The sequence below is a fragment of the Micrasema longulum genome, unplaced genomic scaffold (genome assembly GCF_059751315.1).
Source record: "Micrasema longulum isolate JH-2025_06_02 unplaced genomic scaffold, ASM5975131v1 h1tg001268l, whole genome shotgun sequence".
Lineage (NCBI taxonomy): Eukaryota > Metazoa > Arthropoda > Insecta > Trichoptera > Brachycentridae > Micrasema > Micrasema longulum.
This window is the reverse complement of record NW_028278455.1, coordinates 1,327-278,266: the sequence shown is the minus strand read 5'-3', so window position 1 is coordinate 278,266 and position 276,940 is coordinate 1,327. Positions and strand designations below refer to the sequence as shown.

Here is a 276,940-nt window from a genome sequence, read left to right as displayed (position 1 = left end):
TGTACATATAAGTAGCCACGAATTTGTAGGTTATTCAATAAATACCGCCTCATAACATAAAAATACACGTAATATCGAATAGTTTAAGTTATGAATAAGCTAAGCGTGTTGGAAAACTTTGTTTTATTTAATATAGTTAGGTACCCTCCTATGTAGGTACTAATATAAACTTTTAAGTTTTGCAACACCACTCTTTAAAGATGTTCTAGGTTTTTCGATCTACATATTTTGACACGTTTTTGAACCGCCTTTGAAAGAAAATCTTCATAATAGTTTTTAATTTATTTTTTGAAGATCCAGCAGTTTTTTTATTCGTTATTATTACAATTAATAATTTTCTTGGGTAAGATTCCTGGCAGAGTTTATATTAATGAACTGTTTTAAAGGTGGTTTTACACTGCAATATTTCATTGTACGCAGATGGATTGGCACCTGAAACGTAAGACTGATCCTCTTAACATTCACGTAAAAAATATGTTAAGATAACCTGTAGTTGAAGGACTAAAAGAGTGCTCTATAAACCAATAGGTCCAGATGGGAAAATGATAACAAAGATATTTCATTTTGTATATTATTATGTATGTACGTACTGAGTTGCATTAACAACACCAAGCATCTATGTTGGTAAAATAATTAATTTTTGTAATAGGTAGATGTTACACACAAACACAAAATGTTTTTCCTGTTAAAATCAAGTTAATATATTAAGTTTTTCTACTGACATTTCTTGGTGGAACTGCATTTTTAATTATAAAAATAAAAATAAGTATCTGGTTTTATTTCACTTTTATTTATAATTTTTTACCAGTGAACGGGTTTCAAACTATAAACGTATTTTTATTATTATAATTACATGTATTTTAATTTTATAAAAACTATAATAGGGGCCGGGCCGCTGGTTGGTAGTTCCTTCGAAAGCCATGTCGCCGGGCGTATTTAAGTGATTCTCTGAAATCAAAATTTCCGTCAGTTTTGCTTGTTTAGTCTCCCACCAGTCTGACGATGCCGGTCACGAAGAAACCTGGTCACTGGTAAAAATTATCGATAAAGGTGGAATAAAACTATGTACGTATTTTTATTAATGATATAAACCCTAAACGTATAAAACATGTGAGTCGAGGTCCTGTAAAAATATAAAGACAAGACAAGTATGAATGTAAATTTATATATTATTTTTGTGAAATGAATGTAATAAGGCTAAATAATGGAATTTTCGTTTTTTAAGATAAAAACGAATTCGAAATAAATGTATTTTAATAGATTGAGTTTTTCTACTGACATTTCTTGGTTGAACTGCATTTTAATTATAATAATAAAAATACGTATTGGGTTTTATTCTATTTTTATTTATAATTTTTTACCAGTGACCGGGTTTCGTCGTGACCGACATCGTCAGACTGTCTGACGATGTCGGTATTTTTATTATTATTAAATCAAGTTATTTTTAGAAATAATTTTGTTGTAAAAGCGTCCAATATAAATGAATTGCTAACCTGACAAAGATAAGGTACAAAGTACAATAAAGCGGTCTGACTTTTCTTAATAAAAACGTGTTCTCGTATTTTCTCCCTGGATTGTGACACTAGAGCGATGTTTTTTTTTAACATTCACCATTGGCGTGTCTATAAGTTTTATTTGGGTCTTCAGACGTACGGTGTACAAATAATAATAACTGTTTTTGATAAAAGATATATACGACGCATAAAATTTATTTCCAAAACTCTTTTTATCAAAAATCAAAATCAGTTCAGTTTTGAATAAGGGAAAACGGAAATACGAGATCTCAGTTTTGTCGATTTCAGTTAGGCATAATTAGTCCGACATGCAGTTGTATTCTTCGCACAGTATTCGGTAAGGTATCTGCGAGAAGGCGACAGAAAAAATGTATTTAAATACCTATTCATTGAATCGGGTTGTACCTCGATCCCCAACTTGATTCCCATTTTCTAATAGTGAGTTATTTACAACTCGTCCCTCAAAATGAAATATTTGAGTAAATCATAAGAACGCAAATATTTATTTTTACAAAATAAACCAAAAATAAAAAACAAAATCGTTCTTTCCCGCATATTCTCTTAAATACGAGTCGATGAAAACTTTGAAATACTGAAATGAAAATCCACATTTTAAATCGATATTTCAGGTCGAAATTTTCTAGAATCTATTAGGTGATTTCAGGCATGGAGTTGCTATTTAAGATGTTTGTTTTGGTTATTTAAAAGAAATAGCAGTAACTGTCACTGTTTCACAAATTAAACTGTTCATAAATAACAGTTTAGTACTATACTAGCAACTGATGAAACAGTTTCACAAAAGTTTATTGTACTGTTACTCGTTACGAGCTACGCTGTTCTAAACTGTTTTTAAGAAACAGTTTCATGTGCCTTAATTAGTTTATCATTTTTATTAGGGGGGAGGGGAGCATTTTGTGTGGCACAATTTTGCCCACGCACCTTTATACTGTTATTTTTAGAAACAGTTTATTGAATAACCTGCCTAGTTTTTTTAAACCGTAACAGTTTATACATGGTTTCAACTATTTCCAAAAAATAACTGTTTTACGTACTTACTGCTTCAACGAGTGATGCATTCATTTGCATAATATTTTAAAAAATACATTTTAAAAAAATTAAAAAATATTGTGCTTTCCTTGATACAATATTTTTTATTGTGTTATATGGTCGAAAACTTGCACTTAAAATACTGTCGAAGTAGTATGTAAGTCTAAATTTTGTAAATTGAATACGTTTTTTTAAAGCACTGTTAGTACTTCTGACGTTCAATGGGAGTGGCTTCAAATGAACGCCTCCTATTGGTAGAATAAGAGAATGGGCGTACCCTGTGGAATCACAGCATCCCTGAATACAATGGATCTTTGCCATGAAAAAATATACAGGACGTTCTGAAATAAAAGTAAGAATGTGTTGTTTATTTATTTTACTTAATATACATAGCGCGTGTACTAGGTTGAGGCGTTCAAATTTATTTACTACCTACTGAGCCTTGGTTAAGATGTTGCAATGCCTACCACGGGTACCGATATTGTCCCGGCTCCATAATAATAACTGAACTGATTGTTTGTGCATGTGCTTTGATATTCTCGTCGCGATCGAAAACAAGTTATTTTTGCGATCAATAACTCATCAAATCTACTATCTGATCCTGACTGCCGCGACAGAAGTTCCAGACAATAAAGGTGCCAGAACAAGGTAGGTAATTGCATTAATTGTATTTAGGGTTCAGTGGCAAAGTAAATAAGGATAACGCACTCCGCGAACCAGACCATTTCCGAGCGTTCATCCGCCAACAGGCAATTGGGTTGATCAACCTCCCTCACTAGGTAAGCCAGTATCGAAGCATGAATTATGAAATTACATTGGAAAAATGTGTATGAAAGTTGATATAAATAATAATAAATATCTCCACCCCCAGAAGTACACTGTCGTAAGTCTAAATTCGTCCGTTTTGAGTTATGAATGCAAACTGCATATCTGGTTAAACTAACCTTTTTTTTCTTTCTTAGGAGACCACTGACGTATCTTTATGACTTGTTTTGAACAAGATATACAACAAACTTCAGTATTTAACAAAAACAATGAAGTAAAATATCGAGAAGAACACAACAATAATTGTAATGCTACATTGTTCTTTTTTTACAGTTAAATGAGCAAATACTACATAAAAAACTAGGCATCATAATGTGAATATAAATTGTTTCACGAGGATTAACAAATTTAAAAAAAAATGTTTTTGCACTTCTGCAAAACGATCAATTTAGACATGCCCTGTCCTTGCTCATATAAAAGACTTTTTTCTTATTTTTTAAAAACAGGGATATGCCTATAATTGATATCTGCATATATACTGACTCCATATTTATGTTTAATTTACTGAATGGCTTTACTGGAACAAGTGGCATTCAATGTTCCAATCCGCCTGTTGCGAAATAATAATGTGCTGTTCCTAAATCAACACAGCACAAACTATGGCTTGCATGCACCAATGTCCCGATTGTGTCGTATTGTAATCTCGAGACAAGATCTGAACTTTTTGGTGTAAGTCTTCATAGATTTAAAAAATCACTAATATAGACAGGATATTATTCTGAGGTAGTAATTTTTATTTTTTTTGTTCTAGCTTTAATTTTATTTAGTTGTATTTTATTTTATAAGTGCCTGTATTTATTATAAGATATTGTATTTACCATCGTTAGAATGGACTGCATAAGTCTGTCAAATAAATCAATAAACATCGAACGAACATCGAATGTTAAAAATCTGGGCGTTAGATTTCTGAGCACCTTGACATTCCATGAACACATACAGACATTTAGCGGTAAGGCATTGAAGATGTTAGGATTTGTTCTGCGTACTGCCAGAGTTTTTGAAAATATCCGCGTACTGAGAACTCTTTACAACTCCTTGGTGCGAAATAGACTCGAGAGTGGCTCGATGATTTGGGGGCCACATGAACTTTACTGAAGTACTCTCTTATGATAGAGAAAATATAAAAAAAGTTTCTTGGATATCTCTACATGAGAGCGCGGGTATTATTCTCGGCTCTACCCGACCGAGTTTCTCCAGGGTATGCTTGGCTACAACAGTTTAGAGACTAGAAGGAATGTGTATTTGACTACACATTTTCATCGATTGTTGCGCAGTACGATCGATAATTCTGAGATTACGATGAGCATTGGTTTGTATGTTCCTGATAATTACCTAAGACAGCGTCAGCATAGATTGTTTTATATTCCGATATACAGGACCAACATGCCGATAGTTATGCCTGTTGGAAGGGCTATTGCTATGCTGAACAACATCGCTCTGGATGTTGATCTATTCCATGTATCCGACGGGGTTTTCCGGAGCAGGATTCTCCTACTATTTTGAAAAGAGTCTCTTTATGTATTTTTGTCTTTTTATAATATGTACGTATTCAATTTTAGTTTGTAATGTATGTTTTATTTAAAATAAATTAATTGAATTGAATCTGATTTAATCAATATTATTTAAAAAATAACATCGCTCTAGAATACGGGGAATATCCAGGGAATAGGCCCGTTTATTTGAAAAAAGTCAGACCGCGGTCATAGAGTATTAGTTCGTACATGGCGGAAACGAGAACAATATACGATTTTGATTGCGTTCGAGTGAGATAGATGTATGGGATACGAACGAATTTACGAAACGACTGTATAATCTTTCTTCTCTAACTCATATAGTGTCCATGCGGCTCGACTGTGGAATCATCTTCCATCCACCATCAAAGATTTTACTACATTATCTCTGTTTAAATCACGTCTGAAGAAACATCTCCTTTCTCTTCCTTAATCTCTCCTCCTTTCCTTTTTCCTATTTCCTCTTTTTCCTTTTCCCATTAAATAATAGTTTCGATTTAAGGTAATTTATAAACAAATACGTTTATTTCTATTTTTATATATCTTTAGCTTTTAATTATTTTTTTCTATTAATATGTTCTGTGACTTGAATTATAAAAATAAAACTTTTATTTTATTGGTTGGTTGGAAGACATTGCCATTTGGCAATAAGCCCGCCAATTTACAAATAACATTATGTGCAAAAAGTTAGGTAAATAAAAATAAATATAACATGCTAAGGGGTGTGAATTATTTCGAACCGGGTTGCGGTCCCGTGTCTTGTCGCGGACTCGTGAGTCAGGGGTCCGAGGTTCGCACTCCGCACTACCACAACTTGGTTTCCATTTTCTAAAAATGAGTTATTTACAACTCGTTGAAAATGGCCCCAAAATGTAAATATTTAGGTAAATCATAAGAACGCGAATATTTATTTTTATTAATTAATACCAGCTACACCAAAAGTTTTTAAAATATGCGTGGGATTAAAACACATTCTAAGACATAACGTTTTTTATATGGCGGATTTATTTTATGATGTTTAAAAAAACATTCTGTATATTTCACTGCTACATTTTGCGTTACACCCCCAAATGGGAAGGGATGATATATCTACATATATATATTGGGGATGCTGTATCTACCCTCGGTCAGTAGTTATCTGTTACGTCACCCGGAATCATTCATATTCGCGATATGTATCAAGAAAGAACCTCAATAAATAAATAAGTTCGTACAATCAAAACAGATATTAAAAATGCAAACTTATTATAATTTTTAATATAATAATTAAATTATGATTGTGATTTTCATTGAAGTGATTTTTAACTGAAAGTTCCATAAAGGTAAAGTATTATATTTCCAAAATTAATATTTGTAGGACTGTCTGTGATTTTTCGTGTATCAATTTTAATTTTAATTTGCTTAACTAAATGTCGTCCGTATTGACGTGACGTACGCATATAGCTTGACAAAGAAACAGTTACCTTCGGATTAACTGTAATCGTGTTACATTTTTAATTACCTACTTGTTTTATTTAATTGTGAAAATGTATGTCTAATATTTAATATACGAAACGCTGTCTGATCATACTTCATACCAAAATATTCCCATATTTTCTCCCTTTTTTATGGCACTAAAGCAGTGATGATTTTACAATATAGATATTTACGATCGGCGTGTCTCTGTTATTTTGTTTTTTGGATAAATGGTTTCTCATGGATGCTAGGACTATCTTCATACCCATAAAAGTGCCCTGTTTTATCTGCCGTTTTCGGACGTACGTTTTACAAATATGATAAAAAAATTGGGGTGCGGAAAACGAGACAACGAAACCTTAATTTTGACGATTTTAGTAAGGCATTATCAGTCCGACGTGCAGTCGTTGTCTTTTTCGCACAATCTCGGGGAAGCATATGCGGGAGAGTGAAAAAAAAACTAAAAAAATGTTAAAATACCTATTTATCAATTTTCTCTAACAACGCATATTCTCGTATTTAAAAAAATATATAAAATAAACATTTACACGAGTTTGCATGGGTTGGGATTAAGATAAGCGTATAAACAAATTTAAAAAATATAAATTCTCAACGGATCAATAACGAATATAAAAAATTTAAATGTGTATTAAAGTATATTTTTTTAATTTTCAAGATTTAACTACGTAGCACATATATTTTTAGGGTGTGACGCCAGTATTGTGATTAAAAATATCCATTGACATTTCATCATCATTCCCCATTCCGCACTGAATGGTGCATAGGGCACTGCATTGGTACACCAATCGTAGCTTACCTTGATCATTTTTTGTTACATGAAGGTAAGGTGATCGGCCTTACGCTTCAGGAGCCAGTCCAGGCACTATGAAACATTATAGTGTAAAAACACCTTTTAAAATAAATATTGCATGTCAACCGTGCCGAGAATCAAACCCGAGACCTCTTGCGTGGTAGGCAAACGCGCTGACCACTACACTGCGAGGCCTACCAATTAAAGCTATTAATGTTTACCTAGTTTTAGAAAGTTTTATATTTTCCGGATATTCTCGACATAAAAATACAATACCTACCTTTTTATACTTACATGTATTTGTTTACATTTTTTTTTCTTCCTTTGAATCTTCTTTAGAAAATTGTGAATAATTTATGAACACTTTGACCAAATACTTCGCTTCTACGTCGTGTCACTATCCCTTAAAATATGTAAATTGAAAAGGCCAAACTATCCGTGCGTGATTCTAGGTGAAAAGTGCATCAATGCGAAAATCCTTACAATCACTTTACTATCAGCTCTAAAAATCAACTACAAGAAATTAAACAACTTACTTGCTATTTCAATAGATGCCATGTGATTTTTATTATTCAAATATTTATTTATTTTAACAATAAAATAGCATACATAATTGTATTGTTGTTCCGAGACTTATCTGCGGGTTATATTACACTTTTTTTAATAAAAGGTCAGTAGGTGCCAGGGGCGAACCGTGTATAGAAGCGATTATGCGCAGCTTAGCGTTATATTTGACTAACCATAATAATGTTATATTGTAACTTCATTTACAGAAAAACAAATAAAAAATTAACATTCATTTTCATCATTTCCACCATCAATATTTTTATCCTAATATAAATATAAATTTTAATAAAGCGCGCCCAGCGCCTGCGGTGAGCCAAGAAACTAGTCGATTATTTCAGCTTATTTTTTCATGCAAATAAGTATACTATATTTTGAATGTATTGATTCCAGAGGGGGTTTTTTCTCCTAGATTGAACTTGCAGATTACACAAATTATTTGAAGATTCTTGATTTAGAAAACAGTATTTCGAACATTGTTTATTAAGGACTATTTTTCTTTGAGGTGGTACTTTTGACATAAGACCATAATTACTTTCATGCGTCATATTGCAGGACATACAGCGCTCCACGTAGCCGTTTATAGCATTATTAATTACTAGAACAATGCGGCCAGTTGACATTTCAATTGAATACCTAATATCGACTGAATTCATAGTGGTATTTTTTATGTTTTTTTTAATGAATAGTATATAAAAGTAACAGATAATATATCTATATAATATAATATATCACGAAGTTACATCATTTGAGTTTATTTCATGGATGAGAGTTGTTGTATCACACAGAACCACAGAAAAATATCAATTGATAGTATATATTACTTACATTATATTATGTACCTCCTATGTAGGTACATTTTTTTTATGGCTTACCTGTAAATAAAATCACCATTCGCCACTAGTAGATACAGAGTTTAATAAAAAATAAAGAAAATATTTATATGCACACTTAAGATTTACTTGTTCTGTTTCATTAGTTAATGATGACTTTAAAAAAGTATTTAAGTTTAATTCTCTCGATTTGCACTGGGCATTAAGTTAAACAGTTTTGGTACTACACTTCCCATTGTTCTATCTCCATGGTAGTTTTTCTATCGAGGCACTGTCAGCTGATGTGCCGATACTTGTCGGGTCACGATCTGGTAGGTTACTTTGAATTTAAAACTGCACTCGAGGAAATGATATGTCACTTGTCGTCGGGTAAAACGCACGAAAAGTGAGGAAATCATACGATTTTGCCATTTTAAAACGAACGTTTTTTAAACATTGCACAATAATAAGAAACATAAATTAGATAAAAACCATAATTTTTAAATGTATTTGTACTAAAAAACATACTTTTCGACCGGCTGATCACGCCATTTCAAATTTAGACTAAACTTTGGTATCTCGATTTTCATATAAAAACTAAGTATTGAGCCAAATGTTTTTCCAACAATTTAAAGATAATAAATTAAACATTAAAATAGCGCAAGCAAAGTCTTTTGAACTTTTTTATGTTTTTGAAAAGAAATACTTTTAATATTTTAAATCACATAAATTTTATGACATTTTCCTTTATATCTACGTTAAATTATGCCTTCGGTAATACTTAAAAAAAAACATGGTTATTAAAATATTTTAGTTAAAACCTTTTTTTGCAGAATTGTATTCTTTTTTTAAAAAAAATAATTCTGGTTGTAATGTTCAATTTCTAACAATATCTTATTTAGGTTTTTATTACCTTGATGCCGGTACCGCTAAGGGCCGGTACCCGACTACAGCCTTAAGCTAGGGTTTCCTAGGACAGCGGTGCCCGTATTTTAACGGCCGTAGTGAACAGTGATGCGGTTGACAGCCGTCGTAACGGTGACTAGAAAGTGGTTTCCTATAAAAATAGTGTTGATAACACCGTTAAAAAATAAAACCACTCTCTAGTCACCGCTACGACGGCTGCCTACCGCATCACCGTTCACTACGGCCGTTAAGATACGGGCACCGCTGTCCTAGGAAACCCTAGCTTAAATAGGCAAAACGTTAATATCGTCAAATAATAATAGTATATCATTGTCTTTTGCCTCAATCTTTCTTTTTACAGGGACGATGGTTTTTAAAATTTGTACTTGTAAGTTCAAGGTTCAATATAAATGGGATTTCCGAATATCTTTTTTAATGTATCCTAATTTTTTATTACTACTACTATTACCATCACGCCATTTCCCCGTAAGGGTAGGCAGAGAGAATGGACCGCCACACACGTCTATCCTGGCATACATTCTTCTCATACATGCCTTTCGGTTCTGTCTGCTTTTGACATGACCAGACTTAAGATTTTGGTTTATCTGATCATGCCACGTCTTCCTTGGTCGTCCTCCTCTCACGTTACCGTTCATTTTCGCGATATATAATTGTTTTACCATTATTTCATCGTCCATTCGCGCTACGTGGCCAAGCCATCTCAGAGATCCTTTCTTAATCTTATCAATTATACTTGACTCAGATTTACACTCGCTGATTTCAGAATTCGTAACCCTGTCATACATAGATTTCCCACACATTCATCTAAGAGATCGCATTTCAACCGCGCTCACTCGGCTTTCATCCTTCCTCTGCCAGTTCCATGTTTCACTTCCATACATAAATGTTGGGACTAAAACGATGAACATATTCTTATAAGCCATTACTGTGCTCAGTGCTCCGTTCATTTTGTTGCCCGCATTTACTCTCCTTTCAACATCTTTTTCTACTCTTCCATCTCTTGAAAACATACTTCCCAGATACACAAATTCTTCTACTCGTTCGAGACATTCGTTGCTTACATTTATTATGCAGTCAGTAACCTCACTATCCCTTTCAAATACCATCACTTTTGACTTACTTTCGTTCATCGCCAATTCGCTCTCCAGGTATACATCATACATTCTAGAGACTATTTGTTGCAAATCATCCTTGCTGCTTGCTAACAGAACTGCGTCATCAGCATACAACTAGCAGCCTACTGAAAAATTATCAATTTTTCCTCCAATACCCATACATTCTATCTCCTTCATACAGTTGTCCATGTATAGATTAAACAACCATGGTGACATTACACATCCCTGTTTCACGCCTTTTGAGATCGCAAACCAAGATATAAATCCCCCATTAACTCTTACACACGCTGAACTCTCCTCATAGAGAGACGATACTATTTTTTTCGTCATTTAAATTTATTTTTTATCCTTAAAAGTATAATTAACATTAAATTGATTTACACCCAAGTCTCAACTCTATGGGACTAAAGTTATGTGTCTAGTTGAGTCGAATAATATGGTAGGTACAGCAATAATATCTGTACCTTGAAGGATTAACCTCGGGAGTCACGTTGAACGAAATGTTCACAACATTTTGTGGTTATGCGATCTCTTTCTTTCTTCCATTCAGTTTGAACAGTTACGATGTTTTAACATCGTAACTGTTCAAACTGAATGGAATAACATTATTTCAATGTATAATAACTTTCAATGAAAAATAATTATTTTTTTGAAAATAATAGTATTATTGACATATAATATATATATTTCAAAAAGTAGTGACACCCATACTTTCTAAGCTTGTTTATTTAAACCAGGGCTGCATTCGACTATCATACATATGCCACCAAAAATTGAAGGAAGCTCTTTTTCGGTAGGTAAAAAAATTTTCTTTTGACGTTAACAATCGACATTTGTTTTTGGTGGATTCCAATCAGGTTCATTCCTCAAATTCCATATAATTAGTACTAATTTATTTCTTTTCAAGGGATTTTGGGAAACGCAAAAATAATATTATAAATTCGGGTTTATTGTATTTTTAGCGCAACCCTACAACTAAGAAGAGCTTCGCAATTGCGCCTCTTTAGTTTGACGTTTACAAAAAATAATATTTGAATATTAATTGTTTTAAATTTTGTTAATCACTCATGAACAAATATATACCGATGAAAAGTTACAGAATCCTTTTTACTGTGTTTATCCGAAAGGTTTTAACACGCATTCGTGACACAAGTAGGCATTTTGATTTCGATTCTAAACGTCACGCCTCACAGTGGTTGAAACGCCAAATCTGGCTAGAAATCGCTGGTGTGTTTAAGAAATGTGACTCTTCGTAAGAATTTTTTTTTGCCTAACGAGAAGCTTATATTTAGGCCAGCTTATTTTAAATGTTCGGCTGTTTGTTTTGTCTTTTTTTTTTACGTCAGCATACGATTTTTTTTCCCTAAAATGTCAGCCTTTTGTAAATGCATTAAAATTAATATAATTTCTTAAACGTTTTGTCAAACCGTTGTCTTTTAATAAAAATATAATTTTACACATAAAATTAAAGTAAATACTTATCTTACTTATCAGTCACAGTAAAAAAAATCGTGATTTAAAAATATTTTTAGTTTCTTTTTTTTTCTACAGAAACCGAATGAGTTCGTAATGACATTTGAGTTATGGTAATAAAAATTGTGGGCTTTTCTAAAATACTTTATTAGAATGCATAAAGGGAAATTTGTACCATATTTAATGTCAACAATTCCTAGATAATTTAAACCATCTATTATGTACGATCATTAGGCGTGTGTTTCAGATATGAGTGATTAGTGTATAATAAGGCAAACAAAGGATTCTTAAGGAAAACATTAAAATATATGAATAAAAATAGTTTAACATTTATGCCATTATTGCTCCCAGAATTATGTGTAATTACGGGTAAGAGTTAATAACCAATTGAACGATAGATTTACGGATCACATTAGAAATTTCCCCTTGTTTAAAATGCGCATTAATATGAATTAAACTACAGTTATTATGCGTTTTTCAATAAAATTTGATAAAATAAAACAATAAATGGTATTTTCAAAGTTTATTTTACGCGTTGGGCGTGACTAAGCGTTTTGGCATTAGTTCATTGTCATCATTTTTGGAGGCTCAGGGCATGTCTATGTGTATTAATATGTCAATGGTTCTAAATAAATGATAACAGACGTAGATAGCATTATAAGAGCACTCTTCGAAGAATACAAGCTACCTACATGACAGTTTTCGTGACATCGACATATTGCATTGTTAATGTTTTATCGTGTAGGTACTTAACTTTAACACATATTACCTACATCTCTGTATCACGCATAGAAGAAACATTCACGTTCTATCACTTCTTCACAATATTTTAAATTATCCCACTTCGCCTGTTTATCTAAGAGAGCTTTTCCAACCTCTTTCACGCCATGGGGTAACTCTTCGTTCTAGTCACGAGTATATCCTTCCAATACCTGTATTCACAGCTTTAATTTTTTTGCCTCTTCTTTGACAGTAGTATCTGTTTGACTATGAAATAATCTATCCGCTAACTTCAGAGACGCTCCTTCTTTATTTACATTCAAATCACGTAAGAAATGTCACTTCATGAATATTTAAGTTTTTCCTTTCTCCTCCCTCTTTCCTTTCCTCTTTACCCCCTCCTCTCTTTATACTTCATAGTATAGTATAGATATTTTGTCGATTTTTATTTCTTAAAAAAATACATATGTTTATCGATATTTAATTCTACAATGAAATAACTAATATACCAATATATAGCAATATGCCCGCTCTTATGCATATGTATATAAAGTGTTTAAACAAAATAAATACATCTAATAAATTATGTATTAATACATATGCCCTAAGACTTATAAATACAGAGAGAGGAGATGGAATAACGCTAAAAAACTTATCCATAGTAATAATCGAAAAAAACGATATTGGCTTAATTTTAAATTCATAAATAAAAATGCATGTAACAATAAAGGTCCTGTCTTAATACAGGAAATTCCTAGCTTGTGAGGATCTGACACAAAGAACCTCTGTACATTATAAAAACAGAGAAATAAATAAATAAATGCAGCAAAGTACTTTTCAAAATATTATTTTCCCAATTCACACGTCCTTAGTTGAAAATTTGTACCCTTAATCCTATGGCATAAAATGTGTAAAGGCTATGTTTTGCGAAGATTATGTAGGTACCAAACTTTATGTAAATAATTTTTACGGAAGTGCATTAAAAACCGAGCCGTGGGTGTCCAACGTCCATCTAAAAATCTGTCTCTACTAAAATTGGAATAAGGATTCTGTATACAAATTGTAGAAATATTTTTTTCTAAAATGTGAATGCTACTTTATTTATCGGATCTGAGATTTCGCCAGAGTAGGTGTGTGACTCTATGCCGAATGTGGCTTTTGGATGGCCAAAATAGAATTTCAAATGCGCTTAGGGCATTGAATATTACAAACCCTCACCCTTCATCGTTTCCTAAGGTGACGTATTGCATTTAAATGGCTGTATTTTGAGATATGTATAACGGATATACTCGTATCATATTCCGTAGAAAAAATATATAGTTTTTTATGTTGCCCTTATATAAATATGTCGAAAAAAATCTGATGTTCAAAATTCGAAATTCATTGCAATATGGTATATGGTATGCCGTCCAGAAACCTAAAATAGAAATTTACTTTTAATAAAAAAACATTGAGCTAATTACCGTCTTTACCATTTTTCTTTACCCAGAATTCTCTATTTGCTGACAATAATCCAAATATCGATTTTTTCAGTAAAAAGTTGTGCTTTCATTGAATATAATTTTGAAAAACATCCACTTCTGCATTTTCAGTTCATCCAATTTTTCTATTGAAATATTTGATCTTTGGAGTACAATTTTTGTTTTTCAATTAAGTCAGTACGTTTGTCTATCACGCAAGAGGTCTCGGGTTCAATTCCCAACATGGTTGAAATGATATTTTTTTACATTGCAATACCTGCAGCGTAAGACTGACCATCTTACCTCCATGTAACAAAAACAAATGTTCACAATGCGCTGCCATTAATATACCAATGCAGTGCCGTATGCACCATTAGCTGCGAAAGGAATGATAGTAATAACTATTTTAGTTTCCTTTTTTTTATCTTTGTTTCATAATAATACTTTATTTACGAAATTACAATATCTTTATCTACTACATTTTTCATGGTAATAGATATCTCTGGTATATGTGTACCTAGTCTGCCTAACTAGGTACAACCTGTTTTAAGGCAGACTTTTAGCTAAATAAAAACAAAAACATGACTACTTCCTAGTGAATAAGTATTAATATTGCCTGTATCTTTATTAATTAATTGATATTTGTTATTCTAAATTTGTTGTTGATTGGTGGACCACTTCTAAATGTAAGCTTAGTTTAGTAGAGTAGTAGAAAGGTAAGTTTTTTATTATTGCATAATATTTTTTTAATTATTTCAATTACATTATTCTATATCAATCTGTTATATCCAATTAGAAAAACCCCCACAAACCATGGCAAATTCAGTCCATAACCCATTCGTTGTGGCTTATTCCTATAGCATTAAGCATCCCCCGAGATTCGAGAGGGCGTTTAATTTATTTCACCCCTTTTATGATAAAACAGGAGGTTATATTGTTAGTTTATAAATGTCGACTGAAATCATAAACAACCCTTACGCACTAAATACTATTATTAAGTTGTTTTTCTGTATTTATTGTGCAAATAATATAATCCATTTGGAATTAAGGCAGTTATAATTTTTTTACCAACCCCTTTTACATATTTCATTAAAAATATTTGGTTACGTATTTTAAAACAAATGCCTACTTGAAACTTTCAAACAAATTTATTATTTCTCAAAAATTCTAAAAACAGCCATTCGATATTATGTTTTAGGCTATGTGGCAATATTTGTGGTATTATATTTTTCTTTTTGTTATTTTTAATAATTTCACGTATTTTTATGTGTTCGGTAAATTTTTTAATCCATTATTTTACTATCAAATCGCATACATACAATTATTTTGGTAACTTTATCAAGGCTATTTATTACCCGTATACCCATGTTTTGTCATAATTAATTATAACTAGCAGGTGGCAGTCGGCTAATCAATAATTATTTAAGCGTATAATAAGAATTACAATTATTCATCATCATCATCATCATTCCCTTTCTGCACCTGATGGTGTATAGGGCACTGCTTGATACAGCAATCGCAGCGTATCTTGATCATTTTTTGTTAAATGAAGGTAACATGATCAGTCTTACGCTTCAGGTGCCAGTCCAGGGACTGTGAAATATTCTAGTGTGAAAACATCCTTTTAAATAAATATTTCGAATCGAACCCGAGACCTCTTGCATGGTAAGCAAACGCGCTAACCATTAGACCATTTTTCATTGAATGATGCTTAAACAATTAGAATCAATACTACTAACAATAAAAAAATGAAACATACATATAAGTTTACAAAAAGAATTAAAAATAACAAGATATAATTAAAATGAAAACATACAAAATAATGTTTGTTTAACGACTAAGATTGCAGAGAAAATATTATAACGGTGGTTAAATATATTTTAATCAATTGCTAATGTTTTGAGTATGTCTAAATGTTTGGAGACAGGCTGGATTTCACTGCCTATGAAGTTTTAAATATTTAAATAATAAGTTAATGCTTTTAATAAGTTTGTATGTAGGCAAACTCATATTTATCTTCAACGATTCGATTTCGTTAAAAGAAACTATATTTTATTGGCGTTACTTTTACTAAATTATTGACAAGTGCGAAAATTTGTTAAGGGTGTGTGCCAATATACAGGGGTGTGATATTTAGTGGATCCCGCGGGACTTTGCACCCCTTAGTCCTACCGGGGTGAACGAAATAACAGAAAATAAGGGAAATATTGATAATATTGTAAACAAATACAAGTCAACTTATCGAATTATTTTTCCTTATTCACAAGTAAATCATTTATAATTATTATTATTCAATTATTCCCCAAAGATTAGATTATAGAAGTGGGGATAAAACTGCTGTTTATACTTTTTTTTAAATTTTGTAGACAAAGATTGGTTTTCGCCCTCTAGTGAGTTATAAAAATAAACATAGTTTTTTTTATTGTTTTTTTTTATTTTACCATTGTATCATATGTAATATAATTTTTAATTATTTTAGGTTAATTCATATTTGTTGTTATTAATTTGTTAAGGGTGTGTGCCAATTAATTAATTATTATTATGGCTTAAAACGGGCACATCATAAAAACCCATAATTAACTAGTGAATGTGTTAAAAAATGTAATTTGAAATGAATAAATAAATAAACCAACATATTACAACAGAGATGAAGAACATTTTGGTAAGCGAATCTGGAAGTCTAGCCAAATGGCTAGACTTCCAGATTCGCTTGGTTTCCAGATTCGCCAATGACAGAACATAAGCCATATAAATGGCCATATAAATGGCTTATGTTCTGTCATTGGCTGGTTTAAGAGGCCGCTTTACACACTATGTAACATTAACCACTCTGCCTATGTTAGAACATTTAAAACTAGCCAATTTTTCTGTCCGTTGATTTTTCTGAAGTAGTTTAATAGCATATTGTAGTCGACAGTTTTAATGAAAATAATGTTTATTTATGTATATATATTAAATTTAATTATACATACCATAAGTTTTGTTATAAAGTTTCGTGAATTAGATTAAAGATTCGCTTACATATTTTGAGGAGTTTTATTTGCTAATTTTATAACTTAATTAACTATGACGATAATAAAAGAAAGATGTAGACAATACAGAATGGAATTTAGCCGTGTTAAATGAACCCGAATTGAATTTATATTTACGATGAATGTCGTTAGCTGTGTCGTGTCTGCCGGTCGGTACTAGTGCTGATCGGAGAGCGTCTCATTTCCGTTTCCGTTTCGCCGCGCTTGGTGCCTTGTTAGGTTGGTATGTGGAGACCTGGGATTATATGTTGCCAGTGTACATAATATCATCAGTTAGTTTAATCTACATTATAGGTCCAAGACGAAGTATAAAAAATATAAATATTTTCAGGCGTTGGTAAAAAAACTCTGTTAGATGAATCTCACCCGCATCAATGGAGGTTTGCGCTCTCTGACTTCACAAAAATCAACAGATGGAAGAATCGAAGAAATGTGTATGATCAAACAAAATTGAATCAAATTAAAATCTAACCTCAAACAAATTTTTTTTTCAGGTGCCTGTTGGAAATAAACAACTGCTAGTCGCAGAAAGACTGCTTTGCCCTCTTTATTGAAAAACATGTGGAAAATATTTTAGTAACAAAAAACTCAAGACAGGAAAACAAGAGTGTAATAAAGTGCAGTGTAAAATAATTTTTTGAAACACTAATTAGTTTGATGTCAGTAAAGTGGTAGTCTCGTGAGGCAAGGCTGTGACGGTGGGAGACGTGCTGGGGGAGGGGGAGGGGTGGGGCCGCGCGGGAGGGGGCATGCAGCGAACGCCCCCGTCCCAGCCGGCCCTGCAAGCCAGGAGTAGGTAACTATTTAACAAATTGATTTGTTTTCCCGAATATTTCGGTAAATTAATAGTATTTTGGTTTTTATTTGAGATGGACAGAAATTAATGGATGTTGACGGCAGTTGACGTGCGTTGACGGCTGCTGACGGGTGTTGATGCGTGCGTATATTGATAGATCGTGGAGTCACGATCGTTTTTTGTTGGTGAACGTTTTTTAACTTGACGGATAATTATTTATTTATTTGACGGACTTATGCTGTCCATTCTAACGATGGTAAATACAATGTCTTATAATAAATACAGGTACTAATAAAATAAAATACAACTAAATAAAATTAAAGCTAGGACAGAAAAAATAAAAATTACTACCTCAAGACAAGATCCGGTCTATCTTAGTATTTCTCTTAATCTATAAAGACTTAAACCAAAAAAGTCCAGATCTTGTCTCGAGTTTACAATACGACACAATCGGGGCATTGGTGTCACTTGTTCCAGTAACGATGGTACATCAATTAAGCCATTCAGTAAATTAAACATAAATATGGAGTTAATGTTATTTCTACGTTTTTGCAGACTTGAGATTTTTAACATTGATTCCATTTCTCCGTAAGTGTAATCTCCCCTCTCGAGGCCAATCTTCCATGCTTTTCTTAGCAAATGATGTTGCACCGATTCGATTCATGTTGACAGATGTCAGTAATCATTGTTTTAAATTAATTTTTAGGCCCTTTAAAATGAAAATGTTAATATTTGTAAATCAAATTATTTATTGCTATTTTTCGAAGAATGAAAAAAGTACCTACATAAACTAGGTGATACATTAAAAATAAGAAAATTAAATGTTAAAATAATATAGGTGTATGGAAGAAACTAGTAATGCTGGTACATTCGAAATAAATAATAATAAATATTACTAATTATTATTAGATATTTGTATATAACCACTCACCTTATATTCTATGTCTACCGGTTTCGAGACGTCCCCGTCTCTTCGTCAGGACCCCAATCAAACCAACATGCAAAACCCACTATACCTACACCTTCACCGTAGTTGCATAAAAATATAAAACCAACACGACATGCATTTTCATAAGCACATGCACTGATTAGGTTATTAAAATATGTTATGTTGTGGGAAAAAAAAAATTAAAAGAGGAGGAGATAAAGGGAGGGGTGTAAGTTTAATAGGTATAGGGAGACCATTACAATGGAACATCGTTTAATAGGCTATATTGAAAGGTTGTCTGATTATTGATTAAAGTAACATTATTTTTTAAAGCTTTCCTAATGTGAAATATTTCCATATTATTTACTTTTAATCCTTTATTATTTTTTTGATAGATTTTAACTCCTGTATCTTTATTGAAGTCATGATTCAAATTGATTAGGTGATTAGCGAATTCGAAAAAAAAATGTTATTGTGAAGACACCTCAAATGTTCTTTAACACAAATATCAAAATTTCTTGATGTTCTTCCAACATAAACAGAAGGACAAGAATTGCATTTTCATTGGTAATCACCTAAATTATTTTTAAATCTTTTTTCTTTATTATTAAGCAATAATTAATCAATATTGTTATTTGTATAAAAAACAGGTTTGATATATTATATATATTTTTGTGCAACAACTATGGTGAAGGTGTATAGTGGGTTTTGCATGATGGTTTAATCGGTGTCCTGACGAAGAGACAGGTACGTCTCGAAACCGGTAGACATGTGAAAGTCGGTAAGTGGTTTTATACAAATATTTAAAAACATATATAAAATCTTTGACCACAAAGTTAATGCTTTAAATTTTAATCCTCAAAACGGGTAACTAGGCATTTACAAGGTTTAAGTCATTAGCTAGTTTAATAGTCACTTGTAAAATAACAATTTTGCTTGGGTTTAAAAAGTTTTTTCTTAAATTTTAACCGTCCATCAATTATATTGTAAGCCATATATTTATATATGCGTTCCCTTCTTTAAAAAGTTATGCATCTCGTTTTCGAGTTATCACAGTTCTGTTTAAGTACACGAATCACTTATGTGTGCAATGGTCTTAATTGCTCGAAGAACCTTTCTTCTCCTGAAAGTGACAAGTCTTGCGTATCTTCAGGAAGCCCTCTCCTCTTGAACTTAGCGGTTTCCTCCAGTATGTCATCTGCAGAACGTTCCCACGGGAGTTGAAACGGGTCTCACACTTCATATCACTCTTATCTGAGGCCATGCTGATATTGTTACTGCTCATCCTGGAACTTGTATTTAACTCTTCACTAAATACGGCCCTTATATTTTCGCCCTTGCAGTCGGTACTCAACTACTTATATTTCACGCCTTAGAAAGACAATAAGTTTTTTTTTTACAATATACACCAGCAACTTGTCATTTGTTTTCTATAAAATTTTAATTACAATTGACTATTCAGATTATATTTATTTAAAGTGCATTACCACTAACTTTATGTAATCACCAGTTTTTGTGTTTCTTCCACTCATATTTTTACACAACACCCACATGCGATTCGTATTTCTTCAATATTCACCAGCTACTTTTGTTATTTATTTATCTGCAACTTGGTAAAATTCTAGACTCGTTGCTCCAACACAAGTTTGTGAGAAAGACTGCGCTAGCAATGTGAAATTAGCACAATACGAGTAGTAAATGCATAGAAAACAGTTCAACAACTCATTTAATTATTGATTTATTGTTTCCAATCGTATCTTTAAAAATAAAAAAGTCTATAAGTTACTTATAAGTTTTCGTCGTTGTCACTTGAGAACAAATTAACTATTAATGATTGTTACAGATTTTATTAGTATATTTATACTACCAGTTTATATTAAATCATATTGATTTGTTGTCATTTTTACTGTGTTTTCCGTTCATTCAATAAATAATATCTGTAAAGATATCTCGGGAAATTCAAATTATCAATTATCATTGATCATTATATACAAGCACTCGAAAACAATAATAATTCTAGATTGCGAACTATGAGAACGTCTATATTTAGACATAATAACATGGTGGGGTACCTAATCAATTTTTATTGATCGAAAATTATTCGGAAAAACATACTAGTTTATTTTTCTTGTCTTATCACATCTACATAATATATTGTTACGTATATTAATATATTGACTTTTTCTACTGACTTTCTTGGAGGAACTGAATTTTAACTATGATAATAAAAATACGTATATAGTTTTGTTCCACCTTTGTCGGTAATTTTTACCAGTGACCAGGTTTCGTCGTGACCGGCATCGTCAGACCGGTGGGAGACTAAACAAGCAAAACAGCCGGAAATTTTTATTTCAGAGAATCACTTCATTACGCCCGGGGAGGAACTACCGCTTTCGAAGGAACTACCAACCAGCAGCCCGGCCCTTATTATAGTTTTTGTACAATTAAAATACATTTAATTATAATAATTAAAATGCAGTTCCACCAAGAAATGTCAATGGAAAAACTCAATCTATTTAAATACATTTATTTCAAATACGTTTTTATCATAAAGCTTTATAAAATTATAAATTTTATATCTGTTTATTATTTTTAATGTATATTATTTTTAATGTATATTATAAAAGGATGAAAATAGAACTAAATGTGAGATCAGAGTGAACGTAGATATTGTGAATCAGGTAGAAGAATTTGTGTATCTAGGAAGTATTTATCTGAGAGAGCTCATCCAACCTCTTTCACAACACGGACTATCTCTTCGTTCTAGTAACGAGAGAACCCTTTTAATACCCTGTCATCGCTCTAATTTTTTTGCCTCCTCTTTCACAGTAGTAGCCGCTCGATTGTGGAATAATCTACCCACTAATGTTAGAGACGCCCCTTCTTTATTTACATTTAAGTCAAGATTAAAATGTCACTATCTAAATATTTAAATTGTTCCTTTATCCTTCTTTTTTCCTTCCCATCCCCTCTCCTCTCTTCATAGTATAGTGTTATTTTTTTTTATAAATATATTTATTTTTGTTAATCTTTGCTTTTAATTTTTGTATAAAATTGTAAGATTCAATATGTCCATGTATTTATAATTTTCTCAAACTGAACGGTTTGGGTAGGTAGGAAGAAATTGCCTTAAGGCAATATGCCCGCCCTTATATGTATATTTATTGTATATGTATATAAAGTGTCAAATAAATCAATAATAAATAAGTATGTTTACTAGAGATGGAAAGACAGAAAGATATAGAAAGGGGGGTAAGTGGCGGGAACAGGGTGAACGGTGCACTAAAATCTGCTTTGGCAAACAAATGTTTATCGCAGGAGGCAAAACTAGCAGTTCACAATGGAGTTCTAGTGCCAACTCTAATGCATGGAAGCAAAGTATGGAATTAGAAAAATAATTATGAAAGTAGGTTAAATGCTGTCGAAATACAATCCCTCGGGTGAATGTGTGGTAAAACGATGTATGATAGGTGCACAAATGTCGAAATCCGTGAACTATGTAAGGCTGAGACTTGCATTATCAACAGAATCAAGAAAGGGGTGCTGATTTGGTTTGGACTTGTAGAGCGAATGGACAGCGAAAGAACGGCTCAAAGGATCTACGATGCGAATGTTGATGGATGCAGAAAACGAGGAAGACCGAGAAAGACATGACACGATCAAGTCCATCAAATACTGGAAGATGGACATTTAGAAATAATCCGCGTTCGTACATGATAAGATGTATGAATGTAGAGGAAGCGAGGTCTGTATGCAAAGACATAGTGATATGGCGTTCTATCCTCTCTGCCTACGCCTACGAGGAAACAGCGTGATAAATTGTTGTTGTTGTAGAATAAACAAAGAAGACTTAATATACTGAGATTATTAACAAAATGTTTAGACAGTTTTAATTTATATTTAATTAAGTTTTTATTTCATTTATGTACACCTATATTTTTTATATTATAAAACGTACAATAAAAGAACAAAATATTACATAAACTATACATTTGTGGAGCTGATTATTCAATATTGGTTTGTGAGAATGAGACAATCCATTTTACTTCTACCCAGCTCCACTATCCATTTTTTTCAACATTTTTAAACATTTTCTCACTTCTAATTGTTTTAATTGACAGTGGAAGTAGGTTATATATTTCAATTGCATAATACTAAAAATCCCTTTGTCCGAAGTGGAATTTGTTTAAGTTGTCTTTGTGTTGAGGATCTAGTGATTGTATTGTACTGTTGGGGTTGTGTCTTTCATTTGAGTAAGAATAGTTTTTGAATCTGTAAGCGAGTATTACATTCTTCTTGCCTTTTATATATGTACCGGAAAATTCCGCATTTTTTACTCGTGACTATTTTATCGGATGTGCGATATGAAGTGCCCGGCACCTAGAAAGAAGATAAAATATTCTGCCAGTTTCAGAAACAAATTCATCCGATACTCGGTGGTATAAAAGTACCTACACCAATCGATATTTTTCAATATTTTGATATCAACTGTCACAGCTACATTCCCTAACCAAACTTATGTTCTGCGTGTCACATAAATATGAGACAGAAGGTTACCAAACTGACATCCTATTTGCAAAACCCTTTTTTTCAAACCACTCTATCGTAATATCACTCACGTTTGATATCTTGATTGAGATCACCTTATTGGAAAATAATAATAACTTGCAAAAAAATACAAAAAAAAAACATCTCTTCAAAAAATACATTTTCTATAATGGAATATGGAAGTCTAGGCATTTACAGGGCTTATGACCTGCCACTGGCTGGTTTCAGTGGCCGCTTTCACACCGTGTAACATTCACTATTCTGCCTATGTTTGAACATTTACATTTCCTCAACTCTTCCATCTGTTGACTTTTGTGAAGTAAAAGAGCTGAAACCTTTATCACGTGTGTTAGATTTATCTGACTGAACCAATTTACCTACTAGGCAACGCCTGAAAACAATTTTCCAATTTTTTATACTTCTACTTTTACCAGGTAGTTAATTCAACAATGCTTTGAGATTTTATTTTTTTATTTATTTTAAAGAAACAAAGAGTCAACAATGATATAATAACATTTTAAAAAATACGGTTTAAAGACAGACCAGCGAAGCTTCTAAATAAGAATCATACATATTATTAAATTGTGTTACAACAAAAGGGTCCGTTTATGTATATTTGTATGAGAGTAAATGTAGATGTAGTATGTCCAAATGCATGCAGACTGGCTGGATTTCCTCCCTAGGGAGTTATTCACATTTAAATTTATTACAACAGATAGGGAAACCCCTTTTGAGAGGTGAATTTGGAAGTCTTCAGCCGAATCTTGTAAATGGCACTTTTGTCTATAAAGATTTAGAAAGTGTCACATAGATAATTTGGTCATGAAGGACGAATACTTTACTAAAATTATATTTTACCATTAGGTAAAACATGCATATGAATGATAACGAAAACGTACGAAAAATACAACCAAAAAAGACGTGGCAAGACCATATGATTATTGTTTATATAAACAAACATCTCAAGTCTGCTCGTGTCAAAACGAAGAGCGAAGTCGAAGAAGCTGGAATGTATGTCAGGCGTGAGGCGTGTGTGGCGGCTCATCCATCTACCTACCCCTACGGGGTGTGGCGTGATGGTAGCAGTAGTAGTAAAATAGAAGCCCAGGTATTTATCAGTGGCGAGCCGTGATTTATTTTAAAGGTAATCTACAAAAAAAATCATTAATTCGTGCCTAAATATAAGTACATAATATGTATTATATTTTTTCTGTGGTTCTGTGAAAATCAACTCAACAACAATTATTATTAACCGCACGTTATACTCGTACGTAGCCTTTATTATAAACTATTTTTATACAATACTTGTACAAAAGTTTATTAACAAATACCACAATGACATTCAGCAGTAACTGTCAACACTGAGCACTGACCGATTCCTTTTAAAATGAATAATGCCAAAAACGGCCTCTGCGAACGCCACATGTCCTATGTGATACGTAGTATGTCAACGGTATCCTATGAAAGAAAAATAGCCCTTCGGAAATAATGTTTGAAATACTAGTTTCCAAATAGAGAAACTTCAAATAATAGTTGTAATCTGCAAGCTGGTTTTAGTATTAAAAAGCTGACTCAGGTTAAAGATGTAAAATATATAGTACTTTTTTTGTATGGAAGATTATTTAATTTATTTTCGCATAAACACATTTACTATAAAACATTATTATCGAAAGTCAAATATAATGGTAAGCTGTGCATAATCGCTTATTTTGACGATTCGCCCCTGGTATTTATACATTAGACTATTCTCCACTTGGCTCAGTTCAATTTTACACATAGAACTGTATTATTTATCCACCTGGGCCTCTATTCTAAACGCTCTCGCGGGCATGGAAAACGCTTTCATAGCGCGTATTTACGCGCTATAAAAATGTTTGCTACGGTCACGAGAGCGTTCGGAATAGCAGCACTAGACAGGTAAAACATTAGTTGTAGAACAGCAGAAATATATCTCAAGATCCAGCAATCCTTATTTTATTTCAATATTCTTAATAAGAAAACCTTACGAAATATTTACGTTTGCTTACCTCCACGTCACCATAGATTTACATTTTGATTAAATGTTCATAAAATGCTTTATAATGAATACATTTTTTTTTCAGAAATACAGATGCCAGCGCTCTCTCGAGAGAAGAGCGCAGACGGCGTCGCAGAGCAACTCAGAAGTACAGGACTGCGCATGCGTGCAGGGAACGAGTTAGAGTAGAAGCCTTTAATGCAGCCTTCTGTGAGTTACGAAGGCTCCTTCCAACTCTCCCGCCAGACAAGAAACTCTCAAAAATAGAGATACTCAGGCTGGCCATTTGTTATATTGCCTATTTAAACCATGTCCTTGACGCGTAACTTTAATACAGTTCTACCAGTGCAAAACGGTGATGCAGTAAGCGCACTAGTGTTACGTTTCCATTTTATATTTATTTTGTAAACATACAAAGTTGTTTTATCTGTATAAAAAGTTTAAAAAATCGATAGTTCATGAAAATATCATTTTTTTATGTGCACCATTTTTCTGTGTCTGGAGGAAAAACGTGTATAAATAAAGACATTTCTGTGTGTGAAAAAGAACCTGAACTCTGGACAAACGATTTTAACTCGATTTTTACTCTCAAGTAAAAATTCTGAAAAGGAAATTAAAGTGGAGATAAAAAGCAAAGCGTTGTTACTCCAATCGTAGCAGAAAGCGATTTTTTGTAATATACATGAAGGTTAGACTTTTAAAATGGAGACCTTAAGAGAATAAGCGAGGCATCGAAAGACCTCAAAAAAGATGGTCCACCGACATAGCTGCTGCAGGGGGTTAAAATTGGCTGCAAGTAGCAACCGACCGAGAAAAGGGGAAAGTTATGAAAGAGGCTTATATCCAGCAGTGAAGGACAGACTAGAGAAGAAGAAGGCAATCAGAAACTACGAAGGAGATATTGCAGTGAGAAACCACGTATTCAATTAATCGAAATATTCCGAAAAACATCATTTGGGATTGTACGATTTCTGAAACATCATAATTTTTTTAACCAAATTAGATAATTTCAAACTATATATATAATTAACTTTTGTTGTTAGATTATTATTTTAATAATAATACATATTAAAATGGTATATCTGCCTGATGTTTTTTGCACTAAAACAAAGTAGACTTTTGATTTTTATTTTGACTTCGGTGTTGTATTTATGCATAAAATAGCTTATTGCGATAATTTCTGCATTTTTAACTTCAAAACAGCAAAAAGTGGACTCCGTGTTTTATCTTTGAAGGTACAAATATTACACGTTGTTTTGCTGGAAATCAAACCCAAAACTTCAGGCGTGGAAGAAAAATTCGGTAACCTCTAGACCAGAAGGCAGACGAATCTTCACGCGATTTACCTTTTCACAATTTTTACCTGAGAGTTTTCATCGAGAATACTTGTCCATCTATTTTCCAATATTTTTTCATGCACCATAGAATGTTAAAATACTCAAGCTAGCTGTCTGCGAATTTCTTCTGGTCAGCCTATCAGTAAGTAGTCTTTTACCCCGTATGGTTCGAATCGCCCTCACTGACGGTACATCAAAAACATATTTATTTCAAATTGTCAATACCTATAAACGATTGAATTTTAGTAAATATATAATATAATCTAAGTACGCGTGCATATTATTTTATCAATTTTAATATTTTATTTAATATCTGTGTTATCTGCTATGTTGAAATAAGTCAACTAGGTAGATGTTAACCACACGGTATAAATGAACCATGCGGTGTAAAATAAATTATTAAAGGAAAGTTTTAAAGACGCAGTTGTTTTTGGTAACGTTGTTAAATAATTGTCATCATAATTTTTTTTTATTTATTTGAATACGAAATAATTCTCAATGATTATAATAAGTATTGTTTATATTGTTAATAGAAAATTTAAATGCTGTAAAAGATAAATAATTTCAAGTTAGAAAAAGAAATGCGTAAATTATTTGTTTTTGATTGTAGTATTTTAATTATATTTAAATTAATTTAATTTACCACTACATTGTTATTTTTATTTTTAACAAAGTAGTATTGAAAAATATCAAATTGTTTTAATACTAGGCTTTTACTAAAGTACTCTCCAAAGTTTTATAGTTATTTACATTAAATTCAACACATGTCAGTGGATAAAATTTGATTGAATAAGATGGAATTTTTATTTTATTTTTGGACAAGTAAGCTAATTAATAAAATAAATACAGCGCTAAAAATTTATGAGCCCTTTATTCAGAAAGTAAATCAAAATCACTTTAAAAAATTAAAAGTAAAACAATAAATTAAAAACGTAATAAAGGAAAAAAATACATAAGTAGTTAACGTAAGAAGAGGTAATTCTATGATTGGTTAATTTGCATGTATATTTTCAATGTATGGAATACTAAAATTTAAAGTTACAATACATCATGTCTTTGAATCTTATTGTTATTATTAGAACCATAAAAAAATGTACATTTTTATACGTACTTATGAACTTATGTATATTATTTTATGTTAAATATATTTATTAGGTACTAAACACGTTTTGTCAATGGCTTTGTCGTTTTAAATATTAATTGTACTTAATAAAGTTTTTTATTAAATAAAATTATTTGACTTTTATTTATTTTGACTGTTATAATTGCGCCATGTGTAATTTCAACATTACATAAACTAGAATTCCATTTACAAATTGATATTATTTATTTAATACAATTTGTGTTATTCAAACAATAAAAAAATAGTGACCAATTTTTACTAGTTTATTTTTTCGATATAGATTCGATCTATTGAATGGGGTAAAAATATAATGGGGTAATAAAAAGGAAGGAATAGATTTTTTAAGGTAAATTAACTCTAACGAAATTTCACTGTAAATGCTGAAAAGGTGTCTATACTCTATAACATCATTTCATTATTCAAACAAGCAAGCTACATTTTCTCCTGTTATTTTTTTTGGGACTAACCCGCTAAGTCTCCATTTTTGATGCTTTTGCTGACAAATTTGAGGTGGGAAGGAAAGGGTAGAATTAAGAAGTAAGTTGTGGAAAATACACCAGATCAATGAGGAAGTTCAGTAGTTTTTCATATATTTTTATTTATTCACAGACCATCCAAACTAAGCCAAAATTAAAAACAAAAAAAAATGTATCGCATTATCAGCGCTATGATTTTGTAATGTTTTATATTTTTTTACTAAAGAAATTACTCCGCGTGTTACGTCACAACTTCTCTTCGGTGAGTTCTGCCGATTGGTAAATTGGCTTCCGGTAAACCGAAAATCTATCTCAATACTATCATCGATTGAATCGGAAGGACTAGTGACATCGTTCAAATTAATTATTTTGTATCAAAATCCTTTTTTTTTTCATACATTTTCAAGAAACATAGACACACAAGCGAATGCTCTAGTTTTTACCGCGCAAAGAAAACATTTTTTAAATCCAATTTCCCGTAGTACTGAACGTTCTTATTGTGGAAAATATTTGTTGGATTTGAAACTGGCTGATTTTCAGCAAATAATGAATTTCAGCTTTTAAATATGCTGTCTATTTTAAAGTTTTTTAAACTCATTCATATCCCTCGCCCTTCCTCGGCTGTTTAATGAAATTCACGTAATTACATATCTAATAATTACATTTACGATGACCTGTCAAAACGGATCCACTAATGTCGCAGTGACGTCAAGAGCTTACTTAGCCTTTACTCCCATCTACAAGAACCAGTATGTGTCCAGGCGGATAAAGAATACAGTTCTGTGTATGAGTAGAACCAGAATTCTTGACAAATTTTTTCGACTCGATGGTTTATTTCTGATATATCAGTAAATCCTGAAAAGGTAAATTGATTAAGGATAAGTGGGCCTCTTATTTTAGTGGTTGGTGCAATTGGGTTTGAATCCTAGCAGGGTTAATATAAAATATTTAAATAGTGGTTGAACACTGAAATATTTTACTGTCCCTGGACCTGAAACGTAAGACTGATTACCTTACCTTTATTAAATGGACGAGGAGCGAGATACGCTGCATTTGGTGTTCCGATGTAGTGCCTTATACACCTACACCTACGAGTGCGAATTAGAATATAGTGTTGATGAATTACATAACACACTTTATTTTAATATATGAAGAGATATCTGAATTTATTCATCATCATCATTCCCTTTCCGAATCTAATGGTGCATAGAGCACTGCATTGGTATACTAATCGCAGCGCATCTTGATCATTTTTGTTACATGAATATAAGGTGATTAGTCTTACGCTTCAGGTACCAGTCTAGGGACTATGAAATATTCTAGTGTAAAAACACCCTTTTAAATAATATTTCATATCTACATATCTACATATTTCGTCGGCAAATGCGCTAAACATTACACCACGGTGCCGACTTCATTTAATTCTACCCAAATCGAAATATTCTAGATTTTGATAGTAAGTATAAAATTAATATATTTTTTAAGTAATAGAATTTTGGGCACTGGTAACATAAAATACCAGGTCCATGTCACATACCAGCCTAACAAATCACCAACTGCTGCGAAACGGAAACCAAAATCAGACTCTTCGTTCAGCGCTGGTACCAGTTGTACAACACTACATAGCTCACTTCACCCAACACAAACGTTAATTCAATTACCGTTTATTTACACGGCTAGAATCGATCAATATTGTTTACGTTTCTCGTGTATTACATTCGAACAATTGTTATAGTTATAGTTAATTAAGTCATAAAATTAATCAATAAAACTTCAGATAATAATATTATGTATGTGTATCTTTTGTCACCTAGCCACCTGAGCCTTTGAGCTTTTGAGCCACCTATGTAAAATAACTTATGTTAGGTCCAGTTCAATATAATCATCCTTACACGAAAACAGTTCTCTACTGTATAAACTTTTTAAAAAATGTTGTATAAAAGTATAATAAAATTGTTAGGATGGGAGTAGATTTAAGTTTTCACAAATATAATAAATGTAATTCAAATCTTAGTTTATGTTTTAAAATATCGTAAAACTGAATATATATTTTTTTTTTAAATATATAAACATACCTAGATACTTTTTAGATCTGGGAAAGAACCAAAATTACGAATGAGGGAAAAAGAATTGTGGAACTGAAGTGGAATTGGGCGGATCATGTTTCTCGAACGTCGGATGGTAGATGGACAAAAAGGTGATAGACTGGAGGTCGAGAACAGGACTCAGAAGCATAGGGAAGCCCTTGTCTAGATGGTTTGACGACATTAGAAGAGTTGCAGGTCCAAAATGACAAAGGGTGGCAGCTGACAGGGAATTGTGGAGGTCCAACCGGGAGGGTTTTGTTCGACACTCGACTCGAAAAGAGGACTGAGAAGTAAGTAAGGTACATTAATTATATCAACATTCATATTTTCTATATAAGAAAAACAATTTCAATTCGTAGCGTTTTCTAATAAATGCTCTCAGTTTTTTTATGTGACAAATTATTGATTTATTCAGAAAGCGTGTTCTAAAATAATTGAAATATTGTTTTTAAACATATTTTCTATGCTATAATTTTACATAATTTGATACAAATTCAATAATTTTAAGTTCACAAGACATAAATCAAATTAATTTGCGTGTAGATGGTTGCGTGTTCCGCTTCAATGACATTGAAGATAATTAGGGGAAAATCAATTTTCTTTTAATCATTAATGATAATTTTCTACGAACTTGCTAACGATTGTAACATCCAAAGCTGGGTAGCAAGTTTCAAACCGCATTTCTCAAGATTAGGTTGGTTTTTCCAAAATTGGTGTACAAAATTGAATGATTCGCTAATATAAGTAAAGTATGAACAGGGTGGGCGGTTAGACTTTTCTTCATACGAACGTATTCCCGCATTTTCTCCCTAGATTATAATACTTGAGTGACTTTTTTTACACACTATAGACATCTACCATTGGCGTGTTCTTGTCGTTTTTTTGTTAAATTATCTCTTATAGGAGCTAGGACCGTCCAAAAACCCTTAAAATCGCCTAGTTTTGTTTGCCGTCTTCGGGCGTACGGTACGGTACACAAATATTTTTATTCAAAAAAAAATGCGACCTCACTAGGGTTGCCCGTGCCGAGGGCACTTAACAATATAAATTTTTTAATATTTTCACATGTGAGAATAAACAAAGAAGACTTAATATACAGAGATAATTAACAAAATATTCACACATTTTTAAACACTACGTATTCGAGTTTATATTTAATTTATGTACTATGTACACCAATATTATTTATTTAATAAAAGGTACAATGAAAGAAGAAAAATATAATATAAACTAAACATTTGTGGAGCAGTTTATTCAATATTGGTTTGGGCTAATGAGACAATCCATTTTACTTCTACCCAGCTCCACTATCCATTTTTGTCTAGCCTTTTTAAAAAATTTCTCACTTCTAATTGTTTTAATATACAGTGGAAGTAGGTTATAGGTTTTTATTTCATAATACTCAAAATCCCTTCGTCCGATAGTGGTACTACTTTGTATTTGTTTAAATTGTCTTTGTGTTGAGGATCTAGTAAACCAAAATATTTTAAAGGAAAACATATTAGTCTATATGCCGACGACATTGAACTATTCTATAAAAATCAAACCGACGTATTTACAAACAATGACATAAACGAAGACCTGACTATGTTGACAAAACGGACAAACATAAACTTACTTACACTTAATGAAAAAAATGCAATATTATCCATTTTGAATCTAGAAAAGAAAGACATAAAATAGATGCTCACATAAATGATGAACGACTAACTGAAATTGAACATGTTATATACTTAGGACTAACAATAGATAGACAATTGACATTGTAAATTCATATCAGCAATTTAATTAGCAAAGCGGCGACACAATCGAGTCTTTTTTTAAAAATCAAAAATTTTGATCCAAAAACGGAAAAATGTAAGTATGGCACCTATGTATGTAAAAACTAAAATATGTTATATGCAACTACTATGGAAACAGGATTTCAAAATGTTATAAACAGACTACAAAGACAACAAAATAAAATATTAAAGTTAGTAAATGACCTTCCCTATCTAACATAACTAGAGAACTTTTTAAACTAACTAAGTAATTAAATATAACTGAACTCTTTCAATTAAAATTATTTTAAAAATATCAATAAATTAGCCACAGATGTAATTGTAGACGAAGAACTAAAACTTGTAAGAAATTGTAGTAAACATGGACATAATACGAGAATATCAGAAAAATATAATTTACATCTTTCTAAAACAAGACAAGGACAGTCGAGACTAATAAACCATGGACTGAAATTATACAATAAACTGCCAGACAAAACTAAACAAAAGACTCAGACAAACTTGTCAAAAGATGTAAAAATATGATTTTGAACAACAGAGTATGAATAAAAAATGTTTATATTCTTTTTGTAAAATGAATGTAATAATCCTTAAGGGTCAATAAATAAATTTTCAAATTTAAAAAAACAAAATAAAAATATGTTACAGATAAGGTATTTCATAATACAGTGGTGTAGATCATGTATCCAAAATAAATTATGAACAGCAGGCAACTAGCCACGGGACCACAACCCGTCTCAAGTTTATTTTGTACAAATAATTTTAATTTATTAAATAAATAAAAGACGAGTGATACTTTAATCCACAAATTTGGAATATCCAGTGACCGGTTTCATCGCTTTCGCGACATCTTTGAGACTGGTAGCTTTATTAGGAAGTTCAATGTATTTATACAAAACAGAGGGAAGGATACATAATTCAAAATTATATTAAAGTAAATAAAATAAAGTTATTTTTAAAACTTAAACTCATTGAAATAGCATTATATCAAATCATTATTTAACCTGAAAAAAAATGATAATGATCCTTAAGATAAAAATAACTTTATTTTATTAACTTTCATATAATTTTGAATTATCTATCCGTACCTCTGTTTTGTATAAATACATTGAACTCCTTAATAAAGCTACCAGTCTCAAAGATGTCGCGAAAGCGATAAAATCGGTCACTGGATATTCCAAATTTGCTGATTAAAGTATCACTCGTCTTTTATTTATATAATAAATTACAATGAACTTCCATCAAGAATTTCCACTTACAAATTTCAATGTTTTAAATCATGTTAATACTGCATAATGTTTAAACCCATTCTTCCTATCAATGCAAAAGCCACATATTTTTGGCAATTTTCATTTTCATTTTTACCCAGTGAAAATCGGAAAATCTATCCGGAGAACGTACCTATAACGCAGGAGGATTTTATTGGTGGAAAAATGATTGCAGTCCCGTCTGGTTAGAGTTCCCAATGCTCCCAGAGTACTTCTTTACAAGATACAACCACCTGCGACCCCTAAACCCACCAACCCCTAAAGTCAACGCTACAAACTGGAATAGGGTTTGTACGCGATGAGATATTATTTTTACAGTAAATAATAATTATTACCTAGATATATTATTATAATAAGATGCTGTTTTCTTTTATATTTACTTTATTTATAGAACAAACGGTTTATTCGTAACGAACTAGCCGTTCACAATAGAGTCCTAGTGCTGACACATATGTTTGGAAACAAAGTATGGGATTGGAAAAACAAGGATAAAAATAGGCTGAATGCTGTCGAAGTTCGATCTCTCAGGCGAATGTGCGGTAAAACTGTGTACGAAAGGGGCACAAATGTCGAGATCCGTTCATTATGTAAGGCTGAGATAAGCATTATCGACAAAATGAGGAGGTTAAATTATAAAACTGCCACTGTCCATGATCACTGTTTTTAGAAAGGCCAACAAAACCGATATCCAAATGACTATTTTTTCTATTTATTTCAATGTGCACATTCAAATTAAAACGATTAGTCTTCTATATAAATTTTATGTTGCATCCGTCTTAAAATACGCTTCCCATCCATACAAGACAAAGAAAATTGATTTATTAGTTCCATACGAAGCACAATATTGATAGAACAAAATAGGATAGAATTCATTAGTTAAGTATGCCTTGATAAAGATGCTTGTATAGCTTTAAAACCGGTCGGTAGAAAAAATATAAATAAGTGGTTTAAAACAAAGTTGTTTTATTCATTTCATTATTTAGAATAGTTCTCTCGTTACCTATTGTACCACGCGCAAGTTTTTATTTAACGTAAAATAAATAGTCTGTTTGCTTCTGGTTTTGTTTGTCTTCCTAAAAACAGTGACCATGGACAATGGCGATTTTGCATTTAACCCCCTCAAACTAAGAAAGGAGTTATGTGATCGTTTGGACATGTAGAGCGACAAGACGGTGAAAGAACCGCTAAAATTATTTACGATGCGAATGTTGACGAAAGCAGAAAACGAGGAAGACCGCGAGACATGGCATGACCAAATCTAACAAATGCCTAAAAAAGGACACGTCAAAAGCCGGAATAATCGCCACTCGCATGAGGTGTTATGAAAAAAAATGTTAAACCACACCAACTTTAAACAGCGATAATGAGGAATTCCAGCCCAATCCGGAATTAAATTTTAAAAGTGTTTTCGTGTACACGTAAATATTGAATAATATATTTGAAGTAAGATGAAATATCTCAAAAACGCACGCAAAAATAAAAAAAAATAAATTAAAATAGTACTCATTTTAAAATCGTAAATAATGACGTCACTCCTTACATCTACGTGTAGTATTTCCGGTTTCCGCTTTAAAGCCTTTGCGACGTTTTGACCATAGAAAAAAAAGAGGATAATTTGTATAATTTGACATTTCAATCAGAGATTATGTCAACTTTCTAGGTTTTTCTAAATCGAAACGTTCGTAAAAACAACCATAACATAGTAATGAGCAAATTACGATCAACTAAATGAAGTAATCAAAGCAATATTCCATAGATTCTTGTCTTGTTTTGTTTAGTCAAAAAATATCTCATAGTTTGCCACGAGGTATAGTAGGTATATTCACTGGATAGTTTCATTCTAAATAGTAAACAAGAATTCCCGCCTTTTGGCCAATTAATTTGTAATCGATCGTAATCCGGTATTTGAATTTGGCGCCAATTGAAGCGATTATTCCCGCCCTTTATTCGCGCGCGTAATCCCACACCAACCCTCTTCTTCTAATTGGTGAAACGGGGTCACGTGGCTCGCATATAATTCAATTCAGGCTGTACCACCAACCATTTTTAATTAGTTTTATCCCAGGGGAAATACGTTTTTTTCTCTGTAGTTTCGAACGCAGCGTAGTAGATAAATCATTTTAAGTTTGCGTAATAACTTTGCGTAAGTTTCATATGCATATTTTTTAAAAGGAATAACCCGCTAAGCTAGAGGGGATATGTAAGAAAGTTTTGAAAAATACACCACAACACCTAGGCTAATGTGGAATTTTAATGATTTATAAAAAAAAACACTATTTTTAATAGACTAGCAGTCTAAGCCAAATTTATAAAAAAAATTTTATACATAGTATTATAATCGCTACTAATTTTCAAAGTTTTGTAAATTTGAAATTACTCCCCCCTTACGTCACGAGTTGACGTTGGTGGTTGTCCTGACATTTAAAAGAAGAACCCCGTGTCTGTCAAAATACACTAAACGTTGGAAAAAATGGGTACCCGAAAAGCGGAAATCTAGAACAACATAAAACATATCAACGCTTCAAAGTAGTTAATTTTTATTTCAACCCTTTATTTTCCATACATTTTAGAGAAACTTGCCTTACAAATAAATGTTATATTTTCTACCGCGTGTAAGAAAACATTAGTTATTTCCAAATTTCCGTAGCACTGAACTTCCTAACATATTTTTTTTCTTTTTTATTTCTTTCTTGCGACTGGCGGGAACCGAATTTTCGACAGCAGAAAAATTATGACGTTGAAATTGATGAAAATGAAAGTTCAGTGCTACGAAAATTTCTAAAAAATTTCAAAATAGGATTTTAATCTGCCTTATTCGTTATATTTTGAACAAATGATCGGTTTTAAACATTTTTGTTGCCATATTACGGGCCGATGTTTACCTGAATACAAAATACATTGTCGGAAATTTAAGTATTCGCGCGGTGCTTAAAAACGGGGCAAGATGAGTTATATCAGGATAAGGTACATTTTTGGTCTAAGGAAATATGACCACATTTCTGACTATCGTAGGCAACTGAAATGGCTCAAAATTACACAGCAGAGAGACTTTCACTCCCTCTCACTTCTGTTCAATGTACTTCATAGTCCTAACGCTCCTATATACCTGCGTGAAAACTTTCAACGGTTATCACTTCATGGTTTACCTCTTCGTTCTAATTCTCAAGGCACTCTCTTAAAACCTATCCACAATTCCTTTTTCTTCTCTTACTCATAAAGTGTCTATGTGGTTCGACTGTGGAATCATCTCCCATCCACCATCAAAGATGTTACTACAGTATCTCTGTTTAAATCACGTCTGAAGAAACATCTCCTTTCTCTTCCTTCTCCTTTCCTCTTTTTTCCCTTTTCCCATTGAGTAATAGTTTTGATTTAAGGTAATTTATAAACAAATAGGTTTATTTTTATTTTTGTATATCTTTAGCTTTTTAAACTTTATTTTCTATTGAATATGCTCTGTTACTTGAAATATAAAAATAAAACTATTATTTTCTCAATTGGTTGGAAGAAATTGCCATTTGGCAATAAGCCCGCCAATGTACAAATAACATTATGTACAAAAAGTTTGTTAAAAAGATGAAATATCTACGTTACAATATATAAATATATATGTGTATATATACATATATAAATGGATAAATCATAAAAACCCAAACATAAATGCATAAAATGTCTAGACTTTCAAAATATTATCTCAGAAAAAAGGTTAATGAATATCAATTAGTCTTGATAAACTCACAAGGATATAATATCCAGTAGGTACTTGAAACTACTTAAATTATTACTTTAATTACATTGATGTGCTATGTGTTATTTTCCAATAATGATACACTTAAATTATTATTGTTGTATTGCATATTATACTCAAGTCCCAACCTAACACTGGACTTAAATCCTGCGGAGTTGGGTCTTGTGTCTCAATAAATGTAAATTAAAAAATAATATTTCAATGAATAAATGAATTTTAAAAATCACCGTTCTACGCATTACTAATTATACAGAATAATAGTGAACATTTAACTTTGTTTTATGGCAAACGAGGTATTGATCGTAATTGCATACACGAATAATAAAATAAATAAATAGGGTAAACTGGCGTGAAATAGTGGCACAAGTGATTACACTGTCCTCTTTGTTAGGAGATTGCAATTTTATGGAGCTTTGGGCATATTGCGAGGGGTGCAATTGAGCAGAGGTGTGAAGTGACAAAAGAGAAAGATACTCATTTACAATATTGTTAAACCAAGTGATACATTAAAGCCACTATTATATTGCCTCTCGAACTCATTAAAATATGTAGGTGCATTATGTTCCCTGTATGAACGAATACAATAAGGAAATTCAATAGTTTTAAAATATATATATATATATATATAGCTTTATAGACTTTCAAACTAAGACAAATTGACAATATTTTGAGTTTGTCCAAATTTTTTGTAGACAAGGACTGGATTCAACATTCAACTCCCTGGGGAGCTTAACATATTACAACAGAGATGAAAAATATTTTAGAGAAGGTAATATAAAAGTGGGCGTCTCCAGGGCTTACAACTTGTCATTGGCTAGTTTAAGTGACTATTTTACAACCTGTGAAACATTCACCATTCTGCCCATTTTAGAACTTCTATAGTCCTTCAATTATTTCATATATTGATGTTTGAAGTTAAAGAGCTGAAACCTTTATTTATGCGGGTGAGATTCATCTAATTAAATTACATTTCATCTACATTCTAGGCAACGCCTGAAAATGTTTTTTTTTCAATATCTATACTTCTTTATGGACCAGGTCGATTTATCAACAATATTTTGAGTTTGTCCAAATTTTTGTAAACTCCTTGGGAGCCGTTAATATTAACATGTTACAACAGAGATGAAGAACATTTTAGAGAAGGTAATATAAAATTCTAGGCATCTACAGGGCTGTCATTGGCTGGTTAAAGGTTAAAGGTTAAAGGTTTCAACTCTTTAATTTCACAAACATTAACAGATGAAAGAATTAAAGGAATATAGATGTTCAGATATGGGCGGACTGGTGAATGTTACACAGTGTGTAAAGTGGCCACAAGACAAATGCTTTAAAAATGTTTTTGTGTACCGTATTAACAGAGCTATGATTTTTAAAAGTTTTGAAATTACTCCGCCTGAGCCTTCATAAGTTCTCTACGATGAGTTCTGCTTAGTAAATAAATCTCTAGTTTTTACCGCGTGTAAGAAAACATTTTTCATATCCAATTTCCAGTAGCATTGAACTTCATCATAACAGCATTTTGTAACAGTAGTTCCCCATCTGCCAAAAAATTCAAAATCTCAATTTCTGCCAAAAATCATGGCAACCGTGTTTTGGGACCGAAAGGGGATAATTTTGATGGATGTTTTGCCTCAGGAGGAGACGATTACTGGCTGTACGATACTGTGAGACCCTACAAAAGCTCAAAGGAGCAATTCAAAACAAACGGAAGGGAATTTTGACAAAGGGAGTGCGTTCGTTGCAGGACAACGTCCGTCTGCACACGGCTAACGCCACCAAGGCGCGTTTCAACTCGTTCAGTTGCGCCTAAGCGCCTTCATGTTTTCATATTTACACCTTCCTGGAGGCTCACATGGGTGGAAAAAAATCTAACCGATGAGGAGGTGAAACAAGAAGTCTTGAAGTGGACGAAGGAGACGGCGGGAGAGCTCTATGAGAAGGGGATCATAAAGCTTGTGCCACGACTTACAACCTGCATAGAAAGGAAAGGCGACTACATGGAAAAATAAGTGATATGTACACAAACAATACACTGTATTTTTTTTAAATTTTTAAAAATTGAGTACTCTTACTCTCTGGATATGCCTCATACATAGTTATTATTACCTATACATAGATACGTTTTAAAAGCGCGTCATAGGTAGGTGGCATTTCAATTCGTAGGTAACATGCCTTGCATATCTTTCTTACATAAATATTTGCATGTAAAACGTGATTTGCTCTCTTTTTTTTCAAATTGTTGAGGGCGATGCAATACACTGGAACCTTTTTTTTTACACGGGAGGCACGAGATACGTTCCACACAGTACCGCGTAAAAAAGGATACAAAAAAAAAACAATCATGCGAGATTTTTTAAAAAGAAATTGTTTACTATTTATAGTCGTACTGAAGTGGTCAGCGCGTTTGTCTACCACGCAAGAGGTATCGGGTTCGATTCTCGGAATGTTTGACATATTTATTTTAAAATGTGATGTTAATTACCTTATCTCCCTTAGTAGATTCACTACATTTTTTTATATATATTTATTCTGCTTGTGCTAAACTTCTGCTAAACTTGCATTGTTTCTCAATATATGTTATTTTCTTAATTTTAATATTATTTGTGTCCCGAATTGAGTTGTTGTAACTCCTGGGAATGTAATTCAAGGTATTATATATGTCAAATACTTTGTGTTATATGATTTATAAATAACATTTTAAAAAATAAAAAAGATATTTTAACACTATTATGTTTCATAGTCTCTAGAACATGTAACGAAAAATGATCCATGTTGATCCAAGCTGCGATTGGTGTAGCAATGCAGTGCCCTATGCACCATTAGATGCGGAAAGGGGAATGATGATGATGACTTTTGGTACTTGATTTTTGTAGGTTTCATCTTTATTCATTTAACTTATTTATTATTTTCTAATGCTTGTATTGATTTTTTTACATTAAGTGCCGAGGGAAACATTTTTAGATAATAGCACCTTTATAAAAAGAGTGAATAATCAAATCTACACAACAGTTGGAATGTCTTTGACTTTGACAAATGATAAACAATGAACACATTAGTTTTTTTCAAATATTTAAAACAATAACATAAAACATATTTAACCAGTTTTATGATTTTTAAAGTACCGTCAGATGTTTCTAGTTCTATGGGCGTTTTTCGGAAATTGAGAAATACCTTTTTTGTGACCTACACTATGTTCAGAAGGTGATTATTACAGTTTTTAGTATGAGGTCTGACCGTTTTTAGCAGAACCTAGAATTTACCTTACTGCACCTGATAACACCAATATCTATTTTTTTCTAAATTGTGGACTGGTTGCTTTCTGCATAACTACATTCCAATGTCGCGCCATCCGTCAGCGGGGAGGTACAGCGGGAAGTTACAAAGGGCCATGTAAAATTTGGAGCACGAATCCGTTTTTTCGTGGTTATGGCTGGAAATTTTCGACCAAATAGCAAAATGCACACTTACAAACTGACTAATGTGTCAAAGATTATTAGACTGTAAAGCGATGAATTGAAATGTTTGCTGTTTGCACAAGAGGAGTTGCACCTAATGGTGCATAAGGCACTGAATTGGTACACCAATTGCAGCGTATCTTGATATTTTTTTGTTACATAAAGGTAAGATGATCAGTCTTACGCTTCAGGTACTAGTCTAAGGACTATGAAATATTATATGATAAAACACCCTTTTAAATCAATATTTCATATCATACATGTTGGGAATCAAACCTGAGACCTCTTAAACCTCGTAAAGTCAATAAATTAGAACTAAATATTAAAATATTAAAAAATGCAAAATAATGTCATTTCATAGAACAAAACAACCGATTTCTTTCGAGTACCTAATAGAAAACTCCAAAATTTATATAGTTAAGTCCATTAGAGATTTAGGAGTTGTTTTGGACTATAAACTGACGTACAACGAGCATATAGATAATACAGTAAATAAATCACGGAAATTACTTGGCTTCATTAACAGAATATCCTCTGATTTTACTAATGATTTTACAATCAAAACTCTTTATTGCTCAACTGTTCGCCCTCTTCTAGAATATGCCTCTGTGGTCTGGTCTCTATTCTATATCAATCGCGTAAATCACATTGAATCAGTCCAACATCGCTTGCTTCAAAAAGTAGCGTGGACGCTTGAAATAGAGAGAGGTAATTATTCTTATGCTGATATAGAGTCAATGTTAAATATTTCTAGTTCACAAAAACGTAGAACTAATATTGACTCCATATATATGTTCGGTATACTAAATGGTATAATCGATGTTCCATCATTACTGGGACTAGTAAAATTTAATATTCCGACTGGTAGATTAAGAAACAATGAAGTACTGTTCATCGATCAGCATAGAACAAACTATGGCCTCAATTCTGCAATGACCCGCCTTTGTCGTATTGTTAACTCACTACAAGATCTGGACTTTTTTGGTTCAAGTTTACAACGATTTAAACGAGCACTAAATAAATAGTCCAGATCTTGTCTTGATGTTCCTTCTGTTTGTCAATGCTTCTTTTCTTTATTTAAATGTTTTTTTTTTACTTTTATTTTATTGTAATATTTAAAACCTATAAATTGTATACATGGACAATGTCCATTAATAAATAAACTCCACCAAAAAAAATTACACCACGAGGCCGACAAACTCCATTATGAACTAACGTAATAAAGTATAAATGAATAAATTTGCTACGACTAGGGAGCGGACATGGAATTTTGATGATGATAATTATATTATTACCATGCATTGTAAAATTAATGTCCCAACATGTTTTAAATTATTTCGGAACCGTGTAAAAAGAAGTTCCGTTGCTAAAACGCGGCTAGTATAGGAAGAACATGTCTATTTATTATACCTCAATGGGCTTTTGGGATTATTAGAAAGTCGGCTGCAAGCGAAGATCCCCTAAAATATGCAATAGTTGATATCATATTGGTGCCTTGTGTTTACACGTGTCCCAAGTCCCAAGCCAGTATTCCCCCACCCGCCGCACGACACGTGGCCATTGATCGAGTGATGACAGGGTGGCGTGCGGATAATGCCATTAATCAAAACCTCATAAATACTAGAAAGCTATATAGTTGATAAGTCCATAGCAAGGAAACTGACATTGCATTCTGATATTTCAATAAAAACAAATTTAAATAATTAAATTTCTGTATGTATGCAAGAAATGTATGCATGAAAAGCGATTTGCTTATGAATGTTGATAAATCGAAAGTGATGGTTTTTGAAAGGGATGAAAATATAACTAAATGTGAGATCAGCGTGAACGGAGATATTCTGAATCAGGTAGAAGAATTTGCGTACCTGGGAAGTATGTTTACTAGGGATGGGAAGACCGAGAAAGATATTGAAAGGAGGGTGAGTGCCGAGAATAGGGTGAACGATGCACTGAAATCTACTTTGGCAAACAAATTTTTATCGCAGGAGGCTAAACTAGCAGTTCACAACGGAGTTCTAGTGCCAACTCTAATGTATGGGAGCGAAGTATGGAATCGGAAAAATGATGATGAAAGTAGGTTGAATGCTGTCGAAATGCGATCCCTCAGGCGAATGTGTGGTAAAACAATGTATGATAGATGCACAAATGTCGAGATCCGTGAAATGTGTAAGGCTGAGACATGCATTATCAACAGAATCAAGAAAGGGGTACTACGTTGGTTTGGACATATAGAGCGAATGGACAGCGAAAGAACGGCTAAGAATATTTACATGAAACGGAAACGGCGTGATGGTTTGTTGTTGTGTTGTAGAAGCATTTTTTTATTGTTGCCAGTGATTTAATCAAAAAGGCAAAATTAAAAGTGGCTCTCTCTCACAGTAAAATTAGTTTATTTGAAATTTGGTTTTTGTACAATACTATGTCACTCCCTAGCCGCGGTTCCATGGTGTAATGGTTAGCACTCTGGACTCTGAATCCAGCGATCCGAGTTCAAATCTCGGTGGGACCTGTCTTTTTGAAGCTTTTCTAAACGTTTGCAATTATCAAATTATTAAAATAAAATATTGCAATATCTTTTGACTGCACTTGAATTATTCTGCATTGAATAAAAATAGTTTAGTTTTGTAGCTACAAAAGCGAAGAAATAAATAAATAACAAAAAACCGTCACACCATTTTTCCGAAGGCGTAAGCAGAGGAAAGAACGCCACTCTACTCAGTATTTGCATACAGACTTCGCTTCTTACGCCTGCGCCTTTTATATTAACCTAAATTTTATTTTAAAATATCAACGACGTTTACTTGTTTGTTTACTGGTTTTGCAATATTGCAATAATAAAATAATTTACTTTTGTTTTCACTTTAGATAAATAAATACTACTCAAATTTATGCAAAAATATTCCGGTACCGGGAATCGAACCCGAGCCTCCTGGGTGAGAGCCAGGTATCCTAGCCACTAGACCATACCGGACAATGTTGAGGGCGGCCATAACTAAATATATAAATACTTAAAGTATTGATTTAAATACACCATATTACGAAAATTACTTTTATTTCTGTTGATCTTTGTTAAAATATTGCATTGAAAGATATTTCATTAAATCAAATTCTTTTATAATTTATTATACTTTAAAAAATATCAATGATATTTAATCTAACTACGCACAAAATTCGGTGAGCTTACATTTGCGGTCGCAGGCATAGTCAATGGTCGCAGGCCCAATGGCATGGAATGCTCTCAAAAAAACTTAAAACCCACTTGTAAATCAAATAATCTAAAAAAAATTCTGACAACTAAATCATTTAAATAAACCCGTAACGTGTCATAACAAGGTAAATTGTTTTACTAAAATTACAAATCTAAAAAAGTTCTAATTAAATGTATTTATTTACTGAATTACTTTCTAAAGCGCCCTTGAGTTAATGTATTACAAAAATAACGCGATATAAATTATCCATATTAATAATAATAGTAATAACAATAATAATATTTAAAAAAGAACGGTTTAAGAAAATGATAAGGATGCTCACTTTTATAACGTTTACTTTCTACTAAACAATAGATGGCAGTAATGCGGAATAGTAGTACTTATTAAAAATATTTTATTTATTATTTCTGTTTTATTTAAAATATTTTCCAAAACTCAATTTATCCTTTCGCAATTCTTTATTTTATTTACTTTGTACTTTAAAAAGAATTCAATGATGTAAAAAAACTGCTCAAAAAAATGTTAAGTATGCCCGCTTTTTCAACGTATTTTGCTACTAAACAATAGATGGCAGTAATCTCTATCACGTCCTCTTAAAGCTTCGTTGCTCGTAACAAATATTTTTTTGACTTCCATTTCGACAAAGTAGGTACCTAGACAAAATTTCATGCATTGAGCACTTCTGTGGCGCAGCATAGAACGCCGATCGGGGGCAATAATCGGGTCAGGGTTGAGGGTTGAAAGAACAAAGCCCAGGAAAAACATACACTGTACCCTATTATGCAAACTGTTGTGATGTTTCTTCACATTATGAATACATACCGTCAAATGTGACAATTTTGCCTAGCCATGACAATTTTGCCCACTGCCAAAATCCTTAACAAAATCAAGTTTTAAAGAAAGAAAAGTTACTGGTATCATAAAAATTACATTTGGTACGTATATTTTGATAGTTCCATGGCAAAACTAAATATTTAGTTTACCGCCAGCTTCAGTTGATCACTTGAAATTTGAAGTTAAACTTGAAGGTCTGTTTGTGTATATCTCCAAATATTGTCAAAACTTTTGTTATTGCGGAGTTTGTGTTGAAAGGAGGCAAGTATGTTTTATATATTTCATTGCATACATAATAAAGATGCTAAAGAACTTATTTCTGTATATCTATTTGAACAAACACAATAGATATTTAAGAGGGCAAAATTGTCTTAGATTTCTTAGCTAGTGTTTTGACAATTTTGCCCACGTCTAGGGTTGTCGCTACATACTACATTGAAAAAACATTATCCAAGAAAGTAGAAAAAAACAAAGTAGAAAATATAAAAGAAAATAAAGTAATTGGCAAAAACATGATTTTAAACGAGGTAACGGGATGTTTTGTTCAAACTGACCCATAAATCAGATTTTTTGCCAAAGATTTAACAAATAAGATTTTAAAATCTGATTGGTGTTTCAACTTAAATACACGCTGAAAATGACAAGCCAGCTATTCTGTTCATTTAAACTTTTTATACCACACAGCAAATGGTAAACAATCCATCCGATTTTTCTCTGCCATCAGGATCAAAAGATACCTACACCTTATAGAGAACATTGAAAAAAATGTCATAGCGACACGGAAACAACAGACTTTGATGCCTACTCAGTTGATGAATCAACAGATTTCGAGACATTCATCATTAGAAAATTACGACGAATATGAACAACGTGCCTCCGAATCTTCGGCCAAGGAAAACGAAAAAACAGTGTCTGATCCGCTTGAAATTAATAACGGTGACGAAGTCGCTTTCGTTTTAATAAAGTTTAACACTTTTGATACGCAAAATGACAAATATTATGTCGGTTAAGTTATCAGTGCATCAACTACCACAATTTTAAAATTGTTATATCATTTGTAAGACGAAAACGTAATGGAGCTTTATGTGATCTCAAGTTGAGGATATTGCTGATGTATTTAATTGGAACATAGTTAAATCTTTACCTGTACCTGTAATCTTGCGTCAAGGTTTTCATAAATTCAATGTAAATCTTAAAAACTGCAAGATAGAGTCATTTTCTGTGAGTAAATTAAAAATTGTTATGGAAAAACCAATTTTAATTTTTACCATTCAAAAATAATTTAAACCATTTCAAAAAATGTAAGAATATCCGACCACATTTTAGAAAGTTTAATTTATTTAATTTGGTAGCTTTTGGTGAAATTATGAAGAACTATTTTTTATTTTAAATGTTTTTTGCATAAATATTTTCAACAGTCTAAAGAAGAAAATAAAACATACAAAATATTATGAATTCTGCACATAAAATACAATTTCAAAGTATAGGTAATCTAGCAAATAATTGCAATGCTGTACAAAAAAAATAAATATCGTTTTTTTACTCCATACACATTTAAAGAAAAATTGTTTTGGGGGCAAGCTCCCTTAATTACGAAAATCGCATCAGAACTGAAATGGTTTGTAAAAAAAAAATGCCTTTTGCATAGTCAAACACGAACAAATTAAAAGGATTAGAGATAAACTCCTTTGGTTTTGTTAAAAATCCAATTATGTGCCAACCCTGGCCCACAAATCCACATTGTATAGAAAAATTGAGGAAATAGTTGACAATTTTGCCCACCGGCCTTTTTCATTGATTTTATAATGATGATGCCTCAATGATGCTATTGTTTAAACATAAACAGTTTTTTTCGCCCAAAAAGTAGTAATAAACCGTATGATAAGGATGATAAAACCAAAAATAACAGTTAATTACCAAGTGGGAAAAATTGTCAACAAGTGGAGATAATTTTGCCCAGCATGTTTTGTCTTCTAAAATTGCACAAATAAAAGGAAAGCAAACGTTTTGTACTTGTAAAAATGCTCAGAATAATTAGTATCACTATTCAACAAAATGGATAGGAGTAGTCCTGTACAAAAAAAATATGATATTGTAAAAGTTTGTTAAAACTGGGCAAAATTGTCACGTTTGACGGTATATATACATAATATTGCGCACTATAATCACCCCTTATAGATAACAATAAGGTCATATTATTTTTACTTAAAGTGATCAAAAATATAAAAAATACGCAACAAATAAATTATGTAAAATTTAAACTAATACAATAAAAAATACATTAGATATTCTAGATATGTTTTTGTTCTTATTTGTATTTCTTTTTTCACGTTTTCAAGCTTTTATTCTTTTAATAAGCAAATAATATATATTACCTTTTTACAGAAATTTAACGTTAAATTTATTTTAAGTGTTGTTCTTCCAAGCATATTTTTATGTTTTATGTATGTTTGCAAAAAAATATTCGTAATATTGTTAGGAGGAAGATTTAGTACGATTTATATAAATTATTTTTCAACCTTTGTGTACCAAATAAATAAATTAACAATATTTCGTCATGATCGTTAAAAATAACGCGTGTAATTTTTTTCTACTTTATATGAGATAGGTTTAATTTTTTTCCCCACTTTATTTCATCATACATCCTTTGATACTTGGGTAAGTTTTATATAAACAGGGTGTTCTTTAAACCCTGTCACATCCGAAACCAAAATGATCAGTATGAGCAAGAAGACATATTGGCTTATAAAAATATTTTTTTAAAACAAATTATTTAAAAAAAAAAAAAAATATCAGAAAAAGCAAATGGTTGCTTACTTCTCCCCTGCAGAAGTAAGCAACCGTTTGTTTTTTTATATATTTTATATTTAAACATTTTCTTTTTTCTAAATATTTTTTTAAATAATATGTCTTCTTGCCCATACTGATCATTGTGGTTTCGGATGTGACAGGGTTTTAATAACATCCTGTATATAATTATATAGAGTTTTCTTCATCCACTTGGACAAAGTATTTTATTTTTTTAATGTGTATTTGGAAAATAGCATCAGCGACTTTACAATTAATGTAGCATGTTAATAAAATCGCAATGCATTGCCATCTTACTCAGAAACCAGATATATCAAGTTTAGTAAAGTTGCATTCTGCAACGCGGATTTATCCGCTATGCGCGAGGAAATATGATTAGCCGATAACAAAGAGAGGTCATTTTGCCAATGATCGAGGTGCAATTAGTGGAATCGGTATAACTAATAAGCGGTATTTTCCACTGCAACTTATGTAATCTGGTAATGACGAAATTCTGCAACAGTCAGTCAACCCACAACACAAGAAATGGGCCATTCACATCATTTTTAAAAATCACACGGTGAGATGGAATTACATTATTTTAACAGAATATAAACAATTATTGCACAATGTGTGCATACGAGAAGAAGAGGATAGATGTATTCGATATGTGGTGTTGGAGAAGGGTGCTGCGTCTGCCTTGGACAGCCAGAAGGACGAATGCATCAATACTGGAGAGCTCGATATTACAACTCGTCTGTCAGTGGTGTGTTTGAGGAGGATACTGTCTTTCTTTGGACATATTGTTAAACGTGAGCCAGACAATCTAGAAAAGGCAATAATGTCTGGCCGAGTTGAAGGTAGGAGAAGCCGGGAAGAATCCCGTATAGATGGACTGACCAAATAAAGGTGGCTACTGGGCTAAAATTTGATGAGTTAGTTCGTTCCACTGGAGTGGAACAGATTAATCAGAAGTGTTCATGGTGATCACGATCCTCAGCATTAAGTGACCGACTTAAAAGAAGAAGAAGAAACAATTACTAAACGTTTTTTATAGTCTTAAAATAATTGTTCTATTATTTTTTATTTATTTAATGGCGAGCAAACTCACTACCCATTGCACTAAGGGGCCGATTCTCGATTTCTTTTGCAGGATTTTTACCGTAGTAGCCACTAAATAAATTAAAAAATGTAATGAAAATCTCTTCATCCTAATTTTCCCGTGTCGTGTGGATTTATCTTGAGTCAGTATCCGGGCGGATTGAAAATACAGTTATATGGGTGAAATAGATCCAAAATCTTAGACGAGTGTTGACGACTCGATGCCTACACTCTATAAAAATCCCAAAATGGAAATCGACTGGAGCGGTCCGCCACATAATATAGTTATGAGTGTTCGCCTACCGAGGTCCTAAGTTCGATTCCTGGCAGAAGTGACGTGAACTATTCTGCCCTCATGAGCACGAGGGCAGCTTTTCAACAAAAATCACAAAATGAGTTAAATATGAGGTAATGTTCTACAAGAAATTTCAAACCATTTGAAATAAAACAAAAAGCAGTAAAAAGTTATTTTAATGCAAAAAACGATATAATATTTTTTTAAGTTCTCAAGTTAATTAAACAATAAATAACACAATATCTAGAGATTCATAAGTAAAACAACAGTGTAGATATGAAAGAAACTGGTTTTATGCTTAGGAACAATTACAATACTAAGTTTTTACGTGTGATTATTTACAATGTTTAATAATTTTCATGAAGTTGATAAATACTCAAAAGTGTCATACCTCAAAATATGACTTTTGCAAATAGCTGCCTTTTTGCTTATGGGGGCAGTATTGGTTTTAAAGCAGGTTCTGCACTGCGATATGTCATTGATCTTGGCCTGGTACCTGAAGCTTAAAACTGATGACCTTATCTTCCATGTTATAAAAATGATCAGGATACGATGCAATTGGAGTACCAATGCAGTGGCCTATGCACCACTGTGTGTGGACAGGGAAACGATGATGACGATGATGAAAATTAATCTCGAAAGTTTTGGAAGAACCATTTTCTCTCTTTCAAATCTTATACCCGTATGCAGAGACAAAACTTAAGGTGAGGAATGTACATTATATTGTCTTCACCTTCGGATTATTCTCTGCATATGAGATTAGAATGTACTTTCCTCACCTTAAGTTTGGTATAATACTCGTATGCAGAGACTACACTTAAGGTGAGGAATGAACATTCTACTGTCTTCACCTTCGGGTTATTCTCTGCATACGAGATTAGAATGTACTTTCCTCACCTTAAGTTTTGTCTGTGCATACGGGTATTAATCTCAAATCATTTTGTTCCCGTTATTTTTTATGCGACTTTGTGTGGCGATTTCCATTAATTTTCACAACGCTTAGTTGATTGACTTTAGCACAACATTTCAGTGTATTTTTAGCTTATGAGATAAGTCACTGCAAGTTGTTTCCGTTGGCAAGGTTTTAAGTATTCAATGGTAATCATAATAATATAACTGACTAACCGCTGCGCTGTGCAGTTTACTGCAGCGGTAATCGGGGTCGTTTCCATAAAAGTTCGAAGACAAAATTCGTGTCCATTTCGACCACTGGCGTATAGTAAATAAACACATGATTCCTATACTATAGTCCTTAAAATATAGCTTGATTAGAATGACAGCTGTCAAACTAATTTATTAGTGATGGGAAATTACTGATCACTGATCAAATCGATCTTATCAGTTATTTCATGCAATCATGTTTCCGAAAATTGATATAAAAAACGAAAAAACAAGCCTATATAGTGTGCTTAACATAATTGTTCACCAAAAACTGAGACATTTATACTTTTTTCATGAACAACATCAAACGAATATTTTTTTTATTCGATCAATTTGTCCCATCTCTAACGTTTTTGCAAAATGGTGTAACCTTGTAAAAACGTCGTTAATAATCAGGTTTATTTAAGTTTTTTTGTTTTAAAGCTGATTTTATATATTAATGCTGATTTATGTTTCAAGCGTTGTAATAAAAAAATTAATTAACACGCCAGATACAAATGATTTTTCGTGTGTCAATATAAATAACTCCTTTGACGTTACTACAAAGTTATGTCGTCACTTTTTCTGACAACTGTCATTCTTATCATGTTACATTTTAAGGACTATAGCAATGAACATACACTAAGAAATAGAAAATTTAACGTTGCCCTAAAAAATCTGAAAAAAGATAAACCAAATCACGATATAAATGCAAATATTCACGTGAGAAAGAAATGCAAGGAATGTAACTATCTACGAATTGAAATTCTATATGTAATATGTTTATTTGACTATGGGTCATACTCATAAACTTTGTGTAATATTACGCCTAGACATTAGACATAGTGGTAGAATACGGGTGGGCACTCCATCCATATTATGTTTATTTATTTAAGTTTTTGTACATAATGTTATTTGTACATTGGCGGGCTTATTGCCAAATGGCAATTTCTTCCAACCAACCAATAAAATAAAAGTTTTATTTTTATAATTCAAGTTACAGAACATATTCAATAGAAAAAAAAGATTAAAAAGCTAAAGATATATAAAAATAGAAATAAACGTAATAAATTACCTTAAATCAAAACTATTACTCAATGGGAAAAGGAAAAAAGAGGAAAAGGGAAAGGAGGAGAGATTAAGGAAGAGAAAGGAGATGTTTCTTCAGCCGTGATTTAAACAGAGATAATGCAGTAACATCTTTAATGGTGGATGGGAGATGATTCCACAGTCGAGCCGCATGGACACTATATGAGTTAGATAAGAAAGAGGAATTGTGGATGGGTATTAAAAGAGTGCCTTGAGAATTAGAACAAAGAGGTAAACCACGAACTGATAAGCGTTGAAATTTTTCACGCAGGTATATAGGAGCGTTAGGACTATGAAGTACATTGAACAGAAGTGAGAGGGAATGATAGTCTCAGAAGTGAGAGGGAGTGATAGTGATAGTGATTATGGCGGTAGAATAAAGATGGTATTCCTATCCTTATTCTACCAATTTAAAAAATCGTAGCGCTGATAATACCACACAAATTAAATAAAAATAACATTTGGCTTAGTTTAACAGTCTATACACAAATAATAAAAAAAAACACTGAACTTCCTCCCTGTAAATCCATGCAATGCGTCACGTAGTCTCGTTTTATGATTCAGCGCTTCGGGGATCAAGGACACGAAGTTTTGGCACACAACTAGAAACCTCACTTCCATTTTCTGTTTACAAGTTTTCATACGCACAACATAGTTCATAATATACCATAGTAACAATGTGATGTTTAGTTTTCCCCCGATTAGTCTTGCCTTGCCGCCGACAGAGCGTGCCAACTACCCACAGAAGTTTGGAAATAGTCCCGGGGAATTGTTTTTATTTCAAGCTGTCAAAATTATGAACCTCAGGCATTACGAGTATTAAGTGGTGTTCACACAAGAACAATTTTCCTGTCCCAGAATCGGACCTATTCTGCCCTCATAAGCAAAAAGGCAGGTATTCGCTAAAGCCATTGTTCAATATTTCGTTTATTAAATAATACATTTTGTAAAGAACGTATTTAAATTACTGACAACTTCGTTGCGAAGATTTGGCGGGTTAAAATAATACTTTACAAAGAACGCTTTATTGGTTAATTTTGTATACCGACTAGCAATTTCGGATGTTATTGTTCTACTTTGCAAGATTTTTATTTCTTTAAGTGTCGTATATCGTGAATTATTGTTTTATGCCCTTTTAAATGTCGTCTACTGAAGTTCAGATATTTTTCGGTGTATACTTTGTACCCTTGTATTTTTTTATATAATATTTCAAAGAACCGGACATTTGTCCTATACTTAAGTGTTAAGATCCTAGGATAACTAGTTTAGTTTATTGTTTCTTGTCCTGGGATGTCACATATAATTTAATTTATTGAGGAAGAGAAATCTTGCAATTGTTTCAAAAGGTCTCAGATATATTTTGTTTGGCACTAATATATCAGAGTTATTTTTTGTAGAATGTAATCGAAATAGATTTTGGAAAGCTTGTGAGAGAGGAACAAGCTTTAGTCTTCTTCTTGAAGTCTGCAAGTGTGCTTGCAGAGTTTCTGACGGAAAGTCAGACCGTAGCAGGCGAGGAGTGTACGCATCCTCGAGTGTTACGAGTTACGAGTGTGAGGGTGTGATTGCCCTGTGGTTTTATTTGAGCTGATTTGTGTATTTAATGACTATATGTGCCCGCTCAACTTTTTCAGACTGTATTCTATTGTAATTTATGTGACATTGCGGAATTTAGAAAATAAATAATATTTTGAAGAAACTTTGTGTCTTTTTCCTCATTCGCATGTCACCCGAGATTGGCGAGACCATCGAAGCGAGAACTCTGCACTAGCTGGCGTGAACAGCCATATTGAGAAGCCATATCTGAGATAGTTTGGTCACGTAGAACGAATGGACGACGAAAGAATGGAAAAAGAAGTATATATGGCGAAAATGAACGGCAACGTGAGACGAAGACGACCAAGGAAGACGTGGCATGATCAGATAAACCAAAATCTTAAGTCTGGTCATGTCAAAAGCAGACAGAACCGAAGGGCATGTATGACAAGATGTATGAATGTGGAAGAGACTAGGATTGTATGCCAGGATAGACGTGTGTGGCGGTCCATTCTCTCTGCCTACCCCTACGGAGAAATGGCGTGATGGTAGTAGTAGTAGTAGTAGTAGTAGCATATTTTGAGATAAACTTTTGAAAACTATGAATAATCATAAGTAGAAACACGTTGTGACAACTGTTTCTAAGCATAAAACCTGTATGTGTCATATCTAGAATGTGTTTTTGCTTATAAAATTCTAGATACTATGTTATTGCTTTAAAAACTTGGAAAACGTTAAATCATTTTTAGTACCAAATGATTTTTTACTGCTTTTTTCTTTATCTCAAATAGTTCGAAATTACCTATCAAACATTATTACATCATATTTAATTCATTTTGAGATTTTTGTCGAAAAGCTGTCTTTTTGCTCATGATGGAAGTATTGCTCTAGTGTAAACAGCAATTTAGAGGACCGGACAATGGACGAAGATATTTTCACAGAGATAGACGGGCAGGCTATCTTCGAAGGACAGTGTATTATCACCACCATCGCGCATGGCCGCGTTGTCCTCGTGTGAACGCGCACGGACAGAATGGTGTACAATAATCTATGGTGTACAATAGCCATTTGCTCAATGCGAACGTGACGCTTCCGTGAATCTTTTCTGCAAAAAGGTCGAAAGAAAAATTGAATATTTATTTTTTAGTTCGGCTTTTAACAATTCCAATATATTATCATATATTGGTGTAACTCGCTCGAAACGCACGGCGCGTTGTCGCGTACTCATTTACTCATCTTTCCACGTGTGGCAAAATATTGTATTGTCACATTGTCCTGACTTGCGCGGTCAGGACTGTTAACGGAGCTGGGACAAGACATCATTTTCCTGTCTATTGTATTGTCCTCGTGTAAACCCAGCATTAAAATTATGATTATATATAATTGGCGCCGTTTGAGGCCAATTTTAGCTTGTACTTATAATAATATTTATAGCTTGTTTATCCCAGAATAAAAATATTTTTTTTAAATACAAGGATATCGTGTTAGAAATTAGAATTATCTAAACACGTTTTCTGCATTATTTATTATGTCATTAAAATTGTTTACAAGTGGTTCTTCTGTTTATAGCCAGGAAATTTGAGTCATTCTTTCTCAAAACATCTTATTCCGGCAAAACCTAAAATAAGATAGGTACAAAGAATATGTTCAAAGCAATAAAATCTTGAATGATCATCATCGCCATCTTCATCAGCCCTCTCACACCCAATGGTGGACATAGACCTCCCACTTAGATCTCTCATCTCCCTTTCCTGAGCAAACCGAATCCAACAGCGTCCCGTACAACCCGTCTTGTGTCATCAAATCATCTTTCCTGAGGCCTGCCGACGCTTCTGCTTGTTAGAACCTAGAGGTCGCCATTCCAAGATGTATTTAGTCCATCCAGAGTCTGGTTCTGGCTGTATGACCAGCCCAGTTCAATTTCTGGTGGGTAACCCTGTGGACTACATCTGCGACCTTGAATCCCGCTCATATCCATGTATTAGTTTTTCTGTCTCCTAATGAAATACCCGGATAAATTACAAATTGGAGAAAACCCAACCAGCCTGAAAAGAGTTTGATTCATTGAAGAACTGTAATGTCTGCACCATTAAATAGCTTATGTTATTTCGACGGTCTCTACGTATACTGTCGATTCTGCATTTTGCGAGGTTTACATGAAAGCAAAAAAAAATCTGAACGTTTTTTGAAGAAGCTATTAGGTTCTGAAGAATTGCACAAACATGTGTTTATTGAAATACAATAGATACATGTTTGAAAATTCTACAGTATCTGATCCTCGAAAATGTAGGTTCGATAGTATAGTCGCACATGGGGACCGTCGATTTTAATTGCGCTATTATTTTTTATGGTATCATCATTCTCAATGCACCAGTGATGCATAGAGCAATGCATTGGTAAACCAAATGCAGTTTTTTTTATATCATCTGTTGCATGAGGATAGGGTAATCCGTCTACGCTTCAGGTGCCAGTCCTTCTGAACTTTCTTGTTTCTACAATGAAATATTGCCGTTCAAGCGACCTTTAAAATCAATCATTCACATCCATCCTGTCAGGAATCGAACCCAGGACCTTAAAAATAATAGGTGAACGCGCCGACCACTACACATCTAGGTGGACTTATCTTTACTCAATTTCCTTATTCTAGATGTTTACCTAAGAGCTGCCATCGAGTCGAAAACGCTTGTCCATGTTTCCGATTTTTTTCAAAAGCAGAAAACCTGAATAGTGTGTCTTTTACACCTTTTTTTGACAATTATTGCTTTTTTTCTGTGCCAATCAATTTATTTTTAAAAGCACATCGAACTATGGTTTTTACGCAGCTATTACAAAAAAAAAACAACGTAATGTGTATTAATATAGAATACTTTGGTTGATGTTCAAATTCAACGCTAAACATTAACCAGATGCAGAACAAACCTCATTAAATTATCTGAAGGAATGTACTGAAAAAATATTTACATTCCAATGAAATACCTGAATTTTCCTGAATAAAGTGTTCGCTCGATTACCAAAACATTTATATTCAATTTGTAAAAGTAGATGCAAGCAAAATATATTTTTCGCTGATTGAAAAACTAATTTTTACATAATAGGAACAGCTTGTTTAGCTACAATATTTTTAGTTTGTCCAAATGTTTGTAGACAAAATTTTAACTTTTGAGTTATATTTCGAGATTACTTCCTCACCTTCATAACCTGAAATAACTTAAAATTGAAAATATCTGCTCCACACAGTACACAGGTACGGTTTATGTTTATATTTTTGTACATTTTGTAATATAAATAATATATAAGTATACACAGAGAAATTAAATACACATACGTACATACAGTTTTTTTTAACTTTAAGTAATAACTGTTTTTAAATTTTGTGATTTTCACATGCAAAACAAAGTGTACTGTTATCGACAGGGTACTCGCAAAGGTTTGCTTTCGACCTAATAAATCTCAGCCGAAATCAAATGAGGGTTATCACTAGAGCCCTTTCAGGGCACTGCAGATTGAACAAACACATTGCTAGAATGAATCTTTCCGAAACTTCTAGATGAAGGTTCTGCTGTGCAGATGAGGAAACACCTGAGCACATTTTATGTGAATATGATGCTTTCCTCAATAAAAGAAGCCTCATCCTCGGGGGACCACTGGTTATACCTGGGTCTCGATTATGATGGAAAGATAAGGACGTCATACCTTCGCCAAAATGGTATAGTTGAAGATAAATTCTCTCTAGCAATTACGAAGATACACTACCGGCCCCCTACCTTTAAGTTTTGAGTAAGTACATCAATATGAAACAAGAGGAAGCGTACGTCATGGTATGCATATCTACGCACTAAAATGACATACCTTCAATATGACGTCATAGTTGAAGATAAAAATCTCCCTACCGATTACAAAGATACACTACCGATCCCCCACCATCAAGTTTCGATACAAGTACATCGGTTTGTACCGACACGCGACGGGTCTAGAACTCCTCGATACGTTTATCTACGCATTAAAAGTGACAAAAAGTTTGTTCCACCAAGCATTTTTCCTTTCATTACGATTTACTTATTTTTTTAATCGTTCTGAGGTTGGTACTTTTTTCTTAAAAGCCTATTAAAAATATTAGAGAGAAATAAGTAAAATTTGAAGTCGAATTAAATTCCGACATAACTGTCAGTTTGGCAAAACGAACGCCTAGATGCAAAAAATAATGTCGCTAGATTTTGCCCTATTAACATATGAGAGTATCTAGGCGTAAGAATAAAAAAAATAATTAGTTATTATATTTTTTCATCCGATTTACTATCTTTTTGAGTGTATCGAGAGCCGGCCTTGTAATCGCTCAGTATATAAATAAATAAATACAGACGATCATTAAGCATACCGTCTTGGTAATTGTCAAAAGTCATATAAAAATTATGTTCAAGCAAGTATTTTTTCCTTGAATTGGGATTTATTCGTTTATAATCGCTTTGGAATATAAATGAGAACTATTTTAAATGTTAATGACGTGAGGAACGCGGACTAAATTGTTGCGGTCATTCATTGATTTGTTTCGATCATATGATATCGAGATGACAAGCAGGTAGAACATACCGAGGTAGATACAGATAGTACAGAAGTTAAGTATACAGTCTCGATATATACAGATGAAGATAGCGTTCATAATTGCGGCCCTGAGAATGTTAAAGAGCTCGCCCCCTACCTAATAGCCCGATACTTTACGGATCTGGGATTGAAGGGGGAGATTTAGCAAAACGAAAACTCTCGCCTTCCACACAGTAGTCAGGCTCTTTATAGACCTGGGCTTGGAGGGCGAGAACTATTCACGGGGACCCGTCACAATAGATCTTCACTGGTCGCAGTGACGTCAGGATCTTATATAGCGCTGACCTCCACCTCTAAGAATAAGAACGGGTTACCTCAGTGAGGACACTTTGTTTTTGTGTATTTTTTAGGGAATAACCCGCTAAGTTTATTTATTTTTATTTATTAGTGTGTACACGGCACAAATGCCTTTTATAAACATAAACATAAATACATTTAACATAACAGTGTTCTATTACAAAATTATGAATTAATATAATAACAATATTTCTATACATATTACACAGTTGTTTTATACGTTGTTCTATATAATAACTTTGGGATTTTAATACTTAACATACTTAGGTAAAAAAATAATAAGAAAAATGTAATAATAATAAAAATAAAGATAACTCGGTATATTCGAAATAGAAATATAACAGGAGATTGTCAGCAGGTGGGATAGAGTATGGAAGGAAGTTATGGAAAATACACCACATTTAATGTTTCATGTTTTATGTATAATGCAAAAATTATGAAGAAATAAATATATAAGCGTAGTATTTTTTAATGGCGTTATACTACGTGTGTGTTTTAAAAATGCGCAACTCTTATCTCTATTGAAAACTCGCTTGTTAATAAATAATTCGAACGATAATAACATGGGTAATAATAATGTCTATATTGCGAAATTGCAGTAATAATAATGAATCATCTGGAATTGTATGGATTCCTAACCTTGCGCAATATAATAATGTAATCGTAGGATAGGCACAGAAGGTACAGAACCTAAAACCGGCCTTTTTCTACTACTACTACTACCATCACTACTACTACTACCATCACACCATTTCCCCGTCATGGTAGGCAGAGAGAATGGACCGCCACACACGTCTATCCTGGCATACATTCCTAGCTCTTTCCACATTCTACTCCTTGTCATACATGCCCTTCGGTTCTGTCTGGTTTTGACATGACCAGACTTGAGATTTTGGTCTATCTGATCATGCCACGTCTTCCTTGGTCATCCTCGTCTCACGTTACTGTTCATTTCCGCTATGTATACTTGTTTTGCCATTCTTTTGTCGTCCATTTACTTAACATGACCAAACCATCTCAGAGACCTTTTCTTAATCATATCAATTAAACTTGACTCAGATTTACACCCTAGTCTGATTTCATTATTAGTAACCCTATCATACATTGATTTCCCACACATTCGCCGAAGAAATCGCATTTCAACCGCGTTCACTCGGCTTTCATCCTTCCTCTAACAGTTCCATGTTTCACTTCCATACATAGGTGTTGGGACTAAACCTCCATTGTGCACTGCCAGTTTAGCTTCGATTGACATATTTTATTAGCATTTACTGTGCTTAGTACGCCGTTCATTTTGTTGCCCGTATTCACTTAAGTTTTCCGCTAAAAATTGATAAATATAATTTATATGATAACTGCTCTCAGGTAAAAATCCCGAAAAAGAAAATCGAGTAGAGATAAGTTCACCTTATAGTATAGTGGTACCATGTTTGAAGTCCCGGGTTAGATTCCTGGCAAGGTTGACGAAATATTGGTGGAAGGTGATTTTCTACTGCAATATTTCATTATCCATCGACTAATCACCTTTCATTCAAGTAAATATATGAAAAGTAACACCGTAATTAAAGTGCTAATGCAGTACCCTGTGCACCACTGGATGTAAAAATAAAAATCATGATGATGTTGATAATTTACATGTAAAATTGTATTCCTTGTCCATGCGGATGAATAATACAGTTAGATGTGTGTGTGAAATAGGACTAGAACTCTGAACGATTATTTTCTGAAAAAAAACACCAAAAAGAGTAATCAAGTAAAGATTAATCTACCCCAGAATGCAGTGGTTGGCACGTTCGCCTATGCGTGAGGTGCCGGGTTCGATTCCTGGTAGAGTCAATGTAAAATAATGATTATAAAAGTGGTTCTTTCACTGTCCCTGGACTGGCAGTTGAATGCTCTGTAAAATAGGGATTGAAAGCCGCAGAATCCGCAAGAAATTGGGTAAAAAAATGTTTTTCTACGCACGGTAAAAATCAGAGCATTAATTTGTTCGGCGAAGATGTCACAAGTTCTTCTAAATCAACCAACGATAGAGTGCTATGCAGGGTGTTCGTTAAACCCTGTCACGTCTGAAACCACGATGATCAGTATGAGCAAGAAGACGTATTGGCACAATCAAATACATTTTTAGAACGACTAAAATCTTTAAAACTAAAATATAGAAAAAAACAGACGTGCGGTTGACGGTGTATCAGACTTCCCCCTCCTCGTTTCTCCCCTGCAGAAGTAAGCAACCATTTGTTTTTTTCTTTAATTTATTTTTTAAGATTTATAGTCGTTCTAAAAAATTATTTCAATGTGCCAATACGTCTTCTTGCTCATACTGATCATCGTGGTTTCGGATGTGACAGGGTTTAAAGAACACCCTGTAGATTTCCGGGAAGCCAACCCTCGACTACTCCAATCGGGACAACCCAACGAAGAGAACTTGTGACATCACGCGCGGAGTAATTAAAAAAATATAAAAACGTTAAAAAATCATAGCGAGGATAATACGATACACTCTTTTTTCTGCTTTGTTTGATAATCTATTAAACAAATATTTTTTTAAAAAACTGTACTTCCTCATTCTTAGCCCTTTTTTAATGAAATTAATACAGTTTACCAGTCTAACTATAACTTTTTGTGTGTTTTTTACGCGTAGCATTTAAAATGTGTAAAAAAACGTCGATAATAGGAACAAAACTAATTGAATGACTGATTATCATAAAAAATATGTACGTAGATAGGGTGTTATTTTACGGATATTGTTTATCCTACGTCCACCTCAATCGTTATCTAGAAATGGCGTTGTACTTGGAAACTGTAATTTGAACCTTGCGTGTGTAGCTAGCTAGCTAGTCAAGTTGTCGGTGTGAAGCATGTAATGCGCTTGCTTGAGTGCATCTCCATGGAACTGGCAACTATTGATTCCTGCACACAGAGCATGAAGCGTGAACACTATCATTCTAAACCACGCACATTATCAGGATCACTTTCAATGTTTCAATCCCAATGTTTATTTCTATCACAACACAATTAAAAAAACAAAATAATACACTATTACATACTAATGATGAAGAAAGAAAAATGATGTATAAACTATTTCATTGATATTTGAGTTTGTCGAAATGTTTGTAGACAAAAGACTGGATTTCACCCCCTTGGGAGTCATTAAGACTAACAAATTACAACAGGGATGGATAATACCTTAGTACCTTAGTAGGGAACATAGAAGTCTAGGCATTTACAGGGCGTATGACCTGTCATTGGCTGGTTTAAGTGGCCACTGTGCAACATTCAATGCCTAGACTTCCATATTCCCTACTTTAAGGTATTCTCCATCCCTGTTGTAATTTGTTAACCTTAATGACTCCCGATAGGCTGAAATCTAGTCTTATGTCTACAAACATTTGGACAAATTCAAATATTGTAATAAAACCAACTGGTCCAAGAAGACGTTTGAAAATTGGAAAATTGTTTTTAGGCGTTGCCTAGAATGTGAAATAATTCAGTCAAATGAATCTCTTCACAGCAATAAAGGTTTCAGCTCTTTAACCTCACAAATGTCAACATACATATCAAGTTAACATTGATAAAGAAGCTTGTACCTATAGCTTTGAAACCGGTCGGTAGAAAAAATAAAAAATAGGTGGTTACAAACATTTTTTTACTTATTTATTTTATTATAATGAATAACCACAAAGTTAGTGCTTCAAATACAAAATTAAAAAAATAATAAGAAATTGGGGCTCTGATCATATGTATTGATGTCTTCCTTGGGGGGGGGGGGGGATTTGAGTGAGAAACGCCTTGATGGTTTTTTTAATATTTGAGTAGTTTTTTCAATGTAATTTTTTCATGTATTTTAAATGTTTTTATTATGCATGTTCTTATATATGTTGATATGCCATGTATTTTTTAATGATATTTTTGTTCTGTATAATACGCATGGTGATATGTACATTGTGAAAGTGTTATACGTATATTCGTCCTAGCTCAACACAGGACTTTGGTTCCATGAAGTTGGGATTTGTGTCTCAATAAATGTTACATAAATATATTATATTGTGAATAAAATAAATAAATAAATTACCAAAATATGTGTAATTTTTACATTTCGGAGTCTGGCACCTTCAACAGAGCAGGAATTGCTAAAGAATGATGTGGTTTGTCGAGGAATGGAAAATGTTCTCTCCTGACTCCTGAGTAAAGCGAAATTATTATTATTATGAATAATTTATACTTATTTATTTAACGGACATTGTCCATTTATACAATTTATTGGGATAAATATTGCAATATAAGAATAGTTAAAAACATTTAAAAATAATAAAAGAAACATTGACAAACATAAGGGACATCAAGACAAGATTTATTTTATTTTTTTATTTTTTATTTAATATAATCATACAATGCATATACATTATACTCCCAGGAGTTATTAGAACTCATTCCGGGACTGAGGAAAATATAACAATTTTATAAAGTACATGATATAAAGAGTTACAAGAGACATCGCATTTCTGGCTAATCTTAAACCAGTTCATACAAATAGAAATTTGAAGATCAACCAGATCAGATTAATTTCAATAGAGATATGCCAGTTTAAAGTGTAACAATTATACAATTAAAAATATACATCCTAACTACAAACAAACATCTTACCTTGAAAGAAAAATCTAACAATTATAAAAAAAGTACATCATTTAAAGATCAACCAGAAATGGACCAGTTTAATGTATAACAATTATAACAAAATACATAATATGATAGACTAATAAATTTATACTACAATATACAATTATAAAATATACAATATACATCCTAACCAAAAAGTACATAGTATGAAGAACAAACAAGAAAAATACTATTTTATCCTACAAATATGCAATTATAAAATAAAAAAAACATACATCCTAGCTAAAAAGCATTAAACATCAGATATAGAGAAACCTTAAATAAAACAAACCATTAAAAAGCAAGCAATCAAAAAGAAGGAAAACAAACACAATTTCTTATAAATAGAAACAGTAAAAGATCAAATTAATATCCAGTCAAAAATAACCTTTATATTTGTTTTCTATAAAAAGGTTTAGGAAGAAATTCTTAAGGGCCACGCTTTGCACTTTACGAATTTTGTTTTCTTTAATTTTACTTGGTAGCTTGTTATAGAGAGTTCGAGAGATATTCTCCAAAGACTTTTTTCCAAACTTCGTTGAATTAAATTTCGGTATATGTAGATTTCTTGAGCTACGCGTATTGTGGCTATGTATCTCGTTATTAAGGGGGTGTTTTAAATTTGTAAGAGCTGAGAAATTTAAAATGTTTAGTATGGTGCTGGTGATATCATGCATAGGTATGACTTTAAAGGGAAGTATTTTGGTTTGCCTGTATATATCTTTTACATGTGTATCCCAAGGCAGACCGAAAATACTCCTCAAAGCTCTGTTTTGGAGAACCTGGATCTCTGAGATCAGTTTTTGTGTTGCAAAACCCCAAATACATGATAGATAAATCAAGTGTGAGTGAATCAAGGCATAATAAATTGAAAGTAGAATAGGTTTAGGAAGTAAACCTCTAAGTCTATACAGAACTCCAGTTACAGGTACAATCTTGGATTTTACGTGGTCAAATTGATGGTTCCATGAAAGTTGGGAGTCTATCAATAACCCTAAATATTTAGTGACATGTACTCTTTCAATTTGATTCGTTCCGAGTAAAATGCTGAGATGGATATTTTTTTTATTTCCAAATAGAATATACGAAGTTTTTTTAACATTTAAGCTCAATTTATTAATTCTCAACCAATTCGCAAGGTGAGCGAGATCTCTTTGCATTGCATTCTCCAGTTCCTCAATCGTAGGGCAGTTATAGAAGATGATAGTGTCATCAGCATATAATTGAAGCGTACCTTTTATGCCCCAAGTAGTGACATCGTTAATGTAGATTAAGAATAATAGTGGACCAAGAATGGATCCCTGAGGCACACCACATGTTATCATTCCAAATTCACTTGAACACTCTCCAATTTGAACCGAACAGTACCTGTTGGTGAGGTAGCTACGAATTAGTTCAAGAGGAGTACCTACCACTCCCAGGTGTTCAAGTTTATTTAGTAAAATTTCGTGGTCAACAGTGTCGAAAGCTTTTTTTAAATCTATAAAGATACCAGCTGCGAAATTGCCCCTGTCTAGGTTTTTTTGTAAGTTGGAAATAAAATCAAAAGCAGCACATTTTGTATTAGAGCCTTTCCGAAAACCGTACTGTTGGGTTGTAATAATATTATTCAGATTCAAATATTTTATTAACCTATCTTTGATTACGTATTCGAAAATTTTTGAAAATACCGAAAGAATTGATATTGGCCTGTAGTTGGACACATCTTTTTTGCAGTCGTTCTTATATATTGGGACAATTTTTGCCATCTTAAGCTGATCTGGAAAGACACCAGTTAACAACGATTCATTTACAAGAATTGCAAGGTGATCTGCTAATTGATCTCTGCAGATCCCAAGGACAGCAGGAGTGACACCATCGAGGCCAGGTGCTGATCTTTTCTTAAGTTTTGAAATAATAGCTTTAATCTCAGATTTGTTTGTTCTGTGCATAAAAAACGAACAATTAGTCTTAGCAGTATTACAAATTGTATTTTTGTCATCAGGATCTGATGAAATTGTTTTTGCCAAGTTGCTACCAACTGATATAAAGAACTTGTTGAACTCTGCACAAATCTGCTTAGGTTCATTCATCTCAACATTATTGATTAAAAGACAGTTGATATCCGTTTTTTTGGACTGAGGAGCGTTTGCGAGGATGGAGTTTATAGTTTCCTAGACTATTTGTTTAACACACGATTTAAACGATTAAATCGTAGTAAACTTAACAAAAAAAACAGATCTTGTCTTGAGTTAGCAATACGACAAAGACGGGTCAGTGAAGAATCAAAAGCATAGATTGTTCTATGCTGATCGATGAACAGTACTTCATTTGGATATTATAGGCTAAGATTAGAAAAGTAAATTTCAGCAAGCAAAAAAAATAAATAAAATATTACAATAAAAGTTAAATATTAAAAAATAAAAAAAAGTTTTTTGTTTACTCGGACTTAAAAATCCTTTCGTCGGCGGATCCATACGGTAAATACGGAGCTATTAGTCCTCCCTTCTTTCTTCTTTCAAGCAGAAGAAAATAATTACAATATTAAAGTGTTCAAAAAAATAAAATATCAGGTAGGTACAGTTAGATTAAATTATAATTATTATTTTTAATTTGGGTTCTGGCATTTTCTTTAAATTTGTTTAAAGTGGGGAAATATATACCTATCTATTTCAGCAAAAAACGTGTGATTGAAATACCAAAATTAAATAATTGTTGCAGCCGAGTTGTACGTTGAGGAAAACGAATTTTAATTTTCTCAAGCAGTTGAGGGCAATCTAAATTGTTATTGCATATTTTGTACAGGAAAACGGTATCATTTGTTTCAGCATTGGATAAATTAGAAACTTATCAGAGAAGTTCCAAATAACGTCCAAATGAATCATAATAAATCATGTTCAAATAATCAATGAATTGTCTCGTGACGATTTTGGCAACCGGTGATTTTTTGCTTGTTGTCAACGATCAACATCAACGCGTATTCATAACAGTGTTAGTATAACACAAATTACATTGTATAACCATTGAAAGACGCACATGATTGTTGTAATTGACAAGTAATTTATTATTGCCAATTTTTAACTCGTGCAATTCGCAAGGTCATCGAGGTCATTTTTTTAACGAAGGGCAGATGATATATATATACTTTAAAGTACAAAACGTACTTCTTTAAGTACATACTAGTGAACAATAAAATTATGTATGCGAGAGGAAAACTACGGTAACTCCAAATATGATGATATTACTACTATGTCGAAACCCATGTTTTGTCCTCTATTACTGGGTAAATTGCGGAAGCGAATCGTCAAAATAAGCTATTGTGCACAGCTTGCCATTATATTTGACTTTCGATAATAATGTTTTATAGTAACCATGTTTATGGGAAAAAAATAAAATAAAACAACGAAAAGAATTTTTTGATTATTAAAAAATATTTACGAGATAATGAAAATATCATTTTTATATGTATAAACTTATATGTATGTATTTAATATTTAATATATTTTCTTTACTAACTTTGTATACTTTGTGGAAATCTGTTATTAGTTCTGAGTTTATACACTATATCTGTTTGTTTACTATAAATATGTATGTAGAACTGTTAGTTTCCCAAATAAAATAAAATAAAATAATTATTATTTTACAATATTTTGAGTTTGCCCAAATTTTTGTAGATAAGGACTGGATTCAACTCCCTGGGAAGCTGTTCATATTAAGATATTACAACAAAGATGAAGAACTTTTTAGAGAAGGGAATATATAAGTCTAGGCATCTACAGGGCTAATGACCTGTCACTGGCTGGTTTAAGTTGCCGCTTTACACACTGCGTAACGTTCCTTTAAACCAGCCAATTTCAATTTTATTTATTCATATAATGTTCTTTAAACCCTGTCACATCCGAAACCACGATGATAAGTATGAGCAAGAAGATATATTGGCACATTAAAATAAATTATTAGAACAAATTGAATTAAAAAAAATATATATATTTAAAAAAAAAGCAAATGGTGTCTTACTTCTGCAGGGGAGAAACGAGGAGTGGGGAGGGAGGTTTCTGATACACCGACAACCGTTTGTCTGCACCCCCTTCGCTTTACCCCTGCAGAAGTAAGCAACCATTTGTTTATTTATTAATTTTTTTTTTTAATTTTCTTTGTTCTAAATATTTTTTTTGATATGCTAATATATCTTCTTGCCCATACCGATCATCGTGCTTTCGGATTTGACAGGGTTTAAAGAACACCCTGTATAGAGGGCGTGCTTTAAACCCTGTCAAATCTGATAATTATTTTCTTTGCCATTTTTTGTCGGCCTCGTGGTGTAATGGTCAGCGCGTTTGTCTACCAAGCAAAAGGCCCCGGGTTCGATTCCCGACATGGTTAATGAAATATTTATTAAAATGGGTGTTTTCACACCAGAATATTTAACAGTCCTTGGACTGGTACCTGAAGCGTAAGACTGTTCATCCTTACTTCATGTAACAAAAAAATGATACGCTGCGATTGGTGTACCAATACAGTGCCCTATGCACCATTAGGTACGGAAAGGGACTGGTGATGATGATTTATTCACTAATCTTTAAGGGTTAATTTAGTAATCCTGTCTGTTGGTTGAAAATAATAATAAATTTTAAAAAGTTAATAAAACAATTAACATACATTTATTGGTGGTAACATGATGGTGCACTTATTCAGTTTCCTACGCACCACGACGTGCAGATAAGTTTAAAACAATCATTGTTTTTATGGCTTATAATAACAGGCACTCAGATTCAGATTTCAGATACATATTGTAGCGAAATTTCATTGCTGTGTGGACATAATAATCAATAAATGGTAAAAAGTTCTATTATGAGTGATAAAAAGTGGTGTAAACCGGTTACTTCTAGTCGCTTAGTATCATTGATTGGTATCTAATAACCAAGAACGATGTGTCTATACGTTTAATTGACTATATCAGGGCAGCTCAAACCAGATACCATCCTGGCCCAATCTACATAACTAAATAGATTGGAGGGCCGCGGAAACAAACTCTTAAGAATACGGGGATGTAATTGTTTTATTGTAATTATAATAATTTTATTAGTTCTTCCTTAATTATTTTTTTTACAATTCTGTCAATATCAACATTAATATTAGTTATTGCCAGACGCAGTGCGTGTATAAGTGACTAATCTGACAGTGAAGACCTATATTTAGATTTTATAAAATTCATACTGGCCATCATCGACGCCATTTTTAAGCCAATATTCGTTCATTTGGAGAAACAAATACTCCGTTCGGAAATTGTCCTAATAATTGTACAGAAAACTTGTTGCCATATGAATAAATATTTCATTAATTTATTTAAGATACCATAAAAATAGAATAATGTTTTACGAAATAAATTCTGTAAAAGGAAAATTTTCATATTTGCGATAGATCAAAAATACGTCGCGGGCCGCACAAATATAAGCCGCTGGAAGGAGCTAATCGTCCAAATAAGCGATTATGCACAGCTTACCATTATATTTGACTTTCTATTATAATGTTTTATAGTAACTATGTTTATGGGAAAATAAATCAAATAATTATTATTTATTAAAATCACCACCACCGTTTATATCTTCTTACAAAAAATATCTATGATGAGCGCCCAGCGCTCAGCCCGTCGTCAGTAAATGATGAAACTAGCCGATTACATCAGCATATTCCTCCATACAAAAAAGTACGTTATATTGTACATCTTTAACCTAATCGCGTTTTTTCAGTACTAAAACAAGCTTGGAGATTACAAATATTATTTGAAGATCTCTATTTGGAAACTAGTATTTCTATCATTTTTTCTGAAGGACCATTTTTGTTTAATAGGATACCGTTGATCACATAGCACATGTGGCGTTCGAAGTGGCTTTTTTGGCATTATTCATTTGGCATTATTCAAAAAGGAATCGGCTAGTGCTCACAAGTGTTGTATTAAAATAGCGTATAGTAAAGCTACGTATATCGCAAAGTTAACAATAGTTGAACGTAGTTATGCAGAAACCAGCCAGCTATAAAAAAAGTGAAACTGATATTAAAGCACCTGTTTGAAACGAGTGAATAATCAAATATATACAACAGTTGGAATGCTTCGGACTTTGACAAAACATGGTAAACAATGGATAGATTAGTTTTTTTTACATTACAAAGAAGAATCTTATTATGTATTTGACTAGTTTTAATTATTTTTAAGTACGTTTTTATTATTTTTAATTATTTTAAAAACGGCAATTAAGGAATGCCGTTTTTATGATCGGCACTATTTTTAGAAGGTGATTATTACAGTTTTTTGTATAAAAGCGGTCTGGATGTTTTTAGCAGAACACCAATATTTTATTATTGCGAAATTGCAGACTGGCTGCTTTCTGCATTACTAGGTTCAATTTATTGTTGTTTGAGTAGATTTTCATCGAACCACAGAATAAATAATTATATTACTTACATATTAAGTACCTACATGCAGGTACAAATTAATGATCATTTTTTGTAGATTACTTATTTAAAAATCACCGCTCGTCACGGGCCGCGGGCCGTGCTTTAGACCACCTTATCCTATATGAACGCTGATCAATATCGTTTACGACCAATAGTAGGTCCATTTCGAACAATTTATTCTTGATTTTGATCAATTGGTGATGGAAATAGTCGGGACTGACGCACGAGTCTGGAAATAATTGATGTATGAAAATATTTTACTCACGATTATGACGAACTATCAATCCTTATTAAAAAAAAAGAATAGTTAATTTATTTTTTTTAATTTATAAATCATATAAGGCAAAGTATTTTACAAATAAGAATAAGGATGATATTCTTGCCCAATGATATTCTTGCACAAATTAATATCTAACTGTATAGATGCCCATGATATCCTTGCTCAGATAAACCTTAATGTACCTCGCCGTAACTTGCATACCAATCCTGTCTTTGCTGTGGGAAATTGTAAAACTAACATCGGATTCTTTTCTCCTCTGCCAAGGATCCTCAGAACAGTGAACGAAATCTCACTAAACGGTACGGTCGATGTGTTCCTACAGCAGGGGTAGGCATTTAAGAAGCAAGCGGTGTTGTCTCTCCTGACTCGCGATGTCACACTTGCCATTTCCGCCTAGATTATGCCATATTTATACCTTTTGTTAATTATACATTTTGTAAATTTAAGTAGATTTTAAGACTGTTTTGATTAAGTATAACTCATTGATGCCAATATATTAGGGCTTACTTAAGCCTGTTCGTTGGCTTTAAAAAAAAGAATGAATTTAATTCCTAGGCTTTACTTTGACTCAATTCGTTTTTTGAAAAGCACATATGTAATTCAAAACAATAAAGAAACAAGGCAATGCAAGTTTGATAGTTTTTTGAACCAATCAAACCAACCTTCGCTTATTTTAAAAACTTCTCAATTTTCGGATTTTAAATGATCCCGAAGATTTTGAATTTTGTCTATTTGTTGCACAATGGGGTATTTTCATGTTTTCTTATTATTCTTATTTTTAAATGATTTGATAATCCAAAGGCCCTAATTTCATTTTATTGTACGTTTGTCAGAAGCCATTTGGAATACGCATCTCAGATATGGAATCCTCAGTATGCTATATATATATATATAACAAGAATAGAAAATATTCAAAACAAATGTATAAATTACCTAAAATACAAAACCGGTATTTCTTATGTATCAACTCTCACTGCCTCCACCTACCATGGAATCACTTCTCTACAATACCGCAGAGTGTGTATTCCTGTCATAATTTTGTACTTCACAAAATTATGACAGGAATAGTTGACTGTACAGAACTACTTAATTTAATAACAATACATGTGCCAGCCAGGATTTGTAGACGGTACCACCTGTTTCATGTACCAATAAGTAAAACATCGTATGTTAAAAATGCTTTTTTTCGTAGGACTTTTTCAGTGTACAATACAAAATTTGAAGATATAGATTACACAAACATCACTCTGCCCGATTTAAAATTTATACTAAAAATGCATTATGTTACTTAGTAGACATTTTAATAATAAATATGTACATCTCCCTTCCCCTCCTTATCCTCTCTTCAAGCATCCTTGCCCTAATCCCAATTTACAATAACTTACTGTTCTTAAAAAAAAATGTTTTTCATTATTGATAAATATTTACGAGGATATGAAAATATTTTTTTTTTATGTGTAAACTCATATGTATTTATTTAATATTTAATATATTTTCTTTACTAGCTTGAATACTTTGTGTAAATCTGTTATTAGTTCTGAGTTTATACACTATATCTGTTTTTTTACTATAAATATGTATGTAGAACTGTTGATTTCCCAAATAAAATAAAATAAATCAAAAAAATAAATGAGCTAAGAATTACTACAGTTACGGTATTGATATTTTTTTGTAGCCGTGGGATATATTTTCTACAAATGTTTTAAATATTTATATTTAGAATTATCCGAAAACGAGATTTTACGCGCCACGTGGGACAAATGGCACGTATGACGTTTTGGCGCCAATACGCAATGTTCGTTAGAAACGCAGTCGACGGTCATAACGCGTGACGTCAAAATGACGCGATGCCAACTGCGAGCCGTTTTTTACGTGCTGATTTTTAAACCCGAAAATTATAAAAGAAAACTAGTTTTGAATACATTGAAATTTATATCATTAGAATCGTACAAATTCGCTCTAAACAAATATTATATTTTTAATGTTATTCCCGACTTGTGAAAATACCCCAATTATTGCACTGTAGTCTCGGGTAATTTGAAATCCCTACTTACGATTGCAAAATTACTACGATTTTCTGTCATTTCGATTATTTTTAGTTTATTTTCTAAAGTCTCTACTTTAAGGAAAATATCGCTTTATAACAAATCCGCACTCACCGGGGTCGCGATCAACGAACGAGGGGGGTTACCCGGGGGTACATTACATCATTATTACAATACATTATTATTAGATTAGATTATTATTACATTATATTATTATTACATTACATTATTATTACATTCGATTATTATTACATTACATTATTATTACATTATATTATTATTACATTACATTTCTTTACATCAAATTATTATTATTATTACTGGAGACAGATTAAAAATCAACCTGAAAAAGCACATGATGACTATGACATGATGACACTAACCAGACGAGACATTACATGACTAGAACTTATAATATTTCTTATATAACCATAACAAGTTTATAAAAACAATAAATAAATAATAATAAATATATCACACCATCATCATCTTTCCCTTCCGCACATAAACCAAAAAACTTTTCTCACACAAACAAAATAAAAATGCTTTCAAGAATGAAGGAAGTGGTAAATTTAGGACTGAGGGAGATAAGGTCGTTAACATCAAGTGCTATGCACACGATGCAAGCATAGTAGCGGAATCAGAAGATGATTTACAACGCATGTTTCATATAGCATATATAATAAATTGAACACGAGCATTTTATATTTAGTTGTGGAGGTGTATAGTAGTATTTACATGCTAGTGTTTAGTGTCCTGACGAAGAGACGAGTATGTCTCAAAAAAGGTAGATACAGAAATGTCGGTAAGGGGTTATACGTAATTATTTAATAACATTTAAATAAAATGCTTGACCAAAAAGTTAATGATTTAAATATTGTTAAGAATTTTTTTAATTTTAATTCTATCCAAAAATTGTGCCTAAAAGAACTAAAATCATTGCGCGAGCTATCCTAAACATATATTTTTATCACATATAAAATTAACGGACCACAGATCTCTCTTTATTTACATTCATGCATCTTATCACACACGCACGCCGAATTTTCATTCTTTATATTGTATTTTCTAAATTAATTTTTCATTTTAGTATTAGTTCTTAAAATCCAAGTAAATAAAAATATTTTTTTTAAATTCCAATGAGTCACTGTTTTGGTACATCGAATTAAGCGTATCTCAATAATTTGTTTTATAAAAATAAGTCGCTAAGGATGATCTAAAAAATATGTTAACCGAATCGAATCCTGGCCATCCTGGGCCCCATAATATAGTAGCCAAACTTTCTCCTGTAATGCCGTTTAATATGCGTTGTTTTATAATATATGTTAGTAGGTATTCATTGTTTATAATCTTAAACCGTTAATTTTTTTACTGTAAAAATAAGCTTTTAAAAGAAAAAAAAACATAAAAAAGTTTGGAGGAGCTGGGATTTGAACCCAGGACTTTCAGCATGCGAAGCAGACACTCTACCACTGAGTTACACCCCCGACGGGAGCGTGGGCCAAAATAACGTATATAAACCTAATCACTCTAATATTGCTTTTCATTTACATCACGGGATTTGAATTCTAAAATGCTAATATCTTTTTTGAAAATTTTTCATCAATTTCATTACAAAGTACGCTAAGTTGTTTTTATAAATAAATGAAATTTTAAAAACCAGTTCCGTTTTATTATTTATGTTCCTACCTTAGAACAAAAGCTCAATTTTTATTTATTGAGATCATTGTAAGCGGGATTCTGAGGTATAAGAATTTTTGTATTGTGTACCCGGAAGTATGTTCACTAGGGATGGAAATATTATGAAAAATGTTAAATGGCAAATAAATGTTTGTCGCACGAGGCAAAATTAGCAGTTTACAGTGGAGTACTGATGCCGACCCTTATGTATGGGAGCGAAGTACGGAATTGGAAAAAACAAGGATGAAAGTAGAATGCTGTCGGGCGAATGAGTGGTAAAACTATGGACAATGGGTGCACAAATGTATATCAGTGATGATAGATGCAGAAAAAGAGGAAGACCAAAAGAGATACGGCATGAACAAATTCAACAAATACTTGAATATGGACAAGCGTCAAAAGTCGGAATAATCATCGTATTTCCGTAGAAGATGTATGAATGTAGAGAAAGCGAGATCTGTATGCAACAGACGTATTAAAGTATTGTTCTATCCTCTCTGGCTACTCGTAGGGAGAAACGGCGTGGCGGTTTATTTTTGTAGAAAGAGTGCTTTGCAAATAGGTTATTTGTTTATTATCTACCTATGTAGGTACTTATTTCATTGTCCAACAGTAAAATAAAAATAAAAACATCCCATTTTTAACAAAACGTTTTAGAAATCTTCAATGAATATTACTACGAAAAATTTAAGCACGTGACATTTGTAATAGCATAGGTTGTTTTGTAGTAGACGAGGTCGGGCACACGAGAAGTACCTAACGCTTACCCACGTAACCTCAACAAACCGGTTGTGTGTTACTAGTGGGTCAATAAACCTATATAAACCTCTCGTGCAAGAACGAAAGGGATAGAGACCAGCCCAGAGCAAAAGACAGAGAAAACCCTCCTCATGAAAGCGACCTCGCGAATCATCAAACAAAATGTCGGCGAGCGAAAGAGAAGCAACCCAGCGTCTCTAATAATATGTACCCGGTTTAAATTTTAACATATCGGTTAAATTTGAACGCAACTCTAATGGTATATCATGTTTTAATTCGAATTTCTAAACAGTTCAATTCAAAAATTAATGTTGCATGAAAAAATGTCGCGAACAATACGAGACCTATTTTGTTAGCTACGTCGATAACGCAAGCCGGGAAAGAGCGGGATGGGCGTATCATAAGGACAGGCGTTCGAAGAGTCCAGAAGACGTCTGAATAAGTGGAAATTTCCACTCTAATTGTCGCAAAGCGCATGTGCAGAAATAGCGCTCATTATGCGAGTTGATTTTTATTGAGGGGAGCCGGGCGACGTGTAATAATATTATTTTTTCGTTTCCTAATAGTTAATTTTCACGGCCATTTAGACTCAATTCAGTTGGGAGACGTCAATGTCACATCGTCCTTTCTTGGCAGAGTTCCAGATAGAGAGTAAAAATCATCGAAGAATGTAATCTATAATTAATTTCGGATTACCTAACGCAAAATACAAATTACAACGTAGCTCTATGCGCCGCGCGCTGGTACGTCGTAATTAGCGGCACCATTTCACTTTTTTTTTACGGAAGTTGCATAATTTTTTGCCTTGCTTATAAATTGAATTGCGCCCACGTAGAAGGGCAAAAAACAGTTTTATTTCAATGTAAATATAGCAACGAGGAACCATTATTTCATTGAATTTTGTGAAATAGGCGTCGTTTTATTTTTTTAAAAAACAATAAAATTGACTTTATGAAGGTTTGCTTAAAAGTTTTTGTTGAATTAGTCAAAACAGAATCACGCTTACCCTTCTACGTAGGCATAATTCCATTAATGTACAAGGCTTTCGACTATATTTTAAGGATGTAATACACAATAACTGAATTCTGCCCCCCATGAAGTTTATCAAAATTGATAAATAATATTCATTCACACATTCCAAAAATTTTAATGAAAATCATACATGGAATAATATATAATAGTGCGAGGAATATTTTAGCAAAACACAATTCGGTTTAAGGAATGGATACAGTACGAGAGAAGCTCTCTGTTGTATTCAATTGCTCATTGAAAAATGTCGCAACATGAATGTGGATGTGTACATTTATTTCATAGACTAAAATATCGAATAAAGTACGGCACCAAGAACTCCTAAAAATACTCCCAAATAGAAATCCCAAAAAAGAAACAACTTGGATTCTAGAGATATAAGAATAGGTTAATAGGTAACCTCTACTGGCATTAAAAAGCCGCAGTGAAAGTGGATGATGAATTGATATCAGATTGGCAAGGATGCATTCTGTTTCCTCTCCTTTTTAATATGTACTTAAAAGCCATTTTTGAGATGCGCTAAGTGAACTAACCGACGCGCGTCGGCATTAACATAAATGGACAAATTATAAACAATATCCAATACGCGAATGATACTGTCCTTTTAGCAGATAGTATGGAAAGCCAGCAGCTATTATTTGACAAAGTACATACGGGTAGTTTGGATAAAGGGCTAGAAATAAACATTTCCAAGACCAAATGTAGGTTATTCGAAAAAAGCCACAAATTTTTCCAATGACTAAAAATTTCAGCGCCGGTTATTGAGAAAGTCCATAAATATAAATATTTATAATGCTAGCTGAATGATAAATTTGATCACTCACAAGAGATCAAAGTCAGAATAGAGATGGAGCGAGATTGCTTTTTCAGGATGCATGACGTCCTTTGCAGTAGAGACATTAATTTAGACTTCCGAATGCGCATTGTACGAGGTTGCGTCTTCTTGGTACTTTTTTACGGCGTCGAAACGTGGACACTCACCTAAGCCTCTTCAATAATCGAAGCCTTCGAAATGTGGTACTACAGGAGGATATTAAAAATCTCCTGGGTGAACAGAGCCCGAAACGATGACATTCTCCGGCGGATGAAAAAACATAAAGACGTACTGAAGACCATAAACAAAAGACAACTTGAGTACTTTGGGCATGTGATGAGAGGCAAAAAATATAACATTGTACAAGTTATTCTACATAGAAGGATTGAAGGAAGACGCAATGCAGGTAAAAGGCGCATCTCTTGGCTTAAGAACTTGGGTGACTGGTTCAATTGCAGTACTTAGTCCTTGTTCAGGCAGCAGCCAAAAAAGTGAGAATTGCTACGATGAATTCTAACCTCCATAGGGGAAAGGAAAGATGAGAAGATAAACAATATGTAAACCAACCGATGACAGGTCATAAGTCTGTAAATGCCTAGACTTCCTTATTACAGCTATCGCTGACTGTTAGATAGTACATGCTAGAAAATTGTACCCTCCATGCCTTATTTAATCTGCCCTCCTGGCCTAGTTTCGTCGGCCCTTAGGGCCTTGGTTTGTAAGGATATCGGACTCATTATGATTATGCCATCGTGAGCAAGGAAATGTCCATGTTTATTACCTTCTTACTGGCATACGTATCGTGATTTTCTACCTCCAATTTTTCGAATTGCTGAGGGCAACATAATATTTGCTATACTCTAGGTATTCTGATAAAACCCTCAAAATAGCAAAATTAGAGAGTAAGTTTGCACGCATAAAATTTTATGTTTACTGGTAAAAAACATTAACCAGATATTTTTTTCGAAATCTCGTACATTGAAACAGTATTGAGTTTAAAGGGAATAAAATGGTTTCATGAATATGTATAATGCCCAAAATATGAATTAGAAAGACTGGAAAAGGTTTTTTTTGGGTCAAACATTAAGATTGTTTTTTCTCAGTATGGGCAAAACTGCATTTAAAATGTTTTATTAGGATACCGATGGTATCTTAGTTGTGCTAGTATAAGAATAACGTATCTATTTATCAACAATGTTTTGAGTTTGTCCAAATTTTTGTAGACAAGGACTGGATTCAACTCCCTGGGGAGCTGTTTATATTAACATATTACAAAAGAGATGAAGGAAATTTAAGAGAAGGTAATATAGAAGTTCTATATTCTATATTTATTTATTTATTCATATTTTTGCCTACAAACTATAATTAATAATAAAAATAATGTGACCTCACTGGGGTTTCCCGTGCCGAGGACACTTAACAATATACTTTTTTTTAAATATATTTGAGAATAAACAAAGAAGACTAACTTAAAAAAACGAAGATAATTAACAAATATTCAGACAGTTTTAAAAACAAGGTATTTATGAACATCTATATTATTATTTATATTACAAAACACACAATGAAAATAACAAAAACCTCACATAAGCTATACACTTGTGGAGCAGTTGATTCAATGTTGGTATGGGCGAATGAGACAATTCATTTTACCTCTACCTAGCTCCACTATCCACTTTTTTATAGTCTTTTAAACATTTTCTCGTTACTAATTGTTTTAATAGATAGTGGAAGTAGGTTATAGATTTTAATGAAATAAAACTCAAAATCCCTTTGTCCGAAAGTGGTTTTAGTTTGTATTTGTTTAAGTTGTCTATGTGTTGAGGATTTAGTGATTATATTATTTGTTTGTGATGTATTGTGGGGGTTATGTCTTTTATTTGAGTAAGAGTGGTTTTTGAATATATAAGTGAGTATTGTTTTAGCGTATAATTATTTTGGTGTTATAAGTTGTGATTTATGGAATATTTCTTCAGTAGATGTCTGTATCGGGACTCTGAGTATTATTTTAATTATGGATTTTTGTGCAACAAATACACTATTTAAAACTGTGTCACTCGCACCACCCCAACCGATTATACCGTACTCCAAAATTGATTGGCACGATGCAAAATATTTTTTTTAAAGTTCCTGTACATTAATTATATTTCGAGTTGTTTTGAATACATACGTTAGTCTCTTAAGTTTATTAGTAATAATTTTAATCTGCTGTTTCCACTTTAAATTTATATCAATAATACGACTTCTATATTACCTTCTCTTAAATGTTCTTGATCTCTGTTGTAATATATATTAATACAAACAGCTCCCCAGGGAGTTGTTTCCAGTCCTTGTCTACAAAAATTTGGACAAACTCAAAACATTGTTGATAAATCCACCTGGTCCATGGAGAAGTATAGAAACTGAAAAAATAACACTCTGAGGCGTTGCCTAGGATGTAGGTGAAATAATTTAATTAGATGAATCTCACTCGCATAAATAAAGGTTTAAGCTCTTTAACTTCACAAACATCAACAGATGAAAGAATTGAAGGAATATAGATGTTCAAATATGGGCAGAATGGTGAATGTTACACAGTGTGTAAAGTGGCCACTTAAACCAGCCATTGACAGGTCATAAGCCCTGTAGATGCCTAGACTTCTATATTACCTTCTCTTAAATGTTCTTCGTCTCTATTGTAATATGTGTCTATTTATTATACGTCACTGATGATAAGTTTTTTTATTATATATAGGTTCAGTTGAATACCTACGTAATGAATAGTCATTGATATATTAATACATAGACATGCCGTGAGCCGACAAAAATTATGACACTTAACTCATGCCCAAACGTTCAGTCATGCCTCATGCCTAACGCGTAACTTAGCCGTTCTTCGACCACCAGCTAGGTGTGACGTTTTGAATCGAAGCAAAAATGCCTTCTTGTGTCACGAAAACGTGTAAAAACCTTTCGGAAAACATTGTAAAAAGGATTGTTCAACTTTTTATAGGTAAATATTCGTTAATGAATGATTAACAAACCTTACAACAATTAGTAATTGAGTATAATTATTATTTTTTGCAAACGTCAAACTACACCTAGCGGCGCAATTGCGAAACTGTTCTTAGTTACAGTGATGCACTGATAATACGTTTTTAAAATATAATATAATACTCGTGAGCTAATATTATATTTTATTAAAAATTAATAAATGGGTCGAAATTATAAGGAATTTAAGGAAAGAACCTGATTGGGATCCACCAAAACCAAATTTTGATTATTAACGTTAAAATACAAACTTTTTTGTGTAGCAAAAATAAGTATTCTTCAATTTTTGGTAGCATATGCATGTTCGTTGAATGCAGCCTTGGTGTAATCAAACAGTACTGAGTAACTATGGGTACGCTTTCGTGTCGCTTCTTTTTAAAATATTTGACTCCTCTATAGAGCATGTCTATGTATTATAATATGTCAATGTGAAAGTTAACAGTGATTATATTTTTACACAAGCATTTTTCATTTCTGTCAGCAAATAAATAGACTAAAGACCAACTCGCAAAATGCTTACACAATTATTATTCTTGTATACGCAACTAAAAATAAACTTTACGTAAACAACAATATACGGGATGTTTGGTTTCGCCTCGTCCCGCCAAGTGGATAAAGCGTTAGCTTGTCATGCACGAGGCATCCGGTTCGATTCTTGACAAGGTTATTTTAATATTTAGAAAATGACATCTTTTATAACTGATTGCTGTGATGGCTTAATAAATCACGTTTGTTGATAAATACAAATTTTGCTTCGCATTAACAAATTACAACAGGGATGGAGAATACCTTAAATAAGGGAATATGGAAATCTAGGCATTTACAGGGCTTATGACCTATCATTGGCTGGTTTAGGTGGCCACTTTACACACTGTGCAACATTTACCAATTTGCCTATGTTTGAACATCCAAATTTCTTCAATTCTTCCATTACTGATTTTAGTGAAGTTAAAGAGCTGAAACCTTTATTGTTGTGAAGAGATTCATCTGACTGAATTATTTCACATACTAGGCAACGTTACATTAATTACAGTCACTATGATGGCGACTGCTTTTCTTGACATTATTTTTTGGCTTGCCAACCACCGGCTAAATGCAATAAATAGCAAGATAAATAATAAATAACTAAATAAAAATAGCAGTTTTTGAATATTTTCCATATTTTCACCGGCGAAATTAAAATTAAAATGATCAAGATACACTGCGATTGGTGTACCGATGCAGTGCCCTATGCACCATTAGGCGCGGAAAGGGAACGATGACGATGATGATGAAATTCAAATATGTGATAACGCAGCAGGATTATACGTCGCGAAATGTAAATATTTTGGCATTTTTATTTGGTGTTCACGGATGTTGCATTGTGATCGCGAATACGATAAACAACCATAGTGAAAAATTGTTATCACGGCGCTTTTAGCACGTCGATAGTTATTTGTGATTGAGCTACAGGAATAATATCGATAAATGCAGTTATACACTAAACACCTGTTTATAAAAAAAATAATGTAAGTAAATGGACTGACATTCGTAAATAAATAAATCAATAAAAAATCTTGTATTTCTTACAAAGCATGTATTGCGACATTTCGCTTCACTGAATTTTGCCGATTCAGTGCCAATTAAGTTGTTTTTTAGTTTATCGTTTAAAAATCACTAACGATGCGACGCCGACGTCATCAAAATATAACAATGGTTTTGCCAAACATAAATATTTACTCCTGATAATTCAATTGTTCTTATCTTATGTTCCTTTTTATGTTATTATAAAATTAATTCAATGTGTTTTTTTTTATTTTTTCATTCAATGTAAACACACAAGCTGCAACTTCACTGTTTTACGCAATTTCTTCGTAACGAATTTTATGATGCAATAATTAATTAATCCGTCCAAAATATTTTTATACAAATATTGGATTTCACTTCCAGTAGCTCAATCACAAATAACTATCGACGTGCTAATGAGCGACGTGATAACAATTTCTCACCATGGTTGTTAATCGTATTCGCGATCACAATGGAACATCCGTAAACGTCAAATGTCAAAATATTTACATTTCGCGACGTATAATCCCGCTGCGCAATAACATATTTGAATTCCACCGGTGAAAATGTGGAAAATATTCAAAAACTGCTATTTTTATTTATTATTTATCGTGCTATTTATTGCATTACTAATAATTATTATTATGGATAACTTATATAGCGCCATTTTCGTAATATAATACCTCAAGGGCGCTTTACAAAGTGATTATATTAAGATATAAATTTAATTTTAACTTTAACTTTTTAATTTAATAAAAATAATGTACTTTTTCACACTATTTTTCCGCCTGGCAAGCCAAATGACAAGAAAAGCAGTCGCCATATTAATTGTAATTTAATTTTCAGTTTTTTGTATTAGATAATCCTTACTATTTTGCAAATGCAATATATTGTATTATTTATTATAGTAAACGCCGATTTTTCGCCAATGAACTGTATTTACGAGGAAAACAAAAAACAAACCGACACGAGCGTTGACTAATGGCCGCGATAACTTAAGCATGTTCATTATTGTTCATTGTGATCGCTCAAATGCTTAGCATGATTTTCAGCATATCGATCGTTATTTGTGATTGAGCTACAGGGGAGTAATTAAAATGAACAGATTGCAACAGAAATGGCGAACATTTTGTGAAAGTGAAAAGAAAGAAGAAAGTTTATTCACTTCATATTGAAAGTCCAGTCTTTATCGCATCATCAAAAAGCTTTAATAAAAGTTATCCTAAAAGTCCATGTCAGATCGAGCTCCCTCGACATATACGAAAAACTTAATGTTAAGACTATAAAATAAATATATGCAAACGTTTTACTAATGTATGCATACAAAAATTATTCAACGCACAGAACACCGAACGCAATTACTAGAGTTACTAGACATTCACCCTGATGCTGCAAAAGCAATCGAAAATTAATACAACTTTCGGTCAAAGAGTATTGGTCTACTTCTCCATTAAAATGTACAACCTACTTCCATTGTCTACAAGGACAATTAGTAAATACTATCTCTATAAAATGGCTATTAAAAAATGGATAATGGAGGTGGGATGCGCACGGATTAATGAGTGGATCGGCCAAATAGGTAGTATTATATTTTTATTTAGTGTTTTTATCTGTTTTTAACATGTTTTATATGCGTTTGAGATTATAATTTAACTATGTTTAATAGGACATGTTTCAAAATTATATAAATTGTCTCCCTCGGCATGGGACACCCCAGTGAGATCTTTAATGTAAAAAAAGTCATACATAAAATGTGAAAGAACAAAGAAATAGAATAAATGAACAATGGTTGTTAAATTTTATGATTTAGTTTGCATTTTTTATTCGTCGTAAAAATGTTAAAATAACAAATTAATTATCTAGAAACGCCGCTTTTTAAGTTTAAACGCAGTACCCTATGCCCCGTCAAAAGGCAACTAGGGAAAAGTGGTGATGGTGATGATGAAAATAATTAATTGGTAACAAACATCTTAAATGACGAGGCAGTCAACATTTTAAAGTTTTCGAATCATCTGGATAAAACCAGATATGTAGAAGTATACGCATCGTCATCAGACAATAAATAATTCTTAATAGTAATTTATAGGATCTTCTTCAATTTAAATGTCCAAGGTCAAAGAGGGAATGATTCGTCTTTACAATAAATTAATGGTTGTCGACAAAATTTTAAATCCTAAAGAGCACTGGTTTGATGCATAAAAACTGTTTTGTATAGAATCTCACTATTTTTTATTTGTATTCGGAAATGTATTTATTCACATTTATTTATATGTAAATTGAAAAAAGCTCCCCCAACGGTGCTATTCTGTATCTTCTCTACTCGGTAAAAAATGCTTAGTTTAGGGATTTTTTATTTTTTGCATGCTACTTCGCATTGCTTCATATAATATCGATGTACTTAACCCAAAACTTGAGGATTGAACGTCGGTTTTTATTTATCAAAATAAAACAACAGCCATCGTCTCAAAAAAATACAATATCTACAAATAAACTATAAGTAAATAAAATGCAAAAAAAATATAAGCAGAAAAGCGTACCCGGGAAAAGCTACTCCGTATAATTCCACTTGTAAAAAAATAAATATAACAATAATAATAATAAAAATAATATATCTTTAACTATGACGTCATGATGAAGGTATAGTGTCCTTAACTTCCGATTGTAATCGTAGCCCTGATCCCACATTCCTCATCATATATAGTGACGTGTACAACTTAAGTTTTTTTTAAATAAATTTAAGATTAGGCTGCTTTCGGCAAACTAAAATATATTTTTGAAAATAAACAAGTCCTTGTAAAAAATAAAATAAATAAAACAGCTTTGTTTTTAACCACTATTTTTTTATTATTATTCTATTTTATTTTTTATTATATCAAAAATTCAATAAAGACACTGGATCAAAAGTACTTCATGTTGAAAATAAAATATTAAAATTAGACAACTTAGAAATCTTAAAAATTAAAAAAGCTATTCATAATAAGAAAAAAATCATTAATAACCAAATAAACAATATTTCTTTAAGTCCTTTCCTGTCTAGCTTCGAAAATATTGATATCAAATTACCACAACATACGGACTAAAAACTACGAGTATGTCTGTAATACAGGAAAGTAGTCAGAAGCTAAAATGTACACAACGATCCATGGAAAGACAGATGCTCGGTATATGTCTAAGATAATAAGAAATGAAGAAATAAGGTGCCGCACCGAAGTCGTGGATATCATGGATCGTACAGCGAAATTAAAATGGCAGTGGGCAGGACACTTAGCGAGGTAAAATGATTGCAGGTGGACACCCAGAATAGTAAAGTGGAGACCAGGGGCAAACAAAGGAAGTATTAGAAGGCCACAGAAAAGTTGGGTCGATGATATTGCCTCTAAAGCCGGTAAAGCATGAATGATGAAAGCGGGTGATAGGAAGGAATGGAGACGTTTAGAAGAGGCCGCCATCCAGCAGTGGAGATAATAAGACTGAAGACGAAGAAGTGGAAGCTCTATCTCCCCACTAAACAGCTGAAAATTTAAAATAAATGGACCTATCTTATACAATTCAGCGTGTTTTAAAACAGTGTACAATTTTTTCTTTTGAACAGTCTGTTTTTTGGTTAGCTGGAAGATATTGCGAAGTCCTCACTTTTCTTCATACGAACGTATTCCCGTATGATCTTCCTGGATTATGGCACTCGAGCAATGTTTTTTTTTACGCACTAGATATTTACCATTTGCGTGGTGTGTCTCTATGATTTTCTTTTTTCTCAACTCATTCAAGAAAAAAATAAGGCATTAATATCTTTAAAAAAATACAAAAATACAATAGGCCCTTTTTGACGTGTACCCACGGCTTTCAAATGGCTTTACTGCGTAATATTGTGATGTTTTCCATTAGTTTTATCTTTACGGGTGTTATAATTTTAGAGAGAAAGCAATAAGTCAAAGATAAATATTGCAGGTAAGTAGTGGAAATTAATCATCATAAAAATGTTGCGCTTTTCAATCAATATCAACAATATACAGTGTTAATATATTTTTTTCATCTGTTAGCTCACATGTTATATATATATATATCTTTCCTGTATTTTTTATAATAACTGGATATGCGTTTCATCTATCTAAAACAAAAAAATATAATACTTTAGTATGTTTATATAATATATTTAGTATTTATGTTTTAACATGAATGTTTCCGGTAGCTTAATGTAGCGGAACTTACACAAATTGATATAGGATTGTGAATTCGAGCTGACCATAAAATCGTCAACAATCGATAGTTTAGTTTAGCTTAGTTTAGTATATTATTTTTATAGGATTCATTGAATCACTTTTACACGTCAATAAATTACAACTATATAATACAATTCAATAATAATAGAATTCAATTCAACAAACGAATAAATTAAAATCTACAACACAATTCAAATCAACAAACTAAAATCAGTAAACACGAATCTAATGCCCAGCTATCTTGTCCTGCAAATACGAGTATTCTTCGACTTTTTAGACAAATACTGCGCTATTTTGTAGTTTGGAGATCCTATAGTGCTTAGTATAGGCCTAAGAGGCATATCCTTTTATGTATCTTAGGAAGGCCGTATATAGAAGGTGTCCTTGAGGCTTTCACAAATAGTGTATGTTGCACTTCTTTGGGTATTTCTGATGTTTTCACTAATTCTCTTGTTTTTCGATCAACTTTATCCGTTGGGTTCTTTTTAAGTTTCATGTAAGTAGATGTTTCCACTGGTACGCGCATTTTCTGTATATAATCTGTTTTGTTCAATATAACGGTTGCATTGCCCTTATCTGCTGGTAATATCACTATGTCTTCATTTTTTCGTAATTCTTTCAGGTCTTGTCGTTGAGATGCTGATAAATTAGATTTTGGAGGCTTCGCTCGTCGTAGAATGATACTGGTATCTTGGCGGATTTCTTCCGCTACAACTGTAGGTAGTTTACGTAGAGATGCTTAAACTCCACATATAATATCTACAACTGGGATACATATTGGGGTCATGGCAAAATTTAACCCTTTTGTTCATACTTCCAGCCCATACAAACCGATACCTACATGCTGATTCGCATCATCATCCAACCCAAAAACGAGGATTAATAAATTCATTGTTAACAAGAGCGACACGAATATGCCAAGATTCCGAAAAGGGAGAAGAGGTCAACAAAATTATGATGCCCTGGTATATATTGCAGGAGAAAATTATGATTCCATAGTACATCAACTAAAATATGACCTTAAAAATATCGAAATATAGTTGAAGAAGAATAAACTTAAGCTGAATACAGATAAAACTAAGTTTATGAACATAGGAAATAAAAAAAATCCTATTTCACCAACAATAATGATGGATGAATAAATATTAAAGGAAGGGAAAGAGATAAAATATTTGAGGATTATTATGGATTCTAGATTGACCTTTTCCCAGAATACAAGATATGTGACAAATAAGATAGCAAGGAAGGTATCTCTTATGGGAAGAATCAGAAGATATATAAAACTGCAGATTCGTGCAGGATGATTTATAACTCCATAATTGTGCCTCATATAAATTATTGTAGTAGTAATTTTGTTTTTGGCAACTGAAGGGGAAAAAAATAAACTTACTGTTCTGCAGAATAGGGCTATGAGAGTAATTTTGAGAAAAAATAAATACACCAGAATAAAGTTGATGCTGAAACAAGCAAAAATTATGACAGTACGTCAACTAATATATTTTAATGTAATGTTTTTTGTTCATAAAATGATTAATGGTTATACCTCAAAAGAGTTGACTCAAAAGGTTTTTTCTAATCAATGTGAACATGTATATAAAACAAGAAATAAACACGAAGTAAGACTACCATTTCGTAGGAAAACAAGTACACAGAACTCATTGATGCACCGAGCTGTACAGTTATATTATAAGGAAATACCATTAGAAATAAGAGAGCAAAAAAATATTATTTCATTTATACGTCAATTAAAAAAACATGTGTTTAGCAGATAAGTTTTAAAAAGTAATTTTATTCGTGTTAGCTTTATAAAAGTTTTCTTTTTAAGTGTACGTATATTGTTTGAAAAATGTTAATAATTAGTATATGTTTCAATAACAATTAGATGTAAGTTAATATTAGGACATTCATTTATTATGTTTGTACTATTTAAAGACAAAATAAAAAAATAAAAAAACACAAAAGAGCGTGTAAACTTGGGCATCCTGACAAATCTGCAATAGCGGAACACTTTATAGCCACCGGACATTTTTTCGCATTTGAACCGAAAATTTTGCATAAACCCAGTAATTACAGTGCACGAATAATAAAAGAGGCAATTGAAATACACAGACACTCAAATAACATAAACAATGACGACGGGCTTAAATCAAACTCAACTTGGTTCCCAGCACTACATACTACAAAAACGAATAGAAATGTGCCTACTGCCGACTGCGACAAGGTACAAATTACTAGTACTTAAACTCACACTTTTTTCTACAAAACACTCAGTTTACCCTGAAGATAGCTCCTGCAATGGTAGCCGAAACGTCTGAACAAATCCAATACACACAGTATCACCCAAAAAAGAAACATATCGGAAAAATTAACCGTTTGAATGATTCTGCGATATCTCTCTTGCCTGTGCCTTGGTTTTACGGAGGTCGGAAAATCGAGTTCTCGCATTCCCAGTTGAATGCAAACTAACGAAGCAATTGATAATAAAATAATTAATGGGTAGCAGTGAAAATTTCCGCTCGTGTTTCATTTGAAAAATACACACAGCAAAGGAAATCTCGTCAATTTTCAATCTAATTACTGTTTACAGTGGCAACAGTTATTTATTCCATGTCCAGATGTGACGTCATAAAAATTCTTATTTTCGCTTTGTCGTGTGAAATTTAAATGTCTGTTATTACCTACGTGATTATACAATTATCATTAATAGATTGAGTTTTTCCGATAATATTTCTTGGTCAAACTGCACTTTAATTATAATAATAAATTTACTGTAATTATAGCCTTTAATGTACCAGGATCGGAATTAATGTTAGTAATACTAAGACCGTTATTCATGGAGTCCCACAAGGAACGGTTTCTTGGCCCTTTGTTGTTTCTTATATATATTATGATCTTTGTAATATAGCTGTCCCTGGCAAATTAGTTTCTTATGCAGATGATACTGCAATAATTGTACAAAGTGATACCTGGGATAGTACTTTCAAAAAAGCCAATATATGTATAACTATTATCAAGGAGTGGTTAGATCGAAATCTTATCTTCTTAAATTGTAATAAAACACTGTTTATTCCATTTTACAACTCCATTAGATAAACCATTAAAAACTGTTCAAAAATTTATATTAAAAATAATGCTTCACAAAAATCGCACTTTTCCCTCTTTCCAATTGTTCCAAGAAGCTAAACTTTTAGATCTGAGACAAATATATTGTTTTCAATGTTTAAAATATACATTTAAGAACCAAAATTTATTTACAAGTAATTCAAATAGATCAAGTCAAAGAAGGAATCTTGTGTTAGAAATACCACATTGTAAAACGAGGCTCGCACAGAGACATGCATATTTTAAAGGCCCAAAAAAGTTTAATTCTTTTTTACTGATTGATTACATTATTGATTACAAACTTTCAAAATTTTCCTTCTTTTAAAAAACATGCACTATCCTGGATTCAAACTAAAGATATGAACTCTTTTTTCTATGATTTATTTTGTTGCCCTTTAATAATAAGGAATATTTTTGTGTTTTTTAAAACATATTTTATTTCCTTTTTAATTACTATAAAAAAAATATCATATTATCTTTTACAGAATATTTTATTTTTTCTTTCTTACACAAAAATATTATAACTGTCCATTATTTATTATAGGAGCAAAAATTCATTTACATTTTCTTGTATACCCACGAACAGGCCATGCCTTTGTGGGATTTTTGTTTACTATTTTTACTATTAATATGTATTTTATTGCTATGTAATTATGTTTTATTTTTTTAATACTCTGTTTTATCACTTACGTTTATTGTTAAAAAATTTAAAAAATAAATTTAAAAAAATATAGCTCGATGAAAATGACAGCTGCCAAACTAATGTCACTAGTGATTACCGATCACTGATCATGTACCGATCGAATCAATTTTATCAGTTTTTTTATGCAAACATGAAACTCTGTTTCCGAAAATTGAAATAAAAACGCAAAAACCAGCCTTTTGTAGTGTGTTTAAAACAATTGTGTATTTACTAAAAAATAAGACATTTAATACTTTTTTTCATGAACAACACCAAATGAATTATTTTTTTATTGTATCGATTTATATTAATCAATTTGTCCCATCTCTTACATTTTTGCAAAATGACTTAACCTTGTAAGAACGTCGTTAATAATTAGTTTTTTTTAGTTGTAAGGCTGAATTTAAATCATTATGTTGATCAATATGTCAAGCATTGTTGTTGGATGCTCGATACCTTCGACCTCGGGACTGTAAACAAGGCCTGCCCTCTCGCGATACGCGTGTTCGAAGAAAACAGGGAACGTTTGATTTTAGGTAAACTAATTGACGTTATGGTTTTGAGTGTCAATCCTGGAATTAATGAAAGGAGTAAGGACTTACGGTTTCCTCCCTTTGGCACTGGTCCAGAAAGACACCGTTATCGTTTGCACTGGTCACTTTGCACGTTTTTGTATGTTGGTAATTCGAAATCACTGTCACGCTCGCGGTACGGTTTTCGTTGTGTTGTGTTTTATTGTTGTGTTGTCACGCGTTGCTTTCTTGACTCGCTGTCAGGGAGGAGTAGATACATTGGGATTCAAAACAAGGACCACCGGAATCAAAGGAAGGAATGGCTTGACACTTGAATAAAAGAAAATGAATCCGAAACAATTGTATTAAAAAAAATAATTAACATGCCAGATACGAATGATTTTTCGTGTGTCAATATTAATCACTCCTTTGACGTTACTACAAAGTTATGTCGTCACTCTTGCTGACAACTGTTATTCTAATCAAGTTACATATATTTTGTACCTTAGAGGATAAAACACGGGACTCTACTTTTTGTTATTTTGAAGTTTAAAATGCAGAAACTATCGCAATAAGCCATTGGATGCTTAAATCAAATACTAAGGTCCTCTTTCTTAGTATAAGTTAAAATAAAAATCTGAAGTCCACATTGCTTTAATCCAAAAAACTTTAGTATCCCCAGATACGTACAATTTTTATCAAAATAATTATTATTTTACATTGAAAGTTCAATGTTTTAGAAATCCCACAATAACATAATTTCTTTTCCTGAACATTTCGATCAATGTGATTTCCGTGGTTTATCCTTTAAGGTACAATTTTTTTTTCGACTTTTATTTGCAATTTTCCCCAGTAACCGGGTTTCGTCGTGACCGACATCATCAGACTGGTATAAGGCTAAACAAATAATTATGTTATATTCGAGGGAAAGCAGGGGTTGTTAATCATGATTTTATATGATTATAGGTTTAAATTAAAGGAATTTAAGAATGATAATCTTTATATATATATCATTCCTCTGTACGTGTGACGTCACTGAACTCCTCCTAAATGGCTTAACCGATTTGCATGCGGTTTTCAGAGAAATATAGATATTTACGCTGTGCGTGTTCGTAGATATTAAAATATTTAATCTAATATATAAAAAAGAAGTAAGGAGCATAAATGTTTTATTCGTCGATCTACCAGGGTTGCATTCGAGGAGAATTCATTTACAAAAAAATTGAAAGATGTTGTTTTATTGTGTATAAAAAAGTTTGTTTTTGAATTTTCTTAAATTCCTTATAATTTCTACCCATTTATTTCATTTTACTGGATTTTTGGTAATACTAAAATAATATTAAATTCAATACATTTTTAAAAATCGTATTCCTACATAAGTACACCCCTCTGTTGGTGAGAAGACCAGAGTTTGACGTTTGCAAAAAGAATACCATATTTGAAAAAAAAAAAATGTTTTGGAATTCAACCATAAACAAGTACCTACTTAAATTCATATTTGAATATTAACAATTTTCAGTTTTGGAATTTAATCACAAACAAGTACCTAGGTACCTACCTATCGATAAAAAGTAGTACGCGTGCAAAGAAACAACGAAAATAAATACATAATGAGAATAAACGTTAAATGTAACCACTTACAGAGTTTTTCTTGTCTACTGGTTTCGAGACGTATCCGTCTCTTCATCAGGACATCAATTACACTAACATGCAAATGATAAAATCCAAAAAAAAATTAACAAACGTGCTGATAGGACACATGCTATAAGAAGCTAACAAATGGCTGAGATACTTGCCACAAACGCACGGAAGCTTCCGGGTTCGTTTCGCAGTGAGAACATGAGAATTAAATGTGATTATTCTCAAGCCTAGGTATTCTGTACTGCGCTTCAACACTATTATTGGGCCTCCTGGCTTAATATGGTTGTAAAAACAATATTAAAAAAGGTAGAAGAAAGAAAATGTGCATTCGCATAATTTGTAAGTGTGTGTTACTGTGTTAGTGTAAGGGTATGCATGTTAGTGAGAGTGAGTATGTTTATGTATAAAGGTAAGTAAGTATGTATGTATGTATGTGATAATGTGTAGTGAATATAAGTGGACTTATTGAGTATTAATTATCGATGATTACCTGTTTTTTCTTTAACCTTTACGAGGACACCAATAATCATCTTACCAATTTTTTTTTAACTCTTTGAATCATGGTGGTATAAAAATCATACCACATTCAATCAAATTTTTTGTAACTAGAACCGTTGTAAATATTAATTACAACATTGGTACCAGCAGCGGTTTCGATTTTTTTTGGCTATGCAACTAATTGATTTACTTTTTTTTAGGCGGTTTTTGGTTAAAAGCACTAAAGTTAGGCTCAATGTCCGACAGTCGAATACGGAAATCTGGAGCGGCATCCAGTCTAGTTTTTAACTTATTTTTCATGTAGGCGTAATCTGAAAAGCCAGGCTCACATCGGTAAGCAGAACCACGATAGCCTTCTCAACGACTGTAGGGTATTTATCTTTAAGTCTAATCCAAAAGTCATTCGAGTTTCAATCAGCTGATTTGAGTTTTGGTTTTAGAGAGGATGAATTCAAATTATTACTCTCCGACACGGTTGTTAATATTGATTATTTGGTCTGATTTGCGAATGGATTTAGTTTCTTTGTGTAATGTTTTCTACGGCAATACGCTCTAACACTCGAAACCCCTGCGACCCTTCCACGGAACCCCAGGGTTCCACGAAACATCTTTTGGGAACCGCTGATACAGACATTACATTTTCGCTAACATAAGTCACTAGTCTCTTACTGATTTAAAGAGTGGTTTACTCCCTAACTGGTATGGTCGCAAATTTATACCACCTGAAAAAGCGTTTTCTATTTATTTTTATTTTCATTTGTAAATTTTAAAAATATTTTTTTTTACACTCAATCAGAGAAATAATAGGAATTTATTATTTTTCATTTTGAAAAACCTGTGCCTTAAAGTTTTAAATCACTATTAAAAAATGGGGATCAAGTTGGGGCAGAGTGGGGTTCGAACCTCAAACCTCTGATCCTTGAGTCGACAAAACTAACTACAGAACCACAACCCGATTTTTTTAAAATTGTAACAAACGTTTTGCTTTTTTGATCTCAATATTTCCCACATATGTCTACTTAATTACTTAGTTTCAGGAATTTTCTCTCTGGGATGTTCAAATAAATACCCTTGAAATTTTAACGATTTCTTATCCAATACAATTTAGTATCGAAAGTGACAGACGACCATGAAATGTCTTTGTGTGGACACCCAGTGATGACCTTGATTCCAGCGAACCCCAAAATAAATACGATTCCCCTCCACCGAATGTTTCGAAATTGGAACTCGGGTCAATAGTGATGTCAATGTCGAATATGGCGATTGCAACATTCGAGTTATTGATATTGAGCATTTCCTATCTATCTGCTTCCTATAATCATTTAATTTTCATTATGATGATTGTATTATAGGGCATGCCCTTGTCCGTACCGTGCATAGGGCAGTAAATAGTATAAGTCATTGCACAACGCTGCTCCGGAATATCTCACGCGGTCTTATTTTTCTTCATACAAACCTTTCCCGTGTTTTCTACATAGATTATGTTCTGTAACTAGAGCAAAATTACACACTATAAATATCCACAATGGCGTGTCCATAGTGTTTGTTTTTTTATTGATTAATTAACTTTTATAGGACCATACAAAAACCTAATTTTATATGCTGTCTTCGCACGTACGGCAGTGGCGAGCCGTGATTTATTTTATAGGTAATCCATAAAAAAATATCATTTATTTGTACCTACATATGTTAAGTAAATAACAGCATTTATCGATACTATTCCTGGCCGATTACCTTTCGTTCCCATCCTTCCTTTGACCCATCCTTATGGTACCTACCTAACATCAAGATAGAAGATATTCAAAATTAGAAGATTCTGATTTAAAACAAAAACCAAACAACATTTTTGACTTCACATAAAATCGGATAAAAAAAGTGGTTGGAATCGTCGCGCGTCGAGGAAAAAGTCACAAATAACGACTATTATAATTAATATTATCTGTATGCAAAAGGTAGACGCGAGTATTATAAACTAAATTAATTATAATATATCGGAAGTTAATCTTCTTCCATAAAAGCACTAACTCGTGTGCGGCCTTCTGGCAGATCTTTTCCGGTTCTATTTCTAGTATAAACATAGACTTGATCGTATTATGCTTTCTACGCACATCGTGCTGACTTCCTGATTCCCGGAAATAAACAAACATTACATTTATTATGCGTATTAGTTACTGTGTTTTTATCGAGATCCAGAGCTTGCCAGATTTTTTGTTTTACAAATAATAAAACACTTACCCCGATAAAACTTTAATAACTGTTATGTTTTCATCGTAAATACACTAGATAAATCAGCCCTTCGGGCCTCAATCACATGGTTCTCTAGGCCACTTGTAGTCTTTTCAGTTTGAATTATTTTTAATGAAACTTCAATAACAAAGAAGTCCTAAAAATAAAGTAAAAATTATCGGCCTTTGAGGCATATTATATATTACGACAATGGAAAATACAATAGGTACATTACAAACACGTTACGTACAGCAAAATGTATTCTTAATTTTGATTAAGTTTATGTGCAAGGTTAATGTGCCCACTAAAAGGGGTGTTATTTTCAGTCAATTAGTTAGCAGAATTGCAGATATTGCAGACAAAAATATGGGAAGACAAAAATAGCCGTAGTAAATAGCGGGTCATGTAGCGAGACAAGAAATTGGTAGCTGGACCCCCAGAATACTAAATTGGAGACCCTACAAAAATAATAGAAATACGGGGAGACCACAGAGGAGATGGACTGACGACATCATCGAACTCGAGGGACATGGATGGAAACAGAGTGCCCAGGACAGAAAAACATGGAAAAATTTGGCAGGGGCCTATTTGGAGAGAAACAGGCTGATAAGAAGAAGTTTTTTATATATTTGTTTGTTTGATATTTATTTACTACAAATTTTGACTAATTCTTTTCATTTCCTAGAAAATATTTCTTTAAGCAATCAATCCGAAAAATTACTTGTATTTTGTACTTGAAGGTTTATTATTTGATTTATTTTTGTTTGTAAATTTATGGCAAAAAAATTATATACATAACAGGGAATCTATATAAAACCAATTAATGTAAAATGAAAACGGAGTGTTCTCTGTTTATGATAGTCTCCATCTAACATGGCACAGCTTGTTCTAAGATGGAGATTTTCTATCTTTAGAGCATAAGTAGTCCGATACTAATAAAACAATAACATAAAAAAGAAAAACTAAAACTACATAAATATAAATGCCTAGCTAATCAAATGTAAGAAATTAAAAACCGTTATTATACAAATATAAAGTATATATATGTGCCAAGAATACATGATACTTAAACGTAAATAATATAGTATAATATATAAGAAAACAAATATAAAGCAATGAAATGCATAAAAATATAAATAATATGTGTACCTATTATATAAAGTACTACGTTTTTTGATTTTCATATATTTTTCAAAAAAATCTCTCGCTACACTATTTATATGTGCAGTTATTTTTATTTTTAAATTTATTTTAAATTTTGATTAGCAATAAATACTTGAATAAAATGACGCTATATTTGTAGATCCGTAATAATAATAATACTTTTATTATTAATATTATTGTTGGACCATCTTGGATAAGTTCATGCGCTCTCTAGCTATCAAGGAAATAACTTTTGCGCCTCTCTCTCGCGTCACCATTTACTCGTAGTTAGTTATATTAATTATTAATCAATTGATAGTAACACCGGAGAAGCTTGCGAAAGCAAATTATTATTGACGACTAAGCTGTTTTTTAAATACCCGTGTCTTCTTATTACGTAAAGAATTCGGAATTACAAAAAACCTGCAATTTGTTAGTTTTGCCTGGCACCAACGTCACACGTGGCGACGATACAAAAACAATTTGCGTAATTTGGCCTATTTATAAAACAAAAAAGTGTAGCAAAGGTTGTTTTTATTCAACAACAAGCACAATGCAATACCCTAAACGAAGATTTTCGTAACTCAGATGTTGTGACTGGCACCTGGGTATACGAAATTCAATTGAAAATAATATTTAAATAAATATTATATTGCTAGGAGGCTGCTGCGTACGTTTTATGGACTTTAATGTTAGAGTAGCCTCCTATAACGAGCCTTTTGAAGGTGCGGTAATGGACCTGGCTTGAAAACGTGTTGCGGATGCTTCGGGATAGCCTTAACCCAATCTGTCTCTTCTTCACAACGGCGCGCCGCGCCATCTTGGAAGGCCGTCGATAACGATATCCGAATTATTCTATGGAACTAAGGGACGTGGGATTGACATGAGGGGAGGTGAAGGTGAGAGTGCTGGCTAGTGATATGGTCTCCTGGAGGCATCTGGTAGTGCCCGCTCCATTTAGGAGCGGATATGCAAAAACAAGAAGAAAAAGATGTTGCAGTCGCGAGACTTAACACGTAATTTACTCGTCTGGAGATCAGATGCTTACTCAGAAAAAGCCAAACAGCGCGCCTATATGTATAACGCCCGCATAACACATTTTTTATTCTCTACGGTATACTAAGTTTAGCATTGGACCAAAAACAGTCAATCATCAAGTTGTGATAAACAAGGTGTCTTAAAATAAAAAGGTGTCTTAAAATAATTCATGTGTGATGGTTTGACCTTATATACATACAAAAAATAAGAATAGACACAGAAACTGAAAAGCGACGACTGTCATCAAGAGGTGATTCGTTTAGTTCTGAGTCATATACGGGTGCCTCCCGAGACACTTAACCACGCTTGGCGACATTACTTGGCATCAGATTATCTAGTCCTAGACGTCCACTGCTGACAGGGGAGTGGATGCCTGAACTACGGGACACGGGATTATAATTGATTAAACATTATCTACCTAAAGCTAGGTTCACGCCAGGGCAACACAGCTTGCCCACAGGACATGAGTCTCCTTGGCGGTGCCCACATACACGGAATAATTGAACGTAGTTATGCAGAAAGCAGCCAGTCCACAATTTGTAAAAAATAGATATTGGTGTTATCGAGTGCAGTTAGGTCAGTTATATGTACTGCTAAAAACAGCCAGACCGCTTTTATACAAAAAAACTGTTATAATTGCTTTCTGAAAATAGTTTCGATCACATAAACGGAATTTCTCAATTTGCAGAAAACACCCAGAGGACAAAAAAAAATTATTTATTTAATCCAATATAAAATACAAATACATAGTTAACAAAAATGTTTATACAATAGGTACGATACATTCAATATATTTTTACTTTTATTTATGAATGTAGCCACTCCACTGGCCCACAGACACGTTCCGGAGTGTCAGTGTATTATTTATGTTATACGTAATTGTACATACTTTCACATCAATTGTGTAAAAATTCAAAATAAATAAAAAATAAAAAATTCAAACAAATCTTACGGTACTTTAAAAATCATTGAAACTGGTCAAATACATAATTAGATTGTTTATCATTTGTCAAACTCAAAAACATTCCAACTGTCGTGTAGATTTGATTATTCACTCTTCTCACAAAAGAGCTATTATCTCAGTTGCACTTTTCTATGGCTGGCTGCTTTCTGCAAAACTACGTTCTATTGATCGTTGCCGAACGAGAAAAGCTGCCCGAAGGAGCTCTCTTTAATCTGGCAGCCTTGGCATATTTGTTCTGAAAGAAGACAATCCAGAAGTACATTATACGCACTTCGTTGGATTGTGGAAAAGAGGGAAGTGAATTCTTCACTGACTGGGAATAAATTGATTGGACTTGATCAATTTGCCGAAATGATATCAAAACGTTTTAAACTTGAAATACTTTTTAGAAGTCACCGGATCTATATATCCAACAGGACCTATAACGGGGCCACGGATAGTAGCGAAAAGCTCCATTCAGTGTCTGTAGACGAGGACAGTACAATATTGTCCTGTCTCTGCTCTGCGAACAGCTTTGACCATGCAGGAAGGGTATAGGACAATACAACTATTTGACCGTGGTTTAAACACAGAACACTACGAAAATTAATTCACGACGACGCGAAAAATATTATTCATTTTATACCAAGACATAAAAGAACGAGTGAACCCCGGCATTTCCATAACAGCTACAATCGCCTCCGCAGCGTTTTCTCTGCACTGATCTCTGCATCTACGCGACATTTTCAGCGATAAAAAGCGAAAGCGACACGCACACGTGGCTATTGTTTTACTGTCCTATCCGTGCGCGATTGCACGAGGACAATGCCGTATGCGGGGGTGTGGGTAATCCATTGTCCTGCGGAGATAGCCTGCTTATCTATCTCTAGGACATTTTCCAGTCCTCTAAATTTCTGTTCTCACGAGGACAAAAGTTCCGATGCTGAAATAGAAGAATATTGTCCTGTCCTCGTGTGAACCCTACTGAACGGTTGTGTATTATTTTCGCTTGACATAACTAACGAAACGGTTTTCGTACGAAATTCCGAAAAAATGGCCTCGGTAATGGATTAATGTTGTTTTAGTCTTCTCTAGAATCTCTGAAACTTTCGCTTCCTTGTTTTTCTAGATACTGTCTCCTCCAAAATAATTACGTACATTTTAATACTGCCACTGAAATTTATGTGGTATTAAATACACAACATTTTGCTGGAAAAATTGTTGATTTTGGAAAATAATAGAACACTCAATGCTTTGTACATTTGTTAAGAATAGTTATGTTATTGCACATAATATTACAATGAGTGAATTTTTAAAGTGTTTGACTACTTAAAAAAACAGGTACAAAATTCAAAATCAAATTCTATGAACTGATGTATAAAGATTAAAGAGAGACAGTAGGCTAGCGAGCACGTGTGCGTTAGGTATTTTATACTATGCACAAAAACACGTTTTTCGTATGTGGGTGTATCAGCAATGCCCCAAGCGGCGCGATTTTCATCTCAGATTTTTAAAGGTTGTTTGCTTTCTACAGAAATTAATCATGTACTCGGTTCACTCCATACAAATTTGTATGAAAATCGCGCACGGTAAAATCAATGAAAATTAAGAATGCAGAATGCAATTGTAAATACAGAAACAATACACTTATTTATTTATTTTTTATTAGCGCCATAATGTTCTTCGTGATACTCGTACTAGCTTTAGTATTAAGTAAACTTTGAAGGCTTGTAAGACTTTTAATAATTGCGCCTACAGCTAAGGCATTTTATAGCGTTTTTGACCATATTTCGATATGAATATCTGTGTTCTAGGGGTGAATCGTCCAAATAATAGATCATGCACAGCTTACCATTGTATTTGATTTTTGAAAATAATGTTTTAAAGTAACTTTATTTATTTAAAGTAACTTTAAAGTGCGCCCAGTGCCCAGCCCTTTTTCAGTGAACGATGAAACTAGCCGATTTCCTCGGCTTATTTCTACATACAAAAAGTGCACTACATTTTACATCTTTAATCCAGTCGCGGTTTTTTAGTACTAAAACAAGCTTGCAGATTACAAAAATTATTTGAAGATTTTCTATTTGGAACACTAGTACTTTGAGCATTACTTTGATTGTATTGACATAGAATTACCTTGACATATTACGTATTGCATAGGAAACATGGCGTTAGAAATGGCCGCTTTGGGCATTATTAATTTTAAAGGGAATCGACCGTTGCTTAGTGTTGACATATCAATCATAATGGAAATATCTGCTGAATGTCACTGTGGTATTTTTCAATAAACTTTTGTACTAGTGTTGTATTAAAATATAAATAATACAAGTAAATACATACATATGTATATTTTTTGCACCACAACAGGCCAGGGGGCCCAATTACAGTGCTGAATTACATCACAGAACACCCAGGCTTGACAAAAATAACATTAGGTTTTTGTGTTCTCATCGGGAATCGAATCTGGAACCTTCCATGTGGCTACTGTTTTAAATAATTTGAATCGGGTTGTTGTCCTGTGACTAGTGTCTCGGACTCACGGATCTAAGGTCCGTGGTTCGAATCCCACTCAACCCCAACTTGATTCCCATTTTCTAATAGTGAGTTATTTACAACTCGTTGAAAATGGCCTTCCAAATCAAATATTTGGGTAAATCATAAAAACGAAAACATTTCAAATACAAAAAAAAAAGTTCGGAGAATAAAGCTACGTATATCACGAAGTTAAAAATAATTGTTGTTTGAATTGATTTACACAGAACCACAGAAAAATAGCCATTTGTAATTATCATCATCATCATATAAGCTCGCCCTAGGGAGGCCTTGGCTGAATCCATGAGTATACTCTACTCTTGCTTCACTTCCAACATTGTCATATCTGAGCTGATGCAGTCCATCCACCGCATTTTGGGGCTTCCGGTCATCATTGTAGCCGTTTTATGGGGTTTTTGTCGTCCATTCTAATTATATGGCCAGCCCACCTCAAGCGTCCTACCTTGATGGAATTTATTACATCGGGCGCTCGGTAGATATATAGATAACTCTCTATTGTAGCTACGATGCCAATGGTAGTAATTATATTACTTATATATTATGCACTTATATGCTGGTACAAATAAATAATCATTTTTTGTAGATTACCTATAAAAAATCACCGCTCGCCACTGCTGTGTTCACGTATTACGTATATAAATAATAGTTTGTTTATTGTAAACTATACTTCTTTTTTTAGCGCATATATATATTTTTAAAAATATTTTAATACTTAACAATACGCTAGTAGTTGCGCCCACAATATGCCTTGTTTGAACCTTCGTGTGTGAGTCAAGCGTCTTAACCACTACACCACGGAGGCTGCAGATATAAATATTTTGAATCGGGTTGTGGTCCTGTGGCTAGTGTCTCGGACTCACGGACTACCTACCCCAACTTGATTCCCATTTTCTAATAGTGAGTTATTTACGACTTGTTGAAAATGGCCCTCAAAATGAAATATTTGGGTAAATCATTAGAACGCAAACATTTCATTTACAAAAAAAAATAGTATATAATAAAGCTACGTATATCGCAAAGTTAATAATAATTATTGTTTGAGTTGATTTTCACAGAACCACAGAAAAAATAGCCATTTGTAATCATATTACTTGTATATTATGTACTTACATGTAGGTTATTAATAAACATTTTTTGTAGATTACCTATAAAAAATCTCCGCTCGCCACTGCTGTTTTCAAGTATTGCATGTAGAAATAATAGTTTGTTTATAGTAAACTATACTTCTTAGCGTATCTATATATTTTTAAAGATATTTTAATACTTTACTACTTCACACCAACAAGCCACAGAAAGTGGCGTCGTGGGCTTCTAGCAGTGGCGAATGGTGATGTTATTGACAGGTAAGCTATAAAAAATATCATGTATTTGTACCTATATAGAAGGTACATATTGTAATGTAAGTAATATATACAATAAATTGATATTTTTTTGTGGTTCTGTGTGATACAACTCTCATCTATACAATCAACTAAAACGAAGTAACTTCGTGATGTATTATATTATGTAGATATATTATTCATTACTTGAATACAGAATGCATAAAAAAATAAATGAAAAATAGCACTATGAATTCAGTCGATATTAGGTATTCAATTGAAATGTCAACTGGCCGAATTGTTCTAGAAATTAATAGCGCTAAAAACGGCCGCATCGACCGCCATATGTCCTGCAATATAACGCATGAAAGTAATTATGGTCTTATGTCAAAAGTACCATCTCAAAGAAAAATGGCTCTTAAAAAACAATGTTTGAAATACTGTTTTCCAAATCAAGAATCTTTAAATAATTTGTGTAATCTGCAAGTTTAATCTAGGAGAAAAAACCCGCACTGGGGTTAAGACATTCAAAATATAGTATACTTATTTGTATGAAAAAATAAGCTGGAATTATCAGCTAATTTCTTGGCTCACCGCAGGCGCTAAGCGCGCTTTATTAATATTAATATTTATATTTATATTAGGATAAAAATACAAACGGCAGAAACGATTTAAATAAATAGTAATTATTTATTTGTTTTTCTGTAAATAAAGTTACAGTAAAACATTATTATGGTTAGTCAAATATAATGTTAAGCTGCGCATAATCGCTTCTTTAGACGTTTCGCCCCTGGCTTCTAGTGACTGTAATTTTTTTATTTTTTTTAATTATTAAAATGTTTAAAGTGTAAAAATGTATATTCATTTAAATAAATAAAAAATATGCCAGTAGTTACGCCGACAATATACCTTGTTTGCCTATTTCGCGCCCTTAAGACTGGTCAACTTTCCTTTATTTGAAATGAATAAATGTCAACACACACTGCAATACGTAGGTGCATACGTAATTCAAGGAATTATGACTATGAAAATCACCATCAAAACGATTGTTTTCATACTAAACTGCACTTAAACGTATAATTTACTAGTATCTACATTATGTACATGTATAAGTAGCGACTAGTGACTACTAATACGTAGATATTCAAAACGACCATTTGGAGAGTGAAAACGTAAAAACACGTAAAAACCGTCGTAACTAAACACGATCGATGTACGTACCCTTTCTACATCATTTATTTGTTTGTGTTTGACATAAACATCCTTTTGATGACGTCAAAGCGCCAGGCGAAGATTTCGCCGGGAAATTGGCACACTGACAGATAAACAGACGAAAAATTCCGGAGCCAGCCCGATTTGCCAAACTCGTACAACTCTGACTGGAGCTATTTCTATCCGCAATTTTGGCAGGACTGTATGAATTATTTCACGGTACAATCTAATTGGCTATGGAAGCCGATACCAAATTTGACAAGCTGAAGTCAATAAATGCGCTGGCTGTTACGTCGGCACTTATTGCTGAACCATTGTAGAGCATGAATCTTTCACAACACGGACTATCTCTTCGTTCTAGTAACGAGAGAACCCTTTTAATACCCCGTCATCGCTCTAATTGTCTCCTCTTTCACAGTAGTAGCCACTCGATTGTGGAATAATATACCCACTAATGTTAGAGACGCTCCTTCTTTATTTACATTTAAGTCAAGATTGAAATGTCACTATCTAAATATTTAAATTGTTCTTTTATCCTTCCCATCTTCTCTCCTCTCTTCATAGTATTGTGTTATATTTTTATATAAATATTTTTATTTTTTTAATCTTTGCTTTTAATTTTTGTATAAAAGTGTAAGATTAAATATGTCCATGTATTTATAATTTTCTCAAACTGAACGGTTTGGGTAGGTAGGAAGAAATTGCCTTAAATGTATATATACGGTATATGTATATAAAGTGTCAAATAAATAAATGAATAATAAGAAACTGAATTTGTTGCAACACAGAGAGAAAATATTTTTGAGAAGGGAATATAGAAGTCAAGACATTTTCAAGGCTTATGACCTATTATTTACTGGTTTACGTGGCCACTTTACACACTTTACAACTTTCAAGGTTCTGCCTATGTTTAAACATCCATAATTCCTCATCTCTTTCATCTGTTGACTTTTGCGAGGTAAAAGAGCTGAAACCTTTATTGGTACGTGAAATTTCAGGCGTTGCCAAGTAGGTGAAATAATTCAGCCAGATGAATCTCACCCACATCGAGAAAGGTTTCAGCTCTTTTAATTCACGAATGTCAACAGATGGAAAAGTTGAAGAAAAGTGGATGTTTAAACATAGGCAGGATGGCGAATGTTAGACGCTGTGTAAAGACCTACTTAAACCACCCGATGGCAGTCATAAGCTCTGTAAATGTTTAGACTTCCAAATCACCTTCTCAAACATGTTTTCTCTCTCCATTGCAACAAATCTAGATCTTCATAACTCCCTCGAGAGGAAATTCAGCCTGTCTACAAACATTTGGACACACTCAAAACATTGTTGAATTAGAAACTGTCGCATGAAGCTTAATAAAATGTAATACTAGTGTTTTCACACAGCATTTACGTATCCTCAATTATTTAGCGGCGGCAATTTTGTTGGCTTGGCTTCATACTACCAAGAGAATTAACCACACTTGCCTACTTCATAAAAGCATCACGTTTCTAGTCCCGGGCGCCCACTGCTGACAGTTCTTCGGCAGTTCATGTCTGAACCACGGGATGCAGACCTGACTTGGAAGGTCGCACAAGAGCTGAGACGTTGGCTGCTGGCTGCTGGCAAAGAATCCTAGAGACGTCATAGTATGTTCCATCTTGGGAGCGCACATGGAATACGGTGAGCAATGCGCATCAAACTTTAAAAATAAATTGCGAACTACTTAATAGTTATTTTATTGTGTCGATGCTCCTACATGGATGCCAATGTTGGCATATTCCCAAAGATCCAATCACCCGGCTGCCAAATATTGAAATCAAACTAGTTTATGTAAGTACATTTTTACTTTATTCATTTTTTTGTATTTAAATATAAAATATATTTTGACACCTTTGACCTGCAACTGATCTTTCCGGCTGTCAATTATATTTATAAAATCTTTGATTTTTTTTGGGAGGTCGGTGGTTTTTTTAATGTTCTTTATTTGTTAATAGTCTATTAAATTAATTTTTTTTTTAGTTTTTATGTATCGTATTATCAGCGTTATGATTTATTTAAATTTGTATTTTTTAAATTACTTCGCGTGTGACGTCTCAAGTTCTCTTCCCCTTCTTCTCGAGGAGTTCTGCTGATTCGTCCGTTGACTTACCGTAAACTGGAAATCTATCACAATTCTCTAATAATTTGTTTTTTTTTATTTCAATTTATTTATTTTATAAACGTTTATGTACATTACAAAATATTTCAATGCATACATAAAACGAAAAAATTAATACTAAAATTTAAATATACAAAAATGGTAAAATAAAAATACCCAGAAATTATAGAGAAAAAATGCTATCCTCTTTGAACTTTTTTTCACTATTTGAAAGATGTCAATATCCGAAGAGATACGGTTGAGTAAAGACATTGCTCTTCCTACTGGCATTACCATTTGCAGGTTGGTTATGCAAGCAGGAAGATAAAACAGCTTAAGCTGTCTATGTCTAAGGTAGTCATTAGGAAAATAAAGAAAAATACTCTCCGTCACACCTATGATGGTCGTAATACCACGGATCAATCGGAAAAAATACATAAGCAAGTATGCATTTCTTCTTTTCTCTAAACTACTGTAGCCAAGCATTCCCAGTATGAAGTCAGACGGGTACAACCACGGATGATATCTGCACTCCCTTAAGTAAAGATACCTCAGAAATTTCTTCTGAACCATCTCCAGCATAAGAGAGTACTTCAATTCGTTGGGTGCCCAGATCAGAGATCCTCACTCATGTCTGCTTCTCACCAATGAGTTATAAAGAAGCCTTAGAACACGAGTATTTAAGAACACCTTGTTGATTTGGAACAACTAGTGAAGTCACGCAAAGTAGTTCGTTTTTATTCAAATCATTTTTATTATTTTTTTCTAACATTTTCAAGAAACTTCGCCGTACAATTGAATGCTCTATTTTTTTCCGCGCGTAAGAATACATTTTTTTTTTTTTTTTTTTAAAAAACCTTTATTTTAGCATAAATAAACAATACATTCAGTAGAAAAATGAAACACTTAAGGTTGAACTTGCCAAAAAAGAGTCTAGCTCTTGTGTTTGGCAAGTTTACAAAATAACATAAAAATAAAACATAAAATGCAAAACAAAATAATAAAATAAATAAAAAATTAAACAATTTTAAAAATTGAGAAAATATAACACTAAAAAAATATATATATATATATAAAAAAAATATATTAAATAAAAACACAAAATTTGTAAACACGGGCACATATTAAACATACATCTCTTTTTTTTTAAATACAGTTAATGTTAATGTCAAGATGTCAAGAGTTATGTCAAGAAGCTTTTCTTTAATTTATCCTTAAATTTTTCGTAATTTATTTCTTGACGTAGATTTTGAGGTAAATTATTGAAAAGCTTTCGTCCTATGTAAGTATAATGATGTTTGGCCGTGGTAGTTTTGATTCTCGGTAGAGCGAGGCATCCTGTTCTCAACCTTCCCGTAATACGGTCCGATGGGAGGCTATCCTTATGCACCTGGAGCATACAGCACTTTCCGTAGATATCCTCCACTCTTAAAACATTAAATTCTTTGAACAGTTCGGTAGTTGAGAACAAGGATGGTTTATAAAGTATTATTTTGATGATTTTTTTTTGTAGAATTTTTAAGGGTCTAAGATGAGCGTTATAAGCCCCCCCCCCATCCAACTATTGCATATTGAATGAATGACTGTACTAGAGCAAAATAAACTGTCTTTAATTGATCCGTCGATAAAATACCTCTAAGCTTTAAAAATATGTGGAATAATTTTCTTAGTCTTTTGCACATTGAATCTATTTGTTCTTTCCATTTAATATTTTGGTCGATTATTATTCCCAGATATTTCATCTTAGATTTTTCGGTCAGGGTAACACATTGAGAAGAACAGTTTGTATGGTCTCCGCAGTTTTTGTCGTGAGATTTTAGGTCTATATGGTTATGTCTATTTCTATTGTTTAATGTGAATGTTAGGTAGTGGGTTTTTTCTGAATTCATTGTCAAGTAACTTTGATCCAACCACTCTTTAAAAACTTTTAAGTCTTTATTACATTTTTCACATTTAATTTCTAGTAGGGCTGAACTTCCTGATTTAGATAAAATATTATCTAAATCAGGAAGTAATAATAATTAGAAGCCAGTATCAATATAAATCTCCACCAGCGAGCCACGAAAAGCGGCGTGGGGGATTTTTGTTGTTTTAAAATTGAAATGTTATAGCTGTTAAATGTACCTAGACTATAGTCCTTAAAATATAGCTTGATTAGAATGACAGCTGCCAAACCAATTTCATTAGTGATGGGAAATTGCTGATCACCGATCAAATCGATTTTATCAGTTATTTCGTGCAATCACGAAACTCTGTTTCCGAAAATTGATATAAAAACGCAAAAACAAGCCTATTATAGTGTGTTTAACACAATTATTCACTAAAAAATGAGACATTTATACTTTTTTCATGAACAAAATCAAATGAATTTTTTTTAATTCGATCAATTTGTCCCATCTCTAACGTTTTTGCAAAATGATGTAACCTTGTAAGAACGTCGTTAATAATTAGGTATATTTTAGTTTTAACGCTGATTAATGTCGATTTATGTTTCAAGAATTGTATTAAAAAAATAAATTAACACGTCAGATACAAATGATTTTTCGTGTGTCAATATAAATAACTCCTTTGACGTTACTACAAAGTAATGTCGTCACTTTTTCTGACAACTGTCATTCTAATCATCTTACATTTTGGTTTCATGTTATTAATCATGTTACAATCATGTTACATAATTCAAGGACTATAGATGGCAATAAATAAGTTTTTAAATAATGTTTTTGATTTTCATAGTTTACCCTTTGATCTTTGAATTTAGATTTAGTACAGATTTTAACTTTGTCTTTTTTAATCATATTATTTTTAGCTTGAAAACAATCATGAACTTTTCTCGATTTTTTTTAAATCCATTTATAAAAAAAACAGTGGTACAAATTTGTACGGTAAGGGAATTTACAAAAAAATATTGAAAACCAGCATTATAATCAAACAACAAAAATACTTTTAAAAAAGTTATTTGCTATCATAATTATAATACATTTTGAAGTTTGTAAAGGAGTGGTAATTTTTACAACCAAACGTGTGACAGATTTACGCAAAACTGAACACCAGAAGTTTTTTTTTATTAATTGCTTCATGGTCAAAACTACTCTAAAACATCCAAATATGTACCAACAGTGATTAGGTACATCAAATTCATTCTCATATAAGATATATTATACATATTTTTATACTTAACTATCAATGTTTCATTATATCCATATTTTTCTCTTTTTTTATTACGCAAAGTTTTACTTTTGATTTTGCATTGCAGTATGCTTTTTTGGTTTCTACAAGCCTTAAAAAATATTTTTTTAATTGTGTTGTTTATTTTGTAAAGTGTTACTATGTTTGTACTTACCTGTATTATTTTTTCTAAATGTGCCCTTAGGCGTATTGTAAAATTTTAAAAATATAAATACACATATATATGAGTTATTTTGCACCAGGACAAATTCATACCGCCAGGGAACGAATGAGCGCCCACCACAGGTTAAAAAAACATTTAAATAAATAAAAAAGCATAAGCAAGACTTGTGCATTTATTTATGTGTATGTGTTCTCACCTAAGGTTAAGTTCCCGTCTATCATAGAACAGCTATAATAATCGTACTTAAAGCAATTTGATTAATTATTTAAATATTATACTAATACAGAAGAATCCCGTTTTTATTGCGAACGAGTTCTTCGCTAGGCGTTAAATAATATGGTAAAACTTTGAATGCAAATCGAAATCTACAAGTGCATTCACACCTTCTAAGTTTAGTTGACCTCAATTCCAAGCAGTATTTAAATTTGTCCATCTACATATCATGTGTGTGTACATCATGTGCAACTTATTTATGAACATATTAATAATATCAACTTATTTATATACAGTAATAATTAAACAACAATAATTTTACAGTAATAATGTACTCGGAAGTTTGTTCTAAAACTTGTGGAATAAAATAACGAAAATCAGGGAGTTACAACGGGAAATCAGATATTAAAAATGTTTCCCTACACGCGGCATAATCTAAAGCATTTATTTGTACGGCAAGGTTTCTCAAAAATTTACCATTGATTTGTCGGTATTGTTGCAATGTATATTGAATGCCCTAGGTAAACAAAGAATATTAATTAAAAAAAAAAAAAAAGTAATTAACCGCTCATTAAAGCTAAAAAAATGTTTTTTTAATGTGCATATCTGATAAAAGACCCCAAGATCTCTATAACGGATCTGGGTGGGTGATGTAATATAATGTAAAATATATTAAAAGTATATCCATTCATTTTTAGCACACACTTTTTCACAATTTTCAAGAAAAATATCACGCGAGATTTTGCCCAACTTTTACTACTCTAAAAACAGATAAGGGTGTAGAATTATTAATAGAAACATTTGGTTTGTTCGATCCGCTACATTTGTGCCAAGGTGATTCCCCTCCCTTCCGTCTGGAGTCTGGAGGTACTTACTAGGTCGAGGTTTAGGGAGAAAGTGGGAGCATACAACATCCCCCTAGTCTCGCGCTACGACCCTTCGCTCGATACTTATTCCACTGGTCCATAACCGTTGGTACTCGACTCCATTAAATATGCTAATGATTTATCCTTATCCCTAATATTCAAAAAGCATTTTGCTCGAAAAGTGGAGACGCTTTTAGTTTCCCTGAGACTTTCAGGCAACTCATTAAACATTTTTAACCCTTTATCGTAAAGGTTGTTTTGAGTTTTAATCTGTGTCACCTAAGAAACCTTAAAATTATCTCCCCTTCTCGTTTCATACTTGCGGAAATCCTTATAACATTAATAACTTTCTGAAATGTACTCAAGAAGCGATCCGTTTTTCGAATTGTAAATAAAGGCCAGAGAGTATTTAAAAGAATTCTCTTTTTAATATGCAGAATATTACATTTCTTTTCCACAAATTTAATCCTGGTATACGTTCTTTCTTCGCTAACCCTGGTCTAAGTTCTAGAGTTTTTTTTATCCAGTTTATCCAAAAGACTTGTATAATATTTTCAATTTATTGTTTTATCTTTCTGAAGATAGTCGATCAACAAAATTATTTTGTAATCCCAAAAACTGTTGTCATTACCTTTCCTGCACATGGATCAATCTATGCCGTCTTTGGTGCACTTCCATCGTTTTCAATCCATTGTTTTGACTGTTCTTTCCATTCTGGTGTCTAATAGTGGACCCAAATTTCGTCAACAGTCAAAAAACGACGTTTTAAATTATATTTATTTCGTTTAACGCGGTCCTAACTAGCTTGAGAAACAGCCACTAGAATGCGTCTTTTATCAAAAGATAGCAAATGCGGCACCCACCTTGCACAAAGCTTTTTTATCTTTAATTCTTCATGTAAAATATAACTCACCCAGTATTTTGAGATGCCTAGAATCTCAGCTATTTCACGCTCATTTAACCGTCGATCATTTAACAACAGAAATTGTTCGAAAAATGATTTCTGGTGTCGCGAAAGTTTTTGGACGTCCAGTGTGTGGATCATCTTCAAGGCTTGTTTGACTACGTTGAAATTCAGCAACCTAGTTATATACAAGTGATGGTTAAGAGTTCTTTTACACTTCTAATAATCGTCATGAATTTGTTTTGTATTTACACCTTCCAAAAATGAGAATTCAATCACTGCGTGATATTTGATTTTTTCCATGTAATAAATACAAATGAATTAACACAACTTAATGACATTTCGCATGTGTTCATAAAGTTCTTCCAGCTGAAAAAAAAATTGCGGACTTATCAACCCATTTATATGTCAATCGAGAAAATTATCGTGCAGCCCTCGTATTGGGGGGACCATAAAGAAATCGGCCATTTTCTCAAAATTTCCATTTTATTCGTTTTGTCGATGCGTTATAAAGTAACTGCACAATCGACCATGAGGATTTGAGTCCGGGAACGTTTTTCAATGGCAAGTCGAAGATCTGACTCGACCAGAGATTTTAATATGACATAACCAAATTTTGTAAGCCGTCCAAGTTTAGGTGCATCTTTTAGATTTCTATTGCCCGATTTGAACCTTTGAAACTAAAATTGACATCTACGCGCTGACTATAAACTAATTTAATGGCGTTATTGGACTTGCCGGCTTTTAATTCCTGGTTAAAATAAAAGAAACATACCTACAATGCCTGATGCGTCCTACGTCAATTTCTAGTTAAGATATTTTACCCTTAACAATAATACAGATTTTCTTACTCGTAAATGTTGCCAAATAACGTTTTAAAAAAACTCACGGTGTTAACTTTACTGAGACTGGACACAAACTGTACTTGAATGGCAGGTCATAGAATAGACAATTTCTTTACGGTCCCCCGATTAGAGTGGCCAATTCATTTTATTTTCTAAAAAGGTTGTCAATCTCTTCAAATCAAGACCGTGACGTCATAGACGAAATACGTAAAAGAGATTATTCAACCAAAATTCCACAATGTTAGCAAGTGAAGCCCTGAAGTGTGAACATTTTTTCCACATTTTTTTCCACTTTTCCATCGAAATAAACGCATTTTTTTTGTCAGAGTAACAATTCACAGGATATAAAAAGGTCCACACCCACCTGCTTACCTTTTTCTTATATGCATTGCTGCAGGCAGACGTCTTCATGTCGGGTCCAAAATGTTAAAAAAAACTTGGGGCCTAATACCGTGAAATGCCTCTGAAAAAAGACAGTTCTGTTAAGTTACTGACCCTAAAATTAATGCTCGTTGCATATCGTGTTTTAATATTTTGCTGGGTTTTATTATTTATTGAAAACCAGAAGTTAAACATTTTTGTATTCATTGTATAGAGTCTATAGTATCGACTATGAATACATTTTATATACTACTATATAGAGTTATGAATTTGAGAGTATGTGCTTGAGGAAAATATTAGGTATAAGGTGATTCGATTCCATAACTAACATTGAAGTTCGAGAACGGACGCAGCAGTCTCCTATAACGAGCGTCTTGAGGATGCGGCGGTGGACCTGCCTTGGACACGTGCTGCGCATGCCTCAGGCGAACCTAACCTCAAGTTGCCTCTTCTTACGCCTGCGGGCCGTCGCCGTCCTGGAAGACCGTCGATGACGATCTTTCGGCTTTATTCGGCGGAACCAAGGGACGCGGGATTAACGTGGGAGGAGGTGAAAGGGCTAGCTGGCGATTGGTCTCCTGGAGGCGTCTGGTGATGTCCACATGTTCCACTTACGAGCGGGTGTAGGAAAAAATCAGATAGTAATGAATGTTGCCTATAATTTCACATTTACTTCTCAAATAATTTCTCTATTTTCCGTGAGATGTTTGTCAATTGAATTTGTGGGTTATTTAATTCCCCAACACAATGATCAACATAAGAAAGCAGAAAAAAATAACTTGAAATGATGCCAAAATGTGGGAAAAGTTATTACCGTTATTTTTATCTTGTTTGGTACGTAGTACTTATAAACAAAGTAATGTTATCCATAATCCATAATCCGTATTACTCGAACCTACGTCAATGCACGTTTTTCTAACGAATCAAAATTCATTTCACAAAAACATTCTTGAAAAACATGTTTTCCGATGCGGGAGCTTCAAAATAATTAAGGTTGGCAGATGTCTCAACGCAAATGAAGAATCTCTTTGAAAATGGAATTCCTCTTTTTACACGGAGAGTATGTTCCACACTGTACCGTGTAAAAAAAGAACAATACTTGATAAGGTCGCAGGCATTTTGCGAAAAAGCATTAAGTCAAAATTACTAGTTTGGAAATATTTGAGGTTAAAAGTTTGTTAGCATTAACAATTAATTTTATAACTAAACGATATAAAGCCAATTATAAGAAATGCTGCATTGATCTATCAACTACAATAAAAAAAGATTTTATAAAAAATAAAGTGCTTTTGATTTATATTTTTTATAAATAATAGAGCATTGTTGTCTTAATGCATTTTCGCTGAGACGTAATACCATAATAAGATACTATTTTACATGCAAGTCACATAATAAAGACACTTGGCGTGACTTGTTTTATTATTGTTTACTACTACTTCCATCACGCCATTTCTCCGTGGATGTAGGCAGAGAGAATGGACCGCCACACATGTCTATCCTGACATACATTCCCAGGTTATTCCACATTCATATTTTTTTAAAATTCATACCCTTGGGTTCTGTCTGCTTTTGACATGACCAGACTTAATATTTTGGTTTATTTGATCATGCCACGTCTTCCTTGGTTGTCCTCGTTCCACTTTACCGTTCGTTCTCGCCCTTTATACCTGTTTTACCATTATTTCGTCATCCATTCATTCTACATGACCAAACTATCTCGGAGACCCTTCCTTAATCGTATCAATTATACTTGACTCAAATTTACACATTTCATCAGTCGTAACCCTGTCATATATTAACACCCCACACATTTGTCAAAGAGATCGCATTTCGACCGCATTCACACTGCTTTTATCCTTTCTCTGCTAGTTCCATGTTACACTTCCATACATAAATGTTAGGACTAAAACTCCGTTGTGCACTGCCAGTTTAGCTTCGATTGACATATTTTTATTAGCAATTACTGTGATTAGTGCGCCGTTCATTTTGTTGCCCGCATTCACTATTCTTTCAACATCTTTTTCTACTCGTCCGTCTCTTGAAAACATGCTTTCCAGATGCACAAATTCTTTTGTTGTATTATTTATATATATAACGGTTACCGATGTATACATTTTCGTACATAAATGTCGATTTTTACTTTATACCGTCTCGATATGTACTGATGACGATAGCGTTTATAGTCGCGACCCAGGGAGTTTATTAAGATTAATAGATATTTCAAGAGAGATGAAGAACATAAAAGAAAACTCATACAAGGAAAAAATAAAGTCTAGACATTCACATGTCTCTCGTGAGTCATGAGAGATGGTTTAAGAGATCATTTTACCAATGTGTAATGTTTAAACACATTTTTTTCTTAAACCTTTCATCCTTTTTAATCTTGACGAAAACCCTCGGGGGTGAAATGCAATACTTGTTTATAAATATTTGTACTTACCTACTCAAAATACGGTTCATAAATAATTGATCAGTAGTTACACGGGTAAAAGCGCGCGAATTTCTAACTTTGTGTGCATTCGAAAATGGCGCTGGATATATGCCAACTGGCACTGCGCCTTGCACAACAAAATGGAGAAGAAAATGGCAAAGCTTCATCACCTACTTAATCGATCAGAACCTTTCGATTTGAATGTGTTATATAATTGGTTCTCATCCGATGGTACAAAGGACACTGGTTCGGTAAGTACATCAATTAGTATCTCGATCATGTTTTACATGAAGGTGAGATGATCGGCTTTAGGCTTCAGTCCAGGGACCATAAAATATTTTAATTTTTCAAAATCAAAAACGAGATTTCATTCACAATTTTCGGGATTAAAATCGAACACAGTGGGTCCTCGACTTACGCGGTTTATTCGTTCCAAAAAAATCTCGTAAGTCAAAAATCGCGTAAGAAGAGAAATACTAAACTTATTATATTCGAACTTATTGCAACAAGGGGGGAAAACATTATTGAGAAGGGAATATGGAAGTCTAGGCATTTACAGGGCTTATGACCTGTAAATATGAACAGGAAATCCAGCCAGTCTACAAGCATTTGGACATACTCAAACATTGTTGAATTAACTACCTGATAAAAGAAGAAGTATACAAATTGGAAAGTTGTTTTCAGGCGTTGCTTAGTAGGTGATTTGGTTTAGCCGGATGAATCTCACCCACATAATAAAGGTTTCGGCTCCTTTACTTCACAAAAGTCAACAGATGGAAGAGTTGAGGAAATGTGGATGTTTAAACATGGACAGAATGGTAAATGTTACTCAGTGTGTAAACTGGCCACTTAAACCAGCCAATGACAGGTCATAAGCCCTGTAAATGCCTTGACTTCCATATTGCCTTCTCAATAATGTTTTCTCTCTCTGTTGCAATAATTTTGAATATGAACAGCTCCCTAGGAAGGAAATCCAGCCAGTCTGCAAGCATTTGGACATACTCAAACATTGTTATTCGATTTGTATTAAATAATATAAACAACCAAACAACCACATGATACTTAAAATTTACTTCATGACGTCTTCTTGTATGTAAACACATGGTCAAAATTAAAGTAAAAACATTATTAGGCGGCCGCCGGTGCCGTGGTGTAGTGGTCAAGACGCTTGACTCACGCACGGAAGGTTCCGGGTTCGATTCCCGGTAAGAACACAAAAATTAAATGTGATTTTTCTAAAGCCTGGGTATTATGTGCTGTAATTATCCACTTTTATTGGGTTTCCTGGCCTGTTGTAGTGCAAAAAAATATTACGAAAATTATATCGAAATTTATTCTCAACTCTTAAAATACTGTGCTACAAAATTCCTTTACTCGCGGTGATGTAACATCGTGTTACCACAAGCAAAAGACAGAATAGTCTCGTTTTCAGGTAATTTAAAATATCTGTATTATAAACTAGGTATTGGATTAATTCATCTGACCTCGAATGGAAAAAAAATATTACCGTTACAATAATATTTTTTTGTTCATTTTCATTCCCTTTCCCCACATAATGGTGCATAGGGCACTGCATTGGTACCAGTCCAGGAACTATATAATATTTTGGTATAAAAACAAGCTTTTAAATAAATTTTTCAAGTCAACCATGTTGGGAATCGAACTCGATACCTCTTGCATGGCAGGCAAATACGCTAACCATTACACTACGAGGCGGACTATTATTTTTTTTACATATTTTTTAAACAGTGAAAGGACTCTATTGTACAAATATGAATATTCAAACATAGGCAAAACGCATCAGTGACGAATCGTGAATCTTGACTCTGGGATCAAATTAACGTAGTTATGCAGAAAGCAGCCAGCTATAGAAAAGTGAAACAGAGATAATTAGATTTTTGTGAAAAGAATGAATAAATCATTCGAGAAATTAATTCAGCACCTACAGAGTATAAATAATCAGAAAAAAACAAGATAAAGCATAGAGACGCCCCGCCCCCTCTTTATTAACATTTAAGTCAAGATTGAAATGTCACTATCTAAATATTTAAATTGTTCCTTTATCCTTCTTCTTTCCTTCCCATCCCCTCTCCTCTCTTCATATTATAGTGTTAGTTTTTTTAATATTTATATTTATTTTTGTTAATCTTTGCTTTTAATTTTTGTATAAAATTGTAAGATTCAATATGTCCATGTATTTATAATTTTTTTAAACTGAACGGTTTGGGTAGGTAGGAAGAAATTGCCTTAAGGCAATATGCCCGCCCTTATATGTATATTTATTGTATATGTATATAAAGTGTCAAATAAAATAGATTATAATGAAATAGATATAAAAAATACAAAACAATTAAAGTAGTTCATAGGAAATCAAAAAGGATATAAAGATAATACTCGTATATCTAAAAATACAGTTCTTTTATTTATTACAATATGTAACATAATAGAATCTACGCAACAGTTAGAATGTTTTTTACTTTGAGAAATGATAAATAATGCATGCATTCGTTTTTTTTTTTGTGACAGAAAAAAGAATTTAATTTTGTATTTGACCAGTTTGAATGATTTTTGAAGTCTGGCTAACTACATAACCTGAGACTTGTTTTGCAGAAAACAGCCAGATCTAATGTCTCATACAACCTCTGAATGTATGAGGGGACATTTTCAGAATGTGATTGCCAGTTTTCCGTACGAAAACGGCCTGGCTGTTTTTAGCAGAACACAAAATTGCCCTTCCTGAACCTGATAACTAACACCAATATACCTTTTTTTCAAAATTGTGGACTGGCTGCCTTCTGCAAAACTACGTTCAAATGAGTTTATTAGTCGTATCAAAATAGAAAAATGGCTGCCAAATATATATCTTTGTCCAGTGCGCATATTCTCTTCTTTGCGATATAAATAAATCGTAGTTCATACATAATTAAATGGTCATCTGTTTACCAGCATATCGAGCCATGCATGGTGGTGAAAAAATCTTAACCGACAAAAACAGTATTTTACGGGAGAATATTTTTCTTAATTATTAAAAAATATGCTTTGAGACAAATGTAGTATAGAATATTTACATACCTAAAAGCAGCGCTGTCCAACTTCTTTAAGGCCGCGGGCCATTTTTTTCGGGTTTTTTCGATTCGGGGGGCAAAAAGGATAGGTAAATGAAAAGTCGGTTAATGTCTTAACAGTTGTTTTATTAATACGAAAAAGATAACACAAAACTAGGAATAAAAAAACAATAATAAAAATAGCTGAAATCCCTCTTCTGCAATGATAATCTAAACTTGAACATAAGACAAAGATTGGTAAAGTGTTATGTGTGTTATGGCTGTAAGACTTGGACTCTGAAGATGAACACTATGAACAGGCTGGAGGTTTTTGAGATGTGGTTGAATCGCAGAATACTTAAGATATCCTGGACAAACCTGATAATGAACTGAGAAGTCTTAAGTCGAGCTAGAACGAACTGGGCCATATAATGCGTGGAGAAAAGTACCACTTGCTTCATTCAATTTTGAAGGGCAAGATTGAGGGTCACCGAGGGTCTGGAAGAAGACAGATGTCCTACCTGCGAAATATACGAGACTGGACTGACCTCAGAACTGTGGAGCAGATTTTACGGGCAGCACAAGACAGATAGACTTTCGCCAGAGTGATTGCCAACGTTGGGGATACCTGTGAGGGCATTAAGAGAAGATGGAGAATAAGAAAAGAATATTATAAGTATTTTTTTTGCAAAAAAAATTATTTATCATTGATTAATTACATTTAAAAAGCAAAGATTATGTACCTATGCGTACTTATAAGTTATTTATTTATTATATACTCGTATACGGCCTAAGCCAATTATAACAGTTACATGAAGAAACGTAAATACAAGAAACTGAACAAAAATAACATAAAACTATGCAGCAAAGACAAACAAGGGCAATACAATAATTGGTATACATATTGTATTTTTATGTTATTCATGAAAACGAAATACATAAGACTTCGAGCTAAACCATGCCAACCCAACTTTATCCCACACTGTTTTAGTCGCGAAGAGATCTGTGAAAAGCCGAAAGATCTATCCCAAAGAATTCCAAGGCGTGTGATGAATTGACTTATCTACACATTCTGGACATTGCGGCATAAAAACAGTTGCTCTTAGAAGATTTAATTAATAGCAAATGTTGACTTCTGGTGACATGTTTGGGAACATGAAAAGAAAATGATTTCAACAGAGATGGGACATCACTTATGGCATTAAGTATTTTGAAAATGCACATAAGGTCCATCTCAGTTCTACGTTTTTCCAATGAAGACAGATAAAGATATTGCTCTATTTCAAAATAGGAATAATGATCCCTTTGTAATCCGAGCAACCATGCCACTTTTCTTAGAAAACGGTGATGGACAGACTCGATATGGTCAAAGTGAGTCAGTAATTCCAACTTTGGTCGGATTTACAACACTCTTGATTTTCTTGAACGCGTGTTCCGACAATGTTGACTTGTCTTCTGGAAGGATTATTACTGCAGGTCTTGCGGGAAGTGCTGGCTCATTATTTTGAGTGATGGGAGGTACATTTTTATGCTTAATACAGCGAATTCGTTGAAGCAACCGACCTCCAGGTTTAATGAGAGCATTGTGGCCGCAGTTGTTGAACAACAATCAACATTTGTTGTGGCAAGTCTAATTATATTTTCTAGCGTAGAGTCCTTCAGGCTGTTTCAATATTTTGATTTTATGTATTTCCTATTATTAATATTTAAAGTAGTAACTTTGTGGTCAAACATTTTACTAAATGTTATTAAATATTTGTACATGTAAAACCATTATGTATTTCATGTCAGAGTAGGTACGCACGCAGATTTATGGAGGCATCAATTTTCCCATCAGCATTTATTCCATAAGTTTTTTCTAATGCTGTGGGTGTTTTCTGCAAATGAAGAAATGCCTTTTTTATGATCAGTACTATTTTCAGAAGGCGATTTACAGTTTTTTGTATGAAAGCAACCTGGCGTTTTTTAACAGAACATGGAATTGACCTTACTGCACCCGATAACACCTCATTTTTTCAAAATTATGAACTGCTTTCTGCATAACTTATTCTTATTCTTAGTGGTGGGGGTCAGTGCTACGCGAGCTCCTGACGTCACTGCGACCTGTGAAGATCTATTATGATGAGTCCCCGTGAATAGTTCTCGCCCTCCAAGTCCAGGTTTATAAAGAGCCTTGCTACTGTGTGGAAGGCGAGAGTTTACATTTTGCTAAATCTCCCCCTCCAAGCCCAGATCCGTAAAGTATCGGGCTATTAGGTAGGGGGCGAGCCCTTTAACATCCTCAGGTTTAACCAGTGGTCCCCCGAGAATGTGTATAGGTGTTTCCTCATCTACACTGCAGAACCTTCATCTAGAAGTTTCGGAAAGGTTCATTCTAGCAAGGTGTTTGTTCAATCTGCCATTTCCATTTTTGCATAACTACGTTCAATATAGATTATTGTCGTCATTATTTTGAAAGATTACTTTACTCTACCCACGCCCCTCATACATGTCGCCAAAAGATTAATTCTATGATCATGAAATTAACACCACTTGTTACAAAGTTATTAACTACTTTGTGACATATGTTTTGTCGATTAAAGAAAAAAATAATGCAATAAGTATTACAACTGTTCTGGTTTTCGATTGCAATATTTAATGGTCCCTGGACTGGCGTCCTATTCTGAATCTTCTCACGAGGGTAGAGAAGAAAGAAAATTAGACGATTTTTTAGTACCTATGCGACTACACTTTGCTTCATATATACACGGATGATTAAACGTCAAATAAATATGATTTTCATTTGGAACATAATTGCATTAGGTACCCAAAACACTTTTTGGGTTGAAATGACAAAATGGTATTCGTTTTTTTTTCGTTTTTTAAAAAGTTTTATAATGTCGAACTATGAAATGTCAATTATAAAACGGTTTATTTTACATTATTTGACATTTGATGTGGCCTTATATGAAGCAAAGTGTGGCCGCATGCAAAAAAAACTTACAAATTAACCACTTTCTACCCTCGCGAGAAGATTCAGCATAGCACTTCTGAAGCGTAAAACGATCATCTTCGTGTAACGAATGAATGAGATTCGCTACGCTATATTTGGTGCGCAAATGCCATTGCAAAAAAAATATAGCAATCCGTCTACGTTTGAATATTCGTATTTCAATTATTTTATCGGTTGATTTTTATGAAGTAAAAGAGCCAAAACCTTCCATGATGTATAGGAGATTTTTGTGAATATTCTTAAATACTCATATATTTTTTTGTGGACCAGTTGTTTTTATCAACAATAGCAAAGAGGTCTTCCATCCCTGTGTAAATATATGAAAATTTTAATAAAATCCCTAGAGGTATAAATGCAGTATTTATTTACAAGTATTTAGGTAGACGTACTTAAAATATTACCCATATTATACCCATGTTGTCCAAAATAATGTTTAATATTGTGCCTGTCGGTGAATCAAGTAAACAGTAAACATACACTGTTTGTTTGCATTACTTAGCTCTTTTTTAATTTCCTGTTGTACACACGTGCACATAAAAAATAAAGGCTATTGAAGATTTGAATGGACAGTGCGGGTTTACATTTAGATTCAAATTGGAAGTAGGTCCTACCCAGATCGTTTTTGACGCGTCATTTTTCCAGCGTATCTAAATTTACTCGTACCACTTTGTTGTGGGTAAATTTTATATCAGTCTTTATGTTATTTTTGAGAATTTGACACGAGAATGACGGATGGATGTGTGAGGATGTGTGTAATGTTAGAAGGTAGGTGTGTATTCTATTGTGATTAAGTAATAAATATGGTGTCATCGTGTTATGTATTGATAAGAAACTGAGTAATATTACAATATAAATCTCCATTTTGAAACCAAAAAATATTGTAAACATCAATTACTTTTTTTTACAATCGATCATGGACTGTCTCGGGGGAGAATAGTATCAAATAATAGTTTAGGAAATTAAGAAGAAATAATTTGATTCGTGTACTTATTTTACTACCCCAAGGGAGTGAATTAATGATTTTGCTCGTTATTTTTTTTAAATGTACCTACGTAAGTTTATCTTAATTAATTTCTTGTTCATAACTACTGGGAATACAATATTAAATTTTATAAATAAATCATGGTCAAATTATTATTGTTGTAGTATATTATTTAAATCAGATAACTGGAAGAGGTGAGATTTATTTATTTATTTATTCATACAAATACATACATACTTTTTACGAAAAATAAAATAATAACAGATCTCAAACTCTATGAGGCCAAGGGCCCTGTGCTGAGTTGGGATACGACATAATGGAAAGTGGAAGCATGTAATAATAACAAAATTAAATATTATTATATAAACATACATGTATTTCAAAAAACATCTGGACAACACCCTTTATATTATATAAATCTATGCAATATCTCGCAGCAGATTCAGATAGATAATCCATAAAATTAATTAATAAGTCTTAAGGTAATTAAAAGGAGACCTACGATAATGAGCCAATTTGAATGAACATTTTTTTGTTACTTCTAGAGATTTTTTACTGTTTGTTATATGTATATACTATAGTCCTTAAAATATAGCTTGATTAGAATGACAGCTGCCAAACTAATATCATTAGTGATGGGAAATTACTGATCACTGATCAAATCGATTTTATCAGTGTTTTCGTGCAATCATGAAACTCTGTTTCCGAAAATTGATTTGAAAATTGATTGAAAACAAGCCTATTATAGTGTGTTCAACACAATTATTCACCAAAAAATTAGACATTTTTACTTTTTTCATGAACAACATCAAATGAACTATTTTTTTATTCGATCAATTTACATTGATCAGTTTGTCTATCTCTAACGTTTTTTGCAAAATGATGTAACCTTGTAAGAACGTCGTTAATAATTAGGTTTATTTGAATTTTTATAGCTTTAAAGCTGATTTGATAGGTATATATTATTTATGTGTTTAAAAAAATTCATTAACACACCACACACGAATGATTTTTCGTGTCAATATAAATCACTCCTTAGACGTTACTACAAAGTTATGTCGTCACTTTTTCTGACAAATGTCATTCTAATCAAGCTATATTTTAAGGACTATAGTTCACGCACTCGTTCGAATATAACATCATGATTTGGGAGGGGTTACAAAATACATAACTAAAACAAAACAGATATGTTTAAAAACGATTTTTTATTAAATAAAGATATTGTAATGATACATACATGCCATAATTATATTTAAAAAATCAATATAAAATGCGTTGTTAACAATTCCAGAATTATGCGGTACTGATTTCTGGTAGATTTAATAATTAGATCAAAGATCATACCTACACCATCCAGATTAATCTGTACAAATCCGCGATTTCACAGGCAATTTTATATGAACATTCATATACTTTCAATTCTAACATAACATATAATAAACTATCATTTAAACTTAATTTTCAATAACATAATATTTTGGTGTCGAGTATCCAACCGAACAAGTAGGTATTACGAGAGCTGTCGTGAGCAATGGTTTACCTTCTACATGAACAATTTTAATATGTTCATGTTGGTAAATTACTGGCTGGATGTATAAATATGTTAACAGAATTTTACTCAATTTTTTAGGAGAGCAAGTTAAATACTTGCAAATTAAATATATTTTTTACTTAATGCAGAAATAAGAATCATAGATAAAAAAATTGTGAATACACTTGTAAAAACATCTGCACGGTGTAAATCGTAGTAAATACATCAAAAACTGTTTTTTTTTTAAACTGCGACTTAAAATAGTTCTGCATCCAGCCAATGAAACACTCCCACTGTATATTAATGAATATAAACTATATAATGTTATAAATACTCTATAGCTAGAACTAATCGCAGTCTTATAGTTCCATCGATAAATGGTACCTCCAAGGCAAAATGAAATACAAGTCGATCTGAGTCAAATGGCACGTTTGGCACGTGATACCTACGTGCTTTATAATTATACAACATGAAACTATCTAGTAACTAGTAACCCTCACTCCTCTGATAAAGATAACGAAGGAGGGTTATTATTGTATAATTTAGTATTCGAAGGGTAAACTCCAGAATGTTCTGAAGAGCGTTAAATCTTCCTTCGAGAATGACAGTATATTATTTGCCAAAGTAGAGTAGTATGTTAGTTTTACTTCACTGGGGTCATTCGCATTCTGACCCACTATTGAGGAATGGTTAACTTTACGATATTCTAATTAACTAATAATACTCTTTTAAGCACATCCACCGGTTACAAATCATTCTCATCACCAGATTGCCATTCACAAATAATTTATCGTAATGTACGCGTCTCGTGCGAGGTATGTACTAGGTACATGTTTATATTGATATGTAGAGGTCGCCATATTGTTTATTTACTTTTTTTACTGATACAATGAAGGTTTCCGATTTCTAAGTAAAATAGGAACTGCGTCGGTGGTATAATATTGATAACAGCGTCATATGATGCGGAATAACAGAACTGAGACTAATTTTTCAGCAATTAAAAAGCGAGAAAACTAGCAAGGCGACAACACCAAATAAACGAATGAATATTGCGGATGTTCGACGGCACTACCCCGTATCCAAACGGAACATGAGGGGCAAGAGTAGCACTATCACGGCGAGGGAGTGCGCCGGTCGGCCCCCGCCGGGGGCTCGTCTCACGAGGAGCGCTCCTCGTCGGGGCTGCGCTCCTTGCGCTGCAGCGTCCTCCGCAGCTTGTCCATGAGGCGCGTGCTGAACTTGTCGGCGGGGGGCGCCGGCGGCGAGCACGACAGCGAGCGCGCGGGCCGCGGGGCGCGCGCGGCGGGCCGGGCGCCCATCATGGCGGGCACGCTGCGGTGCGCGGGCGACCCTAGCGAGCCCCCCGGAGAGCAAACCCCGTTCTCCGAACGACTCTCCGACACCTTCCGGGAGCGGGAAGACTGCGAGGTCTCCGAACTTTTCCTCGACCGGTTGCTCTTGTAGATGTCCCAGTCGTTCTTCATCACGGGCATCATGAAAGCCATGGCGAGAAGTTCCTCAGGATATAGTACTGTGGGAGACAGCGATGCTTGGCCGGTATCGACCCGCTCGTTGGATGCAGTGCGCTCGATAAAAGTGAAGCGGGACTCGAAAGGGACTCCGTTTTTGATGAAGCGGAGATTTTCCAATTAAAAGCGACGACTTGTGGTGAAAACTACGGCGAAGGTAGATCAACGTCGTTTATATTGTTTGTTTTTGACACGACACGACCGACCGGATCAGAGCTGAAAACAAACTGTGGCAGTTGGGGGCTCGGCTCTAGTATATACTGTAAATATGATTCAAACATCTGAGTAGGTATAGACGGTGAACATGCTTCAGCGCTGCGCTCTAGCGACAAATTTGCTATTTACAAATGCTTTTAAATAAATTTATTATAATACGATTTTGCAACAATAACAAAATTACGTTCTTTGAACTGGACCTACATAATATAATATATACATTAGTTGAAATATGGAAAAGTTAAACATTGGATAGAATCAAATGAAAATTAATCGCAAATTGACATTACTGACATCTATAACTGAATAGGAAATAAGTTAAAAATTCACAACGTCATGACACAGCCATCGTGACACAGCTTTCTTACTGACATCTATAACTGAGTAGCCGCTAATCTATTCTGCGACAAGCCAAATCTTTTCCCATATTATTGTAACATGTACGTTTTTATTATACGGTAACAATTTTAGTTTTTTTTTCTTTTTAACTGCGCATACAATAAGAAAAGGTGGTCATTATTAAAATGCTTTAAAAATTTAATTTAATTTAGCGAACTGAAAACAAATTATGTTACCATGATGCGAAAACGTCAATTCGACTTGCGAAATTGCCGTCGCACACAAGAAAATGAGGAAGTTCAGTGTCTTTTTTTTCTTTTTTTATTTGTTAATAGAATAATCAACTAAGCTAAAATTTTAAATTTTTTATTTTTATATATTGTATTATCAGCGCTATGATTTTTTAAAGTTTTATATTTCTGAAATAACTCCGCGTGTGACGTGTGCCGTCAGAGGTTGTTCTATGACAGTTCTTCCGATTGGTTCATTTACGGTGACCAAACCGGATATCCTTTAAAGCTCTCATATCATTAGATGATTTATATTAACCAGTGACGTCATTCAAAGTAGTGCGTTTTTATATTATTATTTTTTCGTACATTTTTAAGAAATTTTACCGTACAATTTAATGCAAAAAAAAATCAATTGTATTCAATTTCCCGTAGGACTGAAGTTCCTCATTATGGTAAATTTTATTGGTGAAATTTTGAAATCAATAGAAATAAAACATTTTTTTTTAATTTCACTCTACGAAAAAACGGCGGATTGCGTGGAAATTCATCATTATAATTATTAGGTTGAGCAAATGAGTCTATAACTTTCTTTTCGATCGCTTAATCCGCAAACAAGATAACTCCAGTAGGTAAACCAAATTATACAGGAGCAACATAAAACCTAATTATATGCCCGTAAAAAACACCTACACGATTTTTATTGCTGTTTCTTCATATTTTTATGTTTAAAATCATTATTAATACTAATATTTAGGATTGATTACGATATATTTGATAATTTATTTATAAAAAGGAGTCAGCATTTTTGCAAACTTTATTATTAAACTTATTTCCATGGGGTCATTTCAGTTTTATGGCTGCATGTTTGTAGAAACAATAGACACAGTATCATTGATGATTCTTCTAGATTGTAAGGTATCGATTTTTTTATGTACTGCAGCTTTTTCATAGTTATTAAAATGTAATTATTGACGATAGTTTAGGTAATTCCAATTTTTTTTTTTAATTCTTTCAATTCATATATTTGGGATATCGAGGAGACCAGACAGTGGAGCGATGTTCAAGGATACTGCGTACATGTGCAAAATATAATGTTTTTTGTGTCTGTGGACTGTACAAATAGTTTAATAAAAACCGTTTATTTTTTAATAAATAAATTGTGTATAAATCAGGACTAAGCGTGTTTTTATATGAATTACGCCCTCTCCGCTTTCGACTACGCCGCCTGCCCTTTTGGAAGATATATCACCACCGACCCAGCCAGAGAAGTCTACCTCATCCGAGATAGCAGGTGCAGAGCCATCCCTATTTTACAGTTAAACCTTATCTTGTTCATCTTCCAACAATTTCAATACATCTTGGTATATAATAAATCATATTTTTCGCGAACTCGCTCGTAACAAACTCAGTCGTGTATTCATTTTCGTTGCAGTGACGTGTGAACTGCGGCCGAATTTTAGTATTGTCCCAGCGTTTATATTCTGCGCGGTCGAGGCTGTCCACGGAGCCGGGACATGACAATATAGTCATATCCATTATATTGTCCTCGTGTGAACAAGGCTAACATTTTCTAACCAGGTATACCATAAACACCTCTTCAAAAAATTGCATAGATAAAATTCGTTCAATCATTGTCTGTATCCTGTATAGTCTGTGCATTGTCGGATATGTGGATTCGGTTCGGAGTTCGAAGATTTTTCCCAGTTTATCTTTGATTTGCCAGTACGGAAAGTGGAGGTTTTTTTTTTAAAAGGAAATTCCGAGACGGGTTTTGCGCCTGTTCTGCGCGCCGCACTCAAATTAACAGACAACCCAGACAGACACTTTGCAAAATAGAGCGGGAAGTAAGGTAAGGTAACAAAATGATTTTTGTACTTAATATTTTCCGTTTTTTTATTATTATTAAGTTTTTAACTGTATCGGTTGTTTTATTTTGTTCAAATATGGCACGGAACAAATGGAAAATAAGTTTTCAAAATGTTATCGTTACTAATTTACCATACTCAAAATTACTTGCAGATGCGGAAACAATATCAAAGGAATGGATATTCGGTGTTTGTAGAGAAATATGCCAAGGAGCATAATATTAGCCGGGCGGAGGGTTTCCGCGTTGCTGAGAAAGCCTGGCAGGTTAGTTATTTTTGCACAATAATCGTACTGTTCATAATATTTATAGAAAATCGATGACATTCGGGTGTTCAATCAGTACATAATCACATTATCAAATGACAACAATATTACTGGAGGTAATCTTTGAAAAAAATTATAAGTTTTAAGGGTGTTTAAACGACAACCGAAGTTCATTTAAGTTATTTTGGACACCTGTCGTTGGTTGGACATTCGTTATTCTAAAATTGAAAATATATTTTATTTCTTTTGATTTAAGGCCCGGGATACTAAACTTATCTTTCTAAAATCTCAGTGCGATCCTTATAAATAGAGTTGCCAACTTTCTCAGTGATAATTATTCTGGGACAAGTTGTTAAAAAAATTATTAATTACCATTCCTATTCATAATCCTCGTAGATTTCATATTAAGAAAGTCAATACCGCCAGACCATGGAATATCCATCTCCTCCTCCCGAGAACTCTGCAACCTAGAGCTGCTTGCCTACTTTACAAGGCATCAGGTTCTCTTGGTCCTGGGCGTCCATGGCTGTTCACGTCTGAACTACTGGCGATGGACCTGACTTGTGAGGATATACGGGAGTAGGTCGTAAACAGGGAGGCGCGGAGAGATTTTGTGGATTTCATATGCTCCACCTAGGGAGCGGGCATGGATTAAGTAAGTAAATAAGTTACAACAAAACTATGACAGACATGGACATGTATAACGAAGCGACAGCAGAAAACAATAAAAAAAAAATAGCAATGCGAATGTTGATGTGTGCAGAAAACAAGGAAGACCGAGAAAGACACGGCATGACATCTGACTAGTGCCTAAAGATGGACTTTTCAAAAGTTGGATTAATCAGCATATGTGCATGAGAAGATGTATGAATGTGGAGGAAGTGAGGTATGTATGCAAAGAGAGAGTGGTGCGGCGTTCTATCCTCTGAAAATACAACATTCTTTGAAAATAATACTAATTTTTATTAAAAAAACTGAGAATGTTCGAGTGCACGCGATTCAAACAATCTTTTCAGTATACATACCTAGCTACTAGCTACGTATTCGTTTTTCGTATATCGACGTACGTACTGAATATCTAGGTATTTTGTCCTTGATAGTATTCCTTGTATACGCGGGATGCTGCTTGTCGAGTTGCGTCTAATTCCCATAGTAATTCTCAGAATTTTCGCGAACGCGCTTTGGGTTCACGTTTTAGATTTCTCCTACGAGACTCAGAGAGATAATAGCATCCAATTTGTATAATGCAAAGAAAAAACGACTCTAATAACGTTTAGCATAATGTTTGAAGTAGCATAATTATTGACATTTGGCCCAAATTTTAGAATGACTGTCTCGGGTCTTATTTTAAAGTTTATCTCCTTTTCACACCTACGGGCGATTGTCGATAGCGATCTTTCAGCTTTATTCGGCGGAACTAAGGTACGCAGAATTGACGTTGGAAGAAGCGAGATTGCTGGCTAACGATATAATCTCCTGGAGGCTACGATATAATAACTGATGTCCAAATGCTCCACTTAGGAGTGGAAAAAGAAAAAGGAAAAAAATAAAATTTACAGCTTCACCTCAAGACGCGCCGCGCCTGTGCTCCGTCAATGTATTGACTGTCAACTATTAATTATTATTATTGAAATGGACAACTTATATAGCGTATTGTAAAATTCCTCAAGCGCGCTTTACGAAAGTGATTATATGCAATACTAAATTTAATTTGACTTAAAATTTAAGTAAAATTTTTCAGAAAAACAAATTATTTTAACATCTCCCGCTTAGGATTTATTCAAATTAAAATTTTATAATAACGTAAATAAACAAATACAACCGAACTGATTGCTGTGTAAATTTTATGTTACAAGTACATATATCTATGATCATACCTACTAAAAGTAAGAACATGATTATGTTTTGTCAGCATCCCTTCTGATAAAAGTCACTGCAAGCGCCTGTTGGCTACCCCTACTGAAACAGCATAATGGTTTTTGTCCAGTTTACCTTGTAAATAAACCATAAGGCTGAACATCTTATCTTCGCTGATTTTCTCCGATTGTAGTTTCAGTGCAATGCTCTATGTACCATCAGATGCTAATATCGGAATAATAATTATGCAATATACAGGGTGGCCAGACACTCTAGGCAAAAAAAAATTGTGACAGAAAACCCTTATAAATCATTCTATCGGGAATTTTTTTATTGCTAAACGACTAAACTAACAAATTACCCAACTGATTTCTCCCTAATAAAACGTGAGCGAAGCCGCAGATAAAAGGTTCTTCTCATTCCCTTTCCACACTTAATGCATTGGTACACCAATCGCAGCATATCTTGATCATTTTCCTTACATGAAAGTAAGATGATCAGTCTTACGCTTCAGGAGCCAGTCCAGGGATTATGAAATATTCAACTTTAAAAACACCTTATCAAATCAATATTTCATAGCAATCATGTCGGGAATCGAAGCCGAGATCTCTTGCATGGCAGGCAAACGCACTGACCACTACACCACGAGGCCGACGGCTAGTATAGTATATAAATAAAACTTCTGCATGGTATTGTAATGATAAATGCACACCGATGGAATGTGTTTATCATAACTAACTGAGTAACACGATATGTTATTTGTTCTTAGTCAGTCATTAGACTTACTGTTTCTCAGAGCTTATCTTATCTTAAGGCTGTAGTCTGGTAAAACGAACGCAAAATTAGGAAATCATACGATTTTGCCATTTTAAAACTTATGTTTTTTTTTATCGTGCAATAATAAAAAAATTAAACAAATTAGATAAAAATAATATTTTTTAAAGGTATTTCTGTTAAAAAATATACTTAAAAGTTTTATGTAACTAAAATATCATTGCTTTTAGACCGGCAGATTACGCCATTTCAAATTTAGACTAAACTTAGGTATCTGGGATCTCAATAAAGACTAAGTATTGAACTAAATTTTTTTGTAATAATTTAAAGATAATAAATTGAACATGAAAGTGGCTGAAGCCAAATTTAATTTTTGTTATTTTGAAAAGATATACAAGCATTTTAAATCACATACATTTTTGTGACATTTTCCTTTATTTCTACTTAAAATTATGTCTTCGGTAATGCTTTAAAAATATTAAAATTTTGAAATACTCATCATTTACGGTAAGGGCTGGTCTGAAAGTCATTAAAAAGTCAATAAGATATTATTTTTAATTGAATATTACAACTAGAATTATCTTCTTTTTTCAAAAAAAGATAATATAATTCTATTAGAAAATGTTTCAACTAAAGTATTTCAATATTATTTTTTTTAAAGTATTACCGAAGGCATAATTTTAAGTAGAAATAAAGGAAAATGTCACAAAAATGTATGTGATTTAAAATGCTTGTATTTCTTTTCAAAATCAAAAAATTAAAATTTGGCTTTGGCCACGTTCATGTTTAATTTATTATCTTTAAATTATTACAACAAGTTTTAGTTTAATACTTAGTCTTTATTGAGATCCCAGATACCTAAGTTTAGTCTGAATTTGAAATGGCTTAATCTGCCGGTCTAAAAGTAATTATATTTTAGTTACATAAAACCTGTAAGTATATTTTTAACAGAAATACCTTTAAAAAATATTGTTTTTATCTAATTTTTGTTCTTTTATTTTTTTATTATTGCGCGATAAACAAAAAACATTTGTTTTAAAATGACAAAATCGTATGATTTCCTAATTTTGGGTTCGTTTTACTAGACTACAGCCTTAACAGTGTGCATGTATGTACTACAGAATTATTCCAGTTACAATCAATAAAATGTGCCCTCCAGTACTCACTCTGGCTAACTTTAAAAATATTAAACAAACAGAATGAAGCATCACGCCATTTCCTTTTGAGGATATGCAAAGAGAATAGAATGCCACACCACTCTAACTATACATACAGAACTCCCTTCCTCTACAATGAAGGAGTTCAATGCTACGGGAAATTGGATACGAAAAATGTTTTCTTACATGCTGTTTAGATCTTTTAAGGGCAGCTTTCTGACGATATTTTATTTTTTATTTGGCCTACTATTCTGATTATGTCTTATCGCATAAGCACATGGATATTTTTTTGTATGACGTAATTAATACTAACATTTTCTTGAGCTTGTATTTAAGTTTTTGAAGCTTTAAAGATGTACTTTTGCCTAATCATTATTTTTAGACTATTGTGCTATGAATAAGAAACAATGTGTATTGTGTTTGTAACATTATAAGAGTAGATAAAACAGGGCGCTTTAAGAAAAATATATTGGTATGATTTTATGTCTTTGAACAATGCAATTCGTATGTAAAGCTCTTAAATTTTTAGATTTGCTGCGTAGTAATATTTCTTATAAGAACACGTCTACTTATTTCATGTTTTGGAAGTATGTCGTTTGTTTAGGCGACTTTAATTTTAACTGGTGCGTCTTTGCGCCGGCCATTTTTTTTATAATAAAAACTAATTGTTCTCCTTTATAAGAGGGGAACGCGGTCAGATTGAGTCAGATTGTGGTCAGAATTAAGAGACAGCCGAACAGTTAGTAAAGCCAGTGGAGAGTGTTACTAACGCCGTTCCCCTGCGGGGGTAGGCGGAGAAGATAGAACACCGTATCACTGTGTCTTTGTATATGGACCTCGCTTCTTCTATTTTTATACGCCTTATCTTCACAGTCGACATCTACGCCCTGTTTGATAGTGTTATACTTCTAAATAAGTGGAAAATAAAGGAAATTCTAATCAAAAGTGTTTTTCTACTCTTTAATTTACGAGACTGCCTAGTTCCAGTACCATTAAGAGGATACACACGCGGTAAAAGTTGGAGTGATTAATAATAATTGTATGGTGAAGTTTCTAGAAAATAATTTTTAAAATTGGTAAAAATGAACTACTTTGAAATGTCACAGACTAACGTGATCGTGTGTTAACAATAATCAATCAATTATAGCAATGTGATAGATTTCCAGTTACTGAGTGCAGAAAGGGGGATGATGATTCAAATTGTTAGAGCCGGAATAAACATATTTTTTTATATTTAAGGTATAATGTTAGCCTAGTTTTGAGTTTAACATTTTATATTCTTTTTAAATCATTAATTAGATAATTTCAAACATATTAAATAAAATAAGGTGGAATTAATTAATACAAAATTAATTATAGACGCTATCTTGTTGAAAAATGTCAGTGCCTCATATTGAGGGGTATCTGAATCACCCCCATTTATGTTCCGCGATTTTGCATAATTTTCGAGTTACATATTTCAAAACAGTTTACCAAGTTAAATAGTTACACAGAAATTATAACTACACCATTTTCAAAGGGCTATTTTGTAAACATTTTATAAACCAGATTGTCAAAATGAGAAGTGAAAATGTAAAATAGAGTAACCGTGTTTTTTAAAAAAAAAAAAACTGTTATTTTGATGACCAATAGGATCTCACGGATGAAAAAAAAAATGAATACAAGAGAATAGCCAAGGGAGATCACCCAGAAAAATATAATTCTATGGGAATACCGCTGAGCGTCATAAATAATAAGATTAAGGAGAATGAAAGGATGGAATCAAAGGAGACTACAGAGATTGAGAATATCGTTAGCACTTCTCTGAACAACAATAGTAAGTACATATCTATCATGCGCGGTCCGTCCATAGATTGGATGGAACCAATGCTTCCCTAAAAATTTAATAATGACTTCCGAACAACCAGTACTTAATTTTTTTTATAAAATAAATTCAGCTATGAGTTAACTAATCATTTAAGCAAATATTTTTCTAATTAGTTCGTTGTTAATATTAGCGATCTGAGATGGGTTTGATGTTTATCAATTAATAACTTCTAATAAATTGCGACAATTCCACACAACCTTTCGTCTGTGAATTTATGCACGAACTAAAGTAAAGTTCACTGCCCTCTGTCTAATACTAAAATATGGAACTGCATAAGTCTGTCGGTTCCCATAAGGCAGTCTGCCAATGCTGAATTCACAAGTACGCGCATGCGCAAATTGAGAACTTACAAGCTCTGTGGAAGCAGTTCTAACAAACCAATCCGTGTTTGTTTTTCATGTATTGTGAGTGTTTTATAACAAATTTAGCACTTAAATCAGTTGACACGGTGGTATTATAATATTAAACTATGAAATATAACTCTCATGCTGAAATTTTGGCATAAAATTCTTTTTTAGTTTATTTCAAAGCTCTTAACTCGAATTACTGTGTTGGTAGTAGGTACATATTTTACCTGCGTACTTAGCGTCAAGTGACTGCTTCTCTTATGGCAAACCTTACCGCACACCCCTGGTATCTATGTATATCTACAGGTGAAGAATGCAGTTCTGTGTGTGAAATAGAGCGAAAACCCTCTACAATGATTTTATACTGCAATATTTCACTGTCCCTGGACTGGCAGCTAAAGCGTAACACTGATCACCTTACTTTCATGTAATGAGTGATTGAGGTACACTGCATTTGGGGGTACTAATCCAATGCCCTATGTACCATCGGGTACGGATACTTAGATTTTATTGTTACTGAGGGTTTTTACTAAATTATTGTTTTTTTTAAAAAAGAATTTATCTTCCAGCGCTTGTGAAGCACGAGTTCAGTGTTATCAGCACAAACATATATTGTATTGTCAAAAATACATATCTTACTTGTGAAGTTGCTGTTGTTAACTTTTCCTTAGAGAATGGAGTTCACGAACGCAAGTATCACACATTAATAGATGTTGGTAAGTTGAAATTTTTGTAATACCTAGGCTAGAATAAATCATGTTTTTTTTTTTTTATACTGATTTAAAAAATCATTCATCTAGGTGAAAAAAAACCTTTTTTTAATATTTCAAATATTTTTTAATGAGGAAGCTCAGTGCTAGGGGAAAGTGGATATAAAAATTGTTTTCTTACATGCGGTAAAAATTGGAACATGTAATTGTATTGTAAAGATTATCTAAAATGCATGAAAATATTGATAAAAAAATATTTTTATAAAAATGAACTTCATCACAAGTTCTTCTGAGTGAATCAATAATATAGTGTTGTGATAGATTTCCGGTTTTCAGGAAGCCAACTCACCAAAGAGAACTTGTGACGTCACGGGTGGAGTAATTTCAAAATTACAAAAATTTTAAAAAAATTATAGGGCTTAATAAGATACATAAATTTTTTTTTTTTTTTGGCATAGTTTGATAGTCCATTAACAAAAAAACCTCTGAACTTTCTCATAATGTTAACGGTGTTGCCAAGAATTTTGAAATTCGCCTAATTTAATCATATTATTGCTATTTAAAAAACACATGTACACTGCAACCTCTTTTTACATAGGGGATACGTTCCACGCAGACCGTGGTAAAATAGGACAGTGCTGGATAGGTTTCCTTGCATAAAAATCAATCCGGGATTTTAAAAATGGTATTTTTTACTATTTATTGTACCTTAATTGTTTCTTAATTATGTCTTCCAGAATTGTTGTTATAATATATCCCAAAGATCTGATATTTCTACGATTAAAAAACGGCTTTATCCTCATAAAAAAAATAATGTAAATAATTATTTTTTCTTCTAAACATTCATTTATACTGAATCAGTTTAACAAATTGATTGAAATCTTCAAATTTATAAATATTGATCACTACTAATGTATTTTTTTTAGTAAAAGAAATATTTGCGTTCTTATGATTTACCCAAATATTTAATTTTGAGGGCCATTCTCAACGAGTTGTAAATAACTTACTATTAGAAAATGGAATCAAGTTGGGGTAGAGTGGGATTCTAACCACGGACCTTTGGTTCGTGAGTCCGAGACACTAGCCACGGTACCACAACCCGATTTTATTTTGCCCTTTAAACAATGTTTCTATCTGTTATTCAAATTCAATTATTAGTAATTGTTTGAATGCATATTTTTTCTAGGCGCTATTCCTACGGGGTATAGTAGGGAAGCCTTGACTTACTCTCGGGAGAACGGAATACCTATGCCCCCGATAAATGGCGAAGGAAACTTGTTAAAAATTTTGGCCGAATTAATAGCCATTATCCAGCCCAAAGATAACCCTGTCTACACAATGCCCGACAAAAAGAGTCAGGTGTCGAATTTTCTCGAACAACTCTGCGACAATGCAGGTACAATATTTTATTTCGTTATTAGATCAGATCATCATATAGTATTTGTTCCATAATTATTAGGCAAATCTGCGCATTCATAGATAAATTGTACCCACGTAATGAAAGAACATACCATATAAATAAAAGGGCATATCAGCTAATACATATCTGCCTGTCTGTCTATTAATAATAATCAACCCTTAGAACTCCTTTGACGGAAGCCTGAAATAAAAATGTGTTACGCTCTTATGGTAGGTGTCACCCGCCCCAGAGAATAGTCACGTAAAAACGCAGTAACTTTTTTATTTTTGGTCAAAACGATTCGCTTGAAAACTCTTCTTTCAAATATGTCCAGTGTTTGCGGGAGTCACCACACGTGCAAATTGACATATAAAAAGCTCTATAACATTCTTATATTTTGACATAAGTTCACATGACTGCTTGCATCTTTTGGTTTCAAAATTTAATATTATTATAAGATAATCTATGGAAAAACTGATTTTTCTTTTTAAAAATCGAAATTTCTGCTTCACTTCAACGCCAGACCTTTTAGTGATTTGCTTGAACCGTTCTTAGAAAAAAAAAAGAAAAAAAAAAAACCGTTTATGAACACATTTACTATTAAAATTCAGACTAATTGAATTTGTAACTAGAGTGTGAAATAAATATAATTCAAATGGTTAATGGTGATATTTCAGGACAAGATGTGAATGACTTTAGACTGTACTCTCTTCCGACATTATTCTTCAGATTAAGGAATGCCTTTAGCCAACTTGGTGGAGATGCTTTCCCTACAATATCCATGCCACTTACACACTTAGAGAAAGATGTATACAAATATGTAAAGAATATGGGTTGTGAGGTAAATATTCTAATTATTCAAATGATTTATTTATTCATTTTTCATACGAAGATTACCAAAACACAGCCCGTGTTAAGCCTAAATCACTCCTAAATATTATGTATGATACTATTACCCGTATGCAGAGACAAACCTTAAGGTGAGGTCAGTACATTCTATTGTCTTCATCTTCTGGTTATTCTCTGCATATGAGATTAGAATGTACTTTCCTCACCTTAAGTTTTGTCTCTGCATACGAGTATATGCCATTATTAGTGGACAACAGATAATAACAATATTATAAATTCAAAATATTCACTAGTGAAAAGTAAAAAAATATATTAATTTATAAATACGACATGAAATTAATGTAATGCATATAAAAAATTCTGCCTTAAAACAGTTGTACCCAGTCAGACACATAATACATAAAAAATGTAGTATTGTAGATAAAAGAATTGTTTCATTCTTAATAAACCATTATTATTATATAAAAAGATGCAAATTCATTAAATTAATTAATAAACTTAAATGAATTCAAAAATAAAATAAATATAAAGTTTATATTTGAAGCACTAACTTTGTGGTTATTCATTATAATAAAATAAATAAAACAACTTTGTTTTTAACCACTAATTTTTATTTTTCACCGACCGGTTTCAAAGCAAACAAGCTTCTTTGTCAAGGTTTACGTAACTAATGAATTGATTCCTTTTTATTTTATTTCTATCATGTTCACATCTGCAAATCATCTTATAGAAAATAATCATAACTTCAATAAAGACACTGGATTAAAAGTACTTCATGTTGAAAATAAAATATTAAAATTAGACAACTTAGAAATTAAAAAAGCGATTCATAATAAGAAAACAATAATTAATAACCAAATAAACAATATTTCTTTTAGTCCTCTCCTGGCTTACTTCGAAAATAAGGATATCAAATTACCACCCGTGTAAGAAAAAACCACTTGATTTATTGGGTCCACGTGTAGTATTTAGTGAACATGATAGAATTAAAATAAAAAGGAATCAATTCATTAGTTACGTAAACCTGGTTGTTTTATTTATTTTATAAAATAAATAGCCTCAAAGTTAGTGCTTAAAGTGTAAATTTGAATTCAAAAATGTTTTTTTTAAATTCTGTTTTATATTGTTGGTCATTTTATTTTTTATGTCACAATTTGTTCACTACTATGATTATGTTTGTTGTGTAAAAAAATCATTGGTTTAAAATAAAATGTGTGTCCACCTAAAAACATTCTACAGCTAAGTAGTTTCGAACTGGAATAATTTATCAAACATAGTTTGAACTGCTTGGATACCCCAGACGATATGTACTAGATAATATAGACACATAAGAGGAAAATATAAAAATTGATAAGTATTTTCAGGCTTGGCCTAATAGGTGAAATACTTTGATAGAATCTTACCTACATCAATAAAGGTTTCAGCTCTTTTTGCATAAAAATAAACAGAGTGTAGAATTGAAGAAATACAGATGTCAGAACATGGGAAAATGGTGAATGTTACAAGTGCGAGATATCACATAAACCATAACGATATATCATAAACCGTGACATGCCTTCCATATTTCCTTCTCGGTGAGGTTCTCTCTCCCTAAAGGGCTGAATTTAGATTTGTCTACAAAGATACGGACATTCTCAAAATCTTGTATTAAAGCAAATTTAGTTCCAGTCCGTGTGCCATATATTTTTTTTTCTTTTTTCAATTCCCATAATATAATTTGGCTTAGAGTATTACATAAAAAATAAGTCAATTTAAAAATAATAAAAAAAGATCTCTACCAAAATAATATTGACTGGAAAAGAAAAAGTCACCATGCGACATGTAGCAACTTTATAGAAGAGCCAATTAATGTTTTTTTTTTTTTTTTTAATTTATAAAAAAATCTCACATATACTATTTTAGTATCCGGATATAGAAATATTATTATATCAATACACAACATATATATTATTTTGGCGTGATTACTACATAATTTAAATAAAAAATTAAAATATGAGATTCTTTACAAGTTAAAAAAATAAAAATTAATTCACTCTTCTGTTAAGTTACTACATGTCGCTTGGTAATTTTTTCCTTTCCTGCGTCAATGTTTTTTTTGTGAATAATTTTGTAAAACCATCTTAATTTGAATAAAGTAAATTTTTTTTGTTGCTATTATTAATTAAAGGGGGGTAAAATGGGATGTTCTGAAGAAAAGAAGTAAAGGCAAAGATTGGATCATTCTTCAGTCACAAAACAAAATTATTAACAAATTCGCCAAGTAAATGCTTGGGTACTAAGACCCATTTCAGTAAATGAAGAAATATTTCCAGATACTAAAATTGAAACCAAAATTCCTTGGACTTCGTAAAGACAACACACTGAAAATAGATTTTGAAATCACACAACTTGCAACATTTATCCATATTATCAAGTATCCATTATTATCGGAAAAAGCCTTTAAAATACCGATTCTTAATTATTATTTTTTTGAAAAATAACTGTTTTGGGGGCATTTGATAATATCTAACCTGCTTTATAAGTAATAGCCTCAAAAAGGTTGGGTATCACTCATTTACACGGTTTGTGTCCAGTGAGGTGTTCATATGTGTTTAAATATATATTTGTTTTTAAAAAATAAAAAGCCCCTTTTAATAGTTTTGTTTGGATTCTTTTAGTTTCACGAGGAAGGAGAAAAGTATCACATGTGTGCCCTCAAGACAATCAAGAGTTGGTGCTACATTATCTGTGATTCCTGCTGTGAATTGGCTGGCATCAGCTTAGAACCAGGGATGCATGTCCCTCTGGGGTCCAATGTTGATGTGAGTTGCACTTATCATTCATTCATTTAAGCCCTTTAGTCTATTTGACTTGTTCAACCACAATTATGGAAAAAGTTATTTTATTATTTCAAATGTGTTTTACTTTAGACTCTTGAGCTGTCAATTTTCAATGCAGATTGCAAATTTTTCCAAAGTCAATTGCAGAAAAAAAAATGTAAACTGAGTTTTAAATGTACTAAAATACATTAAATTCAGTGGGACCTCAATGCAAATTGCAGACTTAATTTTGAGGTTTCACTGTATTTCCGAATTTTAAGCTACAGTTTGAGAGAGGAACTGTTTTTCACACCTAGCCGGTACAGTGGCTGAGCACAAACTAAATGGTTAATAAATCCAGTATAATAAAAATGTGATAAGGATTAATTGAAAAATTTTTTTTTTTTCGAAAGTATGGAAAATAATGGTAACGCGCATTCTAAAAGCAGGAAACTGTAAAATCGAGTAATGTAAAAATGAGGTCTTCCTATATTTCCATTTTTTATGTTTTTAGTGTGTACATATTTGTTTTTAGGCGCAGGAGTGTCTTTTCTATCCTGACCTACCAAGAGTGACTACTGGCAGCCCATCCAGGGTAATTATTATGTCTATTTATTGCCAATAAAAGCACAAAAACTCGCTCGCTAGTTGTATTCTTGTCCTGCACGTGACTCATTTATTTATTCGTTTTTTACTTCATTAGAAAAAAACATGCGTCTTCACTGGGGTGACTCGTGCGTAGGACGCTTTAAAATGTAATTTTTAATTTTTCAAGTTCCTCTTACGATAATCAATTGATGACCGTTTTTCAAAACTCAACATTAATAATTTTATTTTATATTTCATTATCACCCAATATAAATTAATGAAATTAGGTATCAATTCCGTGCCCCTTGAAAGTAGACCCCGACTACACAGCCAATGAGAATTCAATATTATTACTGTTGTAGTATGCCCCGTGTTACCATGTTCAACCGGAATTTACTTTCTAGATATACCTTGTGCATTTGTTTACTCAGTGTTGAATAAAGTTGTAATATTGATATAGTATCGACAGTCTCCTACCGGCCCCCCGGCTTGGCAAGGTGCGCAGGAAGCCGCCCTGGCCTCTCCCCAGGCTGCTGTAGCAGATGACGATAGTAAGTAATCCAACCACTTACTTGCAAGAGGTGCCATATTTACTGCTTACTACGCCTAACCTAATTACATTGACAATAGTGTGTTTTTATTTTCTTGTTAACATTGCATTATTCTTTTTAATGTACTGACCACGATTAAATGTGCAGTTTTGTTAACACCGTGTTTGAATTTACTAAAAATATAAAAAGATATAATCCTAATGGCGGTATATGGATCAATTACTCGGATTTTAACTTTGAAATATTGTAATTTATTATAGAAATAAAAGATGAGTGATAAATCCACAAATTTTGAATAACCAGTTACCAGTTTCATTGCTTTCACGATATCTTCGAAACCGTTATCTTTATTATAAAATTCAATGCATTTATACAAAATCAGTAAGAACATAGGCGGGGTAAATACAAGAGTTTATATAATGTTATTTAAAAATACATTAATATATTGGGCCTTATTAGATTTCCTTATACCAAGCTTATGGCAAAGAATAATTATACCCGGTTCAACTATTTATACCCAATATAAGAAAACGGTTACTTATAAAGTACTTTTTTTCTTAAGTTAGCTTATATTACATAGTATTTAAACAAATATTTACACCTTTACTTGCATATCTATTTACAGAAAACATATTTTTTAATTCATTCAAACTCTTTTCATTCTTCATACATTCAGGCATCTCGTCATACATTTTCAAACCTTTATACATAATGCAATTTTGGGATTCTGATTTTTTAATAATGGCAGCCTTATTCTATCCTTATTATATTTACGTTTTTTTTTATTTAACACTTATTATTAATGAAGTATTTGGGCATTCGATTGTTTATAAATTTAAGTTAAGTAAAAAACCAGCAGTATAACAGTGTTTTTTATTGGTATCCAATTGAGTTCTTTTCACATTTTTTTCTATTTTATTTAGCACTATTCTCATGGCTCTATTTTGAAGTTCTTCCAATTTATTTTAATTTCTGTCATTGGCTAAAAATATTACTGTAGAGCAGTAATCTATATATGGAATAATTATAGTTGATATGAGTTCTGCAGTATTTCTATCTAATTTATTCCTCAATCTATCGAGAAAGAATATTGTTTTAGGTATATTTTAAAAAACATGCTCAAGGTTTGTATTCAAAGTTAATTTCGAGTGTAATATTATACCCAAATACTGCATTTCATCCACTTTCTCAATACTTTTGCAAGTTTTTCGTTTTCGCGACCTAGAATAAATATGCTGAGCCTATTCCCTCTTTTTTTTTTACCATGCAATATTTTTGCGTACATTTATGAACATGTGAAGTTAAAAATACTAATATGTTATTAGTATTAGTACCAAAGCTAAACAAATGTCAAGCATAACTGACGAAATCCAAGTCAATTTATTTATTGGTGTTTTTTTTTATTATTATTGTGGTGTTTTACACTCTGAATTTCTAAAAGAACAAACTGTAAATAATTTAATAAAGACATTTCTTAGATATTACACCGATCACAAATTGATATTGGTCATAAAAACGAAAAGTTACATATTGAAATGTGCGATTGATAAATAATATTGAAGGATTGGAAATATATTTTTTCATTTAATAAATTTAAATATAGTATTCAATAAATATGTTATGTATTAATACTGCAAAATATAACAATGATCATTGTTAAAACATAATTTTATCTGAACATAACGTAAATTTGACTATCATTTTTACACTCATAAACGATATTGCACTTTAAAATATCTGGAAACTTAGTATGTTTTCTAATTTGTTTAAATTCGAGATAAATACAATCTATTTTACTACTGAAAAATGTGACAGATCGCGGGCTTATTCCAACTCCATATTATGTTGGATACAGGTTGTAGTAAGTTTCTATGGTCGGTATCCCAGCTCTATAGTGAGTAAAACTTTGTGCGAGTTTATGAGGAAAAAAACATTTTTTTACTGTATATTGTATCTTAATTTTATTAAAAAATATAACACATGATGACAAAATATTTATATAAAAAATCGTTAACAAGATTCTTCTCTTGCGCATACCTCTCTGCCACTGTCAGACAATAGACGTACCCGTTTACGCACATTTGGTACAACATTAAAATATCCAGAGCCTGTGTATTATTTCCATCCGAATTTTCGGGATTACTGAATTTGAAAAAACATTTAGCTATGGATCACTGAGACTGCTGTTTTGTGAGTTTCTCGTTTCTTGGCAACAAGCCATACAAGCGGCCAAATCACATAGAAATAATTGTAGAACTCATTCTACACTGTGATCATTTGTAAAGAAATAATTTGTAAGTTTATGAGGGGCCTTATTTTATTGTTCAATGAATGTTTAAAAATTTGTTTTAGTAAATTTTTGTACTGTGTTATTTCAAAACTATGTAAAAAGAGTTTCTGGTGTATATATTTTTAAAATTGTAAGTTTGCCTTACTAAAATACATTTATTTTAGTTTCTAGCTTTAAAATTATAGGCGCTTGACTCAGTGTGGCTTAAAACATAAGATTTTTTCATCTTGTTAAATTTTCACAAATATTTTACAAAACGTAATAAAGTTTATAAATGACAATACAAATAATATTCTTAAAAGTATGAATATATGCCCACAAAGACTAAGCATATGTGCTTAGACCATTATTTTCTCTTTTCAGGACATACTTAGATTAAATTAATGTGAAATGTAAAAATGACAGTTTTTTTCACCAAAGCATTTTTTTTATTAAAAATATAAATGTAAAAATTTTTTTGTTTCTTTTTTGTGTAAGTTTTCATAATTATGTACTCCGATAATATAAATGCTTGATATATTTATTATTTAGTATGGTAAGGTTTTGGTATATTCCATTAAAAAATTTAATAAACTTTGCTTATGTGCATGTAGCAAAAATTGTATGTTTACTTGGTTCATCGGCTGGCACTAACCCATTATTAAACATTTGAATCCACTGTATGTATGTTCATATTAGATATTTCTCTGTGAATACATTTGAAAACAGGAGAATATTTCATATTATTTTAATAACCAATAAAAACAATGACAAAATACAGTTGAATCCACTTATTGTGATCACTATGGGACCTTTAACTTTTGGTAATAATAACCAGTTGATAAAATTAATCAGAGGATAAAAAAAATATATTTGCGAATGTCACTTATCCAAAATTTTAATCCTGACTCAATTTGATTGTCTTTCCCAGATCGATCTCCCTATCAAATCATGCTTTTATTGGATATTTGAGAAGTTTCTATACTTGCTCTATTTACGAATTTGCATAAGAGAGGTTGTGAAACTTTTGAGTACACGCATTTTGTTAATGCATTTTAGGCAACTTATTGAATCGCTTTAATTTTTTTTGAAGAGACTCTTAAGATAAAATCCACACATTTTTTCTCTTCTGTCTGTGATATGCAGGGACGATGTACTTTATAGTCTTATAACTCAACAGGTTGTGTCAACAGAGCACAAAATAAATATGTAAATAAAATTTTCATTAAAAAATATTACTCATCAAACATTTTAACTGAAACCAAAGAAATAGAAACCCAACCCCTCATGTACTTTTTTATATTTTTTTTATTGAAATTTTTTTCACATAAGCATTCTTCTAAACATTTTTTTTTTAATTCCCGCCAAACTGCAAAAGCAGTTTTTTTGCAGAGATTTCTCTCTTTAAACATTTTGGTAACACAATATAATAATGTTTACATAAAATATAAAAAAATCTTAAATATATCAATAAAATAAAAGTTTAAAAAAATTAAATACAAGTAAATCAAGTCTTTTTTGATAACGAAATACATAAAAAATAATAAACAAACACTTTTTTTGACACTGTTTTAAATTGTTTGGTTTCCCCATTTTTTTTATTTTTGTTTTTTTACACACTAAACTTAGAATTTAAGAAAAAGATTTTTAAAACCAATTTTACTTTGTTTTTATTTAGATCACTATTCTTTATTTTGTCCGGGAGTCTCTTTACTATGCGAGGGAGTATATACGCCTTGGTCTTCTCTCCATACGCATTTATAGCTCTTCTTCTATGAAATTTCCTCTCACTTTTTGGCGCGTTTCATGCTTATGTGATATTGGCGTTTTGTAGAAACTGCAAGAAGTGTTGAGATTTTCATTGTACCAGAGCCCTTGAGATAATTTTTATGAAAATGAGACTATGTAAATCCAAAATTATAATAACGGTAATTTTCTCTTGTATTTTTTTCAAAAATATATTGTAAAGTGTCCTTGCAATGGGTTGCTCCAGTGATGGCACACTTTTTAAAATATTTTTGATTGAGTTGTGGCTAGTGTCGCGGCCTCACGGATTAGAGGTCTAAGGTTTGAACCCCAGTGAGTTATTTACAACTCGTTAGAATTGGCTACAAAATTGAAATATTTCGGTAAATTATAAGAACGCAAATATATACATATTTTTTTAATGTATATTTTTTAAATAAAATAAATTATCTGACGGATTATAAGTGAACTCTTTCACTAAAACATTTTGTAGTTTCTGGAATGATAATTGAAGCATAAATCTAATCAACTTGCCTTTGTATAACCCCATATAACAAATGATCAAGATACGCTGCAATTGGTGGCAGTGCCCTACACACCTTAAATGCAGATAATGGTAAGATAATTATATAGGTAAATCGGTAAAAACATGTGGGAGAATTTGCACTGTTTCCACATTCACTTTATCACTATGCCTTTCTATAACTTTATTCCAGATTTATAAATAAGGCCCTAAAAATTGCAAATTAGATTATAATAATAATTCTGTTGTTGCACTGACGTATAATAATTAATGTTCACACTATTCGAGTTTGTCCAAATGTTTGTAGACAAAAGACTGAACCAACTGGTCCAAGAAGAAGTTTGAAAATTGAAAAATTGTGTTCAGGCGTTGTCTAGTATGTGAAATAATTCAGTCAGATGAATCTCTTTACAACAATAGAGGTTTCAGGTCTTTAACTTCACTCAAATAAAAAAATGGAAGAGTTAAAGAAATATGGATGTTCAAACATAGGCAAAATGGTGAATGTTACACGGTGTGTAAGGTGGACCAGCCAATGACAGGTCACAAGCCCTGTAATTGCCTAGACTTCCATATTCCCTTATTTAAGATATTCTCCATCCCTGTTGTAATTTGTTCATTCACATTATTCATCAAAGTAAATATTGCTTTGCCCTCAATATGGTCACTCTGCCGTGTACTAAATTAGCATTATTTATAAATGAAATCGTCTTACCTTCATATTATAACAAAAATCATAACAAAGATCATAACAAAGATCATGATACGCTGGGGTTGGTGTATGAATGTAGTGCCATATGCACCATTAGGTGTGGAAAGGTAACAATGATGATTATCCCTTTACATTATCAACATCACTTATTTCACAACACACAGTATTTATTAAAATTAATAGAAAAACACAAAATTTCAAAGAGAAAAATATATCCAGCTATGTATTTAGTTGTAAGAAAGACTAATAGAAGTACCTTCTTCTTCTTCAGCCTTCTGTCCTCCACTGCTGAATATAGGCATCTTCCATATAGAAGTCCTACCTATTTTGTTTTATAAATTTTCCAATCCAAATTTTAATATTTATAAGTAGTTACTTAAAAATTACATAAATAAGTACTTTTTATAACGAGTGCCTAGTTTATTATCTGGCTACATAATTTTCTCATATTTTTTTTTTTTTTAAGTAGTTTTATTCATAAAACTTAAGCTGAATATATTTTTAGTTACAAGTAAAGATGTCAGCGAAACAAACTAAAGAAATGCTGTGAATGATAATATTATTAAAAATTATCTAATATAACAATATTTGAGTTTGTCCAAATGTTCGTATACAAAAGACTGGATTTCACCCCCTTGGGGTCTTCTTAATAATCTTAATGTCTAATATAATATTGTATTCGCAATATTATTAATAAAATTATGTATTTTATTTTAATAATTAATAATTTCAGGGCCTGACGAACAGTGGCCGTCTTTGGGGTCATCAAAGGGTAAACGAGGCAAGTAATTAAAAAAATATTATAACTGTCTTAAGACATCTAGAAGTATAATTATTCTGAATAATAAATATTACAGAGCTCTCTTTTCTGAAATGACCATCTAATTTTTTACATGTTTGCGGTTATGCCGACTACAGCAGTCAAAATCGTGTCTCTCATTTAAGAAATGACAGCCGTCAGTCCAAAAGATATTGGTAGCGAAAAGATGGCTATATACCCTATGTGAAACTGAAGTAATTACATGGTAGGAGATATTGTGTCCCTATAAAAAACAATCGGCAACAAAAGTGTCCTAGTATGTCGTAAATATTATTTACTTCAAACCATCAACTACTTTTGTGTTTGTAACATATCTACAGTTTTAAAATATTGAAAGTCTAAAACCAACAGCAGTATACATAGAGGCCTGTAAAGGCAAAAAAAAGACAGCAAGAAAAGATCATACTAATGTTTTACTACTAAATGTAATTAATTTATTAGGTAATATATATATTTTAACTATCAACAAAACATAAAAGTTAAATCGTAAAGTCAAAAATAATTACTGTTCTTTATTCAATGAGGAAGTTCAGTGCTACAGGAAATTAGATATAAAAAATGTTTTGATACACATAAAAATTAGAACATTTAATTTTATGATGAAGTTTCTCGAAAATGTATAAAAAAAATCATAAAAATTAACTACTTTGAAACGTCACAGGTTCACGTGTACAATAACCTATTAATTATGTTATCATAGATTTTTGGTTTCCGGGTAGCCATGTTTTTCAATGTTTAGTGTATTTTGACAGCTATTGGGATCTACTTTTAAATGGTAGCACAAGTCACCGACAACAATTTATGACATCACGGGCGGAGTAATTTCAAAATTACAGAACTCTAAAAAATCACAGCGATACATAAAAATAAAATAATTAAAATATTTTTTATTTATTTATTTATTTAACTTTTTGTACATAATGATTATTTGTACATTGGTGGGCTTATTGCCAAATGGCAATTTCTTCCAACCAACCAATAAAATAAAAGTTTTATTTTTATAATTCAAGTTACAGAACATATTCAATAGAAAAAAAAGATTAAAAATTTAAAGATATATAAAAATAGAAATAAACGTATTTGTTTATAAATTACCTTAAATCGAAACTTTTTTTTTAGCTAGTTTTTAACAAAAAAAAATTAAAACCGCTGAACTTCCTGATTTTTGTCATCGTTTGAAAAATGACTAACGTCTAGTTCCCTATTTCACTAGTTTTATGTGACAGACTAGTTCTAGATATTAGGGCCGCGATTACAAACACTTTCTTCATCATTACATATCAAAACAGTATGAAGTAAACTACGAAAATGTATATTTTTGTATGAAAATTTAAAGTATCTCCGTCGGTAACCTATAGTTGAACATGTTTAGAAAAAAAATATATATACATATTCTATTTTTCATACAGAAAAGTTAATTTTATTTTGGTTCAATGTTAACTTCCCATTGTAATACAGGCCCAGAATAGGTAAAATAATATAAATATGTATGTGCTAAAATATTTTTACTGGTTTTAAATTCTCTTTAAAATAAAAAATATTTTTTCTTTTGTAAATAGACCAAGTTTTTTTTTTTTAATGTTCTGGAAAGCCATTTTAAAATTTCAAAAAAACAAACATTTCAATGAGGTTTGTTATGTGGTTATACTCCACATTTTGAAATATAGATTCAAATAATTATGTACTCTTTTTGAGTTAAATTTATCAGGCTCATAATGTTAAAAAAATTATAAAGAAAAAATGGTTGACAGCAAGGACAAAAACATTTTATAAGTATTGTAATAACATGTTTTTGTTGGTTATGTTTTTGTTGAATATGTTTTTCTTGGGTATTATTATATTGATGTTATTTTTTGTTTTAGGTTCAAGGCGTTAATTCTTGATGGCATACAATTTTACAACTTTTTTTTTTATCCATTTATTTTAAAGTTATTTTCACCTTTTAATTTTCTGTACTTTATTTGTGTGAAACTGAATGTAACTCAGGACATAAGGAAATTATCTGGATAACACGATAGACTCAATTACTTTCAATTTATGAAAAAAAAATAAAAAACCTGTTTTAAAATATTTCTCAAATCTTAAGTAATCTTAAATGTTTGTTAGATATAATAATTTACATTAGACTTTTCCATCCGTATTAGTGGTGTCCATTTTACAATTATTTAAAAGTAAACGTCGTTAATTGAAATAATAATATAGTTCATCTGCATTTATAGTTATAATGATACTACTTCTTTATGTATGGAAAATATTCATAGATTCAAAAATATTAGTTATAAACCATCATACAAATTCATCAAATTTACCAAACCAAAAAAAAACTACGGAATTTGTAAAAAGCCACTACATATTTTATTATACCCCTAAGGATCTATTAGATATGTAAACTTGAAACACTAGTTCTTTATATTAAACATTCAAAATTCATTATCTACGTACATTGAAAACAAAACAGAGAAAGAATCAAGAAACAGAGTTGTTTGAACTATATATTTGTAATTTTTAGATCTCATAAGAGATGCGACTAACAAAAATTGAATTGGTTGCCAGAGTACTTTAGATTTGTCGATTTGCATACATTCAAAGGTAAAAAAATTAAAGTGGAAGATACGAGATAAGATACTCGTATGTATGACCTTTTGTATTTCTTAGAATTCCGTAACATTGTTAGATCTTTTCTTTGACGACACATTGCTCCAAATTTACGGATAAATTAATTTTATTAAAATGATTGGTTAAAGCATTTTCGGTTTAAGGTAATTAATTGTTATCGTATTTATGATTATGTGATGAATCAAAAAATTTTAAAGACTGCTTAAAATATATTCTGATAAAATGAGCTTTTGAATAATAAATTAAAACACTATCAGACATATCGCAAAACCTGGCGAGATTAATTATATGGTGCCACAGTCAAACATTGGTCCAAATTACGGAAGAATCATCATATTGTCATGCGACATACAACACCGCGTTAGTGACAAAAAACTAATTTAATTAGTTTTTTGTTAAAATTATTTTTGCTCTCCCAAACGACAAGTTTTTTTGTCGCTAATGGGGTGTTGCATGCCAAGCGACAATAATATGAGATTTAATTGCATTAGTTATATTGAATATTATTCCGCTATATTTTTATTCAACAATCATATCTTCGTTAATCTCTCCTCCTTTCCTGTTCCACTTTTTTTCCTTTTTCCCATTGAGTAATGGTATTGATTTAAGATAATTTATACACACATACATTTATTTATATTTTTATATATCTTTAGGTTATTTATTTTTGTTTTCTATTGAATATGTTTTGTAACTCGAATTATAAAAATAAAACTTTTATTTTATTAGTTGGTTGGAAGAAATTGCCATTTGGCAATAAGCCCGCCAATGTACAATTTACATTATGTACAAAAAGTTGAAGAATTTTTTTTAATTTAATGTTGACAATTGATGTGATTGAATTCAAACCTATAATGGTACAAAGTACCGTAGTTGTTTAATTACATATTTGATATATGTATGTACAATATAATTTGGCAACATTCCGAGAGTAAATTTAACAAAAAATCTCATCTTCCATTGCATAAACCATTCCGCTATGAAATATAAACAAAGTTTTTCCCGCTCACAGAGATGCCATTTTGCTCTATTGCATGAAACAAAAGCATTGCAAATTTTTGCTTTGGTTTTTAGTTTAACAGACGTGTAATGGACTGTTCCTCGTGCTTGCAATTCTCGACCTAAGTACCTACGGCCCATTGTTTTGCTCCAAACTGTAGCTAACTCCATGATTGATAATCCTAGAATGTTTTTTTTCTGTATGGGGTGGCTTTATAAGCGGCAGTGTTATAACCCTGAGGTCCTCCTAAATCCTCTACGAAGACTTATTTTTAATATTATTGTAATAATGGACTATTAGCTATTAGTAATCGAATAGTGTAGTCGAGGATTCATCGATTTACTGATGATGTTGACAAATAAAAATGTTAGATTTTATTCAATTTAATAATATTTCATATTTACAAAACATGAAAATTTTTTTTATCTTTTTTCCTTAACTAAGCACCCTATCTGATGCCATTAATTTATTTTGCGATATATTATCTAGTTTATTTTTCATAAAAATAATGTTTTTGCAATCTTTAAATTCATTAGTACATGCATGCTGAAATATTTATTTTTATGTATATCCATCTCTTATTCTTTTCCACATCCGCTCCTAAGTTGAGCATATGGACATCACCAGATGCCTTCATATTGCCAGCCAGCACTCTCGCCTCCTCCTACGTCCCTTAGTTCCGCTGAAAGATCATCAACGGTCTTCCAGGACGGCGGGAGCCCTCAGGTATAAAGAGGCAACTTGGGTTTAGGTTCTCCTGAGGCATGCGCAAAATCCTACTCATGAATTTATGTTAGTATTTTACAATGACTCGCTTGTCAGTTAAAACTTACAGTTCGCAACAAGAAAGAGTTGATATAACAAAATTCTGGCATAAAAACAGTTCAATATTACCTATATTTTTCAGTATCCTTAAACATTACATTCTTCTACTTATTAAATATCCTTGTATATTACATTCTTCCACTTATTATATATATTTGACATGTTTATTTCCTTTTGTTATGTTTTTAAACTTGCATATCTATTTTTATTGCCGTGATTGTGGAGTTTAATACTCATTTATATTGTTGTAATATAAGTTACTACAATTTTTTAATAATAAAGATATATAATGAAACTACTCCTTTGTTCTAATTTAATAAACAAACAATCACCCCGATTCCCCATACGGGTAAGCAGAGAGGATAGAACTCTACACCACTGTTTGCAAACAGACCTTGTTACCTCTGCATCAAGTGTTTTTGGATGGATGGTTATTGTCTTTTTCATCCATAAACATTCGCAATGTAAATCTTTTCAGCCTTTCTTTTGGTGTCCATTCGCTCTACATGTCCAAACCAACATGGTGCCCCTTTCTCGATTTCATTGATAATGTTTGTCACCTTGCATAATGTACAGATATCAACATTAGCCTGGGAGATCACATTTATATTCTAATTTTAATCCTAAAATGTACTTAATTACAATTAATCAGTGACGAGGATATTTTTAGGATACCTAGGATTAAAAAAATCACTGGCCATCTGGTACCAAAATAAATTCTTTAACTTTATGTTAAGTTTTATTCGCTTCTTGGTCCAGTGAATAACGCATTTGTCTACCATATAAGAGGTCTTCGGTTCTTGACATGGTTTATTAATTATAAAAGCTTTTACATCAAATCATTTTATAGTTCCTGGACTGGCACTCAAAACTAGCTTGCCTTTGTATAAAAAAATATTGAAATACCCTACGCCAATACAGCGCCTTATGCACTACAGGGGCGGATAAGGAAACGATGATGTGATTTGTAAACATCAAGTATGCACGCCATTTTGTGGAGCAAACCACGACAAATCTGTCCCTTGCTTTCTCAAAGCTTCTTAATAGTTGTTCTTGAACTTTTCTTTCTGTAGTTATGTCAATTGATTTACTTTGTGTTGCATGCCTTACGACAAGGTGGTTTGATTTTATTGTAAGGAACATGAAACAAAATAGAGTACCTAGACATTTAGTAAAGACAGCTAGAATCCCGAACAGGCCACAGCACGAAATATGAAGACAAAGAAATATTACAAACAATACACAATTATAAAATGAACAATAAAGAATTAAAACATTGTATTTTTAGACCACACATTCCAGTTAATATATATTTTTAAAAAAACAATGTGTGTTCTTCTGATTTACACTATTATTTCAATTTAGGGCATTATCAATGAGTTGACGAGAGAAAATGATTGTTGGTAGAGCGGTGTTTGAACGAAGGACCTCGGATTCATGAATACACGGAACCACAACAGGGTTAAAATTATACATAGAATAAATGAATTTATTTTATTATAATGAATAACCACAAAGTTAGTGATTCAAATATAAAATTAATATTAAAATTATACATGTTTCAAAATTCACAGTTGTACCCAGCATCGTAGCTAGGGGCTGGTCAGACGGGTGACTTCCAGGCACGCAACCCTCATGAGGGCGCATTTTACAATCCCACAGCATTCTTTTCTCTTCCTAGAAAATAAGTCTTGCTCCCAATAAGTCCCATGACCCTTGCTAGGACGTTGGTGGTACTAAATAAAAATGTATTTAAAAAAAAACTGTGGTCTTAACTAAGTGTTAATTCTTTGCTATTAACACTAATAATATGGAATTACAGTCAAGACTAAATCCATCACTACAGTAAGTATAAAATATTCAAGTTTGTGAGTGAAAATTCTTGGTAGAAGTTCATTGTAATTTATAGAAATAACAATGATTGGATTGAAAAAAGAATACAAAGTTTTTCATCAACTTGTATGGGAATCATCAGTTGAAGACATATGGGTAAAATCAACTATTAATAATAAAAATAAAAAAACTTATGCTGTGTCTATATTCCATCAGGCGTTAACCATTTATCTCATTCTCTAATCTTTCTCGACAAATTATGTGACATTAGAACTAAACATCCCAATGATGAATTTATCATAATAGGTGATTTTAATCCGCCCCAAGCCTCATGGCATAGGAGTATCGATGGGACCATGTATCTGGCAAATAGTAATCAAACTGTTATTACAGCTAAATTTTCAGATGTATTATCGTTTACTAGTCTATTGCAGTATACCAAATAATAACAAATATCTCGATCTAGTCGTTAGTTCTTATAATTTGGAAATCTCCAAAATTAGCCAGCCTCTCATCCCCGAGTGTCGGCACCACACCGCTCTATAATTATCCGTTTTTACACTAATGCTTAATTACTCCCGTACTATAATATTATTTAAAAATGTAAATTATAATACAATTAATAACTCCCTTCAGAATATCAACTGGGATAGCAATTTTTTTAATCTTTCTAGTAACACTGCTGTAGAAAGATTCTATCTATATAAAGTTGTTTTATTTATTTTATTATAATGAATATCCACAAAGTTAGTGCTTTAAATATAAAATTAAAAAACAATATATTAATTATATAAAAAAAAGCTCAAAAATGTAAATAATTATTTTATTTGTTCACAAAAAACATTTTATAATCTTATTCGTATTTAATTGTTAGTAAAAATCCAAGCTATATTTAAACAAATACAATGACAAGTTGTATTCAGATTAATCTTCAATATACTCAAATGGTTCTGGAGGTTCAGGTTCTTTGTCTTCTTCCGGTTTTGGACCAAATGCAGCTACTGGTTCCACCAGGACTTGGTCACCTTCGGCATTGTGATGCAGCATGATGATTCCCCCTATTGCCACATCTTTCAGTGGAACATATCCCGAGCCCTCCACAATAGAAGTGACCTTGAGCTGTTGACGAAGTATCCTTGCTGGATTATTAAGAATCTCAAATGCCGGTTCTGGTTCTTTTTTTTCTTTAGTTTCCTTAGCATCTTTACCTTCTTTCTCTTCGGAGGTTTCTTCTTTCTTTTCTTTAGTGTCTTTGGAAGTAGAAGAATCATTCTTGAGTGAAATAAATGTTATGTTAGAGCTACTTTTCTTATCTTTTTTAACTTCCTCCTCGTCTACTTCCATTTTAGTTATTCCGCTAGAAGAAGAATCTGACGCGTGTGCCCTCCGGCGTGCGCGGTTAGCTGAAATACTCAAAACCGCTGTCGTAACACGTTCGCGTTCTTCGCGTTTCTTTTCTTCCAAAGGTGCTGGGTATGCGTATAGTGACGGTTTGGCATTGGATTTCAAGTCTAACTGCGGCATTTTAAGGTCTGAATTTAGAGCAATTAAACAAGTGGGGGTGAAGGCTAAAGCGAGACAATGCGCGAGAGGGAACCAGTACCAGTACTGCGTGAACACTAGCATACCTACAACTGCCACCATGTTAGTGTGACCAGTGCGAGACATCAGGGAAACTGTGACATTGCGGCCACCCGCGTCGATAATTCCTTGTGCTAAGATTGCGCCGTATTTCGCCATAACATCTTCGTGTTTATTAGATATAACCTGAGCGTAGAGTTGGCGGAAAAATGTGACTTTAGGACAAGTTGCTTCCGTTTGTTGAATCAAGATCATGGCAGAAGCGATAAGCGCTCCTTGACGAACAAAATTTACGGGGTCAAACTTTAACATGGGCTCCAATAAGGCAATCGCCTCTCGCTGCCCAGTTCCAGCGCAAGCTATTCCCAAGGCCATCGCCGCACCATACCTTACATGGGGATTGTAAGATTCCGCCAACAAAGATACTACAGAAGGACATTGCTCGGGAGTGCGGAATAATAAAAATCCCAAGCCGGTTACTGCCGCACGACGCACATCATCGTTCACATCCGATACGGCAACATGCAAGAGCGTTCTGATGGCTTGGTTATTCCCAGTGCCGCAATATGCCGTGGCTAGCGTGTAGCATCCTGCCCGCCTCAGTAGAGGGTCCTTGTCTCGTAATAACTGCTCTACGAGAGCGTCGGCTTCTTCTAGCCGTCCATACATAGTCAGGGCGATTCCTACAGCGAGACCTCGAAGTATTTTTTCATGCTGAGTTTCCTGAGCGTAAGCGACCATATCCTCGATGGCGGCAGCATGCCGAGAACCCAACATCACCATTCCCATGGCCATGCCGGCCGCCTCGCCGGTCACCGCATCGTCTTGGTACAGGTTGAACTTAAGTTGCTCATACACATCCTGGCGGTGGGTCCCCATAGCAGCGAGACCCAGCCCCAGGCAGCCCCCGTGGCGCACCATCTCATTCTGAGCATCCTTGAGCTGCCCCAGTAAGTAATCTATGATATTGGCTCCGTGGTTAGCGTGGATGAGCCCTAGGGCGTACAGCCCTCCGCCCTCAGAGTAACCAGAAGAGGGTCCGGCCTCCTTAGGCAGGTATGACTGCATGAGGGCCAGCGACTCCGTCTCGTGGCCCCTATGGATCACTCCGAGAGATGCTGTAGCAGTGAGTTTAGCCCAGTTAGTAGCTCTGGCGAGCCACTCCAAGTTATCACGCAAGAACTGGTCGCTAGTTGTGCCAGAATGCATGAAGGCATTGGCGATCACAGTCGCAGTGTGACAAATAGACACTCGGATGGCATCTTTTGTATTCTTGAGGATCAGCATATCAGCGTGATTAGATCTTATGAGGAACTGGAGTTGGAGACCGATAGAAACATCTCCTCCCAGAATGGAAACAAGCTTTTCGAAGCGACGTTGGTGTTCTTTCTCCTCTTCAGACAGACTGTCCAGGTCCCTCTGCGCCGCCTTCTGGTCAGAGGCCGTGACGTTGGGCTCAGCGGGGGCGGGAGCAGCGGGGGCGGGCGAGTAGGGGCCCCCTTGCGGCTGCGGCTGTCCCCCGAGGGCGGCAGGCACGGGGGCTGTGCTGCGCAGCGCCTGGAGCACCTGCCCCAGAAACTGTTGCGTCGCCGAGTCATATAAATCGAACGCTATCTGATAAGCCATAAGAACAGATTCTTGAGAGCTCCTAGTTAACTTCTCTAGGATTTCGGCGACAGCCAGAGGATCCTCCAGGAAGATAAGGCACTGGCACATATTGACGTAGTCCGGAGTCGCCAACCCCCGGTACAGACCGACCAGCGATCGTAACACGGTATTACGGAATCCTCGGTTCTGCAAAAGGCTCATGGCGACGGTGAATGCGTAGAGGAGCATTCCAGGGACGTCGTCAGATTGTGTGATGGCGGCCTCGAATACATCCATCCTCCGAGTCTCGAGCGCGAGCCCGAGAACTTGCCGATACTGTCCGTCTACGAGACATCTCTGGAACATACGATTTACAATTGCGACCAACTTACTATCGATAGACACTGAAAAGTCGGGGTATGAAGCTTTCCTCTTTTGTATGTAAAAATCGATGCATTTCGCTATCGTAGTATCTACATATTCGTTTCGCGCATTCACGTCGAATAAATCACCAGCACGAAGAGCGTATGTGAAGGAATCTTGAAATGATCCAAGATGATAATAAACTTTACTTGCCACAAGCGCCGCGAGTTTGTGATGGGTGAAAAGTTGGTCATCATAAAGCATTTCGATCTTTTCGATCGATTCAGATATCTCCGGCCAAAACTCGTCCACGATGACATCGAGCTTTTGAAGTGCGAAAACCCTCAGCTCGTATGTAGGTTCATCCAACAGGGATATAATCCCCGCTGCCGATGTAATATTCATTTTAAAAAATTGTAACCAGGATTTCACAAATTATAAAAATGACGCACGAAATACTTATTACTTTAGGTACATTTCGTTAATAATATTATTCAAGAAAGATGTTCGACCGACAAAATGACACAGACAGAAATTACTTGACAAAAGCTGCTGGTCGTAGACAATAATTACTTTTTTGAAATTCATGCTTGACATAGAGTTCTAGTTAATTCAATACGTAAGAACTATTTTTTTTTAATTTTATTTATTACTGAACACATTTTTCTTCTTTTTTGTGGCTTTTACACCTCGCTACTGAGGTGTTCTTGCCAGTGTCGTTTTTTGTTAAATTTATTTTTTTAGTTTAGTTAGTAAGTTATATATACAAGTCAGTATGTCAGTATCTAATATTACACTATCTACAACAGATCATTATTCACAAGGCATTTACACAACATTTTAAAATTAAAATCGATAGGATTTTACTTATATTTTGCGTTTTTTTAGTTTCATATAATTTTGTGGCATCGGAATCTTTATTATCGTACTTGGAAAAATAACTGGAAGTCTGAAAAAAAAATATTCCTGGTTTTTCAAAATAATATTTGGATTCCGTAAGTAATAATATAAACTGAAAGACATCAATTGATTAAATACAATAAAATTTAGGAACTTGATACGAGCTAAACATACCTGTTGAAATTATAAATCAACCTTTGTTTGTATTGGGAAAAAACGCGGCGATGTTTCAAAATATTTCAATACGAATTTAAATATAACTTTCAGTCAGTTTTCCAGCTGGCTGTCGCCGTCACCATCGCCACGGGACCGAATCCCGAGAGCCGGCCAAGGCTCTATCCATGGCAGATCTCCGTCCAGGACATCGCCCAGCATGTGTTCGTCCGAACACAGCATCCGGACTACAATCCGTCATCTTTCCATATAAGTGAAACCACCATTGCGTTAGAATTAAGATATTAGTGAAGAGTGACGATTACAAACTGCATTTGTTAAGGACCTAGATCTGTAAGTATTTTTCTTTCTCTCATGTTTGTAACTAGTTCCAAGGTTATTATCATGTTCTAGTTGAATAAACATAGGTACATAAAACATTTAAGCTTTTTAAATTATCTTCCAATTTACTCGTTTTCAGAATAGATTTAAGTTTTCTTTATTTTCTTTTGGGCTTTAAATTCATTTAGTTTTAATAAGGATTATATTATCATGATGGGGAATAAAAATGGGAACACATGGCGAAGTAACGTACTATTCCACATATCTGATAAGGCACCAGGAAGACGCGATCTTTCAAATTCATCTCAAGTTTCCGTTTGGCGGATGTTCCCGCTTTCTCTCAGTTAGCGGAGAGACGGACAGCTTCCGTCTATTCATACGTGTGAATGTGGAACTTGATTTTTCACAGCGTCCGAGATAATCAAATCTCATCTATAATTTTTCTCTCATCGCCACTCTCCAAAATACAAAAACTCTCCCAGTAAACACATTTATTTTTTATATTCTTATTTTACACCCTCGTGATAAACTGAAAACGGCACGATATGTTAAATACAAACATTTATTACTATGAAACATCCTAAATAGTTTGCCATCTCTAAGTGAAAAAATCCTTGGGCCTTTTCATTTTGCTGGCGGTAATGATCAAGGATCCATACATATCCTGTATGTTCATTTAAAAAAATGATGAATTCTCACTAGTATAATATGTTCTAGGGTGGTCTGTTTGAAAATATTCTTACCAGAAAAATGATTCTTGCATATTTGATCGAATTGGAGGAATGTTGACATATTGTATGTTTATTATTTATTTTCCATATTTTACAATTATGGTCCCGAGCAAATGTATAACGATGTTTATCTTGCCCTATGTCTTTCAGTTACTCCGTTTAGATTTTAAATGGAATGTTAATCTCAGGCAAATCTAAGTTCACGGATAAATTTCTTATTTGTACCTTAATAAACATTCCAAGTTTAATTGATCAATTAATAATAATAACGAAATTACTACCTTGTGTATAAAATGAAATGATAAGCTATAAATGACAATAATTGTATTCTTTTGACAAAATATGTAAATAATGCATTTCACGGGCGGACTCTGTTTATAAGTAAAGCTCAGTGAAAATAGTACAACAGAAGGAATTTTAATTTTTAATTAAATTGATTTGATTTGAGGCAGTCGTTTTTTACGTACTTATAATAATTTTATTGTGATGTGTAAAATAAAAACGAATGGAAAGCTATTTGTGTTTTCGAACGCAATCCGTGAAAATAATTTTCTATGCTAAAAGTTAAATGTCAATGAAATATTTTAATCCATGGTCAATGACAGGATAGCCCGATTCCCGATTCTCGTATTGTCAATAATTGACAAGTTCTCTTTGTACTTTTTTTAGTGTTAAACTACATCGATCAGAATTAAGATTTTTTTTCTAAAATGGCATCTAGCGGCCGAACGATTTCCAATTTCTTAAGGAGATTCTCCCAACAAAGCGGCCTGTCCATGACGAATATACCCAATCCTTCTGCCAGGCCAACTGCAGCAGGTATTAACACCAATGTTCCTGGATTATCGGAATCCGTTGTTACTAATCCGAAAGAACCCGTTGGACCAGGCGTGGAACCCTCGAAATCCGGAAATTACAAGGTCCCAGAATATTTCTGCTATAATACTATGAGTTATTACGAGGCAGAAATCGAAATGAGCAAATATCGTCTGCCACAGCCCTCTGCTTTACCAAACTAAAGTGCTAAATATAGATTATCAGAGTAGGTTATAGAACTAACGTTTATGTAAATTATTATTTAATAAATGCAAATAAAACATCGGTTTTTTCTTTAACATCTATTTACAGCATTGTACCCATAAACAACTTAAAAATCAAATCAAATTGTAACATGAAAAAATATATTATAAATGCAACTGAATTTAACACGGTTTTTAAAACGCATATCCATAAAACCTTTACTGTCCTTACAAATGTCCTAATTTCTACAGTTTCAGGAAATCTTAAACGTGATTACATAATCATAATATTCATCGAATATTTTAAAGTGCGAAGTTAATCAGGAGACTGGTTACATAGCTGAACTTCCTACACCCGCTAAATGGTTGACAGGAGATGGAGCATTATCAGCCGGAAAACTCGGTATCTCCTGATCTAAATATTACTTTTTTTTCGTCAGTTTCTCCGAAAGGTCGTCGAAGCTAGGATCTTGAAGATTGATCATAAGACCATTGCCAGGCAGGAACACCCTGTTCTGCGACTGGGCGATCATCCGGGAGATGCTCTGCGCGGCGCGAATTTTCCTGAGCTTGAGGTAGCCGGGATTCATACCCATAGCTTTACCCAACATCTCCGCTGCCTCCGCTTCTCCCTCGGCCTGGACTATCTTCTGTTGCCTCTCTTGCTTGGCTCGCTCCACGACAAAGGCTGCTCTCTGCGCCTCCTGCTGGGCAACCTGCTTTGCCTCCACAGCCGCTGTATACTCCTTGCCGAAACTCAGCTCAGTCAGCGATACATCATCCAATATTATATTAAAGTCAGCGGCCCTCTCGACTAGTTCCCTCCTAATTAACAATGAGACCTGCTGCCGCTGGGTTATCAACTGCGAAGCGTTAAATTTCGCTACAACGCTTTTTAAGACTTCGTTGCAAATAGATGGGAGAACTTTCTCGTCGTAATCCAATCCTAACTGTCTGTACATAGATGGAAGGGAATTAGCGTCAGGACGAGAGAGAACCCTCAAAGAAATGTTAACCATTTGTAAATCTTTGGATCCGGATGGGGACGATATTTTCCTAGGTCTAGAGCGGATGTCGTATATTATTGGATATTGAAACCACGGAATTCGAAAATGCAACCCTTCAGCCATAATTTCTTTCTGAATACCTCCGATACGGCTGAACATAATAGCTCTGTGGCCACCCTCCACAGTGTACATGGATTGTGAAATTCCGTACGCAGCAGCTCCCCCAATAGCCAGAAGTTTCAATCCGATTCCCAGGCCTGGAGGTCCACCTTTCGCAAACTTTCCGGCCATATCGTTCAAAGTGCTTTGAGCCATATTTAATTATTATTCAATTTCACACAAAATAACGCAACCGGCAACAAAAATTTACACGGACATGGGGAAATTGAGAAAACGCATGTGTTCGAGCATTGGTACCAACATAAGAAATTTATTGATCGGAGTTGTCAGTACAAAGCCATGGAAAAATTGGGTAAGCACTACGCAAAAATCGTAAAAATTTAGAGAAATGACACCAGTTTTGACCACCAATGATCATATTCTATTAAAATATGAAACTAACGCACAATAATATATAAAATAACCATAAAATTAAATATGAAAAAGTGTTTTAAAAAGCCGACCTCTTTGCAGCATGTTACTGTAGGGGAAAAAATTCATTGAATAAGATGAGGAATACAGTTCGGTGTGTGAAATTGAACCTGAATCCAGGTTGCAGGTTCGATTACTGGTAACATTGTCATAAAATATTTAACCAAAATGTAATTTTAAACTGAAATAATTCACTGCTCCTGAACATGATCGATATGCTCTGCGTTTGGTTTACTAATGCAGTGCTCTATAAACCATTAGAGGACTAAATACTATAAAATTATTCCTAATTTGATTTTTGTAATGACTTTATCGTTAATTTAACATTCCAACACGTCTTACAGCTACAGAGCAAATAGGCAGTTGATATTCGAATAAGTATATAATAAAACTCCCGAAGGTAGGCTTGAAAAATCTATACTTTTTCACCGTCCAATAGCTGGGTTTCGTAAAAAAACTTTCTATGAGGGACTGGGTAAAATCATCATTATTCCATGTCCGCTCCCTAATTGCAGCATATTGTGTCCACAATGAGCCTCCAGGCATCTCTGTTGGCTGTCAGCTTCTGTGCGTCCCCCAAAGTTAGGTTCACGTCCCATGGTTCTGACAGAAACTGGCGACGAACAGTCAACAGAGGACGTCAAATATACAAGCGTAGTTAAGGCTCTCAGGAGAGGCATCCGCAGTATATGGTTAGCCGACCGTATTACCTCTGTTTTATGACCGTTGTCACAGGTGTTGGCTACGTGCATTCTCTCATTAGTTCATTCCTTATAAAGTCAAACCACCGCACGCTCAAGATTCTTTTAAGACATCTATTCTCAAAACTCAGTATTTTTCTGTTTTGGGCCCTAGTAAGGTGCCATGATTCGCATCCCTAGAGGAAAATAGGTTTTATGCAGGCTTTATATGGGTGATATTTGGTTTTCACTGAGTAAATATCTAATCCCCGGATAGCCTTCATACTGTTGAATGTAACGCATGCTATTCCAAACTGTACTCATAGTTCTTTTTCAAAAGTGGCCATTTTCTCGACACTTTCGATGACTTGGTTTGATAGAGTCGGGGTATTTTGAACATCAAGGCACGGAGTGTAACACTGTAAATAGATTTTTGCAAAATGGTATTAAAACCTAAGCATGCGAAGTACTTATTTAGCCTGTACACAGTGATATCTAAAACATTTAAGTTTGTAAGTAAAAATTCTTTATGGAAGTTCATTGTAATTTATTATATAAATAAAATACGAGTGATATCCGGTATTCCAAATCCACAAATTTGGAATACCCATTGACCGGTTTCATCGCTTTCGCGACATCTTCGAGACCGGTATCTTTATTAAGGATATCAATGTATTTTTACAAAACAGAGGTAAGGATAGAGAGTTCAAAATTATATGAAAGTAAATTAAATAAAGTTATTTTTATCTTAAGAATAATTATCATTTTTTTTTTCGAGTTAATATTAGTCAACTCATTAGAGTTGTTTTAATGATATTTTACTCATTATATCAGCTCATTTTTTAACCCGAATATATTACTAATACTTTCTTCTGAACAGGTTGACTTTTTATTTAATCTTTTAAGCTTGTCACCCCTTTATATGCAAATAATTTTTAACGATGCAATAAATTTTTATAAAATGGTTAATGGCATACTGGACCTCCCTGATTTAACAAAACCGATTGGTATCTAAGTACCAAATACATATATAAGATTGCAGTCTACCTTTGTTGTGGCGTCTGATTTATTTTATAAACATAATTATTTTGTAAATTCTCCAATTGCCAGACTACTCTGGCTTGGAAACGAGTATGAAGGAATTGATGTGTTTCGTTTTCGACTGTCAGTTTTTAGATTAAAAATTCTAACGGCAATAAAATCAAAACAACTTTATAAATTTTAAATTTGAAGCACTAACTTTGTAACAAATGAAATAAAATTAATTGAAACAACTTTGTTTAAAACCACTTATTTTTAGGTAAAAAAATAAAAAATCAGTGGTTGAAAACAATTTGTTATAATATATTTAATCAAAATTATTTATTTATTCGAATGCTGCAAATATCTCTTTTAGTATTTTACTTACCTGTACTTAAATTATACGTGCTTTGAACTTCAGTTTTTTTGCCTACAACTGTTATAATTTTAAAAAAACATTAAATTTGTACCTACCTACTTTTATGTAGTATTTCATCTTTATTTATATATAAAAAAAATAATATATATATATATATATATCTACAAAGCATAAAGTAATTCCGTACTTAAAAAAGAAAATAGCATTAATGTCTATTTATTGGACCTACATATTTATTGTTTCACTATGAAACGGTTGAATTTTCATTTTGTACTTGTCATGTAATAGCCCTCTGGGCATATATATTATAATACCAATTTTGTATGCAAGCACTTTTCGCAGTACAGTAAGTAGCGTGATGCCATGATAGTTATAACAATATAATGCCGCAGAATACGATTCATCCCATTTGTCACTTGTAAAAATTAGAGCAGTGTCATCGGCAAATGCAATTATGTCACAATTTACTATGTGTGTCCGATATAGATCATTAATATATAAAAATGAACAAAATCGGTCCCAAAATACTACCTTGCGGTACGCCAAAATCAATGTTTTTTTTCTTCGCTAACAATATTATCTATTTTAACTTGTTGTGTTCTACCACATAAATACCTTTTATACCAACCTATTAAATCACCTTGTAAACATTGGGTTCTGGCATAACATTTTTATTATTTATTTATAATGGTTAACGGTTATCCAATTCTTTCAATATTCATGTCCCAACTTATAAGAAATAAAATTCGTGTTCTACCAGGACTTGCAGATAAGTTAGAAAGTAAAATAATTGAATGGTTAAATAGTTAACATCAATGAATATATTTTTTCAGTGCATTATTTAAATAAAAGTTAGTGGAATTACTGGATTAGCATTCGAAACGTAAGACTGATCATCAGTTTTTATAAAGACAGTTCGATAAACGTATTAATATGGTACCCTATGCATAATTCAATGTGAGAAAAGAAATGTCAATATATTGGGTTTCGGCATAAATTGTGTCCATTTTTTCCTAAATGAAGTGAGCAAGAAGACACAACAAACTAGTCAATAATGTATTTTCCTTCGTTATTTTACAACAAATTAGTAAATTATTCAAAGAACCTTCACCATACACTGGGTAAATATCACTAGCAGCTTTGGCAGCTTTATTCCCTTGATTAAACGCAAATGAAAGGTGTGGTGTCGAAAATGCTCACTTTCATCTACTGGACATTTCATTTCATTGAAATAATACATGTAACATAAAAGAAAACACAATGTCTTATAGAGCAGATTTTTTTTTTCGAATGACGGATAACCTTTACTTTTAGAGCTCATTTTTGAAAATTAAAGAAAAATAGACCACTTCTATTAAAACCTAATATTTCAACATTTATTTCCCTTTCACTTTAATCAATGTCCAATTCTGGAAATGCTCTCTACTTACCATTCTAATCTCACGGCAGTCTATCTACTATTGCTAGTTTACTTTTCACCAGGGTTCTCGCCGTCGATTTACCTTGGTGAATGATCTTTGAATGAGAAGATATCTTATTTAGTGTACACAGAATCAACATGTAAATCGATTCTCAAAATACGTTAACGCGAGAGTGCTAGAAATAAAGCACATTCTTTATTTAAACGGTAAGTACGGCGTTGTTCTATAAAAAAAAAGTTTTTTTTTTTGCATGCACGTATTAAACATGAATGTATTATTTTGTCATTTTTACCGTTAGCTGTGTCTGCATGCTTCAAATTATGTTGGTTGTTGGTGTTTATTTGTTAAGTGAAATTATTTGCAATGTTGACATTATTTATCCATTTGCCGGGCGATAGCCGCTAAATCTTGTTTTCTACCGTCACGGAGCAGTCGGCCGACATTTCCGCTGCGCTCATTTTGTTGTTGGATATGGCGTAATGGTTGGCTAGATTCGACCGATAATTGTACATTTTACAGTTTACAAATTTGCGTTTATTCGCTATAAGTTACTTACGCCCAATTTAAACATAATTTTACAACTAGTGTTTTTCCTTCACGACGCGTAATCGGGTTGACAATAGTGTTTAGGTGTCAATGTTTTTCAAAGGCGCGAAAATGTTAACACTATTTTGACCAAATAATGATATTTTTTACCATATTTATTTTCACGTCCAGTGCTAATAGAACGAACTGAATTGTTGAGTGAATTTCTGTCATTTTATGAACTCTATTAATTACCACTATTATGTCCGACTCTGAAGTTCCACTTCATGAATATCTTAAAGAAGTTGTAGGCTATTTGAATATTCTGGGAAAAAATCTTCAAAAACGAACTTCTCATTTAACGGAAAACAAAATAAGTGAAAAGTATCTCAGTACTCCGGAAAATGTGAAGAAAACATCCGAGAAAATCAACTCAATATGTTCATTATCAAAGGCATCAATTGTTAATGTTCAAAAATCTGTGCAAAATGCTGTAGATTCCTACCTGCGTAAGTTTTCTAGTAATACTCATAGTAAATCATCTCATTCGAGTAAGGACATAAAATCTGGGGCAGTTACCCAGCACACTTCTGATGCCACTAAGGGGAAGTCCAATTCACCTAACAAGTCCGATTCTCTTAACAAATCAGTTGTTGCTAAGTCACATTCCTCGGAAAAGTCTGTTGTCAAGTCACATTCCTCAGAAAAATCTATCAGGTCACACTCGTCGGAAAAATCTGTTAAGTCGCACTCGTCGGAAAAATCTGTTAAATCACACTCGTCAGAAAAACCTGTTAAGTCAAACTCGCCGGAAAAACCTGCAAAGTCAGACTCTTCAGAAAAACCTGTTAATCCACATTCATCGGAAACATCTGTTTACAAGTCTGATTCAACTGACAAATCTATTTCCAAGTCTGATTCTATCGATAGACCTTTTTCCAAGTCAAATTCAAGTCACAAGAAAATAGAATCAAATGCACAATGTAAGGAAACTCACAAGTGTGATGTACCCACTACATCACAGTCCACTTCAGGTAAGGAACCGAGCACTACTCGGGTAAAATCTGAAGACATCAGCACATCCTGCAAACAAGATCCCAAGAAAAATTTCATTCAATTTACACACAAAGGTAAAACAATTTTCTTACCTAAAGAAATAGACATCGAAGCATATTTGAAATGTTCCATAAATATTATTCCGTTTCCTGAAAGTTTTTTTGAAAAATATAAAATTGTCAATTCAGAAAAACTATGCAGTGGTGTAGATTTTACGAAGCATGATTTTTCACAAAACAGATCGAAAACCAAATTCAAGCCCCACTCTAAACCTAAAGAGTCTCCCGACCCACATAAGGATGATGAGCCTATTTCGTGTGATAAGACTGCAAAGGAAGATATAAAAATGGGCGATAAATGTATTAAAGATTTGCCATTACTAAATTCTGCAAAAAACTATTCGAGAAGTGAAGAAACTCAATTTAAAAATAGCAAAATAACAAAATTTAAAAGAATTTGTTTTCAAGACTCTAGTGAGTCTGATGAAGATAATTTTTCCATTCGCAGTAGTAAAAACAAAACAACGTGCAAACTATCTTCTAGTCATTCCTCGATTCGTAATGAAATATCCACGGAAAATAACAATCGTAGAGCCCCTTCAGATAAAACAAATTCTGATGATATACGGGACCAATCTATTGAAAATCCTTTAACTCCTTATGCCATAAATGCAAATTCTCAGTTACCGGATACCTCGGAAAGAAGTAAAGAAGATACAGGAACAGAAGGGGAAGATTCAATCAGGACTGCTTCAAAATTTGTTCAAAATTCAGAGAGTATTAATGACAAACAAAATAAAAATGCGGAATTACAAAAATCTTCTGAAGTTGCTAAAAATAAGTTAACTGATGAAGCTTGTAATAATGATGAATTTTCTTCTTCAAATTTATTAATTGGAAGAACGGAAAGTTTGGTAGAGAAAGAAAGTAGATCTTGCGAGGCAGAGAATGTTACTCACAATGCTGCAAAGAACGATAATGCTTCAGAAAAAAGTTTTTCAACAAAAGATACCGATGGGAATACATCTAGTGATGACTCCTGTGCTGTCAAATCAGGGAGTATGAAAAATAATAGGAAAAATACTAAATTAAAAGCCTTAAGCTTTGACGTGACTGATGAAAATGATGACAAAGATGAAGATCTACAACTAGATTCCGATACAAAGGACAAGAAAACACCCGGCGATGATGATGCAGTTGTAACTGACAAGGAATCGTGCTTAGAGTCTGCGAATTCCCATAAAATTGGTACTAATACAATGGACACAACTGGCAACACCGACACCGCTGATGAAAAGTATGTTCTAGATTCTCAAGTAACCGAATGCTCTTATGAAAACAAAAGTGAAGAAGGTTCAACTGTTGCAGAATGTGTTGTTGAAAATACTGATCATAGTGCGAATTCTACTTTATTAAATAATGAAAATCAAATATCTTTATTAAATGATGAAAAACAAGATAAGAAAACCCTAAAGGCTATGCAATCTGAGAATTCAACTGTAGAAAAAGCTGATGAATTAAATAAAATTATTGATAATGAAGCTCAATTTAAACCAACAATACGCTGTGTAAAAATTTCCAGTCTTTTGGAAAATAAATCTGAAGAGCAATCTCCATTAGGGAGCCCTATAAAAAAAGGAGTTAAGGAAAAAAAAATACACAGAATTCGTAAAGTTGTTACCTTTCTCGATAAACCCATCGAAATTTGTAGTTCACCGGAGAAAGTAACAGTTAGTCATACTAAAAACCGTCCTTCTATTTTGCTGAATGAAACATCTAGTCCGAGAATTTCAGCACTAGAATCCTCTAGTAAAACCAAAGACGATTCTTCAGAGTCCGATTCTGATGTTTCTAGCGCGACAAAGAAATTGTTAAAGTTTATAAAGTCTAATATATTGGACGGCAAGTGCAAGGCCGTAGTGGATGTGATAAGAGAACCTCTCAGCTCCTGGTCTTGTCCCAAATCACTGGACCGACACGGAATAACCAAGGTATACAATGTCCAAGGTGAAATATCCTACGATAAATCTAAAATGGTGGAGATAGAATTGAATGAAAATGCTAAAAGAGCTGTATTAAACTCTACAAGCTCCTCGGGAGGAAGTGGAGACGATAGTTCTAATGGTCACGCAACAAAAAGAAAAAAGTCCAAAAATGCATCCGACAGTAGTTTAACAAATGAAAATGCTAAAAGAGCTGTATTAAACTCTACAAGCTCCTCGGATGGAAGTGGAGACGATAGTTCTAATGGTCACGCAACAAAAAGAAAGAAGTCCAGAAATGCTTCCGACAGCAGTTCAGCAAACAGTGTTAGAAATACATCCTTTCCAAAAAAGAAAAAGTTTACTAAAAAACGACATAAAAGAAGTGAACTCTCCGATTCTGAAGCTGAAATTGAGAATCTTGTTTCAATACCTAAACATAGAAAGGATAAATCAAGACGAGAATCTAACAGCGGCTCAGAAGACGAACCACATTTGGCAGAGAGAAATAATGATAGTGATGAGGTTAGTTTACATCGTTTGTCATAGACCAAGTTACATCACATGAGATGTATAAATTCTTTTTTAGTTTTCAATAAGGTGGTCTTGTCATGTGGAATGTATGGATGATGGAAGAATGGTTAAATGAATCATGAAAGACTCTTCAAAAACCTGACCATGACAAGATGTGTAAGTGGAAGAAGCTAGGATTGTTATCTAATTAAATTGTTGTAGTATTCCATCCTCTGCCTACCCTTATGGAGAAATGGCTATTGTAGTTGTGTGTACAATAAATACAAGTTTTATTTTGTTCAAATTATATTGACCAGTAAATAAATATATTTAATCAATCATGAGATGTCTTTTTTTCTCTTAATTAGAATTTTGAAGAAGGTTGATAAAATTACTGGATTCCTACTAATTTTAGAAAATATAAATATTTACATAACAAAATCGCTGATTTACAGAACATAAAACTCTTATTGAATTGATATTCACTTCGTAGACTTCCCAATTTTAAATTTCTTTTTAGTAGTGCTGCCTAATGTTCTCTTACAATTGAAAAATTACACAATTATAGTTTTGGCAGAGCACTCTTATTGATAAGTACACCAAAAACAATAATTTTGTGGTTATTTTATTAGAATAAAACCTTTGTGACACTTGTAATTTTATTTATACAATTTCACAATAGTGATTTTATTTTCATTGTACTGTGTTCCTCGCGTTCTTCCTTTTTGATGCTTGAAATATGTACGGAAGCTTTAATATAAATGAATAAGAGCAATGTTGAAAAAACATCTTTTAATTTTTAAACTATGGCAAATAATAAAGGTGGAAATGTTGACGCCACAAGAAGTTCTGGATGAAATAAGATCCCTTGTCCTAACAACCATGGTTAATATGTATAATGTGAGATGAAATTGGTTATTTTATCAGATGGGTCGCAGCTTGAGGCTTAAAGGCCGCTCTGAGCAGGCGGCAACTTCGCAGCAATCAAAGAAAGATAGGTAATAATAAAACATGATTTATATTTTTTAAACAGTACTTACTTATTTATGAATGATATTAATGCTCCTCTCTTCCTGTAGTTTATAAGGAAAGCCCACTTATTTTAAATAACGATATAAAAAATAAAAAATAAATATTATTACTATTTATTTATCTGCAATTCACTCAAGCAGTTCAAATAATAATAAAGAAAAATAATAACTTATTTTCTTATTCTGATGCCGTTTGATGAAGGAAAGTGATTTTTAAACAATATTATCCACAACATCAGTTGGGTTGTGATTCTGTTTCTAGCTCCATCGCCAATTTCCTGCCATCACTAGTTCATTTATATTTTTAAAACACTTAGTTTTAGATGTGACATTTTGTGTTCAAGCTAGCTGTTCGCATTCAAATAAGTGAAATGGAATAAAATAACCGTGTTCTATAAATCAAATTCATTTTCACTGGAACCTCTTAACTTAAAAATGCACTATAGAAATATAAATTATACTTTTAGTTTTTGGAATTCCCTTCATCGCTCTTTTACATACTAGACGCAGAGAGGTATCTTTGTTAAAGTATTTTATTGTCATGTTATTTTTATTTAAATAAAATTAAGTTACAAATAATAGTAAACAATTTAATTTTTTTAAATCCGGAAATGATTTTTATACAAGAAAACCTATCCATCATTGTTCTTTTTTTAGTATACTTTTTCATATTATTTTTTTTTATGGTCAGAAGCAAACCTATGGCCTTTGGAATTAGTATATAAAAATTATATTTTAGATTACCCAAAGCAATCTCTACAGGTATTATAATTATTTGTACTTAATTCCTAAATGAACATTTACTTTTATTTGAACTCTTCCCAACATTTTCTTTTTAATTATCAAAATATTTGCTTTCACCATCGCGACATTTTTACCCCACCAAAAACAGCGCCAGCCTCTGCTTTAAATATAACACTCGATTAATACATTAAAAAATCTAAAATTCATTACATGATTAGATAATTTACTTAAAGTCATTTTCAACAAGAAAATATTTAAAAATCACATTTTCGGACATAATAAATTATGTCTTTAAAAACCTTACTATTATGTTTGTAATATTTTCTATTGTTTTTTAATGGACTTTTTAGTTATTTATAACACGCTGATAATAATTTATTGTAAATATTCAATACATTTCTAAGTCTCATTCTTCAGTGCTTAGGTGCTGCTTCAATTTAGGTTAATTTATGATTCAGTACTTTTAAAAATTAGGTGTATAATAATATCGGATGTTACATGTGTAGTTTTGTCTGATTGATGTTGAACATTTTCAGTGTTGCTTCTAGAAATATTTATGATTTTATATTTGGTTTTAAAGGTAAGTTGTGAAAGATTATGTAGGTAATGTATAACTATAAAATGCTAATGTGTGAACTGGAACCGCAAGTGTTAAATCAATTACCTCCCTTTTGTAAATTTTAAAATTAAGTCAATTATCTATTATTCAATTACAATTTCGTAATATAAAATAAGTTTTTCAGTTCCTGATATGTATATAATAGTATTAAGTATATGATTTATCAATAATCAATTTTACAATAGCAAATGACTTTATGAATACAATTGTTAAACAGACTTACACGATTGTTAAAATAAATCAATATCCGCACACTAAATCCTAGGACAGGAATAATCAAAGTTTTTGACGTATTTTCACCAATGTTTTCTATAACACTGAACCAAATACAAATAATTATTTGGTATGCTATGGATGTTGATTCCTTTAAAACAATTTTTTTTTTCAACGGTATTTTAAATGTTATTATTTATAATATAAGTGGTCAAAAATTTAATAATTGTATATAAACACTTAGCGACTTTTCTGTCTACCGGTTTCCAGATGTACTCATCTCTTCATCTATTATTTGTGTTTTTCTGTAAAAGTGTTTATTTACCATTTACGCATAGTGGTGAATTGAAGGTATGTTATAATTTTTATTTTTGTATGTACCTATGTAATGTAATGTATTTATTTAGATAATTGTACAAATAAAATTTGAACACCTAGTTATATCTTAACTAATGAAATATATATAGAAGAATAATTTCAAAAACAAAACTTTGTTATAAAATCCAGATGCTTTCCGATGACACTATCTACCTATATGGATGCTCGTTTTTAACAAAAATCATCGCCATCCCACGAACGACCCAGCATCTGTAATATCTTTTGGCAACTCATTAAACATCCTAAGTCTTTTATGATACAGATTGTTTTGAGTTGCCTGGATTCTTGTTTCGGGAAGTCTGAAACCTTCACCTCCCCTTGTAGGATATGGTTATGCTTCCACTTTCCATTATGTTGTATCCCAACTCGACACAGGACTTTTGGTCTCGTGGAGTTTTATTTAGTATATATATATATATATATATATATGTAGTTGTAATGAATAGAACAGGTAATTTTGTATCTAGTGAAGCTGCTAGGAATATTTTATTGCAATTACGTGTCAATTGCAAGTATCTACTTTTTTTTGCCAATAAACCCCGTATTTCAGTACTGAACTTGGACTTGAATACATAAATAAATTATAAAATAAAATACAGTAAATAATGTAATGAAAACATGATGATTGGTTTATCAAAAACTCATCTTCTTTCGTAATAGACTAGTGAAACCAATAGAGAGTGAAAAGATATCACGGGATGCATTTTTATAACAACAACAACAAACCATCACGCCGTTTCCCCGTAGGGGTAGGCAGAGAGGATAGAACGCCATAACACTATCTTGGCATACAGACCTTGCTTCCTCTACATTCATACATCTTCTTATGCACGCACACCGATTATTCCTACTTTTGTTATTTTTAATTATAAAAGTAAAAATGAACAAATAAATTTTATATTTATTCGGAATATATTCTGTTTAGACATGTATGAGATCCGTATGGAAAATATTCCTATTCGGCGATTAAATGGTTTTCATGTATGTGTTATTTTTGTTATCAGGAGTGACTCTGACGCATCCACCACTTCAGTTGGCAAAGGAGCACCTTTGAAGAAGTCCGGTGATAATACTCTTCTCAACGCTCTCATTAACGGAGACACTAAAGACAAAAGCACCAGTGAACTTGAACATTCCAGTGGTAAAATGATTTTTATCTACACTGTTTTGTGTAGTGATGGAAATGAATGCAAATTTTATTTAAAAATTGGTGCCTTTTTTTACCATATATTTTTTATCATCCTAAACTATTAACCCCTTAATCAAAATCGGGTTGCGGTAGTGTCGGAGATCCGAGGTTCGAACCCCACTCTACCACAACTTGATTGAAGTTTTCTAGTACAGTTATTTCTTAGCTTCTGAATTTTAATCATTTGTATATTTTATAAAAGGTAATATTTCGTAATCATGCACTTGGATATTTATTATTTCATTTATTATCATTTGATATATATGTTAATAACTGTAGGCAGCTTATTATAATTTCTTTTTTTAAAATGTTTTATTAATTTGTGTTTACATATTTATAATTATTGAAAGGTATTATGTAATGTTTTTTTTGTTTATATAAATATTGATGTGTTTATATTGATATATTTTACAGTTTTTGAACCTAAAACTAAATAAATAAATAATCATATTCCCATAGATTTTTGTCGTGGAATCAAAACACAATATATTTTTGATTTCAGAGTCAGGAGTTGAATCCAAATCGAAGTCCAAAGGGATATTCTCTGGAAAGCCAATGGACAGAATAAAGAATGATTTGTTAGATGATACCTCAAGTAGTGCAAGAGAGTCCTCTCCCAAACTCAACGGGAGAGATAAGAAAGGAAAACATGAAAATAAAAATAAAAAAGTTGACAGTGATGAGGTTTGTACAATTGATACTTAAAATACTTCAAAAGAGATCAATACGTCTGAAGTGTAATATTTGAGCCAGTGAAAATACTTTTTTTTTCTTTATCAAGTTTCTGTGCAAAATAAATACTGTAGAATATTTTAAGTGAATATTATAAAATCTTTGTGGTTTATATTCTATTCATTTTAAAAATATTTTGTGTTTAATATGATACAATATTATTATCTAAATTTTAGCTTGCCATAAGCGTGAGAACACTGTATTTGCCGCAAATCAAAATATTAATCGATATTATAAGTACCATATTATTTTCAGGAAAAAGATTTAAAAACAGAAAAAGATCAAGATAGTGACTCAAGCGCAAGTGAAAAAATCAAGTAAGTTAATACTGAAATTGTGTAATTTTTTATTTTTATTTGTTTATTTTTCCATACATATATTATTTACATAGAAATATAATTACAAAAATACACTTTAGAAAAATACATCTTAAAATTAAGTTTTAACATAAATTGGGAAAAATGCCCACAAAGACTTCAGCGTCTGAGCGTGGGCCATTCTTTTTTTAATTATTTAATAATGTTTTGGTTAAGTTAATAAGAAACTTGTCCTAATTTACTGGAGAAACATTTTGCAATAAAATTGGTAAAATTTTGTTATATTTTACATCTGCTAAATACTTATACATACTATCTTGAAGCTAAATAAATATGCACATTTTATTATTATAATTAACTCCATGTTTAGTATCAAATCATGCCAAACAGTATATAATATAACCGTATGCATATTTTTTTTTAAATGTGAAATATGGTAAAATGGAATCAAATTCCATTTTTGTCGATTTAGTAAACAGTCTAGTTCCATCAATGTATTGCCTTGTTACAAAATATGCATAATTAAACAGGCCTTAGTACTAAATTTTAAAAACAAGCATTTTTTTTTTTATAAAAGAGAAATACTTGAGTTTTTATTATAAACTCAAATATTTAAATTTTCAGACCATTTCCATTTCCAAAAGTCAAAAATAACTTGTGCTGGAAAAATGGAAATCAAGTTGTAGTAGAGTGGGATTCGAACCTCGGATCTTTGACCCATGAGTCCACAATACTACCACGGGACCACAACCTGGCATTGCACATTATTTTCCTATAAAATTGTTAGTATTTAAGCATATTGGTGGTTTAAAAACCAAATTGAATTGTAGACTTCATAGTTTGAGACCAAAACTAACAATCTGTGACGAGTCTGTGTTTTGTTAGATTAAGTATAGGAGAAAAATTTTCTTGACATGGAAACAACTGTTATTTTTCTGAATGTTTTAGATCAAAATCTGGCAGTGTGATAGAATTAGATACAGACTCTGATAATAACTCGCGGCGAAAACCTAAAAAAGAAAAAAAGTCGGCTCAAAATGGGAAGAACTCCAACAGTGAAGATGACGCTGCCGAGGATAATGAGGAGGAGAAAGGCGACGACTCAGAGTCGGACGATTCTGAAATATTTGTTCCTTCGAGAAGAAAGAGAAAGCCGAAAGCCAAGTCTTCTGGTGAATCCAGTGATGATTCTAAGACTGGGAAAAGGTAACGCAAGTTTTTTCATCAAGTTCATATTCTTTACATGGGATTTCCCAGTAAGGAACACATTGTAAACTCAAGCCCTTATTATACAAATCAATAAACTCTGAAAATGTTTAATCATAAATACACAAATTGGTTGTAATCTTGTATGCAAATGTTTCATTTTAAAAAACATTCTAATTTCACGCAGATTCTGGGCGCGCATATAAATATTTTTATATTAGATATTCATAAACAAACAATGTGCATTATGTATTATTATTTATTTAACGATTGTAGTCAGCATTACTTTATGGGTTATTTACCCATTACATAATGTAGACTGAATTATAAGCAAGCAGCCTTCGCTTGAGCACCTAGATCAGTACACACTTACTTTGTTTTTACTTTCTTTGAAAAGTCATCAAGGCAATTTTTGAATTGTTTGCCTTAGTTCTATGGACTGCTATGTTTAGTTCTGAAACCACTCTGCTGGGGAGAATTTTTTTCTTGGGGTTGAGGTTAAATTGGAGATGAGTCATATATTTTGTTTTGTGTTTTTTTTGTAGTAAGAAAAAGATGCGCCGAATAAAGAAAATATCAGGCGATGAGAGTTCGGGGGGGTCCGATGATGGTTCTGGCAGTGATGGGGACAACACTAAGAAGGGGCGCAAGAACATCCGAGCCCTGAAGAAGTCCAGCAACCTGGACTCTGCCACGAGGATAGCTGCACGCAAGGAGAAGGAGAGAGTGGCTAGGATCGCCGAAAGGCAAAAACTGGTAAACATTTATTATTGTAAATAAATATGATTTCAAATATTTCCTAAAATGAAATATTAAAATAAAAAATATTGTTGGATGGCCACAAAACATACTCCAATTTCACTAGATCTAAAGTAAAAGTAATAATTACAACAAAGTACTAAAAATGGGTTGTTTGGTCGTGAGTTACCTCCAGCCGATGGTCAAATTTTATACTGGTTGGTTAAAAAAATAATCCACCAATATTGGATGGTATGAGTATGAAGTATTAGTTAAAAAGATGGCGGCTTGCTAACGTCTGTTCGCTATTATCTCAGAGTGACAATTCGCTAGAGAAGCCCTTTAGCTCTATTGCATAAAACAAAAGTTTCCAAATTTTGGTTTGGTTTTTATTTTAACAACAAACGTGTTACGGACGGTTTCAGTTTGCACTTGCGATTCTGAACACGATTACCACTGGCCTGTTGTATTGCTGTAATCTGTAGCTAACTTTGTAGTTAATAATCATAGAATGGTTTTTCTCCATATGGGCGACTCTAGCCAATGGCGTGTTATTACTCTAAAGCTTTTATACTATGTTTAATTGTGTGTTTTGACTTTTGACAGTACAACGCAATGCGTGGCGTGGTACATGTACATTTTGATAAAATTAAATCACATAAGTTCGGTGCCATATGCGTGTTTTTTTCTAATATAAATAATCAATTAAAAATATGTTTCATAATTAAATTTACATCAATGGATCATGATTAAATTCAGTAATTAACTTTTTTTTCTAGTACAATGAAAGTTTGTTTGACGAGTCTTGCAAACCGGATGAAGTCATCAAACTAGATAAAGTCATCTTGGACTTCGATCCGGAGACGAAGGAACCATCCATCAGTGTTGACAAGGGACTTGTCGAAAAACTTAAACCGCATCAGGTAACATTCATTTACTTACATACAGAACTAATAAATAATATCGAGCCATGATCGCCAACACATTGTAACCGACAAAAACAGTATTTTACAGGAGAACTCTCTTAATTTACAAGGAATACACTTTGAGAATCAAACTCTGTTTTGACTATTAATTTTATTTATATCACTAAAAATAATATGCCTAACAAAACTTGCTTCTCAAAGTATATTCCTTAATAATTAAGATGAAAAACTATTCTCCAGCGAAATATTGCTCCTGTCGGTTACAATGTTTTGGCAATCATGGCTCAATATAATATATCTATCATTAAATTCATTAGACAGAAAATCTTAACCACTCGATGGTGCTGTCTTAAAAGTCAAATTTTACCCCGCCTTCAATGTCAAATTAAAATTGGCTTATTTCTCGATATAAAGTAGCCACTTCAAAAAGATTTAAAATCATAATAAAAGTAAAAGGTGCTCACCTAAATATGTTTTTTGTCATTTTCAGTGCGTAAAAGAGTGTACCGCGAGGTACGGGTGCCCTGGATAGCTAACAAAGTCTTGAGTATATAGGGTTGATAGTGTATTTTCATAATCGCTCAGAAGAATTTATCTTCAGTTATACCATCATAGTAAAGTTATAGCTTCCTTCAATATCTTTGGATTGTAATCGCCCTCCTGGTTAGAATTAAGAACATTTTGAATGTTTTCTTTAATAATAAAAAATATATTACGAACCGAAAAGCTTCTAACTACGCATTACTTGTTATCATTCTATTTCCTAATAATTAACTGAATGTACGTGTATGCAAATCTGGTTCTACATCATACAACCAACAGTGACAAACTCTGGCTTTATAATTTCTGCCTGACGATGCTATAATATTTCAGATAAGATATTTTTAATATCGCTTTTATTATTATGTACCTATTAATCCTTAGTCTCTGTGTCCGGGCGGATTAAGAATACAGTTCTGTGTGTGAGATAGAACAAGAATCCTGGACGAGTACTTTTGACTAGATGGCTACTCGAAGGGAATCTAGTAGATATAAGTCCACCTCGTAGTGTAGTGGTTGGTGCATTTGCCTTTCACGCTTCCCGCGTTCAATTCCCGGGAAGATCGATGTGAAATATTTGTTTTTAAATGTAGTTTTATACCAAAGTATTTCATTGTCCTTGGACTGGCACCTGAAGCGTAAGACTGATCACCGTACTTTCTTGATCAAATTTAAATATAAAGGTAAAATGTTTGATATTTTATGAATTATTAATTATTTACATCTGTAATTTTTCAGGCGAACGGAATAAAGTTTATGTGGGATGCTTGCTTTGAAAGTGAAAAACAAATCAAAGAAACAAAAGGGTCCGGCTGTATTCTGGCTCATTGTATGGGTCTTGGTAAAACACTTCAGGTTTGTAATTATTTATTTTAAATTGACTATTTATAAAATGTTGGAGTAAATGTGATGAGAAAACAGGCCGATATGAATCATCTCAGTCTGACCTCTGTTGGTTCGGTAGAGCTCCACGTTCCCGATAAAAGCAGTAGTCGATGTTTTGGTGTGTTTATTATGACTAAAGCGATATTTCTGATTTACTCGTAATTTTTTATATTAATTAATATTAATTTGTAATTTTTTATATTAATTGATATTAATTTGTAATTTTTTATATTAATTTGTAATTTTTATATTAATTTGTAATTTTTTTTAGTATTAATTTGTAATTTTTCATATTAATTAATGTTGATTTTTTAATTAAACAAATAAGGTAAGTAAGGTCAATTTTTCTTTTATGTCTTAAAATGTAAATATACTATAAACAAGAGAAACATAATATACATATAACAATTAAATCACTAATATGTATAGAGTTTGATAAATTTAATTACATATTTATTTATTATTTTTGACAAATATTAAGTGACTTACTTGAAAACCTACAAATGTCTACCAATTATGCTATTATTTTTTTATTGTTTCTTTATTTACTTTGCAATTATTGGTTGGATACGCAGATATAATTTATTTGTAAGGAATAATATTAATTAAATATATACCTAATATTTGTGGCGCTCTGCCATCATTTAGATTAAATTTATTAAAAATAATTGATTTAATTTGTTATTTATTACATAACAAATATAGTTTTTGAACACCAATAAAGCTCGGTGGTTTTTTTTAAAGTTTTGTTAACAGGCTATCAAACTAAGTAAAAAAAAAGGTAAATTTTTATATATCTCTGATATATATTTTAAAGTTTTGCAATTTTGAAAATTCCCACTGAAACTTCGAAATTACACTGCCGATGACTTCACGAGTTCTGATCGGTGAATGATCAAAACGCACATCTGAACGGTGAAACATGATTGACAAGAAACAAAGTAAACATCGGTTTAACTGACATTTATTGTACGAAGCGCTGACTTGCAGGCATTCTAAAACACCGTTTGACATAATCGGATTGGTTTGTAAGAACGAAATTTTGTTTTTGTTTCTGACATTCAAAAGTTGAACCCTGTACAATTGTAATTTGCACCTCAAATACGCTAAATGTTGCGAATTGCAATTATGATCATCTGTGGTTGCCACAACAATGCTATAATTTATTGTCTATTGCAAACACGTGGTCACAAAAACCTGTGACGTTGCAAAGCAGTTAATTTTTATTTAAAAAATCATGCGTTTTTGAGAAACTTAGCTGTACAATTGAACGTAGTTATGCAGAAAACAGTCAGCCATAGAAAAGTGAATCTGAGATATAGCACTTTTGTGAAAAGAGTAAATAATCAAATCTACACAACAGTTGGAATGTTTTTGACTTTAACAAATGAAAAACAATGAATACGCTAGTTTTTTTTACATTACAAATAAGAATCTAATTATGTATTTGACCAGTTTTAATAATTTTTAAAATACAGTATGATTTTTCTAGTGCTGTGGGTGTTTTCTGGAAATTGAGAAATGACGTTTTTGTGATCGACACCATTTTCAGAAGGTGATTAATACAGTTTTTTGTGTGACAGCGGTCTAACTGTTTTTAGCAAAACATAGGATTGACCTTACTGCACCCGACAACATAAATATCTCTTTTTTTTAAAATTGTGCACTGGCTGCTTTCTGCATAACTACGTTCAATTAATTTTTCCTCATGTAAGAAAACATTTTTTATATCCAATTTCCCATAGGACTGAACTTCCTCATTATGAATATGTATTATAGAGATATTAAATGTCTAACTTAACTATACCTCACGTACTATAACTTATATAAGATATATATATTTTATATCAATGTTTTTTTTCTTATATTGCTATGTTTGGTTTCTCTGAAGTAAAATAATGAATGATTTTTCTCTCTCAGGTGGTAACCCTCGTCCACACTCTGCTCACCCACAAAGAACAGACCAAGGTAGAGCGAGTGCTTGTGGTATGCCCCCTGAGCACCGTACTCAATTGGGTTAACGAGTTCAAGATGTGGCTGGAGCACGCACATTCGGAAGAGGAAATCAACATTTTCGAACTCTCCCGGTAGGTATACCACCGCCATCTTTAACTGGATTTGTGGTACAAACCCTACACCTGAAATCCCTTAGCATATTATTAGTGTTTGTAAAATATTCTCAAATTAAAATGGTGCTCATTTCAAACCTTATGGTGTACTCAAAAAATTATTGCTCTAAATTTATTGCAACAGAGAGGGAAAACATTTTTGAGAAGGAATATGGAAGTCTAGGTATTTACTAGCATTTCTAGGTCTTATAACCTATCTTTTTTTTTTACTATGTATATTTATTTAACATTTTGTAAATAAATTTAATTGTTCATTGGCGGGCTTATTGCAAAATGAAAATTTCTTCCAACCAATCGATAAAATGCAAGTGTTATTGATATCATTTAAGTTTCAAAGCGTTTTCGATATAAAATAAAATTAAAAAAAAAAAAAACTTAAGATACACAAAAAAGAATTGGCTGGTTTAAGTGCCCGCTTAACACACTCTGTAACATTCACCATTCTGCATATGTTTTAACATCAACATTTCCTCATCTCTTTCATCTGTTGACTTTAAAAAGAGCTAAAACCTTTATTGATGTGGGTGAGATTCATCTGGTTGAATTTTATACTTCTTTTTATACCAGTTGGTTTATTGCTATTTTTATTTCATTGGCTCTAAATCGTATTAGCTTAAAAGGATGTGAAATTCTGATGCTAATGTTTCGCATTTGCAATTATTTTGAAGACATCGAGCTACTGGAAAAGTTCAAAGATGTGCTACAAAAATCTCCAAATTACTCGAAAGGATGCCCAACCACGGTAAAGAGAAAAGCACTAGGACTTGCATCATTGGAAGAACGACAGAAGCGAGGGGACTTGATAGAAACTTATAAGATACTAAATGATTGCGATGATTGACCCCTGCACGAGATGTATCAATTGAATCCCAGCAACAATTTACGGGGTCATAGATAGAAGCTCTATCGTCCTCAATCCCATAAAAATTTCCTTTCCAAAGGATTGTTTTAGACTGGAATAAATTGCTAAGCCTAGTTGTCCTTTACATTTCAGTCAAACAGTTCCAAAACCATTTGAATGCTTTTTTGAAGAAAGAAGAACGCAGACAAAAAGCAATACACGAGATATAGGTGTACCAACAAAGGCTGACTGCTTATATCAAATAATAATATTTTAAGAATGTATATTGAACTAATACCGCAATAATATCCTGGCTCTGAAAAAATGTCTGCCTTACAGTTTACATTTTTAAAGTTAACAAATATGATTTTTGTGAAATAAAAGAACCTTCATTGATACCAAATTATTTCCCCTACACACTAGTAAACTTATGCTATTATTTGTGTCCAAATAGTTTATTTAGTTTATTTTTAGATTTAAACAAAACTATGAGCGCTCGTTTCAACTGAAAGAATGGCTGGAGTATGGAGGAGTTTGCATACTGGGATACGATATGTTCCGGAACCTTTCCGCCGACAACGCCAAGAAGTACAGAAAGGCGCAGCTCAACACCTTCCAGAAGGCTCTCGTGGATCCCGGCCCTCACCTAGTTGTGTGTGATGAAGGACACTTGCTCAAGAATGAGAAGACGAGCATATCCCAATCCATGAACCGCATCAAATCCTTGAGACGTATCGTACTAACAGGAACTCCTTTACAGAATAACTTAAAAGAATGTGAGTATATTTTTGTTAAATGTATTTTTTAAAGGGATAACCTTCTCTTTGAAAAATCTCTTTGTTTTTTTTTTCTTGCAACTGGCGGAAATGGAATGAGTGATGCCAGTTTCACAGTTGGCCATATAACCAACTGCCCCACAGCTTCTATCGTGTGAAAAGGAAATCGAGTGAAGATATTAATGATGGACGCTGTAATGCGATCCGAATGTCAGAAAAGAGTGGAAACTACCATTTTGTCGGTTAATTTTATTTGTTGTCAATGTCCTGTCGGATACCGGTTTCTATGAAAATAGTAGTTAAGCGATTAAAGCCCTGTAATTTTTGGTTTGCAGATTATTGCATGGTGCAGTTTGTAAAGCCGGACTTATTGGGAAAGTATAATGAATATCTCAATAGGTTTGTTAACCCCATCACTAACGGACAATACACCAACTCTACAGAACACGACATCCGCATTATGAAGAGACGCTCTCATGTACTACATAAAATGTTGGATGGAGCTGTACAGGTTATCACATTTTGTATTTTTTAAATTTAATTTATTTATATGTACTATATTTACCCATTAAGACGGTATTAAAAAAAAATCATGACATGGCTTATTTCTAAATGAAATATTTAGATGAAATTGAGATCAAATATTTTTTTTAAATTATGCAACGAAATCGCAAATTTGTTTTTATATTTATAAATTAATAAAAGTTGCTAGGAATGTGTGACTCGTAGTTTATACATTTGGATTGGGTTACACACTAAGGCCGGGTATTTTGACCATTTGTGATAGTAAAAAATCGCATTAATAGTAATAATTTAAAAAACAGTTTTTTTCTATAAAAAAGGGATTAGTTTTTAAAATTTTGATAGTCTTAGGGCCGGTTTTATAAACATCCGTTCATTAACTTGATACCATTTTTAACTAATATTCGGCCGATTATTGTGTTTTATAAACGTTTGTAGCGTTACGAGCCGTCAAATCTATGGTTAAATGGTTATTGGCCGATTGTGACCAGTTAATGTATTACGATCCGTTACCTTCAGTGCCACTGCCGTATTTGACATGACAGTTGTTTTATCACATTGTTATTTGATCAAATCTCCGCCCAATTGACATGCAGATAGTCATTATTTTGGGATTTAGTTGAATTACCAGTTTTGTATGTTTTTTACTCTGCGTGGTGGTATAAAATCAATATTAGTCTGATGGATAAATATATTCAGCAGTAAATTTTTATAAATTTTAAACATGGTTTATTGATATAAATGTATAGTAAAATAACAGATAATAGTAAAAACTATCCATCATACCTGCTCGCTTTTAATAATTTTAATTTTAATTCATAGTACTCTCAATTCATAGTTCTTTTTTGTGTAAAAACTTCGTTCAAAATTGTCGAGTATTTGCATTTGATGTATTTTTTCATTCAATGCGAATGCGCACAGTTCGCATTTGACAGAAAGAGCTTAGATAAAAAGTTTTTCCATAGACAATTGACCAAAAAATTCAATTTCTATGAAAATTCTTACCGGCGACCGTCCGTTATCAAAGATGGTTTATAGAACACAAAACCGTCGGTTATCGTAACGAACGGCCAACGCATTGTTACACTTACGGAAGTTTGATTAGATGTTTATAAAACCGGCCCTTAGAGTCAGATTCATTATTCTTTTGCAATGGGTTTAAAAAAATGTTTACCAAATTGGTGTATAAGGATTAATGTAATTGATGTAATCACTGGGATAATCTCGCACTGAGATAATGGCACAAGTCTAAAAGAGTTTTTTTTTTTAGTTAGGTATATAAAAATGTTCCTTGAATGTATCATATTTCCTATCCGCATAACTCTTAAAAATATTTATGTTTTAAATTCAAAATAAAAAAAAGTATATTGTTAAGTGTCCTTGGCACCGGTAACCCTAGTGAGGTCACATTATTTTTATATTTAGTAATAAAAACTGTACTATAAAATATTAATCAAGTTGTGGTAGAGTAGATATCGGACCTCTTTCGGAACTTTTGATTTAGTGTCAGTAACACTACCACAAGACCACAGCCTCTAATTTTAAATTTGTAGTTCCAAAAATTGATTGTTGTTTTAATATTTTTTTAATATTTACAGAGACGAGATTACGCTGTGCTAGCTCCATTTCTCCCCCCTAAACATGAATACGTGTTATTTATCTCATTAACAGATATACAAGTTAAACTCTATGCACATTACCTGGAAAACTACTCAAGAAGGTAAATATTTCATTCATAATACTTAAACTTATCAAATCTCCCAATGGTAGTCTTCTTTTTCAACAGGATATGAATTGTTTTAATGAATAGTGCGACATCAATTGACAAACGCAAAATAGTATCTATCTCGCGACGAAAAAATCCTGTACAATTCAACTACAAACTAAAAAATATTTAAAACATTAACTTTGTGGTCAAATATTTTACTAAATGTTATTAAATATTTGTATATAACCACTTACCGACTTTTAAATGTCTACCGGTTTCGAGACATACTAAAAATAACTAAAAAAGTACTAAACATATTCCCCTTTCAGTGGTTTTGGCATTAATTTAGATAGTAAACTCTCCTATCGTGAACACATTGATAATATTGTAAACAAATCTTTCATACTTCTTGGTTTTATCAATAGAATGACGACGGACTTTCTAAAATATTAATACCATCATACTCGTAACTGCTCACTAGTTCGACCCCATCTAGAATATGATTCTCCAATTTGGTCTCCATTCTATAGGACTCATATTGAGTCTATCCAACACCATTTTCTAAGAAAAGTGACATGGTTGATCGGATTGCAAAGGGGTAATTATTCCTATTTTGAAATAGAGCAATCTCTTAATCTGTCTTCATTGGAGAAACGTAGAACTGAGATGGACCTTATATACGGCGGCCTCCGTGGTGTAGTGGTCAAGACGCTTGACTCACGCACGGAAGGTTCCGGGTTCGATTCCCGGTGAGAACACAAAAATTAATAATGGAATTTTGCTCAAGCCTGGGTGCTCTGTGATGTAATTCACCACTGTAATTAGGCCTCCTGGCCTGTTGTGGTGCAAAAAAAAATAATGAAAAAATTCCTTTTTTAAAATACTTAATGCTATAAGTGATGTCCCATCTCTGTTGCAATCAATTTCTTTTCATGTTCACAACCATACCACCAGGAGTCAAAATCTGCTATTTATTAAATCTTCTAAGAGCAACTTTTGTTTTTATGCCCCAATGTCCAGAATGTGTAGATTAGTCAATTTGGAATTCTTTGGGATAGATCTTCCGGCTTTTCGTAGATCTCTTCGCCACTAACACAGTTTGGGATGAAGATGAATTGGCATGGTTTAGCTCGAGGTCTTATATGTTTATCGTGTTTATGAATATATTGTAAACCATTTTTTTATTGCACTTGTTGGTCTTTGCTACATAGTGTTATGTTCTTTTTGTTCAGTTTCTTGGATATATATATATATATACATACATATTTCTTTGTGTAACTGTTGTAATTGGCTTAGGCCGTATATATATTTTTAAAATATTTTTATTTGTTGTACTATTTACCCTTTTCACACGTTTTTAGTATTTGTAGACTTTTGGTTTAACTGTTAGTATTAATTTATTTTTAAATATCGTATTTTTCTCCTTCCATGTAAAAGGCACAAAGTGCCATTTATTTCAGTCAAATTTGATTTAAAAATTATTAGTACATACTAGAAGCTCCGACTTAATGATTTTTCATGTCAAATTAATAATGTTACCATGTATTTGTTTTTTGTAAAATCACTAATAATAATTTAATATTTTCAGAGTTTTAAAATTAGATAAAAATGAAAAAAAATAATTCAGTAAGCTGTCAGTCTATGGTTAATAACAAAATTTGAGTTTTAAATATCAGTCACTTACTAAAATTCTTTAATTACTTTAATGTCTTTCACTCCAATATCTACCCCATATTATACTTCCAATGTATTTTATTAACATATTATTACAACAGAGATGGAGAATATTTTAGGGAAGGGTATATGTAAGTCTAGGCATTTACAGGGCTTATGACATGTCATTGGCTTATTTAAGTGGCCACTACATACTGTGTAACGTTTACCATTCTGTCTATTTTTTAACATTCATATTTCTTCTGTGCTTCTTCAAGAGCTAAAACCTTAATTTATGCGGGTGAGATACATCTGACTGAATTATTTCACCTTCAAACTAGGTAGCGCCTGAAAATATTTTGGGGAAAAAAAAATATCCCGAAATTATTTTTTTTAGGCATCGCCTAGTAAATAGGTAAAATAGTTCAGTCAGATGAATCTCACCCGCATTAATAAAGGCTTCAGAAATATCAGTTTAAAATTGTACAACGAGTTTTGACTTGTATTTTTCTCCTCATTGCTAATCTTTTTTTATCTTTAATTTGGTATGTATGGCATTGTTGGTACTAGTAAAATATACTAAAGAATATTCTTTATTTCAGGCCAAATCCTGATCGTAAGACAACCCCTTCATTATTCGCCGATTTCCAATCTCTTCAAAGAATCTGGACCCATCCACTGGTACTCAAGGCTAATTCTGAGAGATATGAGCTCATGCAACAAAAAAAGGTCCGTATTTATATTATTTATAAATAACCTTTCCTCCTTAACAGCAAATAAAGAAGATAACATCACTGTATGTATATTTTTTACTACATGCAAAATGAAACATAGTAAAAATATGGATACACATAGTTTACAAATCAGACAAGAAACAAAGAAAACTTGCCTTTAAAATTTAGTTTTGAAACCCAAAAAAAAATGGGTGCACCACGCGTACACACTGTCACAGTTACCAGCCGACTAGTGGTGATGTGTTTGCCCTAGGAGACCTTTTTACTATGAGCAAGATTAATATTAAAAATATATTTTTTATTTCAGAGAGATAAAGAAGAAGACGATGATTCGGAAGGTTCTTTGGCCGACTTTATTGACGATGAAGAGGAAACTACCACACCACAGGTTAGACTACTTCAGATTCAAATATTATTTTACTGGCAATCTTAAAACTACCACTACACCGCGGCCTCCGTGGTGTAGTGGTCAAGACGCTTGACTCACACACGGAAGGTTCCGGGTTCGATTCCCGGTGAGAACACAAAAATTAAAATGTGATTTTTCTCAAGCCTGGGTGCTCTGTGATGTAATTCACCACTGTAATTAGGCCTCCTGGCCTGTTGTGGTGCAAAAAAAAAAAAAAAATGTAAAATGTAAAAAAAAATCAACAGAGTTTTAGATTAAAATCCTTCGACATATATTAAATGTAACTAAGTTTCCACCAGCTCTTTACAAGCAAAAATTAATAGCCACATACCTATTATTATTTACTAAAAACTTTTATTGTTTTTATATTTTAGGATACTTCCTTGTCGGAGTCTGAAGATTCGGATAGTGATAACAAAAAAAGCAAAAATAAGAAAAAAGGCAAAAGTTCTAAAGTGAAGCATAAAAGAGTCACACGGGCTAATCCTGGTAAGGAATAAAAATGTTCTTTATCTCTAGTGTAATATCTATTACATAATGAATTGTGTAAAATATGTGAGAATTTCGACAGCTTTTTGGCCAATATAAATCTTTTTTAACGTTTATAAAATTACAGTTGTGGGATTAAAGTGATAATAAATTAATTATATCGTAATACATAGTTGAATATATTCCACATTTTTTTTATGTATTTGGGAACAATAGTAGGCACAGCATATAAGTTAGGAAAAAAATGAAGCATCAAAATGTAAATTATTATTTTATTACTGTACAAAAAATTAAAAATAACCCCAATTATCCGGATGAGTGGGTGCCAGACGTTATGGTAAATCTGGATAATTGGATTTATTTGTTATATTCGGGCTAATACAATACATTTTTTATATTCCACATTTTTTTTGTGGTTAAACATCTTTTTAAGTCTTAACTACCAAAAAGTTACATCATTAGATGCAGAGCCGGACCCACCATAGGTTCAGCTGGCACAAAGAACTAGGCACTTGCTTACAAGGGAGGGGAGAATAATATGTTCGTATTAATTTACAAATGTGTTTATTCCTATCCCTTTTTAGTAAGTGACAGGGCGTTAGCGCACTGATTACATGTTATCATAGCATACTAAATCTTTTGAAAATAATGTAATTGAACTGTTGTGGTCCGGTCCTATGGTAGTTTTGCGGACTCAGACCAGAAGTCCGAGGTTCGAATCCTGCTCTAACACAAATTGAAATATGTATTTGGGTTAATCGTAAGGACGCAAATATTTTTTTTCAAAATGTATTCTTGTTTTTATCAGTTAAAATGGAGGAGGATGACGAAGTAGTGGCCGTGGAGACGGAGCAGCAGCGCTCTGATAACCCCACGGAGTGGTGGATGTCCCTTTGTTCCGAGGAGGAACTGAACGACGTGCGCCACTCCAACAAGCTGCTGCTGCTCCTCGACATTCTCAAGATGTGCGATGCTATCGGCGACAAACTGTGAGTAACAACTATTTTTTTTAGTACACCAACTGCAGCGTATCTTAATCGTTTTTATTACATGAAGCAGAGCGGAGATAATGTAGTTATAACAAGTTCAGATGTGCCACTTGGAACAACGTTGCCGTTTTGAAATTTTGACATTTAGATATGTAATAATATATATACCTAAATGTCAAAAATATCGCTTGAAACAAAAAACAGCGGGAGATTCCAAACTTTCCTTTTTTATGCCTCATTGTTTAATCATTAGCAATCGTTAAAAATCAGTTATAAGTATTTGTTTTTTAATTAAATTTTCTTTTTTTTTTTCTTTTCTTAATTGTTACTTTTACAACTGATTTTTAATTATTACTTCTCATTTAAGAACACATTTATATTATGAATGGATTGAAGCTTCTCTATCAATAATGATGTTGCATTTCGAAAATACTGAAATATACATTTTGGAAATTGATTACCAACATGTAAAATGTAATAAAAAAATAATATTTTAAATTGAATTCATCACATTTAACATCGAACTTTTAAAATCAAATTAAAATCGCCCTAACATAAATCATCAATTGTGTAGAGGCATTTAATAATAAATATTATTTATGTTCCTTTTCATTACGGATATAAATCCGAGATAAACGAAACAAAATAAAAAAGACCCTCTTTATGTAGTTTATTTACATAATATTTAAAAAACAAAACACTAACAAAGACGCTGTCATGGCGTCTCTTGTCAAGCAAAATACAAAAAAGTCTCATGTTAACATCATAATAATTTATAAATTATATAAATCTATATTTTAACTTGAAAGCATAACATATTCAGTTTGAAATAGACGCTTCAAAAGAAATACGGTATATTTTATCTTTTAAAAAGACATAACATGTTATTTTTTTACCAAAATGTCCATACTTATAGAAGTACACTGCCAAAATTTGAGTCACATTGTTAAACTCACTCAAAATTTCTCAGTGGACACAAGCACAAAAAACACGATGTATGAAAACACATAATGAGATCATTAAATTTTTAGACATTTCAATGACAAACTACTACTACTACCATTACGCCATTTCCTCGTAGGGGTAGGCAGAGAGAATAGACCGCCACACACGTCTATCCTGGCATACATTCCTACCTTCTTTCACATTCATGCATCTTATCATACATACCCTTCGGTTCCGTCTGCTTTTGACATGACCAGACTCAAGATTTTGGTTTATCTGATCATGCCACGTCTTCCTTGGTCGTCCTCGTCTCACGTTACCGTTCATTTTCGCCATATATATACTTGTTTTACCATTCTTGACAAATGCTTAAACAAATGACAAAACTGACGCAAAATTATGAAAGTTTGACACAGTTGTTTGGTCGTTGTCCTAGCAACAAAAAACAAAAGAAGTCGCCGTGACAGTTCTAATCCGAAAATTCTGGCGACGGCAGTGCCAGACGCGTTGCGCCAATTCGAAATGATAATGCGAATCTCTAAACCGCCTGAGTATATTGAGTGGCAAGGGTGTAACATGAAGGTAAGATGATCAATATTGTAGTGTAAAACACCTTTATAAATAAATATTTCATGTCAGCCATGACAGGCATTGAACCCTAGACCTCCTGCATGGTAGGCAAACGTCCTAACCATTTGACCACGATACTGACAATTATTCATTTAACAACTCGCATTATGTAAATATCTTAAAAGTATAAACATACATTTATTACCATCATTCCCCTATGCACTAATAGGGCTTATGACCAGTCATCGTCTAGTTTGAGTGATCATTTTCATCATCAACATTTTCTTTATCTTAATGTAGAACTTTAAGTAAATGAACTGAAATTGTTATTAATGTAACTTTCAAACTGTTGGAAACTTCCACATTCCTTTCCCCAATAAATTATTAACTTGCCGGGATGGAAGTATCAGTATCATTTAGTAGGTGTTATAACACATACTATCTGTATTAAAACTGATGTCAATTATCACAATGAATTAACATAAATAATGTTTAAATCTTCCATTTATTTTTCTAGATTGGTATTCTCACAATCCCTTTACTCCTTGGATCTAATTGAACAGTTTCTTGCTAAAATTGATGATGCCACGCAGAAGAGTGATACTGCTACTGAAGAACATTTGGGCGGCCATGTTGGTAAGTTACAAAATTTTTCATATTAGAAAATGATTTTTGGAAATTGCTCTAAGATATTGCATAATTATAATTGTATTATTATTGTTTTTCTTTTTTATTCGATTAGTTTAAGAGACTGCATAATTCAAATCGTTGTGAAGAAGCGAGGGAGTAAAATATGAGATCATGAGTTCACCTACGAATTGCAGATCAGGTTTAAGTGGAATTAAAATAAAACCCTTTTAGTTCCTAAAAATACAGATTTTATTAAAAGAAACTACATCAGTATAAAGTACTGACCATTTTATCAAGAAATAAATGAAAAGAGATATTTATAAAATTTGCAAATTGACCATCGAATACAGCGCATGACAAATATGATTACATATTATATTTACAAATTAAAATAACAAATTGAAATAACAAATTGTACCTTCTGGTTTGTAAATTATAAAATCCAATCTCATGAAATATGTGATTGTTTATTACATTTTGTAATATAAAGAGTACTAAATTTTAATTTGTTTCAACAGAAGGAAAATATTTTTGAGAAGAGAATATGGAAGTCTAGGTATTTACAGGGCTTATGACCTGTTATTGGCTAGTTTAAGTGGCCACTTTACACACTGTTTAACATACACCTGTGTTCTACCTGTGTTTAAACATCCATATTTCCTCATCTCTTCCATCTGTTGACAAGAAAAGAGCTAAAACCTTTATCATGTGGGTAAGATTCATCCAGCTGAACCAATTCACCTACTAGGCAATAGAATACGTGGGTAAGACCCTGTCACCGAGAGGATACGTGTCACTTGATCTGCATCACCAAACTGACAGTATCTTTTAAGTAGTTCAATTGAACGAATGTGTCTTTTGCTCATTCGGCTCATTTAGGTCATCATATCTCAGAATCATCGTATCATTTTTGTCTCCATAACTTTCATGTCTCTAGTTCGTTTCGTTCATTCGTTCGCTTGAGCCAAATGCGTACAAGCGGTGAATAAAACAAATAATTCCAAACCTTTGGCTGGTTTGTCAGCATGATTTTCTTTATAGATTTGATAATATTGATCTTTAGATATTATAATATCACAAACCTGTAGAAAACAGATAAATTATTTTATTTACAAAAAAACGTTATATTATATATTATCGAAAGTTATATTTCATGCTAGGTTTATTTATTTTTTATTTACTTTTATAACTAATTTTTAAAATCCTTTAGAGGGTTTACATTTTCAAAAGTTAGGTTTTTATATTTATAACGTGTGCAGTTATAATAAATATTATAAAATAAATTAAGGCAAATGAAAAAAAATATACACAAATAAAAATTTAAAAAAAAACAATAATCGGCCTCTAGCACAAAATGGATAACTGACCTAATAAGTTTTTCCACAATAAAGTTGTCATTTTTTACATTGTTTCATTTGTAATTATTTTTTAATGTTATATGGTTGGACTGTTATTCTGAAATTGATATATTTTAATCACTATTTATTTTACGTTACTTTGTATTTTTAAAATATTAATTATTATGACTTAACACGGGCACAGCCTAAAAAGATATTTTTAGGTTAGTGAATATGAATGTTTTTATAATGAATTAATAAATAAATAAATAAATTTAATTGTTTCTGTAATTGTTTATACTGAACAGAAAAATATATAATCTAATAAACTCGAGTGAACAAACTAACCTCTTGTTCACATTAGAGGGCATTAATGAAATACGAATACCTAATGTTTTCACCTCAATGTAAATAATAATTCATAAAATAGCATTTTTATCCTGATATTTCATAATAGTGTCAATTAAATAAATTTCAAGTGCATGCGCAGGAGATAAAGGAGAACAATGAACAAAGCAGCCAGTCTAGGCATTTAGGTACCTACTATAGATACTGAGTGAATAATTGTGTGCTACAAATGAGTGTGTGTGGCACACAATTGTTGCACATTTTAAATTGTATGATTTCCCATCACTACAGTTCGACCTTTCTCTACACGCCAAGTCATAGAAAAAAACCAGAGGTAGATACGCGTCTGCTGTTCACAGACAATCTTCTGCCATAGACCTTATGTTTTAGAGTCGTGAACAGTGGATTTATGTAAAACGGTTCCTACTCAGAATTTACACATCACAGCTTATTATTTTTTTATTTGATAGGTTCATGGTCACAAGGCTTGGATTACTTCCGGTTAGATGGCTCCACCTCTTGTGAAAACAGAGAAATCTGGTGTAAGGCTTTCAATAGGGAAGACAATCCGAGAGCAAGGTAAGACTTTATAAAATAATTACTTATTTTATTTAACAACATCTTAAATTCTTCATTATCATTAGTTTTGACCGCGTCAATACAACACCCCCCGATAACAATGTTAAAATGAAAAAAAACTACATATTCATTTCAAAACATCATTCATGCTTTGTATGAGATAAAGTTTTCAGACAAGTTTTCAAGTAAAATGTTAGGTATAAATATAGTTCATTTGCATTATACAGATGTCGATGTAATTAATTTGGCGTACAATTCAAAAAGGAACCTGATTTTAAAATTTCCATGAATTTATCACAGTTATCTTTTTTTTTTTGTTATATTCTTTTATAAAGATGCTTATTTTGTTCATTTATTTGTCATTTTCTTTTTATTTATTTACTGTGGAAAAACACAAGGTATTATTAATATACAGCAAAAAAAAATTATATCACCAATGAGGAAGTTCTGTGGTTTTTAAAAAAAATAAACAATTTAATAGACTATTAAACTAAACAAAAAAAAATATTGTATTATCTTTTTTTGCATAATGATTTTTTAAAGTTTTGTATTTCTGAAATTACTCCGCGTGTTTACCGGAGATCTTTCACAACTCTCTTATCATTGGTTTTGCGCGTAAGATAACATTTTTTGTATCCAATTTCCCCTAGGGCTGAACTTCCTCATTACAAGTTTCTCAGTTTTGTTTATGATGCATATAAAAGAAAGAAGAAAAAAATAATATTTAAAGAAAGTTATAGTGAATGTATGAAAAATCCAATATAAAAAATCAAATTTTCCAATAAAAAACAGTAGTTTGTATAGTTTATTACCTATTGAGTAGCTAGATTAGCAAGATTACAATTGAAAGATGATTGGCCCTGTGGAGGTTAAAAATGTTAAATAAACCTGTTTTGGTACAAATTAAAAATTATAATTCCAAACTTTAGACTTTTCCTGATCTCAACCCGCGCCGGTGGCTTGGGTATTAACTTAGTAGCCGCTAATAGGGTGGTCATATTCGACATGTCCTGGAACCCCTCCCACGATGTCCAGAGCATCTTCAGGGTATACCGGTTTGGCCAGAAGAAACCGTGCTATATTTACCGCTTCCTTGCATTAGTAAGTGAACACCAACTTATTTTGTTCAATTCAGTAAAACATAAAATAAATTATAAAATGAACTGTACCTTATTTAGAATAAATGTGAAAGTATACATTGATATCACAATATCTGTTTAACCAAAGCTCTTGTGAATGCTTAGACAGATGTCGCTTTCTACATGTCTTTTCAAACACAAAACTCATTTAAAATAATAAATATTTAGGGATTGTATTTGTTGATTCAAGATACGATAAACTGTGTGTACATGCGAATGACGGTCTGTGCTTTCTTTTTGCTTGTATGTTAGGATGCAAATGGCGGTCTGAACCTTTTTGGGGCTCGTATGTTAACGTGGGAACGGCGGTCTGAGCCCTTCTTAGGGCTCGCATGTTAAGATGCAAATGATGTCTGAGCCGTCTTAGGGCTCGCATGTTAAAATGTGAATAGCACGGATCATATAATTGATTATCAACTCCAGGGTACCATGGAAGAGAAGATCTACGAACGGCAAGTAACAAAACAAGCTATCTCCAAGCGCGTGATAGACGAGCAACAGATCGACCGGCATTACACAGAAAGTGACTTGGCGGAGCTGTACATCTTCTGCCCCGTGCCCGAGGGTACCCGCGAGGTTCCCAAGCTGCCCAAGGACAGGCTGTTCGCGGACTTGCTGCAGCAGCACGACAAGGTCATCTACAAGTTCCACGAGCACGACTCCCTGCTTGAGAACAAGGAGGAAGAGACCCTGACGGAGGAGGAGAGGAAGGCGGCATGGGAGGATTACGAGAATGAGAAGACCAGACCTCCGCCTACTCTCGGTGGTAAGTTTTTTAAAATATATTATTTCATTTTTTTAAACTTTTCACACTCCCAGAAGTACACTGTCGTAAGTCTAAATTTGGCGGTTTTGAGTTATGAATGCAGTTTAACTACATTTTATTTCTCTTAGGAGAACACTAGCATATCTATGAAAAAAAATGCGAAATATACCACAAACTTAAGTATTATTTTAAATCAAAGCTATAACCTTCTTCCACCTTCTATTAAAACAATTAGAAATGAGAAAATGTTAAAAATGGCTATAAAAAAATGGATAGTGGAGCTGGGTAGAAGTAAAATGAATTGTCTCATTCTCCCAAACCAATATTGAATAAACTGCTCCACAGATGTATAGTTTATGTTATGTTTTTTTAATTTTATTGTACGTTTGATAATTCAAATAATATAGGTGTACACAAATCAAATATAAACTTAAATACGTAGTGTTTAAAACTTTCTGAACATTTTGTCAAGTATCTCTGTATATTAAATCTTCTTTGTTTATTCTCGCAATATTTCAAAAAAGCATATTGTTAAGTGTCCTCGGCACGGGTAACCCCAGTGAGGTCACATTATTTTATTATTTATCTTTGTTTATAATGGAAAAAAATGAATAAATAAATAAATTGAGTAAAATAATTGAATCCTATTTCCTTTAGCACTAAAATTTCTCATTGCAGATTATTCTTAAATAACTCAAATCTACTTTTGCACTTCATCTATTGTAATATCACTGCATGATTGATTTTTTATTGAATGCTTTTTGCAGGTTCTAATTGGCTGCAAGGATTACAGCAACAGCATCAACAGCAGCAAATGACCATGAATGCCCTGAGTGCGGTTCTTCGTCAAGATTACCCATCACTCACTGAGCAGCAAATCGCCACTATGATTCCGGCCATCCTACAGCAGATGTATACCAATGGCGATGCTGCCGTGAGTCCAACAATTATTTTTATTTAAAGTAGGGAAGCTTCCTTCTGTTTAATATACACACAAACACATTTCTCTAATATTTCCACCAGACTGATTGGCCATTACATCACTATATATTTTAAAAATTCATATGCTAATTATATTTTAATCTGTTTAATTTCATGGTTACTGTTTGTAAAAAGATTGTCTCAATATGATTCAATTAGTCATCTAATAAAAGGTACTCACTAAAACCCAGGTCGCAGTTGCTAAGTGCATATTTTTCATGTCCACAGTGTTTTTAATTTTTCAATAACTTATAAATATTTTTAGTAATTTTTAAAAAAATAACAATTTGTTCATATTCATCTTCTGTCCTATGATAAATTAAAATATTTTTTGAGTTTGTGTTTATTTTTACAAACTGAAAAAAGTGGTAGTTACTACACTTTGTTTAGTAAGATTTTAGTGAAAATGTTTCGTAAGAAATTATTAACATGTAAGAAAGGTAATGCACTAAAACTGTCCAAGACATTTTCTGCAAAATTAGAAGTGGTTAATTTAAAGTCAATAGCATGACGGAAAAAAAGTATATTTATCACTTTTTAAAAACGGTCATTTTTAAATAAAACACACTAAAATCTGATGCTCTTTCATAAATATAAGGGTATATCCCTCTAGAGCTTCTTTCAAAATAGCCATGTTAAAATATGGGGTTCATCATTCTTTTCTCACTTTAAGCTATGTGACTGAAGGAATTATGTATTTGCATGTCCTGTACAGTTTAGAAAATGACAGATATACACTTTTGCTATCCCACTACCGACATATTCATTCATTTTAACACATGCCTTCTCTGAAATTGAACCAGTTCAATTGTGCTTATGAAATTAAATACATTATTGTATATAACTACCCATTTGTGGGTTTATGTACTGTGTGGGGTAGTGCTAACCGTGCAATCAAATAACTACAAATCCATACCTTCATTGTCACAACTCCTAAATTTAATGTACCTAAAAAGTTTTCACTTTAAATACTCCACATTTAAAAACGGTATTGACTTGTAAAACATTCGTAATTTTCCATCAATGTTACAGTTTATCCTTTTTTGCTTTGGCAAATTATATTTTTAGTTTGATTCGTGATTTAATTACCCTACACAGTAAATAATAGAAAGTACCACATGCATACAATCATCTGTTTTACATATACATTTTATATTCAAACACTTTCCCGGGACATTTTATGTTGTTTCAATTTTATTTTAATATCGAAAACATTTTTCACTTTGCAGTATGACATTTTACACATGATGTTTGTTTATAAATTTGTATACTTTAATTTTTAATTATACTTTCATCTTTGTTTAGACAATCTTGAAATATTAGACATAAATTAACCTATTAAGCACAAATATAAAAATAAAAAAATTAACTCAAGAGTCCTCTTGAAAAAATGTTCCCGTTATTGTTCATATTATCTTCTTTCTCTCCCTTCATTTCATTATTCTGTTATTTCTTACATTATTTTATACCATAAATGAAACGCAAGTGATTCTAAGTTAGTAGTCAGTAGTCAGTAACCTTGAAACCGGTCAGCATATACTCATGATTAAAATGGTTTATACATATATTTATAAATAAATTAACGTAAATACATATTTATTAACACAATAATTTTAACATTGCATCAGATTTTTTAGTTTACTGCAGTGAGAGTTTTTTTAATTATTGAAATTAGAAAAAATGAAAATTTATTTATGTTCATTAATAAAAATAATAAAGTATTAAGAAAAATACATTTATCATCTAAACTACCGAACAATGGTTTATCTTTGTTTGTTGGTTAGACGAGGATTACTAGCTAAAAGTCACATGTTTTACAAACCAGTGTAAATTATTTTTCTCATCTTTTAATTTCCTATATTTAATTCCCGTTTACATGCTCTAATAGAAAACCTTTGAAAATAATTTGAAATATTCATGAATGGATAAACATTAGCAGAGTAAATGTTACTAACTAACTCTGGTTGTTTTTCCTTAAGCTATCACAACAAATGTATCCGGGATATGATTATGGCGTAAGTTTACATGCTCATATTATATTGTATTACCACAAGTGATTTTGGATTTGCAAGGAAATTACCATTCCGTGCTCACAGATATCTCATTAAAGACCGATGGGTTCCGTACGAAATCTCTAAAGAACATAAACCTTACGACTGCAGTACAATATAAAGTAGTACACTACTTCTCGGGTGATTTCCTCGCAAATTCAAACCATCGATATCATCTGTATGTTTCTATAGATTGTGAATGCTTTGCCATCATGTTATATGACATCCATGCACGTGTCTGTAGAAACGGTTTTCCGGTGTTGTAATTTGTTTTCCGTTCTTCTCTACAGCTCATGCAGAAAATGACGGCCATGATGACCGCACAGAACATGATGGGAGCGTATAAGTATCCTGCCAATAATATGATGGGGCAGGGTATGATGGGAATGAATCCGGGTAATTTATTTATTGATATTCTCATCACTATGGATGTTTTTGTAAATGTTTATTATATCTATGTAAATGTTCGTGTTATCTATCTTTCGGTTCATATTGTCAGCTTAACTAGCAAGTACATATCGTCATCATCTTAGAACAATGACTCATGTGATTTTCTTCAACTTAACAAGAGAGCGGTTTAAATTATTTTTTTGACACTTTATGTCGCAACTTGATAAACACAAAAGTCAATTTGATACTTCGGTTAGTTACATATATATATATTTTTCAAACCTGGAATATAAAGCCTTTATTTAAACTTTTCATGATCAAATATAAAAGAAAGTCAATGTTGCATTTTTCACACATCCGTCATTGTTCTACGATCAACACGATATCTGTATTAGGACATGATCAAACCCATACTAATATTATAAATGCGAAAGTGTGTTTGTATGTTAGTGTTTTCTTCGCCTTGCAACGGAGTGATGTGATTTTTTGCATAGGGATAGCCGTAGAGCTGACAAGTCTCCAAAGCTACTTTACGTTGATTTAAATTTTTGGGCCATTTTCAACGAGTTGTAAATAACTCACTCTTAGAAAATAGGAATCAAGTTGTGGTAGAGTGGGGTTCGAACCACGGACCTCTTATCCGTGAATTCGCAATACTAGCCACGGGACCACAATCCAATACAACTTTTGATTCAATATTTGAATTGTGGTATTTTTCCTTCAGAAAAGTATTAAAGCGATTTTTTTAAATGTAAGATATTTTGGGTTCTTTTTCACATGGTAAAGATTTGGCTTGTTATACAAGATGTGCTCAGTGAAGCTGAAAATATGAAATTGTTGCAATATTAACTAAATTACAAGTAAATAAATTAAAATTAGATTAATAACAAAACAAGAACAAAAAATATGTATGATTACGCTGTTTCCCCGTGGGTGTAGGCAGAGGATAGAATGCCACATCACTCTGTCTTTGCATACATACCTCATTTCTTCTACATTTATACATCTTCTCATGCACCCACAATGATTATTCCGGTATTTGACATCTCCCTCTTCAAGTATTTGTTTAATTTAGTTGTACTCGGTCTTCCTCGTTTTCTGCATCCATCAACATTCGCATTGTAATCCTTTTAGTCGTTCTTTTTCTGTCCATTCGCTCTACATATCCAAACAGACGCAGCACTCTTTTCTTGATTTTGTCGATAATGCTTATCTCAGCTAATAAAATTATAATTCGTATTGTACTGTTTTCTTTATTTAATTGTAAAAAATATTATATTAATTTATCTACCTGAATAGAAACTAGAAGATCATTTATGATAGTCTGAATGAGAACTTTAGGGAGTGAATAATACAAATGTTTTGTAAGATTTTTGTGGGAAATGTAAAAGAAAAAATATTGTGATGAGATTGTTTTGATATGTAGATGAATAACAGAAATACCATGGCTCAACATGATTTTATCTTAAAGGCTATTTTTGCTTTTTTTTAAAATTGATATATTAAAAATGTAATGTTGATGTGTGCATGTAGGGGCTATGGGTGTCAGTGGAGCAGGAATGCGAGCTCCCATGTACCAGCAGTCCTGGCAACAACAGCAACAGATGCAACTACAGCGCTTGCAACAGCAACAAGCCGTGAGTTTTTGCTACTAGTTTTAACTGAGTAATCAAAAGTATAATAATATCAAAAAGTATCCTATGCCAAACCATTAAAAACATAAACCATCTATAAAATTATGTAAGTGAAAAATATAGCCATGATTCAGGCAGAGGAAAACTTGTCAAAATCTGGCGCTCCCCAAACACTAGATTCGGAGATCGTGCTTTTGCTGTTGCCGGCCCCTCTGCCTGGAACCAATTGCCTTCAAACTTATGAATCATCGACAGTCCCCATCAGTTCAAAACCCAACTAAGATCTCACTTCTTTAGTTTATCATACCCTCAATGAGGAAGTTCAGTGTTTTTTGTTGAATTTTTTATTTGTTAATAGACTGTTAAACTAAGTCAAAAATTATTTTTTAAAATTTTTATATATCGTATTATCGGTGCTACGATTTTTCAAAGTTTTGTATTTCTGAAATAACTCCGCGTGTAACGTCAGAGGTTCATTTCCGCTTATTCTCATTCAGTTCTTCCTATTGGTCCAGAAGCGACAAGCAGACCGGAAATCTTCCATAGCTCTCAGATCATAGGTTGATTCACATGAACCAGTGACGTCATTTAAAGTAGTGCGTTTTTATCAAAGTATTTTTTATTATTTTTTCTGTACATTTTCAAGAAACTTTGTCGTACAATTTAATGCTCTAATTTTTACCACGCGTAAGAAAACATTTTTTGTATCCAATTTCCCGTAGGGCTGAAGTTCCTCATTTTAAATCAGAAAATATATTAAGTCACTTAAGCTTAGTTAGAATGTACGTTTAAGTATACAATTGTTAAGCGCCCTGGTGGTGATTTTTCATAAAAATGGTGCTATATGAATCAGCCAAATATTATTATTATTATAATAAACCATTCATCAAACTCAACATCACAATAATATTTCATACCCTCAGAAGTACACTATCGTAAGTCTAAATTGGGTTGTTTTGAGTTATGAATGCAGACATTTTTTTTTCTCTTAAGAGAACACTAACATATCTCTATGTTTTTTTTAAAGCTTTTTTAGTTTAAATTTTAGTTTTTTTTTTTTAAATTGATTAAACACTGCAGTAATTATGATGCTACTACAATGCTCTTCTCATATTTTAACAGTCAAATGAATAAAAAAAAACACAAAAAATACTGGGCATTATTTATTTATTAAGGAAATCATAGTCTTTTTCATAAATACAAGGTACAAAAGAACAATTTTAAAAAGTAAGACCAATTACAGAATGCAGGAGACGGAAAAAAATAATTATATTCTAAAAAAAAATACACAAAAATTAAATAAAAGATACATAAAATGGAGCTATACAATGTCTTACACTTATTATTTATGAAAATATATATTTCTTAGTAAAACTTCACAACCAACAATAATAATATCTATATACATTAAGTTACTAGCATTAATAAATTTTGAAAATTTGTTTTTGCTCTCCTGCAAAATATTCAATATAACCATACAAATAAGAGCATGAGAATCTTGGGATTTTCGATGCAGACGATTCGGGATTTCGAGTCTAAAAATAATGGAAACGTTGAATATTGCTCTGGTGAGAAGGTCGCCATATTACAAAGCATGAATTCAGTCAGCATCAATTTTTGAATTTACAAACATTAAAAAACAATAAAAAATTAAACAACTTGCTTTTTTAATTAAAAGTATTAGTTTGATTGTTGTCAACTTTAAATTTTTTATTAGTATACGAGTACCTGGCCGAGTCATCCGATGTAATACACTATTCTACTGCGGCCAATCATAGACTAATCACAGCGCGAATTCGCCAGTACTACGAATGCATTACCAATATGCTAAAAATATCGATGACTAACATAAGCCTTGAAAATTTAAGAAAACAATGTTTACAGCATACTCTTATTTCTTTATACTGTATTTTTTTAATGTTATGTTTTGTACTTATGTTTTATGTGTATGTAAAAGTCATGTGGGCGTGAAAAATTAATAAAATAAAATAAAATACCACAGTGTACATCTAGGGGTCTGATTTATTTATTTTATATTGATCTCATTGTGGCGTTTTCTCGATAAAAATCCATAGTTAGTAATTTTGATATACAGTATCAATCAAACTTCTTTGTTTAGATTAAAATTTATTGCAACAGAGGGAAACTACTTTTGAGAAGGAATATAGAAGTCTAAGTATTTACAGGGCTTATGACCTGTCATTGGCTGGTTTAAGTGGCAACTTGTCTTGTGCCAGGGGTTAAAATATGGGAATACGTTTGAATGAAGAAAAGTCAGACTGCGTATTCTCTGAAGTCTTCAGATGTGGTGTTAGGCAAGGTGTCTTTGGATGCGTTGTGAGATGGCTATGCCAAGGAATAATGTTTTAACATTGCAGATGCAGGCTAACCTGAAGTACTACGCAGGCGGCCTCGGGAGTCGGGACATGATGGACATGGCAGCTCTGCAGCAGCAGCAGCGTGCCATGCTCATGGGGGCGGGAGGGGGCGGGGGCGTGCCGCAGAGGGGCCGACCACCCAAGGGGCCCCCCAAACAGTCCCAGGAAGTCGTGGAGCTGGACTCTGAATAGGTAACTGATCTTTTTTGCAATAGGTATGGAGCTCCGCAAAAACTATCAGATATCGAAATATGATCAAATTAATATATGGATAATTTTATTTTTATTAGGAAAATTAATTATTAAATTAAAGAATTAGATTACAAATTTTTGTTGCATGATCTCAATATCGCTACACAACTGTATTATTAAATTATTTATCAGTATTCATATTTTGATATTATGTGTTTATATTAATTACCGGGTGTGCTACAAATTTCAAAAGAAAAGATTTAATAAAAGAGATATTAGCTATTTTTCACTTGGGTCTTTTCATCACCAAGGCAATAATAATTTATAAATTGTGAATGATGTCAATATTGTGTGTAACAATACAAAACCTAACATCTCCGTGTTATTTACATAGTAGATAATTTATGTTTGCTTTATTTTGTTTCAGGTAATTGAATAGAAGATATGGATACAGAATATAAAGATAGATAATATAGAGGCAATGGTTGAAAGTGGAGAGATGCTCTCTAACTCTTAATGTGTGGTGCGAATTTTATTTCTTTTCTTTATTTTTTTACAGTGTAGATTAAACATTTACATATTAATCTAAGATTAAACTTAATTATAAGCTACTACTAAATTTAGACTACGTATTAAATGTAAGATTCATTTCCAACAGTATTAGAGAATTACAAATTCTAGTAGAAACAGGATAATAAACCATATCACCCTTATTGTTATTCAATTATTATTCCTGTGTGTTTTAGTTTAAATGGTATAATTATCGAGAGAATCTCAAATATATTTTAATGTAGAATATTAGCTACAAAAATCAGGGGTGTAAGTCTACTAAATGCTCTCTCACGTATAACACAATATATAAGTTATATAAATACTGCTATGTATGTATTTCTTTTTATATCTACTGGGTATTTGTGGAAAAAACACCTCTTGAGAATTAGACAATCTATTTGACATTAATTTTTATGAGCCTCAAGAATTTCATTTGCTTTAAACAAAAACACAGGTTTTGTTAAAGTAATTTTAATGTTTCGTGCAGGATTTGCATAATATTTTAGTATTTATTAATCTTTTGTTTTGGGAAAATTGATAATTTTTATGAGTTGTAGACGATCCTGGTACATATTGTTCTGTTATAGAGCAATGCTAAGTTCCCTATTCAAATTGGATTTTAATTTACTTTATTATTTTGACCTTAAAATTAATTTTAAATAAACATATTTCTTTTTTTTTTATATTTTGAATCGCAGTCGTGTTCGACTGCCGAGAAAATCATTATCTAATCAATTATGTGAGCATTCCCTTTCCGTATATAATCAGCGAGTTGCAAACTCTATTGGAAATCTTTATTTGAATTATTGGGTCTTACTATCTCATTATCTAATTTTTAATGTAAATATATGTATTTAGAATGTAAACAATTGTGAGAACGAAGTTCCTGTCTATTTATACTTTTTATTGAAATATATTCATTCTTGTTCGTATATTTTCCTTGTTGAGTTATTTTTATTTTTTGATGGCAATTAAACTTCATTATTTTGGAATATAAAACAATTTAGTATTGAAAAGTCTAACTTTCTATCTTCACTAGCATTTCAGCTTTGTTTTAGCAATGGCAGTCTTTAAATTATTAAGTGAGTAGAAGGAATGAAACTCGATACCACGTGTAATGATCCTATTGCTATTAGAAAATCTTTACTTAATGTAATTGTGGAAAAGGCATGTTGTGTGTGTTTATTTTTAAATGTATACTGTCATTTATTTGTCCAGAGAATTTATTAGATATCATTTTATAAATCTGATAAAATCTTACTAAAAAAACAGTAATTGAACTCTGCTTTTTTATTTTATTGAATTGAGGCGGCTGATTATGTTCTGTGATTTCTTTTACGTAGCCAATATTAAATATAACTTTATGCTCATCATTTGTTAGTGATGCTATCTGATTGAAATTCTTTATTTACTTTCTCTTTGAAGTTTTAATCGTAAATGTTTTAATTAATGTCTATAAAAAAAAACAAATGTGCCAATCGAGCCTTGTAGTAGCACAGTACACTATTTTCTCATCAAAATTTATAATACTTATCGTTATATACTTGTGTATAAACATTGCTCATGTTATCTATACACAACGCACAATTCAAAAAAAATGTTAATACATTTGGGAGTAATTGGAATAATTCACTTAGCGGAAAACATATCAATTATGGAATAGAAAGATAAATATTTCGCCAGTGAATATGTAAACTTGACTTATTTTGTTATATTTATTAAGGTTATTTATAATTTAATGTTTGTATACGACTTAGCTTACATTAGTGCTAATTTTTTAAGCATTGCTTTACTTTCAGTTGTTGAATTTTTGGTAAAATAATATTCACAAAAATAATATTTAACACAAAAACCAAGTATAATAAATTGTCACTTATAAATACCATATAACTTAATTAAACTAAAGTAAAATATGTTTATCACTGTAATTAATGTGTTTGGCATAATATACTTAAGTTGAAACACAAGGTTATTCTAGAAAGAACGGGAGAATTGTTCCGTGTAATGAGAGATTATGGAGAATGGATAGAACAACTTTACTGATTTAGATTAAGTGTAGGATGCTATACAAGCATACATGTGATGTTATTATTCAAGTAGGGTAAACATTGTATTATAATTTATTCATATATCAAATAAAGAAATACCAATTATGAAAATAATACACGTTTTAATTATTTGCTCCCGCATTACCGACTATAGACCAACAGTTCAGTATTTGATGCGATCCAATATAAATGCGAAGGAAACAAAAACATTTATATAATAAATTAATAACATATTACAACAGAGATGAAGAACATTTAAGAGAAGGTAAAATAGAAGTCTAGGTATCTACAGGGCTTATGACCTGTCAATGGCTAGTTTAAGGTGGTCCTGGTCCATGAAGAAGTATAGAAATTGAAAAAATAAAATTTTCAGGCGTTGCCTAGTATGTAGGTGAAATAATTCAATTAGATGAATCTCACCCCCATAAATAAAGGTTTCAGCTCTTTAACTTCACAAACATCAATAGATGAAAGAATTGAAGGAATATAGATGTTCAAATATGGGCAGAATGGTGAATGTTACACAGTGTGTAAAGTGGCCACTTAAACCAGCCATTGACAGGTCATAAGCCCTGTAGATGCCTAGACTTCTATATTACCTTCTCTTAAATGTTCTTCATCTCTGTTGTAATATGTTAATATAAACAGCTCCCCAGGGAGTTGAATCCAGTCCTTGTCTACAAAAATTTGGACAAACTCAAAATATTGTTAATAAATTAATACTCATTACAATTTTAGCAATATTCTTATTCAAAATAGATTGGAGACATTTTTCAATTTTTTTCATTAACATTTTCCATAACTGTGTTTTTGGTAAATGAAATGGGCGGTCAAAATAATAAGATTTCTATTACTGTAGAACAGTACTAAAGGGAAAAAAAAATAAATTACAAGCCCATTATTTTGAATGTGACATTAAGAGGATATGCGGCAGGAGAGCGGTTGATGCATAAGTATTTGAGTATAGTTTTTCTGTCACTTGCAGATGCCTCCCTTAATACTGTGCAAAAAACACAACTGCATTTCGGACTGATTACGCCTAACTAAGATCGAGTGCTCGTATTCAGGGTTTTCTGCACCCCAAAACTGATACGATTTATTTAAAAAAAGTGTAAGAATTAAATTTTCTGTGTCTTGCAATTTTCAAAAATATTTTATTTAATTTGTGTACTGTATGACCAAAGATGGCAGATTAAACTAAGCGTTTTTAATGGTTTTTGGATAGCCTTAGCTCCTATAAAAAGCAGTTTATTAAATAAAATAAGAACATGTCAATGGTAAATAGCTAAAGTAGTATGTAAAAAAATCATAGCTCTAGTGTCACAATCCAAAGAGAAAATACAGTAATATGATTGTGTAAATAATTCAGAATGCGCATCCTCTTAAGTCCTATGGTGCAGTGTGTGGTATGTGATAGGTAAGCTGTGTTTGGATGTGATGCGAGATGGCTATGTCAATGAATAATGTTCCATGATTGTAGATACAGGCTATTCTGAAGTACTACACGGAAAATACGGACATATTTGTATGAAGAAAATCGGGTTGTGGTCCCATGGCTAGTGTTGCTGACTCACGGATCAGGAGTCCGAGGTTCAAACCCCAACTTTATTTCCATTTTCTAATAGAGCTATTTATAACTCCTTGAAAATGGTTCCAAAATTTAAATATTTGAGTAAATCATAAGAACGCAAATATTTATTTTTATTAAAAAATAATAATATTAAGTCAGACCGCACGCATCCTCTAAAGTCACATCTGAATGTTGCAAATGTTTTGATGTTATAAATACATATATATGTACAAAATATACAGAAAAGGTTAGCCAAACGTAGATTTCATTTTCATACTTACTCATTTTCAATACATTTATGTTAACATCATTATCCCCTTTCCGCACCTAATGGTACATAGGGCACTGCATTGGTAAACCAATCGAAGAATATTTTGATCATTTTTTGTTACATGAAGGTAAGATGATCAGTCTTGCGCTTCAGGTATCAGTCCAGGGACTATGAAGTATTCTAGTGTGAAAACACCCTTTTAAATAAATATTTTAAATCAACCATGTCAGGAATGAGACCTGAGACCTCTTGCATGGTAGGCAGATGCGCTGTCTGTTACACCATGAGGCCGACATTTATATACATAGGTAAAAAATCATCAACTAATTTCACATTCAAAATACAGGGCTCTTAAGACAAGGACTGGTGTAAAGTGGCCATTTAAACCAGCCAATGACAGGTCATAGCCCTGTAGACTTCTGTATTACCTTCTCTAAAATGTTCTCCATCTCGGTTGTAATAGTTAATGAAAGATTTTTAATTTTAAAAAGTTTTAATCAAAGGTTCAATTTAGGTATTCAAATCACTTTTAATCTTATTTCACAGTATACAGTTAATTTTTACACTTACATAGCTTAACCAAAAAATATAAATTATGAATACTTTCAGATTATTTTTGATAAGCGTGACTTTTCATTGAGATTGTTCATTATTCTATCATTGATGTGATTTTGATGCATATTCTTTAACAATTATTTACAATGACAAATATAATATTATCATGAGGAAAAGTTTATTGTGCATGGCAGTCCAGTTTTAAGTCCCATTACAGTTTGAATAATAAGATGAATTCGTCGTGATAAATTGTCAACATCTGGCTTCAAAAGTAAATTACCATTCAAAAGTTGGAGTTTATATTCACGTTTAATTGCAGTGATCTGATCAAAGGGCACAGCCATATCCAGAGTAGGTAAACCACTTCCATTAATAAGAATAGTCCTACCGGGTCGCAGGTCGCAATCACACTGCGTAAGAATTTCTTTAGTCCATTCTATACATTGTATCATCGAGGTATCCATGCAGACAATGACAAAATCTATAGATATAGGTCCAATTTTACTCAGTTGATCCAATATAGAACTTATATTATTACTGGTGTGCACGGATAATTGCCATCGGTTATTCAATTGCTGATGGACATGATATAAAGTTTTCGACAATGACTCTGTAAATAACTTATTTGGAGAAACAATTAGTATGGAAAAATTATGTCTGGAGCAACTAGGTCCAATCCAGGGCAAAACGTCGAACAAGCTCATCGTAAACAAATATTTTTAGAAGCAATATTGTTTAAAATACAATTTCACGCTTCGCGGAGATTTGTTTACCGTTAAAAAACGACAGCGAATTGGTTCGAGACTTGGAGCACAACAATAGTTTGAAGTTTTGGAGTTTGAATCAGTTGTGGTTTGAATCGTTTGAAGTTTGAATGTTATAATCATAGATAAAATATATAATTTACTGAATGTTTGTGTAAAATATTGAAAACCGTAGATAAATCGCATTATTTAGATACACTAACAAGTAGGTACTAAAAACGTATAACAAAAAGGGTAACCATCGTGCAATGTGGTCAATAAAATAAATAGTAAATTAAATTGTGATTGGGTGAATGGGTATTTATTTTATTTTATATATGCATGGCTTCGAGATAATATTTAAGTCCCAAAACTTTGTGCGGTTAAGGGGGAGACACACATACTTTGAAATTTCTCAATTGGGCGATCTAGCAGCAAAAATATAAGCTTTCAGAATTAACCCAAAAATGAAACCATTTTATGGTCATTCTAGTTTGGCTGTGTTTTCAAAAAAGTCTCTGAAGTCACCACTGAGGTCACAATGGAGGAGTACCATGTACCGTGCTGGACAAAAAAAAACATGGTAACCAACCCATCTGAAAAAAAAACCTTTGAATTTTTTTTTCAAATAAACTGAACACACGATAATTGCCAGTTCACCGAATGTTTTCCAAGCCTAAACGTAAGAAAAAAGCATCCAAGACATGTTTTTACATATAAATATATGTAGAAATATACTGAAATAAATATAAATTTACCAAAAAACATTAATAAAGTTACATAATACATCTCACTGCGAATATCATAAACTGACATTATTGAATAATTTTATTTTCGCTGAATTTAAATAAACATTGCTAGAATTTTACCACTCCATGCGCTTTGTAGGGGAAAGACGTTTGGTAATATTATTATTTATATTCGTAAATTCTCTAACTAAATCTATCCTTCAACTTCTTCCATTGAATAATAAAACTTCCAACTATAAATGTGTAGTGTAATAACAAAGACGGGCATTTGTTGATTTGTCAAGCTAGCACAACTGTTTTTTACTGAGGTAGGTAGACTGTGGCTAATTTTTTGCTTTTAAACAAACGAAGCTGATTTGGTATTTTTATGTCACAATCAGAAATGACAGGTTAATAGCCACGTCACCCAAATGCCGGGCTTTTATTGGTTAATTGACAGATAAGTGATTTTTTAAATCAACAATGTTTGAGCATGTCCAAATGCTTGCAGACTGGCTGGATTTTCTCCCTAGGGGGTTATTCATATTTAAATTAATTCAGAGGGGAATTTGCAAGTCTAGGCATGTACAGAGCTTATGACCTGTCATTGGCTGGTTTAAGTGGCCACTTAAACCGTGTTTATGAATTCAATTTCAATTCAATTCAATTCATTTATTTTAATATAACATATACATTACAAACATACATTTAACACGTACATATTATAAAAAAGAAAAAAATACACGAAAGAGATTCATGTCAAAGTAGTAGGAGAATCCTGCTCCGGAAAACCCCTTCGGATACATGGAACAGATCAATATCCAGAGCGATGTTGTTTAGCATAGCGGTAGCTCTTCCAACAGGCATAACCATCGGCAGGTTGGTCCTGTATATCGGAATATGAAACAATCTATGCTGACGCTGTCTTAAGTAATTATCAGGAACATACAAACCAATGCTCATAATAATCTCAGGATTTTCGACGATACCGCGCAACAATCGATAAAAGTGTGTAGGCAAATACACATTCCTTCTAGTCTTTAAACTGTTGTATCCAAGCATACCCTGGAGAAACTCGGTCGAATAGAGCCAAGGACCCGAACTCTCTCATGTAGAGATATCTCAGAAACTTCTTTTGGATTTTCTCTATCATAAGAGAGTACTTCAGTTCATGTAGCCCCCAAATCATCGAGCCACTCTCGAGTCTACTTCGCACCAAGGAGTTGTAAAGAGTTCTCAGTACGCGGGTATTTTCAAAAACCTTGGCAGTACGCAGAACGAATCCCAACATCTTCAATGCATTACCACTGATTGTGTACCATTATTGTATTGCCCTTGTTTGTCTTTGCTACATAGTTTTATGTTCTTTTTGTTCAGTTTCTTGCATATACTCGTATGTTTCTTCGTGTAACTGTTGTAATTGACTTAGGCCGTATCCATGATAAATAAATTAACATGTTCATCTTTAATATTGTAATAGACGCGGCGGATCACACTGTTTTTCGTAGCAATCGCGCCAGTCACAAAAACTGTATACTTTAGGGGCAGGTGTCACCGCAGAATGGTCGGTTGTAGGGCAGTCGCGGCTGGCGAACTATAAGCTCCGAGGAAGGTATCGCTGCCTACAGATCCCTTGCGGGGTATTTTACGCAATACCTAATAAGGTAACACTGGCGGCCGCAATCCTGAAGCAGGCAGCTGGTTTGTAAGGCCGGTATCGCTCCGTCGGCTGGAACGGCGGGTGTGTTCCGGGGAAGTAGCCAAGGGTCCAAATTATCCGTGGTCTAAAATCCAATCCAGAGAGTATCCGAGTTCCAAGTCCAGGGGGTAGCGGTGGTCGAATATTCCAGGTGGCGGCGAGGTCCGGTTGAAGCGAAGTCGGGAAGCAGGAAGACGAAGTGGAGAGTAAAAGCCCTTAGTGTTGACGAATGACTGATTAATTATTTGCCCGTCGGGCGTATATATACAACATATTTCACCGTGCGGTGGCGCTGCTAGACCAATAGCAGGTGGTACTAGGTTGGCCAATTACGCGGCGAGAGAGATAGCGAGCGCATTCGCCCACTCTATCGGTCTCTCTCGCGCCACGTATAAGGACGCCCTCCTCCCACTACCCGGCCACAGTTCCTTGCTGACCGCGCAGCGATTAACATTCAAAGAGAAATGTAAAAAAATATATATATATGAAAGTAAATAACATAGTAGGCAGTCAATAATATTTTATGAAATAATTTAATCCTTTATATTCTATACATGCTTCAGTATGGCGATCACCACCCCCGAAAGTGACAAATTAATGCTAGTCTTTATTGAAAAGGTAGTACCTCGCATACCCTATTTTTAAAATATATCGAAAGTCCCCAGGAAGGGCCGCTACGTTTTCATAAGACGCGTTACGTCTGCAACAAATATATTATTTTAGCATACATTCGTCGGAGGGATCGTATTCGGACAGAATTCAGCTTACTTTCATCTTTGTTTTTCCAATTCCATACCTCACTCTAATGCATAAAGGTCGGCACCAGGACTCCATTGTAAACTGCCGAGTTTGCCTCCTGCGACAAACATTTATTTACTGGTCGATTAACTAGAGCTGGCGCGTTAGTAAAACTTACACAAACACATTTAAAACCTACAAGTAGATTTAAAAAAGGTTACACTAAATTTTAACCAAATGTGCCATATATTTTTTTATGATCCGTGTTGGATGTTGTGTATATGAAAAAAATATATAATAGGTTAAGAAAATGTAATATGTTGATTTATTTTTACACGAGTACATTTTTTATTTATAATAATATCTTTTGTTCAATATTGTAATAAAAGGACTAGTTTTTTGCCGCCATTTGCGGCAGATATTTTCGGTTTTGTTTTTAAAAAAAAAAATACTTTTACTTTTTACTTTGTTAAGTTTTATGAACGCGCCAGCACTAAATAATTATTGATTAAATGCAACATGAGTTGATTAAATGAAAAAATATGTTTACATTGTATGGGTTCAATAAATATCATTATATTTCTTCTAGAATCTCAACCGTTCTTGCGCTCTGTAGCTGCAAGACGTGTTGGGAAGTTTATTGTAAAGCCGCAATTGATTTTCACAAAAACGGGTTAGGGGCTTTTTTGTCAGATGAAAAAAAAACAGTATATATAAAACACAGTAAAAAATACAGATGTATTCGAGTCATATTTCATCATGGTTTCGATGGAGACAAATATATAAGAATTACTATATGTAAATAAAAACGACTCGTGCACAAAAAAGTTTGTTCTAGTGTACCAGTAGTATAATCTGAAAGAAAATAAATACTTTGCCATTTTCATTATGTTGCTACACTACGCGCTTTTTAAAAACGCCGTGAATAGTAAAAACTCGTACACAAAAAGGGAAAAACATTATAGGATGGTTGACAGAATATACTTTTTAAAGGTATTTGCACATCAATATTCTACGATTACATCCTAGAACGAAACAACGTATCACCAGCGCATTGTCGTGTTAAAAATATTATTACCAGATCATCGCGGCTCAATAAGTCAAATTAATTTTAAAAATATTATTAATATTTAAAGCATTAACTTTGTCGTCAAACATTTTACTAAATGTTATTAAATATTTGTATATAACCACTTACCGATTTTTTTATGTCTACCGGTTTCGAGACGTGCCCGTCTCTTCATTCGGTTTGATTGTTCGGTTTAATTAGTGTCCTGACGAACATACGGGTACGTCTCGAAACCAGTAGACATAGAAAAATTGGTAAATGGTTATATACAAATATTCAATAACATTTAGTAAAAAATATACTTCGTAATGTTTATTTTTTTTGTTTAAACAAATTTTATATAAATAATGCAAACAGCGTGTTGTGGATGTTTTTTTGAAAAAAACTTTTTTTTCCGTTTTTTTATTTAAAATATTAATTAAATTAAATATATATTAAATAACTATCAGCAACACGTCACGTGCTTTTTTAATTTTTTTATTGATTGAAAGAAGAAATTAGTCAATTCACCTTGTTTTCATTTTTAAAACGTGGTTAAAAATTTTCGACTTTCATATTCTTTTTTCAGAAACTTGCGGTGTTTCAATTTTTTTAATTACACCATCTACCAACATACAGTACTTGTTTTCCGAAAATCTTTTATAAAATAGACATTAGGAATGCGTTTAATTTAGTTATATGTTCGTTATTACAATTTCTAATGTTTGTGTTCATATTCCTTTCTGTTTGCGTTGTTTTTATGTTTATTATAATTTGTAAATCTATACAACTTGTTTTTGACTAATGTTATAATGTCATGTTTCGGGAAAAAGCCCTAATCAAAAAGGAAAAAAAATCTATGGATCGTCCGTTTCACGTGTCATTTTCTACAATTATCTATGAAATACAATGAGATCTTATTTTTGTTGACATGCACGTGTGTCACCTTTTCGCAATTTGAGTAAACAAAAATTGGCTTATCTTCGCGTTACGTTATCGTGCGATAAATGCTTAAGATAGGTTCGTAAATGTGTTATTTATGTAATACTCTATCTCTTTTTATTAGTTTCTAGACATTGTCAGCATATGTGCACATGTGGTTCATTATTTTGTGATAATTATTTAGTAGTAAACAATAATTTCTTTGTCAACATATTTTTGGTCATCGTTTTATTTTCGTCAGTTCTCGGTGTCCTTGGATTTCGGAAAATGTTAACTGGGTTTATTTTATTACAGATGATCGGTAAACTGGTGTTCCTCGGTCATTATTTTATTTTGTCTGGATGGATAAATTAAAAAAGCAGTACGATGTGAAAATGGAGCCGAATTCGCCTTCTATAATGCAGTCAATAGACGTATCATCATTTACGGCTCTCGATGATGCGGATTTGGTAGATATAGTGCCGAAAGTTGTGCAAAACTATCGTTCTGTAAAATTGGAGGCCCCGTTCCAATCTCTACCTCTTCACGCAAGAGACGAGAGTTTTCTCCTGATAGATTCTGAGGAAAATATTAAAGTCCCTGGTTTGGAAGAGTTCACTCACCTCCTGGATTGTCACAATGACTGCAAAATGAAAGTGGTTTCTATTTTTGGCAGTTCTGGAGATGGAAAATCACACACTTTCAACCATGTAAATATTTTCTTTACATTACTGTTCTGAAATAGCGGGGGTCTAGGATCTTACCATGTTTTCCATCCTCGGTCTGGAAAGAAAAATATTGTTAAAGTACTTTAACAATTATATAATTTGCATATTTTATCCAGATTGGTGACATTTTTAATTGTTATTGTATTATCTAGTTCAGATTAATTTTTTTGTTGGTAAAATCAGCAGTATAATATTCTGTCGAATTATCCAAATGGCTAAACTCTTATATTTTACTACGAAAATGGCGCTATATAAGTTATCCATAATAATAATTGAATCGGGAAAAATATTTAAAAAATTGCGTTTCTATGCTAAAAATGAAATACATACAGTTGAGATCAATAAATAAACCCGCTTTTCAAAGATACCTCAATTATCAAACTCAATAGTATTTTTTTAATTGATAGTCATAAAATTACCTAAAAAAATTATGAAATACGCATATTAGTTTATTTAGTTACAAAAAAGGGTCTAAATGAAATTATACAAGCTTAAGATAATTGTATAAATTACGATTATGTTCCCAAAAGTGATATCACCCAATATCGGCTGACTCACTGATGAGTGATGAGTCAACAACTATAGTTTTTTTTGTTTTTTTGTTTTTGATAAATAAATATTTGCATTCTTATGATTTACCCAAATATTTAATTTTGAGGGCCATTTTCAACGATTTGTAAATAACTCACTATTAGAAAATGGAATCAAGTTGGGATAGAGTGGGATTAGAACCACAGACCTTTGGTCCGTGAGTCCGAGACGCTAGCCACATGACCACAACCCGATTAGTTTTTTCAAAGTTTAATTTTTTGCTTTTAAGTAAAATTTTGTTTTCTTTGGTGTTATATTATTTGGTACTTAAGTATACATTAAAGTTAATTTATGGTTAATACAGTTCTAGTAATACATTTTATAATGATACAATGTAACATCTCCCTTATTCTCTATAACAAGTTTTATCCTGTTAGGTATATACAGTGAACTAAGAGGATTTTGTGTTATTTATTTCTCCCTGGCATAAATTATTACTTTTTTAAGCTCTATGATGTTTTTCACCTTTTTTGGGCTAATTTTCCCTTCATAATTCCCCATAAGTTTTCAATGGGATTTAGGTCGCGACTGTTTCCGAGCCTTTATTTATATTTTTTATTTTATATGTTATTTCAATTAATTCCTTGAAGTCGGTTATTTGTAATGAGATTACATTATTTAAATTTGGCATTAAAATTTTGATAAAAATATTGGTCTTGTACTCACAGAACGAGCTCTATGACACGGGGTGGAATCATATTGAAAAACTGGATCCTCGTGAAATTCAGCTAAAGCCTCTACTGCCTCTGTGACATTTCGGAAAACTGTTTTTTACTGTGCTGCATTCATTGCTCCTTGTACATAGTATACTGGTCCAATGCCATGACTTTTCATACACCCCCACATGACGTAGGGTGAATGTTTTATCATCTTTCTCATACACTTTGGATAAAACCTTTCTCCAGGTTTATGGCGCACCTGCTGTCTTTTATTTGAGCCATACAAGTTAAATTTGGACTCATCGGAAAATAACGCTCTCTGCCAGTCGGTTACTTTCCGATTTCTATGATTTCTAGTCCATTCGAGCCGAGTCTTCTTCATCTTGTCTGTTAAGAGAGGCTTATTTACAGAGCTCCACACACGGAAACCCTTCTTTATCAATCTCCTGAATACGGTAATTCTCAAACACATTGTCTGGCTGGTAGATTGCACTTCCCTGCATATTTCTTTAGAAGTCATCGATCGATTATCCAACATGACTATGACTATTTTCCAATCTTCTCTCGGGGACGTAATCCTGGGCCGACCGCTTCCTTTTTTACGCTCGAAGCACTAACTTTGTGATTATTCATAATAATAAAATAAATGAAACAACTTTGTTTTTAACCTTTTTTTTTTACTGTTTTAACCATTTTTGTTTTGTAAGGAATGATAAAGAAGCTTGTATAGCTTTGAAAAAGGTCGGAAAAAAAAAATATCTGGCTAAAAACAAAGCAGATTCTTGTATTTGTTTGTAAAAGCCCTCACAGAGCTTTCATCGAACCCTACCCGTCAGGCAATTTCACAAACTTTTAATTTCTCCTCCAAAAAACCAAGAATTTTCGACTTAACGACAATGACATTCGCTTGGAATTTTCCATATTAACCGGACAATGCTTACTCTGAAATGTGTAGCACGAGACTAAATTATCAAGCCATTTCTTATATACAATGTAAAACAAAGTCAAATCAACTACTCCGAGAAATATTAGAAAGTTTGATTAACGGTCAAAATTTCAGTGCGGGTTTTTTTTATGATGATCACCCGTATATAATCAGACAGTTTTGATGATAATTTATTTTATATTTATTTATTCCCATTTTACAGTTTTTGAGATTTAAGTCCCAACTCCGTGGGACCAAAGTCCTGTGTTGAGTTGTGACAAATAATTGACTAATAAAATCGCCTACAGAAATAGAACTAAAATATAATAAATCTAAATTAGATTTCTATATTTGTCTTTCCTTTTAAAATAACTATTAGCTAATTTATGAATCAATAACACACACATCTTTCAGTCGCAATAAAGATTTAAAAAAAAAATGTTAATTACAAACCTAAAGTTTGGTCAAACATCCGTGTGCTATTTTTCATTCTGCCTGCGTTATTTATGATAAGAGTAAAAACAAAGTTATATATTTATTGCTGACATTATTATATTTAAATCCAACCCGCATATTAATGTTTATCTTTTTGCAAATATTGAATCATGTAAATATTACTCACAGATTGTAATTTATTATACAATTTTGAATCCAGATGCTGTTCCGTGGTAAGGAAGTGTTTAAGACCAGTAATGGTCCAGATGGGGGTACGCAGGGTGTGTGGGCCGCATGGCAGCCAGCTAAACGGCTATTATGTCTCGATACTCCAGCGCTTCATCAACCCAACACACCCACCATACTTCTGCTTAAGGTGCTTATTAAATAAAGGGTGCACGGAAAAAACGGACTCATTGCATTTTTTTGAGATATTAATGCCATTTTTAACCCTTAATGAGATTGATAGAATGAAATATTTAGCTTAAATAAATGTGGCTCTTTGTCTTTTAAATAATAGAAAAAAAAATTTGGTCACGACTGGTAAAAAAACAGTAACAATTACTGCAATGAGCTCGTTTTTGTCTGTTCAAGAATTTAGTTTTTTTTCTCTTCTTCCGGTGCCTTGTCAGGTTCCCCCAACGTTGGCGATCACTACAGCGAAAGCATCTCTGTCCTGCGCTACTTGGAACAAGTCCATAACTCTCCTTATTGGATGTACTCACCATAGTGATTCCTGAAAAATATGAGTAGTTTCCCGTTTTCTGGTGATTTTTTCTGTCAGGGTTACCACCTTTCCTTCGCTGATTGGTTTTGGTTTGGGGGTTCCAGAAATGTGCCTTTCATCATCTCGTTGTCTGCTGTGATCACACCGTTATGAGTGTGATCTCATTGCTCAGGGTTCGCACGTTAAAGAGTTGGACATACAACTGGGCATTTTGCAGCATTTTATAGAATCACACCCTCCAGTAAGATGTGACTCACTGCATCCATACTGACAGCTCGAACCCCTATTATTAATCGAACCTCTATTATGTCTGGAGCTATAAGTTATAATGTCTTCTCAATCATATACATTATTGACTTGGCTTTCTTGGCGATAGATGTGATGTGAGCTTCCCGTTTTAAATCCGTCGATATGTTTATGACAAGATCTTTTTAATGCTTTATGGGTTTGAGTTGGACACCATCCAATAGATAAATATACCTGGGATTGTTTTTGCCCATGTGAAGAACGGTACATTTTTCAGCGTTGAGCAAGATTAGCCGGCTTTTAGTCAATTCATTGACATCCAAATCCAAATCCTGGAGTAATTGTCCAGAGTATAAGAAGGGGGTTCACAAACAGTTTGGTGTCATCTGCAAAGATACTCGATTGAAATTTTATGACTGTTTTGAGATCATTAGTGTACAAGATGATTAGGATCAGGCCAAGGACTGAACCTTGAAAAGGTAAGATTTTTCAAGATAGCTTCGATCCATATTAATATCTTACCACGAATACCCAAGTGCTCCAACTTCTTAACCAGTCTTTTAAGTGGATACAAATATTTAAACAATGTAACAAATTTGTCTCAGTAGATCTCTTGGGGACAAATCCATGTTGTTCTTTGATTATAATTAGCTCCTTCTGTAGAAACTCCCTTATCAGGGCTCATCGCAGATTCAGCCTTTCGTTTATTTAAGTACTTTTCAATGTCCGCTTGGTAGAAACTGATATCACAGATGGATTGTTGAACTCTTGCGCTATTATCTAATTCTAGAGGAGGGTTATCATCATTATCACTCCATGTCCGCTTTCAGTTGGAGCATATGGTGTCCACAAAGAGACTCCAGGCATCTCTGTCGATTGCCGGCTCTTGTGCATCCTCCCAAATCATATTTGCGTCCCTTAGTTCTGACATAAACTGCCGACAAACAGTCAGCAGTGGACATCCAAGAGGTCGAGAATAGCGTGAGGAAACGCGAGGCTCTCAGGAGGCATGCGCAGTATATGGCCCAGCCGACCGCATCGCCTCCGCTTGATGCTCTGATTCTCCCCTTTCTTTATTCCTAACAAAGCCAAACCACCAACATGTCAGTAGAGGAACTCAATCTATTATATTTTTGAATGTATAAATAATTAATATATTAATTTTTCCACTTAAGGTTCTTGCCATATCTGATGTCGTGATCTACAGGACAAGAGCGGAGAGGTTACCCGGAGACCTTTACAAATTTCTAGGCCTGGCTTCAACCGCTTTCACTGATCACTTCAAGGTACATTTGTGCTTTTATATATTAAGAATAGTGAGATGTCACAACAGTAATTATTATTAAAATGTTCTTTAGCTTTCAATGTCATTACCATGGTTGATTATAAACATATTTTCCATTTCTATAGACACTTCGAAAATAGACTCTCAGGCCTGTTAAGTTTAAGTTCACGTATGTATGTATGTAAGTTCATAAATTATTAATACGTAAATATAAAGATGTTGGCCTAAAAACATTTTTTTTTTCAGCAAATACATGTAACCTCTATTTGCGTGTTTTGGTAAAATAATATTTGTAAAGAAATACTTCAAAAACATATTTTTATGATGTATGCCTATAAGAAATATATCTAGAGCTGTATTTTACAGCTGGATAATTTGCATTTAATCAAGATTTTCTCTCTGTGTTCGGGCGGATGAAGAATACAGTTCTGTCTTAAATAGAGCCAGAACCCTGGATGAGTGTTTTCGACTCAATGGCTGCTCTCAGATATTAATTCTGAATAAGGAAATAGAGAGGAGATAAATCCGCCTCGTTGTGTAGTGGTTGACGCGTTCGCTAACAATTCGTGAGGTCATGGGTTCGATTCCTGCCGGGGTGGACGTGAAATATTTTTGTTTAAGGATTTTTTAACTGCATATTTCTTTGTTCCTGGATTGGCACCTGAGGCGTAAGACTGATCACCTTACATTCATGCAACAGATGATTGAACTGCGCTGCATTTGGTTTACCAATGCAGTGCCCTATGCACAACTGGGTGCAGAAAGTGGGATGATGAAGATGAGTATCATGAGTTGTATAAAATGAAAAACTAGATAGAGATAATCTTAAAGTAAACAGTTCTACTAAAGGTTATTAAATATTTGTATATAATGATGTAATAACTTATATTTACATATAAGTTATTAATTTAAAAAATACTTGGTACACTTCGTATTTGTATATAACCACTTACCGACTTATCTGTCTACCGGTTTCAAGGCATACACGTCTCTTCGCCAGGAAACCAATTGAACCAACATGCAAAACCCACTATACACCTTCACCATAGTTGTTGCACAAAAATATAAAACCAACATCTCATGCATTTTAATAAGCTACCCTTACATGCACTAATAAGGTTATGAAAATATTTTATGTTGTGTGAGAAATAGTTGAAAATAGAGGAAGGGGCGTGAGTTTAATAGGTATAGGGTGACCGTTGCAATGGAACATCATATGATGGGCTATATTGAAAGGTTGTTTGATTATTGATCAAAGGAGCATTATTTTTTAAAGCTTTCTTAATGTGAAATATTTCCATATTATTTCCTTTTATTATTTGTATCTAAGATTTTAACTCCTGTATCTTTATTAAAGTCATGATTAAAATTGCTTTGGTGATTTGCGAATTCGGAGAAATTGTTATTGTGAAGACACCTCATATGTTCTTTAACACAAATATCAAAATTTCTTGATGTTCTTCCTATGTAAAAACTTAATATAAACATTTAATTAGGTACTTGAAGTTGTATTGTACTTTTCTATTCTTTTTATAGAAAGTGCTTCAGAATGCGGGCCACCGATCAGAGTTAGGAGGACCTTTGAGTGCTCGAGGTCCAGCAGTTATCATCAGCCATGAACCGAGACACACGGCTCCTTTATCAACAAGTATTTTTATTTTCTTTTACCTTTATAAGTTTATTTGTTTCTACATATTCTACCTTAACATAGTCATATATGTATAATCACACTGGATCAATAGTGTTATAATTTAGCATGTCTGGTTGTGTTTACTTTACTAGAGAAATACATGATCAAATAAACCAAAATCTTAAATCTGGTCATGTCAAAAGCAGACAGAACCAAAGGGCATGTATGACAAGATGTATGAATGTGGAAGAAGCTAGGAATATGTGCCAGGGTTGACGTGTGTGGCGGTCCATTCTCTCTACCTACCCCTACAGGGAAATGGCGTGATGGTAGTAGTAGTAGTAGTAGAGAAATACAAAAACTGTGTAGTGACTTAACAGTAATAATAATTACAAATAATGACCTTTGCACTTTGATACTATACATACACGTGTATTTAAAATACTACATAGATAGTATGTTATATGAGTTTATTTTATAAATTACTTTCACGGCTTCAAATATGTAGATATATACAATATGTCTAATTATACCAATACATAGCACACAGGATGGGACACATTATGCAAAAATTATGATTTTGATGAATGACTCGTGTACAGTATTTATGGCAGGACTAGATACATAAAATTCATGAACTTCGATGTAAACCAATTATAAAAATATCATTATCAACATCGTAATTCCCTTTCCACACCCTAATGATGCATAGGGAACTGCATTGGTATACCAATCGCAGCGTATCTCGATCATTTTTGTTACATGAAGGTAAGATGAACAATCTTACGCTTCAGGTGCCAGTCCAGAGACTATGAAATATTCTAGTGTTAAAACACCTTTTTAAAAATAAATGTTTCATATTACCGTGTCGGGAACCGAACCCGAGACCTCTTGCACGGTAGGCAAATGCACTGACCACAACACCACGAGGCTGACTTCTAAAATTTTATTATGTTTATTTAAACCATTTCTATGCTCTGCAGGTAAAACGGGAGAGACTCCGGAAGAACAAATCCTAAACAGAGTGCGAGACTTGGGTATGAGTGTAGACGGGCTGGGAACTCTCTACTACACTCCCACACCACCCCTAGTGGCCAAAAACTTTAGTCTGACCACCAATCCCCTGTCAGCCGTACTTTACCAGCATTTAGATAACTCAGCTGTTAGGTGAGTATTTGATGTTATATTTATTCATGTTTTCCTGAACATAAAACAGGCATAAAACCCACAAGTTCCCATATACAGAAGATATAGCAATATAATTATGTTCGCAACACAAATTAACCCATAATGACAGTTAACAATTAATTTTTTAATGACTGTCTAGATTCCTCAAATATATTCAACACCCCCCCCCCCTCCCACCCCTCCCCACAACCACTTGGAATAAATTATTTAACCAATATTTGATTTAAAATTTGGCAAAAAAGTGGTTTGTGATGCTGTGTTCTTCTAATTGGTGCAGAAAAATTCATTTGTATGGTTAAGTTTGAATACTTGACTGATAATTTACGCCGTAACTTTACATTTATAACAACATTATTACTGTACTGACATTTTATTTGACCATGTGTCCTGCTCGTCCTAACATTCGGAGCGGAGACTACAACTCTGACCAAGGAGTTTTCTCATAAGTTGCAAGTTGCACAGAGAAGTATGGAACAACACTAAGAGATATCGTAATAATAAAAAATACTTTTGTTTTAAACTTCATTTAAGTCATTTCTGAGACAATTCAGTACAATGAACATATGAATATATGAAATTAATATAAATATATTTTTCTTGTTTCCTTTAAATAGTAATCAAAAAAATAATAATCTTTTTTTTTTTAAAAAAGGATGGTTTATTGCGTTGAGGAAACATGGTTCGCAATTAATAAGTAAATATTATTTCAAAGTGATTTTTGAGATTGAAATTTACGCACATTTCTCAGTATGCACAAATTTATGCATTTCTTTTATAGAGCCGCAAGAAATCCAGCTTCAGTACTAGAATCTTTAAAGAGAATTTCAGAACGTTTTCGCGGACGTTTGACTTGTGATGTCCCTTGTAAAGCTTGCCAATCCAAGTAAGTTTGATTTCTTTATGTAATTATTTTTTAATATACCTTTTAAAATAATTTATTTACTTTTTATCAATCAAGGATTATTATATCTTCTACCGAAAATGATAAGGGCAGGTGTACAAGGTAAATAAGATGTTGTTATAAATTATATATTACAACCAGAATTATCTTCTTTTTTAATAAAATAGAGAATACAATTCTATAAAAAAAGGTTACATCTAAAGTATTTCAATAATTTTTTTTTTAAAGTATCACCGAAGGCATGATTTTATGTAGAAATAAAGAAAAATGTCATGAAAATGTATGTGATTTAAAATGCCTGTATTTCTTTTCAAAATCAACAAATTAAAATTTGGCTTCGACCACTTTCATGTTCAATTTATTATCTTCAAATTATTGTAACAAATTTTAGTTCAATACTTAGTCTTTTTATTATATAAATAAAACACGAGTGATACTTTAATCCACAAATTTGGAATATCCAGTGACCGGTTTCATCGCTTTCGCGACATCTTCGAGACTGGAAATTTGTGGATTAAAGTATCACTCGTGTTTTATTTATATAATAAATTACAATGAACTTCCATCAAAAATTTTCACTTACAAACTTAAATGTTTCAATACTTAGTCTTTATTGAGATCCCAGATACCTAAGTTCAGTCTAAATTTGAAATGGCGTAATCTGCCGGTCTAAAAGTAATTATATTTTAGTTGCATAAAACTTTTAAGTATATTTTTTAACAGAAATACCTTTAAAAAATATTGTTTTTATCTAATTTATGTTTTTTTATTATTGCGCGATTAAAAAAAACATTAGTTTTAAAATAGCAAAATCGTATGATTTCCTAATTTTGCGTTCGTTTTACCAGACTACAGCCTTAATATTTTCAACAGAATAACATTATCCGTATAAAATATTGTTATCTATCATTATTTTAACATTTTGAAAATATTGTTGACTAAAACTTCTCTAATTTAAAATTCTTCATTTATTCTAGGTGTACCGAGTCAATGGGCCACCAAGCAGATGATATTAAACATTCTACCGACATAAAATGCAGGTAGCTTCAACATAACTTTACTATAAAAATAAATTAATGTAGTCTGCTTAATTGTTTTAATGTAAAACGTTTTTTTTTTATTTCAGATATCAACACCAGTATGAAAATAAAATTTTTGTTTGCCAAAAATGCCAAAGAAAGGTATGTCATAAAAATATTCATAAAATGGATGCTTAATTGAAAATAAATAACTTTGTCATAAAAACATATTTTGAAAAACTTTTTTTATTTTCTTTTTATCCGAAACCACAATTCGCTAAACATTGAACACTAATCTAACAGTCAGTTTGTCGTTATCATAGAATGTTAATGAACGAGACTTTATTACAATATTTTAGGTTGTCCAAATGTCTGCAGACAAAAGACTGGATTTCACCCCCTCGGGAGTCATAAGATTTACAAATTACAACAGGGATGGAGAATACCTTAAAGAAGTGAATATAAAAGTCTAGGCATTTACAGGGCTTTCATAAGCCGTCATCGTCTTCGTCTTTTGCTGGTTTAATTCTTAAAAGTGACAATGTGCAATGGCGATTGGTTTTAAAAGTCTTTCTCTGGTATAACAAGTGATGCTTATACAAACAAATTCAGTCAGTTCCGTCTTCCTAGTAATAATAAAGTTTGACTGTATACAGGGTGTTCTTTAAACCCTGTCACATCCGAAACCACAATGATCAGTGTGGGCAAGAAGACATATTAGCGTATTTAAAAAATATATTTAGAACCAAGATTTAAAAAATAAAATATTTAAAAAAACAAATGGTTGCTTACTTCTGCAGAGGAGAAGTGAGGGGAGCGCGGCGCAGTATCAGACTCCCCCGTCTACCCTCCTCGTTTCTCTCCTGCAGAAGTAAGCAACCATTTGCTTTTTTTGATATTTTATTTTATAAAATTTTATTCGTTCTAAAAAAATTATTTAATGTGCCAATATGTCTTCTTGCTCAAAGTGATCATCGTGGTTTCGGATGTGACAGGGTTTAATGAACACCCTGTATAGTTTGTTTTATAAATTACTGTTATGATACAAATATTTGAAAAAGATTTTAAATAATTTTTTTTTTTCAAGGTAAAAGAAATATATGCCGCCGCACCACAAGAATCCTGGCTAGGTCTCGCTAGATCAGCTTGGAACGGCTACGAACTGCACTGTCCCAAGTGTGGACCCGTTTATAGGTGAGGAAAACAGGTTTTAATTTCATATACATAAATGTAATCAAGGATTGCACTGGTCGAGATTTTATTTATTAGTACAGTTCCTCGATTTTACGTTTTCCCGCTTTTTACACTGAAATATTAAGGTCATATTTTTTTCCACACATTCTCATTCAAATATACCCCCCAATCAACATTTTTTATGTTTTTCATAACTCCAGTTTTACGTCGAAATTTTTTCATAACTCATTCGATCTGTCAAAAGACGAGCTGCGCGCTGCCGTGTGAATGGAGAATAAAATCGAGGTAAATAAAACAATGTGTAAATTATTGTTTCGAACTAAATTAAAAGTAGGTGCAGTGTAATTGACCATTCTGTTTAAGTGTCTAATTTTGACATTTTACTAAATAGTGACATGCAGTTGACGCATGTTTAGGAAGAATTAAGTCTTTACATCAATAAATTACGATGCAGAAAGTTTAAAAAATTGGCAATAGAAATATTATTTGATGTTATAAACATAATGTGAAAAGGAGATAGTTTAAACAGTTAGGTATCATAAATGTATGAAACACTTTTGCCGCGATGTAAATGACAGTTGATATTTTGTGGTGCCATACTAAAAAAAGTGATAGCATATAAATAAAATTTCCCAATATTTAGGGAATAAATCGTTGTATGCATTTTATGCAAATTAAAATTTTTCTTTTCATGTTTTTAAGGTTAAGTACCTAAATAAAATTATTTATACATGTATTTTTTTTAATTCAATAAAAAATAACACATTGTAGTACTGTTTGAAAAAATACAAAATATTTTCAATTATATCATTGGTAAATATGAATAATCCCCAATCATGATAGTTCTTACAATTTTTCTGCAGTACATTTAGTATAGTCTTGTACAATAATTATATTTTAAGGAAATTTAATTTTTCGCTTACATTTTTCATTTCCTCACATTAAAGTTTTCCTCAGTTTCCCTTTTTTGTGTTGCTCCCTTGAAAAACGTAAAACAGGGGTTTTACTGTATTTGAAATACAACATAGTTGGTGTTCAAAGCACACTGCATTGGTACTTTAAATGCAATGTATCTCACCTAGTTGTTAATGCTTTGGTCTTGTGCCAGCTGAAAGGACATACAGTAAAACACCTTTTTTACGTGTATAACTGAGGAAAATACTAAAGTGAGGAAAAGAAAAATATATGGAAAAATGGAATTAGATAAAAATAAAATTAATGTACTCAACTTGAAGTGTAAATAGGCTGCCAGAAAAATTAAAAAACCGTCATAATTAATTAACACTTTTATGACAACTGTTTAAACCATCTTCTTTTCACATTATGTTTATAACTTTCTAATATTTTTAAATAATTTATTATTCATAAATATTTTATTACTCCTAAACAAAAAGGTCCATTACACTCCACCTTTTTTAAATTCAGTTTGAGACAATAATTTAGCCTTTTTTTCATTTGACTTGATTTTATTCTCCATTTTGTGCAAACGCGATGTCGTGCTGCTCGGAGTCTTTTGACAAATCAACTGAGTTTTGAAAAAAATTCAACACGATACCGGGGTCGTAGAATTATAATTGTCCAGAAACCGCGTACGTGCATCAAACTGAAACCGACTAAACTACTCATAAATGTAAATTGTTGATTGGGGTGATAATTAAATGTGAACGTATGAAAAAAAAATGGGACCTTAACATTTCGGTGTAAAATTGAGGAACGTAAAAACGAGGTTTTGCTGTATTTTGAAAACACATTTTTAATAAAAATTTCATGTCTTCGTAGGAGCCGACAATATTGGTATGGCAACAAGGCGCCGGAAGAAACTGCTGTGAATACAGAGATAGTTCATGTTTGGCAAGGGGTACGTTACACATTTACACATACTTAATTTGAAAAAAAACTACTTAAATGTTATCATAATGAAGGGAGTTCAGTGCTAGGTAAATTGGGTACAATGTTTCTTACACACGGTAAAAATTAGATCATTTAATTGTTGGGCAAATTTTCCCAAAAATGTATGAAAAAATTCATAAAAATGGTAAAATGTTCATGTGACCGCTTGTTTACAATAACCAATAAACAATAAATTATAGTGTTGTTCTTTTGTTCTGTTGTTATGGCAATCGGCAACATATTTCTGGCTTCCAGGGTAGCCATGTTTTTTGACATTAAGTGTATTTTGACGTTTAATGAGCACAAATAATTAAATAATAATACGGGGTTCAACTTTTAAATGTCAGAACATTCACCGACTTGAACTCGTGACGTCGCGGGTGGAGTAATTCGAAGATTCAGTTTTTAATTTTTCAGTTTTCAGTTTATACGTGATTTTTAAGTTTAAATTTAAAACTTAAAAATATTGTAGCAATAATAATACGATATATAAAAATGTATATATATATTTTGTCTTAATTTGATAGTCTATTAACAAATACAAATAATAAACCACTAAACTTCCTTATTTTAAATCAATATTACTTCTATATGACATGTATTGGGTCTGTTTTGTTTAGCAGATCAGTAATGGGAGCACAAGCAGCAACGGCGTGGGGGCGCGCCGGGCCCTGGAGGGGGTGGGAAACCTCACGGGGGCTCTGGCCTCCCGCTGGCTTGCCGACACCATCGCCCCTTCCTACTGGCAGCCCACTTCGCAGATCAAGGTTTAGCACTTCTTTAAATATTTACCCTGTTGTCTGGACATAAACCGTAAATACCATTTTTTATCAGATCTGTTAGACATTTTAAATTTATCTCCTGCTTAACTTTTAATTTTATCTGTTAATTTTAACTTTTAATTTTAACTTTTAATTTATACTTTAAATTTTAATTTTAACTTTTAATTTTAACTTTTAATTTCAACTCTTAATTTTTACTTATTCATATGTACATCTACTACCTGCATCTAATTAATTATTGTTGGTTGTGAATTTTTACTTACTAATTATACTAGAGCTAGATTTCATGCGCTGTTTTACACACCCAGAAGCCGTACAAATGCAAGTCAGAATTCACCCATTAATAGGGCAATTCGGTTGCTGAATACAGCTTCTGAGAATAATATGGATCTATTTTTCTGTATATATCGGCAGTTTAGCAGCTATCTTCTTTCTATTCATTAATCTCTAACTTATGTCTACAGTCTGCATTACATAATGGGTTAAAAGCCCGTAAGTAATACAGACTACAATTGTCAAATAAATAAATACTCTCTCATGTAGAGATACCTCAAAAAAAAATTCTGAACCCTCTCCAACATGCGGGAATATCGAGATATGAAGCGAGCTTCATGCGGACTCCATGTCACCGATGCACCCTCAAGACTGGTCCGAACCAACGAGTTTTACAGGATTCTGAGTGTACTGGGTTTCTCGAAAACCCTGCAAGGTCATATGTTCTCTCGCTGTGAGCATGAAATGTCAATCTGCTTTCATAGATGACCCCGAGATCATTAATGGTCATTATAGGTTTTTTGTGTCTGTTGCTAAATCTATTGCTAAATGTTTTGTGTCTTCTGTGTTGGGTGCCAGTTGTTCTGACCATGTAGCTAGTCCTGACTAGCTAGGAATTCCCTGTGTTGAGTAGGGAGCATATATTATATTATGAAATATAAAAAAAGGGTAGACAGCTATTAGCTGATTTGCTGCTGTCTTGCTTAATACACTTGCAGACACACAGCAACATTACCCTGTGTAGAAAAATATATGTACTTTGGAGGAGTTATTGCCAAAACCCATATCTTATAGCCATTCAAAAAATAGGCTTGTTAAAAAGAATTGGTAAAAATTTATACTTAAAAATAGAATGAAATTGACAGGAAGAAAAGTATTTGATGTATCGATGTTGTTTCGTTGCAGAACTGCTGCGTCTGTCTGTGTGCGCTGGAGGCGGGGAGGGGAGAGCTACACCACTGTAGGGCATGCGGCCTGGGGGTATGTGGACCTTGTAGCCCCTTTCGGAGGCCGGTGCCACAGCGCGGCTGGCTGGATCCCGTCAGGGTCTGCGACGCCTGCAAGGACAGTAGTATAGGTCAATGTCCCACCATTACAGTTTTACATTTTTATTTCAGCTCTTTATATGTAAAGATAATATTGTCTGCTGTTCAGGCAAAAGTCACTTACTCAAAAAACACTATTTTGAGAAATTGCAATTTGAAAGTTTGGAGACCAAGAATAAATCTGATTTTTGTGTTTTGGAGGTTTCATGTACATAACATAATTCCTTCATATCTTTTTAATAAATTATGTCGGTAATTATATTGTTCTGATACGTTTTCATATATCTGGAAGGTTTTTATTGAGGCAAGGAGACTAAAAATGCAACAAAAATTCTTTAAACAGGTTGACTACCGGTTAAACCTTAACTTCTCTAACTATGCTGAAAGTATGCAGTACCATGGAATAAAATTTCTTAAAAATCGAAGAATAATGTTAGACCAGTTATTTTTATAAATATTTATAAATAATAAAATTGATTCCCCTAATCTACTTGAAAGACTTCCATTTCGTGTGCCATCTAGACTGAAAAGACAAAATCTTCTGTTTTACACAGACAATGTGTCAACAAAATCTACAATACCTAGAATATGCGAGCTATATAACAATAGATTTATTGAGGCTGATATTTTTTTTGTGAAAATGCAAGTAAATTTAAGTCAAAAATCATAGAAATATTAAGAGAAGCAGATATTTAATCAATTTTATTATTGTATACATATTTTTAATTCCTCATCTTTTACATTTGTTCTTTTTAACATAATTTAAATTATTGTCTTAAGAGTAAACATTTTTTTTGGTGTGTGCATGGGTGTCCTACACTAATATACAAAGAAATTGACAATGTATTCTGTGCATACTGTTTGTTTACCCAATAAAATAATTTAAATCTATTTTTTTATTTGCAAAAAGGTTACATACCTACTCTGTATTACCCAAATATAATAAAATATTTTTCTAAAAATACTCTAAATTATACTAAAAATACGGCACTATAAAATACTTTTTTCCATCTTTTTATTATTTTATATTTCTAAAGTAAAATAATATTGTGCTTTAAGCAGAAGTTGGTAAATGCAATTTTGATGGTAAAATAGTATTTTTAGACTTTCATCTTAATATTATATTTAATATCTATTTTTGTAAAATGTTTTAAACTGTTTCTATTACTGAAAATACCATTTTTTATAATCGAATATAAGTAAAATGGTCTGATGTAAAAATACTGCCTGAAAATCAAACTTTCAAAACTGCATAGTATTAGTTATCAACATTAATAAACCCATCCATACGTATAATGTAGAATAATGGTTAACAATTTTTGTTTTGAACAAATATGTCGGTAAAACGATTACACATTCTTACTACGTTGTTACGTTGTAGCATTGCTGCAAGTTACGAAGGTATGAGAATGTGTAACAGGAAATTTGTTGTGTTTGGAATAGATACAGATGAAGGCGGTGACGTCACTGCTAGGAAGGTTGGAGAGGCCGTAGCGGAGGCCTTCGGACCACTGGCTGTTGCGCTGCAGTATCCCAAAGGTTTATACTAATCCCCTTTTTCTTATAAATTTAACAATCAAACAAAATTTTATTTTTAAATGTACTTGCTAAATAAGAACTGTATGTTTAGTTTGTCCACCTACAGGTACTAACACATTAAAATTTAAACGCACTGTGCACCTTATAAAAAAAACTTAATGATTGTGTCCTCACTGGGACAAACCTTTGCTGAGGGCAAATTACGATACAGGTACATACATACTTGAAATATTTTTACATTTGAGAATATACGGGGTGTTCGATTGGCGGCTATTTTGGTAAACATGAATTTCGACAGTTTATATTTGGCAGTCTTGAAGTATAGACATGGAAAATTAATTATGGAAAAATACTTACAGCATTTTGTAACCCTAAAAACATTTTATTAAAATCAATCATCAATTATTGTGACGACTAGAAAACAATGTGAATTCGACACCGTGTTCAAGAAATTGGACTTAAAACAACTACTTTGTTTAAAATTATGCATTAAGATTTGCATTTGCATCCATTTAAAAATCATTTGACACAAGAGCTTCTTCCACAAGACCATTTACAGCTCCGTACATATGCCAATATGATATTACATCTTGCTCACGATAACCATAATTTTCATGAAAAAATCATAATGAGTACTTAGATAAATTTCCATTTAATTGGATACGTTAATCAACAAAATAGTCGGTTCTGGTCAACAGAAAATTCCTCGAATTATTCATTAGTCACCTTTGATCCATTAAAAGTGGCATTATGTGATCTGAATGAATCATCGGCCCTTACTTTTTTGAAGATAAACACCGCGTTACGGTTACTGTTACTGGAGAATGTTATTGTAATATGATTGATAACTTTTTGACACCAAAATTGGATGCTTTGGGCTTGATTAACACATGGTTCCAACAATATTTATTTTTATATATGTTTTTTGTCCTTGCTTTAGTTTGATTTGGTTGTATTTTATTTCAATTGTACCTGTATATATTAGAAATAAATACATTTACCATTGTTAAATTAACTAAATAAGTCCGTAAATAAATAAATAAAGATGGTGCAACTTCACATACAGCGAAATGTTACAATGGGACTACTGAGAGATTTGTTTCCAAAACAAATTATCTCAAGAAATGGTGATGTCGATTGGCCTCCACGGTCGCCGGATTTAATAGCTTCAGACTTTTTTTGTGGGGATATCTAAAGAACGAGGTTTATAACATTTAAGAAATTCACAAAATTACCAAACAATTCAAAACACTAAACATATATTTAATTTTTATCTGTTTACCTTCATATTATAAAACGTACCAAAAATAAAACATTAACTATACATTTGTGGAGCAGGTATTTTAAAATTGGTTTGGCTGAATGACCCAATCCATTTTACTTCTATCTACCTCCACTTAAGTTGGAAAATGTCAGTTTTAAGTATGTATTTCAATTCACAGTGCATTACAATGAACACGGAATGTGATTGTTTAGGTGTCTTGACCAATCTCGCTCGCCCAACTTACTGGACTCCCGATGAAGAGGCCCCATCGTGCTCTGGCTGTGAGATCCCGTTTGGATTTGGCTCAGATTGCACTGTGAGACATCACTGCCGGCGCTGTGGCCAGTCTGTATGCTCGGCTTGCTCTCCACACAGGTAGGCTATCATTTCAGATAGAATTACACTGTCAAATCATCTGTGCTAGACGAGTATAAAATATCCTTGCCTTAATTTGAATAAAACCCAAGTCATTTTTTCTGTATAAAAATAGCATCTATCTCTGTCATTTAAATGAAGAAATTGTTTTTTCCTCAGAACTGTTTAAACCATCTTCTTTTCACATTATGTTTAAAATTTCCAATAATATTTCTTTTGCCACATTTTTTAACTTTCTGCGTCGTAATTTATTGGTGTAAAGACTTTATTCTTACTAAACATGCGTTTACTGCCTGCCCGTCACAATTTATTATTATTTTTTTATTTATTTTATTTTTGCACCGCAACAGGCCAGGGGGCCCAATTACAGTGGTGAATTACATCACAGAACACCCAGGCTTGAGAAAAATCACATTTTAACTTTTGTGTTCTAACCGGGAATCGAACCCGGAACCTTCCGTGCGTGAGTCAAGCGTCTTGACCACTACACCACGGAGGCCGCCAATATATATAATGTCAATATGGCGTTTTTGTTAAAAAAATGAAAAAACCCACAAGGATATAATGAGAAACTAACCTTAAAGGACATCGGAATGTCACTGAGATTGTATTTACTTGAAAAATCTATCAAAATACAATGCAAATTAGCCTTTAAGAAAGTTTGACACTGAAACAAAAAGGTCAATTTAAAAAAAAAAAAAATATTTTATTTAATGCACAAAATACACAATTTTACATAGACACAATTATATGTTTTTTATGTCCCGACTTGTTAGAAAATTTCGTGTTAAGTCGGGACTCTTCGATATATAAATCAAAAATATTTATTTACATATTAAAACAATATACAGGTAATCAAAATAATCAAAACAATATACAAAATAATAATAGAAAAATATACAAAATAATAATAGAAAAATAAAAATATTAAAAATTTATAATACATGTCGAAAATAGAATCAAAAGTTATTTAATAATACGTATGACAGTGATGACATACACATATACGATATACGTATATGGATAATAATGAAAACAACAGCGATGTTATGCATTTATTCCCGAAGCAATCTCATACAATTACACTGTACATACTTTGAATTTAGTTTGTGATAATAATTTACACTTTTTATTTTATTTATCTTGCTTTTATTCTCGGCGCTTTTTAACGCTTAGAATGAGTTTCAAAAAATTTTCTTCATAAAACCGGTGTTATGAAAAACATTAATTGGGGGGAATATTTGAATGTGAATGTATCTAAAAAATGGGACCTGAACATTTCGCTGTAAAAAGTGGGAAAATGTAAAATTGAGAAACGTAACGATGTTGTACGGTATTTGATTGAAAATGACTGGTTTATGAAGTTGTTATTATATCCCGTAAAGTTAGTGTTATTTACTCAGGTGGTTGTGAAAATACTGAATAATACCCTGCAGTACTTGTACTAGTTTAGGGTTTTTACTACAATGGGCTGTAGGCTAGTGACTGGTTTCTAGGAGAGACAAATCTAGAACGACTGCCAGGATATGTGGGTATGCAGACGACTATAGATATGTTGATGTCACCAACAATATACCTACATTCCTTACAGTTATCATTTAGTGACTTACGTTGTATTAAAATTAAGGCCACGATATGCTCTTATACATTAACAAGAAGAAAAAAATATATACAATAATAATATAAACAACGTACAATAGCAGAAATATAAGTTTTCACTTTTTTGTAGGCAAGCTGTTCCGGAAAGAGGCTGGGGAAGTCCTGTTCGTGTTTGCAACGCTTGTATTACAGATATGTTAGAGAAAATATGACATACAGTACCCTGCCGTACATTTCCTATTCGCTAAATCAAAACACTTTCTTGTAAATATTGTGTACATACATGTATTACATTTTATGCTTATTTCTTATATTTTTGTTGCATAATAAGTTAATATTGAACACATGAAACATGAAGAAAATTAAAGTGTTTTTCAAACTCAGTTTAATTGCCTAGAACAAAGATAAAGGAATAAGTACCTACATACATAACTCAATGTGGCACTCCAATATCTGACTTCCATTAATTTTATTGTGGTTTTTGTATATTTTGAATACTTTTATTGTGTAAAGGCATCAACTTTGTGTCACACAACTTAAAATATGTATTTTTGTAAATTTAATTTATTTTAATGATTTCTGTTGAATTTTTAGTATCAATTTTAAATGCTGCTAAAAATAATTTGTATTTTAAAGGAATTAATTAAAGCCGAATGAATATAATAATATTACACACAAACATAACGTGTGGTGTTGCCATTTAAAAAAAATAAATCAATTGCCGTACCTAAAAAATATTCATTTTACTATTGAAAAACGTTAGTTATTCTCTTGTTCTTTACCTTGAACCGTCTTATGTTCTGATCCAAGTATGTATTTTGTATGTGTATTTACCAATGCATTGTTTATAAAATATTTTAATACCGAATTTTAATGATAGTGGTTACCTTATTGTATTATAAGAACTTATTCAAAATTTAAATGAGACGTAAATAATTTGTTTTCTCTTAAATACTGTGGATGCAGTTCTTAAAATAATATATTTAGTAGAATTCCATAATGGTAACTTAAAAAATGTACGTATTTTTCAGATATGTATTTTATTTTGTTAAAGTTTTCTTTTTTTCATTAAAGTTTATTTAACTTGTTAGAATATTTTCCTCGGAATATAAACTGTTTTGCTTAATATTGTACATTCTTTGAAATTTTATTTTTAATATAATAATGATAGAATTATATAACATGATAGATTAAACAATATTTTGAAATCTGTCTCTAGTCTTTGGTGAATAATTGTTTTAATTGATACAAAAAATATAATACGTGCTTTTGTTGAATAAAAACATTGACTAAATTTACATAATAATATAATTGTAACACAAACCAGTACTACTTTTTAATATTAAGTAGATTGAGGATGCCATAAACAGAAAAATGATATAAATAAAATAAAAAGCAATATTTTTTATCAAATAAATATTTAGGCCTACTTAAAAATTTTGTTATTAAAACTCGGTTATTAATCGATTTCAAATCAGCCCAAATCAATTTCAGTTCTTACTTCACAAAAATCAACCGATGGATGAATTTATAAAGTAAAGATACTCGCATATTATTCTTCAAAAGTTTCTTAATCTATCTTGTAACATTTTTTTAAATATTCATGGCCATCAAAACCATCCCTCTAAATATGTAAGTATTATGTAGCTAAAATATATGAGTTGCCATTCTTCTGTTCCAAATATTGATAGCCAAATAAAATAGCTTTTTAAAGTTTAAGTACAGTTTTTTAGATCAATTAAGTTAAAGGTGTCTCTTAAATTAAGGTTCATTATTTAAAAATACTTAATTACAGTAAAACCCCTGTTCTACGTTTTTCAAGGGAGCAACAAAAAAAGTGTAAAAGTGAGGAAAACTTTAAAGTGAGAAAATGAAAAATGTATAGAAAAAATTAAATTTCATTAAAATATAATTATTGTACAAGACTATACTAAACATACTGCAGAAAAATTGTAAGAACTGTCATGATTGGGGATTATTCATATTTACCAATGATTTAATAAAAAATATTTTGTATTTTTTCAAGCAATACTACAATGTTATTTTTTATTGAATTAAAAAAAAATGTTTAAGTAATTTTATCTGGGTACTTAACCTTTAAAACGCGAAAATAAAAAATTGAATTTGCATAAAATGCAAATAACGAATTTTTCCCTAAATATTGGGAAAATTTATTTATATGGTATCACTTTTTTTAGTATGGCACCGCAAAATTACAATGGTCATTTACATCGCGGCAATTTCACACTTTTATGATAACTGTTTAAACTATCTCCTTTTCACATTATTTCTATTGCCATTTTTTTAAACATTCTGCATCGTAATTTATTGATGTAAAGACTAATCTTCCTAAACATGCGTCAACTGCATGTTACTATTTAGTAAAATGTCAAAATTAGACAAAATGGTCAATTACACTGCACCTACTTTGAATTTAGTTTGAGACAATAATTAACACATTTTTTTATTTTCCTAGATTTTATTCTCCATTCACGCGGCGGCGCGCGGCTCGTCTCTTGACAGATCGAATGAGTTATGGAAAAATTTCGACGTAAAACCGGGGTATGAAAAACGTTAATTGAGGGGAATATTGAATGAGAATGTAAAGAAAAAAATAAGAACCTAAATATTTCGGTGTAAAACCGTGAAAACGTAAAATCAAAGAACGGAAAAACGAGGTTTAACTGTATTAAATAAAAACACATTTGTATGGTTCCACTTTTTAATTTACGTAGCAGCTTTTTTGTCTTATCGATGCATCATCTTATTCAAATCTGCTGTTACCAAGTTAATCTTCAATTAGTCTGAAAAGTAATATTCAATAATGAAGTTCAGTGCTACAGAAAATTGGATTTAAAAAATATTTTCTTGCATGCGGTAAAAATTAGACCATTCAATTGTATGGTGAAATTTTTCAAAAATGCATGAAAAAATCAATAACAATTTTAATAAAAATGAACTACTTTGAATGACGTACTAGTTCTTCCGAATCAACCACTGATAAAGTGTTGTGATAGATTTCCGGTTCACGGGAAGCCAACTCCCCAACTGCAGAACTTACCGAAGAGAACTTGTATTGTCACAGATGGAGTAATTTAAAAATCACAAAACTTTAACTCATTTATTGCGGTGCTCACATGCGTCTGTGAGCGGCTATGACAGCACTAGTACCTGGTGCTTACAGGATATGTGAGTAATTTATAATCTAAAAGGTTCGTCGCTTAAGTATTTATCAACTATTGAGGTTAACTAATTTATGGCCACTAACAAAATAAGTGTTTAAACTAATAAATACAATACATCAGTTATGAACGTGGGGAATGGGTTAAAAAATCATAGCGCTGATAATAATCAATGGCTCAATTTCATGCAGAGATAACTAGAAATGACTAATTTTGAGTAATGGCTGACCAAAGTTTTGACAAATCTAAATTGATTTGTAACAAATAATTATTTGCATCACCTTCAGTAAAGTATATATTTGTGTGTAATATATACACAATGGCTACTCGTTTTAGAATTAAAGTTATTATGAAAATTATCAGATAGTTTTAATTAGTTATGGAGCTAAAAGATTGTTAAGTTTATTTATCTCCATATAAAAACATCCGTCTAACAAAAGAAAACCAATAGTTTTTAAAAGACCTATGTAGAATTGAAAAGGGGTGTTTTTGAAAAAAATATAATAATTAGTATAACTCGAAAAATCATTTTTTTTAGTTATCTTTCTATGAAACTAGGCCGTCGTATGATACATAAATAAATTTAAAAAATAAATTGGCTTCGTTTGATAATCTATTTTTAATTTATAAATCATATAGTACAAAGTATAATACATATGAATTACATTCCCAGGAATTATTACAACTCGATTCGGGATTAAAATATATATATATTTTTTAAAAGCAAGTATTAAAAACAACAAAGAAACAGCAAGTTTAACACCTTTATAACTAACTATAACATGACAATATATGAGCCAAAAACCTTTTCTTACCCAAACAAAATAAATGTATAAAACTCTTTCAAGAATAAACAAATAAAAAAAAACCCACTGAACTTCCGCATGATATAGATTCTTCTATGTAGAATTATTCTATGGAGACCTTTATTTAATGAAAGTTTTGGTGAACACACCTAAAATTTGGAATTATTTGTGCATAGTATAACCATACAATAATAATAATTATAATTAACAAAAAATAATACTAGGGTTAAAAATTTACTGTCAAGTGTGTAGATAATTTGTAAGTTTTAAAAGCAATTAATGCTAGTACATAAAGAACATAATTTTTTTGGAAAAGCAACGCATTGCATGCAATTGCATAATATACATACACAGAGACACACATATATTTTTAAGTCACTTAAATTATTTATTTATTCATACAATTAAATTGATATCCATGGTGACCGCCAACAGATTGGACCTGATTAGGCACCCGAAGAAGAAAATTAAAAAATTAACAGAATAGTTATTTGTAGTTTAGTGATAAATATACAATAATGGATGTGGTGATATTCTCCTCCAGTAAATATCCACTAAAAATCAATTCAGTAATATAGCAATTGAAAGTCTTGGCATTTGTGGGGCTTACGACCTGTTATAGGCTTGTTTTTAAAGGCCACTTTACACACTGTGACATCCATATTTCTTTCATTCTTCCATGTGTTGATTTTTTTAAAGTTAAAAAGCTGAAACTTTTATTGATGTAGGTGAGACTCATCTGACTGAATGATTTCACCTAATAGGCAACATTAAAAAAAAATTATACTTTTTCTTGGACCAGTCTTTTGCAATAAATTTCAATCTAAATAAATCCCCAATATTTTCTACAAACATTTGGACGAGTAAATATTGTTAAAAATTTAGCCAAAATTGATAAACAAATTAATAGTAAGTATTTATAATAATAATAAATATATTTTTAAAATAATGATATGAACAATAAATTTAACATAAAAAAATGTATGTACACAAAAAAAGCAATACTAATTTAGAAACTTATGTACAAGTAATTAGCATAACTAAGGAACATTTTAATTTCATTCATGTAAATGAAATGTCTCTATATTAAAATGACTTAACATGTATAATACTTTAAATTTGAATGTCCCTTCAAATATTATCAATACCATTGAATGTAAAATTTAATTTATAATAATCAATGGTTATATTTTTTGATTGTGGTGCAAAAAACAATTATTTCGTTTCTTGTATTATTTTTTAATAAAATAAAAGTTTTGTGAGTTTCTCTTTTTAAATATTTAAATCTCAATTAGGTATTTAAACTTGAAAGGTTTTTAAACTAAAAAAATATGTTATTAATATTTAAAGCATTAACTTTGTGGTCAAACATTTTACTAAATGTTATTAAATAAACAAAACCGGTAGACATAGAAAAGTCATTAATTGGTTATATACTTATATTTAATAACATTAAGTATAAAAATGTATATAAAACTGAACAGCTTCAATTATCATTTTTGAAAATAGTATTTTCACACAGTAAAATTATTTTTAAAATATTCATACATGTTATTTAATTTTATAAAATAAAACAAGAAGCAATAAAAATAAAACAGCACACGCACACAAGGAAAAAAATGCAACTTGATTAGTCTGGTTCATCTAACCCTAAAAATGGTCTTGAGAGTGATTGTAAAGCTATGGTTTCCTAAGAAAGGAGCGCCGTTATCTAGCGGCCAAGACATGCTGTGATGCGGGGGGCGTTCCAAGACGACCATCGATGACCAGAGATGTCAACTTAAAGAGAGCGTTGCCATTATCTAGCAGCTATAATCACTTAATTTCATTAACATATTTTTATAAAACTGAGACGTATTGCATCGGAAAATAGGCAGCCTAGACAAACTAGCATATATATTGGAAGATAAGGACTCATCGGAAGTCAAATACTATTGTTTGGAGGAGAGTGGGGTGTTTAAAAATCATGCTTTACATTGTGCATTTCAAGGTTTAGTGCAAATTAAAAAAAAACTTACAAAATCAATCAAAATTTCATCATTTTTGACAGTCCAAATCTCATTCTTAGACTCAAAAATGTTTTCCACTGTTTGTACCACTTTGCCAGCCATCCTGCAAATGAAGGCACCGCTGTTTGATGTTCCAATCACAATCAACGTTCTCTAGAAAACCTGCATTATCTGGTTTGTACAGATAACCCTTAGGAAACCATAGCTTAAGACTTAAGGATCAAATTAAAAATAAAAGAACTACTGCATCTTAAATTAATTGATAAACATAATAGATTTTAAATGTGTAAGATTGTTGCAATAACCATTTTCACCTTGATTGATCCCAGATAACTGGAAGCCTTGCATAAGTAGAACATTTTATTTGTACTTCTACATAATAATAATTCCAAATTGAAGGTGTGTTAATCAATGTGTGATAAATTTGACTGATTGTCATTAGAGATATATAAAAGAAAGTATTTTAATTTTTGTTTTTCGTGCTTTAAAAATTTAAACCTTGAACTTGTAACATAAAATATGGGAATGTTGTTACTTTTTTTTTGTTCTGTATATTATATATATGACTTTAATGTTCCAAGTGGTATGGTATTGTCAAAATATATTATAATAACTCATTTGAGACTTTTGTTTGCTTTTATTTAATGTAAATAAATATTTTATATTTTTGAAGCTTGTCTTTTACCTTTTAAGGCCAATAGAGTATTCAGTGACAAATGAATTTGGGATGGAAAATAGATAGGATTGGATAAGAAACCAAAAAAAGTTTTTTTTGTATTTCATGAGCTGCCTCCACCCTTCTTCAAATTACCAATGCAAAAGGTTGTTAAAATGCATTTTTCGCAGTAGGATTTTATAAAATAACTATGCAAAAACAATTTTTATCTACTTTGTACAGGGTGCGGCAGCATAATTAGCCGATTTTAAAGGGTTAATAAAACAGAAGATATTACAGTTATCAATTTAATATTTTTTCCTCAATATTTCAATATATTTTTCTCAACATTTAAAATATAAGATTACATTGTTTTAAAAAAACTTATCCGGCAAGTGTCGGTTATCTCTCCAGCATAGCGATGGGTATGCTGGTTATTTCTTGGCGAATATTGTCCTTCAGTTGAACAAGGCTCGTTGGACGATCAGTGTACACGATGGATTTGAGATACCCCCATTAAAAAATGTTGCAAGGGGCTAAATGGGGTGAGCGCGCCACCCACTGAAAATCGCCCCTCAAAGAGACCAGGCGCCCGGTAAAGTGTTCGGGCAACACCTTCATTGCAGATCCCTCTGTGTGTGCCGTGGCCATAGCCTACTAAAACTACTCATTCCCAACATCAAATTTGTCGATCATATCCAAGAGCAGCAGAATTCTTGCATGCAGAGCGCCGAGGAGATCCTTAAAAAGACTGCTTTACTACCTCGATGTTTTGGGCTGATCTCGCGGGCCATTCTACCCCTGATTTCTTTTCCATACGTCCATTTTTCCTGAATGTGTACTCACACAACAATTGATTTTCAGCCAGGAACATGAACTCAGGTAGCAATATTAAAGTGAGCGCGGAACGTTCGCTGCTTGGCGACAATCGAGCAGCCATTATAAAAGTAAGCCTCCACAGCGGTTCTCAAAAGGTGTTCCGTAGAAGGGTTTAGTAGGTTCTAAGAGTTAGGGCGCACTATCGTAGAAAACATTACATAACGAACCTACAGATTCCATTCGCAATGTTAGCTGTGTCGGAGTGTGAGAATTTGATCGATGTTAAGAATCCATCCTCCCAAAAATAAAAATTCGTATCAGATCTTGAATGACTTTTAGATTGGACTTAAAGACGAATACCCGCAGTCATTAAGAAGGCTATTATGATTCTGCTTCCATTTGTAACGACTTACCAATGTGAGACTGGTTTTTAAGCTAAAGCTTACAATAAAAACATGCTAAGAACTAGAGTGGATACCGCTCCAGATCTCCGTATTCAATTGTCGGACATTAAACCTAATTTTAATGCTATTATAAGTAAAATTGTAAAAAAAATTATTCATTCTTCACATTAAATATGTGTAGTAAAGATTTTAAAGTATTGGGTCTATAACTTAAAAACCGGAATTTGACACTAAATGTCAACACTTGTGTATGCGCTGTAGCAAATCATTGAATCATATATTTCATTTTGAAGCTTTATTTATAAGCTGTCAAAATCAGTCAGTAGTTGAGTGGTTTCAACGCTTTAAAGAGGCGATTTTGATATCAAAGACAAAACGCGATCTGGACAGCCGAAAAAAGCGGTCTGGACAGCCGAAAAAGTTTGAAGATGAAGACCAGAAGAGAGTTGAGTATTATGAGCTTCTAAAACCGGGTGAAACCATTACTGGAGAGCTGTACCAACAACAAGTGATTAGTTTAAAGAGAGCATTGAAGGAAAAACGGCCAGAATGGGAGACCAGACACAATGCATCAATTTTCCAACATGACAATGCTAAAAACTATTTGGAAAATAGCGGATGGGAAATTCTGCCCCACTACTTTCATTTTATTTCAGATTAATGATTTTATAATAAACTAATAAATAAGTACGAGTAGTTACTAATAAAAATATAAATTGTTGTGGATTTTTTTTTCCAACTTTTGCCTTGTTTGGGGAGGTCGCAGTAACGAACAATGCACAAGTTAAATAAATTGTCCTACGGGGGGGGGGGGGGGGGGGCAGATTTATTAAGATCTGATGCTATCTTCTCTCCCTCTATTATGCCAGTTTTTCCATTCCTTATTACTTTTTGCCTTGCTTGTGCCCCAGACCCCTCTGGCAAGGCAACAGAACATATGGTAGCTATACGAGGAATAGATATGGAATTTTATGTGAGCAGATATATTTTATAATATAAGCACAAATTATTTTTGAGAGGAGCAGGTACAAATAAAGAATGATCAATGTATATGGATTTAATTTTCAAAATTTAAAAATCGATCTGCCTTAGTTATTGTATGTTCAATAGACCATTTTGCAAATTTTACAAAAGACATTTACATTACATTTTATTTATTTTTCAAATCAAATGAGTAAAATCAGTAAGTGGAGACTGGCATTAAAAAGATGCTGAAAATACTATTTATTAACAGAAAAAATAATAATTCTTTAGCTACATGGACACGTAATAAGATAATGAACATATCGGTATTCATAACTCAATTTTCTATAAATGGTCTGTTGAACATACAAGAACTAGGCCAGCAAAATGTTGATAAACGGTGTAAACAAGGAAAACCAATAACGACGGCATAATCAAATTTAAAAAATATAAAATGGACTAAAGACGGAGCAGCATGCATGCACGAATGTAGAGAAAGCTAAGGCATGTAAAGAAAGACAAAGTGGTGTGGCGATCTATCCTCTCTGTCTACTCCCAAGGAAAACGATGCGATGGGATATTGTTTTTGTCTGTTAGTGGTATTTTATTTTATAGGGTGTACAAATATCGTTATAATCACAAATATCCTTACAATTACATTATGTACTAATATTATCATATATGTATATACATATATATAAAAACAAGCAAATAAATTATTTTTTTTAACGTACAATGGTTTTATAAAATAGGTAAATGCTAAAAATACGATTGGTGGTTGAACAAGCAAAAATTTTTAAACTAGGCAAAGGTGAACTATTTTTAATTTTTATCAGAAATATTTTTATTTCACTATTAGTTTATTGCCTCAAAACATTTTTCATAAATCCTTGTTGGATTGCTAAAGAAAATTAAATATATTACAAATTAATTATAGTATTAATTTTCTAATATATTTTTTACTACACATTTGTGTACATTCTTGTTAGATTACTAGAAGAAAATAAAATATTTTTCCCTTCTGCCTACTAACCCATAAGTAGGCATATTTTTCTTTAGAAAAATGCAATCAAAGTAAATACTAAGTAGAAAGATATAAGTTATATGATTTGTCAATTATTTTGTAATGTAACTGCAACATTCTTTATTACTCGGTTGCCTGTTTTCGCCTTCGGTATTTTACTCCCTGGTTGCAAGTAAACAAAAGTTGTCTATGGTTGACATGCGCAATGTTTATATTTATCATATGTTTGTGTATCAGCATCATTCTCTATGGTCTGGGTGTTGTTGATAGTGAAGGACGCGGAATGCGCTCGCCGTGTATTGGATAACATTTATTCTACGAATATAAGATAAGGTAGGATTTTTCACTATTTTATGTCCCTTGCTAAGATTCATAAATATTTCACAATGTGTTCTGTCATATTTTACACAGCTGTTATGTTATAATCCTTGAATTAGAACTAAAATGCTGGATCATCGCTGCACTCTAACAATGGCTGAAAGAAATTTGACCTATATATTCAGCGCATATTTAATAGTTTATAGAGAAATTAGGGATCTATTTTGCAATTAAGATCATCTATGAATATAATTACATTAAGTTAGTTAACGAATAGAGCCAATTAAGTGCATAAATATGTGTCCACGTAGTATGCCCACGTCGGAGTCTTGAGAAAGCCATCAGCACAGTGATTCACGTATGTCTAAATTTGGTTAAAGTTTGACTGCATTATTTGATCCTCCCGTTTTCCTGATTTCCTGGCGATTTGTCCAATGAATCTGCGGTGCACTCTTATAAGGTCATGTGACAGCATTGTGTTTAAAAATGTCCGCTTAATTACGTAATGTACACATTAGTTTACAACTCGTGTAGTGTTACAATTTGGTTATGTTGCTCTCGTGTTCAATATTTTCGCATCCCTAGGAACAGCCTAGGGTCTCTGAACAGTTTCACTTGGAGCAAGGGGTTTTGATTAAGGAATTTCGTAGGAAATTAATATGTGAACGTCTGTAGTCGAAATTAGATGTGTGGACAAGATCACATGTTGTATTTGGATCCGTTGGCCGTTCTGTTATGTCCACTCGTTCACAGTCGGTTCTTAGCGCGTGTTTATACTTCATACATAAGCTGTTTATTATAGCCATGGCTGGAAATTCTCACTTCTCATTTAGCGTCAATTATGATGTTATAAAATAATAGTGCATTTGAATGACATGTAATGTAATTGTTTCTGTATACCTATCATTATTGTCCCTCGCATTCGTATATTCTTACCTTACCGCGTTATCAGTAGAGAAACTCTTATCAATCATAACTTTGTTATGTACTTCAGCCGTTATACGTATTCTAAGATGACGCAGTTAAGTTTGGAGAACATGATCTAGTTTATTTTCCGCGTGTTATTCTAGAATATACAATATCCTAACTTTTAAAATTTAATTTGCGCAAATGATAATGCATAATATGAGCTAATCGGTGCACCATCTCCAATCTCCAGTTCGCAATAATAAATATGTCGTCCATTATTTGTTTAGCTGCGTTATTGCAATCATTTCTCTTCCACGTGTCCGAGTTATTAATAATGTGTCCATTTTGTTGAAATATTTTTAGAAAATGCTCTTCCCACAAATTACCTACGTTCGAAATTATTTTAGTTTCAAGAAAAAGCGTCCGTTTGACTTCTATTTATACTAAGACTTCTTGCATTCAACTTTTATTTGTTTTTCAACCAGTAGAATGTATGTATATCTTAAAAATCCACATCGTGATTAGCTCTCTATTCTCCAATTTAATGGTTTATGATAATTAATTGTCTTTATGTGTTATTTATAAAATCAAGCGTGCCTTTTTACGATGGTATAAAATCAAACTTGTGTTAATACTTTTGAAATAAATCGTAAAATAGTGGTAAACTTAATAAAATACATAGTGTTGGTACATTATGCTTGTTAAACACATGCTTGTGGTTACCAGTTACCAGTAGTTGGAACTTATTAAAAATGTCCGCTATGACCTTATATCAAAATGTTCATAGACACCCGCAAAGACGGTGTATTCAATGAACATTGGAGTTAAATCCGAATAAGTAAATAGCAAATATATTATAAATAAAAAACACTTTACATTTTTTCACCACACACGAGTTTAATATTAGTTAGAACACAAGTTTTGCGTGGCGTAAAAATACGTTATTAAGTTATTAAAAATATATTAAAAATGTTATTACCACAAAGTAAATGCTGAAACAGTAAATAATATAAGTAATGTTTGTTCAAAAAAAACATCTTAAATAAATAAAAAATAAACTTTAGTTGGTTTAAAATGTTGTTTTCTATTATTAGCTCTTTTTTTTAATGCCCTCTGTGCGAGCAACCCACTAAGGGTAAAAATATTTTGAAATTCCTTTGCACTCGAACTTTTCGTAATTCAAATATGATTGCTCTCGACTCTCGACTAGAAAGATTATTGGACCGCTTCGGATCTGTGGATAAGTACTTACTGTACATTTTTTATGGATCGGTAGGTACGCATAAATTTGCTTGTACATTTTTATTCGCAATGTGGCAAGAACCAATCTTGTTATGGTATGACGTCGTGTGCCACTAATCAACCTTCACTATGTTATTATTGTTTTGTCGAACTACAAAAACCTACTTCGTACTAGTCTCATGAGACAACGTTAGCTGGAACGATTACTCGAGATCAGCTATATATAATTTAATATGGTCTTCAAATATTACTGATTTTTTTGCTAGAAAAGTACGCCGTTTTCCGTTTTTACTCTCTTTAATCGATTGAGTTTTCAACGGATGCGATGCAATGCACGTTTTTCATCAATTCAAGTATTTATAACTATGGATAAAATGTAATTTTTAACTTTTAAATTTTCCCCCATTCATATTCCATTAGATCTTGAAAACTTGTAGCATTTTTACCGTAGCTAGTTTTTAAACATTGGGTTATTCCACTGTGGTCATTAATTTCAAAGAACTCGAGTGTTATTGTGCACTATACCATCAGTATCTTCTTTTTTTTGTGGTCGTGATCAGCGTTTGACGCCATTTAATTTAAAAAATAATCACCTTGAAAAACTAACGATTTCTATTGGTTGAAGGATGCTGCTCTAAGTACAAGTTTTTTTGCGGAATCAACTAACACTTTCACTTATTTCACAAGTAGACTTTTTTTGTCAATATTAATCTTTACCAAAGAGAGAATTATTATTATCAAAGCAACATATTCCTTTTGATTTGTTTTTAAATATTTTTCGAGCATTTTTTTTCGTCGTTTTTTAACGTTTGAGACATAGAATTAAGATCTTAATTCTATGGTTTAAGATCAACATAAATCTTCTTGCGTACATGAATGGTCTTCCATTATTTGACAGATTAAAACAATGAGAAGGAAAAAAGAAAATAAAATTAAAGAGCTTCGAAAAACATTAAAGTTAATTTCCAGGGCCGCGATTATAAACGGCTATCTTCATCGGTATATACTGAGACGGTAAAACTTATATCAAAATTTAACATGTTAAGAAAATAAAAAATTAAACATATTATTATATTTTTCATACTGAAAACTTAATTTTACTTTGTAGATAAAATTTAAGATAAATTTTAACTTCCCATCAGAATACGTACCCAGATAATATAAATACATATCACGCCTGACTCCAGGCATGACTCACCTGTGGACAGTCTCCCTTTGCAACCATTTGTTTTTTTCTATATTTTATTTTTTATGATTTTAATTATTCTAAAAAAATATTTTAATGCACCAATATGTCTTCTTGCTCATACTGATCATCGTAGTTTCGGATGTGACAGGGTTTAAAGAACACCCTGTATATTTATTTAACCTTTTGTACATACGTATTTACTTATTGCCAAGCGGCAATTTCTTCCAACCAACCATTAAAATAAAAGTTTATTCATATAATTCAAGATACAAAACATATCCAATAAGTAAAAAAAGGTAAAGATATACAAAAATAGAAATAATTGTATTTGCATATAAATTACCTTAAATCAATACTATTACTCAGTGGGGAAAAGGAATAAAGAGGAAAGGAGGCGAGATTAAGGAAGAGAAAGGAGATGTTTCTTCAGACGTGATTTAAACCGATATATTGTAGTAACATCTTTGATAGAAGATGGGAGATAATTTCACAGTCGAGCCACATGGACGCTATACGAGCAAGAGAAAAAGAGGAATTGTAGATGGGTATTGAGAGGGTGTTTTGAGAATTAGAACGAAGAGGTAAACCATTTTTTCTCGTTCTTTTTCTTGAAAGTTACCTGGGTTTATATTATATATTAGATTGTATTTTTTTTCTTGTATACCCTATTGATGTGCGAAATACCATATTAAATACCACACCGTAAATTCTAAAAAAAAAAATATTCCCCACTAAAAAAGGGTGTTATTAATATAATATCTTTTATAAAAATGGATATAAATATACTATTATTTACTAAAGAGACCAAGCTGTGACTGGAGATCTCTTATGTAAACATTTAGCTAAAACATTTCAATGTCAAACTGTTTAGCGCGTTTTCACCATTCCCGTCGGTAATACAGCGAGCATTATACAGATGTTTTTCGTTTGTTTACTGTTTACTATTCTTGACCAACATAAAAAGAAACACGAGGTATACAGTAACGACTTTATATCAATATTCGTATAACAACATTTGTGATTTTCAACTTCTAATAAATTTATATAGGTAAGCACCTTTTTAGAAATTGGCACAATATTTTAGATTATGTCGACCGATTTCAGAACACAACCATCGCCCCTATTAAAATAGGAAGTTTACAAAGTTATCTTCAACTGTCTATAAAATAAAATCGAGTTTTCTGTACGAAAATTTGTATAAGAATTAGAAGAAACTTCGTTGGTAACCTGAAATTAAACATGTTTCAACAACAATTTCATATGAATATTAATTGATTACTCTTGATACCTCCCTTTGATAAAAAATAAAAATTAAAAAAATAAATAATAATTAAAAAAAAAAAAATAATCCCTAAAATAAAATCGAGTTTTCTGTACGAAAATTTGTATAAGAATTAGAAGAAACTTCGTTGGTAACCTGAAATTAAACATGTTTCAACAACAATTTCATATGAATATTAATTGATTACTCTTGATACCTCCCTTTGGGGGTAGGGTCACCATATTACAGGCATTTTAAGGCTTAGACAGGCGGACGGCCGACATTGCTCTGAGACAGGCATTTTTTAATTCAGGCGATATTGGTGAAACAAGGAAATTTTGGAATTTCGCGAAGATTCTTATTTTTACGTATTACAGAAAATTTCGTCACCTGAAAAATATGTCAGTTAACGAAGTAATCACATTATTTTGTTTATCCTTACTATATATTTACATTTCAATTAAAATATTACTTATGTTTTTTACTGGTTTCTCACCTTAGACTGGCATTTTTCTGTAGTCAGGCATTTTAGGCACCAGGAACAGGCATGCCTTTATTTTGAAATGGGAACCCTGCTTGGGAGTGAAATCCAGTCCTTGTCTACAAAAAATTAGACCCAACCAAGATCGGTAAATCTCCATTGGTTAAATACTCCAAAATGGTCGGCGTTAGTTGAGATTATGTAGCGATCAGAGTCACTATTAATTATTTAGTTCTCGATGTTTTTAGCAATTTAATATCGAATATCGACCCCTATTCAACCTCGTCATCGAACTTGGAGTTGTCGGAGCCGAGAGAAAGTTAATTAATTAAAAATGTGTTTTGTTCTGCTTCAATAGACCGGGTTCATTTTGACTGTCCGGCGAGGCTTGCGACTTGCGCAATGTTAGCCGCTAACCGACCGACCAAATATTCAAATACGAGTCCATAAGTTTATCCTCATTATTTATTTATTTATTTATTATATATACGGCCTAAGCCAATTACAACAGTTACATGAAGAAACACAAATGCAAGAAACTGAACAAAAAGAACATAAAACTATTTAGCAAACACAAACAAAGGCAAAACAATAATTGTATACAATATATTTAAAAAAACGAAAGACCTAAAACTTTGAGCTAAACCATGCCAATCCAACTTCATCCCACACTGTTTAGTCGCGAAGAGATCTACGAAAAGCCGGAAGAACTATCCCAAAAAATTCCAAGTCGTGTGATGAATTGACTAATCTACACATTCTGGACATTGGGGCATAAAAACCAAAGTTGCTCTTAGAAGATTTTATAAATAGCAGATTTTGACTTCTGGTGACACGGTTGGGAACATGAAAAGAAATTGATTGCAACAGAGATGGGACATCACTTAAAGCATTAAGTGTTTTGAAAATGCATATAAGGTGCATCTCAGTTCTACATCTCTCCAATGAAGACAGATTAAGAGATTGCTCTATTTCAAAATAGGAATAATTACCCCTTTGTAATCCGAGCAACCATGCCACTTTTCTTAGAAAACGGTGTTGGACAGACGCGATATGGTCAATATACTGATAAAACCTTACAAATGCATTATTCTGTCACATTTTAAGTGTTTCTCTATTTTTTTCCGTTTTATGTATGCCTTGAATAATATTCTTGTAATGTACATAAACGTATTAAAGAAATAAATTGAAATTATTGCCTATACTGAGAAAAATCATTTTTGTATCGAGTGTTTGACTCGACAAAAGTATTTTTTCTTGTCTTCCTTATTCATATTTTGGTCATGATGCATACTCATGAAACCATTTTAGTTTCTTTAAATTGTTTCAGTAATGAAAAACGGAATTAAGTTAGTGCAATTAAATATTTGGATGTAATGATTAATGATGGATTCGAAACTTACATTTTATCAAAACATTAAGATGGTAACAAAAAAGAGTGCAAAAAAAAACCATTTTGGGAAGAATTAGAAGATTTGTTGATAAGGATTCGTGCAAAAGTATTTACACCACAATTATTGAACCATGCATTTACCACTGCAGCAGCATATTACAATATTTTTATCAAACCAAGAAAATTTAAATAAACTAACCATATTACAAAAAGCATGAATCATTTTGAAAAAAAAACCGAAACATAAGTGTAAATTCGATATTAAATTAATTAAAGTACCAACATATAAGCTAATAACATTTTACAATAAGATGATATTTGTGTATAATATTATTAATTCTAAAAAAAACGCAGTATTTTTGAAAAAAAATGTCAATGCCAACATGAACATCAGAAAATCAGACTCCCATTTAGAAAAAGGCGAAGTCACGAAATTAAATTTTATAGAAGGGGGTTAAAAAATATTATTAAAAAATCAAAATTCGAACAGGAGGTTAAGAAATATGTGTTTAACAACTTATAAATGCAATATATGTACATTGGTATTATTAGAGCACACATAAGAATATGTTTATGCGTGCCCTATTTCAAGATTCAAAATAAAATAAATGCATTTAAATTGAAATATTTTGATAAATGGAATTAATGGTCTTCACCAGAAAACATTAAAAAACGTTTTAGTGGGTTTTTGTACATGCCAGTATTGAACCTAAACCTAGGAGGATTTAGAGGATTATATCAGTCGATAAAGCTCGCAAAATGACAAATAACTGCATTTCAAAGTTGTTTTCTCAAATTTTGTCATTTAGAGCAGTGGTCCCCAACCCCCGGACCGTTGACCAAATGGTACTGGGCCGCGCAATGGCCTGCTTAAAAATCAAAATTACTTTTGAAAAATCGAACATACCTATAAAATTTATCATAGTGCTGTAATTACTGAAAATTAATCCCTATTGCCATTTTCGACATCCCATCTATGTGAAGCGGGGTTTTCTGCAGTGACGGCTACCAAAACAAAACAAATAAATAATCTGGACGCAAGCAAGACATTTTGGGTGTCACATCGTCATCTATTACTTCCAGATGGAACCATTTTGTTTTAATGAAGCAAGCTCAGGGTTCTCATTTATTTAGCATTAAATCAAAACACATAAAACTTCAACATCAAAACTTTAAAAAAAAATAGATATATAACTTTCAAGTTAATATATCTGCAAGATATTTTATTAACATAAACGGCAAATCTGCCCTTTACAAACATTTATAATACTACATATTTGGCTTAATTTTTTTATTTTTTTATAAACATAAATTTCCTTATACCCAAGATTTACAAAAAAAATTAAACTTTAAAATTATACTAGATTTATATTTAAAAAATTAACCTAAAAATTATACAGCATATTCAGTAGAAAGTTTGAATAATAAAACATTCTACAGTAATACAGCAAGAAAATCATAAGTACTGTTTCATATCAGACTAACATTAAATTACCGATCGAGCATTCTCAAAATTATTTTCTTGAATAATCTTGAAAAAAAAATACTTTCAACCTTCCGTTAAACCTTAAAAATATTGAAAATACCCATGAATCCAAAAGAAAATTTAATAAATATCTGAAACATAATAATCCTTCATTGTTATTATATATTTTTATTAATTTTTCCCACAAACCTTGTGTTTTCTCTACTTTTATTTGTCACTATAACTTATGTACCACAGTTGTAAATTACTATTATATATTGTACAAATATATTGTTATTAATTTATTTTTTTAATTCATTTAATGCGTGTCCCCCCTCCAAGTGGGCCGCGGTAAAGTTATGAAACGTTGACAGGTCCACGGCGACAAAAGGTTGGCGACACACTGATTTAGAGGGTTTTGTCAGTATGCCGACGTTATAGATATTTCAACACGGACGGAAAACATAGTACGTTGCGGGATGATTACGTACTTTGCTAAAGACGCGCATCGTACTAGACCAGTGATTGGCAACTTTAAAGCTCAAGGCGTCAAAATTCTAAAAAACCTGACTTGACCTGGGTGCCGTGTCGCATCTAGGAATATTAATATTTATTGCAGCCCTAGTAAAAGAAAAAAATGTTTATGACTGCTTATTTTTTATTTTTTTTTACATTAGTGAGTTTTTTGTTGCTAAATTGCATTGGATAAATCTTCAATTGAAGGTTGGTATTTTGTACATTTTGAACACAACCAAGCGTATCGGCCAGTCGGTTTCTTTTATTTGTTTCAACAACGCCGAGAATAAGGTCTCACAAAAGTACGCAGGCCGACTATAAACGACGCGTGTCACCCAAAATGTCTTGGCGTGTCATAGGTTGCCCGTCACTGCCTATGAAATATAAAATTTGTTTCCCATATTTTTACTCGATTATTTACGAATGAATTTTAAATGTCCACAAAATTGAAATATTTCTGTAAATCATTACTGCTACTACTACCATCACGCCATTTCCCCCTAGGGATAGGCAGGGCGGATGGATCGCCTCGCAAGTCTATCCTGACATGGATTCCTAGCTTCTTCCACATTCATACATGCTCTTCGTTCGTGTGCTTTTGACGTGACCAGATTTTAAATTTTGGTTTATCTGATCATGCCACGTCTATCTAAGTCGCCCTCATTCTAGCCATATATCTGTTTACCATTCTATCGTCATCCACGACCAAACCATCTCAGTACTTTTATAAGTTATATCTGTCTCAGATTTGAACTCTCGCCTGATTTCATTATTTGTAACCCTGTCTTACATTGATTTTCTACCTATTCATCTAAGAGATTGCATTTCGACCGCGTTCACTCGGCTTTTATCCTTCCTCTGCTCTTACTGATGTACTTAAAGATATCATGCATCATTACTACTTAATTTCACTGAGCATTCACATTTTTTTCTCATCCATTCGTTCTACATGACAAAACGATCTCAGAGAGCCTTTTTTAATTCTATCAATTGTACCTGACTCAGATTTACACTCTCGCCTGATTTTATCATTTTTAACCCAGTCTTACATTGATTTTCAACACATTCGTCTAAGAGATCGCATTTCGACCGCGTTCACTCTGCTTTCATCCTTCCCCTCCCAATCCCATGTTTCACATCCATACATGAGTGTTGGGACTAAAATCCCGTTGTGCACTGCCAGTCCAGCTTCGATTGACATATTTATATGGAAAATTACTGTCTTAGTGCGCCGTTAATTTAGTTTCCCTCGTTCACTCCTCTCTCCTTTCAACATTTTTTTCTACTCTTCCATATCTTGAAAACACACTTCCCTGTTAAATCATAGGAACGCAAATTTATTATGGTATTTCCTGAAAATATCAGTTTATAAGCAACGCTTATGTAGTTAGCGACACATCACCATAGTAAGTGTTGGGTGATTGAGCCTTTTGGGGCATAGTGTTTAAGTGATCTAAATGGTTTTGATCGATCAGCGAAGGTAATGGATTTTTGAAAGCTTTCTGTCGCTAATGGTGAACTGTTACTCGGTAATATGTCACCCGAATACTGAACACGAGAACATAATATTAAAATTTATTTCAACAGAGAGGGAGAAAACGTTTTTGAGAAGGGAATATGGAAGTCTAGGTATTTACAGGGCTTATGACCTGTCATTGACTGGTTTAAGTGGTTCAAGCATTTGGACATACTCAAACATTGTTGAATTACTACCTGGTAAAAGAAGAAGTATAAAAATTGGAAAATTGTTTTCAGGCGTTGCCTAGTAGGTGATTTGGTTCAGCCGGATGAATCTCACCAACATCATAAAGGTTTCAGCTCCTTTACTTCACAAAAGTCAACAGATGGAAGAGTTGAGGAAATGTGGATGTTCAAACATGGGCAGAATGGTGAATGTTACACAGTGTGTAAAGTGGCCACTTAAACCAGCCAATGACAGGTCATAAGCCCTGTAAATGCCTAGACTTCCATATTCCCTTCTCAAAAACGTTTTCCCTCTCTGTTGAAATAAATTTAAATATGAACAACTCCCTAGGGAGAAAATCCAGCCAGTCTGCAAGCATTTGGACATACTCAAACATTGTTGAACATAATATTATATTATGATTCCAATATTTCCTTCTACGTCTTGACAAATATGTCATTTATCCCTTATTTCTCAAAATATCGATATGTAAGGAATAAATGTCTAATAATGCATAGTACTTACAATGGTTCCCTTGTTTAAGGCTTAATGTAAGTAAAATTCAAAACTTTTGTTTGGGGGAAGATGGCCACAGTTTTACCAGACTGCTTAAACAAATAAAAAAAAAACAGTTTCATTTGATTCTCTGACTAATTATTTGTCTTGACAGTAACTGTTTTTTTTTTACCCAAAAACAGTCGTCCAGGATTCTGATTCTATTTCACTCACAGAACTCTATTTTGCTTTATGTAACACGACGTTAGGGCATCAAAATCTTGTTATTAAATTTTAAATGTACTGACAGAATGCATCAAGTCAACAGTCTTTATATATTTAAAATATTTTTTTATATAGGTGCAAGATCTTGATTTCAAATTTTATGCTATGCCTAGAATAAAGATGACTCTTTTAAAGCTTTAAAAAAAAAGAAAATTGTGGCAAAATAATGCGTTAAAAAAATAAAAAAGCTTTAAATGCGATTATACCGGAACTTGTTTTAATGATTTAAGGCTGTAGTCTAGTAAAACGCACGCAAAATGAGGAAATCATACGGTTTTGCCATTATTAAACGAATGTTTTTATTTTAATCGCGCAATAATAAAAAAACATAAATATACTTAAAAGTTTTATGTAACTAAAATATAATTACTTTTAGACCAGCAGATTACGCCATTTCAAATTTAGACTAAACTTAGGTATCTGGGTTCTCTAACAATGACTAAGTATTGAACTAAAATTTGTTGTAATAATTTGAAGATAATTAATTGAACATGAAAGTGGCTGAAGCGAAATTGTATTTTTTTATTTTTGAAAAGATACGAGCATTTTAAATCACATACATTTTTGTGACATCTTCTTTTATTTTATTGACTTTTTCGGTACCGGTACCGATAAGGGCAGATATGAAGGTAATAACAATCTAAATAAGATATTGTTAGAAATTGAATATTACAACCAGAATTATCTTTTGAAAAAAAGATTTCAACTAAAATATTTCAATAAATTTTTCTTTTAAAGTATAACGAAAGAAATAAAGGAAAATGTCACAAAAATATATGTGGTTTAAAATGCTTGTATTTCTTTTTCAAAACAAAAAATTAAGATTTTGCTTCAGCCACTTTCATGTTTTATTTATTATCTTCAAAATATTACAACAAATTTTAGTTCAATACTTAGTCTTTATGTGGGAACCCATATACCTAAGTTTAGTCCAAATTTGAAATAGCGAAATCTGCCGGTCAAAAAGTAATTATATTTTAGTTACATATTTATTTATTTAAAATAAATAAATAAATAAAACTTTTAAGTATATTTTTTAATAGAAATACCTTTAAAAATTATTGTTTTTATCTAATTCATGTTTTTTGCGTGTTGCGTGCGTGTTATTATTGCGTGATTAAAAAAAACGTTAGTTTTAAAATGGCAAAATCGTATGATTTCTTCATTTTGCGTGCGTTTTACCAGACTACAGTCTTAATGCATTCTGTCAGTAAAGCCTCTATATGTTTGTTTCATTTCGATTCCTGATAAGGAAGTTTACATGAAAAATAATATTTATTAGTTGCTGGACCGGATCAGCTAATTTTGCCTTCATAAAACAAAATATCAAGACTTTCTGCAATTTGTACACAAATTCTTTTTCTTATAGTGCCGCTCCGCGATGGAGGTTGGTTATCATCAGGGCGATTTTTTATTTTGTCTGCGGCCGCTCTAAATAAGGATTTGGATCTACAGTGGAACCACTCTACATATTAAGTTTTTAAGCCAGGAGATTCGTCCTCTTCCTACACTGCATTTTCCTTCAACTTTTCCTTATTTCGTGCTTCTCTCGCCGCATAAAATGTCTAAAGTACTCGAGTAAATGCAGTGCTCTACTATGCCATTACATATGAATAAATCGCACCCCCCGAAGTACACGGTGGTATGTCTAAATTGGCTCTTTTACCGAAGAGCAAAAACAAACTTTAAAAAAATGTATATCCTCGTAAATTAATGTAGATTGACATTACATATAATGTCCAGTTTTAAAAAATAGTATTTGCTCATTTGATTGTAAAAATGTGTGAAGAATACTGTAGGATCATATTTACTGCAGTGATCTTTTCGGTATTTTACTCAATAAGGAACTTCAGCCCTACGGGAAATTGTATACAAAAAATGTTTTCTTGCGCGCGGTAAAAATTAGAGCATTAAATTATTCCCCAAAGTTTCTTGAAAATGTACGAAAAAAAAAGTAAAAAATATTTTAATAAAAACGCACTACTTCTAACGACGTCACTGGTTCGTATGAACTAACCAATGATATGAGAGCCGTGAAGGATATCCGGTTTGCTTACCGTAAACGAACCAATTGGAAGAACTGACAGAGAAGAGCCTCTGACGTCACACGTGAAGTTATTTCAAAAATACAAAACATTTAAAAATCATAGCGCTGATAATACGATATATAAAAATAATTTTTTTGCTTAATTTAATAGTCCATTAACAAATAAAAAAAGACACCGAACTTCCTCATTGATGTCAAAGAATACTGATGTTTGTGGTATATATCGTTCTAAAAATCGTAGATATGCGTCAAAGGTCTCGTAAAAGAAACAAATGTTAAACTGCATTACTAACTCAAAAAAGCAAAATTTAGACTTACGACAGTGTACCTCTGGGGATGTAAAATGTAAAAAGAAAAAACATGTAATCTTCCGCATTTGGTTTAGTCGACTTAGTATGCAGTTTTCTTCTTGGGGTGCGACAAAGTTAAGACTAAATATAAAGCCAGAATCGCGATGCATTCATCTTCAACAGAATTCTCCGCCGAGTGCGGGTAGGCGGGAGACGCTCCCCCCCCGGGCAGACGTCACTAGGTGACGTCACCGCCTGGCCGGAGTGTCGTCATGGAGAAGGCACGACGCCGGGTTACCGTGGCAACAGCCCTCCCCCTCATCCCTCCCCCGCCCGCCCGCTCGCGCCCCTGAACGAAGAGCGGATTCGATCACCTTTTCCTGGTATTTGCGGGAGGATTATTACCGTTACACTTGTCTGCTTCCCAGATTAAGCGCCTGTGGGAAATTTTTGATGATGCCGGGCGTCATTCCCAAAATTACAGTTTTATGACTAATTTCCAGTCATCCTGCGCAAACGAACTTTGCAGTCATGGTCATGAATCACTATCAATAAATGAATGGATGCAGGCGGCAACTCGAGTTTTCCATAGTGCTTCGCTGAATCAATCGGAGAAATGACCATTTAGCATTCAAAAATGTTACATTATTTCGTATACTCGCTCCAAAGAAACATATCTATTTCCTTACAATATGAACAACGAAATAACGTCCTTTTCCACGAAAATACCAAATCAAAGATCTTGCTATTATTTTTTAAGCTTGTTTTACGTTTAAGTCCCACGTCACTAGTTTTATATATAAATTTAATGTGTTGCTTGGATTTCTACTTCGAAATTCTAGATATTTTATATGCCGCAGCATATTTAGGACCCTTCTGAGTCGAACCACATCCTTGAAATAGAGATGATTCTAAAGTGATTTTTGAGATATTTATATCTTAAAGAAAATAATAATTATCCATTCTTGTATCCATCATTATTTCTATCAGGGTTGCTGGGTTGCAACACCCTCGAATCTCGTCATGTTTTTTTTTGGGAAACGTAATTTGATTTTTATGAGTATAAAAATATAACGTATTTAATTCTGAACTATCCTAAACGCCAATTTTTCAAAATGCTTTTTTTTTTACAGAATATGATTATCTGTGAAATTCCCTTCCTTTCTGTATAACCTTATATGCCAAATTTGCAAAACTAAAGATTCAATAATTTCCGTCTATCGTAAACGCCGAACATTCAAAATCATTCTTCTAAACTATCCTAAACCCCTGGGATACTCTTGAAAGGCAATTGTCCTTTGAATTCTCCACAGGATTTTCTCGCTTTTTACAATAAATAACATGGCGTTTACAATGCTTTGGAACGTGCTGTTTGTGAAGCCGAAAAAAATCACTCCTGCACATTTTATGTTTTGACATTTAGGATAGTTCATAATTAAATAGACGATAATCCAAATACATAGTATACTGAAAGAGATACATTTCGTCATGATCCTAGAACAGCGACGCTTGTGATTTGCTTCAACCTAACATTAGAGTGTTTTTAAATCTTTTTTAAACGTTTATGATTCATATAATTAATTGTAGTGCTTTCACACTTATAGATTACGCAGACAGGGTATAGTCTAAGCTTAAAACTGAGTTGCACAGTTTAAACCTGCGCTATGCCAGCGGATGCCCTTCAAGACATCGGACTTTTTGACGCTTTATGTCACAACTTGAAAAGTATACATTTGATAATTGAATTCACCCTTTAATAGGACAATTCGCTTGCTGTATATGGCTTCTACACATAATACGGACATATTTTTCTGTAGATATCGGCAATTTAGCCGCTATTCATTAACTTTTCATTCGTAATGTTATTCTTCCCTAGATTGACAGTCTACATAGCGTAACGGGCTATAAACCCGTAAAGTAATGCTGCCTACAATGAAGAACTTCAGCCCTACGGAAAATAGGATACAAAAAATGTTTTCTTACACGCGGTAAAAATTGGAGTATTAGATTGTACGGAAAAGTTTCTTGAAAATGTACGAAGTAAATAATAAAAAAATATTTTAATAAAAACGAACTTCTTTGAACGACGTCACTAGTTCATTTTAATCAACCAATGATAAGAGAGTTGTGAAAGATTTCCGGTTTTCGGACCAATCGGCAGAACTGACCGAAAATAAGTGGAAGAGAACTTGAGACGTCACACGCGGAGTAATTTCGTTAATTGATAAAACGATGCATGAAAAAAAAATTGGCTTAGTTTAATAGTCTATTAACAAATTGCATAGACTTCGTGGCTTGCTTCCTCATTCCGTTTTGTTTGCCGTCTACTACGCTATGATTCATTCCCACCTATCCTATCTGTCATGTATATGGGGTTTTGCGAGCAAAAATCAGATCTCGGAAATACAAGTTCTTCAGAACAGAGCTCTGAGAAACATTCTTGGACTGAAATGGGATTCCCATGTCAAGGATATCTACCGACAGACAAAAATACTTCATTTTAAGGTGATGCCACTGCATGACATAACCAATACTGTTTTGAATATCATAAACCTTTTTGCTCACACAAATTTAAAATGCACATTTGGTCATGATATTCACAATTACAATAAGCGTTACTAGGGAATCTTCACGTGCCTAAGTTTCGCTCAACAAAGTTCGGCAGAAGGTCGCTGGAAAATATTGGCCATTCCGAATTTATTAAACTGCCCGATGAGCTAAAACACGAAGAGTCGAATAGAAAATCCAGAAGTGTCGTTATTAAAAAATATTACTTAAATCTTTTTGATAGTTATAGTTTTTATTGTAATTTATAAAGATAGTGTAAAATACTATGTTTTCTTACTATTTCGGATGTATTAACTATGTATGATATTATGTATTGTCACAAAAATGATTTTTTTTATGTACGGTCCCAAATGAGTTTTTTAATAACTCCTGGGAGTATAATGTGTACTTTTTGTATTATATGTTTTATTAATAATAAAAAATAAATAAATAAATTACTAAACTTATACATTGCAAAAACGGTGCTTCAAGGTGTAAATAAAGACTCTCACTAGTATTGGCTATACCTTCAATCGTGACGTCCGCCAGTACAATACGCGACAGAGTCAAAATATTCACGTACCTGGATCACGCACGTCAAGGTATGGTCTAAGGTCTCTGCTGTACCTTGCTTGTAGTGAGTACAACAGGCTACCGGACTCCTATAGAACGCCAAAAAAATGACAGTAATCATTAAAAAAATTACTACTTGAGGTATGTGGAAGGTGAAAATGAGTTTTAAGTTCTTCTTTTTCCTCGGGATATTTTTTTCTTACAATATGTAAATATTTTTTTAATTTTTTTATTATGAATTCTTTTAATTTCTTTGTATTATATTTATTTTATTTATTTATTCATATTTTTAGCTTACAAACTATAAATTAATAATAAAAATAATGTGACCTCACTGGGGTTTCCCGTGCCGAGGACACTTAACAATTTAGTTTTTTTTATTACATTTGAGAATAAACAAAGAAGACTCACTTAAAAAACAAACATAATTAACATATATTCAGACAGTTTTAAAAACAAGGTATTTATATACATCTATATTATTTATATTACAAAACACACAATGAAAACAACAAAAACCTAACATAAGCCATACAGTACTTGCTTGCTATCTTATTTTCAGTTTTATGTACATATTATTACTTGTTACTATATTATTATTTTTACCATGCCTTTATGTATATATTATTACTTGTTACTATATTATTATTTTTACCATGCCTTTATGTATATATTATTCTGTCCCAAAATGAGTTTTTTGTAACATCTGGAAGTACAAAAAAAAAGTATGATTTAATTTAAAAAAAAAAAGTTAAATACATAAATAAATCTTTCCATCTTTTAGTCCACATCTTGGTTTCTGACAATGAGTCCTGCCTTATTAAACATTATTTGATTGATACGTGTGTGTAAATGGCGAGGTAGGCAGGTGTATTTACATAACTGTTAAAAATAATAAATGCAATTACTTTCTCGTTTGTAGAATAAATGAAAATCGGCCTTCAGTTTTGGATGCGCGTGGGCATAACTCATTATTCAGTCGTCGCGTATTCATTATCGTCTTGGTGGACTTTAGTTGGGATCGAGTTTAGGTTAACTATGGAGACCGGTTTTTTTTCTGCAAACAATAAAATCGACCAGTGTCACTTTGTGCAAATTATTAACATTTAAAATTAATTAAAAAATATTAAGTTTTATGTGAAATAAATCAATAAAAAATAAATATAAATAAAATCTGTGAAACATTGCCGTCCACATTTAAAATAAATTATTCACGTTGACCCTTCCGGGAAACGAACCCGGAACCAAGCTTAAGCGGCGCGTCCACCAACCAGCACACTACGACAGTTTTTCAGCTTGTGGATCACGACTTCCCGAAGGGTCGCGATGCTTTGCTAGGGGGTTGCGGGCACAAGCTGGGCGAAAGCAAAAAGTAAGGAATGAAAAACCTGAAAATCCTGTTTTATTTAACCTTAGCAATTTTTCGTCCGAGAGTAGACATCGAGTCGAAGACGCTCATCCCGGGTCCTTGTTTTATTTCACACACAGAACTGTGTTCTTCCGCCTGGACCTTTTTTATAAAATTATGTTCTTATAATATAAGTTCACAATGAGTTTTGGTGCAGACCCTTATATATGAGAGCGACGTATGGAATCGGTAAAAACAACGATGAATACTATCGAAATGCGATCTCTCCCGGGCGAATATGTGGAAAAATATGTACGATGGTGTACAGACGTCACGTATGGAAGGCTAGACAAGCATCGAAAAAATCAAAAAAGGACTACTGAGTTGGTTCGGATACGTAGACAAAATAGACGACATAATGAACGGTCAAAAGGATGTACGATACACATGTCAATTTACGCAGAAAACGAGGAGGGCCAAGACGTGGCATAAGAATATGTATGAATGTAGAGGAAGCGAGGTGTTTATGCCAAAACAGAGTGACATGGCGGGGAAACGGCGTGTGATAGTTTGTTTGTTTCTAATAATAAACATGGGATATTCATTTATATGTTATTTAACAAACATAATTTAATTAATGTTACTAAGTATTAGTATTTAACCACTTTCCGACTTTTTATGTCTACCGGTTTCGAGACGTACTCGTCTCTTCGTCAGGATACTCACTACACCAACATGCAAATACTAAAATACACTATCACCCTTACCGTCACCGTAGTACACATACATACGGTAGACATAAAAAGTCGGTAAGTGGTTAAATACTTATGTTTACTAACATTAAGTAAAATGTTTTACCACAAAGTTAATGCTTTGAATATGAAAAATACATACTTTAACCCTCTATAGGAGGACACCTATCACGGTAATACATTCAATACGTATACTACCAGAACTGAGGTATTTATTATCCAATATTTTGTTTAATAATAAGTCTTATGCCACAAGAGTACCGTAATAACGTACACTGAGAGTTCAGTCTACCACTCAAATTTTCAAATGCAATATTTTATTACCTTTGGTTGGTTGGTATCTTTGGTAAGTTCATTTCTTTTGTTTTTGCACAATAGTTTTTTTTATTCAGATCTAAATTTGTTGCGAATTGGTTCTGCCGGATGAACCTCACCCACATGATAAAAAAGGTTTCAGCTCTTTTACTTCACAAAAGTCAACAGGTGGAAGAGTTCAGGAAATGAGGAAGTTTAAACATGGGGAGAATGGTGAATGGCCACTTAAACCAGCCAATGACAGGGCATAAGCCCAGTTAATGCCTAGATTTCCATATCCTCTTCTCAAAAATGTTTTCCCTCTCTGATGCAACATGTGTCCAATAAAGGGTTAACTTAATATTTACCATTAACATATTTTTCCTAAATAGCTGCGAAGGTTTTTACGGTCTCTGTTATCTATATGTTTCTTTTTTGGGTGATACCGTGTGTGTAAATTGTATTAGTTTTTTTACTATTGAAAATGTTGTTTTTTGACATTGTGTTTTTTCTAAAATAATGAAAATCTGATCTTTTCCTCGTCTCTGGTATTATGATAATGTTTATGTTGATTTACATTCGTATTTTTTCTAAATATCTGTGTTTTATTTAGAATGAATAATATCAAATCGTGTAAGTAAAATCGTATTTCCTTTCAAAATGGTGTACGTTGAAATTTTCCTAGATCAATAAAAGTAAATATAATTCCATCGCTGTTTGCTTTACCAATCGACATTTTTGCTTCAAATTTTCGTATATCGAGGCACGCGGTATTTTTCGATATTTTGTTAAACCGCACTTAACATACAAAGCGGGAGCGTGTAAGGGCTAAAGGATTTCTCCTATTCCTCGCCTCGAGAGATTATCCGGAGCTTGAGAATAATAATTCCCGGAAGAATTTCCTCTCTCATTGTCTGATGTACGATAAAACATTTTGAAACCTCCCCAGCACCGCGCTGTCACGGGAATGTGGAAGTTAATCCTCCCCTGGCGCCCGAGGATTGAAAATCTATTCGGTTTTTCTTCAATTCGCAACCCTTATCCCGAACCCTTACCGCAGTTTCAATATATAGGTATCTGTTTTGAAAAGGTGTGATTTTCACTCTTTTTTTTTTCCAAAGAAATATTTGCGTTCTTATGATTTACGCAAATATTTAAATTTTGGGGCCATTTTCAACGAGTTGTAAATAACTCACTATTAGAAAATGGGAACTAAGTTGTGGTAGAGCGGGTTGCGAATCTTGGACCACGGGACCACAACCCGGTTTATTATATTAAATTATATATTTTTATTTATTTATTCTTTTACAATTTTTGTATATTTATTTTCATTAACTCTTCCTTCCCGGTGAAGTTTAGCCAGTACACTTTGCATCTAATAACTTTTACATCTCTGTAAATATAATAAATAGTGGATTAAGATTTTCAGTATTCCTTTGTTATACGTTTATTATTGATTGAAATAATTTATTATTAAATACTTATTAGCCACAGAAAAAGCATTAGATCAGAAACTGGAGATAAATCACCTATACAATCAAAAGCTTACTGATGTGGCGCATTGTCGCGGCGATTTAGTAAAAGAGTACCGAATATACGATTATCTGAAACACTATTAACGTCTAACTCTTGATGCTTTAAATTATTTTGCGAGCGAGAGAGACAATTTCACGCAGACCAGCCCGTACAACTGGCCACAAAACGCCAGTTGCTCTCGGAGTTATGCTAAGAGCGATCCGTTTTTTCGCTCTGTGAACGTGAACAAATAGTTTTTTTTTTTTAAATGTTTTTAGCGATTGTATTTTATATATTTTCTCTTTTGACAATTGAAGCAATTGCCTATCAATGTTTTTTTTTATTTATTGTAAATCCCCCATTTTTGTATGTGTATTGACTTCTCAGCACCGGAACGTGCGGTTTTTTTAGTATAGTAAGAGAAGAGTTAAAAATCTCTGACCGAATGTTTTGTTAATTTTTAATTGTTTTTGCAGTATTTATATATATTTATTATTTTTATTTATAATCCCTGCACGGAGAATTCTACTTTGATTTTGCATTTAAATGAAACGTTTCTTACCTATTAATGTATTTCGCCTACTTATATATTAATCACATGCGGTTTAAGTTATCACAAACAAACAGAAATTAACTCGAAATTTTAAAATTAATAATATATATTTTACTCGTTTTGCTTTCATAAAAGATTTTAGATTGCCAAAAATAAGACTTTTTTTATTTTTTTATATTTTTATTTTACACGACTTACCGCCTTTTATTGTACACAGTAATACAAAATTAAATATACCTATTACTTTGGTACACGTGATGCCAAAATTAAAATAAAACAAATTACATTAAAATTACACATTAGCTCTTCTGATTTACCCAAATATTTAAATTTTAATGCCATTCTCAACGTACATTAGTAACTATGCTAGAAAATGGAAACCATTGTTAACAACTTACAAAGACGGTGTTACAGAAATGCGAAAATAAAAATTGGTTTGCCCGAATGACACGATTTATTTTATTTCATTTTAGCTATTTTAACAATGATTTTTTATCGCATTTTTGAAAATCGTCTGGTATTTTTTATTATTATCATCATTCCCTTTTCCGCACCCAGTGGTGCATACCACTCTGCATTGATTAACCAAATGCAGTGTATTTCGATTATCTGTTACATGAAGGTAAGGTGATTAGTCTTACGATTCAGGTGCCAGTCCAAAACAATGAAATATTGCACATGAAACAACCCTTTATATAAATATTTCACATTCACCCTGCTAGGAATCTAATCCAAGACCTCAAGAATGATAGACGCGCCAACCCCTAAACAACTAGGCGGACTTATCTCCACTCGATTTCCTTATTCAGGCTTTTTACCTAAGACCAGCCATCAAGTCGAAAACATTCGTCCAAGGTTCTGGTTCTATTTCACACATAATTGTATTCTTCATCCGCCTGGACACAGAAGTGTAATATCTACATTAAAAATATATAAAACATAGGCTATTCTAAGGATTGTAAAGTGTTTAAAATATTATTTACATCGTTCACATGTCACTCAAATATTTTTTATTTCTTGTATGCTAATACGCTTCATGAAAAAAAAAAATTTATCTGTCAACTCAATTTTTTGTAGAAGCGTATTAAAAATTTGACAAAGAAACAATCCTCGCACCTTTGACCAAATCCTGTGCTAAATGGAGGAATATTGACAATCGTATTATTTCTTGCCCTTGTCATGTTTCTAAGCAGGACAGTGTCGATATTATAAAGGGCCGTTTACATGTGGACAATACAATATATATGACAATATTGTCTTGTCCTATCTCCGTGAACATCCTCTACCGCGTAGGACAGAACGCTGGGACAGTACGAAAACTCGGCCTCAGTTCACACGTGAGCGTTGCGATTTTTTTATATTTATTTTATACCAAAACGTATTGGAAGTGTTAAATAATGAACTACAGTAGGCCCTATTTAATAGGTCACATTTGACACTTCATCAAAATTCAACAACATAACCTTGCAAGGGCGGTTATAAAATATTATTTAATTTTTCGAATTCAGAACTGCTTAATTACTTAACTTATTTCGATTACTATTTATTGTAATAATGACAAAAGAAGGCAATTTTACAATTTACTTTCACTAATAAACCATTCTTAACATCATAAATTTGTTCTAAACGTCGTTACAATGTTGCATCAGTGAACCCTTTTTCTTTTTAAACTCTAGAGATGTTACCCGGAAAAATCGAATGTTGATAATTTTGTCAAATTATGTATGTACTTATCTTATTTTGTTCCTTAAATTTACGATAGAAAATAATAATGGGACAGGGAATTGACTAATAATTTTTAAAATAAAATTACAGTACCTATAAGTACTTTTTCACAGTAACTGAATTCAATTCACATATATTATGTTTGAACTTCAAACAGTTTGAAGTACGAATCGATTCATTCACTTGAATCGATGTTTTTAAGCAAGTCACCTCACTATAAAGCTGAAACCGACAAATGTCAAAATGTGACCTATTAAATTGGCCCTACTAAAAATAATACAATTCTTTTTTTTCTGCCTCCGTTTTCGGCAGAAAAATATGCGGGAGCGACACATTCTCGTCGAGCAAACGCTATTGATACAAGGTCCTGTCCGTGTGTGTTCACACAATGCGGTCGCTAGCGGCCGCGTGCGGTGGTGGGGGGTTATCATTGTTCCACGGAGATAGCCTGCCCGTCTATCTCGGCGGTGATGTCTTAGAGATTGCTGTTTAGACGTGGACAATGGTCGAGTACTGGGGCAAAACAATATTATATTGTCCACGTTTAAACGGCTTTTTTCATACGTTTACAAAATATCATTAATAAAAATGCAAGCAGGTAAGTTTGATAGTCGCCCAATTTAAATGAAAATGTTTACTTGGCCTTTAACAAATAAGGTAACTCCGCATAATCATTCAGGCAACGCAATATATTATGTATTTTAAACTTTGAACTTCCGGTAAAACCTTACTATAAGCGCCTCATAATCCCTGCACGGAGAATTCTACTTTGGCTTTGCATTTAAATGAAACTTTACTGACTTATTTATGTATGTCGCCTAGTAATATATATATCACATGCGATTTAAGTTATCACAAACAAAGAGAAATAAACTCGAAATTATAAAATTAATAATACTTATTTTACTCGTTTTGCTTTCATAAAAGATTTTAGATTGCCAAAAATAAGACTTTTTTATTTATTTTTATTTTACACGACTTACCGCCTTTTATTGTACACAGTAATACAAAATTAAATATACCTATTACTTTGGTACACGTGATGATCAAATTAAAATAAAACAAATTACATTAAAAATTATACACTATATAAACCAAATACAATTGAAGAGTAAAATTTAAATGGAGAACAAAAATAAAGAGGCGGAAGACAGGCGCCGTGGCTCAGTTGGTTAGACGGCTAACTGTGAGACTGGCGTCGCGGGTTCGATTCCCGCCAGTTGCATGAAATTTTTTTTCTCAATTGGTCGGGTGCTGTGGTGTATTTTTCATTGCTTCCTCCCATATCCTCTCTTTTCTACCCGCCGACAAGCCTTTGATATAGAGGCTTAGCGGGTTATTCCCTAAAAAAAATTACGAAATACACTTTTATATGAAGAGAAAATTCAGTATAATTAACGTAAATTTAAAGCAAAAAGTGAGATTCTAGATATTTTTTGATTTGTATATCTTTCATGTTAAAAATATCAACAATGTTCCTAAATTTATTAGCAATAATTGCCAACTTATTAATAACGCTATTGTAATTGACGTTAGTTCGTCAGTTTTCTTGCAGAAATAACATTTGTTGCCTTGTACGTCTTTGCGGTACATGAAATCTTATTAATTTTACAATTTCTGGGCAATCAAATAGAGAGTTGACTATTTTATACAGTAACATTGAACTAAACATGTCTCTTCTGTTATACTATGAAGGTGGTTTTAGTTCTGCTTGTAATTCTTTAAAGTTAATCATATCGATACATTACGGACATTTGGACGGTTATATTTTTAAAAGGGGTGTACATTTATTTATTAGAGTACATAACACAAAAAATTATAAAACTTTCCCATATCTTCAAGTCGATACGTAACATATTATCCCTAATTAAACTCAAACAACTATATTTTATTTTATGTAACTCAATTATAACTTATGGCAAAATAAGATGGGGAGGCACTAATAAATCAATATTAAAACCCCATGAATCCGCTCAAATATCAATAGTTAAAATAATTTTTAAAAAGCCCTTCAGGTACCCCAGCATCAAGTTATTTGAGGAATTTGAGATCTTAGATATAAGGCAATTATATATTTTTAGAATAATAATGTTTGTGAAAGCAAATTATTCTACCAAATCCCAAAAGGAACACTCCCACACTACCAGAAGTTAAACTACAGGAGGTCTATCACAATTTCATGTTTCTGGGCCCCAAAATATTCAATGTTACCTAAACATTGCAAAAAAATCATGACCCGGATTCAATTTAATAAATTTGTTAAAAATGGTTACTGGGCTTAGGTCGAAGAACATCGGAAAATTTACTCAAAACACATTCTTAAATAATAAATTAACATTGTAAAACTGTATAGTAAATTAACTAGTAGCTAGTAATGTTAATGTTTATTTTTGCATAAAAATGTCTGCCTTAAAACAGGTTGTACCTAGTTAGGCAGACTAGACATGATCCAGATATATCTATTACCTATGTGTGTATGTAGTAGATAAAGTAAGTGTTATTTTTGTTAATAAACTATAATTATTATTACTATTGATAATATTATTTATAACTTCGTAAAAAGTTTTTAAATTTATGTTTCATGTCGTAACTGATTTTTTTTTAACTCCAGTGAATAACTGAAAAGTCAATCATTTATTATTTTATGGTCTGCCTTCTTAAAATTACGAAATTCAGTAATAGTCATGACTTTGTAGGTACATAATTGAAATAATGTATACTATAAAGGTTTTAAGGTAACATCATTTTATCACAGAGCACAATTATATTGTTTTATGTCCCGACTTGTTAGAAAATTCCGTGTTAAGTCAGGATATATAAAGAGTAGCCGCAAAAAGCTCTGAACACTTATACAGAGTAATAAAAAATTATCATGTTTTTGACATGTTTTTAATTTCATGTAGTGTTTTAAACTGTGGGTAATATTGTTTTGAAATTTTATAATTTTCTTTTTTCTACCGCAAGTAAAATAAATAATCAAAAATCGTTTCCGGTAGCGAGTAGCGAGTGACAGTTTTTTTGTGTAATTTTGAAATTTTTTTCACTGTTTGACAAGAAACATGTTTTTATTTCTCTATTAAATAGTATTCTTAATTTTATTTTGTAAATTTCGCGGAAAAAATTTTTATCCTCTAATTTTAAAATATTTTTTTTTTTTTACTGGAAATTAAATTTCAAATTTCAATGTTTTCAAAAGATACGACAGCTAGATAACCTTTTTGAACACAAACAATATTTTTTGTTAAAAAAAACTTCTCATAATAACTGAGATATGTTTTTTTTTCGACTTTCGTCTACTTATAACCTGTGATAATTAGCCACCTTTCTCGGAAAAGGGGCTCGAAATTTGGATTAATTCTTGAATAATTCAGATATTTTTAATACATTCTTAGGAATAAACGGATAATAACAAAAAAACTAAATTTATGTAAAATAAATGTATAAATCCAAGGGATGTGCACCAAAAAATAAATTGGGTGGCCTTAATTCGTTGAGTAGGAAGTGTATACATTTGTAGTTATACACTGCGATTAGTTATTGTTCTTGGACTGGCACCTGCAGCGTAAGACTGATCGCCTTCCACGTGACAAAAATGATCAAGATACCCCTTAAACGGAGGACCAATGCAGTGCTCTATGCACCACTGGATACGGATAAGGAAATTACCATGCTAAATATTATTTTAGTTATGTTTTCATAAAAATGCAAATAAAATCTTGTCCCGAGAAAAGATCTTATTCTAGAAGGGCAACCAACACAGATTTCGGTGTCCGGTATAGGAGGTAGGCTCATTTCATAAGATCGAAAAAATGTACACGGCACACTAAAAATTTTTATTGTATTTTAATTAATATATTTAATGCCTCGCAAACGCACTAACCGCTAATGGTACACCATGAAGCCGACTAATTCCACTCGATTTCCTTTTGCTAATTTCTTACCTAAATGTAGCCACAAAATGAATAAAAATAACATTATAAAAATCAATCCACCTTAGTTTTACTGTGTCGTGTAGATTTATACGAGACCGGTTTGAAAACGGTTACGTATCCATAAAATGTATGTAACATTTTCCTTTTTATGTGGAAACTTTTGATGTGTGAACACTAGACGTTTTTCATAAAAGCGAAGAGCAATATTGTTTATGGTCGTTTACCATCCCCTTTTGAGAGATTTTCAATTTAGAAGTATGCGCGTCCGGTACGTAAGTTATACCCGGGCTAAGGTTTCACGGGAAGTTAGAAGTAACCTGGAAATAAAATGTTTAAATTATAGACTGAAACATAATAATTACTAGATTTATTATCATCATTTCCCTATCCGAACCCCGGGGCGCCATGGGCACTGCTTCAGTAATCCAATGTTGCAGCGTATCTTGATCATTTGATGCATGATGGCAAGATGATCAGTCTTACGCTTTGTAATATACTGCCGTCAAAAGTAAAAAGGTAGTTTTTTGACAAAAATCACAAAATGAGTTAAATATGAGGTAATGTTCTATAGCAAATTTAGATATATACCTAGCAATGAGCAGTAAATAAAATATTTCAGTGCGGAAAACGATATAATGTTTTTTAACCAATAACACAATATCTAGAGAACCATAAACAAAAACTCAGTGTAGATATGACGCACACACAAACAATTTACCTACTGTATTTTTACTTATGATTATTTACAGTTTTTTAAAAATTTGCATTAAGTTATAATAAATAAATACTGAAAAGTGTCATATCTCAAAATATGACTTGCAAATACCCGCCTTTTTGCTTGTGACGGTAGTTTAGATCTAGAATAGTAAACGAAACTGAGAATTTTGATTAAAGATTTCTAGTTTATTTCCTCTTCTTCTTTGAACTCCCCTTTCTTAGAAAAAGAAACGAGAAAGAGATGAAAAGGAGCAAGTGTATACAAAATATGGAATTTTATCAATAAACATCTACAAATATTATAGGAAAAAAAAACAGAAACGGACTTGATCGTCAGCATAACGATATGCGGTTTGCTATCGTCCGTAACGATAATGACTTGCAATTAAAATATATATTATAGGAAAAACAGTCAAATGAGAAAATCTTAAAAAAGCTTAAAATACTAAGGTTAAATATATATATTACTTGTAAGGCATTATCATTACGGACGATAGCAAACCGCATATCGTTATGTTGACGATTAAGTCCGTGAATATATTTATTACAAACAAACAAGGCGCGGAAGTGGCTGCAATTTCTATTTGTTATTATTTAGTAAGAACCGAATAACAAAATACAGGATTGATTACAGCAGACGTATAAAGGGGCAATTTAATCTCCCGTTATTCCACGTTAAAACGACAGTACTATTTGTTTTACGGTGTAAAACAAATAATATAATGAATTATATAAATAAAAGACGACTGATACTTTATTTCACAAATTTGGAATATCCAGTGACCGGTTTCATCGCTTCCGCGACATCTTCGAGACTGGTATCTTTATTAAGGAGTTCAATGTATTTATACAAACCAAAACAGAACTCATTAAAATCGCATTATATCAACTCATTAGTTAACCCGAAAAAAAATTGATAATGATGCTTAAGATAAAAATAACTTTATTTAATTTACTTTTATATTTTTATAAATTATGGATAATAGGTTATTAAACAATAAACATATAAGTGTTAAATTATTATCTTAAAATACCTGTATAAAAAAAAATTACACCTTTTGCTTTATGTCACACGACGTCACAGTACCGTCTCCGAAGGGGTATTTTTACAAGTCTTTTTAACCCTTCCGGGCCTAAGGAGGATATTTTATATCCAGGCAGCATATTTTTCAATAACTTTTTGGTTATTTTTATCATATTGATATAATTTTTTGCATAACCTACCCCGTAATGTTAAGAATTTATCAACATTATCAAAACATTTTTTTGCCGAAACGTTTCAATAATAATTCACATTTGTCTTTGCTTTCCCCCGTGCAAACAGTAAATATTAAAATTCATCATTTTACAGTTTAATAATCTTTGATATGCTGGTCAGTTCGCACGTGTGCTTTTTGCTATTTAGGTGCTTTTTCCCAGCCATAACTGCAAAACTCTGGATTTTGTGCTTTACATTTTACATGCATTCCCCCTCCCAATTCCCCTCTAACGGTTTGCGTGACGTCAGATCAGTGCTGTTTAACGTGTCACAGCGAAAGTGGCGCGATGTCATATAACATCCTCTCGAAACAGTATTTTTTGTGTGAATTTTGTAGAAAACTAGAAATATTATGGAACAGTTTTATAAACACTTTCATGACAATCATAATGTCTTTTTTTTAAAGTCGTATTTATAACATCTGAGCTGGGGTATTCCTGGTACCCCGCTCAGGAACTAGCGGATTTTTTTTACCTTCAGACTCGAAAAGGTTAAGAGTTAATAATTTTACCGAATACCGACAGAATTTCAATAATTATTTTAGAAGAGCCCATTAAGCTCTCAAGGACATATTCAATTTTTAATATAAGGTTTCACGATTCGATTTTCCTTGAGGGGGAGGGGAGATTTGTTGACTTCGAAACTGCCTGAGGATTTATTATATATTTTAAGTATTTAAGTTGGTTATTTCATGCAGATAAAAAATGTTCTTTTTTTTGTGGTATGCGTTATTTTTTTATGTTTTGTGGTAGTCGATTATCGGCCACCGTTTTCGTCACCTTGTTGTGCTGTTGCATGTTCCTAAAATCTGCCAAACTTACTAGCTCAATATTATTATTATATATTTTTTTTGTTGTCAACTTTTTAACGGTGACGCAGCCGATGCATTCAATAAAGTAGCCGATTGGGGTATTTAAAACAAATTAAGTTTCGCTCCTCAAAAAAACGAATTTTCACTATTAAAAGGCAATCTTGTGTGTCCCCCTTCTATCAAATTCCTGGGCACTTCTATTTCGAGCTTCAAATTCGGTTTCAAACCTGGGTGTTATTATTGAAATAAATTTGTCTTATACTTCCCATGCTAGAAAAGCTGTGAATTTGGGAAAGATGGCTTTCCACAAGTTGCACGCTAGGTCAGAGCCAGCCAGCTGGGGGTTGTCTTTCGAAACTTCAACGGTCTATTTTAAATCCATTTTCTTAGGCATCGTGTGCTATAACAGCTGGCTGTCGGGTACACCGATGTGAGTTGCAATATTTTAGGCGAATTATTTTAAGCGGACAAAGGAAACCTCTCCTGGCTCTTGCTAGAGCATATATGACATGCTCGACAGACGCATTCCCGGTTCTAACGGGCTTGTCCCCTTTGGATCTAAAATTCCGTGCGCTATGTAGCTGCAAGACGTGTTGTAATCTAGCTCTTATATACTTATTAAAATTAAACATTAAAGAAAATGGGTAACTTGAATCCCAACTGCCTCTGCGCTCTGTAGTTGCACGGCGTGTTGGGATGCTTATTGTACAGCGCCCTTGAGGTGATTTTCACAAAAATGGCGCTATGTAAATTATCCTAAATAAATATATACATTTCGTCCCAGCCTTACACAGGACTTAAGTGCCATGGAATTGGGACCCTTGTCCGAATAAATGTAAATTATTTGCGAATGAATAAATAAATAGACTTTAACCGTTACGATTTTTATCTTGTCATTTATATTATTTCTCAGATATTTCATTTGTATGCTATCGTTCTGTTTGGTTTACCTATTACGATAAATAATTTTTCCTGTCATGATTATTTGAAAATAAAACGTTTCTATACAAGGTCACATTTATCTTTATAGCAAAAAATGGTAAAAAAAAACTATGCAAATACGCGTTGTCGTGCATTATAAATTAATGATTTTTTGGGCATTATCACCACGCGTTTTCCCAAAAAAAAAGAAAAGAAAAACATTACGGGCCTTATAAATCTGGGGCTCAATTACAAATGACTATCGACTTGCTAAAAAACGTGCTAAGTATTTGAGCGATCACAACGAACAATTATGAACACGCTGAAGTTATCGCGGTCGCGTTGCAAAACGCCAAACGCCGTCAACAATTGTTTAGTTTAATAGCTTTCTCAATTTGATTCAAAACAAATAAATAGCATGATAAATTGTGAACAAAAAAACAAAACTAAATTATTTTACTTACAGTTTAGGAATATTCTCCATATTTACACCGGTAAAATTCAAATATGTGATTGATTATGCGTTGCGAAACGTAAATATTTAAATTTTGACATTTAATATTAGGTGTTGCCAAGCATCAAGTTGAAGTATGACAATATTAAAAAAGTATAATAATCCCGATCGATAACTTTCACGAATGTTTCATTGTGACCGCGCATCCGATAAACAACCACGGTGAAAAATCGTTATCACGCCGCTAATTAGCACGTCGATAGTCATTTGTGATTGTGCTGCTGGTATAAAATTACGCAAAGACGCAGTGGTAGAATAAGGATGGGAATATCATTTTTATTGAACCACTGTTAAAAGGATGATATTCCCATTCGTAATCTACCACTATGCCTAGGCGCAACTTTATACCAAGTTTATGATAAGGCCCTCAGTTTATTAACATATTACAACAGAGATGAAGAACATTTAAGATAAGGTAATATGAAGTCTAGGCATCTACAGGGCTTATGACCTGTCAATGGCTGGTTTAAGTGGCCACTTTACACACTGTAACATTCACCATTCTGCCCATATTTGAACATCTGGGCATAAGCCCTGTAGATGCCTAGACTTCTATATTACCTTCTCTTAAATGTTCTTCATATCTGTTGTAATATGTTAATATAAACAGCTCCCCGGGGAGTTGAATCCAGTCCTTGTCTACAAAAATTTGGACAAACTCAAAATATTGTTGATGAATATTAAGATTTCGATTTACTCGCAATAATAATATGATTTATTTCTCTATCCCATTTTTTTATTTTCTCAGATCTGATTGTATTTTTACTTTTTAAATATCTACTTTTCTTATTTTGTGTCCAGACGAATGAAGAATACAATACTGAGTGAGGAATATAACCTTGAATAGAAAAATTGATTTCAAATGTTTTTTAAATTGGAATATTTCTAGACTAGTACCTGGGCTGGTATTCTGAATGGTATACCGCGCGTAGAGAACGTTATCTTAGAATACTACTACTGAGGTGAAGATTGATCACCTTCTCTTCCGCGTAATACAAATGATCTAGGTACGCTGAGACTAGAGTGATAATGCATTGCCCTATGCACCCCTGGGTGCGAATAGGGAAGTGATAGTGATTTGTATAATCTTAATTTAACCTACAATTTTATATTCTAAAAATAATTACAAAAATATGAGCCCGTATGACAGCACATGCGGCGGCCATTTTGTGTTAGATTTTAGATTGCGTCGCTTTTACAAACCGCGTTATCTGGAGCACTTTTATTTGATTTTTGATAGAGAAAGTGTTGCTTTGGTCGCGGTTGGACCTGATTCTCTACTCTAGCAACACCGACAAAAACAACTAAAAATCTGTAGACGGCGACGTGCCTTCGGCGAAGGCGTCAATCTAGCCATATAATATTCCACCTATGTGTAATTTATGCATAAATAATTAACAAATACATTCCTACAACGCGATGCACGACAATATGGAAATGAATGCTATTGTTTTATTTTCCATTTCGCTACCGTGCTAATGAAATAGCGCAGCATGCTAAGCGTTAATCGATACCCTAGTTCTATAGGGAAATAGCTCAAAATAGCTCAACTTGAGTAACCTGCATTTATTTTATTGTATTTTATTTATTTGTTCTTTTACAATTTATGCATGACTTGTTTACATTAATGACAGTGTTTTCTAGTCAAATTCGACGTTTTTTTTCATTAAAATGTGGAAAGGGAGTGTTTCTTTACGATCTAGCATCATTTACTCAAAATTGTAAGATTTTGAGTTATTTCCCTATAGAACTGGGGTATCGTAATGCTAATCTTTTTTCTATTTAAGAATGTTTCCTCCCAAAAAAGCCCTTTTGATGTAAATAAGTTTTATATTTCATAAATAAATTTCGGTTTCTATTTTCATCAGGGTTCGAAAATACCTTAATATTTATATAAATTTACCAAATTTTTTTATTTTTTTTACAAAATGAAAAGAATGTTCCTCTAAAGTTTCGCGGTATGGCCACAAAAGACAGTGTATATTTAACATTTCGTGCTAAATATTTATGAAATATCAAACAAATGAAACAGCGCAGTAAAATTATGAAGAGTTATTATTTCATTAAATCGATTTTTTTTTCTGCGGTTTATTTTTTTAAAGAAATATTTGCGTTCTTATGATTTACCCAAATATTTCGTTTTGAGGGCCACAGGACCACAACCCGATTTAAATTATCGGATACAAAATTACAGAGAATAAAACAGTAATCAATTTCTTATCAAGTTAGCTAGTGGAATATCGTCAAACGGCGAGGAAAAGATTCCTATATAATAAAGATAATTGCGTCTCTGTGACCAATGTCCCTCAGACCCAATTCAAATCAGTATGTTTGGCTTCAGGGTGCTGGCTTAAATATTCAAAGAGGAATACCAGTCTCGCAGCCTTTTCATTAATTAGCCTATCTCTAAGTTTTTACTGAACTAAACCAAATGATGTAAATAATCTCTCTAGAGCTGCTGTTGCTGCATATTATTCGCCTTGCTCCGGGTGAATCCCCGTTCCGGTCCACAACACAACAGGTGACAAACGCGACTTAATGGTGCCCGGGGAATGTCAGTAAAGTTCGGCACGAAGAAACGCGGGAAAGTCTCGTAAAAAACAAAGACGTCTACGAAAGTATAAATATCATAAAATATATTATATTAGCAATAAATATCAGGTTCCATATCACGATATGTATAAATACAATATATCGTGATATATATCATTCAAACCCAGTTTTTTACCCTGCGGCGCAATTTGAACCGCTTTCGCGGCCGTAGAAAACACTTTTATCTCGTGTATTTTGTATGTAAATACGCGAGTTAAAAGTTTTTCCTACGGCCGCGAGAGCGTTTGGAATATCACCCCTCTAGTGGTTATTCTAAATCTTCTCTACCCCCTCTGGATAACGGTTAATTTGGGGATTTTGATTTTTTTGCATTCGACTACACTTTGCTTTATATAATAACTACACTGATCATTAAACGTCAAGTGATGCATAAAACTGTTTAAAAAACAGAAAAAAAAAATACTGTTTGGTCGATTCAACTGAATTAAGTGTAATGCTTAAGGTCGCAATAATGTTTCGAATAAAAATCATAATGTTTGGTTTCACGTGTTCGTATTCGTTTGATGTTTTATCATCAGCGTTGTCATGTTTTATCACATAAATCAAAGTGTAATCGCACGCAAAAAAAATCTACGAATTAACCACTCTCTACGGGGTAGAGAAGATTCAGAATAGCATCCCTGGGAATCAAATAGTGGTAGAGCACGGTTTGAATCTCGGACCTCTGATCCGTGAGACTGCGATTCTGCCGTCCCGCTCGATTAATTTATGAATGTATTGTATTCTCTACTTTATTTCTAGTAAGTCGGGACATGAATATAGAAAAAGTCGCGTGTTTATTTAAATAACTAATAAATAATAGTAATGATGTTTATCATACACCTACATAAATTGACTATCAACAAATAAATATGGATAACGTTTTTGCAAATGGAATATGGAAGTATAGGCATTTGAGGGATTTATCGATGGCTCAGCTCTATCGAGGGATTACTAAAAAAATGAAGTTTTGAGTTATATTATTCATTATATTTAAATAACACTCGTTTTCAATTCTACAAACGTATAACTCTTACAAATTATTGGTTTTCTCTTGTTACACAGATGTTTTCATTTGGAAATAAATGAACTTAACAATATTTCAGCTCCGTTACTAATTAAAACGTTGTGATAATTTGCATAACAACTTTAATCCCAAAACTATTAATTTTATTTACAAAAAACAATTTAGATCTGTCACAACTTTAGTCAGCCATTTCTAGTTATTTCTGTGTAACTGAGCCATCGTTATGATCTAACAGCCTCACTTGCAACATTATCATATTTCGAGAGCATTAAAAAAATATAAGAACACTGTAGCGACACAATAACTGCGGTGTTTTTCTCGATATTTTACCCAATTGTTGATTTCGAAGAATACTGAAGTTTGCGGTATATTTTTCTCAAACAAAAACGTAGAGACACGTGAGTGTGTTTCTATAAAAAAAAAAGTTGTTAATCTGCAATTGAACGTAGTTATGCAGAAAGCAGCCAGCCATAGAAAAGTGAAACTGAGAAAATAGCACTTTTATGAAAAGAGTCAATAATGAAATCAACACAATAGTTGGAATGTTTTTGACTTTGACAAATTTTATTTTATTTATTTCGAATACAAACAGATGTACAGGTTAAAATTATATTTATAAAAAAAAACTATATTAAATGTATACATAGTAGGGCCTGCCATCCAATTATATGTATTCACTAAATAATACTGTAATAAAGCGACGACGGCTTGAAGTTTAAACTATATAAATAATAAATATACCATATATTAAAATAAGATAAATATGGACAAAACAAGGAGATAGTGGAAAGGAAAAGAAAGAAATTGATAAGGAGTGGTAAAGGATGATTAAAGGAAAGTAAGAGTGGAAAATTGCATTTGATTTAATGATTAAATGAATTATGAATGAAGAACATGAATCAAGCCTATCAATTCTCTTCTGTACATATTGTATAGAGTGTTAAATATTTCAAGACAATTAAATTTTTTGTTAAATGTTTCACATATACGAGTATATGTGAAACATTTAACAAAAAAACCCTCAGGATCGTATAATGTTTCTGATGATTAGTTTTAATTTTACGAATATAGAAAATATCAGAGAGTCTAGTTGGCCTGGAGGGGACACGGTAAGCAAGTAATGAGTTCCGGGGAATCGAATTTATTATTTACAATTTTGTAAAGCAGGATCTGATCAAACATATCTCTTCTGTGTGCTAATGAATCAAGGTTATAAAATTTTAATGAAGCTAAATAATTTGGAAAATGCAAATTAAATTTGTATTCTAGTT

The 276,940-nt window shown here is 32.5% G+C and overlaps 9 protein-coding genes, 1 long non-coding RNA gene and 3 other non-coding genes across 25 annotated transcripts; 6 read left to right on the top strand and 7 right to left on the bottom strand.

Annotated features, from left to right (window-relative positions):
• The first annotated feature begins 6,043 nt into the window (after window positions 1-6,043).
• HLH4C (Helix loop helix protein 4C) lies at window positions 6,044-27,928 on the top strand. 2 transcript variants are annotated; one of them, XM_088234716.1, is made up of 3 exons: window positions 6,044-6,219; window positions 17,761-18,062; window positions 25,641-27,928. In XM_088234716.1, the coding sequence occupies exons 2-3, from the start codon at window positions 18,016-18,018 to the stop codon at window positions 25,879-25,881; spliced, it is 288 nt and encodes a 95-aa protein (XP_088090842.1). In that variant the 5' UTR covers window positions 6,044-6,219; window positions 17,761-18,015; the 3' UTR covers window positions 25,882-27,928. The 2 variants fall into 2 exon arrangements, with proteins under 2 accessions (XP_088090842.1, XP_088090843.1); XM_088234717.1 differs by lacking the exon at window positions 6,044-6,219 and adding an exon at window positions 12,378-12,423.
• A 15,339-nt stretch (window positions 27,929-43,267) lies between these two features.
• On the top strand, window positions 43,268-43,339 carry TRNAQ-CUG (transfer RNA glutamine (anticodon CUG)). Its single transcript has one exon. It is a non-coding gene; the product is annotated as a tRNA-Gln (tRNA).
• A 390-nt stretch (window positions 43,340-43,729) lies between these two features.
• On the bottom strand, window positions 43,730-43,801 carry TRNAE-CUC (transfer RNA glutamic acid (anticodon CUC)). The gene has a single exon. It is a non-coding gene; the product is annotated as a tRNA-Glu (tRNA).
• A 28,750-nt stretch (window positions 43,802-72,551) lies between these two features.
• On the bottom strand, window positions 72,552-72,623 carry TRNAA-CGC (transfer RNA alanine (anticodon CGC)). Its single transcript has one exon. It is a non-coding gene; the product is annotated as a tRNA-Ala (tRNA).
• Window positions 72,624-120,394: 47,771 nt separating this feature from the next.
• On the bottom strand, window positions 120,395-122,509 carry LOC148276138 (uncharacterized). Its single transcript, XM_088234711.1, has one exon. The coding sequence runs from the start codon at window positions 122,242-122,244 to the stop codon at window positions 121,897-121,899; it is 348 nt and encodes a 115-aa protein (XP_088090837.1). The 5' UTR covers window positions 122,245-122,509; the 3' UTR covers window positions 120,395-121,896.
• Window positions 122,510-124,693: 2,184 nt separating this feature from the next.
• Window positions 124,694-146,992, top strand: mael (germ-plasm component protein maelstrom). Of its 5 annotated transcripts, none has more exons than XM_088234697.1 (11): window positions 124,694-124,905; window positions 125,076-125,186; window positions 130,607-130,790; window positions 131,758-131,904; window positions 133,085-133,294; window positions 133,975-134,138; window positions 136,804-136,947; window positions 137,480-137,539; window positions 137,993-138,083; window positions 144,067-144,114; window positions 146,016-146,992. In XM_088234697.1, the coding sequence occupies exons 2-11, from the start codon at window positions 125,076-125,078 to the stop codon at window positions 146,027-146,029; spliced, it is 1,173 nt and encodes a 390-aa protein (XP_088090823.1). In that variant the 5' UTR covers window positions 124,694-124,905; the 3' UTR covers window positions 146,030-146,992. The 5 variants fall into 5 exon arrangements, with proteins under 5 accessions (XP_088090823.1, XP_088090825.1, XP_088090826.1 ...); XM_088234699.1 differs by having other exon boundaries at window positions 138,002-138,083; window positions 146,016-146,608; XM_088234698.1 differs by having other exon boundaries at window positions 124,791-124,910.
• Window positions 139,732-143,982, bottom strand: LOC148276137 (uncharacterized). The gene is made up of 2 exons (XR_015823865.1): window positions 143,337-143,982; window positions 139,732-142,189 (listed from the first exon to the last, which is right to left on the bottom strand). It is a non-coding gene; the product is annotated as an uncharacterized LOC148276137 (long non-coding RNA).
• A 4,244-nt stretch (window positions 146,993-151,236) lies between the features above and the next one.
• Rpn2 (Regulatory particle non-ATPase 2) lies at window positions 151,237-154,499 on the bottom strand. The gene has a single exon (XM_088234722.1). The coding sequence runs from the start codon at window positions 154,361-154,363 to the stop codon at window positions 151,352-151,354; it is 3,012 nt and encodes a 1,003-aa protein (XP_088090848.1). The 5' UTR covers window positions 154,364-154,499; the 3' UTR covers window positions 151,237-151,351.
• Window positions 154,500-156,681: 2,182 nt separating this feature from the next.
• On the bottom strand, window positions 156,682-158,511 carry Phb2 (prohibitin 2). Its single transcript, XM_088234695.1, has one exon. The coding sequence runs from the start codon at window positions 158,423-158,425 to the stop codon at window positions 157,526-157,528; it is 900 nt and encodes a 299-aa protein (XP_088090821.1). The 5' UTR covers window positions 158,426-158,511; the 3' UTR covers window positions 156,682-157,525.
• On the top strand, window positions 156,795-158,511 carry LOC148276134 (uncharacterized). The gene has a single exon (XM_088234696.1). It carries the CDS (start codon window positions 156,795-156,797, stop codon window positions 157,101-157,103), a length of 309 nt encoding a protein of 102 aa, XP_088090822.1. The 3' UTR covers window positions 157,104-158,511.
• A 3,686-nt stretch (window positions 158,512-162,197) lies between these two features.
• LOC148276132 (chromatin remodeler ATRX homolog) lies at window positions 162,198-202,698 on the top strand. 3 transcript variants are annotated; one of them, XM_088234694.1, is made up of 27 exons: window positions 162,198-162,407; window positions 167,204-167,274; window positions 170,266-170,402; window positions 170,953-171,134; window positions 171,438-171,499; window positions 172,448-172,705; window positions 173,251-173,461; window positions 174,223-174,366; window positions 175,648-175,764; window positions 177,715-177,881; window positions 179,239-179,540; window positions 179,876-180,051; window positions 181,661-181,782; window positions 184,026-184,152; window positions 184,465-184,545; window positions 184,941-185,055; window positions 185,864-186,044; window positions 188,077-188,195; window positions 190,345-190,453; window positions 191,383-191,554; window positions 192,016-192,358; window positions 193,126-193,292; window positions 195,319-195,354; window positions 195,681-195,786; window positions 197,314-197,417; window positions 199,793-199,984; window positions 200,412-202,698. In XM_088234694.1, the coding sequence occupies exons 2-26, from the start codon at window positions 167,204-167,206 to the stop codon at window positions 199,982-199,984; spliced, it is 3,801 nt and encodes a 1,266-aa protein (XP_088090820.1). In that variant the 5' UTR covers window positions 162,198-162,407; the 3' UTR covers window positions 200,412-202,698. The 3 variants fall into 3 exon arrangements, with proteins under 3 accessions (XP_088090820.1, XP_088090818.1, XP_088090819.1); XM_088234692.1 differs by lacking the exon at window positions 162,198-162,407 and adding an exon at window positions 162,428-166,288; XM_088234693.1 differs by lacking the exons at window positions 162,198-162,407; window positions 195,319-195,354 and adding an exon at window positions 162,428-166,288.
• A 2,201-nt stretch (window positions 202,699-204,899) lies between these two features.
• Window positions 204,900-205,847, bottom strand: LOC148276131 (uncharacterized). The gene has a single exon (XM_088234719.1). It carries the CDS (start codon window positions 205,682-205,684, stop codon window positions 205,145-205,147), a length of 540 nt encoding a protein of 179 aa, XP_088090845.1. The 5' UTR covers window positions 205,685-205,847; the 3' UTR covers window positions 204,900-205,144.
• A 4,990-nt stretch (window positions 205,848-210,837) lies between these two features.
• On the top strand, window positions 210,838-231,867 carry LOC148276130 (zinc finger FYVE domain-containing protein 1-like). Of its 6 annotated transcripts, none has more exons than XM_088234708.1 (16): window positions 210,838-210,956; window positions 211,173-211,567; window positions 214,416-214,571; window positions 216,344-216,454; window positions 217,990-218,101; window positions 219,067-219,250; window positions 220,050-220,154; window positions 221,150-221,212; window positions 221,299-221,353; window positions 222,279-222,385; window positions 224,165-224,243; window positions 224,899-225,042; window positions 226,237-226,408; window positions 227,826-227,915; window positions 229,392-229,554; window positions 231,284-231,867. In XM_088234708.1, exons 2-16 carry the CDS (start codon window positions 211,220-211,222, stop codon window positions 231,363-231,365), a joined length of 1,971 nt encoding a protein of 656 aa, XP_088090834.1. In that variant the 5' UTR covers window positions 210,838-210,956; window positions 211,173-211,219; the 3' UTR covers window positions 231,366-231,867. The 6 variants fall into 6 exon arrangements, with proteins under 6 accessions (XP_088090834.1, XP_088090831.1, XP_088090832.1 ...); XM_088234705.1 differs by having other exon boundaries at window positions 227,820-227,915; XM_088234706.1 differs by having other exon boundaries at window positions 224,896-225,042.
• The last annotated feature ends 45,073 nt before the right edge of the window (window positions 231,868-276,940 follow it).

Bases quoted from the DNA above. Each gene is read 5' to 3' on its own strand.
- HLH4C (XM_088234716.1), top strand. From the start codon at position 18,016: ATGCAGCGAACGCCCCCGTCCCAGCCGGCCCTGCAAGCCAGGAGTAG. The intron at 18,063-25,640 runs GTAACTATTTAA...TTTTTTTTTCAG, and splicing joins GCCCTGCAAGCCAGGAGTAG to AAATACAGATGCCAGCGCTC.
- LOC148276138 (XM_088234711.1), bottom strand. From the start codon at position 122,244: ATGGCTTTCATGATGCCCGTGATGAAGAACGACTGGGACATCTACAAG.
- mael (XM_088234697.1), top strand. From the start codon at position 125,076: ATGCGGAAACAATATCAAAGGAATGGATATTCGGTGTTTGTAGAGAAA. The intron at 137,540-137,992 runs GTAATTATTATG...ATATTGATATAG, and splicing joins CTACTGGCAGCCCATCCAGG to TATCGACAGTCTCCTACCGG. The intron at 138,084-144,066 runs GTAAGTAATCCA...TAATAATTTCAG, and splicing joins TGCTGTAGCAGATGACGATA to GGCCTGACGAACAGTGGCCG.
- Rpn2 (XM_088234722.1), bottom strand. From the start codon at position 154,363: ATGAATATTACATCGGCAGCGGGGATTATATCCCTGTTGGATGAACCT.
- LOC148276134 (XM_088234696.1), top strand. From the start codon at position 156,795: ATGGCATCTAGCGGCCGAACGATTTCCAATTTCTTAAGGAGATTCTCC.
- Phb2 (XM_088234695.1), bottom strand. From the start codon at position 158,425: ATGGCTCAAAGCACTTTGAACGATATGGCCGGAAAGTTTGCGAAAGGT.
- LOC148276132 (XM_088234692.1), top strand. From the start codon at position 162,989: ATGTCCGACTCTGAAGTTCCACTTCATGAATATCTTAAAGAAGTTGTA. The intron at 173,462-174,222 runs GTAAACATTTAT...TTTTTTTTCTAG, and splicing joins TCGCCGAAAGGCAAAAACTG to TACAATGAAAGTTTGTTTGA. The intron at 185,056-185,863 runs GTAAGGAATAAA...TGTTTTTATCAG, and splicing joins AGTCACACGGGCTAATCCTG to TTAAAATGGAGGAGGATGAC.
- LOC148276131 (XM_088234719.1), bottom strand. From the start codon at position 205,684: ATGAGCTTGTTCGACGTTTTGCCCTGGATTGGACCTAGTTGCTCCAGA.
- LOC148276130 (XM_088234703.1), top strand. From the start codon at position 211,220: ATGGATAAATTAAAAAAGCAGTACGATGTGAAAATGGAGCCGAATTCG. The intron at 219,251-220,049 runs GTGAGTATTTGA...TTTCTTTTATAG, and splicing joins TTAGATAACTCAGCTGTTAG to AGCCGCAAGAAATCCAGCTT. The intron at 224,244-224,895 runs GTACGTTACACA...TGTTTTGTTTAG, and splicing joins TAGTTCATGTTTGGCAAGGG to CAGATCAGTAATGGGAGCAC.